The sequence below is a fragment of the Hypanus sabinus genome, chromosome 30, assembly GCF_030144855.1.
Source record: "Hypanus sabinus isolate sHypSab1 chromosome 30, sHypSab1.hap1, whole genome shotgun sequence".
In the NCBI taxonomy this organism is placed as follows: Eukaryota; Metazoa; Chordata; class Chondrichthyes; order Myliobatiformes; family Dasyatidae; genus Hypanus; species Hypanus sabinus.
The window spans coordinates 9,632,372-9,903,072 of NC_082735.1; the positions used below are offsets into that span (position 1 = coordinate 9,632,372).

At 46.4% G+C, this 270,701-nt stretch overlaps 2 protein-coding genes and 2 long non-coding RNA genes across 22 annotated transcripts; 2 read left to right on the forward strand and 2 right to left on the reverse strand.

The window, feature by feature from the left end:
* Positions 1–1,615: 1,615 nt before the first annotated feature.
* LOC132383399 (uncharacterized) lies at positions 1,616–53,858 on the reverse strand. Of its 18 annotated transcripts, none has more exons than XM_059954303.1 (6): positions 53,029–53,847; positions 49,898–52,459; positions 24,612–24,699; positions 21,898–22,146; positions 17,549–17,876; positions 1,616–3,771 (listed from the first exon to the last, which is right to left on the reverse strand). In XM_059954303.1, exon 6 carries the CDS (start codon positions 2,343–2,345, stop codon positions 1,656–1,658), a length of 690 nt encoding a protein of 229 aa, XP_059810286.1. In that variant the 5' UTR covers positions 2,346–3,771; positions 17,549–17,876; positions 21,898–22,146; positions 24,612–24,699; positions 49,898–52,459; positions 53,029–53,847; the 3' UTR covers positions 1,616–1,655. The 18 variants fall into 18 exon arrangements, 7 of the variants coding, with proteins under 7 accessions (XP_059810286.1, XP_059810284.1, XP_059810288.1 ...); XM_059954301.1 differs by having other exon boundaries at positions 24,586–24,699; positions 53,029–53,845; XM_059954305.1 differs by lacking the exons at positions 21,898–22,146; positions 24,612–24,699 and adding an exon at positions 31,211–31,319 and having other exon boundaries at positions 49,327–52,459; positions 53,029–53,858.
* On the forward strand, positions 3,771–7,806 carry LOC132383404 (uncharacterized). The gene is made up of 3 exons (XR_009508672.1): positions 3,771–6,520; positions 7,292–7,322; positions 7,771–7,806. It is a non-coding gene; the product is annotated as an uncharacterized LOC132383404 (long non-coding RNA).
* On the forward strand, positions 47,798–243,380 carry LOC132383398 (mitogen-activated protein kinase kinase kinase 5-like). Of its 2 annotated transcripts, XR_009508658.1 has the most exons (30): positions 47,798–48,801; positions 72,057–72,196; positions 76,478–76,501; positions 81,966–82,153; positions 90,450–90,618; positions 97,961–98,067; positions 110,991–111,161; positions 144,519–144,631; positions 151,373–151,532; positions 153,794–153,947; positions 154,966–155,073; positions 156,410–156,459; positions 159,697–159,792; positions 163,088–163,172; positions 165,467–165,600; positions 180,082–180,209; positions 182,026–182,162; positions 184,119–184,224; positions 187,225–187,382; positions 189,415–189,580; positions 191,046–191,211; positions 191,296–191,455; positions 192,262–192,444; positions 194,048–194,153; positions 200,753–200,990; positions 204,657–204,769; positions 212,196–212,296; positions 216,093–216,169; positions 225,081–225,271; positions 242,858–243,380. XR_009508658.1 is itself a non-coding variant. In XM_059954299.1 (29 exons), exons 1-29 carry the CDS (start codon positions 48,480–48,482, stop codon positions 242,940–242,942), a joined length of 3,945 nt encoding a protein of 1,314 aa, XP_059810282.1. In that variant the 5' UTR covers positions 47,799–48,479; the 3' UTR covers positions 242,943–243,380. The 2 variants fall into 2 exon arrangements, 1 of the variants encoding a protein (XP_059810282.1); XM_059954299.1 differs by lacking the exon at positions 225,081–225,271 and having other exon boundaries at positions 47,799–48,801.
* Positions 90,634–95,581, reverse strand: LOC132383403 (uncharacterized). Its single transcript, XR_009508671.1, has 3 exons — positions 95,422–95,581; positions 95,058–95,128; positions 90,634–91,439 (listed from the first exon to the last, which is right to left on the reverse strand). It is a non-coding gene; the product is annotated as an uncharacterized LOC132383403 (long non-coding RNA).
* Positions 243,381–270,701: the final 27,321 nt, after the last annotated feature.

The window sequence follows — 270,701 nt, forward strand, 5'->3', positions numbered from 1 at the left end:
CCAGGGGTCGGACGCTTTCGTAAACGCAAAGGTAAGCGGTTTGTGGTCAGTGAACGCGGTGAAGGGCCGACCTTCTAGGAAGTGCCGGATTGCCAGGTAGAGCGCCAACAGTTCCCGGTCGAAAGCACTGTACTTAAGCTCGGGTGGTCGCAGGTGTTTGCTGAAAAACGCCAGGGGTTGCCAGCGACCTGCGATGAGTTGCTCCAGCACCCCACCGACTGCCGTGTTAGATGCGTCCACTGTGAGGGTGGTAGGGGTGTCCATTCTGAGATGTACTAGCATTGCGGCGTCCGCCAAAGCTTCCTTCGTTTGAACGAAAGCGGCGGCGGACTCCTCGTCCCAGGTAATGTCCTTGCTCGGACCCGACATCTGGGCGAACAGGGGGCGCATGATCCGGGCAGCTGAAGGGAGGAAGCGGCGGTAGAAATTGACCATACCTACGAATTCCTGAAGGCCTTTGATCGTGGTGGGTCGGGGAAAGAGGCGGACCGCATCTACCTTAGCGGGCAGAGGGGTTGCCCCGTCTTTAGTAATCCTGTGGCCCAGGAAGTTAATGGTATCGAGTCCGAACTGGCATTTGGCGGGGTTGATTGTAAGACCGTACTCACTCAGTTGGGCGCAGAGTTGACGGAGGTGGGACAGATGCTCCTGACGACTGCTGCTGGCTATGAGGATGTCATCCAAATAGATGAACGCGAAGTCCAGGTCGCGTCCCACCGCATCCATTAACCGCTGGAACGTCTGTGCGGCATTCTTCAGGCCGAACGGCATGCGGAGGAACTCGAAAAGGCCGAAAGGGGTGATGAGAGCCGTTTTGGGGACGTCGTCAGGATGCATCGGGATTTGATGGTACCCTCGGACGAGGTCTACCTTGGAGGAGATCCGTGCGCCGTGCAGGTTTGCTGCAAAGTCCTGACTGTGCGGCACAGGGTAGCGGTCCGGTGTGGTAGCCTCGTTCAGCCTGCGGTAGTCGCCGCACGGTCTCCAGCCCCCCGTCGCTTTGGGCACCATGTGCAGGGGGGAGGCCCATGGGCTGTCGGACCGCCGGATGATCCCCAATTCCTCCATCCTCTTGAACTCCTCCTTCGCCAGTCGGAGCTTGTCCGGGGGAAACCGCCGAGCGCGGGCGTGGAGGGGTGGTCCCTGGGTCGGGGTGTGGTGCTGTACGCCATGTCGGGGCATGGCCGCTGTGAACTGCGGTGCCAGAACCGATGGGAACTCCGCCAGGACCTTGGTGAAGTCGTTGTCGGAGAGCGTGATGGAGCCGAGGTGAGGGGCTGGCAACTGGGCTGCACCCAGGGAGAACGTCTGAAAGGTCTCGGCGTGTACCAGTCTCTTCCTGGGCAGGTCGACCAGTAGGCTGTGAGCCCGCAGAAAATCCGCACCCAGAAGCGGTTGGGCTACGGCGGCCAGTGTGAAGTCCCACGTGAACTGGCTGGAGCCGAACTGTAGCTGCACCTGACGGGTGCCATAGGTCCTTACTGTGCTGCCATTCACGGCCCTCGGGGGGGGGGGGGCCGGTGCCCTGCTGCGGGTGTCGTAACTCGTCAGGGGTAAAACGCTGATCTCAGCCCCAGTATCGACCAAAAACCGGCGTCCCGACCTTCTATCCCACACATACAGGAGGCTATCCCGATGGCCAGCCGCCGTAGCCATCAGCGGCGGCTGGCCCTGGCGTTTCCCGGGAACTTGCAGGGTGGGCAACAACGGCGGGCTTCTGCGCCCCACCGCTGGTGGTAGAAGCACCAGTGTTCATTGGGCCGGGGGTTGGCGGGCTCTGCGGCCGGGCCTGGACTGGTTTGCTGCCGGGAGCGTGGCTGGGTGATCTGTGCGATGGACGCCCCGCTCACCTTTTTGGCGTTCCACAGCAAGTCCGCCCGGGCTGCCACCTTCCGGGGGTCACTGAAATCCGCGTCGGACAGCAGCAGGCATATGTCCTCGGGCAGCTGCTCCAGGAATGCCTGCTCAAACATGAGGCAGGGTGTGTGTTCGTCGGCGAGAGACAACATCTCATTCATTAAAGCCGATGGAGGTCTGTCGCCCAAGCCATCCAGGTGCAGTAAACGGGCAGCCCGCTCGCGCCGTGAGAGTCCGAAAGTCCTGATGAGCAGGGCTTTGAATTCCGTGTACTTGCCGTCTGCCGGGGGCGACTGTACGAACTCCGCGACCTGGGCCGCTGTGTCCTGGTCGAGGGAGCCCACCACGTAGTAGTAGCGGGTGTCTTCTGAGGTGATCTGGCGAACGTGGAATTGGGCTTCGGCTTGCTGGAACCATAGGTCCGGGCGCTGTGTCCAGAAACCCGGCAGTTTCAACGAAACCGCATGAACAGAGGCGGCGTCGGTCATTTCTGGTCCAAAAATCGTTTGGACCGTCGGGGTCACCAATTGTAGTGGTGTGCTACACGCAGCGCTAAAATTACGACACGGAGTCGGTAACTGCAGTCGAAGGAAAAAAACTTTATTCGAAAACTTCAGCCTCACTTTTAAGCCTCCCTCAACCGGCCCCCCGTGGCGCAGAGGCTCCAAAGCTCTGTGCTCGCAAACCCCCGTAGGCTATCTAATTGTGAGTCGGTTCGGATGCGCCAGGAAATGGGTCGCCACAACACAGACGTCTGGAGAGGAAGGCGCAATGGGTGTAGATTCCGGTCTGAGATAGCACACACGTTCAAGGCACCAAACTCCCACTACAAAAGGCAGCTCCGGATCAGACTGTACAGGTGCCGTGGCAAATCTGTTCCTCAGATCGCAGGAAGCGGCTTCTGTCCCTGGAGTCCAACGGAAAAGCCCAGTCGATCTTTCAGTGAGCTTGGTAATTGGGGCTGCGATTGCACTGAAATTGCGAATGAGGCGCCGATAGAAATCGGCGAGCGCTAAAAGCTGTTTGACTGGCACGGGTTGTGGTCAATTTCGCACTTTTTTGGCTCTCCTCGGGGTCCATCTGCAAATTCCCTTTGGAAGTGACAAACCCCAGAAAAGAAAAACTTTGGAGGCGTGAAGTTCGCTCTTTCCAAGTTTAACAACAAGCTGGCTCTCGGGCAGGCGCTAAAGAACACGCCGTACATGCTCCTGAAGCGACGGGGGATATTGGCCGAATAGCAAAGGCGAAGAGGTTAACCATTTCCCGGAGCGCGCCGTTGCTGAAGATCTGAAAGAGTGCTGGAGCGGTAACTAAACTGGATGGCATCATAGTGGGAGTGTTGAAGGCCATTCATCTTCCTCTTGGACCAGGTCAGCTTGTAGGCATCCCGGAGGTCTAGCTTAGTGCAGACCGCGGCTCCTTGCAACTCTAATGCCGTATTCATTCGAGGAAGTCGGTACCGGTTCTTATTCCTGTTTAGACGCCTGTCATTGTTACAAGGTCTCAGCTCGCTGTCCTTCTTGGATACAACAAAAGAACCCCGCTGCGGCAGGCGAAGGGGAATGTCGGATAACCCGAGATGTCAAAGCCCTCTTTGTCTCTCGGGAGCGGACGAGGCGTAGAGTCTTGCCGGGGAGGACCGACACCGGATAGCAAACTGATGCCGCCGTTGTGGTCCCCGTGCGGGGGGAAGTCGCTCTCCTCCGCCGAATCCGAATGCTCTGAAAGTACTGTAGACAACTCGGTTGAGTTCAAGTCCGGTCTTGAGGAGTCGAGAAGCGACCCGACGGAAAGTTGAAGGATTTGTCCAGGTTCCAGCCGTCGACCATCCCGGGCCGCAGCCGGGACGTGCCTGGGGGGACATGGAATCGCTCTGCCAGTCGGATGTCCAGGCTCTCACAGTGTTGATGTCTCCTGCAAGATAATAGAGCTGGTAAAACCACTCTGCGACTCGACTTAACGGGATCAGGCTCGGGGCTCTTTACATTTCCACCTCAAAGGATGGTTTTGGGAGCTTTCCTGACAACGCGGAAACTAACCAGCAGCCCCCTCTGCCTCATATGTCCTTCGCGCTCCTCTAGGGAGACCGCATGGGTTATTTCGGAGATGAGTGCGGGATCTGCATTGGTTATTGGATTGAGGAACCGGGGTAGGCACCGGGTAGATCAGAGAACCGGCGCTCCGGGTGAGCTCGCCATAATCTCTCTCTCCCTCCTTCTGTCAGAAATATGGTTGTCGATTGTGAAAGAATACCCGGCTCGTCGAGCTTAGAAATAAATTTACACCAGGTCACACGGCAGCATCCTTCCCCCGTAAAGCCTTTGCCCACGTAGGGTCCTGCCCGAGAGGAGGGGAGTTATATTGGCCACCTTGGGGAACTTTACGGGTTGTAATTCAAGGACTAGGGAGGGTTGATTTAGAAACCCGTGGCAAGACTCGGGGTTCCCCCTGTACCGCTCTGGGGAGGGCAGGTTAATTTACTCTCCACGGCAGTTCCGGGGTAACGTGGCTGCACACACAGGCACAATGCTGGAAACCAGAGTCCATCGTGAACCCCGCTTCGCGTCTCAGAGTCCTTCTGCAAAGATTTAAAAGTATCATCTCCCGGAGAGACTGCACATGCCACCCACCCCCAGCTGCCTGCCCTTGGCGGGGCTGAACCGTGCGAATTGAACAATCTCCGCCGAGTCCTGCTGAATCGGTCTTCAGACGGACGGACCCGGGCGCGGAGTGCACTCAGGACTCGATAATAGAGATTAACAATGAGGATTTATTCGGAAATAAAGCTCACTTGTTCACTCGGAACTCGAATCCAGGGCTTATCGGTCCAGACTAACTCTGAGTAGAAACACAAAACCCAGGAGACCTGTGCTGGTCGAAATCCAAAACTAACCACAGAAGAATGAGAAGCACAGGGGACCCATATCCACATAACGGGCGTCACGAGCGGTGAACGTAGATGCTGAGATCAGCAACAGAATTGCCAAAGCCAGCGCCGCCTTTGGGAGACTCCGTGAGAATGTACGGGAGTGGAGAGGACTCAGCCTTACCACCAAGCTGAAGGTCAACCGAGCTGAGGTTCTCACCACCCTCCTCTATGCCAGCGAGACCTGGACTGTCCACAGCAGACACGCGAAACAGCTCAACCACTTCCACTTGAGCTGCCTCCGCAGACTTCGCCACGTACGATGGCAGGACAACGTCCCAGACACGGAGGTCCTGGAGCGGGCTAGCACCCACAGCGTCTACACCCTCCGACAGAAAGCCCAAGCCAGATGGGCTGGCCATGTCGTCAGGATGTCTGACAGTCGACTACCAAAACAGCTGCTGTATGGAGAGCTGAGCCAGGGCAGGCGCTCCGTTGGAGGGCAGAAGAAACGTTTCAAAGACTGCCTCGAAGTCCTCAACATCAATCTTGCTCTGGACCGCCCAACCTGGTGGAGCAGGACCACTAAAGGAGCGTATGCAGCAGAAATCAGACGCGACGCAGAGGCTCAGAGGAAACGTGGCTCGAACTACCGCCACTTCCACTGCAGCACCTACCCTCGTGTGTCCCACATGTGGGCGAGCTACCTCCGCTTCCACTGCAGCACCTACCCTCGTGTGTCCCACATGTGGGCGAGCTTTCAGGGCCCGGATTGGCCTCACCAGTCACCTCCGGACCCTCCACCTGACAGAAGTCGTGGTCGCCTTCGACTCTGAAGGACGTACAACAGCTTAATGATAAGAGTAAAGGACAAACCCCGGGAAATCTGCAGACGCTGGAAATCCGAGCAACACACACAAAATGCTGGAGGAGCTCAGCAGGCCAGGCAGCGTCCATAGGAAAAGAGTAGAGTCGAAGTTTCCGGCGGAGACCCTTCTCAAGACTGGTGAAAAAAGATGAGGAGTCAGAGTCAGAAGGTGAGGGGAGGGGAGGGAGAAGTACAACAGAGTTGGTGATAGGTGAAACCGGGAGAGGGGAGTGGGTGAAGTGAAGAGCTGGGGAGTTGATAGGTGAAAGAGGTACAGGGCTGGAGAGGGGGAAATCTGATAGGAGAGGGTAGAAGGCCATGGAGGAACAGAGGGAGGTGGTGGGCAGGTGTGAGAGGGGAATCGGAATGGGGAATGGTGAAGGGGGAGGCAATTACTGAAGTTTGTGAGATCAATGTTCATGCCATCAAGTGGAGGCTACCAGATGGAATATACGGTGTTGCTCCTCCAGCCCGGATGTGGCCTCACCGTGACAGTAGAGGAGGCCGTGGCCTGACGTGTCGGAGTGGGAACGGGAAGTGGAATTGAAATGGGTGACTAATGGGAAATCCCTCTTTGTGTGGTGGTTCAAGTGAAGGTGCTTGTTGAAGGAATATCCCAATCTACATCGGGCCTTGCTGATGTACGCTGGGAGCACCGGGTACAGCAGATGACCCCAACAGACTCCCCGGTGAAGTGTCGCCTCACCTGAATCGTAGTGAGCGAGGAGGTGTAGCGCTTGTTCTGCTTGCAATGATAGGTACCAGGAGGGAGATCACTGGTGAGGGATGAATGGACAAGGGAGACACATAGGGTGTGATCCTTGTGGAAAGTTGGGGATGGGGAGGGAAGATGTGCTTGGTGGTGGGATTCCTTTGGAAATGGTGGAAGTGATAAAAGTGGTCACTTCACTCTAATAAATGATGTTCAGGTGCATCTAGACTAATGAATGATGTTCAGGTGTATCTAGACTAATAAATGATGTCCAGGTGTATCTAGACTCTAATAAATGATGTTCAGGTGTATCTAGACTCTAATAAATTATGTTCAGGTGTATCTAGACTCTAATAAATTATGTTCAGGTGTATCTAGACTAATAAATGATGTCCAGGTGTATCTAGACTAATAAATGATGTCCAGGTGTATCTAGACTAATAAATGATGTTCAGGTGCATCTAGACTAATAAAAGATGTTCAGGTGTATCTAGACTCTAATAAATGATGTCCAGGTGCATCTAGACTAATAAATGATGTTCAGGTGTATCTAGACTCTAATAAATGATGTCCAGGTGTATCTAGACTCTAATAAATGATGTTCAGGTGTATCTAGACTAATAAATGATGTTCAGGTGCATCGAGACTAATAAATGATGTTCAGGTGTATCTAGACTAATAAATGATGTTCAGGTGTATCTAAACTAATAAATGATGTTCAGGTGCATCGAGACTAATAAATGATGTTCAGGTGTATCGAGACTAATAAATGATGTCCAGGTTTATCAAGACTAATGAATGATGTTCAGGTGCATCTAGACTAATAAATGATGTCCAGGTGTATCTAGACTAATAAATGATGTCCAGGTGTATCTAGACTAATAAATGATGTCCAGGTGCATTAGACTCTAATAAATGATGTTCAGGTGTATCTAGACTCTAATAAATGATGTCCAGGTGTATCTAGACTCTAATAAATGATGTCCAGGTGCATCTAGACTCTAATAAATGATGTCCAGGTGTATCTAGACTCTAATAAATGATGTCCAGGTGTATCTAGACTAATAAATGATGTTCAGGTGTATCTAGACTCTAATAAATGATGTTCAGGTGTATCTAGACTCTAATAAATGATGTCCAGGTGCATCAAGACTAATAAATGATGTTCAGGTGTATCGAGACTAATAAATGATGTCCAGGTGTATCTAGACTCTAATAAATGATGTCCAGGTGTATCTAGACTAATGAATGATGTTCAGGTGCATCTAGACTAATAAATGATGTCCAGGTGTATCTAGACTAATAAATGATGTCCAGGTGCATTAGACTCTAATAAATGATGTCCAGGTGTATCTAGACTCTAATAAATGATGGCCAGGTGTATCTAGACTCTAATAAATGATGTTCAGGTGTATCTAGACTAATAAATTATGTTCAGGTGTATCTAGACTAATAAATGATGTTCAGGTGTATCTAGACTAATGAATGATGTTCAGGTGTATCTAGACTAATAAATTATGTTCAGGTGTATCTAGACTAATAAATGATGTTCAGGTGTATCTAGACTCTAATAAATGTTGTTCAGGTGCATCTAGACTGTAATAAATGATGTCCAGGTGTATCTAGACTCTAATAAATGATGGCCAGGTGTATCTAGACTCTAATAAATGATGTTCAGGTGTATCTAGACTAATAAATTATGTTCAGGTGTATCTAGACTAATAAATGATGTTCAGGTGTATCTAGACTAATGAATGATGTTCAGGTGTATCTAGACTAATAAATTATGTTCAGGTGTATCTAGACTAATAAATGATGTTCAGGTGTATCTAGACTAATGAATGATGTTCAGGTGTATCTAGACTAATAAATTATGTTCAGGTGTATCTAGACTAATAAATGATGTTCAGGTGTATCTAGACTCTAATAAATGATGTCCAGGTGCATCGAGACTAATAAATGATGTTCAGGTGTATCTTGACTAATGAATGATGTTCAGGTGCATCTAGACTCTAATAAATGATGTTCAGGTGTATCTAGACTCTAATAAATGATGTCCAGGTGTATCTAGACTAATGAATGATGTTCAGGTGCATCTAGACTAATAAATGATGTCCAGGTGTATCTAGACTAATAAATGATGTCTAGGTGCATTAGACTCTAATAAATGATGTTCAGGTGTATCTAGACTCTAATAAATGATGTCCAGGTGTATCTAGATTCTAATAAATGATGTTCAGGTGTATCTAGACTCTAATAAATGATGTTCAGGTGTATCTAGACTAATAAATTATGTTCAGGTGTATCTAGACTCTAATAAATGTTGTTCAGGTGCATCGAGACTAATAAATGATGTTCAGGTGTATCTAGACTCTAATAAATGATGTTCAGGTGCATCGAGACTAATAAATGATGTTCAGGTGTATCTTGACTAATAAATGATGTTCAGGTGTATCTAGACTCTAATAAATGATGTTCAGGTGTATCTAGACTCTAATAAATGATGTCCAGGTGCATCGAGACTAATAAATGATGTTCAGGTGTATCGAGACTAATAAATGATGTTCAGGTGTATCTAGAATCTAATAAATGAAGTTCAGGTGTATCTAGACTCTAATAAATGATGTCCAGGTGCATCGAGACTAATAAATGATGTTCAGGTGTATCTAGACTAATAAATGATGTTCAGGTGCATCTGGACTAATAAATGATGTTCAGGTGTATCTAGACTCTAATAAATGATGTTCAGGTGCATCGAGACTAATAAATGATGTTCAGGTGTATCGAGACTAATAAATGATGTTCAGGTGTATCGAGACTAATAAATGATGTTCAGGTGTGTCGAGACTAATAAATGATGTTCAGGTGTATCTTGACTAATGAATGATGTTCAGGTGCATCTAGACTAATAAATGATGTTCAGGTGCATCTAGACTCTAATAAATGATGTTCAGGTGTATCTAGAATCTAATAAATGATGTTCAGGTGCATCTAGACTAATAAATGATGTTCAGGTGCATCTAGACTCTAATAAATGATGTTCAGGTGTATCTAGAATCTAATAAATGATGTTCAGGTGCATCTAGACTAATAAATGATGTTCAGGTGTATCTAGACTCTAATAAATGATGTTCAGGTGTATCTAGACTCTAATAAATGATGTTCAGGTGCATCTGGACTAATAAATGATGTTCAGGTGTATCTAGACTCTAATAAATGTTGTTCAGGTGCATCTAGACTGTAATAAAGGATGTTCAGGTGTATCTTGCCTAACACCCATGCAGAGTCCATGTCCACACCTTAGATTTGTAGAAGGTGAGCTTAAGGTAAGACCAAGATCAACCAGACAGATAAAAGTGTTGATGGAGGGTAACTAGGGGCATCTTTGTTGTAGAGAGAAGGGGTGGGCTTTAAGACCTTCCTGATGGGAGATGGACATCCACAAAGAAAATGGAGCAGTGGGAGTGGGGAAGGTGCAGGGATGTAGATGGGAAGGGACAGGACAAGTGGAGACAGAATTGGGTCATGGAGTGAGGGGCAAGAACAGATAGTAACAAAGGGCTGACCGGGACAGTCCTGTTTGTGGATGTTGGGTAAGAGATATAAACAAGAATGAGGAATTGGGGTGCTATCAAGTTTGTGACTGTGGAAGGAAGACCGCCTGATGTAATAGATCTGTGACAGTGCGGGAGATGGTGTCCTGGTGTTCAATGGTGCAGATTCTGTAAGATGAGGTATCCAAAAGCGGTCGTCCGGCCTCTGCAAAGTAGTTCACTAGAGTACAATGGCTTCACTTTCGTACGTGAGGCTGACGATCAGGATGCAAGTAGTGCAAAGTGGATGGAGGGTTGTGCATTCGGAGGAGGTGAGGATGAACTGGGTCAGGTGAGTGGAGAGGTTGAGGAGGTTGATGTAAAATGGCCTGGAGTGGTGTCCAAGACTGTTGGAGATGTGAGAAGGGGTCATCCATGGGGCTAGGGATTGAGAAATAGGGAAATGGGGAAGTGATGGAAGAAGAGCTCCATATCATGGTGGGCCCAGGACCTTGAGGAGTGGGTGCAGGAGAGCAATGTCGCCTGGTTCGGATATGGCCCAAGTGCAGAGTGAGAGACACCAAAGCAGGTCGACAGTTCACAAACATTAATGTGAACAGTGTTAAAGGGAAAATAAAATAACCACTAGGCCAAACAGGGCTGTTAATGAAAACTCTCAAACAGAAAACGAAGCTTACGCTGCGGCTGAAAAGAACATCTAAACATTAAACGAATCCCGCTAGTCTTCAGAGTCAGTTGACTCGACAGTCCAATTTCTCAGGCAAGGCCGAACACAAACAGGCAGCGAAGCATTGCTGTGCTGTGTCCAAGTCTCAACAAGCACTACGATGACAAGTTTGGAGTTAAATACTATCACAATTAGATAATAATTAGCTGACACTTGCATATTCATAAGCGCAATCACTGCGCCTCCGAATCTGTGGTCATGACAAGAAAAGGGGGGTATGTGAGGAAAAGAATGAAAGAGCCTTGGGAGCTCGGGGCTGGGAGGGAGTGTAAAGTGGGATCATTTGATTTTCAGTAACCTGAAGCTGGCTGGTTGAGTGAGGGAGTCCAGGTGGATCTTCAGCTGCCTGGAGGGTCAGGTTTCAGATTCCTCATGGAGGTCAGGAATATGAAGAGCCACTGGTTGATGGAATTGATTCAGCGGAGGGTTGAGAAGATTTGTGGTCTGCAGCACATTCAGGAGAGCGAGATCTGGACTTGCAGCAGAGAGGGCAGCCAGACGGTACCACGTGGAAGGGAAAGTGGAACAGAGGAGATGGCTGGAAAACCACTGAGAGAAAAGGCTGAACTGAATGTGCACCTGAGATCCTGCCTGGGGAAGAACTGGGTGGCCTGGAGATGCAGCAGGAAGCCATGTGGGACAAGATGGCAGTGAGGCCAAGTGCTGTGATACTCAACTCTCCCTATGTTTTTTTTATAGCTGTTCAGACCAACTATTGATCTTTTAGGAAATGTTTACACATAGAAACATACAAAACCTACAGCACAATACAGGCCCTTCGGCTCACAAAACTGTGCCGAACATGTCCTTACTTTAGAACTACTCTCCTAATATTTTTGGTATTACCCGTAATGAGAAATTATACAAGTTATCACTTTATGCTGATGACTTGTTGTTATATATTTCTGATCCTGGCAGGTCTATTCCCGCTATTTTATCTTTGTTGGCTCAATTTGGTAGTTTTTCTGGTTATAAACTAAACTTGGATAAGAGTGATTTATTCCCTTTAAACACGCAAACTTTATTGGATGAAAGGATACCATTTAAAGTTGTTAATGATAACTTTATCTATTTAGGTATAAAAATTACCAAGAAATATAAAGATTTATTTACATTGAATTTTTTTACCTATGCTTCATCAAATTCAACAACTTACTATAGGATGGTCTCCCTTATCCTTATCATTAGTTGGTCGGATTAATGCTATTAAAATGATGATTCTACCAAAATTTTTATATTTATTTCAAGCTTTACCAATTTTTATTCCTAAATCTTTTTTTGATAACATTGACTCAAAAATTTCTTCATTTGTGTGGCAAAATAAAAATCCTAGGTTAAGTAAAAGACAATTACAAAAATCCAAAAAAGATGGTGGTTTAGCCTTACCTAACTTTAGATTTTACTATTGGGCGAATAATATTCGTAACTTAATTTATTGGAAATCAGATTTGGATTCACCATTGTGCCCACAGTGGGTAAATTTAGAACGTAATGAGGCACAGGGATATTCCCTATTCTCCATTTTGGGTTCTTCTCTTTCTGCCGATTTAGTTAAATTCAATAAACAGATATCCAACCCTGTTGTCAAACATACATTACAAATTTGGTTTCAATTTCGTAAATTTTTTACTTTGAAAAACTTTGCTCTTGATAGCCCTATTTTACTTAATTTTTTTTTCAAACCTTCTTTGACAGATCAAGCTTTTAGCATATGGAAAAGGAAAGGTATAAAATGTTTTCGTGATCTCTTTTTTGAAGGTAGTTTGATGTCTTTCGACCAACTTTCCAACAAATTTGAGTTACCTAAATCTAACTTTTTTAGATATCTACAAATCAGAAATTTTTTACATAAAATCCTACCATCCTTTCCCAATTCAACTTCAATGGACTTTTTAGGTTTGATTTTTACCTTAAATCCTTATCAGAAGGGATTAGTGGCTTTTATTTATAATATGATTATGAAGATACAACCAGAAATATCAGGTAGAATTAAACAAGAATGGGAAAAAGAACTTCAATATAATATATCAATAGAAAAATGGGAAAAAATTTTACAAATGGTTAATTCTTCTTCTATATGTGCTAAACATGCTTTAATACAATTTAAAATTGTACATAGAGCTCATATGTCTAAAGATAAACTTGCTCGATTCTACTCTCATATTAACCCTCAATGTGACAGATGTCATTCAGATGTGGCTACATTGACCCACATGTTTTGGTCATGTCCCATCTTATTTAACTATTGGAAGGACATATTTGCTACCATTTCCTCAATTTGGAATATCGATTTACAACCTCATTTTATTACTGCAATTTTTGGTATACCAAATGAGGATGGTATTCAGTTTTCCCCTTCAATTAGACGAGTGATTGCTTTTGTAACATTAATGGCCAGAAGGTCTATATTACAAAATTGGAAAGAAGTAAATCCTCCTACCACGTTTCAGCGGCTCTCTCAAACTATTTCTTGTTTGAGCTTGGAAAAAATTAGAAGCACTATTTTTGACTCATCAGTTAAATTTGAAGAAACTTGGGGACCGTTCATTCGACATTTTCATATGAATTAATTTGACCTCTTCCAGACCTTCTCTCTATTTATTCTTGTTCTGGTATGGAGTTCCGGAGTTTTTGGCACTATCATATACAAATAAACTGTTATTATTGCCCATGTTAGTTTAGTTTAGTATTTTTTTTTCAATATACATTTTTATTGTTTGTACTTTCACAATTTTTTCTTTTTCTTTTGTCGATTATTCTTATTTTTTTCATATAATCATTATAGGCTTGATTGATAATGTACTATGTTTTTCTGTTGATATTTTAATGGGATATTGTTATCCTATTATTAATCTAATTTCAAGTCTAATGTATTTATAACCTATTCATTATTATGTTATGTTTTTTTATATATATGAAATTCAATAAAAAGACTGAAAAAGAAAAAAGAAAAAAGAACTACCTAGGCTTACCTTTAGCCCTCTATTTTTCTAAGCTCCATTTGCCTATCTAAAAGTCTCTTAAAAGACCCTATTGTATCCGCCTCCACCACCATTGCCGGCAGCCCATTCCACGCACTCACCACTCTCTGAGTAAAAAAACTTACCCCTGACAACTCCTCTGTACTTACTCCCCAGCACCTTAAACCTGTGTCCTCTTGTGGCAACCATTTCAGCCCTGGGAAAAAGCCTCTGACTATCAACACGATCAATGCCTCTCATCATCTTACACACCTCTATCAGGTCTCCTCTCATCCTCCGTCGCTCCAAGGGGAAAAGGCCGAGTTCGCTCAACCTATTCTCATAAGGCATGCTCCCCAATCCAGGCAACATCCTTGTAAATCTCCTCTGCACCCTCTCTATGGCTTCCATATCCTTCCTGTAGTGAGGCAACCAGAACTGAGCACAGTACTCCAAGTGGGGTCTGACCAGGGTCCTATATAGCTGCAACATTACCTCTCGGCTCCTAAATTCAATTCCATGATTGATGAAGGCCAAAACACTGTACGCCTTCTTAACCACAGAGTCACCCTGCACAGCAGCTTTGAGTGTCCTATGGACATGGACCCCAAGATCCCTCTGATCCTCCACACTGCCAAGAGTCTTACCATTAATACTATATTTTGCCATCATATTTGACCAACCAAAATGAACCACTTCACACTTATCTGGATTGAACTCCATCTGTCACTTCTCAGCCCAGTTTTGCATTCTATCAGTGTCCTGCTGTAACCTCTGATAGCCCTCCACACTATCCACAACACCTCCAACCTTTGTGTCATCAGCAAACTTACTAACCCATCCCTCCACTTCCTCATCCAGGTCATTTATAAAAATCACGAAGAGTAAGGGTCCCAGAACAGATCCCTGAGGCACACCACTGGTCACTGACTTCCATGCAGAATATGACCCATCCACAACCACTCTTTGCCTTCTGTGAGCAAGGCAATTCTGGATCCACAAAGCAATTTCCCCTTGGATCCCATGCCTCCTTACTTTCTCAATAACTCTTGCATGGGGTACCTTAACAAATGTCTTGCTGAAATCCATATACACTACATCTATTGCTCTTCCTTCATCAATGTGTTTAGTCACATCCCCAAAAAATTCAATCAGGCTCATAAGGCACGACCTGCCCTTGACAAAGCCATGCTGACTATTCCTAATCATATTATACCTCTCCAAATGTTCATAAATCCTGCCTCTCAGGATCTTCTCCATCAATTTATCAACCACTGGGGTAAGACTCACTGGTGTACAATTTCCTGGGCTATCTCTACTCCCTTTCTTGAATAAACAAACAACATCTGCAACCCTCCAATCCTCGGGAACCTCTCCCGTCCCCATTGATGATGCAAAGATCATCGTCAGAGGCTCAGCAATCTCCTCCCTCGCCTCCCATGGTAGCCTGGGGTACATTTCATCCGGTCCCAGCAACTTATCCGACTTGACGCTTTCCAAAAGCTCCAGCACATCCTCTTTCTTAATATCTACGTGCTTGAGCTTTTCAGTCTGCTGCAAGTCATCACTACAATCACCAACATCCTTTTCCATAGTGAATACTGAAGTAAAGTATTCATTAAGTACCTCTACTATTTCCTCCGGTTCCATACACACTTCCCCACTGTCACACTTGATAGATCCTATTCTTTCACGTCTTATCCTCTTGTTCTTCACATACTTGTAGAATGCCTTGGGGTTTTTCTTAATCCTGCCCACCAAGGCCTTCTCATGGCCCCTTCTGGCTCTCCAAATTTCCTTCTGAAGATCCTTCCTACTAGCCTTATAATCTTCTAGATCTCTAACATTACCGAGCTCTCTGAACCTTTTGTAAGTTTTTCTTTTTTTCTTGACTAGATTTATTACGGCCTTTGTACACCACGATTCCTGTACCCTACCATAGCTTCCCTGTCTCATTGGAATGTACCTATATAGAACTCCCTGACTTATCTGTTCCTATCTCTCTCCAATGCTATCGTAAAGGAGACAGAATTATGATCACTATCTCCAAAATGCTCTCCCACTGAGTGATCTGACACCTGACCAGGCTCATTTTCCAATACCAAATCAAGTACAGCCTTTCCTCTTGTAGGCCTATCTACATTTTGTGTCAAGAAACCTTCCTGAGCACACCTAACAAACTCCAACCCATCTGAACCCCTTGCTCTAGGGAGGTGCCAATCAATATTTGGGAAATTAAAATCTCCCGTCACAACAACTCTGTTATTACTACACCTTTCCAGGGTCTGTTTCCCTATCTGCTCCTCGATATCCCTGTTACTATTGGGTGGCCTATAAAAAACACCCAGTAAAATTATTGACCTCTTCCTGTTCCTTACCTCCACCCACAGAGACTCTGTAGACAATCCTTCCATGACGTCCACCTTTTCTGCAGCTGTGACACTATCTCTGATAAACAGCGTCACTCCCCCACCTCTTTTCCCTCCCTCCCTGTCCTTTCTGAAACATCTAAAACCCGGCACTTGAAGTAATCATTCCTGTCCCTGAGCCATCCAAGTCTCTGTAATGGCCACCATGTCATATCCATGTTCTAAGCTCATCCGCTTTGTTCACAATACTCCCTGCGTTAAAATAGACACATCTCAAACCTTTGGTCTGAGCAAGTCCCTTCTCTATCACCTGCCTATCCTCCCTCTCACACTGTCTACAACCGTTCTCCATTTGTGAGCCAACCTCCTCTTCCCCAGTTTCTTCAGTTCGGTTCTCACCCCCCCCCCCCAACAATTCTAGTTTAAACTCTCCCCAGTAGCCTTAGCAAACCTCCCCGCCAGGATATTGGCCCCCTGGGATTCAAGTGCAACCTGTCCTTTTTGTACAAGTCACTTCTGCCCCAGAAGAGGTCCCAACAATCCAGAAATCTGAATCCCTGCCCCCTGCTGCAATCCCTCAGCCATGCATTTATCCTCCACCTCATCCTATTCCTACTCTCACTGTCACGTGGCACAGGCAGTAATCCCGAGATTACCACCTTTGCAGTTCTGCTTGAAAACTGTGCGGCACTTTAATAAAATATACATAACAAAGAAAATTACGGCTGTAAGGCCACAAAGGCTATGTGCACAGGAGCAGTTGAGTTATAGTGCAGGGGATAGTTAGAGTAGTAAATCTTGGTAGGAGTGTGAAGAGCAGAGAGCTGGAGGAACAACAAAGGGAGAATGAGAATCAGGTTTAATATCACTGGCACATTATCAATGTACTTCCTCTACACGGGGAACTATTATCAACAAGTGGACAGGATGCCCAGGGGACCAGCCTAGTTGCCGGCTATTACGAATTTCTGCATGGAGGACTTTGAGGAGAAGGCTGTGAGTTCATCACCCGTACGTCCCAAATGCTTCTCCAGATATGTCAATGTCACCTTCGTTGTGTGGCCTCACGGTTTCCAGGCACTCCATGACCATCGGAACAGTACACAACCAAACATTCAATTTACGATGGAGATGAAGAAGGGTGGACATTCCAATACGATGGGACGGTAGCCTCGGAGATAACGTCTATCAGAAACCCATTCACACGGAATTCTTGCTACTTTGATTAACTAGGCAAAAGCTATTTCAGACCCTGAGAGTCTCCCTGAGGAAATAAGACGATTAGGCACAACGTTCCTACAAGGTGAAGGAAATCAATCGTGCCCTTGAAAGGGCCGACATTAAAACTGGGAAACCTAACAACAAGGAGGAACCCAATGCTACCATCTGTCTTCCCTATACTTCTGGAAGGACCACCAGGATCCTGAAGAAATACTAGATTAATACCATCCACAAACCCATAAGGAAGTTCAAATCACAGCTCTCGTGTGTGTCATAATGACCAAGGACTCAGGGCAGCTGGCATTTACAGGATTCCCTGTGCATACGGAGCAGTGTGTATCAGCCAGGCGGGACACTGGTGGAACACAGCAGGTTCAAATCAGAAAGGTTGGAAAACAAAGGTATAAATACTACCTGACTAGACTTGCCTGGGCATCATCCCTGAAGGAGACGGTAGAGTTTGTCATGAAACCGTCGGTTATAATCGATACCTACACCCAGCTTGAAGCCCGAGAAGACTTTATTCATCACTGGCATATGTCATGAAATTTGTTGTTTTGCAGTGTAAAGGTGGTTGGCATCTGACTGTCTGGAAGGACAATGGGTGACGATGACCATCATCACAGACCTGGGTGGCAGGTATGGAGATCCTGAGATGCCCGATTGTCAAGGTCCCCCTCTCGGCCTCACCAGTGTAGTCCAAAGGAAACCTTATGAAGCAATACATTTGGCACCAGCTTGGCTGCAATAAATAATAATTAAAAAAACTGCAAATTATAACGAGAAATATATTTAAATAGTTCAATTCAATAAGCATTGCAAATGAGAGCAAAAAAATAGTGAGGTAGTGGTGAACACTGAGCTGTAATCACCCAACAGCAGCCTGACCTACGTAGGTATTGCTATTGTCCAGGAGATCCAAGGCCAAGAGGGGAAAAAACTGAGAGAGCATCTGCTGTAGACCTATTATGTCAGTAGACAAATTACCGGGGGTCCAGGTCATTGCTGATGCAAGAGCTGATCCTGGCCATAACCAACCTCTCAAAGCACTCTATCACAGTTACTGGGCGACAACCACTGAGGCAGCTCACTCTGCCCTTCTTGGGCACTTGTATGATTGTTGCCCTCTTCAAGCCGGTGGGGACCTTTGACAGCAGCAGTGAGATGTTGTTGAATACCCCACCAACTGGTTGGCACAGGTTTTCAGGGCCCTTTCGCCTTGCCTCATGACATTGACCTCTGAGACAGAGATCACAGGGTCACCAGATGCTGTAGGTGTAGTCATCTATTGCATCCGGTGAGGCATCCTCTACATTGGCAAGACCCGACGCAGATTGGGGGACCGCTTTGTCGAGCACCTCCGCTCCGTCCACCACAACAGACAGGATCTCCCGGTTGCCACCCACTTCAACTCTGCTTCACATTCCCATTCGGATATGTCCATACATGGCCTCCTCTACTGCCATGTTGAGGCCAAACTCAGGTTGGAGGAGCAACACCTCATATACCGTCTGGGTAGTCTCCAGCCCCTTGGCACGAACATTGAATTCTCCAACTTCCACTAATTCCGTCCCCCTCCCTTCCCTCATCCCAGTTTCACTCTGCCTCCTCCTCCAGCAGCCTATCACCTCCTTCATGGTTCCGCCTCCTTCTACTACCCATAGTGCTTTCCCCTTAGATTCCTTCTTCATCTTGCCTGCCTATCCTCTCCCTGCTTCCCTTCCCCCACCCCTTGATCTTTCCTCTGATTGGTTTTTCACCTGCTTCTACCCTCCCCCCACCTTCTTTATAGGGCCCCTGCCCCCTCCCCCTTCAGTCCTGACGAAGGATCTCGGCCTGGAACATCGACTGTTTGTTTCCACGGATGCTGCCCGACCTGCTGAGTTCCGCCAACGTGTTGCTTTGACCCCAGCATCTGCGGAGTACTTTGTGTTTAGTTTTACTCCCCCTTTGCATAAAATGCATTTAGCACATCTGAGGGTGAAGCTTCACAGCCATTCATAAAGTTAGGTTTTGCCCTGTTGGAAGTAATGGTCTGCAAACCATACTAACGTACATCTGATTCTGTCTCTAACATCATTTCAAATTGGGTTTTTTTTTTCGCCCTTAAAATTGCCTTGCCTAGGTGATACCTGGACTTTTTTGTATAGCTCTGGATCACTGGTTTTGAATGCCACAGATCTAGCCCTTAGCCCTTAGCCCTAAATCTTCTGGTTCATCCACGGCTCTGGTTTGGGTGTGTTTGGTATGTTCTCGAAGGCACACTCTGATCCACGCAGGTCTGGATGAAGTTGGAGGCAACCAATGACGTATTCATTCAGATTCGAAGATGAATCCCTGAATATTGTCCAGTCCACTGACTCAAAGCAGTCCTACTGCATTCCCCTGCCTCCCTTAGCAATACATTTTTGGTCCTCACCGTTGGTGCTGCGGTCTTTAGTCTCTGCCTGTGTGCCAGGACTAAAAGAACAGTGAGAGAACTCCCATCTGAGAGAGGAGGAAAACTTCTTTAAAGTCAGCACAGTTTGAAGAGACTGCCCTGCGGAGTGCTACCATGGAGACAGGAGAGAGCAGATACTGGAATATGAAGCAACATGCGACCTGTTGGAAGAGCTCAGCAGGCTGAGCAGCATTGTTTGGGGGAAAGGAATTGTCAACATTTCAGGTCCTGGTTAGAGGGAGTTCTTCCAATGTTTGATGATGGGTGAAGTTGCATGTGCTGTGCGAGTGTTTGATGGAGCTCTTGAGACAAGGTTCCCGCAGTGATATTGTGATTATCAGCTCCCTCTAGTGTTCAGATGATGAAATACAACGCCCTTGGACTAGGGATGTTAGACTGCTCAGCGTTTTATTTTAAAAAATTGGTGCTGTGTGGTCAAAAGTGTGCCATTGTGATAGACAGCAATTTAAACAGATTGGGGACAGGAATGGGTGTTGCTTGCATTCTTGATGCTTCAGGCTTTACTCTCCTAGAGCTGTGAGACTGGGTGGTTTACGAATTTCACTGACATACTTTCATAGATCACAAAGGAGGTTTTACATTCTGTAAGGTCAGTCGAATCATGCATTGAATGTGTTGGAACCTTGCAACTTGCTTCACTCCCTCTCCCACTCTCCATTTCCCTCTTCCCACACCCCTATCGTGTCTTTTTCCTCCTTCTATCATATTCCTTTTCCTCTACTCCAACTGACCCTATTCCTGTCCATTCACCCCTCTCTTTATCCTCCAGCCATTCTCCTTGCTTCCTCTGCATTCCATTCTCCCCCTTCCCAACCAATAGCCCTTCCCACACCTCTCAATTCTCCCTTTCCTCTCCAGCCTTACCATGCCCTCCCTCTCTCATCCACCTTTACGCACTCTCAATCTTCTCAGCCCCACAAATGCTCCAGCCTCCCACAGGGGTTCAGCTTTGGAGGAGGTGTAGCAAGATCACACTGCTCGTGGTATCCATGGTGTGTACTTGGTATCTGCTCTACACCATACTCTACAACTTTACAACCTTTCCTTCTCCATCCACTCCTTTTTCCTTATCCCTGACCTTCCCTCCTCCTTTTGGACCTCTCTCCATTAACGTTATTTACTCTCACTCTATCCTCCCTCCCCTGAAGGGACAGACAGTTCCATCTCTCTGTGTCCACACCTTTCATGTTGAATTACCTCAAGATTCCATGAAATACAAAACTATACAAGGCTTTTTTTTAACACAGTGATGTTTACTTGGTGGGGTAGAGATACATGTAATGTGTTCTGTCTTTCCATTAGCCTGCAGGCCACCCTTGGTCTAGGTGTAGAAACTGTTTAGCCCATTCAATCAAGATCATGTGAAGCCACAGGAGCAGGCGGTGGATGATCATATGAGTAGCTGGTGTGTATCATCGTAAATCCCAGTTATACGGACCACTGATGCCAGAGTATTGATAATGGTTGGGGTTACCCATCTTGTAAAGACACTGCCCAGAAGAAGGCAATGGTAGACCACCTGTAGAAAGATTTGGCAAGAACAATCATGGTCATGGAAAGATCATGATTGACCATGTCAATATGATACAGCACATAACAAACAAATAATGTCCGGTCTGTCCATTCATAGTCTTGTCAAGTCTATACATTCACCAATCACATTAATACATTCTACAGTATGTACAAAGCACCAATGCCACTCATATGGCCTCTTTAAAGAATACACCCATCAGGTGTTTGACACCAGACCCAGCCCTCACTGTCTGGAGGCAGCAGGATCTTATGCTGCGGTGCTTTCTGCATTAAGCTTCAACTGGCTCCTCAGCAGTACCTCCGCAGCCCGAAATTCGTAGCCAACAGTCACCTCCTTTTACTGGGAGACCAACAACTTCCAGACAGACTGAAATGCATATTCCTCCGGCAGTGCTTAATGTCTATCTTAGACAACACACACAAAAAGCTGGAGGAACTTAGCAGGTTAGGCAGCATCTATAGAAGGGAACAAACAGTTGACGTTCTGGGTCCAAACCCTTCATCAGGACTGGAAAGGAAGGGGGAAAGAGACAAAATAAGAAGGGGGGGGGCAGGGCAGGAGAACAAGCTGGCAGATGATAGGTGAGGCCACGTGGATGGATGTGGAAGGGAGATGAAGTGAGAATCTGGGAGGTGATAGGTGATTGGTGATGGGGCCTCAGTTCCCTTCTCCAAAAGCTACTAATGCAGGTCCTGCCTTCCTGTGCTGTGCTGTGCTTTACCTTACTGTGCTGTGCTGTGCTGTAGATTAAACCAAGGTATCTGCTACCTGAGAAATCCTGGAAGCAGTAGGTGTTCTTGGCCTTGAGCTTGCCAGGATCTTCCTCACAAAGGTCCTTCCCTTTACAGTTCCATCACCCTGTATTAGGAAGAGTTCATCTTTGAGCTTGCCAGGATCTTCCTCACAAAGGTCCTTCCCTTTACAGTTCCATCACCCTGTATTGTGAAGAGTTCATCTTTGTGCTTGTCAGGTGTCTCACCGCTGCGGTTTTGAACGTAATAGAACTGGCAGTAGGAGCTGTGGGAACATTAAAGTTTAGGTGTGTACAATGTACTGTGTATGTTAATCAAAATGACTTCTTTGTTTTGTTAAAAGTAGGAATGCTTCTTTGTTATGATAAGTGCTTTCTCTCGCAATTGTTTAGCCTTAGACTTGCTGATAACGGGGGTTGTATTCATTTGTTAACCAATGGGGAAATGTTATTTTGTCTTGTGGGTGTGGGAGCGGGGTTTTCGCGGTCGTTTCGAGAGTCGGGAAGGAGACGCCGAGGAAGGTGGATGTGCGCTGCACTGCTCGGTGGTCCCAGGTGCAAGGACGTGGGGGTCGGAGGAAGGTGACGAGGGGTCGAATGGTTCGATGGCTGAGCTCCAACGATTTGCACTAAACTGACTGAACTCTGATAAGTTTGGCCCCTTTTACTTTATTTTCTTTTCCTTCATATATACTGTATTGTTAGTACTCATTTAGTTTTAGTAAAATCTTTAAAATCTATTCCATAATGGTATCTGGTGATACTGTCTGTGCGACGCGGCATTAACTTGATTCCCACAGCACCTGCGTATACGGCAGACGGGGGTTGGTGAGTGGCTGGACGCTTTTCCCCTGTTGGGCAAGTGTTACAGGTGAATTTGTGAAGAGTGGTAGTGAGCGCTGATTGGTTCGAGTTCTGTAGTTTGAGCTGGTGTTATGCACTGGTCTGTTTACTGCAGTGTTCCCTGTCAGAATCAGAACCAGGTTTATTATCACTGGCATGTGTCGTGAAATTTGTTAACTTAGCAGCAGCAGCTCAATGCAATACATAACATAGAGAAGAAGGAAAAAACAGGTGAATCAATCACAGTATATGTATATTGAATAAATTAAAAATCGCGCAAAAAGCAGAAACAGTATACTGTATATTAAAAAGTGAGGTAGTGTTCACGGGTTCAATGTCCATTCAGAAATCAGATGGCAGAGGCGAAGAAGCTGTTCCTGAATCGGTGAGTGTGTGCCCTCAGGCTTCTGCCCCTCCTGATGGTAACTGTGAGAAAAGGGCATGCTCTGTGTGCTAGAGGTCCTTAGTAATAGACGCTGCCTTTCTGAGACACCCCCATCCCCCATACCAGACAGTGATTCAGCCTGTCAGAATGCTCTCCAGTGTAAAGGGTTTAAAAGAAGAGCGGTCGGGGACTTGAGGGTAGATTTCTGGGAATGTTATACCGCAATCCAGAAATAATTGTCATTGCCATTATGCTAGGCAGGTTCCAACAGGGAATAGTTTGTGTGCCCCTTTGCACCTTTTAATGTTACAGAGGTGCAGCACTGCTGCGGTGGTAGTGTACTGTTTTGGGACAGGTTTGTTTCCCACATTAAATGGCTTGGATGTGTGGCTCCCAGGATGACCCTTGGCTCCCCACAAGCTGGACTGGCTGCTACCTGAGACACATTGTGTATCATATTGATGATCTGGCCGACCTACAAGTCAGAAGGTCAGAAAAATAGTTCTGGATGACAGCTTCTCCCTGTGTGGTTGTATAACCGCCCGGTTGTCAAGGGAGGTCATCTTGACGGTAAGCCAACGAGACTGTGCTGGCTTTGGAGCAAACAAAGCAGGGACGGACAAGGCTTTTGGCTGAGATGGTAGCCGTGAGGACAGTGACCCTCCAGAATATAATGGCATTGGATTATATCTTGGCAAAGGAAGAAGATACTAGATCAGGAGTATTGTATGTACATCCCTAAAAAGTCTGAGAATAGAACAGATTTGGCTGACCACATCCAACTGTCAGTAATGTAGGGTATCAGTTCCTGGGAGGGAGAGAGCAACTCTTTGGAGCATCAGGAGGCTGTTGGGCTACCATGGTGCACTGGGGTATTACTACAGCCATTTTGTTTTTATGCTCAGTAGGTTTATATGCCAAACAGAACTGGCTCCAGGAGCTTTGATTACAGCCCCTGTGGGAAAACAGCCACAGGAATATGAAACGTGGTGAATACAGGGCTGGGACTTGTGAAGAGTGGTGACTAGTTCTGGTTCAGTGGCTTGAGCTGTTTCTAACATGTCGGCTCCCTTACTACAACACCTCCTACCAGTGTGAAGGGTATGAAAGTCAGGGGGTTTCAGAGCAGTTTTCGGGGCTTCACCAACAGGTGAATGGCACGGCGGATTGGCAGAATGGTAGGTGTGCTGCCGTGACAGAGGCCCGTGCGTGCCTAGGTAAGCATTTCATCTCTTCCCTGTTCTGGCCTAATAAAAGTAGTTTAAAGTAGAGCAGTCAATCTTTTTGCTCGTTCGAGCCAGAACTGAGACCTTTGTTGTAGTGCCACACACCCTGACCACTTTGCAAATGCCCTCTCCTGCAGCAGAGGGTTAGGCCGTTGGGTTAGAGAAAGACCCGTCTCTGTATCACCAGGCAGCCACTCAATTGAAAGAAGAATCCCCACCATTGCCCTTCCTGTCTTCTTCTTGTTCCTCACCTTCGTTCTTGTCCTTGAACCCTCACCTTGTCCTGATAGAGCCATCACAGTGATCGCTGATATCCTCCCTACCCAGCAATCCTCACTTCGAGCTGCATGTGACAACGCTCAGTCCTGGAGTCAGTCAGAAGAGAAAATTGAAATCCATTCGATGTACCTGAGATATATTGTTACATACCCTGTGCGTATCTTGTGACTGTCCGAAAGCGGCATGGTTGAGGGAAGTACCTGGTGTGAGAAGTGCTAGTCTTTGGCTCGAGAGTCTTCGGTGAGGAGGCTGAGGAAGGAGACTAAGTCAGGCACAATTGGAGGGGGGTGAAGACATGACCGCTAAGCTGATTCAGTGTGCTACGTGCATGATGTGGGAGGTCAGGGACACTGATGGTGCCCCCGGCTGCTACAGCTGTGGAAAGTGTGTCCAGATTCAGCTTCTGAAGGAGCATGTTGCAGCACTGAAGAAAGAACTGGATGACCTCAGGTTTATCCGCGAAAACGAGGATTTTCTGGACAGGACCTACAGTGAAGTTGTTATACCGAGGATACCAGAAGAGAGAAAGGGGGCGACAATGAGGACAGAAAGGATGCTTGAAATACAGGAGACCCCAGGGGTTTACCTCTAGTAAACAGGTTCACCCTCTTTGAAGCTGTCAGGACAGAAGATACTGCCAGTCTGAGAGGCGGACAGGTCTGCGAGCCGAAAATTGGTGCAGAAGCAGAGCTGAGGAGTCAGACATCAGGTAGAGCCGTGGGACTCCATAGTGAGAGGTATGGAAAGAGGTTTCTGCAGCAACAGGCGAGATTTAAGGATGATATGTTGCCTCCCTGGTGCTAGGATCCAGGACATCACGGACCGATTGCAGGGAAACCTCAAGGGTGAAGGTGAACAGCCGGAAGTGGTAGTGCATGTTGGCACAAATGACATCGGGAAGAAGAGAAAGGACATTCTGCAGCGGGACTTCAGAGAACTCAGAAGAAGGCTGAAAAGCAGGACTTCCAGGGTGGTTATCTCTGGTTTGCTTCCAGTTCCTCGTGCTGGAGAGGGCAGGTACAGGGAGATAATGGATCTGAATGTGTGGCTGAGGAACTGGTGCAGGAAGCAAGGACTTACATTCTTGGACCACTGGGATCTGTTTTGGGGTAGGGATGAATTGTACAAAAGGGACAGGTTGCACCTTAATAGGCGGGGGACGAGCATTCTGGCAGACAGGTTTGCCACTGCAACACGGATGTGTTTAAACTAAGTAGTGGGGTGGGGGAAGGGATGAACTGGAAATATAAGGATGGAGTTAAAGGGAAAGTGAAAATAAGAAAAGTTAAAAAGGACAACAGAATCAATGGAGTAGAAAGCTCAAGAAGAGATCATACAGTATGGCCAAGTGAAATAGGAATTGATATGGAAGGAGAGGGGAGTAACAAATTTAAAGTATTGTATATGAATGCATGAAGTATAAGGATTAAAGTAGATGAGCTTGAGGCTCAGTTGGAAATTGGCAAATACGATGTTGTGGGAATAACAGAGACATGGCTTCAAGCGGACAAGGCCTGGGAAATGAATATTCAAGGATATACGTCTTATCGAAAGGACAGACTGTGGCAGAGGGGGTGGGGTGGCTCGGTTGGTGAGGAATGATATTCAGTCCCTTGCGAGGGGGGACATAGAATCAGGGGATGTAGAGTCAGTATGGATAGAACTGAGAAATTCTAAGGGTAGAAAGACCCTAATGGGAATTATCCACAGGCCCCCACACAGCAATCTGGATGTAGGGTGTAAGTTGAATGAAGAGTTAAAATCGGCATGTTGCAAAGGTAATGATACAGTTGTCATGGGGGATTTCAACATGCAGGTAGACTGGGAGAATCAGAATGATACTGGACCCCAAGAAAGGGAGTTTGTGGAGTGCCTCCAAGATGGATTCTTAGAACAGCTTGTACTGGAGCCTACCAGGGAGAAGGCAATTCTAGATTTAGTGTTATGCAATGAACCGGATTTGATCAGGGACCTGGAGGTAAAGGAACCATTAGGAGCTAGTGACCATAATATGATATGTTTTAACCTACAATTTGAGAAGGAGAAGGGAAAATCAGATGTGTCAGTATTACAGTGGAACAAAGGGAACTATGGAGCTATGAGGGAGGAGCTGGCCAAAGTTCAATGGAACAATACCCTAGCAGGGAAGACAGTGGAACAACAATGGCAGGTATTTCTGGGAATAATGCAGAAGGTGCAGGATTGGTTCATTCCAAAGAGGAAGAAAGATCCTAAGGGGGAGTAAGGGGCGGCTGTGGCTGACAAGGGAAGTAAAGGGCAGTATAAAAATTTTTAAAAATGATAAAAAATAACATAGCAAAGATGAGCAGGAAACCTGAGGACTGGGAAGCTTTTAAAAAGCAACAGAAGATAACAAAAAAGGCAGTACGGCAAGAAAAAATGAAGTACAAAGGTAAACTAGCCAAGAATATAAAGGAGGATAGTAAAAGGTTCTTAAGGTATGTGAATAGCAAAAAAATAGTTAAGACCAAAATTGGACCATTGAAGACAGAAACGGGTGAATTTATTATGGGGGACAAGAAAACGGCAGATGAGTAGAACAAGTACTTTGGATCTGTCTTCACTAGGGAAGACACAAACAATCTCCCAGATGTAATAGTGGTCAAAGGAACGAGGGTAAAGGATGAACTGAAGGAAATTTATATTAGGCAAGAAACGGTGTTGGATAGACTGTTGAGTCTGAAGGCTGATAAGTCCCCGGGACCTGATGGTCTGCATCCCAGGGTACTTAAAGAGGTGGCTCTAGAAATCGTGGACGCATTGGTAATCATTTTCCAATGTTCTACGGATTCAGGAACAGTTCCTGCTGACTGGAGGGTGGCTAATGTTGTCCCACTTTTCAAGAAAGGAGGGAAAGAGAAAATGGGGAATTATAGACCGGTTAGCCTGATGTCAGTGGTGGGAAAGATGCTGGAGTCAATTATAAAAGATGAAATTACAACACATTTGGATAGCAGTAGAAGTATCGGTCCGAGTCAGCATGGATTTATGAAGGGAAAATCATGCTTGACTAATCTTCTGGAGTTTTTTGAGGATGTAACTATGAAAATGGACAAGGGAGAGCCAGTGGATGTAGTGTACCTGGACTTCCAGAAAGCTTTTGATAAAGTCCCACATAGGAGATTAGTGGGTAAAATTAGGGCACATGGTATTGGGGGCAGAGTACTGACATGGATTGAAAATTGGCTGGCTGACAGGAAACAAAGAGTAGCGATTAACGGGTCCCTTTTGGAATGATAGGCTGTGACCAGTGGGGTACCGCAAGGTTCGGTGCTGGGACTGCAGCTGTTTACAATATACATTGATGATTTAGATGAAGGGATTAAAAGTAACATTAGCAAATTTGCTGATGACACAAAGTTGGGTGGCAGTGTGAAATGCCATGAGGATTTTATGAGAATGCAGGGGGACTTGGACACGTTGGGTGAGTGGGCAAATGTATGGCAGATGCAGTTTAATGTGGATAAATGTGAGGTTATCCAGTTTGGTGGCAAGAACAGGAAGGCAGATTACTTTCTAAATGGAATCAAGTTAGGAAAAGGGGAAGTACAACGAGATCTAGGTGTTCTTGTACATCAGTCAATGAAAGTAAGCATGCAGGTACAGCAGGCAGTGAAGAAAGCTAATGGCATGCTGGCCTTCATAACAAGAGGAACTGAGTATAGGAGTAAAGAGGTCCTTCTGCAGCTGTACAGAGCCCTGGTGAGTCCCCACCTGGAGTATTGTGTGCAGTTTTGGTCTCCAAATTTGAGGAAGGACATTCTTGCTATTGAGGGAGTGCAACGTAGGTTCACAAGGTTAATTCCCAGAATGGTGGGACTGTCATATGTTGAAAGATTGGAGCATCTGGGCTTGTATACACTAGAATTTAGAAGGATGAAAGGGGATCTGATTGAGACATATAAGATTATTAAGGGACTGGACACGCTGGAGGCAGGAAGCATGTTCCTGCTGATGGGTGAGTCCAGAACTAGAGGCCACAGTTTAAGAATAAGGGGTAGGCCATTTAGAACTGAGATGCAGAAAAACTTTTTCACCCAGAGAGTGGTGGATATGTGGAATGCTCTGCCCCAGAAGGCAGTGGTGGCCAAGTCTCTGGATGCATTCAAGAGATTTAGCTAGAGCTCTTATAGATAGCAGGGTCAAGGGATATGGGGAGAGGGCAGGGACGGGGTACCGATTGTGTATGATCAGCCATGATCACAGTGAATGGCGGTGCTGGCTAGACGGGCTGAATGGCCTACTCCTGCATCTATTGTCTATTGACTGTCTCATGACCATGATGTAATTGAGTATCTGGTGAGCGTGATGTAATGGTCTTGTGATGGTAGGGTGATGTATTTTCCCGCCAGTGTGAGATCACATGATGTAATTTTCCTGCCAGTGTGAGGTCACATGATGTAATTTTCCCACCAGTGTGAGGTCATGTGATGGCCTGTTCTGAACAGGTATAAAACAGGGAAAGCCTGCTGTGATGCAGGAGTTTTTGTTGGGACGTCGTTTAAGTCATCTGTTACTCCATTATACTGCATATTTGGTTTCATGACGCAGTCTTGTTTTAAAGTGGAGTTTTAATTCTTACTGTAAGGTACATTGTTGTGGTGCTGGCAGTTTTGAAAATCACTGCCAGTTATGTTTGATGTATCTTCGATTTAGTGTTAAAGTCTAAGTATTGGAGAGTGAAGATTTACCGAAGTATGGAAACCCGAAGGATTGAGTAAAGTTGGTATCATCAGTGGTAATACAGTATCAACCTTATTGGATCTTCCTTCAGAGAATAGTAACCTGCATCCGAGATAACCCCTGCTTTGTAAGAGCAGAAAGGGTTGGGGTACTGTAATTTGCCAAGGAAAAAGGTCAGTTCCTTCAAGCCGTTTTTATTTCCTTCATCGTGAATCCTTTGGGCAAGGCATATTTTGGCTGGGATCAGCAGTAACGTCACGTCACATGGGAATTCGTTACTTCAGGAAAGTCTCTCCTAATTGACTGTATAAATATATTTGGACTTTCGCATTTATTGCTTTAAGAATTGTTCGAGTTGCCGTATAGCAGCTAACTTCCGGTTAAGTTAGTCATTTGTTTACTTTTCATTTTTATTGAGCAGAGTTTAAATAAATGTTTATTTGTTTATTTAAAAAAACTGGCTCAATTCTATATTCATTGTTGCCGTATTGTAATAATATGTGTCTTGGTAAATGTGAAGTGCGTGGGAGACTCACACCAGCTTAAAAGTTCCTTTCCCCAGGCAGTTAACCTGATCTATCATTCTAGTTAATCCCATAACCTCCCCTCTGATTATTACCTCAGTCACTACAATGCACTGTAAACACATTCAACTATTTTTTATAATGCTGCTTAGATTGTAAAAACATGCTGATATTTTGTATTTTGTATATTTCAGTCCATACCTATACTTTAATCTCCAACCGATTTTATCTGATTCTTTATTGTTTTTTTTTTGTGGCAATACCCCACAACAAATTCCTAGTACACGTAGATAAAGTTGTCTCTTAATATGTGGAACGTCATGCACCAGAGGGTACCCGATGATGCAAGGAAGCACGGAAGTGAGGCAGCGATCAACAGAGGAGATTGGGAGTTGAGAATGTCAGTCGATAGGAAGGACGATGAGCCTGCCATGAACTATATATGGAGTAACTATCAGACCTACGAAGGCTGGGCTCTCCAGAGTGATCCAGTCTGAGCCCAGCCCACCCAGTGGTCCTGGATATGGTGATAACTTTGAGATCCACTTACTTTACAATAGGATCACGAACCCGGAGACAGACAGGAAGAGAGATCACGAAGCCACTATAGTAGATGCAGCCATTGCTAGATGTCTCCTATCAAGCTAGGCAGAGACTACGACAGAAACTAAAGCCCATGCACTTATCCCATTCATACCTGGAAGCAAGGCTTTGAAATAAAAAGTGGCCCTGAACTGAAATGGTTGGTTGCCTTAAATTAACCAGGACTGTAGTCAAACTGGCTGCATAACCTGAGCTCTCGCAGAGATCAGAGGTTGGAATATGAGAAAGTATAGGAGCAGCTGGAATTCTGGTTGATGTGGGGGTGTTTGAATGTTTGCTTGTGCAGGACCAATAACTTGTGGCATTCCTTCCTTTTACAGCCCTGAAGTTTAAAAGTCTGGGTGATTGTGTCTAGAGTTCAGATTCAGAGTCATGCTCAGATCTGGTCGTTGTTTAACCCCTTGACAGCAAACAATTTTCTGTACTGGTTGAAAGTATGACCAGTCTGTGAGGTTTAAAATGTTGCACTAGGTGTGGTAACTTTAGTTCATTTGATTTGCATGAGGGAGGGAGGGAGAGGGTGAGGGAGGGAAAGGGAGAGGGAGGGAGAGAGAGAAAAGAGAGAAAAAGAAAAGAATCAGGAGAATGAGTGAGCAACTAGGGTACAGCAGTAGTGTAGCAGTTAGCATGACACTATTACAGCTCTGGGAGTCAGGGTTCTGAGTTCAATTCTGACACCATCTCGAAGGTGTTTTTATGTCCTCTCTGAAAGCACATGGCTTTCCTCCAGGAGCTCCAATTTCCTCGCACATTCAAAAAGACATACCTGTTAGTAGGTCATTGTAAATTGTCCTGTGACAAGACCGGGGTTAAAAAGGCAGATTGCTAAGCAGTGCTGTTTGTTGAACAGGAAGGGTCTGGTCTGCTTTGTATCTCTAAATAAACAAATCAATAAAAGGCATCTGAGCATTTGATATATCAGCATTGGAAAGATGTTTGAATTAATCTTGTGTTCCATGTTAATAGGATGTCATTAAGAGAGAGATTCTGTATTTTAGCGTGAAGTTAAATGTAAGAGGTGCTGCAAATTTAAGAGGTCCCTAAGGGAAAAAAAACAGTGTCTCTTTAAGAAGCTGTTTTGATTGCTTGGGTTTTATGCAGGCACACCTTTACTTTCCCTTCATTCTTTGAAACACACCTTAGTTTCACGAAGGAGATTAACTGTTTGTTGTTACTTGTGAAGTTCTGAAAAATTAAAGCATTTTGTTTTTTTTCTTTTCCTCTATATAAATTCATTTGGCTTGAAAGGTACCAGTGATTTGTTCACCTTAGAACATTGACAGACCGGGTCAAACACCAGTAATTCCAGGAAGTAGTCCTGCTGCAGCGGGGAGACGAGGTGATGGGAAGGGAGGTCCCTGAAAGGCGGGGCTCACTCCCTAGGTGGCCTGGATCTCAGGTGATACCACTGACCAATAACAAAGTAGTCAGTGGCAGCACTGGATTCAAGGCAAACTTTCAGACTCACTTTCTGATCCACGCAGGTAGATCAGGAAACACAGCTGGACCCTAACAACCTCATTCCAAGAGCTATGAGCACCTGCCTCCTGCTTCTCATCTCGCAGGTCCTGAAGGAAGCACTGGTGGATCCCCAGGAATGGGAACACAAAGGCCATGGAAAGGCCATCTCAGTTTAAATGTTGTTTATTTTTTAAGCGATACAGCATACCAGCACGCTCTTTTGCCCCAACAAGCCCACTCTGACCAATTGCACCCATGTGGCCAATTAACCTGCTATTACGTCTTTGAAATTTGGGAGGAAACCAGAGCACCTGGAGGAAATGGACAAACAGATGCAGAATTGAATCCAGATGGCTGACGATGTACATGTTACACCAACCCTAATATTTTTTGGACTTCAATGATCGTATAACATCTGCCTGCTGATTCATCAAGCCCTAGAACGGCACAACCAAAGTCAGCAAAGAGCAACACAGGGCTGGTAAATCCAAACAACAAAATAGAGTCTGCACGACAGTGACAGCTTGGCATACTCAATCCATTGTCCAAGAATTTGTATCCACCCTGAATTGGCATTCTGCTGGACCAATAATGACCTTGAGAGAGCAAGACAGTGGCTGGAGAGCATGGTGGGTGAAGGACCTGTTGATAAACATGGGGAGTAGAGGGTGAAGGACCTGTTGATGAACAGGGGGAGTAGAGGGTGAAGGACCTGATGATGAACATGGGGAGTAGAGGGTGAAGGACCTGTTGATGAACAGGGAAGTAGAGGGTGAAGGACCCGTGGACGAACATGGGGAGTAGAGGGTGAAGGACCTGTTGATGAACAGGGAAGTAGAGGGTGAAGGAACTGTTGATGAACATGGGGAGTAGAGGGTGAAGGACCTGTTGATGAACATGGGGAGTAGAGGGTGAAGGACCTGTTGATGAACATGGGGTGTCGAGGGTGAAGGACCCGTGGACGAACATGGGGAGTAGAGGGTGAAGGACCTGATGATGAACATGGGGAGTAGAGGGTGAAGGAACTGTTGATGAACATGGGGAGCAGAGGGTGAAGGACCCGTGGACGAACATGGGGAGTAGAGGGTGAAGGACCTGTTGATGAACAGGGAAGTAGAGGGTGAAGGACCTGTTGATGAACATGGGGTGTCGAGGGTGAAGGACCCGTGGATGAACATGGGGAGTAGAGGGTGAAAGACCTGTTGATGAACATGGGGTGTCGAGGGTGAAGGACCCGTGGATGAACATGGGGAGTAGAGGGTGAAGGACCTGTTGATGAACATGGGGTGTCGAGGGTGAAGGACCCGTGGATGAACATGGGGAGTAGAGGGTGAAGGACCTGATGATGAACATGGGGAGTAGAGGGTGAAGGACCTGTTGACGAACATGGGGAGTAGAGGGTGAAGGAACTGTTGATGAACAGGGAAGTAGAGGGTGAAGGACCTGTGGACGAACATGGGGAGTAGAGGGTGAAGGACCTGTGGACGAACATGGGGAGTAGAGGGTGAAGGACCTGTGGACGAACATGGGGAGTAGAGGGTGAAGGACCTGTTGATGAACAGGGAAGTAGAGGGTGAAGGACCTGTGGACGAACATGGGGAGTAGAGGGTGAAGGAACTGTTGATGAACATGGGGAGTAGAGGGTGAAGGACCTGTGGACGAACATGGGGAGTAGAGGGTGAAGGACCCGTGGACGAACATGGGGAGTAGAGGGTGAAGGACCTGTTGATGAACATGGGGTGAAGGACCTGTTGATGAACATGGGGTGTCGAGGGTGAAGGACCTGATGATGAACATGGGGAGTAGAGGGTGAAGGAACTGTTGACGAACATGGGGAGTAGAGGGTGAAGGAACTGTTGATGAACATGGGGAGTAGAGGGTGAAGGACCTGTTGATGAACATGGGGAGCAGAGGGTGAAGGACCTGATGATGAACATGGGGAGTAGAGGGTGAAGGACACATGGACGAACATGGGGAGTCGAGGGTGAAGGACCTGTTGATGAACATGGGGAGTAGAGGGTGAAGGACCTGTTGATGAACATGGGGAGTAGAAGGTGAAGGACCTGTTGATGAACAGGGAAGTAGAGGGTGAAGGAACTGTTGATGTACATGGGGAGTAGAGGGTGAAGGACCTGTTGATGAACATGGGGAGTAGAGGGTGAAGGACCTGTTGATGAACATGGGGAGTAGAGGGTGAAGGACCTGTTGATGAACATGGGGAGTAGAGGGTGAAGGACCTGTTGATGAACATGGGGAGTAGAGGGTGAAGGACCTGTTGATGAACATGGGGAGTAGAGGGTGAAGGACCCGTGGATGAACATGGGGAGTAGAGGGTGAAGGACCTGTTGATGAACATGGGGAGCAGAGGGTGAAGGACCTGTTGATGAACATGGGGAGTAGAGGGTGAAGGACCTGTTGATGAACATGGGGAGTAGAGGGTGAAGGACCTGTTGATGAACATGGGGAGTAGAGGGAGAAGGACCAGTTGATGAACAGGGAAGTAGAGGGTGAAGGACCTGTGGATGAACATGGGGAGTAGAGGGTGAAGGACCTGTTGATGAACATGGGGAGTAGAGGGTGAAGGACCTGTTGATGAACAGGGAAGTAGAGGGTGAAGGACCTGTGGACGAACATGGGGAGTAGAGGGTGAAGGACCTGTTGATGAACATGGGGAGTAGAGGGTGAAGGACCTGTTGATGAACAGGGAAGTAGAGGGTGAAGGACTTGTGGACGAACATGGGGAGTAGAGGGTGAAGGACCTGTGGATGAACATGGGGAGTAGAGGGTGAAGGACCTGTGGACGAACATGGGGAGTAGAGGGTGAAGGACCTGTTGATGAACATGGGGAGTAGAGGGTGAAGGACCCGTGGACGAACATGGGGAGCAGAGGGTGAAGGACCTGTTGATGAACATGGGGAGTAGAGGGTGAAGGACCCATGGACGAACATAGGGAGTAGAGGGTGAAGGACCTGTTGATGAACATGGGGAGTAGAGGGTGAAGGACCTGTTGATGAACATGGGGAGTAGAGGGTGAAGGACCCGTGGATGAACATGGGGAGCAGAGGGTGAAGGACCTGTTGATGAACATGGGGAGTAGAGGGTGAAGGACCCGTGGATGAACATGGGGAGTAGAGGGTGAAGGACCTGTTGATGAACATGGGGAGTAGAGGGTGAAGGACCCATGGACGAACATGGGGAGTAGAGGGTGAAGGACCTGTTGATGAACATGGGGAGTAGAGGGTGAAGGACCTGTTGATGAACATGGGGAGTAGAGGGTGAAGGACCCATGGACGAACATGGGGAGTCGAGGGTGAAGGACCTGTTGATGAACATGGGGAGTAGAGGGTGAAGGACCCGTGGATGAACATGGGGAGCAGAGGGTGAAGGACCTGTTGATGAACATGGGGAGTAGAGGGTGAAGGACCTGTTGATGAACAGGGAAGTAGAGGGTGAAGGAACTGTTGATGAACATGGGGAGCAGAGGGTGAAGGACCCGTGGACGAACATGGGGAGTAGAGGGTGAAGGACCTGTTGATGAACATGGGGAGTAGAGGGTGAAGGACCTGTTGATGAACATGGGGAGTAGAGGGTGAAGGAACTGTTGATGAACATGGGGTGTCGAGGGTGAAGGACCCGTGGACGAACATGGGGAGTAGAGGGTGAAGGACCTGTTGATGAACATGGGGAGTAGAGGGTGAAGGACCTGTTGACGAACATGGGGAGTAGAGGGTGAAGGACCTGTTGATGAACAGGGAAGTAGAGGGTGAAGGACCTGTGGACGAACATGGGGAGTAGAGGGTGAAGGACCCGTGGACGAACATGGGGAGTAGAGGGTGAAGGACCTGTTGATGAACATGGGGAGTAGAGGGTGAAGGACCTGTTGATGAACATGGGGAGTAGAGGGTGAAGGACCTGTTGATGAACATGGGGAGTAGAGGGTGAAGGATCTGTTGATGAACATGGGGAGTAGAGGGTGAAGGACCTGTTGATGAACATGGGGAGTAGAGAGTGAAGGACCCGTGGACGAACATGGGGAGTAGAGGGTGAAGGACCTGTTGATGAACATGGGGAGTAGAGGGTGAAGGAACTGTTGATGAACATGGGGAGTAGAGGGTGAAGGACCCGTGGATGAACATGGGAAGTAGAGGGTGAAGGAACTGTTGATGAACATGGGAAGTAGAGGGTGAAGGAACTGTTGATGAACATGGGGAGTAGAGGGTGAAGGACCTGTGGACGAACATGGGGAGTAGAGGGTGAAGGACCTGTTGATGAACATGGGGAGTAGAGGGTGAAGGACCTGTTGATGAACATGGGGAGTAGTGGGTGAAGGACCTGTTGACGAACATGGGGAGTAGAGGGTGATGGACCTGTTGATGAACATGGGGAGTAGAGGGTGAAGGACCCGTGGACGAACATGGGGAGTAGAGGGTGAAGGACCTGTTGACGAACATGGGGAGTAGAGGGTGAAGGACCTGTTGATGAACATGGGGAGTAGAGGGTGAGGGACCTGTTGATGAACATGGGGAGTAGAGGGTGAAGGACCTGTTGATGAACATGGGGAGTAGAGGGTGAAGGACCTGTTGATGAACATGGGGAGTAGAGGGTGAAGGACCCGTGGATGAACATGGGGAGCAGAGGGTGAAGGACCTGTTGATGAACATGGGGAGTAGAGGGTGAAGGACCTGTTGATGAACATGGGGAGTAGAGGGTGAAGGACCTGTTGATGAACATGGGGAGTAGTGGGTGAAGGACCTGTTGACGAATATGGGGAGTAGAGGGTGAAGGACCTGTTGATGAACATGGGGAGTAGAGGGTGAAGGACCTGTTGATGAACATGGGGAGTAGAGGGTGAAGGACCCGTGGATGAACATGGGGAGCAGAGGGTGAAGGACCTGTTGATGAACATGGGGAGTAGAGGGTGAAGGACCTGTTGATGAACATGGGGAGTAGAGGGTGAAGGACCCATGGACGAACATGGGGAGTAGAGGGTGAAGGACCTGTTGATGAACATGGGGAGTAGAGGGTGAAGGACCTGTTGATGAACATGGGGAGTAGAGGGTGAAGGACCCATGGACGAACATGGGGAGTCGAGGGTGAAGGACCTGTTGATGAACATGGGGAGTAGAGGGTGAAGGACCTGTTGATGAACATGGGGAGTAGAGGGTGAAGGATTTGTTGATGAACATGGGGAGTAGAGGGTGAAGGACCTGTTGATGAACATGGGGAGTAGAGGGTGAAGGAACTGTTGATGAACAGGGAAGTAGAGGGTGAAGGACCTGTTGATGAACATGGGGAGTAGAGGGTGAAGGACCTGTTGATGAACATGGGGTGTCGAGGGTGAAGGACCCGTGGATGAACATGGGGAGCAGAGGGTGAAGTTCCTGTTGATGAACATGGGGAGTAGAGGGTGAAGGACCTGTTGATGAACAGGGAAGTAGAGGGTGAAGGAACTGTTGATGAACATGGGGAGCAGAGGGTGAAGGACCCGTGGACGAACATGGGGAGTAGAGGGTGAAGGACCTGTTGATGAACATGGGGAGTAGAGGGTGAAGGACCTGTTGATGAACATGGGGAGTAGAGGGTGAAGGAACTGTTGATGAACATGGGGTGTCGAGGGTGAAGGACTCGTGGACGAACATGGGGAGTAGAGGGTGAAGGACCTGTTGATGAACATGGGGAGTAGAGGGTGAAGGACCTGTTGACGAACATGGGGAGTAGAGGGTGAAGGACCTGTTGATGAACAGGGAAGTAGAGGGTGAAGGACCTGTGGACGAACATGGGGAGTAGAGGGTGAAGGACCCGTGGACGAACATGGGGAGTAGAGGGTGAAGGACCTGTTGATGAACATGGGGAGTAGAGGGTGAAGGACCTGTTGATGAACATGTGGAGTAGAGGGTGAAGGACCTGTTGATGAACATGGGGAGTAGAGGGTGAAGGATCTGTTGATGAACATGGGGAGTAGAGGGTGAAGGACCTGTTGATGAACATGGGGAGTAGAGGGTGAAGGACCCGTGGACGAACATGGGGAGTAGAGGGTGAAGGACCTGTTGATGAACATGGGGAGTAGAGGGTGAAGGAACTGTTGATGAACATGGGGAGTAGAGGGTGAAGGACCCGTGGATGAACATGGGAAGTAGAGGGTGAAGGAACTGTTGATGAACATGGGAAGTAGAGGGTGAAGGAACTGTTGATGAACATGGGGAGTAGAGGGTGAAGGACCTGTGGACGAACATGGGGAGTAGAGGGTGAAGGACCTGTTGATGAACATGGGGAGTAGAGGGTGAAGGACCTGTTGATGAACATGGGGAGTAGTGGGTGAAGGACCTGTTGACGAACATGGGGAGTAGAGGGTGATGGACCTGTTGATGAACATGGGGAGTAGAGGGTGAAGGACCTGTGGACGAACATGGGGAGTAGAGGGTGAAGGACCTGTTGACGAACATGGGGAGTAGAGGGTGAAGGACCTGTTGATGAACATGGGGAGTAGAGGGTGAGGGACCTGTTGATGAACATGGGGAGTAGAGGGTGAAGGACCTGTTGATGAACATGGGGAGTAGAGGGTGAGGGACCTGTTGATGAACATGGGGAGTAGAGGGTGAAGGACCTGTTGATGAACATGGGGAGTAGAGGGTGAAGGACCTGTTGATGAACATGGGGAGTAGAGGGTGAGGGACCTGTTGATGAACATGGGGAGTAGAGGGTGAAGGACCTGTTGATGAACATGGGGAGTAGAGGGTGAAGGACCTGTTGATGAACATGGGGAGTAGAGGGTGAAGGACCTGTTGACGAACATGGGGAGTAGAGGGTGAAGGACCTGATGATGAACATGGGGAGTAGAGGGTGAAGGACCTGTTGATGAACATGGGGAGTAGAGGGTGAAGGACCTGTTGATGAACAGGGAAGTAGAGGGTGAAGGACCTGTGGACGAACATGGGAAGTAGAGGGTGAAGGACCTGTGGACGAACATGGGGAGTAGAGGGTGAAGGACCTGTTGACGAACATGGGGAGTAGAGGGTGAAGGACGTGTTGACGAACATGGGGAGTAGAGGGTGAAGGACCTGTTGATGAACATGGGGAGTAGAGGGTGAAGGACCTGATGATGAACATGGGGAGTAGAGGGTGAAGGAACTGTTGATGAACATGGGGAGCAGAGGGTGAAGGACCCGTGGATGAACATGGGAAGTAGAGGGTGAAGGAACTGTTGATGAACATGGGGTGTCGAGGGTGAAGGACCCGTGGACGAACATGGGGAGTAGAGGGTGAAGGACCTGATGATGAACATGGGGAGTAGAGGGTGAAGGACCCGTGGACGAACATGGGGAGTAGAGGGTGAAGGACCTGTTGATGAACAGGGAAGTAGAGGGTGAAGGAACTGTTGATAAACATGGGGAGTAGAGGGTGAAGGACCTGTTGATGAACATGGGGAGTAGAGGGTGAAGGACCTGTGGATGAACATGGGGAGTAGAGGGTGAAGGACCTGTTGATGAACATGGGGAGTAGAGGGTGAAGGACCTGTTGATGAACATGGGGTGTCGAGGGTGAAGGACCCGTGGACGAACATGGGGAGTAGAGGGTGAAGGACCTGTTGATGAACATGGGGTGTCGAGGGTGAAGGACCTGATGATGAACATGGGGAGTAGAGGGTGAAGGAACTGTTGACGAACATGGGGTGTCGAGGGTGAAGGACCCGTGGACGAACATGGGGAGTAGAGGGTGAAGGACCTGTTGATGAACATGGGGTGTCGAGGGTGAAGGACCTGATGATGAACATGGGGAGTAGAGGGTGAAGGAACTGTGGACGAACATGGGGTGTCGAGGGTGAAGGACCTGATGATGAACATGGGGAGTAGAGGGTGAAGGAACTGTTGACGAACATGGGGAGTAGAGGGTGAAGGACCTGTTGATGAACATGGGGAGTAGAGGGTGAAGGAACTGTTGATGAACATGGGGAGTAGAGGGTGAAGGACCTGATGATGAACATGGGGAATAGAGGGTGAAGGAACTGTTGACGAACATGGGGAGTAGAGGGTGAAGGACCTGTTGATGAACATGGGGAGTAGAGGGTGAAGGACCTGTTGACGAACATGGGGAGTAGAGGGTGAAGGAACTGTTGACGAACATGGGGAGTAGAGGGTGAAGGACCTGTTGATGAACATGGGGAGTAGAGGGTGAAGGACCTGTTGATGAACATGGGGAGTAGAGGGTGAAGGAACTGTTGACGAACATGGGGAGTAGAGGGTGAAGGACCTGTTGATGAACATGGGGAGTAGAGGGTGAAGGACCTGTTGACGAACATGGGGAGTAGAGGGTGAAGGAACTGTTGACGAACATGGGGAGTAGAGGGTGAAGGACCTGTTGATGAACATGGGGAGTAGAGGGTGAAGGAACTGTTGACGATCATGGGGAGTAGAGGGTGAAGGACCTGTTGATGAACATGGGGAGTAGAGGGTGAAGGACCTGTTGACGAACATGCGGAGTAGAGGGTGAAGGACCTGTTGATGAACATGGGGAGTAGTGGGTGAAGGACCTGTTGATGAACATGGGGAGTAGAGGGTGAAGGACCCGTGGATGAACATGGGGAGTAGAGGGTGAAGGACCTGTTGATGAACATGGGGAGTAGAGGGTGAAGGACCTGTTGATGAACATGGGGAGTAGAGGGTGAAGGACCCGTGGACGAACATGGGGAGTAGAGGGTGAAGGACCTGTTGACGAACATGGGGAGTACAGGGTGAAGGAACTGTTGATGAACAGGGAAGTAGAGGGTGAAGGACCTGTGGACGAACATGGGGAGTAGAGGGTGAAGGACCTGTTGATGAACATGGGGAGTAGAGGGTGAAGGACCTGTTGATGAACATGGGGAGTAGAGGGTGAAGGACCTGTGGACGAACATGGGGAGCAGAGGGTGAAGGACCTGTTGATGAACAGGGAAGTTGAGGGTGAAGGACCTGTTGATGAACATGGGGAGTAGAGGGTGAAGGACCTGTTGATGAACATGGGGAGCAGAGGGTGAAGGACCCGTGGACGAACATGGGTGGTAGAGGGTGAAGGACCTGTTGATGAACATGGGGTGTCGAGGGTGAAGGACCCGTGGACGAACATGGGGGGTAGAGGGTGAAGGACCTGTTGATGAACATGGGGAGTAGAGGGTGAAGGACCTGTTGATGAACATGGGGAGTAGAGGGTGAAGGACCTGTTGATGAACATGGGGAGTAGAGGGTGAAGGACCTGTTGATAAACATGGGGAGTAGAGGGTGAAGGACCCGTGGACGAACATGGGGAGTAGAGGGTGAAGGACCTGTTGATGAACATGGGGAGTAGAGGGTGAAGGACCTGTTGACGAACATGGGGAGTAGAGGGTGAAGGACCTGATGATGAACATGGGGAGTAGAGGGTGAAGGACCTGTTGATGAACATGGGGAGTAGAGGGTGAAGGACCTGTTGATGAACAGGGAAGTAGAGGGTGAAGGACCTGTGGACGAACATGGGAAGTAGAGGGTGAAGGACCTGTGGACGAACATGGGGAGTAGAGGGTGAAGGACCTGTTGACGAACATGGGGAGTAGAGGGTGAAGGACGTGTTGACGAACATGGGGAGTAGAGGGTGAAGGACCTGTTGATGAACATGGGGAGTAGAGGGTGAAGGACCTGATGATGAACATGGGGAGTAGAGGGTGAAGGAACTGTTGATGAACATGGGGAGCAGAGGGTGAAGGACCCGTGGATGAACATGGGAAGTAGAGGGTGAAGGAACTGTTGATGAACATGGGGTGTCGAGGGTGAAGGACCCGTGGACGAACATGGGGAGTAGAGGGTGAAGGACCTGTTGATGAACATGGGGTGTCGAGGGTGAAGGACCTGATGATGAACATGGGGAGTAGAGGGTGAAGGACCCGTGGACGAACATGGGGAGTAGAGGGTGAAGGACCTGTTGATGAACAGGGAAGTAGAGGGTGAAGGAACTGTTGATAAACATGGGGAGTAGAGGGTGAAGGACCTGTTGATGAACATGGGGAGTAGAGGGTGAAGGACCTGTGGATGAACATGGGGAGTAGAGGGTGAAGGACCTGTTGATGAACATGGGGAGTAGAGGGTGAAGGACCTGTTGATGAACATGGGGTGTCGAGGGTGAAGGACCCGTGGACGAACATGGGGAGTAGAGTGTGAAGGACCTGTTGATGAACATGGGGTGTCGAGGGTGAAGGACCTGATGATGAACATGGGGAGTAGAGGGTGAAGGAACTGTTGACGAACATGGGGTGTCGAGGGTGAAGGACCCGTGGACGAACATGGGGAGTAGAGGGTGAAGGACCTGTTGATGAACATGGGGTGTCGAGGGTGAAGGACCTGATGATGAACATGGGGAGTAGAGGGTGAAGGACCTGATGATGAACATGGGGAATAGAGGGTGAAGGAACTGTTGACGAACATGGGGAGTAGAGGGTGAAGGACCTGTTGATGAACATGGGGAGTAGAGGGTGAAGGACCTGTTGACGAACATGGGGAGTAGAGGGTGAAGGAACTGTTGACGAACATGGGGAGTAGAGGGTGAAGGACCTGTTGATGAACATGGGGAGTAGAGGGTGAAGGACCTGTTGATGAACATGGGGAGTAGAGGGTGAAGGAACTGTTGACGAACATGGGGAGTAGAGGGTGAAGGACCTGTTGATGAACATGGGGAGTAGAGGGTGAAGGACCTGTTGACGAACATGGGGAGTAGAGGGTGAAGGACCCGTGGACGAACATGGGAAGTAGAGGGTGAAGGACCTATTGATGAACATGGGGAGTAGAGGGTGAAGGAACTGTTGATGAACATGGGGAGTAGAGGGTGAAGGACCTGTTGATGAACATGGGGTGTCGAGGGTGAAGGACCCGTGGACGAACATGGGGAGTAGAGTGTGAAGGACCTGTTGATGAACATGGGGTGTCGAGGGTGAAGGACCTGATGATGAACATGGGGAGTAGAGGGTGAAGGAACTGTTGACGAACATGGGGTGTCGAGGGTGAAGGACCCGTGGACGAACATGGGGAGTAGAGGGTGAAGGACCTGTTGATGAACATGGGGTGTCGAGGGTGAAGGACCTGATGATGAACATGGGGAGTAGAGGGTGAAGGACCTGATGATGAACATGGGGAATAGAGGGTGAAGGAACTGTTGACGAACATGGGGAGTAGAGGGTGAAGGACCTGTTGATGAACATGGGGAGTAGAGGGTGAAGGACCTGTTGACGAACATGGGGAGTAGAGGGTGAAGGAACTGTTGACGAACATGGGGAGTAGAGGGTGAAGGACCTGTTGATGAACATGGGGAGTAGAGGGTGAAGGACCTGTTGATGAACATGGGGAGTAGAGGGTGAAGGAACTGTTGACGAACATGGGGAGTAGAGGGTGAAGGACCTGTTGATGAACATGGGGAGTAGAGGGTGAAGGACCTGTTGACGAACATGGGGAGTAGAGGGTGAAGGAACTGTTGACGAACATGGGGAGTAGAGGGTGAAGGACCTGTTGATGAACATGGGGAGTAGAGGGTGAAGGAACTGTTGACGATCATGGGGAGTAGAGGGTGAAGGACCTGTTGATGAACATGGGGAGTAGAGGGTGAAGGACCTGTTGACGAACATGCGGAGTAGAGGGTGAAGGACCTGTTGATGAACATGGGGAGTAGTGGGTGAAGGACCTGTTGATGAACATGGGGAGTAGAGGGTGAAGGACCCGTGGATGAACATGGGGAGTAGAGGGTGAAGGACCTGTTGATGAACATGGGGAGTAGAGGGTGAAGGACCTGTTGATGAACATGGGGAGTAGAGGGTGAAGGACCCGTGGACGAACATGGGGAGTAGAGGGTGAAGGACCTGTTGACGAACATGGGGAGTACAGGGTGAAGGAACTGTTGATGAACAGGGAAGTAGAGGGTGAAGGACCTGTGGACGAACATGGGGAGTAGAGGGTGAAGGACCTGTTGATGAACATGGGGAGTAGAGGGTGAAGGACCTGTTGATGAACATGGGGAGTAGAGGGTGAAGGACCTGTGGACGAACATGGGGAGCAGAGGGTGAAGGACCTGTTGATGAACAGGGAAGTTGAGGGTGAAGGACCTGTTGATGAACATGGGGAGTAGAGGGTGAAGGACCTGTTGATGAACATGGGGAGCAGAGGGTGAAGGACCCGTGGACGAACATGGGTGGTAGAGGGTGAAGGACCTGTTGATGAACATGGGGTGTCGAGGGTGAAGGACCCGTGGACGAACATGGGGGGTAGAGGGTGAAGGACCTGTTGATGAACATGGGGAGTAGAGGGTGAAGGACCTGTTGATGAACATGGGGAGTAGAGGGTGAAGGACCTGTTGATGAACATGGGGAGCAGAGGGTGAAGGACCCGTGGACGAACATGGGTGGTAGAGGGTGAAGGACCTGTTGATGAACATGGGGTGTCGAGGGTGAAGGACCCGTGGACGAACATGGGGGGTAGAGGGTGAAGGACCTGTTGATGAACATGGGGAGTAGAGGGTGAAGGACCTGTTGATGAACATGGGGAGTAGAGGGTGAAGGACCTGTTGATGAACATGGGGAGTAGAGGGTGAAGGACCTGTTGATAAACATGGGGAGTAGAGGGTGAAGGACCCGTGGACGAACATGGGGAGTAGAGGGTGAAGGACCTGTTGATGAACATGGGGAGTAGAGGGTGAAGGACCTGTTGACGAACATGGGGAGTAGAGGGTGAAGGACCTGATGATGAACATGGGGAGTAGAGGGTGAAGGACCTGTTGATGAACATGGGGAGTAGAGGGTGAAGGACCTGTTGATGAACAGGGAAGTAGAGGGTGAAGGACCTGTGGACGAACATGGGAAGTAGAGGGTGAAGGACCTGTGGACGAACATGGGGAGTAGAGGGTGAAGGACCTGTTGACGAACATGGGGAGTAGAGGGTGAAGGACGTGTTGACGAACATGGGGAGTAGAGGGTGAAGGACCTGTTGATGAACATGGGGAGTAGAGGGTGAAGGACCTGATGATGAACATGGGGAGTAGAGGGTGAAGGAACTGTTGATGAACATGGGGAGCAGAGGGTGAAGGACCCGTGGACGAACATGGGAAGTAGAGGGTGAAGGAACTGTTGATGAACATGGGGTGTCGAGGGTGAAGGACCCGTGGACGAACATGGGGAGTAGAGGGTGAAGGACCTGTTGATGAACATGGGGTGTCGAGGGTGAAGGACCTGATGATGAACATGGGGAGTAGAGGGTGAAGGACCCGTGGACGAACATGGGGAGTAGAGGGTGAAGGACCTGTTGATGAACAGGGAAGTAGAGGGTGAAGGAACTGTTGATAAACATGGGGAGTAGAGGGTGAAGGACCTGTTGATGAACATGGGGAGTAGAGGGTGAAGGACCTGTGGATGAACATGGGGAGTAGAGGGTGAAGGACCTGTTGATGAACATGGGGAGTAGAGGGTGAAGGACCTGTTGATGAACATGGGGTGTCGAGGGTGAAGGACCCGTGGACGAACATGGGGAGTAGAGGGTGAAGGACCTGTTGATGAACATGGGGTGTCGAGGGTGAAGGACCTGATGATGAACATGGGGAGTAGAGGGTGAAGGAACTGTTGACGAACATGGGGTGTCGAGGGTGAAGGACCCGTGGACGAACATGGGGAGTAGAGGGTGAAGGACCTGTTGATGAACATGGGGTGTCGAGGGTGAAGGACCTGATGATGAACATGGGGAGTAGAGGGTGAAGGAACTGTGGACGAACATGGGGTGTCGAGGGTGAAGGACCTGATGATGAACATGGGGAGTAGAGGGTGAAGGAACTGTTGACGAACATGGGGAGTAGAGGGTGAAGGACCCGTGGACGAACATGGGAAGTAGAGGGTGAAGGACCTATTGATGAACATGGGGAGTAGAGGGTGAAGGAACTGTTGATGAACATGGGGAGTAGAGGGTGAAGGACCTGATGATGAACATGGGGAATAGAGGGTGAAGGAACTGTTGACGAACATGGGGAGTAGAGGGTGAAGGACCTGTTGATGAACATGGGGAGTAGAGGGTGAAGGACCTGTTGACGAACATGGGGAGTAGAGGGTGAAGGAACTGTTGACGAACATGGGGAGTAGAGGGTGAAGGACCTGTTGATGAACATGGGGAGTAGAGGGTGAAGGACCTGTTGATGAACATGGGGAGTAGAGGGTGAAGGAACTGTTGACGAACATGGGGAGTAGAGGGTGAAGGACCTGTTGATGAACATGGGGAGTAGAGGGTGAAGGACCTGTTGACGAACATGGGGAGTAGAGGGTGAAGGAACTGTTGACGAACATGGGGAGTAGAGGGTGAAGGACCTGTTGATGAACATGGGGAGTAGAGGGTGAAGGAACTGTTGACGATCATGGGGAGTAGAGGGTGAAGGACCTGTTGATGAACATGGGGAGTAGAGGGTGAAGGACCTGTTGACGAACATGCGGAGTAGAGGGTGAAGGACCTGTTGATGAACATGGGGAGTAGTGGGTGAAGGACCTGTTGATGAACATGGGGAGTAGAGGGTGAAGGACCCGTGGATGAACATGGGGAGTAGAGGGTGAAGGACCTGTTGATGAACATGGGGAGTAGAGGGTGAAGGACCTGTTGATGAACATGGGGAGTAGAGGGTGAAGGACCCGTGGACGAACATGGGGAGTAGAGGGTGAAGGACCTGTTGACGAACATGGGGAGTACAGGGTGAAGGAACTGTTGATGAACAGGGAAGTAGAGGGTGAAGGACCTGTGGACGAACATGGGGAGTAGAGGGTGAAGGACCTGTTGATGAACATGGGGAGTAGAGGGTGAAGGACCTGTTGATGAACATGGGGAGTAGAGGGTGAAGGACCTGTGGACGAACATGGGGAGCAGAGGGTGAAGGACCTGTTGATGAACAGGGAAGTTGAGGGTGAAGGACCTGTTGATGAACATGGGGAGTAGAGGGTGAAGGACCTGTTGATGAACATGGGGAGCAGAGGGTGAAGGACCCGTGGACGAACATGGGTGGTAGAGGGTGAAGGACCTGTTGATGAACATGGGGTGTCGAGGGTGAAGGACCCGTGGACGAACATGGGGGGTAGAGGGTGAAGGACCTGTTGATGAACATGGGGAGTAGAGGGTGAAGGACCTGTTGATGAACATGGGGAGTAGAGGGTGAAGGACCTGTTGATGAACATGGGGAGTAGAGGGTGAAGGACCTGTTGATAAACATGGGGAGTAGAGGGTGAAGGACCCGTGGACGAACATGGGGAGTAGAGGGTGAAGGACCTGTTGACGAACATGGGGAGTAGAGGGTGAAGGACCTGTTGATAAACATGGGGAGTAGAGGGTGAAGGACCTGTTGATGAACATGGGGAGTAGAGGGTGAGGGACCTGTTGATGAACATGGGGAGTAGAGGGTGAAGGATCTGTTGATGAACATGGGGAGTAGAGGGTGAAGGACCTGTTGATGAACATGGGGAGTAGAGGGTGAAGGACCCGTGGATGAACATGGGGAGTAGAGGGTGAAGGATCTGTTGATGAACATGGGGAGTAGAGGGTGAAGGACCTGTTGACGAACATGGGGAGTAGAGGGTGAAGGACCTGTTGATGAACATGGGGAGTAGAGGGTGAAGGATCTGTTGATGAACATGGGGAGTAGAGGGTGAAGGACCTGTTGATGAACATGGGGTGTCGAGGGTGAAGGACCCGTGGACGAACATGGGGAGTAGAGGGTGAAGGACCTGTTGATGAACATGGGGAGTAGAGGGTGAAGGACCTGTTGATGAACATGGGGAGTAGTGGGTGAAGGACCTGTGGATGAACATGGGGAGTAGTGGGTGAAGGACCTGTGGATGAACATGGGGAGTAGAGGGTGAAGGACCCGTGGACGAACATGGGGAGTAGAGGGTGAAGGACCTGTTGATGAACATGGGGAGTAGAGGGTGAAGGACCTGCAGGGAGGTTACTGATAGGGCATGTGGGAAGTTGGGGATAAATCAGAAAATGTGTTGTGCCGTTGATGGTTGGGGTACTGGTTGAAGGGGTAAATGTGGAGGAACAGTGCGGCAAATCATAGAAACGGGAGATTCTGCAGATCCTGAGCAACGCACACAAAATGCTGGAGAAACTGCATGGAACGCTACATAAACAGTCAACCTTTCATCAAGAAGGGAAAGGAAAAGTCCAGAAACCAGAATTGGCACAGAGCGGCAGACAGTTTGGTGGTTTTGACAGTTGTCTGTGAGGGTTTGTTGAGGGAGTGGTGGTATGTTAGGGAAGGTGTTGCGTTGGTGAGGGGAGCGGATGGGCTCTGGGTGGTCGGTTGGGGGAGCGAACGGCGCGTTTGGCGAGTGACTAGGGCAGAGGAGTTGGTGGTGTGTTGTGGAGAGGACTGGGTGAGGTCGGGGAGGGATGCAGGTGGCGAGGGCACTGGGGAAGAGTGAGCGGGGGAGAGGACCTTTCGCTCCGCGGCCCCCTCCCGTTGTCCTTCCCGCCCAGGTCGGGAGGCGGTGCAAGAGCCGCGCCCGGGAAGTGCGGAGCTGAAACGCAGAGTTGTGCTGAAGTTCGGGAGAGCGGCAGTGGACAGCGATGAGTGGCTCCAGCCGCCGGGGCAGCGCGGTGAGCGGCGTCGAAGCCGGCCGGCCACCCTCGGTCTCCGCCGGCAGCTACTGGCAGGACCCGCTGGCCATCGACATCAGCCGCAGAGCCGTACCGGCGCCCCGGGTCCGCAGCAGGGCTGTCCGGGCGGTCTACGTGTGCAGCGAGCCGGGCGATCCGCAGTCCGAGAGCAGCCTGTCCCTCAAGTGCCTCCGGGAAGCGTGCGAAGATGCACAAGCCGTGCTGGAGGTCGTGCCCTTCGGCCGGCTGGCGATGGGCGAGACTGGAACCCTGGACTGCTTCTACAACGCAGGTGAACTCTCAATGCTGCATGATCTCGTATCCCTTTTACCTGAAGCCCTATGTTCTAACAATTGCCTCCCTTAATACCCCCACGTTCTATCAGTTGCCCCCTGAATTCCCGTATTATTCAAGTAACCCCAATTTCAACCAGTTGCTCCTCTTAATACCCCGTGCTTCATCCTCTTATGTTCTGCTAGTCTGAGCTCTATCAATTGCCCCGTGACTGAATTTTTTTCAATCACCCAACTGACGCATGCTTTATCAATTGCCCCTTAAAGGCCGATGCGCTATGAGTGACCTCTCTTACTGGAGAACTGGCTCTCTTAACGTCCCATTCTCCATCAAATACCCCAGCCTACTGCCCCGTTCCTGATAGTTATGCATATGTTAGAGTAAAAGAGAAGAATGTGTGTGTGTGTTGCATACTAAGAGAAGGAAGTCTTTCTCTCCCCACGACCCCGGGGACCCCAAAACTATTGTACTGTGGCTGCTGATCTGCTTTTATGGAGGGAATGGGGATGAGGAGGTCACCTACCCCTGCCGTACACAGCTCGCAGAAAGATCGCAGCAGAGCAGTCAGCTGAATAGCAACAACCTCCCTCTGTAGTGCAACTTTAAACTGGCGGGATTGGCTAAAGGATAACAGAAACCCGGTTACCAAAGAACATCTTAAAGGAGCTAAGAAACTCAGAAAAGTTTCGGGATAGCATCGCAGGATTCAGGGTCTGTAGGACTGCCCGAAACACGGCAATCGTATCTCTGAAGCCTGAATTACGAAATGGCAATAATGTTGGCGGGTTGAGAACTAAAGGTGGGGGACGTGGGGAATTGGAAAAGGATGATGAGAGTTTTGTGAAGCAGATGTTGCTTTAATGTGTAGGTCAGCGAGCACGTGAACCTTGCAAGTTTGACAACAAAGTTTGAAGAGCTGAAGTTTACCAAGGGCAGATTGAGGGAGGCCAGGTGGAAACGCGTGCGTCTCCGCCTAACAGAAGGTGCTTTGTGGATACCAGCAGCAGAGGTGACGCAAGAGTGAAATCAGATGATATAACAGAAGAAGTAAGCAATTGTAATGATTGCACAGATAAACCGGATACATTTCCCACCTGTCACAAACAAGAGGGAATCTGCAGTTCCTGGAAATCCTAGCAACACATGTAGAATGCTGGAGGATCTCAGCAGGCCAGGGAGCAGAGTACAGTCAACGTTTGGGCCGAGACCCTTCATCAGTCTGTCTTCCTTCTCGTGGTCGAACAGTATCTTGAGATATCTTGGGATTGTCAATGGTATTAGTCTAGTTCTCCTTTAATCTTCACATTTTCTAATTTATTAAGGTGTCCTGTCAAAGCCTGTGTTAATTCCTTGTTGAGAACTCCCAGTTCCTTGCTTTCTATCTATGTGAATGAACGAACGTCCTATTTTCTGGGCTTGGCAAGCATTCAAGTCCGCAACAGTCCTAGTTACACCAGCCCATTAACCACAAACAAACCTGTAATCCGGCCAGCTTCTTTTTGATTAATGTGGTTGGTATCTTTCCTGAACTCTGGTTTGACTCAAGTATTCCCCATTTGTCTTAGGCAACTTTCTGCTAGCCTTAGAGAAAGGCACCAGTTTCGTTGCCTGCTTTATCTGCTTGCACACATCAGTGCCTGTGTTTCCTTTGCCTTTAGCTGCATCCAGGCCGGCATGATATGTTTATCATATTTCCTCAGAAGGATACTAACAGTATCTTGTTAATATTTCAATACAATAAGTACCCTAAACTTTCTAACCATTACCAACCAACTTAAAACCCAACTTTCATCATTTTCATGTTGTTCCCAATCTCCACATACTCTCCATCTGGACAACATGGTATTAACACTTGCCAGTGGACCAACTTAGTCATAAATGGGTTTTATGCTGTCATCTCCAGCTTCCTGATAAGGCATCCTAAATAACACACTAGAATTATCAGGATGATTAAGCCAGCTGCTGAGCTACAATGAAATTTGGAATAGTTATCCACAACCACAGAGTTTGAGTACATTGGACAACAACAATTTTGCTTCCTGAACAATTTTGGGTGTATCTGATGGATTTTGGGCTGCTGATCCTGAAAATCACCGTGAAATTCCCCTGTCATGAATTCCACCGTTTTCTTGAAATTGGCTATATGTGTTATTTCAATTCATAATTCAAGCCAGTCAAAATGTTGCCCGCAATGTAAGCTGAAAAGTTGTTTATCTTGTCCAGGCTTGCCTGGGCGTGCTTAGGCAGGGTGGATTTTGGCACTGTCAGTGACGAGCATGGTGAAAGGTTTCACCGGAACATTGCGGTCATGGAGAAATAGTATCAGGACAACTAGAATCCACCAATGCTCGCTGATTATTGTTGTTATTATTATTATTATTATTCTCGTAAGCGAGGAGCCTCTGATTCTGATTCTGATTGCAGTTTAAAATCGTCCACCAAATACTCCTAGCCCACTTGAACTATTGTGAAGCATCAGCATCGTTATGAAATTAAAAGCATTATATTCACTAGAAGTTTTTTTGCTTCTCCAAGTTCCTTGTGATCCAAGTAGTCTGAAATTACATTTTTGTTCGGATTCCTTTGGTCTATCATAACCACAGAAAAAAATTTCAGAAAGCAACACTTATGAAAAAGTTTGCTATCCCATGTTAATGTCACATACTATTTCAGTTCTCCTGATTTCATGTCTTCCTCATTTCTGTGGATCATCCCAATCAAGATGGTTCATGGAGGTACTGCTCACCATCAGAAGGTTTACTCCATGTTTTGTGCTGTATCTTCTTTATTTAGCCCCAACAACTTTGATTTCAGGAGGCAATCCATTCTGCAATGTTCCGGCACACTCCAGTTTGGTTTTCAGCGGCTCTCCCTGCTTCAGCTCCTTTCCCGTTCCCCTGACGACAATCTTCAACATTCTCCATGTCACATCGGTCTCTTTTGTCATAGCGTCCTTGTTCCATGTTTCCCAGCCATATGATCCTCAACAGCTTGCTACAAGATCCTCCTTTTTCGACCACAGTATTAATCACACAGGAAAGGTGCATCCGTTACATGTCACATGTGATATTCCAAGCCCAAGGACTTCCTGGTTTTGCCAGAATTCAGTGTTGTTTACCTTGTAATGAGTTTTCATTCATATACTATGACTGCCTCGACTGCACTTTTGATCTTTCAATCAAGATTTGATCATTGAGCAGCACACACAAAATACCAGAGGAACTCAGCAGGCGAAGTGGCATCTTGGAGAGGAATAAACAGTCGACAGTTTGGGTCAAGGCTCTTCATCTCGACTGGAAAGGAAGGGGGAAGAAACCAAATGGTGGAAGGAGGGGAAAGAGTACAAGTTAGCAGGTGATGGGTGAAGCCAGGTGAGGGGAAAGGTAGGTGGGTGGGGGAGAATCTGGGAGGATATTGAGAGGTAAAGGACTGTAGAAGAAGGGAGGTGATGGCTAGTGCAGAGAAGGGATCAGAGGGAAATCTGCTGAATTCCTTGTGTTTTTGATCATTTCCTTGTTATAATTTGTTTTGGAAAAATGACATATAACCCATAATTAGAAATCTTGCATAACTTGCAGTGTTTACTGGAATTGTAGAAAGTCATTGTGGAATTTGTGTCCTTTGTTTCTTCCAATTTTAATTCGGGTTAATAGGCACTAGATGAAAAAACACAAGGTATTAAAACAAGACAGACCCAGGGAGCTTGATCACTTACTACTCCTGACTTATTATGGTGGTTGACAGTCCAGTTTAAAGGTGTATCGCCACCACAAACTGGACTGGAGAGTTAGGGGGGAAAGAAAACCCTTACTACTTCTCTTTCAAATGAAAGCATAAATTACACCCAAAAGCCCTAATGAAAGACAATACTGTGAATTAAAGTCACTCCCATAACGTAACAAAGTTTTTAAATGAAAACTACCAACCCTCAAAGATTGTAATTTGATTTCTTTTAGCCTTGTGCGCTTTGCAATGTAATACTATATGTTCAACTGTTTCATAATGACAACACCCACACAACCCAGAATTGTTTTCCAACAAGATATAATAAATTATTAAGCATAGTATGCCCAATTCTAAGTTGTGTCAAAATAATTCCTTCCCTTCTTGTTTTGCTCCCTTCTCCCATAAACCCAACAGTTTTATGTATTCTGCAAAGGTGTCTCCCTCATACCCACTATCTCTCAAATCTTGCCATAACACCCAAATTCTTAATCCAACTAACCTCTTAGCTTCTGCTTTAGTAAGTGGGAGGTCTATGTCCGCAGCCGAATTTTTAATAGCTTCCTTAGCCGAACAATCAACCCACTCGTTCCCCTCGACGCCTCAATGGGGAAGAGCCACTTACTGTAAACAAATCCAATAAACGTCAACATTCTTCAGGTGCTTGGGTAAATGAAAATAACTGGAGAAAATTAACCAACATCATTTGTTTTTAATTTAAAGAGCTTGATACTTTTAAAATATACATTTTCCAAGGTCACATCTTGCCACTGAACTCTGATAATTCTTCTCAAGTTCCTTGCTTGAAAGAAAATCATGCCAGTGTCTGCAGTTAAAGATTATAGCTTATTCTTCAGATCACAATTTTTTCTTAAGTTCCTCAAAGTCTAACAAATAAATAAGAATGTTCCATCAGACAATTCAGAAACAGTAATTCATGTAATGGTTCAGGAATGCAAAACTTTTGCCAGCTTCTAAGGATCACTGAATTTATGAGCCCATGAAGCAATCCACTTAAATCACTACCAGATCAAAACGCAATCCAGTGTTTTCAAAAGAAACACAGAACGAAAGTTTTCAGCATCTAAAAGAATAATAAAGATGTCCACAAGGATTAACAGCTTTCGATTGTAATTGAAATGACATTGAACACAAACAGCAGACTGTATTTTGAAGACAAGCGTTCAAACAACTGCCAAAGATTCAGATATATGTTGAATCCAGATTCCATTATTGACTTAGTGACTTCAATGCCAGCTCTATTTTAAGACTTAAATGTGTTACCTGGTTCAACTTTGATATGGTCACTTGACCCAGGTTAGTGAATATATTTTCACTGGTTCTTGCGGTCTAAGCAGGGTTCTGTTTGGTATTAGTCAGGACTTCATGAAAGTTAATACTCTCTGCTTTCACACATGCAGCCAAGATTCATAGAATCAAAGAGAAGTACAGCCCAGAAACAGGCCCTTTGGCCCATCTAATCCATGCTGAAACCATTTAAACGCCCTACTCCCATCAACCTGCACTATGACCCCTACTATCCATATACTTATCCAAACTTCCCTTAAAAGTTGAAATCTAGCTTGCATGCACAACTTGTGTTGGCAGCTCATTCCACACTCTCACAACCCTCTGAGGGAACAGGTTTCCTCTCGTGTTCCCCTTAAACTTCTCACCTTTCACTCCTAACCCATGACCACCCAACCTCCCTGAGCAATCTCTTGTTTTATTTGTAAGGGGCGGGCAAACATGAGGCAGATGTATTCATCGTCATCATTTCCAGTTCGTTGTTCAGAGACAGGTCCAAAATCAGAGTTCGTGTGCTAGTGGTATTGGCCCTTTTGGAGGTTGTGATCCACTGGGGATCACTGGTCTGTTGTTGCTATTAACTGACTGGTTGCTCCAGACAGGGATGCCTAACAAAGAGAGAGAGATTCTTGTTCATGTTTCCCCTGTGACTAGGTGAGTCTGTTACAGGTAAAGTTGGAGGAGAGCTACTCCAACTTCAATGGTAACAGCTTGCTCTTGTCCTGGATTTTTAAGCTGCTGTTTTTTTTTTTGGCCAGATATGATCTAATATGTGGAGGAAATGGGTCGGTATGGGGCCATTTCTTGAAGTTAATTTGCATCTTCTAACTCTTTGCAAACTACTGCATCTTCAGAAGACCGTGAGTGCTTGTGAGAAGTCCACTCTCAACCTTTCCACATGCTCCTGACTTCATGCATGTGCTTTCTGAAACTATTCTGATGGTTTTTCTGTGTTAGTGATCGGTGCATTGCAGGCAAGACCAGCACATATTATCCATCTCAAAGATGAGCTTGAAACTTCTGGTGAAGATTATTATACCCTCACCGTCCAATAAGGTGACAAAAGTCTGGACAAAAACAATGCAATCATGAAGCAGAGATAAATTTCACAAAAGAGAATGACTGATATCCAATGTCATATAACTGACATTGAAGTTAATGGGCATCAAGGGGACAATATACCAGTAATCGGAGATGTATCTCACACACAGAATTATGGTTAAGTTTTGTCAGAGTTAATCACCCCTTCTAGGTCACAAGCATTGGAATCTCTCAGTGCAATGACCTGGGCAAAACCATTGTTGGCCGGTTCATCAAAAGTCTTTCCTTTATCACAAGTTCAGAAGTAGAATGTTTACTGATGATTGTACAGTATTCAATACTATTTGCAAATCCTCAACAGATGGGACAGCCCATGCCTGCATGTCCCAAGTCTATGACAACATTCAAATATGGACATATTAGTGGGCAAATAACATTCTTGTCATGAAGGTGCCAGGCAATAACCATCTTGAACATCTAGCCCTCACCATCAGCATCTTAGGAGTCACCACTGATCAGAATCCCAACTAGACCAGCCAAGTAAATACCACAGCTAAGGATGTGGTTATCCTTCAACAAGTGACTCCCCTCCCGACACCCCAGTGTCCATCCACCTACAAGATACAAACCAGGAGCATAATGGAATACTTTCTATTTGAATACAGTGCAATCGAAACCCAATAAACTCAACATTACCCACAAGACAGTCAGCTTGATTACCAACCCTTACAAACAACCACAGCTGTTGTGTGCACCTTCTACAAAAGACACCTGGTTACTTGCTGAGATAAATCCAACAGCATCTCCCAAACCTGTGACCCCCAACCTCCACAGAGGAGAAGAACTGTGGTTGCACAAGAACCTTCCCCTCCAAGCATTCCTGACTTGGAAATATATTGCCAGTTCTTCATCATTAATAGATCAAATTCCTGGAACGAGATGAAATTTCTGTATGAGATTATTCACCTTGGTGTAGGTAGCAGAAAAGTGAAGGGATGAAAGTTCAGATATATTGATCTAGATTATTTACTAGAATGTTACCTGGGTTTCAGCACCTAAGTTACAGGGGACGGTTGAACAAGTTAGGTCTTTATTCTTTGGAGCGTAGAAGGTTGAGGGGGGACTTGATAGAGGTATTTAAAATTATGAGGGGGATAGATAGAGTTGATGTGGATAGGCTTTTTCCATTGAGAGTAGGGGAGATTCATACAAGAGGACATGAATTGAGAGTTAGGGGGCAAAAGTTTAGGGGTAACACGAGGGGGAACTTCTTTACTCAGAGAGTGGTAGCTGTGTGGAAGGAGCTTCCAGTAGAAGTGGTAGAGGCAGGTTTGTCATTTAAAGTAAAATTGGATAGGTATATGGTGAAAGGAATGGAGGGTTATGGGCTGAGTGCAGGTAGGTGGGACTAGGTGAGAGTAAGCGCTCGGCACGGACTAGAAGGGCTGACCTGTTTCCATGCTGTAATTGTTATATGGTTATATGGTTAAATGATTAACTTAAGAGGTGAGAGTTTGAGTGTGTTGATCTTCAAAAGGACTTGAATGTGAATGTACAGAAGCAGCTGAAAGTCAACACACATGTATAAGGCCATAAGATATAGAGGCAGAGTTAGGCCATTTGGCTCATTGAGTCTGCTCCACCATTTCATTGTTGTTGATCCAATGTTCCTCTCGGCACCAATCTCCTGCCTCAGGTGATTAAGTGATTAAGTCTAACAAATTTTAACCTTAGTTATGAGGGGTTTTCAATACAGGAGTAAGGAAACTTTATTACAAATGTGTGGGACATTGGTGAGCTGTGACTGTCTGTATAGTTTTGGTCACACTACCTCAGAAAAGATGTACTTGCCATGAAATGAATGTGGTAATAATTTATTAGACAAGTTCTAAAGATGATAGGTTTGCCAGATATGGAGAGATTGAGTAGGCAATAACTGCTTCCTGGAGTTTAGAAAAATGAGAGAGGATGTCAATGGAGCATACAAAATTCTTAAAAGGTTTGACGGGCCAATGTGTGAAGGTGATCCTTAGGCTGGTGAGCCCAGGAATCGGTAACACAGTTTCAGAGTAAGAGACAAACTGATTAGGTCTGAGATAAGGAGACAATTCTTCACTCAAAGGACTGAGAATCTTTGGACTTCTCTTTCTGATGCCTGTGAAGGCCTAGTTGCTTGAAACACCACCTGATAGGGCTTTGCATCTTTCAACTGTTAGGACACACTGTTATGGTGGAGACCAGGGAAAGAAGCTGAGTGCTCAGCACTTGAATAGGGATGGCTGTAAAAGATATCAGGTCTGTCTCACGAATGTTATATTTGCAAGATGTATGAGGATGAGGGAAGAAATAGTGGAGAAAGATAGGAAGTTGGGATGAGGCTTAGTTTGACCCATTGAGCTTAAGGTAGGGAAAAAGAGTAGTAGTGGAGGAGTAAGTGATCTTTGTGACAGAGGTGTCTGTACATTTCTAGGAGATGGGAGCGTGTGTTAAGCAGACAGTTCACATTGTATAAATGGGCTTTTGCTTGTGAAATAAGTATTAACCAGGTTACAAGAGGGAATTCTCACCTCCTTCTCAGAAATAACGACAGAGGTTATCACAGACTCCCCTTGTGGCTTTGGTTCGACCTCCCCCAGTGAAAGATCTGGTCTTTTACAATGCAACATTCCCGAGGACTGCTCTGTATGTGAAGTTCAGAGCTGGGCTAGTAGCTGTGACGTTCCAGCTCTGAGGTGTCAGCTCCCAGCCTAACTGGGAGAACATAGTGCACGTTCCCTTTGAGAGCCTGGAAGAACTTTTGGGTGATTAACTCAGAAGAGGCAAAGTTTTGTTTAAAGTAGAGAGTGCCAGGTGTACTCCATAGGCCAGGCAACGTTTTACACAGAGAAACGGTTAACAATTGCGATCAATGGCCCTTCATCAGAAATGGAAAACTGAGAAAACAAGTGAGTTGTAGATTGCAGAGAGCTCAGGGGGAATGCGACAACAATCTGCGGATGAAGTCAGTTCAGGTGACATAACTGCATTTGGTGCTGGTTAATTGTAGCAGATATCTCTCGACAATCATAACTAGAGGAAGGTGAATGATGGCAGAGAGGAAAATGAAACATGCTGGAACTGTGATGCAGAACAGTGCAGCTGCTGGAGATCTGAAGTAAAACAGAATGCTGGAACACCTTGCCGAGTTGGACAGTATGTACATACAACACTACAGCACAGTACAGTCCCTTTGGCCCATCACATACTGGCCAGTTGGATAGTATCCACATATAACACTGCTGCACAGTACAGTCCCTTCAGCCCATAAATGTCTGCTGACCTTTTCACCTACTCTATGATCAATCAAACCCTTTCCCTCCCAGATAGATCTCCATCTTTCTATCATCTACTATATGTATCTATCCAAGAGTTTCTTAAGTGTCCCTAAAGTAACTGCCTCTACCACCACCCCTGGCAGGGTGTTCCACATGCTCACAACTCTGTAAATAAACTTACCCCTGACATTCCCCCTACACTGTTCTCCAATCACCTTAAAATTAAGCTCCCTCATATTAGCCATTTCCTCCTTTTGAGGGGGGGGGGGGAAGCATCTGGCTGTCCACTCAATCTGTGCCTCTTTTCATATTTATCAAATATCTTTATCTTTATCAAATCACTTCTCATCCTCCTTCTCTCCAAACCAAAAAGCTCTAGTCCTCACCCAACCTATCCTCAATCCAGGTAGCATCCTGGTAAATCTCCTCAGCACCCTCACTTAACTTTCCACTTCCTTCCTATAGTGAGGTGACCATGAACCCAAATATTCCAAGTGTGCTCTAGCCAGGGTTTTATAGAACTGCAGAATTACCTCTATCCCCCATTCAAATGAAGGCCATTACACCTTGTGCCTTCTTCACAGCTCGATCTACCTGTACTGAATACTGTCAGTGTTATAGCTGGACGATCTAATATCAGAACTGGTCAGTTCTGGGAAATGGGTTCGTTGTTCCTCAAGCTTACGTTGGCCTTCTTTGGAAGAAATTCTCTGGAGAAGTAATGTGCTGTAGATAATATGTTGGTGCCGCGTGGTAGCGTAACTGTTACAGCACCAGTGAACTAGATTCTGCCCAGCCTCTGCCTGGAAAGGGTCTGTACACTCTCCTCGTGACCACCTGGGTTTCGTCCGGGTGCACTCATTTCCTCCCACATTCCAAAGATGTACGGGTTAGGAGGTTAATTGGTCACATGGGTGTAGTTGGGCAGCTCGGCTACGTTGGGCCAGAACGGCCTGTTACCCTGTTGTAACTCTAAATAAATAAAAGTGATGTAGAACTGGTGAAAGTATAGAATTTCCAGAAGGCCTTCAATGAAGTGTTAGTCAGTCAGTGGTGCAGTGGCATCAGCATCGGACTTTGGGGTGAGTGGTCCCGGGTTCAGATCTGGCGGGCACCGTGCACGCTTTCCGCCTGTGCTGGGTTGAGCGTCGAGCTAGCAACTCGGGCCGGTAAAACAGGCAAATGCTAAAGAAACAGCAAGGTTGCTGCCCGATGTGCCAGTTATTATTTAATGGTGTATCAAGGGTTATTTTGCAATTAATAGCTAGGGCAGTGATGCACCAAAGTAGGGAGGTTTTGCTTCAGTTTTATAGCGTATTAGTGAGACGACATCTCAAGTACTGTGCACTGTATTGGTCTCCTTGTTGTCAGAGGAATGTCAATGCATCGGAACAGTTCAGAGGCTAATCTTAAGAGCTGGAGGGTCTCTTTATGCAGAGAGGATGTACAAACTGGGCTTGTATCCACTGGAGTTTGGAAAAGTGAGAGGGGCTCAGTTGAGGCGTATGACATTCTGAGGGTGTTGACAGGTGGGTATCGAGGTAGGGATCTGAGAATGGCAGTCAGTGACGGAGCAGGCTGAAGAGACAAGAGTTGCGTCTGCATTGCCTGATTGATCAGAGGAAAAGATATAAGATCTTCGGCATCACGCTGGGCTTCTGCCTGATGTGACCCAGATCTGTAGGCTCTCTTTGTCCCCCTGCTCAGTGATGGTGGATGAGCTTGTTAAACGTACACGGTCTGTCGAACTCGACCCTGGAGTTCAGCTGACCTTTCACACACTTTTACTGGTGCGGAAGGGTTTTTATAACCAGGGATTGATTTGCGGAGATGGAATGCCAGGGCTTCCCTCCTTCAGCCAGGCTGGCTTCAAAGTTTCTGGATGCAGGTTTTGTGACTTCTCTTTAGTGACGGTGAATGAGTGAGTCAACATACAATGGAACCGTATTTTATCTTTGAGCCAGTAGTTAATTAAGGTACGATGATTAGGTACGATGATTAGCTCCAAGAAATCGACTTATAGGTTGCAAAGTCCAATGTTGCTGTTGATGGACAGGTTATTTGTATAGGCCTTCCGTTTTGTTTTTGATTAATTGCTTTGCTCACAGTAGATCATGGGATGTTGTGTAATGCAGGGTGTACCTGCTCAGGGAACCTTAGGAACACAAATTGTAAGTGGGTAGATTTACTTGCTATCTGGGTGACTGATCTTAACCAGGACTCTCCCCTTTCAGCACATTTACTGAGACCTCGCTGATGTCTGAAGTGCACTGGAATCTGATGCAATACAATGTTAAAGAGGCATTTATACAGATGCTTGCACAGACAGGGCACATGGTGCATTTCGGGCAGTTGGGGTTGTGTAGATGGACGTAATGGTAGGTGAGAACACGGTGCTGTCTGATTCGGACTTGGTGACCTGCAGTATTTCATGCTTTGACAAGCAACTGACTGTATGCTGAGCTCAAACTCAATCAGATGTGCTATGTTTGACTTCTCTTAAAAGGCGTCAGAAACGAGTGTAATTTTCAAGAAGTTTTCAAATGACTGGCGGATTATTTGTTATATTAAAGAGAGAATAGGATTTACCAATGTGATCTGGGGCGTAGGACTGATAATTAATTGCAGAGCTGGAGGGGCAGTGAAAATGATAATAAAATAAACTGTAGATGTTGAAAGTCTGAAATGGAAATGGAAAATGCTGGAAACACTCAGCAGGTCAGGCAGTGTCTGTGGAGAAAGAAACAAAATTAACATATCTTGTCAAACATACTTCAGCAGAATGGGAAAAGAAAATGTTTATTTTCATTTGCTGAGAGTGTAGTGAAGCACATAAGGAATCTCTCTAATGGGGTGGGAGTGGGGTAGAGTTGCCATGGTGATTGATGACTAACAAGCCTTTGTACAGCACAGGCAGACACACAGTGGAGACCTGGTGAAGGATTCTCCCCACACTCAGAATACTCATTGGGTGGTACTGTAGCATAGTAGCTAGTCTAACACTTTACAGCAGCCAGGTCTGGGTTCGATTCCCACCGCTGCCTGTAGGGAGTTGGTACGCTCTGCTCATGACTTTGTGGTTCCCATGCATGTTCCAAAAAGATGTAGAGCCAGGGTTAATAAGATGTGGGCATGCTACGCTGGCACTGGAAGCATGGTGACACTTGCGGGTTGGCAAGCACAATCCTTGCTGATTTGAGTTGATGCAAAATACCAACTTCACTCTATGTGTGATGTACATGTGACAAATAAAACTAGTTATTATCTATCCTCTTTATCTTTGTTTTTCTACCCCTCAGGTACTATGGCAATGACAGGAGATTGAATTCAATCTCAATCGTTACAATTGTATAGTTCACTTGAATATTTTTGGCGCGTTCAAATGGAAGTGTATATTTATGATGGGACTGTTCTTATTTGACAAGACTAGCTCTGGATGTTCAAACACATTGTTGAGATGAGGAGGTTCATCTCAATATTCTTAAAACTTCTGAGAACAGAAGGAACCCCCGGAAGTCAACCCAGGATGTCTTTCACAGGGAATGGTAGAGCCCTGGGGAACCAAGCAGAACTGAGGGACCTAGACTTGAAGCACACCTTTTTCTGAAAGTGGCATCACAGGTAGACAGGGTGGGGAAGGAGACGCTGGCCTTAATCAGCCAGGGCACTGAGGGTAGAAGTTGTTAGGTTATGTTGTAGTTGTACAACAGTCACGTGAAAGTGCATTTGGAGTATTGTGTTCCGTTTAGATCAGATTCGGGTTATCATATGCACATCAAGACATTCGGTGCTGGGGGCTGCCCGCCAGTGTCGCCACACATCCTGATGCCAACACTTGGCAAAACAACACACAACACAGCAAAATAGTCCACAACAAACAACAACAGCAAAACAAGCTTCCCGTACACACAGACAGTCCTCCAAGCCTCTGGATCTCCTTAGCATGCAGGGACGTGGCTTTGCAGATCAACAGTTTCACTGAATTGTGTGAGCTAATAGTACTATAAAGGCAATTGTTTGAATGGCCTTGAAAGCGACTTGTTTTATGTTATATTGCAGTCATTAGTTGTATTTACCCCCTGTACCTAATAAAGTGGCCACTGAGTATACTTTCGTGGTCTTCTGCTGCTGTAATCCATCGATGTTCAAGGTGCTGTGCATTCTGAGATGCACTTCTGCCCACCACTGTTGTAATGTGTGGCTATTTGAGTTTCTTTTGAGCCTGAACCAGCATAGCCATTCTCCTCTGACCGCTCTTATTAACAACATGCCTTCGCCCACAGAACTGCCTGTGCGCTGGATTTTTTTAAAAATCATTCTCTGTGAATTAGAGATTGTTGTTGTGTGAAAATCTCTGGAGCTCAGCGGTTTCTGTGAGATACTCAAACCACCCTGTCTGGCACCAGCAATCAGAGTCACTGAGGTCACACTTCCCCATTCTGATGTTTGGTCTGAACAACAACTGAACCTCTTGACCACGTCTGCATGCTTTTAAGCACTGAGTTGCTGCCACATCATTGACTGATTAGATACTTCCATTAGTGAGCAGGTGTATAGGCGTACCTGATAAAGTATGTATTAATAATGCTCCCCAAAATCAGCAAGTGGAGACAATGAAGAAAGGCAGTTGACAGTCATGGTGCAGATAGGGTTGAAGTATGTGTACAGTACGTGCCTGCAGCCCGTTGAATTTATTAACCAGCCCTGCTGCAGTGAGTATTGATCTGCATTCAGCTTTTTAATGAACGTGTCTTTGCTGGTTTGTCAGCGAGGGAAGTGTCCCTTACTGCAGCATCCACACTTGTAAGTCAACAGCTCTGCTAATGAAGCTGCTTGTTCAACTTCTGCTGCCGGGATTTGTATGTAGAGTAACAAAATGCTGGAGGAACTCAGCGGACCAGGCAGCATCCACCGAGAGGAATAAACAGTTGACTTCTACAGTCGAGACCAGCGTTCCCTCTAATTTTCTTTTGCAACTGTGCAGACCAGCCATCGCTCTGAGCAGGGGATTGTTACACGGCCGGCACTTTAAACAATATTCAATATGTATGCTATGAATATTGAGAATGAAATTGAAATATCACATACTTGTGATTTTATTAGCCAGTGTACAATGAATTGCAGTACCACAAAGAATACCTTTCACATTTCATAAACTTTTTTTCTAGCAGTGTCCTATTACAACCGCAAGGCAACGAAGACGATGTGTGCAGGAGCATTCCAGTTCCGCGGGCGTGCGGGGCAGTAATGAAATTAGAGGGAGCAGTGGTCAAGGCTCTTTATCAGGACTGGAAAGGAAAGGGGAAGAAGGCAGAATAAGGAGGTTAGGGAGAGGAAGGAGTACAAGCTGACAGGTGAAATCAGGTGGGGGGAAGATGGGTGGAGGAAGGGGAATAAAGTGAGAGGTGCTGGGAGGTGATAGGTGAAAGGTTAAAAGGCTGAGGCAGAAGAAATATGATTGGAGGAGAATGGACCAAGGGAGAAAGGGTAGGAGGGGGCCTTCACAGGGAGGTGATAGACAGGTAAAGAGATGAGAAGAGATAAGAAAGGAGCCAGAACGGGGAATGGAAAAAGCAAGAAGGGGAGAAACCAATATTCGTGCTCCCAGATTGGTGGCTGCCCAGACGGAATATGACGTGTTGCAGCTCCAATATGAGAATGGCCTCATCGTGACAGTAGGGGAGGCTATGGACCGACGTGGGGTCATTATGGGATTGGGGAGTGGAATTAGTGGTTGGCCTGCAGGAAGCCTTGCCTGCTGCAGACAGAGCAAAGGTACCCGACAATGCAGACTCCCCACAGCTCCCCATGAGATGCTGCTTGACTTGCTGAGCTGCTCCAGCATTTTGTGTGTGTTGTCCTGGACTTCCAGCATCTGCAGAACCTCTTGTGTTTGTGATTTGTTTGCTCGCTGGTGCTGGGTGACTTCACTGACTGAATAGAATTCTTGCTCCGGTTGTCAATTCTGTGGCGGGCTTTTGGTTCTGCGGTGTTGTGATCTATTTTCACTGAGTATATTGGAGAGACAGCAAGAATTTCCTTCTCATGTCTTGTGTGGGAAAATAAATCACCATTGCTTCAAACTTTCTGAAAATAGTTTTTTTTTGTTATCATTAATTCCAGTTTTAGAAAGTATTGCTTGGCACAGAGGAGGCAGAGAGGGTGCAGACACTGGAATCTGAGGCAACTCACAAGATGCTGGAGGAACTCAATAGGTGAGGGAGCCATGCAGTTGTGCACGTAAACCATATATGGACGTGTCTGACCCTGCAAGTTCCACCAACACGCTCATGTTGTGTACTGCCAGGCTATCGATGAGACTGTTTGACCCACTTGTGCTGGTTGACTTTTACCGATACAAAGATCACTGAGGTTGCAGCATAATGTTGCTACAAAGCATTGTGTAGAAGATGGCATAGTTAGCACATCGCTTTATAGTGATCACAGACTGGGCTTCGATACCAACTGCTGTCTGTAAAGAGTTTGCACACTCCCCCATGACCTCGTGGGTTTCCTTCCACATTCCAAGGGTGTACACTTTGGGGTTAGTGAGCTTGTAGGCATGCTACGTTGGTGCTGGGAGCGTGCTGACATTTGCAGGCTGCCCCCAGCACAAGTGACGCAGATGAAACATTTCACTATATGTTTGGAAGTTTTGATGTACATGTGACAAAAAAAGGCTTTTGAAATGTCATGTGCATTCATTTAATGCATCCTAAATGCATTCTTATTCCCCTTGAAAGTACTGTTAGATTCCATATTTTGTAAATCATTGGGCAGTGGATATTCTTTCCAAGTTTTTTTTGCTTCTATTTCATTCCAGCATTCCAGTAATCTCTATAAGGAATTCTGATGGAAAATTCATCAGAAGCCTACTTCTGGCCTTGGTAAGGCAGGAATGCTGCTGCCTTTACTATCAAAAGTTATAAAATGATCACGGCCAAGTTCTCATTTCAACTTATTGGCTCTGCTGTTCTGCAGAAAGAAGACAGGGCTTGTATTTATCCAACAGTCCGGGTTTCAGAATGGATCGGTGCTTTCCAAACGCTTGAGTGAGTTTGCACAGTTGTTACTGCTGCAGGAGACGCATGATGTACTTGTGTTATAAAACCAATGATAAATTGCCAGATTCTTATTTCAACTCATGTTGATTGATCCAGCCTGCAGAAGTTAATGAGAATTGGAAGAATTGTTTTATCAAGTAATACAAGAGATCTCAAGATAATCGGCAAAGACACAGGAAAGGAGATGAGAATTTGATTTAGCCAATTAACTATTCTTTCTGAATCCATCTTTTACAGTCATAATCATAGAGTTATACAACATAGAAATGAACCCTTTGGGCCATCGCATCCATACTAACTATTACATTTATCTGTACCAATCCCACTTGCCCATAGCCTTCTATGCATTGGTGGGGGGGGGGGGGGTTCAAGCATTTATCTAAATGCTCACTGAATGTTGTGAGAATATCCATAGTAAGTGTTAATAACCAGGTGTTACTGTGGAATATACAGTGGTGCTAGAAAGTTTGTGATCCCTGTGGGATTATCTCCTATTTCTGCATAAATATGATTTAAAAAGTGATCAGATCTTTACATATTAAAACTAGATAAAGAGAACCCAATTAAATAAATAACACAAGAATGTTATACTTGTTCATTTATTTATTGAGGAAAATGATCCAATATTACATGTATTTGTTGGAAAAAGTATGTCAACCTTTTCTTTCAGTGGTGTGAGTCCCTTGTACAGCAATAGCTTCAACCAAACGTTTCCGGTAACTGTTGATCAGTTCTGCACATCGGCTTGGAGGAATTTTAGGCCATTCCTCCGTACAAAACTGCTTCAACTCTGGGATGCTGGTGGGCTTCCCTGCATGAACTGCTTTCTTCAGGTCTTTCCACAGCATTTCTATAGGATTAAGCTCCTATAGATTTTGACTCAAACATTCCAAAACACAGATTTTCTTCTTTTTAAACCATTCTGTTGTTGTCTTTTGGATCATTGTCTTGTTGCTTATTCAACTTCTATTAAGTTTCAGTTGATGGGCTGCTCCCGTGACATTCTCTTGTAAAATGTCTTGATGCAATTTTGAATTCATAGTTCCCTCAATGATCACAGGCTGTCCAGGCCCTGAGGCAGCAAAGCAGCCACAAACCATGATGTTCCTTCCACCGTGCTTCACAGTTGGGATGAGGTTTTGGTGCTGGTGTGCAGTGCACTTTCTCTTCCAAATATAGCAATGTGCATTTCTGCCCAAAAAAAGTTCAACATTTGTCAGATTGGACAGATGAGTCCAATGAACATTGTCGGAAAGCGTTGTAGAACATCCATGTGGTCTTTTGCAAACTTGAGATGTGCAGCAATGTTTATTTTTGGAGAGTAGCAGTTTCCACTGTGGTGTCCTTCCATGAACACCATTCTTGTTCAGTGCTTTTCTTATAGTGGACACATGAACAGCGACTTCCACAATTCTAGAGATTTCTGCAGGACCTTTACTGTTGCCCTTGGGTTCTTTTTCACCCCCTTCAGCATTTTCTGTTGTGCTCTTGGTTTGATCTTTGCAGGACGCCCATTCCTAGGGCGAGTAGCAACGGTACTGAATTTGTGGACAGTTTCTCTTACTGTGGACTGATGAACACTCAGGTCCTTAGAAATGCTTTTGTACCTTTTCCAGCTTCATGCATCTCTACAATTATCCTTCTAAGGTCCTCTGAAAGTTGTTTTGATTGAGGCATGGTGCACATAAAGAGATCTTTCATGAGAAGAGCAGGCTTTGTCAGTAACCTGACTTTGTCTTCTTTGTAGGGCAGGGCTCCTCTACAACCCACATCCCCAATCTCATCTCATTTGAGTGGAACACCTGTCTCCAAATAGCTTTTGTAGGAGGCATTTCCCCAGATGTACACATACCTATTCCAACAAATACATGTAATATTGGATCATTTTTCTCAATGAATAAATGAACAAGTGTCATGGTTTTTTTGTGCTATTTATTTAATTGGATTCTCTCTATCTAGTTTTAGGACTTGCGTGAAGATCTGTTCACATTTTCAGTCATACTTATGCAGAAACTACACCACTGGATGTAGTTTGAGTTTCAATAATGAGTGTTAATTGTATATAGAGGGTGCTGAAAGGTAAATTGGGGACCGATAGAGAAGTAAGACTAAATGAAGAAGTGGGATCTCCCTGTAACCACTCATTTTAATTCCACTTCCCATTCTCATTCTGATATGTCAATCCATGGCCGCCTCTACTGTTGAAGTGAGGCCACACTCAGGTTGGAAGAGCAACACCTTGTATTCTGTCCGAATAGCCTCCAACCCGATGGCATGAACACCAATTTCTCAAACCTCCAGTAATGGCCCCGCCCCTCTCTCCTTCACCATTCCCCATCCCCTTTTCCCTCTCTCACCTCATCTCCTTACCTGCCCATTGCCTCCCTTTGATGCTCCTTTTCTTTCTTTCTTTTCTTTTTCTTCTTCCATGGCCTTCCGTTCTCTCCTATCGGACTCTCCCTTCTCCAGCCCTGTATCTCTTTCACCAATCAAGTTCCCAGCTCTTAACTTCACCCCTCCCCCTTCAGGTTTCACCTCTCACCTTGTGCTTCTCTCCCCCTGCCCCCACCTTGACTACTCCTCATCATTTTTTCTCCAGTCCTGCCAAAGGGTCTCGGCCTGAAACCTTGACTGTACTTTTTTCCATAGATGCTGCCTGGCCTGCTGATTTCCTCCAGCAGTTTGTGTGTGTTGCTATCAAACAAAGCTAGATTCAATGCTACCTTCCTCTTCTGGCCGAACATGCCATTATTTGACAGAATTGTGTAACCTTGTACTAAAAACAGCATATATGTGGTAGGAAATGATGTGGAGGACTTACTGAGCTGTGCTAGAATAACTGCATTAATTATGAAATAGAAGCAACTACTTCTGTGGCCAAGACCCATGAAATATTATCTGCAGTACCCTGAATAAGGTAGGTGATCTTGTAGTGTAGTTAGAGATTGGCAGGTATTATGCTGTGGGTATCACTGAGTCACGGCTGAAAGAAGATCATAATTGGAAGCTTATAATACCTAATGAGACACCTTGTATCGAAATGGCAGGTAGGCAGGGGGAGTGGAGTAGCTCTGTTAGTAAAATATGAATTCAAATCCTTAGAAAGAGGTGACATAGGATCAGATGATGCAGTAAAGAAACCAGAGTTAACTCCAGAATAGAGTTATGTTCAGGCCCCTAAACAGTGGCCAGGATATAGGATATAAATTTCAAGGGGAAACAGAAAAGACTTGTAATAAGGACAATATTAAGACAGTCACGGGGATTTCTGTATGCAGATAGATTAGGGAAGATCACGTGGTGCTGGAGCCCAAGAGAAGGGATTTGTAGAATGCCTACAAGATGGTTTTTTACAGTAGCTTGTGGTTGAGCCCATTAGGGGAAAGGCAATTCTTGATTGGGTAATGAACCAGATTTGATTGGGGAGCTGAAGGTAAAGGCCGTGGGATGCTGTGATCATAATTCACTCTGCAGTTTGAAAGGGAGAAGGTGAAGTCAGTTGCATCAATATTACAGAGGAGTAAATGGAGTTACAGAGGTGTGAGAGAGGAGCTGGCCAAAGTTGATTGGAAGGGGAACACTATCAGGGGTGACAGAGGAATAGCAATGGCAGGAGTTTCTGAGGACAATTTGGAAGATGCAGGATAGATGCATCACTAAGAAGAAAAGGGGAAAATAGCGCAACTGTGGTTGACAAGGGAAGTCAAATATAGCATAAAAGCAAAAGAGAGGGCATATAATATAGCAACAATCAGTGGGAAGTTAGAGGATTGGGAAACTTTTTTAGAAACCAATAGAAGACAACGAAAAAAGTCAAAAGGAGAGAAAAGAAGAAATGAAGGTAAACTAGCCAATAATATCAAAAAGGATACCAAAATTTATTTCAGATATATGAAGAGAGTTGAGAGTGGATAATGGGGACAAAGAAATGGCAGACGGACTTAATATGTATTTTGCTTTAGTCTTCAGTGTGGAAGACAAGAGCAATATGCCACAAATTCAAGAGCACCTGAGGGCAGAAGTAAGCGTAGTTGCTTTTAGTAATGAGAAGATGCTTCAGAAGCTGGAAGTTCTGAAGGTAGCTAAGTCACCTAGACTAGGTGGACTACACCTCAGGTTTCTGAAAGAAGTAGCTGAATAGATTGTGGAGGCATTAGTAATGAACTTTCAGGAAACACTAGATCCTGAAATTGTTCCAAAGGACTGGAAAATGACAATTGTCACTTCATTCTTTAAGAAGGGAGGAAGGCGGCAGAAAGGAAACTATGAGCCAGTTAGGCTGACTTCAGTGATTGGGAAGATTTTGGATTCCATTATTAAGGATGAGGTTTCAGGGTACTTGGAGATGCATGATAACGTAGGCCAAAGTCAACATGGTTTCCTTAAGGCGATATCTTGCCTGACATATGTTGGAATTATTTGAGGAAATAACAGGCAGAATAGACAAAGGAGTGTCGGTAGATACTGTTTACCTAGCTTTTCAGAAGGGCCTTGACGAGATGCCACACACAAGGCTGCTTAACAAGAGCCTACGGTATTACAGGAAAGATACAAGCCTGGATAGAGGCAAACAATGGGAAGAAAAGGGGCCTGTTCTGGTTGGCAAGTGGTGTTCTTCAGGGTTTGGTATTGGGACTGCTTCTTTTCAGATTGTATCTCAATGACATGGATGATGGAATTGATGGCTTTGTGACCAAGTTTTCAGATGATGCAAATGTAAGTGGAGGGCCAGGTAGATTTGAGGAAGCAGGGAGTCAGAAGAAGGACTTCGACAGATTTGGAGAATTTACAAAGAAGTAGCAGATGGAATATAGTGGATGGAAGTGTATTATCCCGCACTTTTGTAGGAATACAGGTGTAGAGCACTTTTTAAATGGGAAGTGTAATGTTTTGTAGCATGTGGTCTAATTTACATATTTTTACATGTAACCCATAATGAATTATATAAACCACAAAGAATGTATATATTTATAATATTATTCAACTAGTAAATACACCGCAGGAAGAAATTTCAAAACCCAGAGGTGCAAAGGGACTTGGGATCAACACACACAAAATGCTGGAGTGACTCAGCGGGCCAGGTAGCAGCTAGAAAAAGAGTACAGTCGACATTTTGGGCCAAAACCCTTCGGCTGGGTGCTTTTCCTAGACACTACCTGGCCTGCTGAGTTCCTCCTGCGTTTGGTGTGTGTTGCTTGGATTTCCAGCATCTGCAGATCTTCTCTTGTTTGTGAAGGAGTCCTTGTGTGAGATTCCCTAAAGGTTAACTTGCAGGTTGAGTTGGCAAGAAAGGCAAATACAATGTTAGCGTGCGTTTCGGAGGGACTAGGATATAAGTGCAAGGATGTGATGCTGAAGCTTTATATGGCATTGTCCAGACTGCACGTGGAGTACTCTGAGCAGTTTTGGGCCCCTTATCTTTGAAAGGAATCTAAGAAAGAAGGTGCTGATATTGGAGCAAGCTCTGTGGAGTTTCATGAGAATGATTCTGGGAATTAAAGGGTTAACATGCGGATGGTTTGATCGCTCTGAGTCTGTACTCACAGGAGCTTAGAAAAATGAGGGAGGGTTCTCATCGAAATCAATTGAAAATTCAATGGCCTAGACAGTGAAGAGGACGTTTCCTATAGTCAATGAGTCTAGGACCAGAAGGCACAGCCTCAGAATAGAGGGAGATCCATCTACAGCAGAGATGGGAAGGACTTTCTTTAGCTAGAGGGTGGTTAATCTGTGGAATTCATTGGGTACATTTAAAGTGGTGATTGATAGGTTCTTTGTTAGTCAGGGCATCAAAGGTTACCAGGAGAAGGCAGAAGGATATGGTTGAGAGAGATAATAATGGTGGAGCAGACTTGATGGGCCAAGTGGCCTAATTCTGTTCCTACAGTATGTCTTATCATCTCCTGATTGCAAAGAGGTGAAGCTAACTAACCTAGCTTCCAGTTCTTCATTGTATGATACTATCAAGCTATCTTGACTACATACACTGCTTGATACAGTATACTATCCAGTTAACAAGTGTGTTGGCTCATTGAAGGGTCAGTGTGGGAAAGGCAAACAGCCTTAACTTCCTGGCTGCCAGTATGTCCTGGAGCGAGCGCTGATTTCACATCGTGTAAGACAGTGATGATAAGCCTGATTCTGATCCAGTGCCTCTTGATGACATACAGTAGCTTGTGTTTCCATGTGTCACTTGTTCTTGGTGTGGCTTGCACGAGGTTTTGAGGGTGATGTTCCTGTGCTGCACTCTGCTGCATAATGTAAGAATGGAGAAGTGATTTCTGACTGAATTGAACATCTATCAATTTATTAAAACATTCATTTCATCTTGTGTAAAATTGTCTCAGTGGTATATCCTCTCCTCCCTGTCACTGTGACACCAGAACTGGAAGCCAATGGGGGATGTCCAATCTATCGAGGCTTTTCTTGTCTAGCTGACTGGCCCTGGTCCGGTGTGGTCTTTGGCTTTCCAAGCCCGTGGGGGCGGATTAGAGAGTGCAGGTAGAGAGGTGAGCTAGGTTACTCCAGTAAATGAATAAAGAGGGCTGGGGAAGGGAACGAAATAAGGTTGATAGAGTCATGGAACACTACAGCACAGAAACAGGCCTTTTGGCCCATCAAGTCCATGCCAAACTAGTCCCATCGATCTGCACCCGACCCATGACAATCTCTATCCATGTACCTAACTAAATTTATAGTCATGAGAGTTGTGTAAGAATCCACACCTCCAACCATAATGTCCGTTCCTGTACAATGGATCGGGTTTCGGAGGTGCTCCAATTCACAGTGCTGTTTGTTCACAGATGTGGCAGTGGTGGAGATGACGGACCCGTACTGTCACTCCTCACTCTTCTATCACCTTGGTGTGCGGGAGAGTTTCAGCATGATCAACAACGTCATCCTTTGCTGCGATAGCAATCTGACAACGCTGCAGTCGCTGCAGGTAAGGGGTCCAGGTAACTCCACCAACCCGTGAAAACTCTTCCGTTCTCTCTCACCGCCACCCTCCAGCTGTACACGAGAACTTGGGATCGCTATATTCCTTGTGTGCGTTCTTCAGCCTGAAACGTTCACTTTGTTTCCCTCGCTACAGATGCAGACTGTCCTGCCGAGTGTTTCCGTAGTTTCCTTCCCCGGGGCCAAGGGACGTGGGCAAGGATTGTGTTAAAGTTCTCAAAGTGGGATGAGTCAGCCTATGTTGAGAGAATAATTGTTACTGATAATTAATGGAAGGCCCTCTCAATCCAGGTGGTAAACTACATATAAAATTACCTCCTTGATGCTGGCCCCTTTGGGTACGTGAGTCTGAAGCAATAAAATCAGATCCCCTTGCACCCGAGGTTATAATTCTCCAGTTCTGTTTGTTTATTTAAAGGAATAGGGTGGCATCGGGTCCTGCCAACTCAATGAGCCTGCGCCACCCTATTACACCCACGTGACCAATTAACTGGTACCTCTTTGGACTGTGGGAGGAAGCTAGAGCACCCAGAGGAAACCCACGTGGTCACGGGGAGAACTTCCAATCTCCTTACAGGCCGCGGCATGACTGAACCCTGGCGGGTGATCGCTTGCGCTGTGAAGCGTGGCGCCAACCACTATGCTACCATACCACGCCAAATTGAAATTTACATTTTCCCTCATTCTGCTTTTGATGCCCTATGGCCAGCCCCTCCCTGCCCACCATTCCGAGCTGAGAGGTGCCAATTCCGGACCCACTTTAGGCTGCCCCCTGAACCAGCCAGGAAGATCTTCACAATACTGAGCTCTTTCTATGGTCAAAGGGCTTGGTCTCCACCTTCAACCTCGAGACTGCGGAGAATGAACGCTGAGTGAGGGGATGGACAAGCCACTTCGACATCCTGCCAACCAGACTGAGAACCTATTTTATGCACTGAATGTGATTCTCTCCATGATCAAGTGTTCTTTGATTAGCATATTGAAAGGCGAGGACCAGACCTAATTCTCCATCACGAATCAAACCTTTGACAGTCTAAGGTCAGAGTTGGTTGGTGCTGCATACAGAGATGCCATAACTTTCTGAATCGCCCCACCTTCAGATTGTCTGATTTTAAAAAATATTCTGGTCCACTGATCTGCCTGAGATGCCGTCCCACCCTCAGTATCATTGATAGTATCCTAGTGACTCTCATACGAATCAGTCCAGTCCAATTTCCGCCCTCACCTGGTCAGAACCTGCTGCTGTGTTGAGGCTGTGTGTGTTTTTCCTATTTTTCTCAGAGACTCAGCAAGGCAGCAGGCCCCTCTTCCCAATGAGCCCTAGCCTCCCAGTTACACCCATGCACCAATTAATTTGCCAGTTGTCTTTTGGACTGCACAAGGAAAACCGAAGCACTCGAAGGAACCAAACGTGGTCACGGGTGAGAATGCACCAACTCCTTCCCGGCAGTGGTGGAAACTGAAGCTGGGTCGTTAGTGTGTGCTTTCCATGATGCTCCCCCCAAAAATAAGGTGCAGTCTCCCTTCAGAGCTCCAGTCATTGGCCAATCCCCTTCTTCAGCCAGATTCCCATCCCCCCACGGCTGAAGGTTTATTACTTCCCTCATGGACACCGTTAACCCAAAGGCTTGAGAAATAGGAAGTGGCTTATTGAGAAGTGACAATTGCAAGTGTTGGATTAGACAGGCAGATGACAGAGCAGTAATTCCCCCACACACCTCTACACTTGCACCAAGTGACTTGCCTTCATTGTCATTTTGAGTTCATTGGAGCATCTTACCCAATACCTGACACTTCACACTGGTCCCTTCCTTGCTTCCTGACTCTCCACCTTTATTCTTGTTATCACTTGTCTTGGTTCTGGTTCTGTCCTGGCATCCTGTTTATCATAGTGCTTAGAGGGATGGGTGAGTCCCTCCCATCAAACGTTAGCTCAATCACACCCACAGGCCACACTGCCTGTTCCCAACCCCATCCCCTTTCACCCCACAACTCAACTCTTCAACTAAGGTGAAGGAAGAATCACCTCCTCTTGCCTTCTTCTTTTCCTGGGTATCTGCACAGAATCTGCAAACTTTCGTTTGCCTTTTGGCTGGCCAGCTCATATTCCCTATCTGTAAAAAGTACAAACGCCTTTTCAAGCTCTCTGATCTGACGTACCCAAGGAAATGAAACCATTTTTCTGAATGGTGACCTTGTGTAGGGACCTTGTCTGTATTTCCAGCCCAAACTAAGACAGCAGCATTGTCTGTTATTCTGCAGTTACACACAAGCAGACACTCTGCAGTTATTGTAATTCAGTATTTCCATTCACATGACGGTTTGATACATACCAATCAATACAACTTGATCAGATTAGCCTCAAGTGTTTCTTACAGCAGGGGTTCTAAACCTGTGGTCCACGGACCCCTCTTAATGGTCAGAGTCCACGGCATAACAAAGGGCTTACAATTCCCAACCTGGAAGTGCTACTGAAATGTCCCAACTCCAGCCTCCAATTCTTCAATTGTAGAAATTAGCACTTATTTTCCACATAAACATGAGTCCATTATGTATCATTTCATAATGATCTAATAAAGTCCCAAAAAAGTACTAACAGCCAAGTAACTAATTTTTGAAATTTAATCATAACTGTAATGAGATAAATGTGGCAACCAGGTTTTGCACAGCAGTGGATGAGGAATCTTGTTGATGATGACAGGAATTGGAATTTAGTACTTCTGTTAGCTTAACCGACTATTATATAACTGACTTTGAGTTATTTTTTACAATGCTAAGGGCTAAGCAACAGCCATCTTCAAACAGTGCCATGGGATCTGAATGACACCCAGCCCCTGTACGAGACCTGAGTACCCAACGTAAGCTGACACTTAGCAGTTCCATCCAAATGGAAACGGGCCTTTTGGCCCACCATCAACACCCATTTATACAATCCCTACATTGATCCCATCTTATTGTCTCCGCATTCCCCCCCCCACCCCCCAATATGTACACACTGACTGTAACCTACTGATCAGCATGCTTTTGGGGGGTGTGAAAACTGGACCGTTCAGTGGGAACCATGTGGCCCCTGGGAGAATGTGCAACTGCCTTCCCTCTGCACAGATGCTGCCTGACCCACTGAGAATCTCTGGCATTTCCTCCGTTGTTCTAAACCAACCTGTTCTGCAATGTGCCTCCACTCCTCTGTAAGCCGTGTGGCACAGTAAAGGATGACGGCCCTGTTGGTGTTTAGCCTCAAGGCCATTCCAAGAGTGGTTTGCATGCTGGATGGATCCACTGTATTGCTATCACAGCCATCCCCATCCATGGTTCCCGTGATCTCTCTGACGATTTTGGCACCGATTTGTCGTCCACAAAAGGGGTGTTACGTTGAAGTTGTACAAGATCTTGATTAAGGCCAAAATCGGAGTATTATGTGCAGTTCTACTCACCTACCTACAGGAGAGGTATCAGTAAGCTTGAGGGGGTATAGACAAAATTTCCAAGAACCTGAGATGTGGGGAAGGGTTGAAAAGGTTAGGATAGTATTCCCTGGAATGAGGAGAGATTTGACAGAAATGTAAGGGGTATAGAGAGGCTTTTTCTGCTGAGGTTGAGTGAGACTAGAACTAGAGGTCACAGGTTAAAGGTGAAATATTTAAGGGGAACCTGAGGGGGAGCTTTTCCACTCAGGGGGTGGTGAGAGTGAGCAATGAGCTGCCAGCAGAAGTGGTGGCAGCTTCGATTTTAACGCTTAAGAGAAATTTGGATGGATGAGAGGGGTATGAGGGCTATGATGGAACTAAGCAGATAAGCAATTTGGTAATGACAGGCCTGTTTCTGTCCTGTAGTGCTTTAAGACCCTACATCATTGTGGGACCTGAACTGGTGGAGGAGGAACGTGGAATCACAAACTCTGAAGGATTCGAGGCCATCCCTTGGCATCAGTGGAGCCCGGCTTCCACAAGCTTATTTACTGCTGCTGTTCATGATCGGGGGAAGTGTAGATATCTTTCCTGCGGCTGTGACCGAACAGATAACTCTGATGCCCTTCCCATCTTATACTTCGAAGTTCTGTCTAGATTATGTTTTTAATGCAAAAAAAAAGGAACAGCTGGCGGAAGTCAGCGGGTCAGGTAGCAGCTGTGGACGGAAATGGAGGGTCAACATTTTGTGCTGGGATGAGCAGTTTCAACTGAAATACCAGCAGCCCCTGACAACATCTGCAGTCTTTACGTCTCTCTGGATATTCTTAATGATTTTTCTTTTCCTGTTTTATTTGCAGGAGATCGTTTGCCAGAAAAACATGGTACGTGTGTTTGACAACTATCCAGGATGAGTACGGGTGACCGTTGTCGGTTTCATCCACATTAACAAATACATTGGTTTGGGGATAGAACACCAACGGTGAAATGAAAAGCAACCCAGTGTGAGCCTCACTCGATACTCTGAATGGCTGCTGGTCCGCTTCAGCAGCCTGTGTGTGGGACGGATATTGTCACTGGTTTATGGGGCGGGGGGGGGGGGGGGGGTCACACAGTGCAGAATTTGCTCTCTAACTAATCTTCTGCACTGGGAGTGTGTGGAGCTCATCTTGTATCCAACAGAATTTAAAGTTAGGCAGCTTTGATCTTTGTTCACCCATCATGTGCATGCACTGGGATTGCTTAATAGGGTAGCGTTGGATGAAGGTGGCTCTGTCTAAACTGTACACAGTCTCTCATTTGGGCTTCTGCCCCCGTCGTTAACGAGCTGAAATTCTAACGATGCATCCACACGTGCTGAACGCAGGATCTCAGAGGCTCTGTCTCAGGGTTACGGGGGGAGGGGGTGACGTGTATGAAACCCACTGGGAAGAAGAGGAGCATTTAAGGCACATGGTCTTCCTCATCCTGCCTTCAGTGTCAGATGGGCATGAGTGGGTACAGGGAATCTTCTGACCTAATTCAGGACTGTGAGTCGACCATTTCCTAGACCAAATACTGATCAGTGATGAGGAGATCTTAAGAAATATGAGAATAACTATCAGTAATGGGATAATTTATCAGCTACTGGTTACAAAAACACTCCTTTTATGTGAAACCAGGAAACATGATACGCCTCATTGTTATGATTCCTTCCATATATTGGAAGGAAATGCCGCATATCAGATGTGAATCCTCTGCAGGCTGGGATTGGTGTTTCTTGTTGTGATCCAATTTGAACAGCCTGGCTGAGCATCTGGCACACTTCAAAGGTTGTGGAGGATCATGTACAATTCAACAGAGAGCAGTTTTGGTTTGTAGGACTGCTCACTGAGTGGTTACTCGTGTGACTAGTTGGACAGAACCAAGACCACCAAGGTGATGCTGGTGAAAAAACAGTGACGCTTTGCAGGCAGCGTACAAAATTTCTAAATGTACTTCTGATCTACCTTCACTGCAGCCTGTAACTTCCTTTTAAGTGATGTCCTTTTGAACAGTCTTAACGAACTAGCAATTTCACAAACTTCTGGAGGACTTGGCCAGTTTAATTCTCAAATACACAGATACGGCACATTTTAGCAGATGAAAGTACATCGTCTTGGCTGTAGGAAGGGGAGGAGTGGAGGTCTCCAAGCTTGACTAGAGCACCAAGGTATGAAACTTGCTCTACCCAGTATCTTGTTAGCAAATATACTGTTGCTGGAGAACAAGACTGAGGACCTAGGGGCAGGAATGCTGCATTCTCTGTTTCACGGAGACATGGATAACTCAAGACACGCTGGGTTCGATGATCAGGTCCAAGAGCTTCTCAATATACGGGATGGACTAGACTGCTGATTCAGGGGGGTGAATCTATAGAAAGCATGTAGCCCAGACGGGGTACCTGGCTTGGGTACTAAAGACGTGCTGATCAATTGGCTGGAGTGTTCACTGATATCTTTAACCTCTCACTTCGACAATCTGAGGTACCCAGCTGCTTCAAGCAGGCTTCAATTATACGGGTGCCTGAGAAGAACATGGCAGCCTGCCTCAATGACTATTACTTGCATCCACTGTGATGAAGTGTTTTGAGAGGTTGGTGATGGAAACATATCAACTCCTTCCTAAGAAGCAACGTGGATCTGCCCCAATCTGCCTACCGTCACGTCAGGTCAACAACCGGATGCCATTTCATTGGCTCTTCACTCAACACTGGAACACCTGGACAGTGGAGCTGCGTGCATCAGGAAGATCTTCATTGACCACAGCTCAGCATTCAACACTATCATCCCCTTAAAAAGTCACCAATAAGCTTCAAAAAACACGAGAAGATCTGCAGGTGCAGGAGATCCAAGGCAACATACACCAAACTACTGGAGGAACTCAGCAGGCCAGTAGCAAGCATGGAAAAGAGTAAGCAGTTGATGATTCCGGCTGAGACTTCAAGACCAAGACCTCAGTACCTCTTTGTGCAACTAGGTCCTCGATTATCTAGCTTGAAGACCCCAGTCAGTTCAGATTGGCAGCAATATCTCCTCCACTAGCACAGGAGCACATCAAGACTGTGTGCTTAACCCCCTGCTCTACCTGCTTTGTATTTACGACTGTGTGGCTAAGCACTGCTGTAATGCCACATTCAAGTTTGCCGACAACCCCACTGTCATTGGCTGAATCAAAGCAGTGATGATTTAGCATATTGGAGGGAGATTGAAAATCTGTCTCAGTGGTACCACAGCAACAACTTCTCACTCAACATCAGCAAGATTATTGAGCTCAGGAGGAGGAAACCAGAGGTCCACGAGCCAGTCCTCATCGGAGGATCAGAGGTGGGGAGAATGAGAAATTGTAAATTTCTCAGCGGAGGGTCTGTCCTGAGTCAGATATGTTGTGGTGATTATATTGACTGGCTGCCTCATGGCCTGTATGGCAACCCCAATGCTTTTGAATGGAAGATCCTGCAAAAAGTAATGGATACAGCCCAGTCTATCACAGACAAAACCATTGCGCACCTCTGTATGGATGCTGTCGCAGGAAAGCAGCATCCATCATCATGAACTCCCACCACTGTGACCACTTCCATTAGGACGAAGGTACAGGACCCTCGAGACCTACACCAGGTTCAGGAACAGCTATTATCCCTCAACAATCAGGCTCTTAAACCAGAGGGATAAGTTCACTTAACTTCATTCACCCCCATCATTGAATGGTACCACAACCTAATGTTACCACTTTCAGACACTCTTCATCTCATGTCCTTGATATTTATTGCTTATTTATTTATTCGTTATTATTTCTTTTTCTATTTGCTTTACAGCTTGTTCTGTTTTTTTTTGCACATTGGCTCATTGTCCTGTTGGGTGTGATCTTTCATTGGTTCTATTGTGCTTGTATTTACTGTGAACACCCACAAGAAAATAAATCTCAGGATATGGATATGGTGACAAGTACATACTTTGATAATTATTTTACTTTGAACTTTGAGAGAAGGAAGGAGACAGAAAGAAAAGGCAACAGGAAAAGAGAGATAGCATTAATACGTTTCTGGTTAAATAGGGAAAATATGACTTCCATTGGGTTCTTTAATTTAAAGACATAGGCTTTTTGCTTTGGACTTTTTGGGGAAGAAGCCAGATGAATCAGTCACTTTCCTGACTCATTGGGGCTTATGTTTTCAACAGCACTTACCTTGTTGTCTTTGTGTTTGGAGAAACATCCCTTTCTTGGAGGGGGGGCTGGGATGCAGTGTTGATGGTGATTGGGGAACGGGGAGTAAGGGCTCTTTACTATCTGTATCATTCCAAATAACAGCTGGACCACTAGTTACGGATCGGCAGGGATGTAGCTCCCATGATTGGGTTGACACTTGGGATCTCGTTTTGGGGGTTCAGTGGCCCTCTGCACCCACACAGAACTCAAGCTCCATAACTTTAATTTTTTTTTAAATATCTGCAAGAAAGCCAGTCACTTAGAAGCAACACAATGTGAGTCATGGTTGTAATTTTCAATGGCCACAAGTCCTCTTTACCAGTCTTTGTGTCGGATGTACTGTATGCTGTCATTGATCTAAATGGAGTCACATAGTGCAGAATTTGCTCTTTATCCAATGAGTTGCATTGGGAATGTGTGGATCTCACTTATATTTAGTAGAGCAGTGCCTTAGACTTAGAAAGCACAACCTCTTGACCAGCCCAAAATGAGACCTCTGTCCTCCAGTCAGTATCTGATAACGAGTAAACATCCCTTGTATTCCATCACTCAGGTTAACATTGACCCAAAGATCATTTGTGGCCTGGAGGCTGTTATGAGTACCATGTTTCTCCTGGTTACACTCTCTGCACCCCAACTGGTTCACTGAATTGAGAGCCTTTCTATCTCTTTTTCATCCTGGAGTCTTTCTAGAGCCAATAAAATCTTTCTTGTACATCTGCATTTGCATTGTCATGTGCATTATTACAATATATTCTAGAAAATATTGAAATAAAAATCTGGACCACGATTAACTGCTGGCTTTGAGTGATTTAGCAAGGCATAATCTCTCTGCTTCTGTCTCTGTCCATGTCTGGCTCCGTTTGTCTCTGTCTCTTTTTCCTTTTGTGTCTCTTTCATGTCTCTCTCCTCCTCCCACTACAGTGCAATACGTAAAAAATACTGGTTAAAATCAGGAATATAAAAATAAACAATCTAAGTAGTGCGAAAAGAGAACAAAACAGTAAGAACAACAACACACACAAAATGCTGGTGGAACGCAGCAGGCCAGGCAGCATCTATAGGGAGAAGCGCTGTCGACGTTTTGGGCCGAGACCCTTCGTCAGGACTAACTGAAGGGAAAGATAGTAAGAGATTTGGAGGTAGGAGGGGGAGGGGGAAATGCGAAATGAAAGGATTTCCCCCTCCCTTACTTTCAAATCTCTTACTATCTTTCCCTTCAGTTAGTCCTGAGGAAGGGTCTCGCCCCGAAACGTCGACAGTGCTTCTCCTTATAGATGCTGCCTGGCCTGCTGCGTTCCACCAGCATTTTGTGAGTGAGGTAGTGTTCCTGTGTTCATTGCCCATTCAGAAAGCTGACGGTGGAGGAGAAGAAACTGCTCCTGATATGTTAACTGTGTGTCTTCAGGCTCCTGTACCCCCTTCCTGATGGGTGCATTGAGAAGATGCCTTGTTCTAGGCAATGGAGGTCCTTAATGGTGGATGCTGCCTTTTGAGGTATCACCTTTTGAAGATGTCCTCAATGGTGGAGAGGCCAGTGTCAAAGATGGAGCTGTTTACAGCCCTCTACAACTCTTTCCTATCTTGCGCATTCGTGCCTGCATACTAGATTGTGATGCAACCTCTCGATCTGAGAGACCAGTGAAACAAGCTCGTCATAAGCAACATACTCTTGTTCCCTTGGCGTTGAATAATGGAGCAACCTCGTTCAGTTCCCACTGGGATTCGGAGCATCACCCATTCCTGGCACCACTGAATAATTATATGATGTTAGTACGGCATTTATCCTCCCTTTAATTTTCTGGAGAAATTGCATGGGAGGGGATGTTGTTACTGATTCACTCGCTTTGAGAAAAAGGTCTTTTGAACATTGAACCTCTGCTTGCTGTACCAGGGACTCCTACCTAAGTCATCTGCTTGGCTCAGGTTCCAGCTGATTGACTGGAACAATAATTACTCTTCATGCCTCACAGACCAAAGCACTTTCACAAAGCACTGCTGGGTTAGGATTATTTCCTGGCTTCACTCTGTATAACAAGGTGTGCTTGTGTGTAGTTTACGGACAGGATATTGTCACTGAAGCTGCTGTGATCTTCAGGGTGTGTCTGTCTCTTCCTCGCCCAGGGCTGCTGCGGGAACTACATGTTTATCCCCTACATCGTGACGCCCACTGGGAAGCTCTTCTGCTGCGAAGCCAGCATGATAAAGGGTCTGACAGAGATGTTCCAGCCGCACTTTAACCTTGAGACCCTGCTCGTGCCATTGGTGGATCGCCTGACTAAGCTGCTCGAGGAAACGCAAATCAATTCTTGGTGAGATTTCTGCTTCCGTGGCAAATTTTCAGGATGTAGGGAAGGGATTAGGATGCAAGAATCCAGAGGTGGAAACCCGTGGAGTTTTCCCTGCACAACGCACCACTGAGTAAGGTACTAGGAGGGTAGCACTGATCAGAGAGGCCTTCATAAGAACATAAGAGAGATAGGAGCAGGAGTAGGCCAATCGGCCCCTCAAGCCTGCTCCGCCATTCAACAAGATCATGGCTGATCCAATCTTAACTCTAGTTTTCACCGAATCCCACAAGGCAACAGTGCCAACCAACAGGGCACCATGCCGCCCATTTTACTTTATTATTCATCCCGCCCAAACCCATGCGATCACCCGGGGGTAAAAAAAACGATCTGCCAATTGAGGAGAAAAAATCTGGAAAATTCCTCTCCGACCCATCCAGGCTATCGAAAACTGGCCCAGGAGATCACATGGCTGATCTAAACCTAGCCTCATGTCCACTTACCTGCTCGCTCACCGTATCCCCTAATGCCATTTTTATCCAGGAAAATGTCTATCTCCGTTTTGAATTTATTGAGTGTAGTAGCTTCCACAGCTCTCTGGGGCAGTAAATTCCACAGCCCCACTACCCTCTGAGTGAAGAAATTTCTCCTCATCTCAGTCCTGAAACGGCATCCCCTTATTTTAAGATTATGCCCCCTAGTCCTAGTTTCACCCATCATTGGGAACATTCTCCCCGCATCCACCCAATCAAGCCCCTTCACAATCTTATATGTTTCAATAAGATCGCCTCTCATTCTTCGGAACTCCAATGAGTAGAGTCCCAATCTACTCAACCTCTCATCATACATCAACCCACCCATCCCCGGAATTAACCTAGTGAACCTTCTCTGCACTGCCTCGAGAGCCAGTATGTCCTTTCTTAAATATGGACACCAGAACTGCACGCAGTACTCCAGGTGTGGTCTCACCAATACCCGGTACAACTGCAGTAAGACCTCCCTGTTCTTATACTCCATCCCCCTAGCAATAAAAGCCAGCATTCCATTGGCCTTCTTGACTACCTGCTGCACTTGCATACTAACTTTTTGTGTTTCCTGCACCAGGACCCCCAGATCCCTTTGCACAGAAGCACTTTCCAGTTTCTCTCCATTTAGATAATAACTTGCTCTATTATTTTTCCTGCCAAAGTGCAAGACCTCACACTTGTCAGTATTTTATTTCATCTGCCAAATGTCTGCCCAATCACTCAGCCTATCTATGTCCCCCTGCAGGGTTTCAATGTCCTCTGCACTCATTACACTCCCTCCCATCTTTGTGTCATCAGCAAACTTTGATACGTTGCACTTAGTCCCTTTCTCCAAATCATTAATATAGATTGTAAAGAGTTGGGGTCCCAACACCGACCCCTGCAGAACACCACTAGTCACCAACTGCCAGTCTGAGAATAAACCATTTATCCCAACTCTCTGTTTTCTGTTAGAAAGCCAATCCTCCACCCATGCCAGAATATTATCCCCAATCCCATGATTTTTTACTTTGAGTAATAATCTTTGGTGTGGCACCTTGTCAAATGCCTTTTGGAAGTCCAAATACACCACATCCACTGGTTCCCCTTTATCTACCCTATATGTTATGTCCTCAAAGAACTCCAACAAATTTGTCAAACATGACTTCCCTTTTGTAAAGCCATGCTGACTTTGTCCTATTAAGCTATGTTTATCCAAATGCCCTGTTACTGTTTCCTTAATTATCGATTCCAACATTTTGCCAACCACAGATGTTAGGCTAACTGGCCTATAATTCCCAGCCTTCTGTCTATTGCCCTTTTTAAATAAAGGAGTTACATTAGCACTTTTCCAATCTGCTGGGACCATTGCCGAGTCCAGCGAGTTTTGAAAAATTATCACTAATGCATCCACAATCCCGACCGCCACTTCCCTTAAGACCCTAGGATGCAAGCCATCCGGTCCAGGGGATTTATCCACCTTCAGTCCCATTAATTTATCAAGTACCATTTCCTTGGTGATTTGAATTGTAGTTAGCTTCTCTCCCCCTAGAGCCCCAGTGTTGGGATATTTTGAGTTTCCTCTACTATAAAAACTGATGCAAAATATTTGTTCAGCGTTTCCGCCATCTCCATGTCCCCTACCATTAATTTCCCGGTCTCATCTTCTAGGGGACCAACATTTACTTTAGCCACCCTTTTTCTTTTTATGTAACTATAAAAACTCTTACTATCTGCTTTTATGTTTTTCGCCTATTTACTTTCATAATCTATCTTCCCCTTCTTAATCAATCTTTTTGTTATTTGCTGCTGATCTTTAAAAGCTTCTCGATCTTCAATCTTCCCACTAGATTTAGTTACCTTATATAACTTTCTTTTTAGTTGTATACTTTGCTTTATTTCTTTACTTAGCCACGGATAACTATTTTTTCTTTTACACCCTTTTTTCTTCAGTGGAATGTATTTTTCTTGATAGTTGTGAAATAACTCCTTAAATATACACCACTGATCAAGTACCGATCTACCCTTTAATCTATTTTTCCAATCCATCTTAAGCAATTCCGCTCTCATACCTTCATAGTCTCCTTTATTTAAGCTCAGTACACTTGTTTGAGATCCAACCCTCTCATTCTCTAACTGAATATTGAATTCGACCATGTTATGGTCACTCATTCCAAGGGGATCCTTTACTAGGACATTTTTTATTAGTCCTGTCTCATTACACAGGACCAGATCTAAGACTGCTTGCCCCCTTGTCGGCTCAGTAACGTATTGTTCAAGGAACCCATCCCGAATACACTCAATAAATTTTTCTTCAAGGCTGCCGTGTCCGACTTGATTAGTCCAGTCAATATGAAAGTTAAAATCCCCCATAATTATAGCTGTTCCCTTATTACAAGCCCCAACTATTTCCTGATTTATGCTCCGACCAACTGAGTTACAGCTGGTTGGAGGCCTATAGACTACTCCCACCACTGCTTTTTTCCCTTTACTATTTCTTATTTCTACCCAAATTGTTTTGTTATCCTGATCCTTTGAGCCAATATCATTTTGCTTTATTGCAGTGATTTCTTGCTTTATTAACATAGCCACCCCACCTCCTTTTCCTTCTTGCCTGTCTCTCCTAATTGTCGAATACCCTTGTATGTTTAATTCCCAGCCCTGGTCACCCTGCAGCCATGTTTCTGTAATTGCCACAATATCATAACCACATGTAATTATTTGTACTATTCACTATAAGAGCTGGGAGTAAAGAATCAAGGTGAAGCTTGCTGGTGCTGAGGAGGACGTTTAAACTCACTTGGCAAGGGACGTACCGCAAGGAATGAGGAAACGTGCAGAAAGCATTGGTAAAAATAAATAGCAACAGAACAAGGATAACGTGGCCTCAAGATTCGGGGGAGTAGATTTAGGATGGGGATGAGGAGGAACTGCTTTTCCCAGAGAGTGGGGAATCTGTGGAATTCTCTGCCCAATGAAGCAGTGGAGGCTACCTCAGTAAGTGTATTTAAGACAAGATTAGATAGATTTTTGGACAGTAGGGGAATTGAGGGTAATGGAGAAAAGGCAGGTAGGTGGAGATGAGTCCATGGCCAGATCAGCCATGATCTTATTGAATGGTGGAGCAGGCTCGACGGGCCAGATGGCCGACTCCTGCTCCTATTTCTTCTGTTCTTGTGCAACAAAAAAGCTTTGGACAGAACTGTACAAGATGATCAAAGCTAGGTTTATAGAGCATCTATCGAAATACAGGAAGCATGTTGAGTGTGTTGGTGAGCTGAGGTGTAGGTAGCTACCTCAGGGCAATAATAATTGTGACGTCATGACAATAAAGGACCTGGCAAAAATACAAGAGGAGGAATGAGTTCTGAATATCCCTGGGTACACAATGTTGGCAAAGCACAGGAAGGGAAGGGAGAGGCTTAGGAGGATGGTGCAAAACGGAAGAGACAGGATGTCCCAGAGTGGTAAACAGTGGAATTCCTATTCAGAGTTAATGAAAATACAGAGTCACAGTAATATTACAGTTAGTGGGAAAGGTAATGAAGTGGGAGGGAAATTACAGCTATATGGGGAGAGAACAGGAAGAAGAACTGACTTGCAGTTGGTAGACTGATATGGAATCGACCGATAAAATGCCCCTCATAATGCTGCGACAATTCTCTGCTGGGGAAGTTGTATTTGAGGAACTCTGCTTTGATCACATTTCCACTTTCATGTTAATGTTCAGATCTCTTACACCACGTGGTAGGTGATTTGAGAAAACTGAGACCCACTCAATGAATCTGGCTTTCTCCGTTGATTCAATTAATCCATTTGTCCAGAAACCCAATAACAGTAGGAAAAGACCAGTGATAAAGTGGAGGGTGGAATCAAAACAATCACTATCACCAAAGAAAAGGAACCAGGCACACGATTCAGGATTAGAGGTTGACAAACCTTCTTAATCTGATGGCCTGTATCCCAGCGTATTAAAAGAAGTGGCTTTTGGTATAGTGGATGCATTGGTCATGATCTTCCAAATCTCACTCAACTCTGGAATGGTTCCAAACCACAAACGAAGCATTTCTTTCAAGTAATTTCAGAGCAGGAAATTATGAGCCAGTTAACTTAATGGGAAAATGCCAGAATCCATTAAGAGAATGATAACAGGGCACTTAGAAAATTATACTACAATTTTGAAAGTGGTTTTAAGTGAGGGAAATTGGGTTTGGCAAGTTATTAGAGTTCTTGGAGGTAATGACAAGCAGGGTGATTAAAAAGGGAATAATAAATACAGAAAATATCTTTGCAGAAAATTGTCCGTAAAGCAGCATATTATAAGTTATCACACAAGCTATGACCTCGTGGCATTGACGCTAATATCTTGGCATGGACAAGGAACTGGCCACCTCGTCAATCCAGAGAAATGGATCCTTTTCAGGGTTGGAGACTGTAGCCAGTGAGGTGCTGCGGTCTCAAATATTGGTCGTCTGGATTAATGCCGAGGGTGAAGGGACAGTGAGAAGCAGGATAAGAGGAGGATGCAGGAGTGTGGATAAGTTAAGAGAGCAGACAGAATTTTGGCAGATGTAGTATAATGGCAAAGTCAAGTTTATTGTCATGTGCACAAGTACATGTCTGCACAGGTGCAATGAAAAAATTCCTTACAGCAGCTTCACAGGTACATAGCATCAAAAAAGCAGCATTCACAAGAAGAAAAAAAATCACTTTTACAAGAAAGAGCACAATTAAGGCAAAAGAAACTAAATGAGAAGAATTGTGAGGTTTTCCATTTTGGTGGGAAGTATTGTCGTCTTCACCCTTCCCATTGGGCAGAAGATACAGAAGCCTGAAAGGACTTATCACCACGCACAAGGGCACCTGGTACCCCACTGTAATAAGACTATTGAATGGTCACCTAATACTATAAGATGGACTCTTGACCTCACAGTCTACCTCGTTACAGCCTTGCGCCTTATTAGTCGCCTCCTGGCAACTCTAACGCTTTGTTCTGTCTTCTGGTGTAGCTTTTCCCTGGCACTGTCACAATCTGCAGATGCAATGAAATGATCTGTACAGACAGAGTGGGTGCATTAGCAACACTGAAATGGAATTTTGACCTGGTTCAAGGGGATAGGGGCCAAGTGCAGGCAAATGGGTCAGTGTTCAGGTCGGAACCCAATCAAAGTTTTTCCACTATAGCTCAGTACCTGTGACAATAACAAACCAAATTACCAATTTATTGAACAATCTTAATGAAGTTGGTTAATTATACAGAATCTGGAGAATGGTACTGGGGGGGGGGGGGGGATATGGTTGTCCTCCTGCAGGAAGTTTGGGCCATTAGCATGTGGGTGCAGCACGTAATCAGGAAGGGAAGTGGAATGTTGGCCTTTATTGCAAAAAAGAAGGTATATGAAAATAGGGAATGTGCTGCTACTAATGTATCCATTGTGAGCACCACCTAGATTACCATAACACACACAAAATGCTGGTGGAACACAGCAGGACAGGCAGCATCTATAGGAAGAAATATAGTCGACGTTTTGGGCCGAGACCCTTCGTCAGGACTAACTGAAAGAAGAGATAGTAAGAGATTTGAAAGGGGGGGGGAATCCGAAATGATAGGAGAAGACCGGAGGGGGTGGGATGAAGCCAAGAGCTTGGAAGTTGATTGGCAAAAGGGATACAGAGCTGGAGAGGATCATGGGACGGGAGGCCTCGGGAGAAAGAAAGGGAGAGGGGAGCACCAGAGGGAGATGGAGAGCAGGCAAGGAGTGATTGTGAGAGGGGCAGAAAGAGAAAAAGGGGGGGGGGGAATAATAAATAAATAAAGGATGGGGTAAGATTACTGGATGGATTACTGTGTACCATATTAGCTTCCTTATCCAAAGAGTGATATACTGTACGTGCATGGGGAACAATTCTGAAAAGGTTCACTTAATTCCTTGGGTGAAGAATTTAACACAAAGTTAAGTATGGCCCACATTCATTGGAGTTCAGAAGCATGAGTAATAATCTCATTTAAATATGTAGGGCTCTGATGTGGCTTGATAAAGGAAGAATGTTTCCTCTTGAGGGACGATCAAAAACTGAGGGCTGAATAAAGGATCACTTTTTAAGAAGGCGATAGGGAAGAATTACTTCACCGCTGGTGATGGATCGTTAAGATTCAGCATTCCAGAGAGCCTAAACATTGAATTAATTCACAGCCAAGACAGACAGAACTTCTGGAGGAGATTGAACTAGACATGGCCGTAATTTCAATGCACCACAAGGCTGAACCCTGCTTCTATTTCTTGCATTTTTGTATAAATTGGCCACAGAGCTCTGATAACTGACAGAGGAACCAGCAGATATTGATGCTTCTCTTCCTGATAGGCTGAATGTTTTTTTTTTACACATGGTTTGATGCACGGAACAATGTGTCGGTGAGGAAAGCACCCCCCCACCACCTCCCCCAGGTAGTCTGTCCGACGGCAGCTGCTATGAGGAACACCCAAGCCAGGGTCAACCCATGTAAAGCTACGGAGACTGATAACATACCTGGTCGGGTCCTGAGTGACTATAGAGCCTAGTGAACAGAGGTTCTAACAGACATCCTCAACATCTCTCTGGAATAGTCCACAGGGCTCATCAACCTGGTGCCCAAGGGGGTGACAGTAACCTGTCTTAATGACCACCGTCCAGTGGCTCTAACCTCAACGATAATGAGGTGCGCAGCACCTTTTTTGTGTGTGAGCTCTATGTATTGTTTTGTTTGCCTCGGTCAGGAGGAACCTTGTTCCATTTGGTGGTATACATGTACAGCTGAAATGACAATTAACTTGAACATTGCAGAGGGAAAATCCTTTCTAACCTTGGGATTCCAGTACAATTTCCATTGCTCCTACAAAAAGTTACTAATGGATTTGGGGGAATAAAGTTCTGCAGCCTTTCTTCTGCTTTTTACACTGTATAAATTAAACATGAAATTAAAACATGGGGATAGGTTGCCCTTATTGCTGTGAAAGAGCTAAGTTAACTTGACATGCTGTACCAAGCATTAACAAGTGAATCCCCCAAGACACGTGGTACTGAACATCTGTTTATGAAGGGACTAAGATGTGAGGGTCCCACAGGGGCAGCAAGATCGGATCTGGTTATGTTTGCTGGTGTTACTGAGGAGATGCCATGGGACAGGCACATGGAGTAGTTAGAGGGCAGAGCAGAGTCGAGGCCTTTGTTCCACTCTGTGTGCTCTGCAGGTGGATGTGGGATGAAGAACATCTGTGGTCGGATGTCGGGCCAGCAGACCAGCAAGGATGAGCACTGGTGGTCCTCTAGGTCAATGGGTTCTGAGACTGGAGTTCCATGGGGGCCAGCCACTTGCTAGGTTGGCAAGACCAGAGTTCAAGGTCTCATTGTACGCCGTCACTGGCGAATCTTGCTGTTAATGCCCAACACTGAAGCCTGAAGGTCAATCAGAAGTCGGGAAGATGGAGCCCAGTGGCTGCAGTCCTGTGTCGGTGAGTCTAGGGAACTCAAAGGGCCAATGAGTCTACTGGAGGCTGACGGCTAGACACCTCCTGCCTGGGGTTGGAGGACTGTCTGTGTGAGTGCGGAGGAGGGAGGAACGGGGCTTGTTTTACTGCTGTTGTTGCCGCTTGGGCTGTTCTGCAGACGCGGTGGGCTTGCTTTGTTGGCACTGGGATGTGTGGCGATTCTTGTGGGTGGCCCCCAACACATCCTTAGTTTGTGTTGGTCGTTAAGGCACACGACGCATTTCACTGTGCCTCGATCTGCGGACAATAAATCACCGGATCTGATCTGACCCTTTCCTCCTTCTGCAGCGAGTATTTTCGGGAAACCATTCGGAATGACATCCGCAAAGCAAGGGAGATGTACAGCGGGCAGGAGCTTCGAAAGGCCCTGGCACAGATACAACAGCGTCTGGACAGCGTTGAGCTGCTGAGCGCAGACATAGTGGTGAACCTTATGCTATCGTACCGGGACGTGCAGGTGTGTCAGCTTTTGTGAATACCAGACAAACCCCAAGCGTGAAAGGCTCCCCACTCTAACACTCTGCAGTATTCTGCATTGCTATAATCCTGACATTCCCGCCAATAACACCATCTGTGCTTGCCAAAAACGCTCTGCAGATCGGTGTGAGTTTTGTTAATAGAGGTTCCAGGGAAAAGCTCAGACATTCCCTCAGCACAGCAATGTCACTGATCTGAAAGGTACGAGTTCATTAATTCAGAAAGTTCAAAGGTCAAAGAAAATTTATTAAGTACACATATCACTACATCCTGCCTTGAGATTCATAGCTTGCAGACATTTACAGGAAAATAAAGTACAATAGGATTTAAGAAGAACTATACATGACAAAGACTGACAAACAACAAGCCAAAGAAGACCAATCATGCAAATAATAAGAAAGCAAATAAACACTGAGAACATGAGTTGCAGAGTTTGTGGAGTAAGTTCATTGTTGAGGTGAGTGAATTCATCCATGCTCGTTCATAACTGTTCCTGAACCTGGTGGTGTGGGACCCAAGGCTCCTGTGCCTCCTGCCCGACGGCAGTAGTGAGAAGAGAGCATTGGTGAACGATAGGACTCCTTGAAAATGGATGCTGCTTTCTTGTCGAACTGCTTCTTGTAAGTGTGCTGAATGGTGGGGAGGGCTTTGCCTGTGATGGACTGGGCTGTACCCCACCCCTTTCTGTACTTTCCTGTTCCCGGGCATTGGTGTTTCCATGCCAGCTCGTGTTGCGGCTCTCCACTGTCCATCTATAGAAGTCTGTCGGAGTTTTAGGAGACCTGCTGAATCGATGCAAGCCTGTGCAAAAGAAAGGGAGAGTTAGTTCGTGTTTTCATCGCTAACCCACACTGATAGAATTTCCTGTTCCCTCCTAGGATTATTTTCCCAGGTGTCAATGCATTAACGATTCAATAGTGCAATATTATGATCCGTTCCTGCAGCCAACTTTCCCAGGGACAGAAGATCCCTTATTAGCGCTGGCCCAGTGGTAACATTCCTGACTCTTGGGCAAAGCTTCCAGTCATGAAACTTCCAATTTGACAATCCTGTCTGAGTGAAGGTAGCTAGTCTTGTAGTAACTTTAAACCGGGACACCGCTCTCAGGCTTCCCTGGGAGGTCTCCCTCTCAGGTCCTATGTTCACCCTTCAACAAGCACCGTGGAAATGACTTTCCGGGTTGTTACTGTTTTAATCTGCAGTGACGGAATTTACCGCAGTCTATCATTCACAGCAAGTTCTCTCTATCTCCCTTTTATACTGAAGGGTTTGTGTTAGCAAATGGTTTGCATTTTACTGATTATCTTGTGTAGTTTTAAATATAACATTTAAATATAAAGGTTTAATGAAACGTAGAATGAAATTTCCATGGTGTTTCTTGGCCTGGAACTGAGAGACTGTACCTGTTTGAAAGACGCATTTTGTCCGAGACGGAGAAAGTACTTGGGGCAGCATCGCAAACCAGTCTGCACCGTTGCCCTAACACTGTCCCAGTAATGTTGCTCTGACAAACTAGTCCGCTTAATCCCCAGGACTAGTGGGAATCTGCTCAGCATATGGCAGCTACGTTCCAGAAACAACGGCACTCTGTACTGGAGCTGAAGTGGGCGGGTGGTACTTTAGTCGCTCGCTGCCGAGAGGCCAAACCATTTAACTCATTCATTAGAGCGTTTCAACCAATAGGCGTTCTGCTCAAAGCCCACAGGACCTGTTCCTGCTGACTATGAGACTATAAGCAAATTAGCCCATCGAGTCTCCTCTGCCATTTAATTATGGCTAATTTATTATCCCTCTCAACCCTAATCTTCTGCCTTTTCCCCATAACCTTTGACACCACAACTAATCAAGAGCCTAACAACCTGCACTTCAAATATACCCAATGACTTGGCCCCCACTGTTCTCCAACAATAAAGGCCCTGGAAGCGTGGACCACTTCTTGTGGCTCGGGATCCCCCTCTCAGTGAAGGCGGGCATCAGTAATGAAATTCACTATTGCAGATGAATGAAAAGGGAGCTCAGAGCCAGCACAACACTCGCAGCAATAATCCTAAATCTGGACGACACGCAGGAGGTGTCTCAATGTGTTAGAAACCTATCAGTGATGCCAGCTCTCCAAACTCACTCTAAAGATAAGCAAACCGATGTCAGAGTCGCGGTCCGTTGTTCACAGCTTTGGGGCTCTTTTTACACTTCGGTCAACCAGGCCCGTCCCACACCAGACACCCGAGACAGGTTTCAGATTATCGCTGCACAGGCGACAGGTGCACATCAGTACTTCGGGTGAGACGCGCCATTTACATTAACAACCGACACAACCTAGGGGTCTGGCCCACAAGAGTCGCCACATGTTCTGTCATCAATATTCACGGAACAGCAACAGCAAAGCGAGCCCCATTCATACACTCATAAATGCACACAGACGTTCCTCTACCCCCAGGATGGGCCGTCTCCCGTCCCCCAGCCTCCAGTGAAGAAGGGTGAAGAAGTTTCCCCTCTAGTTCTAGACCGAGCAGAGGACCTAGTTCTACTCTCACCCAACCTTAGTGGAAAAAGCTTGCTTTCGCTCACGCTATCTATTTCTCTCTTAGCCGCTCTCATATCTCCCCTCCTTCAGAGGTAAAAACCCAAGCCAATTCCATTTTCCCTATAACTCAATCCTTCAAGTCCCAGAAACATCCTTCTAATATTTCTCTGTACTCTTTGAATCTTATTGCTATCATTTAGGTAGGTGACCAGAACTGCACACAATACCCCAAATTCTGCCTCACCAAAATTTGTCACCAAAATTTTGTCTTACATGACTTCAACACAACATCCCAGCTCCTGTAGTCATACTCTGATTTATGAAGACCAATGTGCCAAAAGCTGTCCTTATGATGCTGTGACACTACTTTCAAGGAATCTCAATCCCTCTTTTCTACTGCACTCCTCAGCGCCCTACCGTTCACTGTGTGGGTCCTACCTAGTCTGTCCTCCAGAGTGTAACACATCACAACAGTCTACATTAAATTCAATCTGCTAGATTTCAGCCCATTTTTCTGTCTGTCCCAGATCCCGCTGTAATCTTTGATAGCCCTCCTCTCTGTTCACTACACCGCGCCCCCCCCCCCCCGCCCAATCTTGGTGTCATCTGCAAATTTGCTGATGCGATTTACCACATTGTCATCCAGATATAGATGACAAACAGCAACGGACCCAACACCGATCCCTGCGGTACACCACTAGTCACAGGCCTAGTCAGAGAGGCAAGTATCTATTACCGCCCTCTGGCTTCTCCCGTTAAGCTAATGTTGAATCCAGTTTACTACCTCGTCCTGAATGCTGAGCGACTGAATCTTCTTGACCAGCCTCCCATGCGGGACTTTGTCAATGTGAACAAAATGTCCGCTGCCTTCCCTTCATAAACCTACATTGACTGTCTACCTCCCTGAAAAACTATATATTGGTTCAACACAACCTACCACACATAAAGCCATGTTGGCTATCCCTGATCAGGTCTTGTCCATCCAAACATGTATATTTCCTGTCCCTTGGAATTCCTGCCACTAATTTACCCACCACTGACATCAGGCTCACTGTTCTGTCTCATCCTTAGAGCCTTTCTCAAACAATGAAGCAGCAATTGCCACACTCCAGTCCTGCGGCACCTCACCTGTGGTTAAGGCCATTTTAAATACTTCTGCCAGTGCCCCTGCACTTTCTGCACCGGGCTCCCACAAGATCCAAGGGGATACCTGAAGACCTATCCCACCCTCAAGACAGCAAGCACTTCCTCTTCTGTAAGGTGGAATTGAGCCGTGACCTCACTACAATCTTCCGTTCTGTAGACAGTTTCCGTCATCCGAGTAAATACAGATGCAAAAAAAAAATTCAATTAAGATCCCATATCTCATTTGGGCAACAATTCCATTTAACATTCTCCTCCCCCCCCCCCCCCCACCCATCTCTCTTGATGTCTCTCAGTGATACTCCCTGGACAGTTCCCCATTCCATCGCTAACGAGGATTATGCACCAATCCCTCCTCGTCACCCATTTATTTTTCCCTTAGGTTTAAGGTGCGTTCTGACCAGGGAGCTTTAAAGTGGGCTGAAAAGGGCAAAGCTGTTAAACTTGTGTGATGATCCCAGAACAAAGAGCTCGATCACCCCTGAAACTTTTTTGGCTCAGCTGAAAATCTCAGGGCTAAAGCTGATCCATTTCTGTGGGTAGCAGTTGAGAGGTTTGCAGAGGCAATGTGAGTACGTCATGTTGAGGTGCAGCTAGGCCCCGATCTAATTGAATGGGCGGACTTTGTCCTGCACAGAATGTGTCCCTGTCCTCCAGTGATTCCTGATTGCAGTGCTTGTTAGTATTAGGCTCATTCCACTTAGAATGCTTCCATTTTAACTCGGCTTGTTGTAAGTAGGCCAATCACTCACCCAACTCAGCTTTCTTGTTTGTGTGTGATTTCCTCCCCCACGTTCTCATGAGATTCTTCGAGTGAGTAATCCTTTTCATTAAAAAAAAAGTCTAGTTATACAGTCTATCTCTGTAGAACATCGTTACTATGAACAAAATGTACAGGGAATTTAGCCAAGCCTGTACTGATGTTCCTACAATCTAGAAACAATACTGATTGTAACCATAGAGTTTGAAAACGCCTTAGCTGACACACTGTCACCTCTGATTTCTCTCTGAATGCAGCACCTCGCTATCATAGTCTGGTAACAATCTTTTAAAAATGGTCTGAGGTGAATGTCTTTGGTCTTCTTCGCAGGTACCTGCAATAAATCTTGCTCTTACCAGCAATGCCCATACTTGTCATTCATTCAACCCTGGTATTTAATTTTACAAATGTTTACTTTCCCCATTCTCGGTTTTATCATGGCTGTTTACTTCCTCACAGCCATGAAGTGCATTTTCTATTGTACGGGCTGTTCTGCCGCTCAGATTTAGTTTATGAAAAGCCTGTCTGTTTCGTTTGTACTTTTTTGCTGCATTTTTCATGTGGTTGATCTGTAACTGTTTGCATCTGATGATAAACAAGGGTGAACTTTGAAATGGTGACTTATTCCTGCACCGTAATTGACCACTCGCCAAGCATAACTGCAGAAGGAATTACAAGCCAGGGAAAGACCATTCGGCCCAACAGCTCTGTGCTTCTCACTGGTGCCCTTCCATCTTAGTCTCAGCAAATCATTCTGTTTTTATTCAGAGATACAGCAGAATCCAAAGAGCCTGTGCCACCCACTTACACCCACGTGACCAATTACCCTCCTAACCAGTACATCTTTGGCATATGGGGGGAAACTGGAGCACTAGGAGAAACCTGCTCCACATTAGCATCACACTAGCCGTTAGACTAGCTCTTGCTCATATATTTTCCTAGGAACTATGCTCTCACCCTGTGTGGGAGCAAGTTACCCCCTCATGGAGAAGCTCCACTTCAATTCCTTTCTGCATCAATTAAAAACCCACTTCCACTCTATCATAATTTTGGAAGGCCGCTGCTGCCTCAGTACTGCTGAGTGCAGTCTGTGTGGAGTTTGCAGGTGCTCCCTGGGGCTTTCTCTGAGTCCTCTGACTTCCTGCGACACGCTGGTTGGTTACTTGGCTTTTTGACTTGTTACGTGGTGCCCGGTAGTGGTAGAGGAACCGAGGCGGAGTTGGTGGGCACCCACCAGAGAACAAAATGCAGGGGAATGGGTCTGGTGGGATTGCTATGCCAGCCTGGATTGGATGGGCTGAATGGCCTACTCCAATTTTATTTAATAAGTAAATGAGGTAGATGAGTAAATAACCATTAGCCTTTTCTTGAAGAGGTTTGTTCAGTCCTTGTTATTTTGACATTATATGTGTAAATCTTTTGTACTCTCTCCTTTGGTGGTAAGGAAGCTATTGTGGGATAACTGAAATGCTCTCTAAGTTTCGCTGACTTCTCTTTTCTCATCGTTTTGCTTTTCTGTAACTTTTTTTTAGATTAGAGGTTTCTTTTCCTTTTCATTGGCTTCCTGTCTTCCGTGAGGCTTGCCCAGACCTGCTTGGAACCTTGGTCGGCAGCACACTTTGGATCAAATGCTGCGTTTGATGTGAATCTGGAACTAAATTATTCCTTATGGGTTTGAGGTCTAAGTACACGGTCTGGGTTTAGTGCATTGTTGGCACAGTCCTCTCTTGGGTCGAACGTTAAGCAGAAGCCGGCTCAATATCTGAGGAGGGTCTTAACATTTCCTTTTTGCCATTACAAAGAGTAATTGACGGGTTCACCCCCAGTCTATTGGAACCAGCTGTGGGTAAACTATCTGTTGCATTGAGGACTTCACAGAAACAATTATTTGATGATAAAACACTGGGACATTCTGGGATTGTGAAAGCCAGTGTGTAAATGTCAGTTCTTTCATTTGCTACTTTTCCTGCTTAAACAATTGACATAGCTGAGTTCGAATCTCAGTGAAGTGCGATGTTGAGCAATAATGTCAGGGCGGCCAAGGAAGGCTGTCATCTCATCACCCTGGAGTAGGCTGCTGAACCGGTTTGTACGCTCCTGCAGTGAACTGGCCTTGAGTGAAACTAGCAGGATGTTGGAGCTGAGGCAGCTGGGTGCACTCAGTGCAAAGGGAAAGTGAGTAGAGAGTCACGAGGAGAAGCTGAGCCAGGCTGTTTGGTGGTAGGATCACTACAGAAAGACAGGTTGCTTGTCAATAGTGCCTGAACTTTCAGCCATTGATCCACATTTTGGTGTTATGGTTACTCATTACCCACTCTTGGCATGAGTGGGATTTACTGCCCTTTCTGCCCCCCCCCCGCCCGTTTGTGGTTACACTGTAGCTTAGGAGGAAGGTTGGGTGCGGGGGACCCCCTCCCCCGTTTCCCAGCCGTGTGGCTCCTTCACAACATTGACTCAGTTCCCATGAGTCAGTGGGCAGACACACCACCCAGCCATTTGCGGCCTACGTAAAACCTGCAGCTTGGGTGTGAATGGCGCTTGAAGCCAGTCACCTTAAATGCCCTCTTGAAGCAAGGGTGGCAATATCAGAATTTTGCTTTCAGATGTGCCCTTATTACTGAGCTTAGTGCCAATGCAACAAATGTTTGATGTGTGCAATACGATTTCTAGGCACTCTGCTTTTCCTGGGAAGGGGAAAGGGTGAGGAAATGGGGGAGGGGAGGGGGGAAAAAAGAAAGTAAGAATTTGATATGCCATGCCCTGAAACAAATATTTCCTGAACTGAAATCATGCTTTGGTTGCTGTATTTCTTCCCACTCTGATCTCACAGCAGGCAGCAGGTGTTGGATAGCTAACCCCAGGGGAATGTTTGACTCTGGTACTTTTGCTTTGAAGGATTTTGATGCGACGATCACACTGGTGGAGACCCTGCAGAACCTGCCGACCTGTAAGGTGGCTGAGCTACCCAACGTCAAGTTCCACTACTGCTTTGCACTCAACAGGTAGGACTGGGTTCACTCACCTTGTACGACAGCTTCAGCTAGTTCCAGAGAAACAGTAACTCCCCGGCTGGTATTGTATCAGAAGTTCAAAGCAAATTGAAACTTTGAATTTAGATAAAATATCAGATAGAGTTATCTCTCATATGCTTCACTAACTGGGGCAGCGAATGGACTAAGCAGTTTTTAATATTCATTCAGGGGATATAGGCCTTGCAGGCTGAGCCAGCTTTTAATTGCCCATCCTTAGTTACTCTTCTAAAGATTTAAAGGTTTATTTGTCACATGTGCATCAAAACCTGCTGTGAAAGGCTCCGTTTGCGTTGAATTGGTGAGGGCTGGTTAGCTTGCTTCTGATGGCAAACACTACACGCCCACAGCTCACTAATGTTCACACCTATGTCTTTGGAATGTGGAAGGAAAGTAGTGTGCCCACAGGACAGAAACGCAGTCGGGGGAGAATGTACAAACTCCTTACAGACAGCAGCAGGAATCGAACCCTAGCCGGAGATCACCCGGTGCTGTAGAGTGATGCACTAGCTGCCACGCTCCTGTGCATTTGATCGCCCATCCATAGATGCCCTTGAGAAGGTGATGGTGCCGTGGGTGTGGGTAAACCCCGTTGTCAGGGAGAGGCTTCCAGGAACTTGACCCAGTGACGGTGAAGGTACGTGCACTCCTGGTTTCAGGGTTTCAGTCAGAAGATTGCAAATTCCTTTCCTAGAGACATGGGCCCATAATGCCGACAGCATTATAAACATAAGAGGTCTTGCAGATGCTGGAAACCCAGAGCAACACGCACAAAATGCCAGAGGATCGCTGCAGGTCCGAAGCGACGGCTGTTTATTAATTTCCATAGATGCTGCCTGACCTGCCGAGTTCCTCCAGCGTTTCGTTGTGTTGATCCAGGCAGCATTGCTGTTTGGTGCTGACTTAGTGTTGCACTTTTAGAGGCAACATTGCTCCAACTGGCCTGCTTACCCAAATGTTGTCATTGATCCCATGGCACTGCTTGTGGACCACCCTGACTGCAATTTACCCTGCGATCAATATTGGCTAAAGCTTGTGATCTTGATATCACTGTTTGTGGGGCCTTGCAGCTTCACAGAGTAACCATGAAATATACAGTAGCTTTGGAACATATTGGCCTTGTGCACATCCTTTCATCAAGTCAAAGTAAACATTATCAAAACACATATATGTCACCATATATTACTTTGAGATTCAATTTCTTGCGGGTAATTATGGAAAGTACAGAAATGCAATAGAATTTGTGGAAAAATGTACATAAATAAAGACTGACAAATAACTAGTCTGCAAAAGAAGGCAAATTGTGTAAATTTACAAAAAGTACTGAGAACCTGAGTTGTCAAGTCCTTGAAAATCAACCAATGGGTTGTGAAATCACTTCAGTGTTGAGGTGATTGAAGTGATCTGGGTCAGAAGCTTGGTTGTTGTATGGTAATGGTAAGACACCCCAATCCTCATAGAAGTGGAGAGAGTGAGCAGTTTTGAGTTCCTGGGTGTCAAAATCTCTGAGGATCTAACCTGGTCCCAGCATATTGATGCTGCTATAAAGAAGGCAGGACAGTGACTATACCTCATTAGAAGTTTGAAGAGATTTGGTATGTGAACAAATACACTCAAATTTCTACAGATGTACTGTGGAGAGCATTCTGACAGGCTGCATCACTGTCTGGTATGGGGGGGGTGGGGGCTACTGCACAGGATTGAAAGAAGCTGCAGAGAGTTGTAAATTTAGTCAGCTCCATCTTGGGCACTAGCCTACAAAATACCCAGCACGTCTTCGAGAGATGGTGTCTCATAAAGGCAGCATCCAATATTAAGGACCTCTAGCACCCAGGGCATGCCCTTTTCTCATTGTTACCATCAGATAGGAAGTACAGAAGCCTGAAGGGACACACTCAGCGATTCAGGAACAGCTTCTTCCCCCCTGCCATCCAATTCCTAAATGGACATTGAAGTGATGACACTACCTCACTTTTTTGTTAATATACAGTATTTCTAATTTTTGCATGATTTTTAATCTATTCAATATACATATCTGTATACAGTATACTGAATAAGACTTACTATTATTATTTTACTTTTTTCTGCTAGATTATGTATTGCATTGAACTGCTGCTGCTAAGTTAACAAATTTCACGTCACATGCCGGTGATAATAAACCTGATTCTGATTCTGCGTAACTGTCCTGAAACTGGTGGTGAGAGACCGAGGGACTGCCTGCCTGTGGTTGCACTGGGAATAGCAATGGCCTGGATGATGTGGGTCTTTTGATGGCTGCCGCTTCCTTGTGCTGGCACTCCGCTCAATGGTGGGGAAGGCTTGGCCTGTGACGACTGTCCTGGAAGATTAAGAGATTAAGAGTTCGGCACGGACTAGGAGGCCCGAGATGGCCTGTTTCCATGCTGTGATTGTTATATGGTTATCTGAGGAATGAAATGATCCCTGGGTGAAAAAACAGGAGAGAACTTTCTTTCTGCAGGAAACAGTAACTGCAGAAAGAAACTTTTGCAGTTATTTGTGCTGTGGCAGAGGCAAAAGCTCAGGCAGAAAGCTGGGGTGTTTGAAACCAGAGGGCTTTGAGATGTTTACTTGCCAAGATTGCAAACTCCAACCTGAACTTCTGGACTGCTTTAGCAATGATCTGACAAAGCAAAGCTAATCAACCATTGAGTTTTACTGGCTTTCATTCACCAGTAACATGTTGCATATCCAAGACCAACAATGTAGAACAGAATTAGACCATTTGGCCCATCGATTCTGCACTGATTTCATCATGCCTGATGCTATTTTCATCTCTGCCCCAATCCCCTGCCTTCTTCCCATATCCCTTCATGCCCTGTCCAATCAAGAATCTATCAAACTCTTCTTTGCTACTTCTTTGCCCATTCTCCTAATCTCTTCCTGTGGCCTCTTTGTATCGTCCACAAACTTAGCCACAAAGCCATCAATTCTATTGTTCAAATCATTGATATATAATGTGAAAAGAAGTGTTCCCAATGCAGACTCCTGTTGAACACCACTAGTCACCAGCAGCCAAGCAGTAAAGGCTTCCTTTCTTCCCAAGCTTTGCCTCCTGCCCATCAGCCACTACTTCATGCATCTTTCCAGTAATACCACAGGCTCTTAACTTGCTAAGCAGCCTCATGTGTGGCACCTGGTCAAAGGTCTTCCGAAAATCCAAGTACTCAACATCCAGGATTCTCCTTTGGCCATTCTGCTTGTTATTTCTTGTTATTTCCAAGCTGGCTGCTCATAATAAGAAGGAGAAGTCAACTGTGTCACATCTGTTTCTGATACCAACCACCTTTTGGAGGCCCACAGCCATCCTTCAATCAGTCTGTGGAGCTCTTTGTGACCCTTTCCCACCCCAGGCCCCTGCTGAACTTAACCAGGTGTCCCTTGCTATCCATAGTTTGGTAAAGTGTTCTATTTATAAATAGGAAGCCAAGGGTAATTGTCAGATTGCTAAATCTGCTTGTTTGTATTCCAAGAGATTTTTAAAAAATCACATTGCAGTCTGTTTCCAGTCAAACATCTCTTCCCATTTCCAGTACTTGTGTAACTATTGAATCAAAGATTCAGACATATATTCAGTGAAAATGGGAAATAATGCATATCTGCTTGAATAATCTGATGGTCTTTCTTCCAGGTTGCTCACAATGCATTGTGGGGGTCAATGTTTAATTCCTGGAGACCCCTGGACTCTTTGTTTGGTGGGTCACCTTGTATAAAGTTAATCAAGTGCCAGTTGTCTTGGTCAAGGCATGAAGCAGGAGAGGGTGATTTGAAATAAAGGAAGATTCTTGCATTTGTACCCATCCTGCCTGATCCCAGTGCCCCATACAGCACTCCACAAGCAATGAAGCATGTTTGAAATGTATCTGAGGTTGCTTTGCTGGAAATGAGTAGCCAATATTCACAGCAAGCTCTTATAAAGAGCAGAATTGTATTGACCAGGTCAGGCCAAATAGCTGATTATTGACCACAGAAAGAAGAAACAAGAGGTCCATGAGCCAGTCCTCATCAAATGGAGAGGGTCAGTAACTTTAAATTACTTGGTGCTACCGTATCATGGGATCTGTCCTGGAACCATCACGACGAAGGCACGACAGTGCCTTTACTTTCTTAGAATCTTGTGTAGATTGTGCATGTCGTCTAAAACAGGCAAACTTCTATAGATGCACAGTGGAGAGTGTCCTGAATGGTTTCATCACATCCTGGAATGGAAGTTTCAATGCCCAGGACTGGAGAAGTCTTAACAAAGAGCGGTGGATACAGCCTAGTTCATCATTGGCAAACTTCTCCCCATCACGGGGCACAACTACCGGGGTTGCTGCCACAGGAAAACCACAACCATCATCCAGGTCATGTGCTCTTCTCACTGCTACCATCGGGCAGGAGGTACAGGAGCCAGGGGTCCCACACCACCAGGTTCAGTTATTACTCAACAACCAAACAAGCCCCTGAACCAGTGTGGACAGCTTCACTCACCTCAGCTCTGAGCTGATTCCACAACCTACAGACTCTTTCTCAAGGACTCTGCAATTCATGTTCTCAGTATTATCTACTGACTTTTTAAATTTATTATTTTCACAATTTGTCCTCTTTTACACTTTGGATGCTTGTTATTCTTTGTCTACAACTTTCATAAATTTTACTGCAGTTCTTTAGATTCATTTTCTAGCAGGCATTTATGTGAAAATAAAGTTGGTTACATATGTACTTTGATAATAAATTGACTTTGAGCTATACTTGGAACCTGCATAATAGTTACCAGTAAAACACTGATGCCCTTGTACGGAAAAGCCAACTGAAGGTAGTGGATACGGACCAGTCCATCGCGAGTAAAGTCCATCACCTTTGAGCCCATTTACCGTGCCCTGCACCTATCACCCACACTTCCACATGCCAACTATCTTCACCTACCCCAGCCCCAACCTTCTACCAACTCCCCAGTCATCATGGACTCACCTTCACTACAGAGCAGGTGAGAAGGGCCCTGGGGAAACTCGGACATGGCAAAGCACTGGGACTGGACAGTGGGAACCCCAAAGTGCTGAGGGAGTGTGCTGAGCAGCTGTGTGGAGTTCTCCAATGCGTTTTCAATCTGAGTCCCGACTGTGTGGAAAACGTCAAGTGTGGTCCCAGTGCCCAAGAAGGGCCAATGGCGAGTCTTGAATGACTACCGTCCAGTGGCCCTGACCTCACACATCATGAAGACCCTGAAGAGGCTGGTCCTGGCTCACCTCCGACCCCCGGTCAGATCAGCCTCGATCCCCCGCAGTTTGCCTACCAGGAGCACATTGGAGTCGACGAAGCTGTCGTCTACCAGCTGAGCAGGGCCTACTCCCATAAGGATCGGCAAAGGCAGCACTGTGACGATCACGTTCCCTGATTTCTCAAGTGTCTTCAATATCATACAGCCCTCATTACTGGGGGGAAAACTCCGTTCAATAGGCACTTCCATTGTATCCTGGATAATGGACTACCTGACTGGCAGACCACAGCTTGTGCAGCTTCAGAGCTGTGTGTCAGACATGGCTGTAAGCTGCACTGGGGCCCCACAGGGGGTTGTATTGGCTGCCTTCCTGTTTACGCTGTAAACCTCAGACTTCAGATACAACAGTGAGTCACATCATCTGCAGAATTTCTCTGATGACTCAACAATATTTGGGTGTATGAAGGGAGGCCGGGAGGATGAATACTGGGTCCCGGTGGAGGACTTTGTCGAATGGTGCAAGCTGCATCATCCGCAGCTCAACATCAGTAAGATAATAGACTTTAGGAAGACTAAGCCTGCACTGCTCTGTTGCTATTGATGGTGAGGACCTACAAGTACCTAGGGGTGCACCTGGAGTACAAACTTGAGTGGAGCATCAACACAGAGGCTGTGAACAAGAAGGGTCAGAGTCACCTCTATTTCCTGAGGAAACTAGGTCCTTTGCTGTGTACTAGAAGGGCCAGAATTGCCTTTACTTCCTGAGGAGACTCAGGTCTTTTGGAGTATGCAGACCTCTCCTACACATGTTCTACCAGTCTGTTATCGTCAGATTGTTCTTCTGTGGGGTGGTGTGCTGGGGCAATGGCATCAACACAGGTGATGCCAACAGACTCAATAAACTGATTAGAAAGGCTGGCTCTGTTATAGGAGTCAAACTGGACACACTGGAGGTTGTGAAGAACCAAGGACCCTCCAGAAAATCCTGGCAGTTCTGGACAATGTTTCTCACCCTCTGCATGCCAGCTTGTCTGAACGGAGGAGCACTTTTAGTGATAAACTAAGACGACTGTGCTGCTCCCAACGAGTGCTATAGGAGGTCAATCTTACCACCAGCCATGAGGCTCTATAATGAGTCAACCTATAGCAGGAGAAGTGATGATTACCACCCCCCCACCCCACCGTTAGACTGTTTGAGGTAACTTATCTTGTTCATTCTTACTTCTCTTCTAATATTTGTATACGTGCTCTTGTAATGCTGCCGTGACACTGTAATTTCAGTAAAGTCTCTGCTTATCTACATACGTGGTGTGCTGTTGCAGAAAGGCAGCGTCCACCATTAAAGGCCTGTACTAGCCAGGACATGCTCTCTTCTTGCTGCTGCCATCAGGAAGGAGGGTCAGGATCAGTAATTGCCCTTGAGCCAGAGTGGATAACTTCACTTGTCCCATCACTGAACTGGACTCACTTTCAAGGACTCTTTATCTCATGTTTTTGAAATTTACTGTTTATTTATTAATTATTATTTTGTTTTTGTTTCTTTTCGGTATTTGCAGAGTTTTCCGCTCAGTTGGGTATGGTCTTCCATTGATTTCATTGTGTTTCTTGTACTGACTGTGATTGCCCGCAAGAAAATGAATCTCGGGGTTGCATATGGTGACATACGTGCACTTTGATAACAGGTTTACTTTGAACAATATTTGGAAACCTGCATAATAATCATGAAACATTTCTACTCGATATTCCCTTCACCACCCGCAAGCTCATGCGAGCTTTGTTGTCCAACAGCAGGGAGATCCTGTGTGTTATTTAATCAGGAGGCAAAGGCAACTACCTCCCTCATCTCAGCAAAGAGCCAAAATACTAACACCTCAGACATCCCACTCAGTGGTACTAATTATTGCTGTTTATTACTAATTTCTGCAGCAAAAGAACTATCTGGTGCCTGTAGAGCATGTGCAGGATGCTGCTCATTAACTGGGGTAACAGAGACTTTATAAGGCATTGGTCAGACCACATTTGGAGTACAGTGAGCAGTTTCGGGCCCCGTATCTAAGGAGGGGCATGCTGGCATTGGAGAAGGTCCAGAGGAAGTTCATGAAAGTGATCCCAGGATGAAAGGGTTAACATATGAGGAGCATTTGATTGCTCTTGTCCTGTACTCACTGGAGTTTAGAAGAATGAGGAGAAATCTTATTGAATCCTACTTAACATTAAAAGGCCTAGTCAGAGTGGATGTGCAAGGGTATTCCCAGTAGTGGGAGAGTCTATGACTAGATGGCGCACCACAAAGCAGAAGGTTGTTTCTTTAGAGATGGGGAGGAATTTAACTACAGAGTGGAATTCATTGCCACAGACGGCTGTGGAGGCCAAGTCATTTGGTATATTTCAAAATTGATTAAGTTCTTCATTAGTAATGGCATACTGTAAAATGCTACCAGGAGACGGCAGAAGAATGGGGTTGAGAGGGAAAATAAATCGGCCACAATCGAATGGCAGAGTGGACTAGATGGGCCAAATGGCCTCATTCTGCTCCTGTGTCTTATGGGCTCATAACTAGGATGGGACCGGATCCTTTCTTTCTCATGAAATTCATTTCCAGAGCTCCTCGTTGGCACTAGTGATCGTATCTGCTTTGGTATTGTTCAGTGCAGGGGATATAATGTAATGTAGCATCGTAAGTCTACAAAGTGTGCGAAGAAATCCACTTGCTTAGCAGCTGAGCTACTGTAAACAACCACTTCCTCCATCACCGGCACACGTTCCATGGAATGCTTACCCATGCAAAGATGAACAGCAGCAAACTGAATGCTCTTTTGACAACCCCTCCCAGACACTTTGTTTTCAAAACCTGGGAGGACAAGGATAGGTTCCCCTCTGAGTCACACAATTATCAGGTGTCGATACGTGTTTTGTCATTGTGTGGAGCAACTTCTCCAAAACTCAACCCATCAGCACTATAAAAGTTTTCCCAGCACATGCACGAGACCACGCACATGAGCACACACATTTTCAAGAATGCAATATTACCACCTTGAGGATAATTGGATATTAGCAACAAATTATAGTCTTTCCAACAGTTCCTATGTATCCAGAATAATATTTTGTCAGGTTTACCAGCTGTTGTGATATTACCATGAAGATCAACTTTAGATGATCAGGATTTGCACGTGAAATGACTGGCCCTAAGACTTGGTTGTTCAATTTAAACGTGCCCATGATTCACTGCTTGCATTTGAGTGATTGGAAGTCTGGTTGGCTCAGTTAATTAAAACCAGGCATTTGGGGAAGTGGAGGTGTCATTTCAGCCATGTGTGGAAAACTGTTCAGGCCATACACCGGCGAGAAGGTTTATCTTACCTGGCGAGATTAGAGAACAGGTGAGATTGTCCTTTAAAAACAAAGGTAACTAAGGCTAGATTTGATAGAGCTCTTCATATTTTTCGATTAACTAGTTGGGTATTCTTGTCCACCTAGTTAATTGAAATACACTCAATAGCCACTTTATTAAGTACACCTCGTTAATGCAAGTATCTAATCAGCCAATCATGTGGCAGCATCTCAGTGCACAAAAGCATGCCGACATGAGGTTCAGTTGTTATTCAGACCAAACATCGGACTGGGGAAGAAATGGTGACTTTAACTGTGGAATGTTGGTGCCAGATGGGGTGGTTTGAGCATTTCAGAAACAGCTGATCTCCTGGGATTTTCACACATAATGGTCTCTAGAGTTTACAGAGAATGATGTGAAAAACAAAAAAAAACTTCCAGTGAGTATGAAAGTGTTGCTAATGGGAGAGATTAGAGAGAATTAACTGGAACTGGATGAACGCCTGTTCTGTGGGTGAAAATGCCTTGTTAATAAGAGAGATCGGAAGTTAATGGCCAGACTAGTTCAAGTTGACAGGAAGTTGCCAGTAATTCAAATAACTCTGTGTTACAACAGTGATATCATCTCTGAATGATCAACACTATTAGACTTGAACTGGATGGGCTACAACAGCAGAAGACATTAAACAAAATTATTTGCCATTATTAAAAAAATAAAAGAGGATCTTGATAAATGGATGGCATTACCAATAACATTAATAGGTAGAGTTAATGCTGTAAAAATGAATATATTTCCTAGATTGCAATATTTATTCCAAATTTTACCAATACAGTTGCCTCAGAAGTTTTTTCAAGAACTGAATAAATATGTAAGGAAATTTCTTTGGAAAGGAAAGATGTCAAGAATATCATTGGAAAAATTGACATATAAATTTGATTTAGGAGGGTTACAACTTCCAAATTTTAAGAATTATTATAAAGCAAATCAACTTAGATTTATTGCATCTTTTTTTGATGAAGAAAAACCGGATTGGATTAGAATAGAATTAGATAAGATAGGAGAAAACATACCAGAAGATTTTATATATAAATGGGAATCCAAATGGATACGGGAAAAAAAAGAATCTCCTATATTAAGACACTTGATTGATTTATGGAATAAGGTAAATATGGATGATGAGATAAAGAAATCTTTATTAGCAAAAAGAACTTTAATTCAAAATAGGCTTATTCCTCTTACAATGGATAATAAACTTTTACATAATTGGTTCCAAAAGGGGATTAAATATATAGATGATTGTTTTGAAGGAGATATATTGATGTCATTTGATCAATTAAAAAATAAATATAAAATATCAAACAACACTCTTTTCTGTTATTTTCAATTAAAGGCTTATTTATGAGAAAAGCTGGGTCAAACAATGTTGATGCCAAAACCTAGTGAAATAGAAATATTAATTCAAAAAGGAAAAATTAAAAAAATTACATCCTGTATGTACAGTTTGATTCAAAATCAGACAATTAAATCAGGAATTCATAAATCAAGACAAAAATGGGAATCTGATTTGAATGTTAAAATTGATGGAAAAAGCTGGTCAAGATTATGTTCTGATAGTATGAGAAATACAATAAATGTTTGACTTAGATTAGTACAATATAATTTTTTACATCAATTATATATAACACTACAGAAAATAAATAGATTAAATTCAAATATGTCTGACCAGTGTTTTCGATGTAATCAAGAAATTGGTACTTTTTTTCATTCTACTTGGTCTTGTTTTAAAATTCAATCATTTTGGATAAATCTAAGACTCTTATTGGAACAAATTACTGGAGTACCACTCCCACATAGTCCAGTATTATTTTTATTAGGAGACATTGAAGGGACAATACCGAAACTTAAATTGAATAAGTATCAGAAAAAATGTATAAAAATTGCATTGGCAGTAGCCAAAAAAGTTATTGCAATTACTTGGAAATCTGATTTATATTTAACTATGGATCATTGGAATAATTAAATATATAATTATATTCCGCTTGAAAAAATTACATACAATCTAAGAAATGAATATGATATATTTTTGAAAATTTGGCTCCCATACCTACAAAAGATAGGATTAAATACATAGGTCCTTTGAAGATAAAATTATAAAGTAATTGGGGAAAATTAAAAATAAAAATAAAAATTATTTTGAACTCCATGGAGCATGTGGGGATCCTCTGATATCCAGGCACTCTTTCTCTTCTTTCTTTTTTTTCTTTCTTAGATAAGGGTTAAGGGGGGAGGGTTAATATTATCTTTTCTCTTTCGTACTATTTTATCATTACATTTATCCTTTGTAATTTTCTAAAAATTTAATAAATAATTTTTTAAAAAAACAGCAGAAGACCATGAAGTTACTCACAGTGGCCAGATTATTAGATACTGGAGGTATCTAGTGAAGTGGCCACCGGGTTTATAATCCACTGATAGTTTCCCTGTGATCACCCAGGTGGCTTGCTTTTCCACTGATTTGTATTAGCACCAAACTTGATTACATTAAACCTGGTCTCCTCAGTATACTTTGTAAATAATTGCTACTAATTCATATGCATCTTTTACGCTCTTCCAAGCCAAAGCAATATATAATTCCTTCCTTTTTACACTCATTAACTAATCGTCTGTTCACGTTAATATATCTCCCCAATTTTGTGAACTCTAAATTTTGTGCAGAAGTCTTTTGTCATATTGAATAGAATTATTTTCAATATCCACCCACTAGCTGTCTATGCTCAAGCGTGGAGTGAGTAAACAAATGAAAAGAAATCTGGCAGCTTTCATAAAACATAACCTCTGTAATAAATATATTATTAGCATACTAAATAATCCACTGAATAATTTTGGTTCCCCACTGTTTCCTGGGTATTTTTTTAATGTTTTCTACCTGCAGACATAAACTTAAAAGTACTGTGGATTCTGGTTAATTGGGACACATCAAGGCCAGTATATTTTGGCCCAATTAAGCAGCTAGTCCAAATTTCATGGAAATAGTTAAAGTATATTTTAAAAAAAGACAAAATGAGGAGCAAATTATGTATTTAAATGTATTAATACAACTATAAAACTGTATTAGTTCCTAATAGTTACTGGTGGAGGAATTCACCCAGTATACGCTGCTGAGTTCTTTAGATTGACTGTAGATGAACTAAATCACCACAGACATCTACTGCAGATAATGGACTGCCTTTGCACAGTCCTTTCAGTGATTGTGTCCTGCAGATCTTCATTTTCATTGTAACATTTAAGATGATTGTCAGTATCTTAAAGTTCTTTGTAGTGAAAAATGTTTCATTTTCATTCCTGGCTGTTTCTGGCATCTCCAAGCCTGTATGTTTGAAACCGCATTGAGCAAAACAGCATCAGGCCGCTGAAGCAGGGACCCAATCATAGACCAAGTACTGTGTGCACTGGGATATTTACTGAAAAGCAAATCGGGGGGGGGGGGGGCAACAAAGTCGGCATCAAAGTTCAGACGGAGATCAAAAATTCCAGAGAAATCCAAAAACCAGTATTGGGAAACAGGCTGAGTCACTATTCAGACAGACAGAGTTCAGATACAAATGCTGGAAAGGCTCAGGAAAACTCATTGGCACAATCTGGCAACAAATGGGTGAAAACACAGAACTGAAATACACTGAGCAATAAACAGAGAGGCAGGTGATAGGTGGAGCACAATGAGACACAGTGGTAGCAATACAGGTAATAATGAGAAACAGGTGAGAGACAGAGTACTCGGTGATACAGGGGCCAGAGTGGAGCAGGATGGGGATAGGAGCACATGGGGCATGAAAACAAATGAGCACATGGCAATACAAAAACACAGACTGACAGCTAGAGGGAAAACACACAAAGAGACAGAGTTCAACTGGAGGTACTGACAAACAGTTCTGAATTGTCTTGCTGCTTACTTCTCACCAACTGTCAGTGACAAAAACACAAACACACATAAGTGACACTAGTTAAAAACAGTTCGCTCTAAGGACAGTGTAGAGTCTAACTGCCACACAAGTAGATTTGACAGTTGACAGTTAGAAACTGTTGGGCAACAGTCTCCTGTCCCAATTAAGTGGCATAGTGTCCCAAATAAACAAAAGGAATCCCGGCAATTTTCTTGATTAGTTCTCACTCTTTATGAGTTGCCCCAATTAACTGAAATTTATGGTAAATGTCTCTGTCTTTTCCCTGATCTCTATTATAATTTCTCTGCACATTTCCCATGTGGAAATCTCCTCCACTTTTATGAATCATTATTCTTTGCACACCAGTAGAAGGTTTTACAGTCTTTATGCCATCCCTTCGCAATAGGAGGAACCAAGCTGGAGACCGAGAGAAGGCCCTCTCCGTGATCCTGCCAGTGGTGGAGACCGGAACGCAGATCTCATCTGACCTTTACTGCCTCTGTGGGCGCATATACAAAGATATCTTCATCACTTCCAACTTCACGGACTGTGAGAGTCGAGACAAGTCGTGTTACTGGTAAGAAGCAAACTTGGATTTTGAATGTTTGGGAAGCAGGCCCTTTGGCCCGAATTGTCCATCTCTTATTCTACTTTGTAATCGATACTGTGGGCTAAATATACTGACACCAGCTGTAATTCTGTAAGGTTATTCGGCCCTGCACCTAATGTTTCTAGTCCTCTGTATCCCACTCCAGTTCTTGCCTTCTGCACCCACCTGTCAGCCTGTCCTACACGGACAGCAAGCTAAAGGTTCGGTCTCTGATGTCGTCCCTTTGTGTTGCTACGGGGCCTCTCTTGCATCCTACACAGATGAGTGGGATTGATTACCGTGGGCACGCCTTGACCGTGGTCGGGCCACCGATGATCTAATCGTGCTCGGTTGACTTGCTGCTGAGGGGGGCGGGGGTGGGTAGGATGAGCCTGACTCTGTGACAGAGAACGTCGTAGTGACCCCCCCCCCCCCCCCGCCCCCACTGCAGATGAACTGCCAGCAACTGGACTACTGAGCTTCTGTCAGAGACGAGCCTCAAGTAATGGATTACTGAAACTCCTCCATGTTAACTAAGATGTCTATCCAAGCTGGTCCTATTTCCCTGCCATCTAAATCAGGGATTCCCAACCTGAGGTTCACCAACCCCTCGATTAATGGTAGGAGTCCATGGCAGAAAAGAAGGTTGGAAATTGCTGCTTCAAATCTTTTCTTTCTACCTCTGCTGCTCCCTCTCACTGGTCTTTGCATATGTCCACACCCTCTGAGGGGAAAAGTTGCCCCTCAGGTTCCTACTAAATCTTTAAGGTTCCCGTCAACTCATGTTAAAGATTTTGAGGGTTTGTAATTGTGTTTAAATGTACTTGTTATAAATCGCGATTCTAATCACATGATTCCAAAATTAAAGGATACTTAAGCGTGTACAAAGTTATTAAAACTAAATTTAAACCACAATGAGTAATAACAAATGTAAAAGCCAAAAGCATCTAAGGATTGAATCTATAATTTTGATGTGGGGAACTGCCATTCAAGTGGAAGGGGAATCGGATGTTTCGCTCACTTCAATTGCTTAGCGAAGGTATTCCTCAGCCTAGTGCCTGGCATTTGAGGTCCTGGACACTGCTGAATTCCATTGGTGTCCAGCATTACAGCGAGGGCCACTTGAGATGCAGCCTAATGCAGGCTGCTGATTCCCTTCCAAGCCTTAAGTCACTAGTGGCATCGTTAAACCCGGGGATTGCCCAATCAGATGGCTGTAGACAGGGAAGAACGTAAAAGGAAGTCCATGACAATATTGACTAAGAAGGTGTTGACACAGACTTCCTCTTCCAAGACTGCCCATTAAAACTTTGATGATTCATGGTAGAATTTACTTAAGGATAGTAAATGGAATCATTAGTAGAAAGAAGTAACTGGCTGGAAAGTTGAGAACTGAGGCCCAAAGTTCTGCCTTCGACTTCCACTGTTTCTGTTCCAGATCAATGATATAAAGTTTGAAACTCATTGCAAAATAATTGAATGGATTATATGTCAATGATTCGAAAGGAAGAAATTAAAAACATAAAAAATGTGCCGTAAAATTCCGATGTTCTGGCAACACACACTAGATGCTGGAACTTTTGGATCTCAGGCATCGGCAGACTTTCTCATGTTCCGGACATTCTGGCATACTTCGGTGCTGCGTTGACAGATGTTCTAGAATATCAGATGATAAACTATTAATAGCACAAGATTCTTCTAATTCACTCTTTTTAAAGATGTAGTCTAACATTTTTTTCCCCAGGGAACCAGCTGTGTTTAAAGAGCGGGAGACAGGGCAGGAGTGAGTTTATAAAGGAGTACGGGAAATGGAGTTTTAGAGGGAGTAAGGGAAATAGATGAATTTAAAATGACAAACACAAGGAAATCTACAGATGCTAGAAACCCAAGCAACACACACAAAATGCTGGTGGAACGCAGCAGGCCAGGCAGCATCTATAGGGAGAAGCACTGTTGACGTTTCGGGCCGAGACCCTTTGTCAGGACAGTTAAAATGACTGTGGGAATGGGGTCCTGCTGAGCTTAGATAGATAATTTATTGATCTCAAAGGAAACTAGTGTCACAGAACCATTATGAGTGCACAGATGTAAATATTAGAAGAGACGTAGAAAGAGTAAAATATAAATCACCACAAACACTCTTTAGGGTTTAACAATGAAAGATGAGCTCTATTTGTTACGTGTACCTTCGAACATCGAAACATATAGTGAAATGTGTTGTTTGCATCAAATCTCATCAATAAGGATTGCGCTGGGCAGCGTGGAAGTGTCAACAAAACATGCCCCACACTTTACTAACCCACACGGTCACAGGGAGAACATACAAAATCTTTACAGCCAGTGAGGACTGATAGGTTTCTCTGGCGCTGTAAACCCACATGCTACTGTGCTGCCCCAAGGTTCAGAAGGAACTTGGGAGAGGGGTCTCAGTGAGTTCGGTGAGGGGGGGTGGGTACAGGATCAGGGCCTGGAGAGTTGGGATGGAGCACCACTGATAAGTTGAAATATCACCCTGAGAGGATGCAGCCTGTTGAGAGTTGTGAATAATTGGATAGAGGGTATTCAGTGTACCACTGAATGGGGTAATGGCAGATAAGGTATGATACAAATCAAAGGTAAAGTATTGACCATTGGAAGGAGGAATCTGCCTTTCAGTCTCCCTCGCTTTATTATCTGCATTAACACTAGCATGCTTCTGTGCCTGCAGTTGAAAGAGACCTTGGCACTCAGTCTCTAACTGATAGAAGCAGCAATCAATAAATAGGGTAAGCATTCAGAAAGTGGGCAGAAGGTACAACTAACTACATGGAGCCCTAATTATGCTGCATCTTGAGTGTAAAGAACTTACTTCCTTCAAATGGGAAAAATTAAAACTATTAACATTTTAGCGCAGCGCAGAGGCTTGGGGTTAGTGTCCAGAGATCTTTGAAGGTAAGTTTGGCATTGGTTTGCTATTGTCACATGTGGCAAGCTAAAGCACAGAACCAGTCAGACAGATCGTGCCAGACGGAGTGAAGAGGAAACTGTATGCAGGAGGTAGTGTTGCAGTTGTGCAGGGTAGATAGACAGATAAAGTGTAGAGTTCATCTTTGAGCGTTTGACAGGTCTGATAACAATGGAACAGAAGCTGTCCACGAGTCTGGTGAGCTGTTGTATCATCGGCATGACGGGAGAGGGGAGAAGAGGGAATGACCAGGATGAGTGAATTGAATTGACTTTATTATTTACAACCTTCATATACATGAGTAAAAATCTTTAACGTTACATCTCTGTTCAAATGTGCAATGTGCAATTATAGTAATTTCTAACAAATATTCTGCACAACAGGGTAGTCAATATAACATAGTAATACAGTTGTCTCAGCATGAATTAATCGGTCTGATGGCTCGGTGGAAGAAGCTGTCCTGGAGCCTGTTGGTCCTGGCTTTTATGCTGCGGTACCGTTTCCCAGATGGTAGCAGTTGGAACAGTTTGTGGTTGGGGTGACTCAGGTCCCCAATGATCCTTTTTTGCACACCTGTCTTTGTAAGTGCCCTGAACCGTGGGAAGTTCACATCTACAGATGCGCTGATTATGCTGGCTGCTCTCTGAGGCAGTGGGAAGTGGGGACGAGGATGATTTGCACAACAGGCTGGGCTGTTGTTGTTGTCCTGCCGTACCGTGCCATGATGTGGTGCATTTATAAAAATTGGTAAGAGTCATCAGTGACAAAGCAAATCTCCTTAAAATTCTGTGGAACTGGAAGTATTGTTATGTTTCCTTGTCCACAGCCGGACCAGTGGTGGGACTTCTATCTAAGAACTTGAAGCTGCCAACCATCTGATGGCAAGGTGGCAGATGAGTTAGTTTCTCCTGAGGAACTATTCTGCATAGTGTACTGACCATTCAATACACTTCCCTCTTTTCTGTTGTGAAAAGAAGCACGGGAATGTTGCAAGAATGTTATATTCAATTGTCAGTAACTTTAGGAGACACCTTCTGGGTTTATACCGCTATTCTGGATGTATCACCTTGATGTAACTAGACAAAAGTGGAACCCGAGTGATTCGAGAAGGTGTAAATAGAAGGGAGAAAAGTGTAAAGCCGAGATTGAGGAGGAGAGTTTCTGACACCCTGTGGCCTTTGGAACAATGCAGATAGAAAGGAGGCAAGACAGTGGCTATATTTCATTAGGAGTCTAAGGAGATTTGGTATGTCACCAGAAACAGTCGCAGAGTTTTACAGATGTACCGTGGAGAGCATTTTAACTAGCTACATCACTGTCTGGTATTGTGGGGTGGGGGGAGGTGGGGAGGGATTGCTACTGCACAGGATCAAAGTAGACCGCAGAAAGTTGTAAAATTAGTCAACTCCATCATGGGCTCTAGTCTCCATAGTATCCAGGACCTCTTCAAGGAGTGATACCTCACGAAGGCAGTGTCCACCATTAAGGATCCCCACCACTCAGGACATGCCCTCTTCTCATTGTTACCATGAAGAAACAGGTACAGAAGCCTGAAGGCACACACTCAATGATTTAAAAACAGCTTCTTCCCCTCTGCCATCCAATTTCTGAATGTACATTGAATCCATGAACATTACCTCACTACGTTTTTATTTCCGCCTTTTGCACTACTTATTTAATATATATGTACTTATACATACATGTATATAGTTATCTCTATTTAATCACGCATGAGATCAAAGGACATTAGATGCTCCTTGAAAACCAGGACAGGAATTCAATTGCCATTTAAGCCCATATCTTTCTCATTTCCATAAATGCATTGCCAATTCAGAGCTGTACATTAACTGGTTGGTTCAATCACTACAAATAGGTGAATTTCAGTTAAAACTACTCTCTGAACAGGGAAGGGTGTTGTTACTTTAGTAGGTTCTACTTATGAGTGTGTCCATCTTTGAAAGAGAAGAAGCAAATGAACTAAGGCTTTGGTACTGGAAAGAAGTGAGTGCAGAGGGAGATGCTCATATCCTCCAGTGTTGGGGTATGAGAGAGGCAGGTACGTGGAGTGGGGTTACAGATGTTTACTAGCTTAATCCTGCTGCTGGTTTCAACCTCCTCTGGTTATTGATGACATTGGAGTGAGGCCAGAGATTTCAGCACTTGAACCTTTCCAATTCACATCACTGCTGTCAAGTGAAGGAGTTAACAGCTGAAGAGTTAATTAACCCGTGGTTGTCCATATTGTGCGTTGGAAAGAATGTCAAGCACCATTTTAAAAAAAAATTCCATGTTATTCTCTGATCATTTCCATTCCATACTGGTTCTAATGTTAGTTATCAGACAAAATATTAGTAAATACTTCTAATCTGAATATTAACACACCTTCTTAAAAATATGTTGTGTATCAAAGAAGGAAGCACATGCCTAAGCCAATGCTGATAGATAGATAGATAGATAGATAGATAGATAGATAGATAGATAGATACTTTATTCATCCCCAAGGGGAAATTCAACATTTTTCCAGTGTCCCATACACTTATTGTAGCAAAACTAATTACATACAGTATCTTAACTCAGTATAAATATGATATGCATCTAAAATAAAATCACCCTCCCAAAAAGCATTAATAAATAGCTTTTAAAAAGTTCTTAAATAGTTTACTATTAGTTTCAGTTTAGCTGTGTGTTCACTGTGCAGAATGTTGATAAGAACGATGGACTTTGAATTCCCTTGTGATGTCTGGCTCTGTTCCTATTGCTAGCCAGTGCTGTGAGGCAGATTTTAGATGGTGGCCACATTCCAGAATTCATATAGAAATTCTCCCTCCCTCGCTCCCTCGCTCAGATAGGTGGGACCCTCTATTCCATCTCAGACAGGCAGGAAACTTTATTCCATCTCAGCCTGTTTTACAGGACGCACAAATATATATAAAGCAAATAACAGATGCTGAAAACCTGAAACAAAACTGCAATATTTCTCTTTAATGTCCCTCATTAACCAATCTACCAGATACCTTCAGCAACGGGTTATCCTCATGGCAGCCCTGGCTTTGCCTTTCTCTTCGTTGTTCCATCCATCTCTTCCCCGCTCTTTCTCTAACTTCCAGATAACCTGTTTTGTTTATCTCCGTTCCAGTCGAGATCTCTGATCTGAAACGTTAAATACTCGCCTTCATAAAATGCTGCCTAACCTGCTCACTATTCCCAGAATGTTCTTCTCCGCTGCTTGGGCTCGCGTTGGCCGCGTTGTAGGAGCACGGGGGACCGTGGCCGGGCGGGTGAGGGGAGGGAGAGTGGTGGAGGATTAGAGTGGCAGACTGGAGGGAGGTCGGAGTCACCCTGTGGACCGACTGCAGGTCTGCTATCTGGCCTGCGTTTTGTCGTTCTGACGTGGAGCAGACCACAGTGTGGATATTAAAAGCAGTACACTAGATTGGAAGGAGTGAAAGGAAGTTGTCTGAATTGGAGGGCTTGAGATGTAAGGACAGATCGGATTGGCTGAGACTGTTGACCCTGGAGTGAATAGTGGTGACCTCATAGAGGTTTATCACATTATGAGATGTCTAGATAATATCAATAGTCACTATTTTTCCCCAGAAGAGGGAAGTGTAAAATTATGGTGTCTAAGCTTAAGGGGAGAGGAAAAAGACTTAAAGGAAATTTTGAGAGGCAGATTTTTCCACACAGATAGTGGTGGGTATACGGGTCAAGCTGCCAGAAGAAGGGGTAGAAATGGGTATAATTACAAAGTCTGGAAGGCATTTTGATTTGTACATGGAAAGGAAAGACTTACAGCCATATGGGCCAAACTTGGGCAAATAGGATACTTGGATAGGCCAGCATGGATTAGAAGGGCCGAAGGGCCTGTTTGTGCACCGTATAACTCCATGATGAGTTGCATATAGGATCTGTAGATTCTACTCCATGTGGCGTGTAGCACGGTGGGTCACCAGGGACTTGTGGCCTCCTTCCATTGTTGACGAATGCTCTTGTGATTCTGTCATAGAGACACAAGTGCAGACTGACTCACTGGATGTTTGCTCCCTGCTTTCGTCTGTCATGACCTGGGATCCCCATCAACTGGCAGAGATGTTACTTTGGAGGCATTTACTCCGTTCACCGAGAAAGCTTGGTTATTGCATTGCACGGAGAAAGAACGGAAAGGGGGGAGTACGATCGAGCGTTTTCACTGAGTCGTGTTAGTAATGGTGCAGGCTGAGCGACCTGCAGTGTGGGAGCTACAAGCTGAGCCCATGAGATGAAGCGCACACATGCAGGGATCCCAGTTGACTCACTGCATGCCACGTCCTCATGATTGGTCTGATGTGGTGTACCCCCCCCCCCCCCATCGATGGGAACCACAGAGGAAGTGAAAAGGTGAGGTCAACAGCAAAATGAGGAAGTCTCTATCCCGCTTGGCAGCCGGCAACTGGCTGCTGTACCCTCTGGACTGCTGCTGGGAGGCAGATTCTCTCTCTGTGTCTTCCTGGTCAGCTGGCGACAAAGGCTGTGCACTCTGAATCTCCTCTTGATGCAGCGTCCCTCGGTTCATCCGCTGGGATGCTAGCGTCTTCAGCAGAGGGTGCTCTGTAGTCTCCCTGGGGCCTCTGTCAGTTCATTGGCGTATAGTGTCACCTAACTATCTGTCCATCTCTGCGCCAGCTCCACTACTTGACTGTGACCATGCTGGACCCACAGCCAGTAGCCAGTTTTCCTGCTGTGTGACGACGTGTTGACTGTTTCTGACACCAAACATGTCTCTGTAATTGGTCAAGTTCTACTTTTGGGCCAACTGCATGTGACACTGTGGGCGGGGTGGGGGGGGGGGCTTGTAAAAGTTTGTCTGTCAGTTCCCCTTAAACTAAGCTGCTGGAACATGGTATTGACCCAAAGAATCAGCTTGGAAAACCCGCTGGTACTTCTCTACTGTTCTCTGTGGATAGAGAATTCAATGCAGGGTTCACCCCAATACAGTTGATGCAGGGCAGCACCAATGGCATCTTTTAAGTCCAATTTCTGCCCAGAAGGTTGGGCTGTTGGCCTCCCCTGACCACAGGCATGGGTGGGTGAACCAGCTCTTCCTGGTGAACCACTTCTGCTGTGAAGACCCCACACACACCTGAGCTGTCGCTGGGGCAGCTGCGGGACAGAGTTCAGAGTTCATAATTTTGGAAAAGGGCCGAAGGATAATTTGCTTACCAAGGGGTTGGCTGACCTTGTATCGGACTCAAATCTCACAGGCTGGTGGTCCACAATGAACGCAACCAAGAAAGGAGGCTGGTTTTGGTGGCCCATGTCGTGGGTTTGGAAAACAGTGTCCACTTCTTTGCTCCAACTGCCTTCTAGCTTGGAGCTGTTGCTTCTCAGACAGGAGGGCCTCCTGTGCCCTCCCATTTTGGACTCCCACAATCTAAGCATCGCTTCTCCAAGTTTATCTGGGAAATATCTCTGTACTTGTGTTCTTGTGCTGCTAGGTTTACCCTCGTGATGAAACCGTCTACACTTTCGTCAGGAGTCTGTCACAGCTGTGAAAACTTGTGCTGTAAAAAAAATTGCGCTGCATCCCCCAAACATTGTCCAAAGCCTCAAATATGTCTGTCAGTTTAGATTCACTCTGTAGGTGCAGAGCATCAAAATATTTCTGCCCGAGTGCACGCAGAGCACTTTGAGTTTCATTGCTTCCTCCAGCTTTGCTGGTAGTGTTAGAATTGGTCAGGACGGTTGTTTTCCATTGAAGCCAGGTTTGCCATAGCTGCAGCACAAAATGGATAGGGTGCTTATGGTAGAGCAGCCATTCTTGCCTTGATGTTCGTCGCCAAAATGTTACGTATTGTGTGGATTAAGAACAAACAGGAGCAAAACCCGCACCAAAAAGAGAACGCCTTCCGCTTGGGGAGCTCCAATTGACTCGCCACATGATCGAGCAGCCGCAAGTGCACTCGCCACATTCTCGCAGTTGACTTGATACAGTACATCTTGTTTTGGTAGAACTTGACAGCGGGTGCATTTGTGGGGGAGTCTTGGTGTCAGGTCTGTGGATGGTGTGGTATACTGGCCCAAGAGAGGACACAGACATTAGTTTATTTATCCTGGCAATGGATTTGAGGAGTTTGGAGAGATGGCACTGGTAGCATTGTCCAGTGGTTTGTAGTGCCTGCTGTGGGTTGTCCAAAACTCTAAACTGTACAGATGATAAGGATCACAGCTGCGTAGTGAAAGCAAGTGTTTAAAATGTTCTTTCAAAGTGCATCTCTCACTTTGCACATTTATGACAATAAGTTCTTTACCAGAATATTCAGAAGCATTTTCATTCAGCAGACCTGGCAGACTCTTGGCTAAAAACAGTAATCGCAATGGACTTCTGTGCGAAGCTCTCTCAGGAGAAAGCTTTTGATAGGTGTGTCAGCAAGGCCAGTCTGACCCTGCTTAACCATGGGCCAAGTTAGTGTTTGACAGGTTTATTTGCCTGAGGTGTTTAAGCTGCTCTCCCTCGCTCGTGTGCCTTTTCTCAGAAAGGCTTTGCTTTCTAGTATTTTATGGTATTTGGGCAGACTACTAATGTGTAAGGTGGTCTTTAAGGAAGAAGGTTAATGAATTATTTTCACAACTGCAAGCATGTAAAGGGACTTTAACCCATTCTTTTCTGAAAGGGTAAAACTCTTATTTTATCAGTTTATAACATAGAGTGATTGGTAACAGATTAATCTTGTTGGCGTAAAGTTCTCCATTGTACTTAACGTGCAAAGTGAGTCAGGTTGTTGATTTTCTTAGGAGTTACCTCAAGGTAATTCCTCGTGATAGAGCATCATTTAATTCCTCATCGGTTCTAAAAGGTGGCAGATTTACCTGGGTGTGAGTTCTATTAATGTGGGGTAGCCACTCCACACTACCTCCTTGTGGTCCAGCTGGCTCGGCTCAACATTGCGGGCCGAATGGCCTGTCTCTGTGCTGTACTCTTCTGTGGTCTACGTGTGGTGGCACCTGGAGAGAAGTGATGGGAATGTGGGGAAGGTGAAATGGGTTTGTGAAGAATATGAGCTGGATGGTCAGTGTGGACTTAGAAGGTCAGGGGCCTCGTTTCTGTTCGGCATCTCTTTGTGGCTCTAAGAGAGGAAAGCATCTTGCCAAGATGGTGTTCAGTGTCGGGGGCTTAGCATATGGATAGGACAGGAGAAGATCAGCTTTGTTTGTCACACGGACATGCAAACGTAAAGTGAAGAGGGTTGTTTGCGTCAAATCAAATCAGTGAGGGTTACTCTGGGGACAGCCCGCAAGTATCGCCAAGCTCCTCGCTCTAACATAGCTTGCCCGCATCTTCCTAACCCGGACTGTGCGGCTTCGGAATGCGGGAGGGAACTGCATCACCTGGAGGAAGCCCGTGCATCCTTGGGGACAGCGGTGGGAATGGGGCCCCGATCGGTGCCTACAACAAAGCGATCGCGCTAAAGACTACGTTGCCATGTGACACGTATGAGGAGAGGTTTCCATGAGTCTTGCTTCTGACAAGACGACGATTTGTCTATTCACAGCGGCTTCAATGGGGTCAGCTAAAGGTGCCGCCATTGTATTTAAACGTACATCTAATGATCGCTGGGCCCTGCTGTGCGTTAAGACCTCAAAGGATTGCAGGGCCACGCAATCAGCGAGTTGCTCGCTGGCGGGGATAATGAAAGAGCCACACATTGAGCTGCCACTTGAGTGGATGAAGGCTCACAGCCAAAAAGTGAGCGGTCATCACGGCCATTTCTCTTGTGATCACAAGTTCTCCTTTGGACACTGTTAATCTGACCTGTCGCAAGTTCGATTCACTGATCTTATTGGATGTGAGCAGGGGCGGGAGGAGGCGGACGAGTCCTCTTGGTCGTAGGGAAGACTAGGCCCAAAACCACGGCGTCATCTGTTTGCGGCTGTCTGGAGCGGGGGGTGGGTGTCGAAGCTGCTGTGCTTCACTCGGGGGGTGGGGGGGGGTAGTGTGGCGTGGTGTCCAGACAGGAGTCGGAGGGGCTTCGCTTGGCAGAAGACAAGCTCTGCTGTGGCCGATGCTAGTTCCTTTCGCAGCACTCGGGCCTCAGGCTGTGGGGTGGGTGGCTTGCTTTTCAGCCACCGGAGGTGAGGCGTCCGAGCCATCGCACTCACCGGGGATAGCGTACAGCAATTGTGGTGAATGAAGATTTAGAACGGGCTGAGGGGTCTGGACTATATACAGTTATTTGTCTGGTTATATTTTGCATATGTGAGGATTGGTCCTCAAAGCCACCATGTCACCTAGAGTGGGCTGGGGGGGGGGGGTTCTGAACTAATATATACATAGAGGCATATTATGTGCCGCATTTTTATTGATAATCTATGTTGTTTGTACTCATCAAGTCGTGGGGGGGGGGAGAATGAGGTGGCCTTGGAACTCTAAATACACGATTGTGATCTTGTGTTTGCTTACTCAGTGTGACTGTTGGTCATGTGCCTTTGAACCTTGACCCCTTAGCAATGCCGTCTCGTTTGGCTGTATTCATTATGGTTAAATGACAATGAAACTTGAATCGAATTGAATTGCATGCTGAAGACTGAGAGAGATATGGAGCTTTTTACAGAAGTGGTGAGCAACTCTCCGCTCCTACCAGACCCAGAACCCGGAGGGCATGCAGAGAACGCTGCCGCAGGACCGCCGTTGTTGCCGTTTTTGTCAAGGAAACCTGTAACAGCTCGGAATTGAGTCGGACACTTCCTGTTTAAATTGGGCTGTGAGACCGAACAGTCTCTCCTTTTTTTCCCAATTCTCTCCTTTAACGCCTTAGGGTAGTGCTTTGTTACTGCAACCTGCGATAATGACGCTCATTATCACTGCGTGCAATCATTGGACTTGAGCACCCTGGTGAATCACTCAGTGAAATTAAGTTAATTATGTGATACTTTACAATGCCTTTATGCTGGATTGATACTGAGCTAGTTCAATTACAAACTGCCCTTCCTTAACCATAAGTGCCAAGTTTGTGTTTGACCAGTTTAGTTACTTTGCATGGGAGCGATAACAAGGGAGCCCGTCAACAAATGCCGGCAGCATTGCAGGAAACAGAGTCTTCCTCACACGAGCTGGAAGCAAATTTAATGGGCTTTATCAAAATCATGAGGGTTTTTAACAGGCAGAAGTAGTTTTCCACAAATCTTTGTGCTGTCTGCAAAGAATGACACAGTGCACAGTGACGAACGTTGCCAAAGGATCAGTTACCACTATGGATGGAGAATTAGCAAACAGAACTTAATCCAAGCAAATGTTCGAGGACGTCAAATGTAAAAGGAAAGAATGCATTTAATGGCTGAACCCTTAACAGCATTGTTGTCCAGAGGGAAGGATGTTCCCCATCACAGGAAGGATGTAGAAACGGACCCTTTGGAATTGGAGACGGTCCAGAAGAGTTCACAAGAGTGTATGAGGAGCTGCTGGAGCTTAGAAGAATGAGGGAGGATCTCATGGAAACCTATTGAATGTTGAAAGGTCTGATCAGGGGTTCCCACCCTGTTTCATGCTGATGAACCTTACACCAGACTGGGAACCCCTGGTCTAGATAGAGTGGATGTGGAGAGGGTGGTTGGGGACTCTAGGATGAGAGGGCACTGCCTTTAGAACAGAGATGAGGAAGAATCTGCGGAATTCATTGGCAAAGGTGGCTGCGGAGGCCAAGTCAGAGAACGTGTTAAGGGACTGCAGCTACAACTGGATGACCGTTGCCTCATACGGGAAAGAACGAAGGTGATGGGAGCTACAGGGAGGTAGTCACCCCTAAGTTGCAGGAAGCAGGTACGTGGATAACTGTCAGGAGAGAGGGAAGTAAATGGGCAGCCAGTACAGAGTACCCCTGTGGCCATTCCCCTTAATAATAAGGATACTGCTTTGGCTCCTGTTGGGGTAGAAGGACCCACTGGGGGAAGCAGCAGTGACCAGGTCTCTGGCTCTGCCGCTCAGAAGGGAAGGGCAGAGAAGTGGACTGCAGTAGTTATCGTGGTTAGAGGAGTAAACAAGAGATTCTGTGGATGTGATATGTTGCCACCCAGGTGCCAGGGTCAAAGACGTCTCAGGTTGTGTCCACAGCATTCTAAAGGGGGAGAGTGAACAGCCAGAAGTCTTGGTACACATTGGCACCAATGACACAGGAAGGGAAAATGGAAGTGGTCCCAAAGAGAGAATTTTGGGAGCTAAGTAGGAAGCTGAAAAGCAGGACCTCCAGGGTAGTAATCTCTGGATTGCTGCCTGTGCCACACACCAGCGAGGGTAAGAATAGGGTGATTAGGCAGGTGATTGCACAGCTGAGGAATTGGTGCAGGAACCAGGGTTTCAGATTTCTGCATCATTGGGATCTGTTCTGGGGAAGGAATGACCTGTACAAAAGGTGCAGGTTACACCTGAACCTGAGTAGGACCAGCATCCCTGTGGGCAGGCTTGCTACAGTGTTGGGGAGGATTTAAACTAATTTGGCAAGGGGCCGGGAAACTGAGTGGTAGGGCTGAGGATGGGGCAGCTGGTAGACAAGTAGTGGGCCTGTGAGGAAGCGATTGCAAATGAAAGGGCAAAATTACAATCAATGGGGTGAGTTACAGTGTAACGGGGGGGCCAAAATCAAACCGGATTGGACTGTTACACTGGAGCACAGGACTGAAGGTGTTATATTTGAATGCACACAGTATACAGACTAAGGTGGATGATCTTGTAGCATAGTTACAGATTGGCAGGTATGGCATTGAGGGCATCACTGAGTTGTGGCTGAAAGAGGATTATAATTGGGGGCTTAACACACAAAGGTACAGTACACATTGTAGCAAAAGGACAGGTAGGTAGAGGGAGTGCCATGCTCTGTTAGTAAATAAAACGATGAAATCAAATCCCCAGAAAGAGGTGACGTAGAATCGCAAAGTGTAGAATCCTCGCGGGCAGACTTAAAGAACTCCAAGGATGAAAAGAGCCAATGGGAGTTATATACTGACCCTCGAACAGTGGCCAGGAGGTGGACTGCAAGTTACAATGCAACATAGAAAACCCATGCCAAAAGAGTAATGTTACAATAGTCATGGGGATTCCAATATGCAGGCAGATTGGGAAAATGGGGTTGGTGCTGATTTTGGATCCCAAGAGAGAGAATTTGTGGAAAGCCTACAAGAAGGCATTTCAGCACAACTTGTGTTTGAGCCCATGGGTGTCCAGCTGTGCAGGATTGGGTTTTGTGTAATGAACCAGATTTGATTGGGAGCTTGAGGTAAAGAAACCCTGGGGAGACAGTGATCACAATATGATAGAATTCACCCTACAGTTTGAGAGGGAGAAGCTAAAATCAAAATACAGTGGAGTAAAGGAAATTACAGAGGCATGAGAGAGGAGCTTGCTAAAGTTGATTGGAAGGGACACTATCAGGGATGACGGCAGAGCAGCAATGGCTGGAGTTTCTGGGGACAATTTGAAAGGTGGATGATAGATACATCCCAAAGAAGAAGTACTCTAAAGGCAGCTGACAGAACCATGGCTGACAAGGGAAATCAAAGTCAACGTAAAAGCAAAAAAGAGGACATACAATAGGACAAAAATTAATGAGAAATTAGTGGATTGGGAAGCTTTAACAACCTACAGAGGCAACTAGAAAACCATAAGGAGGGAAAAGATGAAATATAAAGGTAAGCTAGCTAATAATATTGTAGGATTTTGTGAATAAAACATGTAAGTCATTTTATGTGTTTAATGAAAGCCCACAGCCCTTCACTTTCATTATGAACAAACCAAAAGCCATTGCCTACACTGACATCATTATGTCAGACTCCTTCTCTTAAAGTGAACACAACAACTCAAGGACTGTGCTTGTGAATGATGTAGAACAGTTTCTATTATGAGCAATATGTGTCATCTGTCACCCATTACATTACTTACAATATCAGAGAGGAGATCAAATATTTTGTTCAGAGATATAAAGAGTAAAAGAGAGACGAGTGGATATTGGACCATTGGAAAATGATGCTGGAGCGGCAGTAAAGGGGGCCAAGACAATGGCAGATGAACTGAATAAGTATTTTGTATTGGTCTTCACTGTAGAGGACACTAGCAGTAGACCCACTGAACTCCTCCTGCAGTTTGATTTGGCTCTGGATTCCAGCATCTGCAGTCTCCTCTTCTCTCACCACCTCCTTTCCCCACACTTCTGCTCTCAGCCCTTCTCCTCCCACTCGGAGCGGGAGATTCCTCTTCGATGTTGCCTTCCACCTCACCAGCCTCCAAACTCCCTGTAAATTTTGTTGCCTTCAGCGAGACACTGGCACCTTCCTCTGCATATTGAAGAGTAAACTTCTCACCCACCAGAAACCCTGCCTTGTTTTTCCATCTCCAATGACAGTTGTGATGACACATTCCCATGCACAGTAGGACCACAAGTTATACATACAGGATTAGTTAATTCAGTCAAACAAGTCTGCTCAGCCATTCAATCCTGGCTTTTAAAAACCAATTCTCTTGACTTCTTCCTGTAACTCCTTTTCAAACAAGTACCTATCAATCTCTGCCTTAAGTACACCCAGTGACTTGGCCTCCATGGCCCTCTGTGGCAATGAGTTCCTCCGACTCACCATCCTCTGGCTGAAGAAGTTCCTCCTCATCGCCTCATTATCCTGAGGCTGTGCCCTCATATCCTAAACTCCCCTATCAACGGGAACATTGGAAAGGAGGTGCAACACTTCTCTATTACAGCTTCCCTCCCCACCACTGAGGGACCCAGGTCTTTCCAGTTGAGGCAGCAGTCTACTGTACTGCATTGTGTAATCACAGTGTGGTTCCTTCCACAATGCAGAAACTAAAAGCAGACTGGGTGTTCATTTCTAGAGTACCTCCTTTCAGTCTACAAGGGTAATCCTGATCTTAAAATTACCTTTCGCTTTAATTCCACGTCGTTTATTTACTACCCATTCCTGTGCCCTGTAAAGCCCACTTGTATCCTGACCCTTGGCAGTGAGATCCAGGCAACTAGCACTCTGTCTAAATGTGCCCTGCACATCCCATTTAAACTTAAGACCTTTAGTATTTGACTTTAAAGTTCTGGGAAAAGGACTTGACTATCTGCCCTATCTGAACCTCTCATAGTTTTATATTCTTCTATCAGATTGCCTGTCAGCTTTCGACACTCCAGGGAAAACTATCCAAATTTGTCCAATCTCTCCTGTAAGCTATCGCACTCCAAACCAGACAACGTCCCAGTGAGCCCATTCTTCACTCTCCCCAAAGATTCCACATCCTTCAAGTAATATTGGGACCAGAACTGCAACTGAGACCTAGCCAAAGTTGCAAAGTAACTTTGCAGCTTTTATTGCCCTGGCAAAGAAGTTAAGGCTGCTGTAACCCCTTCATTACCACCCTATCTGCTAATGTATGGACTTGCACCCTGATCCTTTAGTACATCAACATTTTTAAAGGTGCTGCTATTTACTGCAAACTTTACTCTCACATTTGACTTCCCAGTCCAATAATTCTTACTTGTCTGGATTAATTTCCATCTGCCATTATCTGCCTAACTTCCTAAATGACCAATATCGTGTTGTAGCTTTCGACTGCCTTCCTCACTAACCACAACTCCACCAACTCTCCTATTAAGCTTGCTAATCGGACCATATTTTAATATTTTATTCTTCCACATGTTTGGCAGAGTCCAAAACTGATTGGGGGCAGGCAGAAAGGCCAGACTGAGTAAATGAGCCCTGTCACGAGCTCCTCTTCCCTTCTCTGTTGTGGGTTGGAAAATACCCAAATTAGGAGGCAAAAGGGGCGAGACATTAACAGAAATCAGCTGCCTTTTTCCCACCCAAACCACGCCGTGACCCGCAGACGTCACTAGGCTGAATCCTTGCACGCGACAATTTACATTTCTCACCTTAAACCCAATGATTTGTGATCATTTCTGCCAACAGCCACAAAACGCTGAAGGAACTCAGCAGGGTTCCTGTCGTTCAGCATTAATACCCTGGCGTGAGGGGCAGGTGAACGGGAAGCATACTACAGGACCTGCTATCATAGGAAATCTGAGATGAACCATTGAAGGGGAAGAAAACAAGACAAAGCAAGGATTGCATGCTTATTGGCTCTAAAATGAGGATTAGCTTTCCTCAAAGGTAAATAACAGCCTAAAAACCTCAGTATGTGCCTTGCGAGTGTGAGAGTGTGGGCAGGCGGAGACAGTTTCTGCTCTTTTACCTGTGATCCTGCAAACACAGATCTGCGTTGTTAATCTGCCGCTTTGTAGCCTCACCAGATGCAGTTTGGGTATGTCCAAGTTTCTGTCTCGGAGATGAACATTTGAGTGTGCCTACCCGGACAGATCACTGAGGAAAGGCCAGGAGCTGCTGTGAGGAGATGTTTTTATTGTGAGGCAGCGAGCAGAGGGAAGGAGGAAGATTCCAATGAGGCTTGTAGGGGGAGTTGGGATCCGGAACAGTGCGAGGGTAAATGACCAGGGACAGTGAGCGAGCGGCCAGATCACTGGGGGTATGATGGTAGGTGGGAATCAGGAGGCCTGTGGCTGAGTGCGACCGAGAGTGATGGGATGTCTGACAGCGTCTGGGAATCTGGACATTGATGAGGGTGGGCAGGATCAGCTGCAGCTTCAGAAACCCATTAGTTATTGACAAGAGTAATCAATGTAGAAGAGTATCTTGAAATTGGCAACTTATTCAACAAAGAAGGGCCCAGAGACTTCTGAATACTGATTTTGAACATAGGACATAAAACATTGGCCAATTGGCCTATGATGTAGTTTTAACCTAATCTTAAGATCAATCGACCCCCTTCCTTTTTACACTGCCCTCCAGCTTTCTATCATCCGTGTGCCCATCTAAGAGTTTCTTAAATGTCCCTTTTGGGACTGGTGCAGCTAATGTGCTGGTGGCTGTGGACGATGGCTGGGTGGGTGTTCACTCCAGTCGTCATGGTGAGTCATTGCCCCTCTCCTCCCCCAACTTCTCTTGGCCACACTTACACTTGGAGACTTAGTACGACGTGAAACGATGCTTGCCATGTGTTTTTAATTGGAGAAAGCAACCAATTTTTCTCTGCCTGATGCTCTTTGGCCATAACCTATTCCCCCCCCCTCTCTCTCTCTCCCTCCCTCTCTCTCTCCCTCCCTCCCTCCCCCCCCCCCCCGCCTGTCAATTTGCCCCGACCAGCCACCTTTCATTAGGGGTGACCTGGAATAGCTAATAGACCTGGTCATCTTTGGAATGTGCAAGTCTTTGGGAAACCCTTTGGGAGAAGGTGTGAGCTCCCCATGGAGGGACTGGATCTAATCAGTTCCCAGTCTCTGGAGATGTGTGTCAGCAGCACTAACTGCTGCAGAATTGTGCTGCCCTCCCGGGCACTCTATCCTCCACTCGATTGCCTACTTACCTCCAGCTTCATGGTCTCACCATTTCTGTTATTTTATTCGGCGATGCTTTCCCATGGTTGACAGAGTGTTTTCCTGTTGTTGCGGCATGTCTCTTTGACAGGAAAATGAGAGGAGTGTGGTCTGTCAATAAGGAGTGTCAGGTTCTGCCTACGCTCACACAACATCATTCTGTAAACCTTGCCATCAAAGTTCACTCTGTCTATTCGACTTTACAGAGCAATGTTGTACTTACCAATAAGAATCAGGTTTATTAACACAAACATACATTATGCTGTGACAGTACAGTGCAATACACTATAAATTACAGCAAGATATATAAATAAATTAAAAATAGTGAGGCAGTGTTCATGGCTGTTCAGAAATCTGATTGCAGAGGCGAGGAAACTATTCCTAAAGTGTTGAGTGTCTTCAGGGCTGTGAAGTGATTTCTAGTTGCATTCATTTGCACATAGGTTGTTAGTCCGTCTTTGTCTGGGTGTAGGTTTTCATTGATTCTAATGTATTTCTTTGTAACTACTGTGAATGGCTGAAAGAAAGTGAATACTGGAGTAGTGTATGGTGATAGATGGGCACTTTGATAATAAATTTACATTGCACTTTGTGAGTTGATTGCCCGCGGAGCTTTGAAGAAGTCGGTTTGTTTCGCTTGTTTAGAGACAACAGCCAAAGGTGTGCTCTAACCTGTGAAGTGGGAGAACTGTGCTCATGGAATTCACAGCAAAGCATGAGGAAATTCAGATAGTTGTCAGAAAACTGACAAGGAGAATTCGCTTCAGGGGGCATGTTCACAACATTATATTCCAAGGATGCTGTCAGCATTTCACATAGTTCAACGGGAGCCAAGGCTGTGTCACAGACCAATGTTATAATAAACTATGATTCTGTGCGTTATAAAACAGTATACCTAATAAAATGTCATCAAATGTGGGCTACTCATGTGGTTGCAAAGTGCGCAAGTGTTTCTAGCCATTAAAAACAAAACAAACATCTTTTGAAAAAGAATTTGGTTCTGGCAGATAAATTATTTCGAAATTAGCCCAAGTGACGCAGATGTCAGTCACAACAGACAGGTTCCACAAGGTCTAGTGGAAATGTGGAAAGTTGCCCAGCACATCACCAGTAAAACATAAACTAATATTATCCTGGAATTAAATGAGTTCATAAATGGAGTGTGTGATGAGTAAGGGATCCTTAAATGTGGCTCCTGAGGTCCGCCCAAGTAGGGACGAACAAATGACAATGTCCCTGGAGATTATCCCTTGTCCATACTGTTCATGCTGTTAGCAAATGATATTTCATAAAGTCGCAGTAAACCCTTGGTTAATCAAAACATTTACAGTGCATTGTGAAAAAGAAGAATGTAGTCTTGCTTACCTCGCCAAGACAACTGCACTGCTCCAAGGAGCGCTATATGAGGTCAATCTTGCCCGAGGTCGTTAGGCTCTATGGTGAGTCAACCTATAGCCAGGGAAGTGATGACCCCCTCCTGTTAGACTGTGGGAGGTAGCTTGGGTTTTATTCTTTCTACTTCTCTTCTAGTATTTGTGTACAGTATATGTACACTTGTAATGCTACTGTGACCCTGTAATTTCCTTAGGGGTCAATATCTATCTATATTATTCTACCTTGTGCTTCAATTAATACCCTGGATTGAAAACAGATTCAGTCCTGACGAAGGGTCTCGGCCCGAAACGTCGACAGCGCTTCTTCCTATAGATGCTGCCTGGCCTGCTGCGTTCCAGCAGCATTTTGTGTGTGTTGTTCAGATCTTTAGTAGGCCTTTAGGCCCCTAGGTAAGTATTCAATCCTATCTCCCATCCATCACCCTTGATTCAATAAACTGTGATACTGCGCTTCATTCAGCGTCTGCGGTACGACGCTGCAGACGTTCTACGACTCAGTGGTGGCCAGCGTTCTGTTCTACGCTGTACTCCGCTGGGGCAGCAGGGTGAGAGCAGATTGATAAGCTCGACAGGAAGGCTGGGGGTGGAACTGGATTCCCTGAGAGGAGAATGCTGCAGAACCTATGGAGCATTACAGACAATCCCTCTCACCCCCCTCCATGACAAACAGAGGAGCACCTTTAGCAATGGTCCGCCGTGGTGCACCATTGAACACCACGGGAGATCCTTTCTCCCTGTGTCTATAAGACTCTACAACTCCTCCTCTTTTCGTGTATAAGTATTGGATTTCATTCCACATCTATATTGTGCATGGTCACTTTTTAATGCACATTTTGTACCCTTCTTATCTTAATGCTTACATTTTGTATTTTAAAGTAAATGTTCTAACTGAGCAACCTTGCAACAATAACTTCCTTTGGGATAAATAAAGTTTTAACTCATCTTTATTGTCTGCCCTACATGTTAAACTATTGCCCAATTTGTTCTCAAGATGGTGCTGTGCTGTCTTTACGACAGTTATTTAGTTTATAATATTTTTGCTTAGTAATTCATTCGATAGTATTTTCTAGTTAGAATTAGAAGTGTTTAAAGTATATTCATTGCATGTAAAATATATCGGCATGCGATGACGTCACATCCAGTTTCGCCGCGTCTTGTGGGAAAATACCGGTTTGGAATTAACGCGAGGGTAGGGGCTTACCACGAGGCTCACCTGAGCAGAAGTTGTTTTGCAGGCATGAGAAATCACAGTGAGAGCAACGCTGTAAGTTAATAGATAATCGATATATTGAACTAAGATGTTAATGCCGATCCTGTTAGAAGTAACGACGGTAGATAATGTTTATGCTTTCGTTAGTTAAAGAGTCGCGGATAGTTTGCATGGAAGTGTATTTAAAGTAGTCAATGGAGCAGGTAAACTCTCCCTGTATACTGCACCTTAGTGTAATGTTGTTATAGTCACCTTTACAGGTATTTACAATTGAAATGTGATATTAAGGAAGGAACAAATACTGTATCAATCTTGTATTGTTTTATCAACCGTTTTCACCATATGTTAATGTGAAGAGTGAACAGTAAATGGTTAATCTTACTGCGATCTGGTTCTTATTAACTGTGGTTTATCTCGACGTTTAATTCGGCGTTTCGTTACACGCGAAGGAGAACGTTACAGGTGCTGATCTGTGATCTCTGTGTGTCAGGCTTAGTTTTGGGGTTAGAGAGGAGAGTTAGCGGTCTGGTTAGGATTTATGGGCAGGGACGGGGGAAGTGAGAGGTCAGACCTCCAGTACGTGGTCCACATTGCAAGTCCTGCAACAGGGATATCTGCGGTCCACTCCCTGTTTCAAGGCCAATGACCAGAAGTCTGTGCAAGCAAGGGGCACGGGGAAGCATGAGCACCAGTCAGGCACTGTGCCCGTAGTTTGGGATCCCGCCATCGGCTAGTCCGGGGGTTGATACCGAAGGTCGGAGACCAAAGGTTGATCGGTAGTCCAGAAGTCGACAGCTGATGGCTGACACCTTGAGGCTGAGGCTGGAGGAAAGTCCGTGTGTGTGTGGGTGGGTTGAGGGGAGGCTGGGAGGTGGGAAAGGGGCTTGTTATTTTGTTGCCTGTTGTGCCCCCGTTTGGTTGTGTTACTTGTTGTTCTGCCGAGCACTGTGGGTACGTGATGTTGGTGCCGGCGTGTGTGGCAATAGTTGTGGACTACACTAAGCACGTGCTTAGATTGTGTGTTAGCACAAATGATGCATTTCACTTTACGTTCCAGTGTATGTGCGATAAATAAATGAATCTGAATCTGACATCTTCCTCAAAGTCAAAGTCAAAGTACATCCGTTATCAAAGTACGTATGCACTATACAACCCTCAGATTCATCTCCATAAAGGCAGCCACAAAACCAAGAAACCTCAAAAAAAGATAAGACCGTCAAACACCCAGTGGTCAGAGAAAAAAAACAAATCATGTAAACAATAAACACAAGCAAATAGCATTCTGAACTGAATTCCACGGAGGGGCCATCCATTGACCCTCAGTTCAGCACAGAGTGGGGCCCTGAACCGAACTGGCCCGTCCCTCACCTTGGCCCCCAACACCCTGACCTTTTCCATCTGGCTGGGCACTTAAATCGTCGTCCAAACATTGGGCTCTGTTGCTTTGAGCTTCTCTGGGCCTGGACCTTGCCTCCTTCTATTTGGCCCAGTCCTGAGATCGAACGAACCTCAGGTGTTTCTCATTCTCGGCCATGGGCCCCACTGCCTCACCTCGCCTTATCTCGGCCACATTGAATTGCTTCCAAGTCCAAAGGGAAGTTACAGGCTATTGTTTGCGATGATCGTTTGCCAGAAAAAGAGTGATTAACAAAGTATTTAGTCGTTTTCTCGTTCCATCAGTGACCAGCCAGCGGAAGTGGCTGAGTTTCACCAGCACCCCATCACTGGCCCGGACCCAACAACTAGCTCAGAAATGGACCTGCAGTTCAGGCCAAGAGCTTTCAATGGGAAAACTTCAGACCGATGGTTGCTTAACGTCTTGGGATTCTGTGTTTTTTTTTATTTCTTGGAGTCTTTTCCAACAATGATTGAAACCAGTATTATGAAAGATTGGTTTTGGTTCATTGTACCTGATGCAGAAGATGTTGCAATTAAATACAGGAAAAAGTAAAGGATTAAGCAGGAAGGTCAGTAAATAATGGTGTCCAAGGCAGAGTTGATGAACCTTCCCCAGAAGAGATCCCAGTAATCCAGAAATCTGAAACCCTGCTCTCTGTACCAATTCTTCAGTCACACATTCATCTGCCAAGTCATTCTGTCCTTACATTCACTGGGGACTCCTAAGTGCGGTCTATAGAAAGTAGTCTACCAGAGTGTGTGACCATACACTTACCTACACTGTATTCCATCTGCCGCCTTGTCCATTCTCCTAATCTGTCTAAGTCCTTCTGCAGACTCCCTGCTTTGCCAACACTACCTGCCCCTCTACCTACCTTTGTATCGTCTGCAGAATTGGCCCCCTTTATTCCCCCTCTTTGTCTCCTACCAGGCATCCAATCTTCTATCCATGCTAATATTTTTCCTGTAATACCTTGGGCTCTTAATTTGTTAAGCACCTTGTTAGAAGCCTTCTGAAAATCCTAGTAAAAAAACATCCACTGATTCTCCTTTGTCTTTCTGGCCTTTTATTTCCTCAAAGAATTCCAACAAATTTGTCAGGCAAAATTTCCCCATGCTGACTTTGGCCTACATTTTCTTGTGCCTCCAAGTACCCCAAAACCTCATCACTAATAGTGGACTCCACCATCTTCCCAACCACTGGCCTATAATTTCCTTCCTTCTGCCCCACTCCCTTCTTAAGGAGTGGAGTGACATGTCCAGTTTCTCTACAATGAAAATGATTAACGAGTTTATATTTGTGAAGTGCCTTCACAGTCTTTGAAAGGTCCACAGCTCCTCAGCACTGGCTAAGTAGTTTTGAAAGTTGTCTCTGTTGTAATGTAAAAAATGCAGCAAACCATTTGCCAAATCCAAAGACTAACAAAACGTAGACAATCACCAGATGATCTGTTTCACTCACTATTGCTGATTGAGGGCTAAATATTGGCCAAGGCTTTGGGGAGAACATTCCCAACCTTTTTTATCCCATAGACCAATACCATTAACAAGAAGTTCATAGGCCCCAGGTTGGGAACTCCTGGTCTAGATGAACATCGTTGAACGGAATTGACTGTATTTCTCACATCCTTCACATACATGAGAAGTAAAATCTTCACGTTACATCTCCATCGAAATGAACAACATGCAATCATAGTAATTTATATTAATTTATAATGAATAGAACAGTCAATGTAATATAGAATACACTCAAATCAGTCTGATGGCCTGTTGGAAGAAGCTGTCCCAGAGCCTGTTGGTCCTGGCTTTTATGTTACAGTACCGCTTCCTAGATGGTAGCAGCTGGAATAGATTGTGGTTGCGATGACTCGGGTCCCCAATGATCCCACGGGACCTTTTTACACACCTGTTTTTGTAAATGTTCTGAATCATGGGAAGTTCACAATTACAGGTGTGTTGGGCAGCATCCGTTGAAATGAGCAGTCAATTTTTTGGGTCGAGACCCTTCATCAGGACTACAGAAGGAGGGGGCAGGGGCCCTATAAAAGGATCCAGCATATTATCCTCCGCAACTTCTGCCACCTTCAACAGGACCCCACCACTAAGGACATCTTTTCCTCTCTACCCCTCTCTGCTTTTCACAGGGATTGTTCCCTCCGCAACTGCCTGGTCTGCATGTCCCTCCCCACAGATGTCCCACCTGGTACTTATCCATGCAAGCATAAGTGCTACACCTGTCCCTACACCTCCTCTCTTACCACCATTCAGGGCCCCAAACAGTCCTTCCAGATGAGGCAACACTTCACTTGTGAGTCTGTTGGGGTTATCTATTGCATCCGGTGCTCCCGGTGTGGCCTCCTCTACATTGGCGAGACCCGACGCAGATTGGGGGACTGCGTCATCGAGCACCTCCACTCCATCCGCCACAATAGACAGGATCTCCTGGTTGCCACCCACTTCAACTCTGCTTCACATTCCCATTCGGATATGTCCATACAAGGCCTCCTCTACTGCCATGATGAGGCCAAACTCAGGTTGGAGGAACAACATCTCATATACCGTCTGGGTAGTCTCCAGTCCCTTGGTATGAACATCGAATTCTCCAACTTCCAGTAATTCCCTCTCTCTCCCTTCCACCATCCCACTTTCACTCTGCCTCCTCTTCTAGCTGCCTATTACCTCTCATAATTATGCCTTCTTCTATTACCCATAGTGTTTTCCCCTTAGATTCCTTCTTCACCTCTCCTGCCTATCCCCTCCCTGCTTCCCCTCCCCCACCCCTTGATCTTTCCTCTGATTGGTTTTCCACCCTTCCCCCACCTTCTTTATAGGGCCCCTGCCCCCTCCTCCTTTAGTCCTGACGAAGGGTCTCGGCCCGAAACGTTGACTGCTCCTTTCAACGGATGCTGCCCGACCTGCTGAGTTCATCCAGCTTGTTTGTATGTGTTGATTTGACCACAGCATCTGCAGTGTACTTTGTGTTTACAGGTGTGTTGGGCTGTCCGCACCACTCTCTGCAGAGTCCTGCGATTAAGGGAGGTACAGTTCCCGTACCAGGCAGTGATGCAGCCAATCAGGATTTTCTCAATTTTGCCCCTATAGAAAGTTCTTAGGATTTGGGACCCATACCAAACTTCCTCGACCGTCTGAGGTGAAAGAGGTGCTGTTGTGCCTTTTTCACCACACAGCTGGTGTGTACAGACCACGTGAGGTCCTTGGTGATGTGGATGCCAAGGAATTTAAAGCTGTTCACCCTCTCAACCCCAGATCCATTGATGTGAATAGGGGTTAGCCCATCTCCATTCCTCCTGTAATCCACAACCAGCTCCTTTGTTTTTGCGACGTTGAGAGAGAGGTTAACTTGTTAACTCCGTATCCATTTGATTGGTAGCAGGGAGTGTGGCATTCCTCAGGGTAACCTTGCGATGCTGGTCTGTTTACATTTTACACTTAGATTGCTTGGGTGAGGTGGGGAGGGAGGAATAAACCTACAATTCTGATGCAGGGTGAGGGAGACACCCACAAAGGTTCTGCTGACATCTGGAATTTTGTTGTAAACAGAATAGTCGAGCTAATGCGTGTTGTTAATGTATTTACATAGACCGAATGTACATCTTACATCCGCACAGGCTAATGTTTGTCCAAGTGTGTAGATTGCACGTTTACTTTCCACTCACTCTGGAAGCAATCTGATTTATGTATCCATCATATCTGGTTGCTATTTCCCACATTCTGAAATGCAACTAAGTAGAATTTGATGCGACATAAATATTCTTAAGCTGACTCATGCTCTTCCGCCCTCAAACACCCACGCTGCAGATTATTTTAAATCTACACAAGCCAAGGCACAAAGCACTGTTGCTTTCAAAAAGCAAATTCTCCTGTAATTAATGACTGATTATCCAAGTTGCGCAAGGGTAGTGAAGCTGTTATTTGTTGATTGAGTCGCAGTTCTTTGGTCTGCAAAGGCCTTGTGTCTGGATGCTGTGTTAAAATGAAGCTGGCCCTTCTAAAGGGAAATGTTGCAAGCATGAACTGGAATGAAAAGCTGTCAGGTTGAGTGTTCAAATGCAGGAAGAGTGTTCGATCTTTATGACATTTTTCTGAAGTCAGTGCATCAGAACAAGGTCCGGCCCTAATTCCTTTGTGAAGTTGGATGTGGGCCATGGCAGGAACTTCTGAGGCCCTTCTAATAAACAACACACACAATGCTGGACGAACTCTGCAGGTCAGGCAGCATCTATGGAGGACAGATCTTGGCCTAGAACGCCACTCATTCTTGCCACAGATGCTGAGTTCCTCCAATAATTTGTGTGTGTGTTGCTCAAGGTGTCCAGCATCTGTAGGATCTCTAAAGAAGGTGCTTCCACCATGCTGCTAGGGAGGGAGCTCCAGTGATGGTGAAGGACAAGTGGTGAAGTCCCACAACAGGCCAGAAGGGCAGCTTAGAGGAGAGGGTTTGGGCATTGATATTGGAGTGTCTGAGATGGTACTTGCTGCGGCCACTGCACGCAAACTGGTTAAAGGAACAGATGGCCTGCTCTGCTGGTGTGGAGCTTCCCAAGTTTTGTTGGAACTGTACTCATCCAGGCAAGCGGAGGACATCTCATCAGAATCAGTTAAAAAAACAAAAGGAATTGTGAGGTAGGTCACTGTCCACTTTCAGAAATCTGATGGCAGAGGAGAAGAATTTGTTCCTAGACTGATCAGTGTGTGTTCCTATTCTTCCCCTCTGATGGTAGCAATGAGAGGACGCACATTCTGAGAGGCAGGGGTCCTTAATGACAGAGGCAGCACTTTTCAGGCTCTGCCTATTGCCATGATGAGGCCAAACTTCAGCTGGAGGAACAACATCTCATATACCGTCTGGGTAGTCTCCAGCCCCTTGGTATGAACATCGAATTCTCCAACTTCCAGTAATTCCCTCCCTCTCCCTTCCCCCATCCCACCTTCACTCTGTCTCCTCTTCTAGCTGCCTAACACCTCTCATGACTCTGCCTTCTTCTACTACCCATAGTGGTTTCCCCTTGGATTCCTTCTCCACCTCTCCTGCCTATCCCCTCCCTGCTTCCCCTCCCCCACCCCTTGATCTTTCCTCTGATTGATTTTCCACCCTCCACCCACCTTCTTTATAGGGTCCCTGCCCCTTCCTTCTTTAGTCCTGACGAAGGGTCTCGGCCTGAAACGTTGACTGCTCATTTCAATGGATGCTGCCCGACCTGCTGAGTTCATCCAGCTTGTTTGTACGTTTTGATGGTGGGAAGGCAAGTGCCCATGATGGAGACGGTTGAGCTTACAACCCAGTACTGCTTTTTCTGATCTTGCACATCGGCGTCTCCATTCCAGACAACAGAATGCTCTCCATGCAGAAATCTGTGAGAGTCTTTGGTGACAAAGCAAGTCTCCTCAAACTCCTACTGAAATATAGCCACTGGTGTGCCCTCTTCGTAATTGCATCAATATGTTGGGCCCAGGATAGATCTTCAGAGATGTTGACAGCCAGGAACTTAAAAATGCTAACCCTTTCCACTGCTGCTCCCTCGATGAGGACTAGCGTGTGTTCCCTCGACTTCCCCTTCCAGAAGTCCACAATCAAATCCTTGGTCTTAGTGACTTTGAATGCAAGACGGTGGTTGTGACAGCACTCAGCCATCGGATCCTTCTCACTCCTTTACACCTCCTTGGCACCATCTGAGATGCTGCTGGCAACATTCGGGCCATTGGCGAATTTATGGATGGCATCTGAGCTGTGTCCAGCCACGCAGTGGAGCAGTGGGTTAATCAGGCATCCTTGACGTGCACCAGTGCTGATTGTCAGCAAGGAGGAGATGTCATGTCTGACTTGCACTGACTGTGGTCTCCCAATGAGGAAGTCAGGGATCCAGTTGCAGAGGGAGGCACAGAGACCCAGGGTTTGAAGCTTACTGATTAGTACCGAAGGAATTATTGTGTTGAACACTGAGCTATAATCATTAAACAGCAGCCTGATGTACGTACTGCTGATGTCCAGGTGGTCTGAGGCCAAGTGGAGAGCCAGTGAGATTGCATCTGCTGTAGATCTATTGTGGCAGGAGGCGAATTGCAGTGGCTCCAGCTCCCTGCCTGGGCAGGAGTTAATTGTATCCTGCAAAGTGTTCAGGGTGTCAGATGGTAAGTTACCTTTAGCAAGACGCCCTGCCTCTGGTAATTGGCAATTGATTTATTGTTGTCACATATACTGAGTTTTGTTTGTGTGCCATGCAGATAGATCATTCCATACATCAGAAACCTCAAAGGGGATCACAACCTTGTTGCTGGGTTTGGGGACTTGCGTCCCTCAATAACCCAGAGAGGTATGTTAGCTGGAGTTAGGGCTTTAGCTCTTGGTAGGGTCACCCTTGTCAAAGAGAAGAGGCCGGATTAAGAGTGGTCTACCGGTTTGGGGGTTCAGCTCAGGGCTAACAATCCTGACTGGTAAACCAAATTTGTTACAGAAACACAGGTCTGTGTGTGACGGCATTCCGGAGAGTCCACCCGGGATTTTCATTTCTGATAGTAGTGAAGCTACTGACATGATGAAGGAAGCCCTGAGCACCACCAGAGATGGAGGACCTTCACTGCTCCCCTAAACAGTGGCATAGTGGGCAGGCCAGCCCGTACGTCAGGACTCCTGGGTAGTGGGGGGGAGACAGGATCCAGAATATGTGCAGTCCAGGTACGCAACATATAAGAGCCATGGCAAGGTAGAATGTGAGTTGGAGAGTTTACCTTTAACCTGTAAGAGGTCTGTCATCTGCAGGACAGAAGTTCTTTTGATTCTGGTGGTAGGTGTTCTCAAGATTTGTACTTTCCGCCAGATGAGAAGTGGGGAAGGGAGAACGAGTGAGGGCAATGTGGTTGCTTTTCCAAACTGTGATCCATCCAGACAGGGTGCTTTCTGTGGTACATCAATAAAAATCGGTGTCGGTCATCGGGAACATTCTGAATTTCTTTAACCTTCTAAGGAGGTAGAGGCATTGGTGAATTACCTCAGGCATAGCATCCGCATGGCTGGAGCAGGACAAATTGCTGGTGAAATTTTTACCTTGGAACTTAAAGCTCTCAATGATCTTCACTTCAGCAACATTGTGTACTCCGCCTGTTTCCTGAAGTCAATGACCAGCTCTTTTGTTTGGCTGACAATTGTTCTTGCAGCCATATTTTTGTGACTGGTCCAGTATACGGTACTCAAGGTGGCCTGCTGAATATTGACGGGGGCTTGGAGGTGTAATGCCATCGAATGTCACAGATAGGTGTCTGGGTCCTTCACGCTGGTGATGGTCATCACTTGGTATGTTTGTGGAGTGCATATTGTTAGCATATGTTGTTCGTGCAGGTACAGCTTGCTTCATTTGCGTGTGAAAGGATTTGAATGCTATTTTAACACCAGTCAGAAATGGAAACCCATAGGCTGTATTTTAAGTATTTCATACAACTCACTTCTTTTAATTGTTCAAAACATCAGCTATATGTAATGTACATTATGTAATGAATTACATCACACATTATTAAAACAGTTCACATCTCTGCCCAGAGTTGATTAGCAGAAGCAGCTACACCAGTTCCATGGTAGCTGAGCACAGACCAATTTGCACATTTTCTAATTTTCTCTCCCTCCCCTTCTCACTCTCCCCCTCCCCTTCCCTTCCCCCCCTCTGCTCCCCTCCCATCTCTTCCTCTCTCTCTTCCCCCTTCTCCCACTCTCTCTCCCCTCACTCTCTCTCCCCCTCTCTCCCCTCTCTTTCCCCTCTCTTTCTCCCCCACTCTCTCTCTCTCTCCCCCTTCTCATCCCTGCTGTCTCTGCTTCCCCCTGTGAACTCTGCTGCCCTTTTCCCCTCTTTCTGCCTTCCTGTTCTTCCCCTTTCCTTCCCAGAACTGATGAAGGGTGGTGTCAGCACAAACCGTCCACTGTTTATTCATTTCCATAGATGCTGCCTAGCCTGCTGAGCTCCTCCAGCATTTTGTGTGTGCGTTGCTCTGGATTTCCAGCATCTGCAGAATCTCTTGTGTTTTTGATCAGTGTGCTATTCTTTTCGCCAGGCAAATTTATCCACTCAGAAGGTGGCCATTTGGCCCACTGAGTTCATGCTGGCATTCCAGTCCCACAATTCAAGCAGTCCATTCCAGACAGTAGCTTGCTGCATAAAACCATTTCCCCTCATCTCCCTCGGATATTTATCCTTGACTTCTGCCTTCTAATTACTAACCCCCCGTCCTGGCCACCACGCTTCACATTGCTTTCCACGTAACGTATTGCAGTGCAGTTCACGATGCAGGCAGACCTGATCCGAGGGGTGTTGAGCAACAGCGTGAAGTGATAAATTGTGAAAGTTGCTGCTTGATAAATGCAAGTTCTTTGTCTAGGAATTGCATTTCTGCCACCAATACTGACAAAGCAGCATCTGAGGGCACATTAGTGCTGCCTGCCCAACTTTCATAGTATCATCGATTTCAGTGTAACACTTTATTCAGGGCTGATTCAAAAACACAATGGCAGGATGGTATTGATTTTGCTGTCTATACCTCATGGATTCATAGGGATATACAGCACAGAAACGGGCCCTGTGGCCCATCACATCTATACTGACCATCTGTACTAATCCCATTTAATGGCACGTATCCTGTAGTCTGCAGCGCACTGACGGTTCACGTGATTGATATTTCAGATTCAGGTTTCCTCATCACGTGTCCGCAGTGAAATGCGTCATCTGCGTTAACAACCAACGCACCCGAAGGGTAGGCTGCCGGGATTTGTGTGCGTCGCCGCACATTCCACACGATTGTAGCTTGCCCGCAATGCTCGGCACAATAACACAGAACACAGGAAAACAGAACATAGGGCAACAGAAGTGAAACGCGCCCTGTTCCTTCCTCTCCCCCACATACGCAGTCCTCTGACCCTTGGAAGGTCTGACTTCCTCTCTTCTCCAACCTCCAGCTGACTTGTGGATTCGCAGGCACTTCATCTAGATCAGGGGTTCCAGCCTTTGGTCCACAGACCCCTTGGCTAATGGTAAGGCTTCATGGCATAAAAAATATAGTTAGAAAGCCCTGATCTAGAGCGTCCTTAAACCTTATGCAGGAACTAACAGGCCTGATGTATGAACCTTCCCAATGGTCCCTAGACCAAGCACATAATACGTTTCAGTGACAACAATGTGCCGATCCCTTAATGCCAACAGGCTGTCTGGCTGACTCAGAGAGATCGCTGGTAGCACAGGGCATGGGCACAGTGGCAGGGAGCCGTTTCAGTGGTCACGTCAGAGTTGGTGACAAAGTGGTGAGTGTTACACCAGCACAGATGATGCTGTCATGTTTATGAGATGTCTGGATGTGAGCTACAATGCACTGTCGGTGGCAGAAATGCAACTCCTAGATAGGGAACTTGCATTTATCAAGCAGCAACTCTCACCTTTTTATCACTTCACTTTCTTAAACTGGGTGGGATTACGAGTTGTGAGGAGGATGCAGGAAGGGTTGTAGGTGACTGAAGTAGATTGACAAAGCAGGCAAAAGCTTGGGAGGTGTAATTCAGCACAAATAAATGTGACATTATGTATTTCAGTTGGAAAATCAGAAAGGTAGCAATGATTTAAATGTTAAGATTGGGAAGTGAAGTACTGTGAGTCTTAGTGTTCGTACAACAGCTACTAGAAAGCCCAGTCCTGTCAAAGGGTCTCAGCCTGAAACGTTGACTGCTCATTTCCACGGATGCTGCCCGACCTGCTGAGTTCATCCAGCGTGTTGTATGTGATGCTTTGACCCCAGCATCTGCAGTGTACTTTGTGTTTAGAAAGCCAATTTGTTTTTTGATCTTTAATGCCAAGAGGATTTGAGTACAGGGACAAGGGACAGCTTTTCTTTTGAATCAGAATCATTTTATTGCCAGTGTTTGAAGCATACCAGAATTGAATGTGGTTTGGCTCCAAACATAAAACACAGGAGAATACCATAAAAGACAGCACAACAGCAACCAACAATTTACAAGACAATAGTGCAAACAGCCACGAGCAGTCGACAATCAGAACAGTCACTTGCACAAACGTCAACAATCAAACAAATAAATGTGTAGGTATGAATAGTCTCAATAATTATCAACAGCAGAAGGACAGCAGGAAAGACCATTTAATGATGTTGTGCAGGGCCATTTAAGATGTTACATCTGAGTGAGTTTTGTTGGGAAGCTGGATCGCTCCAAGAAAGAAGCTTCGGAGATGATGTGTAGCTCTGGTGGCGATGGACTTGTAGCATCTCCCTGTAGGCGACTTGGTGGATAGGTGAGTGCTATAGGGTGGGGGGAGTCAACACTATTTTTGTCACCTCTTTGCTGTGGTGATGAACAGGTCTTTTGAGGTCAGTAGCTGATGCCCACTGCGACCTGGACTTGGAGAGAGAAGCCGCACGGTGACAGAGGTGGTCACATCCCTCTCAATAATGGCTGAGTAAAACGTTGTCAGAATGTGCTCTGAGATGTTAAGTTTCCTAAGCTGGCCTTTACTCCTGATAAAACATATCTACAAAAAGAAACACAGTGCAAACTTTACATTCATATGATCAATTGCATTTAATTGTGTTAACACTTTATTGAAAACCATATGCAGGGTCAATTAAACAGAAAAATAGTTCAGCATAGACTAGATGGGCTGAAGGGCTGACTGTGAGCTGTTGTGCTCCAATGACTCTGTGAGTCTATTTCTGTTTCACTGGTAAGAATATTGATAGTTTTTTTTCAGACAGCAGTTCTCAATCCCGCCATCACCCTAGACCAGGAGTTCCCAACCTGAGATCCATGGACCCCTTGCTTAATGATATTGGTCTATGGCATAGAAAAGTTTTGGAACCCCCATCTAGACTATTGTTATATCATCTATAAATTTCTTAATCACACTCATACATCTGTAAGTGAAGTTTCTTGAGTTGGGCAAAAGGGGAGGAAAAAATACAGGTGAATAGCATGGTTATTGTTCCCTGCAGGTATCGGATGGCCTTCGAGCACGAGCCAACTCTACACTCGGGCATTAATGTTGCTGTGTTCCTCATGGCAGCCGGGCATCGGTTTGAAACGTCAACTGATCTCCAGAAAATAGGTAACATTACTTGTATTGATCATTTCTGTAGAGCAGGATTTGCCAGTAGTGAATGACTTGCAATATCAATAGTAAGTGAGCATGACCTAGCTTGCTCTGAAATGGTTGAGCAGAAGCACAAGGACTATTTGTACGGTGTGTGGGTGAGCATTGAGAGTGGCACTGTCAACACTTAGCTTAGGCATTTCCCTTCCTTCTGGCCATCCCATCCCAAGGAGCATAAAACGAACAAAAACATTATCAGTGGATTCTGGTTAATTGGGGCAGCCACTGCTTATTTGGGACAACTCTTGAAGAACAAACACTAATCAAGAAAATGGCCGGGATTCACTTCGTTTAATTGGGGCACTATGCCACTGAATTGGGGCAGAAGACTGTTGCTGAACAGTTTCTAACTACCTGTATCATCAGTCATATGTGCCTAATTCTAATTTCCAATTTCTATCCATGAATTCCACAGCATAATTGCTCTGTTAAGTTTTCCCTCAGGTTCACATGTAGATCCAAATGCATGTACTTAGAGCGAGCTTTTTTTAAATAGCATCAATTAAGTGTGTTTGTATTCAAAAGTGGTAATTTTTGTCTCTAATAGTTGGTGAGAAATAAGCAATAAGACAATTCGGAACTGTTTTTGTCACTGTGGTTTCAAGCACTCAGGCTTGGAGATACCAGAAATAGGTGGGAGTGAAGATGAAGCAATTTCACTACTTCAACAAGTTAGGAACTATGAAGAATTTGAAGGGATTGAGAATCACCTTGAATGTTACAATGAAACTGATGATGTTCGTCAAAAGGATTGTATGAAGGCAGTCCATTACCTACACTATTTCTGCACTAATTCTGTTCATTTACAGTCAGTTTAAAGTACACGGCAGCATACACTGGATGGATTCTTCTGTCAAATACTATTAGGAATTAATATACAGTTTTATAGTAGTATTGATTGTGTTCTAATTTGTTCTGCATTTCATTTAAATACGTACACAGTGTGTTACTCAGTTTAATGGTAGTCTGTCTTTTTTTTATACCTTTTTAACTAATTCCATGAAATTTTGGCTAATTGGGCCAAAATGTACTGGTTCATATGTGTCTCAATTAACTGGAATCCACTGTATATGCACAGAGCATGGAGCATCATAGGACAGTGCAGGCTCTTTGAGCCACAATGATGAGTTGATCTTTTAACCTTCTATAAGATCAATCTGACCCTTCCCTCCTACGTATTTCCTCCATTTTTCTATCATGCATGTACCTAACTAAGAGTTTCTTAACTGTCTCTAATGTATCTGGCTCTACCACCATCCTGGCAGACCATCCCATGCACCCACCACTCTCTGTGTAAAAACAACTACCTCTGACATCCTTCCTCTACATATTTTCCTTCATCTGCATTAAAATTACGCCCCTCATCTTAGCCAATTCCACCCTGGGAAAAAGTCTCTGTCTATCCCCTTGATCTATGCCTCTTATCATCATGTATATCTCTATCAAATCACCTCTCATCCTCCTCCTCTCCAAAGAGAAAAGCCCTACTTCTCTCAATCTAACCAATAGAGAAGGACTAAGGACAGGCGGTCGAGCAGCATCTGTGGGAGGAAAGGTATTGTTGACGTTTCAGGACAAAACCCAACGTCAGGCCCCGATGCAGAATTTCAATCTGAAACGACGGCAATTTCTTGCCTCCTCTGTCTGGCCCTCTGAGTTCTCCCAGCAGGTTGTCTGGTGTTGGCTCTCCAAGTCAGTTCCATCTTACTCTCACCTCAAAGAGCAGACGGGGCCTCAGCCTGGGATTTACTGAGTGAGCATACTCAGAGCCCCCAACCTGATGGCATGAACTCCGATTCCTCTAACTTCCAGTAATGTATCCGCCCCTCTCCCTTCCCTGTTTTCTCACTCAGCATCGTGACTCTCCTCTTTCCCAACATTTGAAGAACCTCTTATGTTTATTCATGAAAGTCTGACTGTTCCTCTGTCCTTAACTCAGAATGTTGTGAGAGTACCAGTTAGTAATTCTGCAGGGGCTGTGTTTATGTCAATTTTTTCCAACCAATATGTTGTCCAATGGAAGTTTGTATAGAAATATACAGATATCTCACAGAAAATGCATTTATTTTTTTCCACCATTATGGGGAGTACATTGGGGAGAATGGAAGGATGTGCATTGAAGCAGAGCAGCCGGGGAAAATGCACACAGTGATGGGGTGAGCATGCACATTCCACACAGACAGCACTAGAAGCCCAGATTCAGGCCAGCTGTTTGAAGTTGCGAGTCAGTGGTGTTTATTTACTGAGAGACAGTGCGGAATAGGCCCCTCGAGCCACACCACCCAGGAACCCATCTATTTAAGCAACGCACACAAAATGCTGGAGGAATTCAGCAGGCCAGGCAGCTTCTGTGGAAAAGAGTACGGTCGACGTTTCAGTCTGAAACACCTATTTAACCCTAGCCTAATCACGGGGCAATTTACAATGAACAATTTACTTACTAACCGATCCATCTGTGGACTGTGTGAGGAAAGCAAAGCACCTGGAGGAAACAAGTATAAACTCCTTTCAGGCAGCAGTGGGAATTGAACCTGAATTGAACACGGTAAACCACTACAGTCATGACATCCCTACAGTTCTACCAGCTGCTGCCCCAGAGTTTCTGTGGATTGAAAGAGACTAGTAAAGCTGTGTAGGTCTCTGTAGTTCAGCATGGTAGGTGAGTGGGTGGAAAGTTTACCCGTGAATGTTTAGCCCTCATATCTTGTGGCTGTTGTTAGTGAGTCTGAAGTCTATTTAGTTATATGTTACGTGCTAAGTGAGTTCCTATGCACGCAATGAATTCATGTGAAGTTATTTATCAATACTCACTCTAGTAACCTGCTCAGTGATGTTTCGTTTGGGTTGTGTAAACATTACTGAGTACCACATTTTGTTACTGGCTTAAAACAAGCCTGGTCAAAGGAGCTGTGCCCTAGAAGTCAGGTGAGAGTAATGGGCTTGGCTCCATCAGCATCTTGTCTACATTATGTGTCTAAAGGAGCTATGATAACATAGAAATGAATGGGAGTCAGGGAGGAGAGCTTTCCATCAAATGGTCGCAGGTCTCCGGTGCATCTTGTTGGAGCTCCTTAAGGCAGTGTCCTAGGCCCAACTATCCTCAACTCTGTTAATGAACATCTCTCTGTCTTGGCAATGTCTGATAACGATTGTACACCTTTCATTTCCGTTCACAGCCCATTAAAGTGGTTCATCGACAAATGGACCCGAGCAATATTCAGGTCTACACCTGGTGGTTGTCAGGAACGTTTGCAGAGCCCAAATGGAGCCATCAACCACTTTCCACAGGGTGGTCCAGCCACCTCCCCTTGATATCCAGTGGCATTTCCAGCCACCTGGCAATGTCCTTGAGGGTTAACACTGATCAGAAGCTTAGCTGGGCCAGCGTCATGAGTAACAAATACATTCCGTGGTGCAGCTCACCTCTGAACTGCCCAGTGTCTCCCACCATCGACAAAGCCTGTGTCAGGGTCCAGTCCGGGATCTGCGTTCCGGGTCTCGATCCGGTCCGAGTGCACCGGACTCCGGGTCTTACAGCTGTCCCTCCCGGCCCCCCGTTCCAGTCCGGGATCTGCGTTCCGGGTCTCGATCCGGTCCGAGTGCACCGGACTCCGGGTCTTACAGCTGTCTCTCCCGGCCCCCCGTTCCAGTCCGGGATCTGCGTTCCGGGTCTCGATCCGGTCCGAGTGCACTGGACTCCGGGTCTTACAGCTGTCCCTCCCGGCCCCCCGTTCCAGTCCGGGATCTGCGTTCCGGGTCTCGATCCGGTCCGAGTACACCGGACTCCGGGTCTTACAGCTGTCCCTCCCGGCCCCCCGTTCCAGTACGGGATCTGCGTTCCGGGTCTCGATCCGGTCCGAGTGCACCGGACTCCGGGTCTTACAGCTGTCCCTCCCGGCCCCCCGTTCCAGTCCGGGATCTGCGTTCCGGGTCTCGATCCGGTCCGAGTGCACCGGACTCCGGGTCTTACAGCTGTCCCTCCCGGCCCCCCGTTCCAGTCCGGGATCTGCGTTCCGGGTCTCGATCCGGTCCGAGTGCACCGGACTCCGGGTCTTACAGCTGTCCCTCCCGGCCCCCCGTTCCAGTCCGGGATCTGCGTTCCGGGTCTCGATCCGGTCCGAGTGCACCGGACTCCGGGTCTTACAGCTGTCCCTCCCGGCCCCCCGTTCCAGTCCGGGATCTGCGTTCCGGGTCTCGATCCGGTCCGAGTGCACCGGACTCCGGGTCTTACAGCTGTCCCTCCCGGCCCCCCGTTCCAGTCCGGGATCTGCGTTCCGGGTCTCGATCCGGTCCGAGTGCACCGGACTCCGGGTCTTACAGCTGTCCCTCCCGGCCCCCCGTTCCAGTCCGGGATCTGCGTTCCGGGTCTCGATCCGGTCCGAGTGCACCGGACTCCGGGTCTTACAGCTGTCCCTCCCGGCCCCCCGTTCCAGTCCGGGATCTGCGTTCCGGGTCTCGATCCGGTCCGAGTGCACCGGACTCCGGGTCTTACAGCTGTCCCTCCCGGCCCCCCGTTCCAGTCCGGGATCTGCGTTCCGGGTCTCGATCCGGTCCGAGTGCACCGGACTCCGGGTCTTACAGCTGTCCCTCCCGGCCCCCCGTTCCTGACAGCCTGACAGGATTGTGATGGGAAAGTTTCCTCTGATCCTGACAAACGTAGCTAAAACAACTTTAACAATTGGCACTGGAGATGTATAACAGAAAATGTTGGAAACATTCAACAAATCAGGTTGCATCTAAGGAGGGAGAAAAACATGTAATATTTCAAATCACAGATCTTTCTGGCAACTTAGTATAACTCAAGACAAATCAGACAGTTGGATTAGCACACCCTCCACCACTATCAAAGGTTAAGGAACTCTATCAGCATTACAACATGCATGGGACACGCCTGAGATTTACAGCATCTGCAGAATCTCCTGTGTCTGTAACACGTGCGGGGAGGGTGTACCGGTTAATGAGGTGCTTCAGTACACGCTGTGGCCGCTCCAACAACACCAGGTAGCGTTGTGACCTTAGGTAACCTGCCTGGAAGGAGGTGAATTGGAACAAATGTCTCCTTCCCCTCCAAGTCTCACAGATCTGGATACAATTGCTACTCCTTCACTGTAGGAACAGAAGAATTAGAATGAGGACGATGTCGGGTCCTCAAACCTGCTCCGCCTTCTGCCTCAGAACCCTTGATTCCATTCATATCCAGAACTGGGTCATGAGCTCAGAGTCCTGGGACCGTGCCTGCTCACATGGCAGCAGTCTGATGAATGGAAGGAGCAGCAAATGGGCTGAAGATTGAAAAAGAACTGGGTGCCAAATCAGATCCTCAGAGTGTTAGTAATACGTGATTAAAAGAGATAAAGAGATGGAAAGGAAAAATAACAATATGTTTTGCTGTTTTTAAAAGTTTCTAACAGCAGCTCACGTTCTACAAGAATGAGACATAGAGTCATGGAAAAGTACAGCTCAGAAATGGGCCCTTTGGTCCATCTAGTCCATGCTAAACCATTTAAACTGCTTTCTCTCATCGACCTGCACATAGCCCCACCGTCCACATCTATATATAATTGTCGACTTTCTGAAGAACAGGGATCAGTTGGCAGCCGTTAACAGTTAATGTGTCATTAAGGGATGCGATCAATTAAACAGAGTTAGCTTAATGAGTAATTAATATGCAAATCTAGTAACATCATAAGAGACTTGAGGTAAAGGCTGGGATGATGCTTTCACTGAACTAACATGGGTGATTATCTCTTGCCACAAACTGTCTGGTACAGTACACCCTATGAGGATAATGACACATGCTCATTTTACACCGTTACATCATCAGCAGCAAAAAAGAGATACAAACTGCTGGAGAAACTCGGCCGGTCAGTCAGCATCTGTGGAGGTAGAGAGACAGTTGATGTTTTGGGCCAAGATCGTACATCAGTGTTGAAACTGTGACTATCCATCTGCCTCCACAGATGCCGCCTGACCTGCCGACTTCGGGGATTAGAGAGGCTCGTTTTATTTGCAATTGCATCAAAACAAACAGTGAAACACGGCAAATCAAATCAGCGAGCATCGCATTGGGGTGGTTGCCCGCGAGTATCACCACGTTTCTGGCGACAACATAGCATGCCCAAAACTCACTAACCCTAACCGCACGTCTTTGGACCCATGGTCACAGGGAGAACGTACAAACTCTGTACAGACAGCGGCGGGAATTGAACCCCGATCTTAAGGTTGGCACTGGAATAGAGTTACCCTAACCTCTGTGCTGCCCCACTGATGACCAGCTCCAACAATTTGTGTGTTTCTCCAGATTCCAGCAGTCTGCAGTCTCCGGCGTCATCAGTAGGTTCTGGGCAAGTACACTGTAAGAGGCACAGGGCAGCACAATAGCGTCATGGGGCATCACAGTGGTTAGCATGACACTTTACAGTGCAGGTGACCCGGGGTTCAATTCCCGCTGCAGCCTATAAGGAGTTTCTGCCTTCTCCCTGTGACTGGTTCGTAGGTTAATTGGTCATTGTAAATTGCCCCGTGATTAGACTAGGATTAAGTCAGGGGATTGCACAGCCACTGTGGCTGGAAACTTGCTATATCCCATAACTAAATAAGTAAGTAAGTAAATAGATAAATAAATAAATAAAGTGTATTCGACGGATATCTATTGCTCCCTGGTGTCCTAACAGAACGTCTTTTGGGTTTGCGCAGGAGTCAAGCTGAGCAGCCTGCTGGGCCGGAAGGGAAGCCTGGAGAAGATGCAGTTTTACTGGGATGTCGGGTTTTACTTTGGGGCCTGCATCTTGTTGAACGACCAAACCAAAATCATCCAGGCCTCAGAGAAGCTCTACAGGCTGAATGCGCCCGTCTGGTAAGGTGGTGTCTGGATTGAGATTGAAGGTGGAAGATTAGCTTTCTTCGTCACGTGCACATCGAAACGTCAAAATGTAGAGTAAAGTGCATTGGCACGTGTCAGGTCAAATCAGCGAAGGATTGTGCTGGGCAGGCTGCAAGTGTCGGCATACTTCTGGCACCAAAAGAGCGCACTTGCAGCTCACTAATCCTTACTAACCTGTACGTATTTGGAATGTGGGAAGAAAGCAGAGCATCCAGGGAAACACATGTCGTCGCAGCGAGCACATATAAACTCCTTACAGACATTGGCGGAAATTGAACCTGGACCGGTATCCGCTGTCGCTCTAAAGCAATGTGCTACCGGGCTGTCCTCATGAAAAGATGACCGTGGGATGTCAAAGTTGCATCGTCACGGTGTCATATAGAAAGCAGAGGAAACAAATAGCGATTCAGCAACTCTCCCCAGCCCACACCAGTGCCCCTGTGGGTCGCCTCTGCAACTGCAGACTGCATTTGTTAATTGTCTTCACCTGGCAGGGGCATCATTCTCATGTACTGCAGGCCCGAGTGAATGAGGATTGACTTAAGCCCGAGTAAGGAACATTTACAGCCACTGTGGATCATGCTGTGTGGCTCCAGTGACCACGGGCGATGACAGCACCCTTTATAAAAACTCCCCCGTAGGACGCTGCCGCACCATCGGAGCTTCCCAGTATAATGCGCCCCTAGACCTGCCACACTAACTGAGAATGAGTAAGCCACTTTGCTAAATCCTTGAGCTCCTCGAAGCACCAAATATCTGATTCCCACAGCCCCCAGTCTTGCCCGCCTGACCGTGCCTTGGATAATTCCATCCAGCAGGACGTACTGACCTGTCTCCCACCCGGAGTCCCAGACCACAGCCCAAAATTCAGGCCAATGACTCAGAGTCTGGCACTAACCTCCCCACTCCTCGGGTCCATGGTCTTCGGCTCGGTCAGGTGAGCCTCCCGTCCTAAACAGGAGAGGAGAGCGGCTCTGCGACCTGAAAGGATTGTGTGAGGATGCAGTAGGCCAGTCACAACTGGATAAGACATTCATAGGAAGCTATTCTGGCTCCCCTCTTATCCCTTCTGTCCCCGTCCCCTGCCCATCACCTCCCCCGGTGCCCCTCCTCTCATGGTCCACTCTTGCTCTCCCATCAGATTCCTTCATCTTCATCCCTTTACCTCTTCTACCTATCACCTCACAACTTCTCACTTCACCACCACTCACCCTCCTCCCCACCTGTCCTCACCTATCACCTGCCATCTTTCCGTCCCTCGACTCTCCCCACCACCTTATTCTGCCTTCCCCTCCCCCCCAGTCCTGAGGAAAGCTTTCAGCCTGAGACGTCGGACTGGTTATTCCTCTACATAGACGTTGCCAGAGCTGAGTTCCTCTGGTACTCTGGTGTGCGTTGCTCTGGATTTCCAGCATCTGCAGAATTGCTCATGTTTATCATTTGCAGGAAACATCAGCATGGATGAGAACTCTCAGGGAATAATCTCTCTGATCCCACCATGAGATTATTTTTGCTCCTCCGACACACCAAGCTCAGTCAGACTATGATCTGTGAGCTAGTCCCTGCCCCAGACCCTTGTCATTGGAAGGAGTTTCAGAGCAGGCTTACTGGCAGTTTGTCTTACAAAGAAAGGGTGGGCAGGATGGAATTTTATCTGCTGGGGTTTAGAGGAATGAGAAGGGGCTTTGAAACAGATTTGAACCAAATGGGTGTTGATAGTGTAGATGTGCACACAATGCTTCCCTTTGTAGGAAAATGTGGAACTAGGGCCTCTACTGATATAAGACAGAGATGTGGAATTTTGTCTTCTTCCAGAGAGTCTTTGGGTGGTGGAAGGAGATGAAATATTTTTAAGGCAGAAGTAGATCTTTGATATGCAAGGGTGTGAAAGGTTATCGGACTAGGCGGGGACGTGGAGTTGAGATTTGTGTCAGATCAACACTGATTTTTGATAAATGATGCTGTAGGTTTCGGAGGTAGATGGGTCTACTCCTGCCCTCAACTTGAATGTCCATGTTTTGAATTAGGATCCAACGACTATTCGCTGTTCCCTGAAATGTCATCAGCCGAACAGGCATTGGGCAGCCCCACAGTGGGATATAATATCTAGACCTAGCACCACACAATGTAGCCTAATGACTAATGCCAGTCCCAACACTCACACCCTGTTATATGGTCTAATGCAGCCCTGTGATTTTGATCATCCCATATTATACCTGTCTTTTTCCCCTAAGGTACCTGGCGTCAGCAATGGAAACGTACCTGCTCTACCGGCGCTTCAAAACCGACACCAGTGAGCCGCACAGTGTCAAACAGGAGCTGGTGGACTTCTGGATGGAATTCTTACTGTCGATCTGCAGAAACAAAGCACCCGTGGATAATTTCCTGGTGAGGGAATCCGCAGGGCATGGTCCTCTGGCTGCCATCTGGACATGGGCACACTCTTCGAGACCGAGTGATGGCCAACCTTGTTCGTGCTAGAGATGAGGCAGTGCCTGACTTTATTTCAGGAAACACAGGTGCTGGAGGTCACAGACGTGTACAGACATTGTGCTGATCTTTTATTCTGAGATCAATCTAACCCTTCCCTCCTACATAGCCCTTCATTTTTCTACCATGCATGTGCCTAACTAAGAGTTTCTTAAATGTCCATGATGTATTTGCCTCTTCCACTGCCCCTGGCGACACATTCCACGCACCCACCACACTCTGTGTCTCACATCTCTCTAAACCTTTCCTATCCGCGTTTTTATCCAGATATCCGTTAAATGTTGTAACTATACTGAGCTCCACCACTTTTGCCTTCTCGGTCAATATAACTCTGTGAGAAAAAATTTGTCCCCCAGGTGCCCTTTATACTTTTCATTTCTCAATTTACACCTCTGCCCTTTAGATTTACTCTCCGAGAGGGTGTGAGACTGTGACAAGCCATTGTATTTATGCTCCTCATGATTTATAAACCCCAAAAAGGTCACTCAGCCTCCAGAGAAGACAAACTATCCGGTCTCTCCTAATAACTCAAGCCCATCTGCCCTGGAAACGTCCTAGGTGGGGTGGAAATACAGCATACTCCAGCCCATGAACCCACCCCGCCTAATTACAACTGTGTGTCCGGTTAACCTGCTAGCCTTGCACATCTTTGGAATTTGAGAGGAAACTGGAGGAAACCTGCGTATTTATGGGGAGAACATGCAAACTCCTCACAGACAGTGACAGAAATTAAACCCACTTTGCTGGCACTGTAATAGCGTTATGCTAACCTCTACACTACCATGGTAGAAGTACTTTATATGGGTTGGAATTAAACTCAGAGGGAGGGCTTTATGAATGTTGACAAGGTGACTGTCTCATGGAGGAGGGACTGCCACACTCTGTTTGATAACCTAGCCATTACTTGTGCCGACAGGTTCTCATCCTGGAGCCAACCAAGATCTTTCAGCCTGCACGTCTCCTTGTGAACACCAGTGACACAGACAAGGTTGTGAAGATCTGTCACGTTTCACCCAGTGAGGAGGTATCAGATCCCTTCCATTCCATTGGTTGTAGGACACTGTGAAGTATTGGTGAACTGTGGGACATGCTGAATGGGCCCGTCTGGAAGTTATACTGAATATAAGAAACAAGAGCAGGAGTCAGCCACATGACTCGGCCATTCTGTAACACCATGGGTGACCAGGCCTTTAGTTCACTTTCCTGACTATTCCCCATTGTCCTTTACTCCTCACAAACTGAAATAATGTCTGTTTTGAAAAGCTTCAATAATGGGCTTTCTGAGGTAGAGAATTCCAAAGGGAACAAAGTCAGCATTCCTGCTCATCCCTGCCTGAAGGGGGCAATCTCTTGTTTTTTTTAAATGGTGCCCCTGTCATCCCAGAGTCACCCTTGAGAAGCTCATGTAATCCACTCTGGTCTAATTTTCTGTAAGGTTGAACAGTCCAGCGTTGGCAACTGGATCTACTGATGCTGAGGTCCGGAACAAGCTCTCAGGACCCACCATGTCAACTCGCCTCCCCCCAACCCTGCAATCTTCTATACTTCATTACGATCACCTCTTGCAAGTCCAGTGAGCGTAGGCCCAACCTATTCGACTCTATTGAATCAAGAAATCCATCCGATGAATCTTTGCCGAACTCCAGTGCCTGATAATCCAGCACCTTTGGAACTCTGATGGTACCAGAACTTAACAGTGTTCTGCATGATTGGATGTCACTCTTTTAACACCCTTGCACATGTTTTTTTTCATTCGTTTTCAGGAAATTGAGGCCCTGTGAGGTTACTTCTTCTTCATGCTGGCCTTTAGTTTCCAGTGGAACGTCGATGATTCCAGTGGAATCATTGATGATCTCCCACTCCCACCGTCCAAAGACGATGGTATGGTTGCAGCTCATCGGTGTTGCTGCAATCCACTTTATCCACTGTCCAGGGGATTAGCTTCACCACAGCCCTGTTGGCCAACCTTACCCATTTCCACCTCTCACGATGGGGGTGTAGGGTTGGAGTTTGAGATGCTGTGAGCAGGGAGCAGGAAATGGAACCCGGTGAGACTTTGTAAGTTTCAGTTGTATGTATGTTTGCACTTTCTCAACCAGATGAAACCCTGGAACCCATCTCCAGTTGGAAACTTCATTCCCCTCTCTGGTGTGCGGACCCCAGCCCTGACCTATCATGTCTTTGCCGACCTTTGAAAGAACCGTACGGACACTTCTCCATTTTATTTTCCTTTTTTGGGATGTGGTTAGTGACCATTAGAGCCCACTTTGCTCAGTACTCACTTGTGTGTTTACATGAATAGGTAACACGGTTTAATGGGTGGTGAGCAGGGTCACTGACAAAGTTTGCTCTTTTGACAGAGCGGAATCCACTCGTGGACCTTTAGCGCTACGTCGATCCGTGGAGTGAGGTGAGGGAGAGGAGCCCGTTACTGGTGTGAATTTGGAAATGCTTACCTTACTGAAGAGAACATCCTAGCAAACTCCTGGCCACCTTCCCCTATTATCTTTTCCAGAGACTCTGCAGTCAATATTCCAACTATCACCAAATTCTATTCACCAACTACCCCAGCTTATATTGCTTTTCAGTCAGATCATTCCCTGATGATGAAATTCCTACCTTTCCTTCTCTTTAATCCACTCAGATATCAGCACTTAATCAGTCCACCAGTGGTGGTTGAATCTACAGTTGCTGTCATCCTAAAGAATTTCTTCTTTCCGTCTCTGTCCCTGTAGTCCCTTTCTGGTCTTTAGCATGCTCTTTAAAAACTGCCTTGCGCAGAACTTTGATCAAACATGAGAAAATCTGCAGATGCTGGAAATTCAATCAACACACACACAGTGCTGGAGGAACTCAGCAGGCCAGGCAGCGTCTGTGGAGAAGAAGCGTCTGTCTTCATTGACGTTTCGGGCTGAAACCCTTCAGCAGGAGAAAATCAGTTGAGTAGAGTTAAAAGGTGGGTGGAGGGGAGGGAAAAAGACAAGGTGAGAGGTGAAACCAGGAGCGGGAGGGGTGAAGTGAAGAACTGGGAAGTTGAAACTACCAATCAGGGCCCCCAAACAGTCCTTCCAGATAAAGTGACACCACCTGCGAGTCTGCTGGGGTCATTTACTGTGTCCGGCACTCTCGGTGTGTATATCGGTGAGACCTGACGTAGATTGGGAGATCACTTCACCAAGCACTTACACCAGGAAAAGCGGGATCTCCCAGTGGCCACCCATTTTGATTCCACTTCCCATTCCCATTCCGATATGTCCATCTGTGCCTTCCTCCGCTGTCATGATGGGGCCACACTCAGGTTGGAGGAGCAACCTCTTAAATTCTGTCTGGGTAGCCTCCAACCTGACGGCATGAACATCGATTTCTCAAACTTCCGGTAATGGCCCCCTCCTTCTCCTTCACCATTCCCCACCCCCTTTTCCCTCCCTCACCTTATATCTTTGCCTGCCCATCATCTCCCTCTGGTGCTCCTCACCCCTTTTTCTTTCTTCCATGGTTTTCTGTCCTCTCCTATTAGATTCTTCATTCTTCAGCCCTTTATCTCTTTCACCAATCAACTTCCCAGCTCTTTACTTCACCCCTCCCCCCACTTTTTAATTCTACTCCACATCTTTGTTTCTCCAGTCCTGCTGAAGTGTGTTGTCCTGAAGTGTCAACAGTACTCTTTTCCATAGATGTTGCCTGGCCTGCTGAGTTCTTTGAGGTGATAGGTGAAACTGGGAGAGGGGGAGGGGTGAAGTAAAGAGCTGGGAAGTTGATTGGTGAAAGAGATGAAGGGCTGGAATCTGATAGGAGAGGATAAAAGTCCATGGAAGGGGGAGGAGCACCAGAGGGAAGTGATAGCCAGGCAAGGAGGTAAGGTGAGTGGGGGAATGGGGGAATGAGAGGAGTGGGGAGCAATTATCGGACATTTGAGAAACCGATGTTGGTGGCTACCCAGACAGAATACAAGGTGTTGTTCTTCCAACCTGAGTGTGGCCTTGTTGTAGCAGTAGAGGAGGCCATGGACTGACATCAAAACTTTGACCATCTGCTTGAATAACTCTCCACATAGCCTGGTCTCAGTTCTGTTGATGAAGCTGTGAAATGCTTTAGGATGTAGTGCTAGGAAACATGTGCTATAAATGGAAGCTTTAGATATTACATCTAAGTTATGGGTCTTGCAGTGAGTACAATTCAGATAGGGTGGTCAACCAGTGTTTTTGATGCTCCCATCATTTAGCCACCAATTTCTACAGCCTCCCTCCTCAAAGAGCCCATTTCCAGATGTTTTATTCTTGAAATGAGCATTTTTGGAAAATTTTAATTGATAGTGACCTTTTTCTCAGAATTGCTTGCAGCAACATCTAGTAGATTAATGATTAATCTTCATAATCATTAATTAGCAGAGTCTGGAAAAGATCCAAACTTCTTGCAAAGAAATTACAGCTGTTTTGACCTTGAATGGGAGATAAAAGTTTAGAGGAAAGGATATGTCAATCGCGCAGAGCCAGCTGTTACATAGAAACATAGAAAATAGGTGCAGGAGTAGGCCATTCAGCCCTTCGAGCCTGCACCGCCATTCAGTATGATCATGGCTGACCATCCAACTCAGAACCCTGTACCTGCTTTCTCTCCATACCCCCTGATCCCTTCAGCCACAAGGGCCATATCTAACTTCCTCTTAAATATAGCCAATGAACCGGCCTCAACTGTTTCCTGTGGCAGAGAATTCCGCAGATTCACCACTCTCTGTGTGAAGAAGTTTTTCCTCATCTCGGTCCTAAAAGGCTTCCCCTTTATCCTTAAACTGTGACCCCTCGTTCTGGACTTCCCCAACATCAGAAACAATCTTCCTGCATCTAGCCTGTCCAATCCCTTTAGAATTTTATATGTTTCGATAAGATCCCCCCTCAATCTTCTAAATTCCAGTGAGTATAAGCCTAGTCGATCCAGTCTTTCTTCATATGAAAGTCCTGCCATCCCAGGAATCAATCTGGTGAACCTTCTCTGTACTCCCTCTATGGCAAGAATGTCTTTCCTCAGATTAGGGGACCAAAACTGCACACAATATTCTAGGTGCGGTCTCAGCAAGACCTTGTACAACTGCAGTAGAACCTCCCTGCTGCTGTACTCAAATCCTTTTGCTATGAATGCCACCATACCATTTGCTTTTTTCACCGCCTGCTGTACCTGCATGCCCACCTTCAATGACTGGTGTACAATGACACCCAGGTCTTGTTGCATCTCCCCTTTTCCTAATCAGCCACCGTTCAGATAATAATCTGTTTGCCTGTTCTTGCAACCAAAGCCAATCTGTTTTCCTGTTCCTGTTAACTCCTTGTAGTTAACACTTAGTTTAAGATGAGGAAATTTCTCACTGAAAGTGGATGCTCACTGCAGCATTCACTGTGCCAAATAAAGCAGAAACAAAGGGCTGGTGGTGAACATATAAGAGATGAAAATGGTCGGTACTTGATTTATACAGAATCTATGAACAATTATTAGGTCAGTGCTTTATTTATCTAAAAGTTATAAGCACTCCACTTTGCTTTGGCTCGTGACCGCCCATTCCACCACCAGCTTTCCTTCAGGTAGACTTGCACAAGTGCTAGTTGTAAGAAGCTGCCTGTACACTTCCCGAGTCCTGGTCTCCCTTCTTTTCCAGTGTCTCAAAGTTCAACGAGCGTTGTTGCTTCCTGTATGTGTTGCACAACTCCGACGATTTTCAGCTGTACTTTCCATCAGAGCTGCATTGCAAAAGGTAAGCTTAACTGTGTGATAAATTATTAAGAAGTGCTTCCAGACTTCCTGGCCTGCCTGTAGCTTCTCCTGCTGTTTCCTATACACTGTTTCCTTGTATACATTATCACATGCACATGCAGACAACACCGATCTCTCCTCATCTGTCACATCCTTCAATTTGTCTGGTGCTTTTATGTTGAAAGCTTGCTTGTTTCACCACAGTTATTAGCTAAGACATTTTTTTTCTAATGAAACACTCAGAAGGCTAACTATTCTCTTTGATCTTTACTGCGTGCTCATTGGTCTAGTCAAAGTGCAGATATCTGTTGATGCTGGAAATCTGAAATAAAAGCAGAACATGGTGGGGGGTTTTATTAGGTTGGCAGCATCTGGTAAGAGAGAGACAGAGTTAACGTTTCAAATCAACAGCTCTTTATCAGAATGATGTTGAATATCCTCAGCAGTTTTTTTTGACAATTTATTTGTCAATATTGTTGCCTCTGCCTTGACCATTGTCTCTGATTGAACAAAAATATTCACTACACAGAGCTTAGAACATAGAACAGTACAGCATAGGAAGAGGCCATTCGGCCCATAGTGCTGTGCCAAACCAGGTAAATAGCAAATAAAAAACATCCAAACACTAATCCTTCCTGCCTACACTATCCTTATCCCTCTATCCTCCTCACATCCATGTGCCTTTCCAAACATCCCTTAAAAGCCTCCAATGCATTTGCCTCCACCACTAGGTGGTGCATTCCAGGCCTCCACCACTCTCCTACCCCTCACATCCTCTTTAAACCTACCTCCTCTCATCTTCAATACATGTCCTCTCGTATTAGACATTTCAGTGCTGGGAAACAGATACCCTCTGCCTACTCTATCTATTCCTCTCATAATCTTATAAACCTCTATCAGATTACACCCCCCCCCCCCCCGAGCCTCTGCAACTCCAGAGAAAAGAAGCCAAGTTTCTCCAGCCTCTCATGATAACACATGCCCTCTAAACAAGGCAGATCCTGGTAAACCTCTTCTGTACTCTCTCCAAAGCATCAGCATGCTTTCTATAGCGGGGCGACCAGAAATGTGGCTTCTGGAATAATATCATTTCCATGGCCAATGTTGTCTGCTGGCATCTCCATGGGGTCACCCATCTGGAGCTGAACCTTCAGTAGCCCAGCATCAGCTTGGAAACCCCCGCAAGCATCGTGAACTTCAACACCTGCGTTCCAGAGGTATAAACAGCTGTCACTCCACTGCCCCACACTGCTTTCCCAACCTAATCCTTAGACCGGCCTTCAGATGCACTCAGTCAGCCTACAAGAGATACCTCAATGCCTGGCCGCTTGTGACCATATGCCTTGTCACTTGTGAAGCCTTGTCATGCAAACTTGGCACATATTGACTGAATTAGAGACTAATGCTGCATATAGAGGTGAGGAATTTACAAATTAGCATACGTGGTGTTCCTGATTTCAATAGCTCTTTCCAGGAATCTAACCACACACATTTTATCAGTTAGATAACGTGAACTGCTTGCTGCCCTGTTAGAAATCACATGTCATTTTATCTTGGCTCATAAAGCTCCACAGTTGTTTGGCAACACGCACAAAATGCTGGAGGAACTCAACAGGTCAAGTAGCAAGCCTGCAGAGGAAAAAACACTTGACATTGGGTTGAGACACTTCAGCACGACTTGTTTGCTTGGGTTGTTGTCTATTGAATTGGAATCTATTGCTACCTGTAGTCTCTTTCCAGTATTGCAGCTGAAGCTCAAAGCACCCGTCGAACAGAATGAAACCTGTAACTCCAAATTGTTGCTCCACCTTCAGTCTGATTTGAGTCTCAGCTTAATGTTCCTCTTTATTCTTGTACACGACAGTCATGTAGTGACTGTAGCTTTGAAGACTACTGTTACCCCTCAGCAGTGACAGAACCGGCTGCAGATGCTGGAATCTGAAGCTGTAGAGCAAACTGCTGGAGGAATTCAGCGGGTCTGGCAGGGTCTCGACCCTAAAAGTCCACTTCCGTCCCGCAGACACAGCCTGGCCCACAAAGTTACTCCGGCGGTCTGCTTTGTGCTCCATGCTCTCTCAGGACGCTGACCATTTTGAGTCGAGGGTTTTGGATCTCTGAAAATGCCTCTGATTCAAGTTTGTGGTGTTGGTAGAATGAACAGGTCTTCAAGGACATGCCAGTTTGTCTGTGGGAGGTCAGGACTCCATGGTGGCAGAGAAGATCAGAGCACGGGAAGTCTGGGCTGCCTGCTGAACCAATCAGAAGTGGTCAGCCTGTTCTTGCAGTTGTAGCTGTTCTGATCCCACTTCAAGAACAGCAGTTAAATCCACTCTCAGGTCTCAATAAAATCAAACACATAGAGCTGAGGCATAGTTTTGGCCCGAAATGCCGACTATTTATTCCCCTTCATAGATGCTGCCTGACCTGTTGAGTTCCTCCAACATTTTGTGAGTATTGCTTTGGATTTCAAGCATCTTCAGAATCTGTTATGTTTACCACATCAGATACCGCCATCCAACTCAAACGGGTGTTTCATGCAAAACTCTGGGTCAGTACACTCAGCAGCCCTCTTCAATGCACCCGCCGTCCTCTCGTGTCCTGAGATTCTCAATTCTTTTGCAAAAAGCAGGACCTCTGTGGAGATACTGGGTCCATACAAGCCCATCCCTGCTGTCCAGCACTCGAACCAGCCTTGACAGTTCAGGGCTAAAATGGCTGACCCAGACTGAGATATTTGGCATTTTCTGTGAGATATCAGTGTGACTGACAGCTATCAGAATCAGAATGAGGTTGTCATGAAATTTGTTGTTTTGTAGTAGCAGCATAGTGCCAGGTATAAAAATATTACTGTAAGATATATAAATAACAAAGGGAATAGCAAAGTAGTGCTCATGGGATCATGGGCCATTTATAAATCTGATGGTGGAGGGGAAATCCTTTTGTGTGGGTCCTGTATCTCTTCCTTGATGGTGGTAATGAGAAGAGAGCATGTCCTGGATGGTGAGGGTCCTTAACGATACATGCCACCTTCTTCAGGCATCCCCTTCTGATGATATCCTGTGGCTGGGAGAGTTGTGCCCGTGATGGAGTATACAACACTCTGGAGCTTCTGTCGATCCCATGCGTCGGTGCCTTTCTTCCACGATATTGTTTGCCCGGAAAACACTTCCAGTAGTTGTGCTTTCGGCGGTGGTAAGAAGTAGGGGCGCCCTTCAGCCCCTGGCTCGCAGCGCTGAGCTGGGGTCCTGTGCTGGCACCTCTCTCTTGACGTTGACGCGTTCGTTCTTCTCCATCAGGTTCTGTGAGCTGCTGAATCCATTCTCGGATGAAAGCAAGACGACCATAGACGATGGGATGAGACTGACGGAGGAGCCTTTGGAGGTAAATGAGACAGAGAATGGCCACATAATGTCCTTCAGTGTTTAACAGCATGGACATGACCTTCTGATTATCGTTGTGCTGGCAACATTCGAAGAGGATGCTGCCTGCGTTGGAGAGCATGTCTTATGAGGATGGGTTGAGCAAATTATGGCTATTCTCTTGGGAGCGAAGGAAGATGAGAGCTGACTTGATAGAGATGTATGAGATGATAAGAGGGATAAATAGAGTGGGCAGCTAAAGACATTTTTTCAGGGTGGAATGTCTAATACAAGGGTGGGGGGCATGATTTTAAGTTGATTGAAGGATGGGGGGGTTGTGGTAAGTGGTTTACAAAGAGAGTAGAAGGTGCATGAAATATGCCATCAGGGGTGCTGGTAGAGACAGATACATTATGGACACTTTAGAGACTCTTAGATATGCACGTGGATGAAAGGAAAATAGAAGGCTATGTTGGAGGGCAGGATTAGATTGATGTTGGAGTAGATTAAAAGGTCAGTACAACATTGTGGGCTGAATGGCCTGTATAGTGCAATACTGTTTTGTGTTCTGTGTTTTTTCTTAACTTGGTGTATAAATTGTTTGTGTAGATCCCACATCAGAACAAAAAGGGCATCAACCTGTAGTTACACAACATCTTTGGTGCATGGCTCACAGGAAAGTTATCAGCAAAACGATGCTAAGCCACATGATTCATATCCAGAGGTTATTTATGAGAATTATACTGCGAATGAAGTGTTCGCATCTAAGGAGCATTTAATGGCTCTGGAGCTGGACTCACTGGACTTGAAGGAGGATTTCATAGAAAGTTATCAGATATTGAAAAGCTTAAATAGAGGGGACATGGAGAGGATGTCGTGGGAGACTCTAGGACCGGAGTGCGCAGGCTCAGAATGCAAGGATGTCCCTTTACAACAGAGCTGGTGAGTCTGAGAAGGCAGCAGAATGGGGTTGACAGGGACGATAAATCAGACATGATGGAATGGCCGTGCAGACTTGATGGGCTGAATGGCCTAATTCTGCTCCTATGTCTTATGGTCTAAGGAGAGGGGGCTGGAAGCTGTGCTGAGGAGGTGAGTTTAAAGGAGTGCATTTGTTGAGAGGAAGGAGGTGGAGAGAGATGATATTATGTCCTGTCAGCTGTGACTGCCAACCAGGAATTGATCTCAGGGTTCAAGAGGCAGCTTCACTGTCAGACAAAAAGTGCCCTCTTTCAGGAGAGATGTTAAATTGAGGTCCACTCTACTGGGAACCAGTTTGACAGAGAGAAGGTGAGTTGACCGTACCGTACAGTTTGAGCCTATCTTATCTGAAATGTTTGGGGCCAGAAGTGTTTTGGATTTGGGATTTTTTTTTTGGATTTTGGAATATTTGCGACATGATGAAATACCTTGGGGGTGGAATCCATTTTAAACACAAAATCCATTTTAATTTCATACGTAGCTTGTGTAAGGCTGGTGTGGAGCTCACAGAGTGAACGGTCTGCTCTCGGAGCACATGATGGAGCTTGGTCCTACGCAGTCTGTCAGGGTTGAATGACCATCCCCTGAATGCATCTATAACTAGGTTTCGTATCTGCCATCGATTTCAAACAGCCACCCATTCCAGAGCAACTATGATTAGAGGGGAGCGGGGAGTTTTATATAATATTTTAAATAATTTTTTGCTTGAAGCAATTACCTTCAATTTTCCATTCATTATGATAGGTCTTTGCTTATTTCATGATCACCGTATCATCAAATGGCATATGTTCACTGTGACACTGATGAATGCACTCTTTCAATGCACCATCAAGATCTTAATGCAGTGTTTTTCCATTTTTCATGAATTTATCTTTATTACAAATGTGAGATCACTTCTCAGAACTGGCTATGGTGTGCAGCATCGCCTGAGAACCTTCCCAGTGCCTCTCGGAATTTTCTATTTGTGAGGTTAGGTCAGCGCCCAGAAAAAAATTGGATTTTGGAATTTTGAATAAGTGGTACTCAAATTGTATCATTAAAAACAGTTCACTTGGCCATTATAACACATTGTAGATGTACTTGACTACAGAAATAATAACTGCCCTAACTACAGAGGACATATGACTTTTATAGTTCTGATGCATTTAGTTTGGTCTGGTGAGGCTAGGGACCGTGGTGAAACTGTGTGGCATATGTGGGATTTTGCTGTGTGCAGACTGACTGTCATTTAATCCGTGCCCACCCTCCGGAGATATTTCATTGGCTGCACCACGTGTTGGGGTAATCTGATTATAAAGGCCCTTTGTAAATGAGTGTGTCCTGTTCACTGCACAGTACAGCTATGAATTTGCGGAGAATGGAGAACGGCTGATTCTCGGGAAGGGAACATACGGCGTGGTGTATGCTGGCCGGGACCTCAGCAGACAAGTCCGCATTGCAATCAAAGAGATTCCAGAAAGGGACAACAGGTAATTACAACTGCTGCCAACGTGTCCGTGCACTCTCTCTGTTGCATTTATTCTGTACCTTTAAAACCATAAACACTTGCAGGATTCTTCTGAAAATAATTTGCACTTCAAACTGCTCAGGGAGAGATTAGGGTGGACACTTGGAAGTTTGATGGGAGGTACGTTCTCAAAGTTCGAAGTAAATCGATATTTATTGCTTATTTTTCATTATTATTATTTCTTTCTTTTTGTATTTGTACTGTTTGTTGTATTCTGCATTCTGGTTGAATGCCCAAGTTGGCCGTTCTTTCATTGACTCTGTTATGGTTATTATTATATGGATTTATTATGCAAGAAAATTAATCTCAGTGTTTTATATGGTGACATATATGTACTTTGATAATAAATGTACTTCAGACTTTGAAATTTATTATTGAAGTACATAATGCCACCATATACAACCCTGAAATTCATTTTTTTTGGGCATTCACAGAAAATACAAGAAACACAATAAAATCAATGAAAGGCTGCCCCCAGCAGGACTGACAAACAACCAGTGTGCAAAAGACAACAAACTGAGCAAATACAAAAGGAAATAATAATAATAACGATAAAGAAATAAGCAATAAATACCGAGAACAGGAGATGAAGTGTCCTTGAAATTGAGCTCATAGGTTGTGGGAACAGCTCAGTGATGGGGCAAGCGAAGTTTAGTGAAGTTACCCCTTCTGGTTCAAGAGCCTGATAGTTGAGGGGATTAATTGTTCCTGAACCTAGTGGTGTACTGTAGGTCTTGAAACTCCTGTACTTTCTTCCTGATGGCAGCAGCAACAAGAGGGCATGGTTCAGATGGTGGGTGTCCTTGCTTGCCTGTGCCTGCGCTCCATGTTGATGTGCTCAGTGGTGGGGAGGGCTTTAGCTGTGATGGACTGGGCAGTATCCACTATATTTTGTAGAGCTTTCTGTTTCAGGGCATACATATTTCCATACCAGGCCGTGACGAAACCAGTCAATATACTCTCCACCAAACATCTATAGAAGTTTTTCAAAGTTTTAGATGACATGCTGAATCTTTGCACACTTTTAAGAAAGTAGAGGTGCTGCTGTGCTTCCTTTGTATTGGAACTTTGTGTTGGACCCAGGACAAATCCTCTGAAATAATAACACTGAGGAATTCAGAGTTGCTGACCCTCTCCCCCTCTGATCCCCTGATGAGAACCTCCTCCTAAATTCAGTAATCAGCTCCTTGGTCTTGCTTGACATTGAGTTGTTGAGCCAGATTTTCAAATAACCTATATGCTGATTCATCACCACCTTGGTTTCAGCCAACGAGAGATGAGTCATCAGCAAATTGAAATATGACGCTGGAGCCCTGCTTAGCCTCACAGTCACAAGCATAAAGTGAGGGGAGCAGGAGTTCCAATAAGTTTCAAAAAGATGCAGGGAGAGGTTTAATGAGGGAATTCCAAAGCTTATGTCTGGGAGGATTACGAGAGGAACCTGGAGATCTCAGATGTCTGTGATGTGGAAGAGGTTACAGAGGTCAGGAAGGAAGGTGTTCTGGTGGGGATAGACTCTGCATTGGGGAGCCTTAGACATGGAGCTGTGGGAATCAGTAGGAACAGATTTGACATGTAACAAATAACAGAGGGAAGGTTGATGAGGGGGGCAGTCATTTGGGGACTTTGGGGTGATTTATTGTGGAGCTGACAAGGTGTGGGGAGCTGGGATTGCTGGGGTGGTGAATTTGTCCATTGAGGGAAGATATGGCAGCCAGTGCTTGCATTTGTTTAAGTTAAGAAAAGTTAGAGGTCATAGGTCATCCAGCATAGAAATAGGTTCCTTGGTCTACTATGTCCATACTGACCCTTTTCGCGCATCTATGCTAATTGCATTGGTCTGCATGAAGATAATATCCTTCCATCTTTGCCTATTTATGTACCTGACTTACCTCTTTAGCACAGAGATTGCATCAGATCCTACCCCTCCTTGGGCAACATATCCCAGACGTTAACTGCCCTTTTCTTTCTCTGCTCATTGGGTGTTCAGCAGACTTCTTTAGTTTTAATGGGTTCTATTGGGTTTCTTTCTTTTGTGTCTGCCTGTGAGGAGACGAATCTCAGGGTTCTGTAAAGTGTACATACCAATGTTCTTTGAACTTTAAACCTCTGCCCTTCTGTTACCCCTCCCCCCATCATGGGTAAAATATTGCGAGATTATGCTGTTTATCTAACGTATGTTAGGCCTGCACAGGCAGACGCCCCCCCCAGATGCCACTCAGCTAAAAGGAGTCACCTGCCACCTGTTTCTAACTCATCGCCGGCAGCCTATTTAAACCTAGCTCTCATCCACAGTCCTTGTTCACTCATTCGAACCAGTTAGCCTTGACCAGTAGCTCCTTGCCTTTAGTTATCTTGTTGCCACATTGTGCTTAGTATCTTTCTCTCTTGTTTTTCTGGACCCTCATGGCTTGTTATTCTGCAGTTTATTATTAAAGTTATTGCTCACTGCTAAATCGTTACCACCGTTCTGCATTTGGGCTAAGCCTCCTCAATGTTTCCTGACAGAATAAGTGAACCAATGATTGACCCAGCAGAGCATGCTCACATAAAGTAAATTGACCGCCAACATGAATGTATGATCCAGAAGTAGCCAGGAATCATTGACCATCTGTCCGCCAGTCTCTTCCAATTCTTCCATCTTGTACAGCAGCCCTGCCCCTGTCAACCTCCTCCCTAGGAGCCCCGGATTCCGGTGCCAGATGTATCCCCAATCTGATATAGCAATTTCCTTTCTCAGAGGATTATAAGCTTCGAGTTCCAGCCGTCTCTGTATCCTGTGGACTGAGCCAATATTGTCTTCGTCATCTCTCTCCTGACTGGGCGAGCACTGATCTGAGCCGCTGCTAACTGGGACAATAAAACCACCATTTGCAATAAATGTGAAGAATTCACTGCAGAGATGTGCCGGGTTTTTGACCATCTGGGAAGTGGAAGGTTGGATATTTCACCCGCTCCAAGGCTCACGCTCGGTGTTGAATTAGACAGAGCAATTCAGGACACTCATGGTGGAGTACGACTGGAATATGGAAGTGCTGCTAGTCCATTATGATATCGCAGCAGTTGGTACGTCACTATTATAGCTTGGGGTGCTCTGGAGTTCAGAGTTCAAGTCCAGCATTCTCTGTAAGAAGTTTGTACCTCTTTCCTGTGAGCGCACGGGTTTCCTCCAGGTGCTCCAGTTTCCTCCCACAGTTCACTTCCTCCCACATTCGAATCACTCTATGGGGCCCAGATCTTCTCCAAACTGGATCTAGAGAGTGCGTACAACCTGATTCTCATCCGCCAGGGGACGAATCGAAGATGGCGTCCCTGACACCCTCTGGCCACTATCAATACTTGCTGATGCCTTTTGGACTTTTCCAACCCAACCATTTCCCAAGCCTTCAGTAACGAGATCCTCTGAGTCCTGCTACACAGATATGTGTTTGTCTACCTCCATGACGTCCTCATCTGGGATGGTGGTGAATATACATTGCTCAGGTTGAGGCATTTGATGTTGTGGTGTTTGCCAAGTTCGGCAATTGGCTTGCAGGTGTTTCATCACCAGTTGAGGTGACATTCTAAGTCCACCATTATTGGTGCTTCTCTCTGGGAGCGCATGCACTTACATAGACCCTTATTCGCTTGCCTCGTTCCTGATTGGCTACCATTTCAGTTGACCTTTGAATTCTATTGGCTCGCATTTCTTTGGCTCTTGGGTGTTCATAGTTGGCGCCTATTTCAATATGCTTGTACACAGAGTTATCGGATGAGAAAGATTCTTGTGCCTGTTTTGTGTTTATCTGCGCCAGAGCCATCGCAGTGTCTGGTTAAAATGGTGTCCTTCATGTACTGGGATCAGAGAAGGGGTAGCCAGTCAGGACCAAGGCAAATGAATGGGGACCTATATAAATGCGGGCACTCCCAGAGAGGAACACCAACAGCTGCACACTGAAATGCTTGTAAGCTGATTGCCAAGCTCAGCAAACACTGCGACATCAAACATCCTCATCTTCTCGGTCACGTTCGTTCAGTCTTTCAGCGTCTCCTCAGAAGCCAACTGTACTGCAAGCTAGAAAAATGCCAGTTCTTGGGTTACGTCCTTTCTCCCCAAGGCATAACCATGGGTGCAGAGAAAGTCTGTGCCATCGTTGAATGGCCCCAAACATGCTCCCTCAAACAATTACAGCGCTTCTCCAGCCCCTACCGTGGTTTCATCAGAAACTACAGCCAAATTGCCACTGCCCTCTTCTCCCCACCAAGTCACCTACTGCACAGATAACCTCATGCTTTCGAGGAGCCCACGAGGTGCTTCACCACCGTTCCCGTTCTCCGCCATCCAAACCCTTTAGGACCTTTTGCTGTCGAGGTGGACACATCTCACCTGGATGCCAGCGAGGACCAGACTGGAAGACTCACCCTTGCGCCTTCATCTCATGCAAGTTTAACTCTGCACAGCATTGTTATGGAGTAGGAGATAGAGTGCTACTCGCCATTAAATGTGCCTTTGGGGAGTGGCAAGACACGTCGAGTCCTTGCTGATCTGGACTGACCACCAGAACATCATAAGTATTCAACAACCCACCATTTCAGCCCATATGGGTGGTATGGTAGCATAGTGGTTAGCACAAAGTTAATTTCTAAAGTAAGTGCTGTAGCGATGTACTACATACAGAGCTAGAGACGACAAGTCGTTTCGAGACTAGTTTATTCAAACTTCGCGGCGCTGGCATTTAATCCCTAGCACCTGCCCTCTCCGGGCGGAAATGACACCAGAGGTGCATCACCAACGTCTCTCCCCCCCCCCCCCCCCACCACGTGCTGGCTACTTGTGAGCCGGTTCGCCTGCGCAGAAAGTGGGTCGCCACATAACCCCCCCCACCCCAAGAACTGGCGATACACCCCCCAATGTCCACAGTCAGGATCAGCCTCTGTTTGGGAGGTCTGCCTTTGCGCCACGGTGCCTGAACCTCGACCGGCTGTGCCAAGTCCACATGGGCTGGTTTGAGTCAGTCCACCGTGAAAACCTCCTCTTTCCCCCCAATGTCCAGAACGTACGTGGACCCGTTGTTGTTGATCACCTTGAACGGCCCCTTGTACAGCCACTGTAGCAGTGCCTGGTGTCCGCCCCTTCGTACAAACACAAACTTACAGTTCTGCAGTTCTTTGGGTACATGGGTCGGGGTCTGTCCGTGCTGTAAAGTCGGTACGGGGGCCAGGTTGCCGAGCCTTTCGCATAGTCTGTCCAGGACTGCTGCGGGTTCTTCCTCTTGCCCCCTTGGGGCTGGTATGAACTCTCCCGGGACAGCCAGGGGTGCGCCGTACACCAACTCGGCCAACGAGGCGTGCAGATCCTCTTCGGGTGCTGTGCGAATTCCAAGCAGGACCCAGGGAAGCTCGTCCACCCAGTTAGGTCCTCTCAGGCGGGCCATGAGAGCCAACTTCAAGTGACAGTGGAAGCGTTCCACCTAGTCTGTTCGACTGGTAGGCAGTTGTGTGGTGTAGCTGCATTTCCAACAGGCTGGCCACAGCCAACCACAGGCTGGAGGTGAACTGGGCGCCTCTGTCAGAGATAATGTGGGCTGGTACCCCAAGCGTGCTACCCAGGTTGCGATCAGTGCTCGGGCGCAGGAATCGGCAGATGTGTCGGTGAGCGAGACAGCCTCTGGCCACCTCGTGAACCGGTCTACCATAGTTAGGAGGTACCGCGCTCCTCGGGACACTGGTAGGGGGCCCACGATATCCACATGAATATGGTGGAACCTCCGGTGGGTGGGTTCAAACTGCTGCAGCGGGGCTTTAGTGTGCCGCTGCACCTTGGCTGTTTGGCACTGCGCGCACGTTCTGGCCCATTCACTGACCTGCTTGCGAAGTCCGTGCCATGCAAACTTGCTGGAGACCAGCCGGATGGTTGTCCTGATAGATGGGTGCACCAAACTGTGTATGGAGTCGAAAACTCGCCACCTTTGTGAACACGAAGGTGAACGGTTTGTGGTCCGTGAACGCGGTGAACGGCCTGCCTTCCAAGAAGTACCTGAAATGCCGGATTGCCAGATACAGTGCCAACAGCTCCCGGTTGAAAGCACTGTACTTGAGTTTGGATGATCGTAGGTGCTTGCTGAAGAACGCCAGAGGTTGCCAGCGCCCCTCGATGAGCTGCTCCAGCACCCCACCGACTGCTGTGTTGGATGCGTCCACCATGAGTACAGTCAGAATGTCTGTTCTGGGGTGCACCAGCATCACGGCATCTGCCAAGGCTTCCTTGGCTTTAACGAAAGCAGCCGCGGCCTCCTAGTCCCAAGTAATGTCCTTGCCTTTACCCAACATCAGGGTGTACAAAGGGTGCATGATACGGGCTGCTGAGGGGAGGAAACGGTGGTAGAAGTTCACCATACCAACGAACTCCTGCAGGCCTTTGACCGTGTTGAGCCGGGCAAAGTGGCAGATCGCATCTACCTTGGTGGGCAGAGGTGTTGCCCTGTCTTTAGTCATCCTGTGGCCCAGGAAATCGATGGTATCGAGACCGAACTGGCATTTGGCCGGGTTGATCATGAGGCTGAAATCACTCAGACGGGAGTAGAGCTGGCGGAGGTGGGGCAGATGCTCCTGACGACAACTGCTGGCTATAAGGATGTTGTCCAAATAGATGAACACAAAGTCCCGGTCACGTCCCACCGCATCCATTAGCCACTGGAACGTCTGTGCGGCATTCTTCAGGCCAAGCGGCATTCTTCAGGCCAAACGGCATTCGGAGGAACTCTTAACAGGCCGAACGGGGTGATAAGTGCTGTTTTGGGGATGTCTTCAGGGTGCACCGGGATTTGATGGTATCCCCAGACGAGGTCTACTTTGGAAAAGATTCTTGCCCCGTGCAGGTTTGCTGCAAAGTCCTGTATGTGCGGCACGAGGTAGCAGTTTGGAGTTGTAGCCTCGTTCAGTCTGCGGTAGTCGCCGCATGGTCTCCAACCCCCAGCTGCTTTGGGCACCATGTGCAGGGGGGAGGCCCATGGGCTGTTGGACCTCCATACGATCCCCAATTCCTCCATCCTCTTGAACTCCTCCTTCGCCAGGCGGAGCTTTTCCGGGGGGAGCCTTCATGCGCGGGCGTGGAGGGGTGGTCCCTTGGTCGGGATGTGGTGCTGGGCATGGCTGCCGTGAACTGCGGTGCCGGAATCAATGGAAAGTCCACCAGGATTCTGCTGAATTCGTTGTCCAGCAGCGTGATGGAGTCCAGGTGCGGAGCTGGCAACTTGGCTTCACCCAGGGAGAACATCTGGAAAGTCTTGGCATGTACCAGTCTTTTCCCTTGCAAGTCGACCATCAGGCTGTGAGCTCGCAAGATGTCCACCCTCAGGAGTGGTTGGGCCACGACGGCCAGTGTGAAGTCCCAAGTGAACTGGCTGGCGCCGAACTGCAGCTGCACTGTGCGGGTGCCGTAGGTCCTTATCGTGCAGCCGTTTGCGGCCCTCAGGGTGGGTCCTGGCTTCCTGTTGCGGGTGTCGTACCCCGTCGGGGGCAAGACGCTGATTTCTGCTCCGGTGTCGACCAAGAAGCGGCGTCCTGACTGTTTGTCCTAGACGTACAAGAGGCTGTCCTGGTAGCCAGCCACCATAGTCATTAGTGGCAGGTGGCCCTGGCCCTGGCCCTTGAAGGGTGGGTGACAACAGTGGGCTTCTGTGCCCCAGCACTGGTGGTAGAAGCACCACTGTTCACTGGCCTCCTCACTCCTGCCTCTGTGTTGTGTGCGCACCCCCCGCCGGGCCTGGTCTGGTCTGCTGTTGGGCGCGTGGCCTGGTAATCTGACCAACGGACGCCACACTCTCCCTTTTGGCTTTCCACAGCACGTCTGCCGGGGCCGCCACCTTCCGGGGGTCACTGAAATCTGTGTCGGCCAGCAGCAGATGTATGTTCTTGGGCAGTTGCTCTAGGAACGCTTGCTCGAACATGAGGCAGGGCTTGTGTCCGTCAGCCAGGGACAGCATCTCATTCATCAATGCCAACGGCAGTCTGTCTCCCAAACCATCCAGGTGAAGCAGGCGGGCACCCCGCTCATGCCGTGAGAGGCCAAAGGTCCCAATGAGCAGCGCTTTGAATGCTTCATATTTGCCTTCTTCCGGGGGCGACTGTATGAAATCTGCAACCTGGGTGGCCATCTCCTGGTCAAGGGCACTCACCACGTGGTAGTAATGCGTGGAATCAGAGGATATCTGCCGAATCTGGAACTGGGCTTCTGCTTGGCTAAACCACGCGTGTGGTCGCAGCGTCCAGAAAGTCGGCAGTTTTAGCGAAACTGCGTGAACAGATGAAGAGTCGGTCATCTTTGGTCCAAATCCCGTTTGGACCGTCGGGGTCACCACTGTAGCGATGTGCTACACACAGCGCTGAAATAACGACACGCAGTCAGTAAGTCATTTCGAGACTAGTTTATTCAAACTTCGCGGCGCTGGCATTTAATCCCTAGCGCCCGCCCTCTCCGGGCGGAAATGATGTCAGAGGTGCATCACCAAAGTCTCCCCCCGCGCGCGGGCTATTTGTGAGCCGGTTCGCCTGCGCAGAAAGTGGGTCGCCACAGTACATTAATTGCTAAAGAATGTACATGTTCAGCACAGCATTGTAGGCCAAAGGGCCTGCAAACTCTCGCCCCAGTTTATTGGCCCCTTCAAGATTACCCATCGCAACAATCCAGTCACTTAATATCTCCAGCTGGCACTGTCCTTTGGGATTACTCTTGCCTTCCACGTGTCCTGCCTCAAGCCCGTCGTCCGTAGTCCTCTCAACCCACCTGAGCCTGCGCCTTCCGGACCCCAGGATGGTGGAGATTGCCCAGTGTACATGGTTTACTAGTTGATGGATTCATGTCGTTGTGAATGGGGTGTGATTTACCCGGTCAATTGGGAAAGGTATGGTCCAGGAAAGAGGTCTTGGGTGCTGTCCACTTTCATCTTGGATCCGTTGCTCATCGAAGAGTTCCACTGGACTGATTGGGATTGTCCTGGCCCTTCGGGTGCCTTCTATAGGTTGGGAGGGGGATCCTGCAGAGGCAGGCACCTCCCAGTCTCTACCCTGCTAACAGGAGTCACCCACCACTTCTTTCCAACTCATCACCTGCAGCCTGTGTGAACCCAGCCCTCATCTACAGTCCTTGTTCACTCATTCGAGCTGGCCAGCCTCGACCAGTTGCTTCTCGCCCTCAGTTACCTTGTTGCCTTGTCATGTTTCGTATCCATTCTCTCTTGTTATGTGGCCCCTCGTAGCTTGCTATTGTGCAGTTTATTATTAAAGTGATCACTCACTGGTAAATCATCTCAGCTGCTCTGCGTTTGGGTGAAGCCCCCTCAACAATTCCTGAGACCTTAGTTGTACCTCTGTGCCCTAAACAGCAGCGTGTATCTGGCATTTGATGATTGATGATTAAACACCAGCGTGTATCTGGCATTTGATGATTGATGATTAAACACCAGCGTGTATCTGGCATTTGATGATTGATGACTTGTGCCTCTCATCGTGTTCATTTAGGTCAATCCTCAGCTGCCTTTGTTATGAGGAAGACAATTTCTCCTCAAAACTGAGATCCTCCAATCTAGGCAGCAACCTAATGAACCTCCTCTGCATGCTCTCCAGTGTAATCACATCACTTGTATTGTGTCACAATTGGCGTGTGGCCAAGTGGTTAAGGCATTCGTCTAGTGATCTGAAGGTCGCTAGTTTGAACCTTGGCTGAGGCTGCGTGTGTGTCCTTGAGCAAGGCACTTAGCCACATGTTGCTCTGTGACAACACCGGTGCCAAGCTGTATGGGTCCTAATGCCCTTAAACATTGGTGGCGTGGAGGGGAGACTTGCAGCTTGGGCAACTGCTGGTCTTCCATAAAACAAAACCTTGCCCAAAACTTTCCAAGGTGCAAATCCGTGGTCTATCGAGACTAACGGAGGCCTACCTACATTGTGTGACAATAGTCCAAAGGCAGCCTAATCAACCGTTTGATAAGTTGTAACAGGACATCCCAACTCGTGTCTCTGCACTGACTCATGCCGTATGCCTTCTTCACCAACCCATCAAGCTCTGCCACTAGCTTCAGGGAATTATGGACATCAGCCTCTTGATCTCTGTCCATTATCAATACTGGGCACTTTACCATTTACTGTATGCATCCTACCTTGCACCTGTATGAATCAAATTGCATCTGCCAATCCTCTGCCCAACTTTACACCTGTTTTATATTCCACTGTAGCCGTAAGTCAACTTTGCTTGCTAGGCACAACACCTTCACTTTGTGTCATTTGCAAATGTATTAACCATGCTACACTCACACAGATTGTCTCAGATATCCGATCAGAAAAATGTTTTTCCAGCACTGCCCTCAGCCTCTTCACCATGCCGATTTCAGATCCAGTTAGTCAGCTCATCTTAGATCTTAACCAGTTATGCATCTTAACCTTAATAAAGTCCATGCAGACATCCACCACCCTACCTTCACTAGTCCCCTTTGTTACCCCCTGAACAAACTCATTCACATTGTAAAACAGGATGTCCTCTGCACAAAGGCATGCTGCTGACTCCTAATCAGTCTCTGCCTTTCCAAACATACGTAAATCTTGCACCATAACATTTCCCTACCACCCCTTGGCAAACGATGAAGCATAGAACTCCGCTAGGGCACCAGCAATCTCCTCCACTGTTTCCCATAATATTCTGGGATACTTCTCATCCCGTCCTGGGGATTTATCCGCTGTTACACATTCCAAGACATTCAACACCTATACCTTTTAATACCTACGTGCTCCGTACAATTAACAACCCTCCCCCAGATAGATGATCATCCACATCCTTCACAGAAGAGAAACATTCATTTAGGGCAACGCATACATTCCAGGCTCCTTTTCATCCGTGTAAGGACTTGCCTTAATGTTACCTGCCCAGAATATTTTATAGTGTTCCTAATTTCATTCTTAGGTACTCTCCTACATCCTCTATGTTCCTCAAAGGACTTGCTTGATTGTAGTTCCCAGTCCAATATCTCTCATTTGTCTTTTTACTGATCACACCTGCAATAATCTTCTACAACCTTTGTCATGCCAGGTTCCCTAATCTTATCATCTTTTCCTTTCACCCTTGCGTGATATGCCGTCCCTGAAATTTCTTTGAAAAGATTTTTACCTGTCAGATGTCATTTTATGCTCAAAACTCTGCTCCCAGTCTACTTTGGTCAGGTCCTCCCTCTTGAATCAGCCTTTTTCCAATTCGAGACCTTAACATCTGGACAAAATTACCCCTCTTTATAACTACCTTGAAAGAAATAGAATTGTGCTCACTTTTTCCAAACTATTCCCCAGCTGACCCTTCCACCACATTGCTTAGGATGAAATCAAAAACAGCCCCTTATCTAAATATTGTCCCAAAAGAAAACGATCTTGGATGTATTTAAGAAGTTGCATCTTGGATGTATTTAAGAAGTTGCTACACGCAGCGCTAAAATTACGACACGGAGTCGGTGACTGCAGTCGAAGGAAAAAACTTTATTTGAAATCTTCAGCCTCACTTTTAAGCCTCCCTCAACCTGCCCCCCGTGGCGCAGAGGCTCCAAAGCTCTGTGCTCGCAAACCCCCGTAGGCTATCTAATTGTGAGTCGGTTCGGATGCGCCAGGAAATGGGTCGCCACATAACCACCCCCCAGAACCGGCGATACACCCCCCAATGTCCACAGTCTGGGCCAGAACCTGCTTGGGAGGTCGGCCTCTGCGCCGAGGTGCCGGAAACTCGGCTGGTTGCGCCAGGTCCACATGGGCCGGTTTGAGGCGGTTCACCGTGAAAACCTCCTCCTTCCCCCCAACGTCCAGCACGAACGTGGCCTTTGATCGTGGTGGGTCGGGGAAAGAGGCGGACCGCATCTACCTTAGCGGGCAGAGGGGTTGCCCCGTCTTTAGTAATCCTGTGGCCCAGGAAGTCAATGGTATCGAGTCCGAACTGGCATTTGGAGGGGTTGATTGTAAGACCGTACTCACTCAGTCGGGCGCAGAGTTGACGGAGGTGGGACAGATGCTCCTGATGACTGCTGCTGGCTATGAGGATGTCATCCAAATAGATGAACGCGAAGTCCAGGTCCCGTCCCACCGCGTCCATTAACCGCTGGAACATCTGTGCGGCATTCTTCAGGCCGAACGGCATGCGGAGGAACTCGAAAAGGCCAAACGAGGTGATGAGAGCCGTTTTGGGGACGTCGTCAGGATGCATCGGGATTTGATGGTACCCTCGGACGAGGTCTACCTTGGAGAAGATCCGTGCGCCGTGCAGGTTTGCTGCAAAGTCCTGAATGTGCGGCACAGGGTAGTGGTCCGGTGTGGTAGCCTCGTTCAGCCTGCGGTAGTCGCCGCACGGTCTCCAGCCCCCCGTCGCTTTGGGCACCATGTGCAGCGGGGAGGCCCATGGGCTGTCGGACCGCCGGATGATCCCCAATTCCTCCATCCTCTGGAACTCCTCCTTCGCCAGTCGGAGCTTGTCCGGGGGAAGCCGCCGAGCGCGGGCGTGGAGGGGTGGTCCCTGGGTCGGGATGTGGTGCTGTACGCCGTGCCTGGGCATGGCCGCTGTGAACTGCGGTGCCAGAACCGATGGGAACTCCGCCAGGACCTTGGTGAAGTCGTTGTCGGACAGCGTGATGGAGCCGAGGTGAGGGGCTGGCAACTGGGCTGCACCCAGGGAGAACGTCTGAAAGGTCACGGCGTGTACCAGTCTCTTCCTGGGCAGGTCGACCAGTAGGCTGTGAGCCCGCAAAAAATCCGCACCCAGAAGCGGTTGGGCTACGGCGGCCAGTGTGAAGTCCCACGTGAACTGGCTGGAGCCGAACTGTAGCTGCACCTGACGGGTGCCATAGGTCCTTACTGTGCTGCCATTCACAGCCCTCAGGGGGGGACCCGGTGCCCTGCTGCGGGTGTCATAACTCGTCGGAGGTAAAACGCTGATCTCAGCCCCAGTATCGACCAAAAACCGGCGTCCCGACCTTCTATCCCACACATACAGGAGGCTATCCCGATGGCCAGCCGCCGTAGCCATCAGCGGCGGCTGGCCCTGGCGTTTCCCGGGAACTTGCAGGGCGGGCGACAACGGCGGGCTTCTGCGCCCCACCGCTGGTGGTAGAAGCACCAGTGTTCATTGGGCCGGGGGTTGGCGGGCTCTGCGGCCGGGCCTGGACTGGTTTGCTGCCGGGAGCGTGGCTGGGAGATCTGTGCGATGGACGCCCCGCTCACCTTTTTGGCGTTCCACAGCAAGTCCGCCTGGGCCGCCAGCTTCCGGGGGTCACTGAAATCCGCGTCGGACAGCAGCAGGCATATGTCCTCGGGCAGCTGCTCCAGGAATGCCTGCTCAAACATGAGGCAGGGTGTGTGTCCGCCGGCCAGAGACAACATCTCATTCATTAAAGCCGATGGAGGTCTGTCTCCCAAGCCATCCAGGTGCAGTAAACGGGCAGCCCGCTCTCGCCGTGAGAGTCCGAAAGTCCTGAGGAGCAGGGCTTTGAATTCCGTGTACTTGCCGTCTGCCGGGGGCGACTGTACGAACTCCGCGACCTGGGCCGCTGTGTCCTGGTCGAGGGAGCTCACCACGTAGTAGTAGCGGGTGTCTTCTGAGGTGATCTGGCGAACGTGGAATTGGGCTTCGGCTTGCTGGAACCATAGGTCCGGGCGCTGTGTCCAGAAACCCGGCAGTTTCAACGAAACTGCATGAACAGAGTCGGCGTTGGTCATTTCTGGTCCAAAAATCGTTTGGACCGTCGGGGTCACCAATTGTAGCGGTGTGCTACACGCAGCGCTAAAATTACCACACAGAGTCGGTAACTGCAGTCGAAGGAAAAAACTTTATTCGAAATCTTCAGCCTCACTTTTAAGCCTCCCTCAACCTGCCCCCCACGGCGCAGAGGCTCCAAAGCTCTGTGCTCGCAAACCCCCGTAGGCTATCTAATTGTGAGCCGGTTCGGATGCGCCAGGAAATGGGTCGCCACAATCCTACCTAAGGGTGGATGCATGGAAATGCGAGACTTCACAGCACCGAGGATTACCGATCGGGGTCCGATTCCTGCTGCTGTCTGTAGGAAGTTCGTACCTGATCCCCATTTCTTCCTGCATTCCAACGATGTACAGAAAGGGTCAGTGAGTCATGGGCATGCTATGTTGGCACTAGAAGCATGGCAATCCCAGCGGGCAGGCCCCCAGCGACTGCATTGTTCATTGATGCATTTCACTGTGTGTTTTGATGTACATATGACAAGTGAAGCTAATTTTTCCAATCTTTACAATAAGGCAAACACAGTGAATATTCGGAAAGTTAAAATCCCCACCATAGTAACCCTATAGTTTTCAAATTTTTCTGGAATGAAGTGAAAGATTCGGCTTGCTACGCTGTTAGCAACACACAGCTGGTTCCATCCCCATTCTCCTTTTTCCAGACCTTGTTGACCCTGTTTCCATTACTCAGGTACTCACAGCCTCTTCATGAAGAAATCGCTCTCCACAAGCGGCTGAAACACCGGAATATTGTCCAGTACCTGGGATCGGTTAGTCAGGATGGCTTCATCAAAATCTTCATGGAGGAGGTCCCAGGAGGTGAGCACTTTTAGTTTCAGAATGAAACATTTTGGAATACAATGTGTGAGTGATTTAGGATTGAAAGTGGTGCATCATAGAAACATAGAAATCTACAACACATTACAGGCCCTTCGGCCCACAATGTTGTGCCGACCGTGTAACCTACTGTAGAAGCAGCCTAGAACTTCCCTACCTCATAGCCCTCTATTTTTCTAAGCTCCATGTACCTATCTAAGAGTCTCTTAAAAGATCCTATTGTTTCCACCTCCACCACTGCTAGTGCATTCTACGCACTCACCACTCTCTGTGTGAAAAACTTATCCCTGACATCCCCTTGTACCTACTTCCAAGCACCTTAAAACTATGCCCCCTTGTGCTAGCCATTTCAACCCCGGGAAAAAGCCTCTGACTATCCACACAATCAATGCCTCTCATTATCTTACACACCTCTATCAGGTAACCTCTCATCCTCTGCCGCTCCAAGGGGAAAAGGCCGAGTTCACTCAACCTATTCTTACAGGCATGCCCTCCAATCCAGGCAACATCCTTGTAAATCTCCTCTGCACTCTCACTATAGTATCCGCATCCTTCCTGTAGTGAGGTGACCAGAACCGAACACACTACTCCAAGTGGGGTCTGACTAAGGTTTTATACTTACTGTCTGTCCGCACCGCTCTTTCCCTGAAAATGTAACACTTCATTCTGCACTCTATGCTGGCTTCTCCCTTCTACTACCTCATCGTACAGATGTGATGTAATACATAACAATGTTTTTCACTGCACCTCAGTGTGTGACAACAGTAAACCAGTAGGATTTACAAACTCACTTCGGATCTGTGCTCCAGGGAATTCCTCTCCTCAGAGCAGCCAGCTCATCGACTGAGATTGATTCCTGTGGTTAGTCAATAACTTCATTTTGACTAACAGAAGCTGGGTTAACCTGTCATAACTCACTTTTATTAAATTGCATCATGTATTTCCTGTAGTCGTCAAAGTGCGATTGTTTTTGAATCATGGCAGTGTGTCAATACACCAGTTCTGAACTGGTCACAGTTCTGTTACACTGGCAGCTGGTTCTCCAGTCCTTATAAAGGAGTTGTGACTTTGTGACAACTCTGAGTACCATAGGGTGGCATGGCTTTACCGTACCAGTGACCCGGGTTCAGTTCTCCCGTGCCCGCGTGGGTTTCCTCCGGGGGCTCCAGTTTCCTCCCACAGTCCAAAGGCATACCAGTTGGTAGTTTAATTGGTGATTGTAAATTGTCCTGTGATTGGGCTAGAATTAAATTGCTGGGCAGTACGTTTCGAAGGGTTGGAAGGACCTAATCTATACCGAATCTTAAAAAAATCAATTAATTGATTTGATTAAATTAACCCCTAGCATTATTTTAGTGTGACATCACTCATGACATGGGCTTGAGAAACTTTCTGTAAATGATTTTCCGTGTCTGTGTGTGTGGGGTGTAAATCTTATGCACGCACATAAGATTAGGTTTATCTTTACTTGTCACGTGTACTTTGAAACATCAATACAGTGAGTTGTGTCATTTGCGTCAGTGGCTAATACGTTCTGAAGATTGTGCTGGGTCTCCTACAAGGATCGTCACACTTCCAGCACCAACATGGAATGCCCACAGTTCACTAACCCTGACCATTTTGTGCGTTAATGTAAGTTTCCGCAAGTGCTTGCCCATTACGTGCACTCTTCCCAGTTTCTTGCTAGACTTGCGTCCTAACATTTTGCCCCTGTGCTGCATAGTCCGTGCTCTCTACCGGCACCTCGGTAGTCTTTCTGTTTGGTGAAGTGATCGCCCGTGTGACCCTTTGTACGCAGGAAGCCTCTCTGCTCTGCTGCACTCCAAGTGGGGTCCACTGAAAGACAACGAAGCCACGATTGTTTTCTACACAAAGCAGATCCTGGAAGGACTGAAGTACCTGCATGAGAATCAGATTGTGCACAGAGACATTAAGGTAATGGGGAAATGAGACAGAAATGAGTAATGAGACAGTGTGATTCAACCTAGCCATCACTCATTTCCCAGCACACCGCTGGCTGAGTGATGTCGGCCTTGCTAAAGGAGAAATGGTTTTGACGCCAAGCATAACAGTAACACACAATAGCAGGAGAAGGCTAGAGCTCATCTAGGGGGTAGCAGAGGTTTGGAGGGTTATCGATAGAAGAGTTACTGATAAAATTAATGCCACACAATTTGTAGTTGGGTGTGAGGCACCGGTGACAGTTGGAAAGAGCTCGGCCTCGGTCTGTCCACACCCCTCAGTGGAAGCTACTGTCAGCAGTGGCAGTAATCCACCTTCAGGCAGCACCGCCGGCTGATACGCTGAGGTAAAGCGGCTTTACAGAGTTGGCCATTATTTAGGGGGAAAGCTGTTTAAATAACAATATAACAAAAAGCATAAAGCAATTAAAGCATCTTACTGTGCAGGAGCAGTCACTCCTCTTTTAGAATGGAGACGCTGTTACAGTTCCAAGCCTCCCATCGTATGGATGTTGAAGAGAATTTGTTAACGTAGAGGCCAAGCCATTGGCCATATTTAAAGCAAGGCTGATGGGTTCTTGATTAATGAGGGTGTCAAAGTTTATGGGGGAACGAGGAGAATGGGGTTGAGAGGAATGAAAAAATCAGCCATGAATCAGCAGACTCCGGGTCAATAGACAATAGACAGTAGGTGCAGGAGTAGGCCATTCAGCCCTTCGAGCCAGCCCCGCCATTCAATGTGATCTTGGCTGATCATCCACAATCAGTACCCCGTTCCTACCTTCTCCCCATATCCCTTGACTCCGCTACCTTTAAGAGCTCTATCTAACTCTTTCTTGTAAGCATCCAGAGAATTGGCCTCCACTGCCCTCTGATGCAGAGCGTTCCATAGATACACTACTCTCTGGGTGAAAAAGTTTTTCCTGAACTCTGTTCTAAATGGCCTACCCCTTATTCTTAAACTATGGCCTCTGGTTCTGGACTCCCCCAACAATGGGAACGTGTTTCCTGCCTCTAGCATGTCCAATCCCTTAATAATGGCTTAATTCTGCTCCTACGTCTTACGGTGTCATGGTCTTCACCCTGCCTCTTCCGATTTCCGGGAAGCCTGTTCTATGTAGGCTGCTGTCCCATTGCTTTCCCCACTGACCCTTCGTTCAGTCATACCAGCCTGTGGATCCACCACCCCTGTCCCTTCTGTACCCTCCGGGCACTCAACCTTTGTCCTATCGTCACAGAAGCTGCAGGCTGCACCCACGGTGTTATTCAGCCGCACAGACTGCTGATCTTGTCACCAATCATGTCACTACTTTCCCGATGAGCGTTTAATCTCCCCGACGTATCAGATGATGATGAGAAGGTTTGCAGTGAGGAGTGAGGGGAGGATCAGCCAGCCGGGGGAACAGTGCTGACAGTACCTTTAGATATGGCACAATTGCTGAGAGGGAGGTGCTGAAACAGGTCGATAGTTCACAGACTTTAATTGGAACAGAGTCAGAGGGAAAGGAAAACAAACACTAGACCAAACAGGGCCATTAACTAAAACTCTCAAATGGAAAATGAAGCCAAACACTCCGGCTTAAAGGAATGACCAAATGTAAAATGAACACCACTAGCCTTTGGAGTCAGTGGACTCAACGGTCCAATTACTCAGGCAAAGCCGAATGCAAACAGGCAGCAAAACATTGCTGTGATTTGCTCAAATCTACGACGAAAGGAATGGAGTTAAATACCATCACAATTAAATAATAATTAGCTGACGCGTGCATATTCACGAGCGCAATTGCCGTATCTGCCTCGCTGCCGAATCCGTGGTTGTGACGAGCGTCTGCTTAGCATCTCTCCTGGTCTTCACTGCTGTTTTCACTAGCTCTCGTTCTGGGAAATGGTTCTGCGCTGAGTTTCACTGAAACAAAATCTCTCTCCAAAGGGGGATAACGTACTAATAAACACCTACAGTGGAGTGCTGAAGATCTCAGACTTCGGGACGTCGAAGAGGCTCGCGGGAATCAATCCTTGCACGGAAACGTTCACAGGTGACTGAGCGCAGAGTGCAGGGTGGTCTTTGGTTCATGGCATCAGCAGAGTGTGTGTTGTGGGACTGGGTCAGGGTCGGCTCTGACCATTTCAAATTCTATATCACGGGCCATTCAGCCCACTAACCCCATGCTGAATATTGCACTGAACTACACTAATCCCATTTACCTGCATTAGGTCTGGGCGATTGAAGTACTTGTCCAGATGCCCTAAATGTGTTGTTCAAAATGCATTTATTATCGAAGTATGTATAAATTATACAGCTTCGAGATTCATCTCCTCACAGGCAAGACACGAAACAAAAAACCCAAAAGAACCCATTTTAAAAAAAAAGACCAACAAACACAAAATGCATAGAGAGAAAACACAAATCGTGTGACCAATAGAAACAAGGAACAATACCACCTCCAGCACCCTCAGGGGGTGTGTCCCAGATTCCAACGACTCTCTGTGCGGAAAAGCTCCACCTCAGGTTTTCTCCAAACCTGCTTCGTGCCTCAGTTCCAGGCACCTTTGTCTTAGAGATCCCCACTCTGAGAAAAGGTTTCTTAATAACTACTTAATGTATAACCCGGGTGCTATTGCTCAGCTTTTCCAAGTCACATCTCAGCCTCCACTGTCCAGGGTAAACAAGTCCAGCCTATAAGTCTGTACAACTGAAATCCTTCAATCTTGGGGTGCTGGTACTGACGACATTGGGTGAGTCAGGGTGTTGGGTGTGACAAGACTGGGTGAGTCGGGGTGTTGGGAGTGATACTGGGTGGGTCGGGGTGTTGGGAGTGACAAGACTGGGTGGGTCAGGGTGTTGGGAGTGACAAGACTGCGTGTATCGGGGTGTTGGGAGTGACAAGACTGGGTGGGTCGTGGTGTTGGGAGTGACAAGACTGGGTGTATCGGGGTGTTGGGAGTGATGACTAGGTGGGTCGTAGTGTTGGGAGTGACGACTGGGTGGGTCGGGGTGTTGGGAGTGACGACTGGGTGAGTCTGGGTGTTGGGAATGACGACTAGGTGGGTGGGGGTGTTGGGAGTGACGACTGGGTGAGTCGGGGTGTTGGGAGTGAAGACTGGGTGGGTCGGGGTGTTGGGAGTGACGACTAGGTGGGTCGGGGTGTTGGGAGTGATGACTGGGTGAGTTGGGGTGTTGGGAGTGACGAGACTGGGTGGGTCGGAGTGTTGGGAGTGACACTGGATGGGTCGGGGTGTTGGGAGTGACAAGACTGGGAGTATCAGGGTGTTGGGAGTGACGACTAGGTGGGTCGGGGTGTTGGGAGTGATACTGGGTGGGTCGGGGTGTTGGGAGTGACAAGACTGGGTGGGTCAGGGTGTTGGGAGTGACAAGACTGCGTGTATCGGGGTGTTGGGAGTGACAAGACTGGGTGGGTCGTGGTGTTGGGAGTGACAAGACTGGGTGTATCGGGGTGTTGGGAGTGATGACTAGGTGGGTCGTAGTGTTGGGAGTGACGACTGGGTGGGTCGGGGTGTTGGGAGTGACGACTGGGTGAGTCTGGGTGTTGGGAATGACGACTAGGTGGGTGGGGGTGTTGGGAGTGACGACTGGGTGAGTCGGGGTGTTGGGAGTGAAGACTGGGTGGGTCGGGGTGTTGGGAGTGACGACTAGGTGGGTCGGGGTGTTGGGAGTGATGACTGGGTGAGTCGGGGTGTTGGAAGTGATGACTGGGTGAGTCGGGGTGTTGGGAGTGACGAGACTGGGTGGGTCGGGGTGTTGGGAGTGACGACTGGGTGAGTCGGGGTGTTGGGAGTGACGACAGGGTGGGTCGGGGTGTTGGGAGTGACGAGACTGGGTGGGTCGTGGTGTTGGGAGTGACAAGACTGGGTGAGTCGGGGTGTTGGAAGTGATGACTGGGTGAGTCGGGGTGTTGGGAGTGACGAGACTGGGTGGGTCGGGGTGTTGGGAGTGACGAGTGTTGGGAGTGACGACTAGGTGGGTCGGGGTGTTGGGAGTGACGACTAGGTGGGTCGGGGTGTTGGGAGTGATGACTGGGTGGGTCGGGGTGTTGGGAGGGATACTGGGTGGGTCGGGGTGTTGGGAGTGACACTGGGTGGGCCGGGTTGTTGGGAGTGACTGGGTGTGTCGGGGTGTTGGGAGTGACGACTGGGTGGGTCGGGGTGTTGGGTGTGACACTGGGTGGGTCGGGGTGTTGGGAGTGATGACTGGGTGGGTCGGGGTGTTGGGAGGGATACTGGGTGGGTCGGGGTGTTGGGAGTGACGACTAGGTGGGTCGGGGTGTTGGGAGTGATGACTGGGTGGGTCGGGGTGTTGGGAGGGATACTGGGTGGGTCGGGGTGTTGGGAGTGACGACTAGGTGGGTCGGGGTGTTGGGTGTGACGAGTGGGTGGGTCGGGGTGTTGGGAGTGACACTGGGTGGGCCGGGTTGTTGGGAGTGACTGGGTGTGTCGGGGTGTTGGGAGTGACGACTGGGTGGGTCGGGGTGTTGGGTGTGACACTGGGTGGGTCGGGGTGTTGGGAGTGATGACTGGGTGTGTCGGGGTGTTGGGTGTGACACTGGGTGGGTCGGGGTGTTGGGAATGACGACTAGGTGAGTCGGGGTGTTGGGAGTGACGAGACTGGGTGGGTCGGGGTGTTGGGAGTGACGAGACTGGGTGGGTCGGGGTGTTGGGAGTGATGACTGGGTGTGTCGGGGTGTTGGGTGTGACACTGGGTGGGTCGGGGTGTTGGGAGTGACACTGGGTGGGTCGGGTTGTTGGGAGTGACTGGGTGTGTCGGGGTGTTGGGAGTGACGACTGGGTGGGTCGGGGTGTTGGGTGTGACACTGGGTGGGTCGGGGTGTTGGGAGTGACGACTGGGTGGGTCGGGGTGTTGGGAGTGACACTGAGTGGGTCGGGGTGTTGGGAGTGACGAGACTAGGTGGGTCGGGGTGTTGGGAGTGACGACTAGGTGGGTCGGGGTGTTGGGAGTGACGACTGGGTGTGACATTCTCAGTTTATGAATTGTTTCTGTGTTGGTTCTGCGGCTCCAGGAACTCTGCAGTACATGGCCCCCGAGATCATCGACAAGGGACCGCGAGGTTATGGCAAACCTGCAGATATCTGGTCCTTGGCCTGTACCGTCATTGAAATGGCCACAGGAAAGCCGCCCTTCTTTGAACTGGGAGAGCCCCAGGCTGCCATGTTTAAGGTAACCAGACTGATGATGTGATCTAGTCATATTGAGATGAGCAAAGCAGATGGATCTGGAACTTAAGGGATTTACTTCTGTGACTTTTGTGTGTGGAGATTTTCAGAGTCATAGAGTACTATTGCACACAAGCAGACCCTTTGGTCCATCCTGTCCTTGCTGAACAATTATTCTGCTAGCTAATCCCATCAACCTGAAAATAGACCATAGCTCTCCATACCCCTCCCATCCATCTAGTTATGCAAACTTCTCTCAAATGCTGAAATCTAACCTGCATCTATAACTTGTGCTGGCAGCTTGTTCCACACTCTGACAACCCTCTGAGTGAAGATGACCCCCTTAACCTTCTCACCTTTCACCCTTAACTTATGAACTGTAATTCTAGTCTCACCCAAAATCAGTGGGAAAAGCCTGCATTCATTTACATAATTTCTGCCTCTAATAATTTTGTATATCAAATTTCTCCTCATTTTCCTACACTCCAGGGAACAAAGTCCTAACCTATTCCACCTTTTCCTATAACTCAAGTCCTGGCAACATCCGTGTAAAATTTCCACGCACACTCTTTCAATCTTATTGCTCTTTTTCCTGTTGGAAGGTGACTCCAACATTAGGGATCATCAATGTCTTATACAACTTCAACATAACACACCAATTCCTGCACTGAATAGAAACACATAAAATGCTGGAGGAACTCACCCAGCCAGGCAGAATCTGGGGAAAAGAGTAAACAGTCGACGTTTCGGGCCGAGACCCTTCGGCAGGACAGGAAAGAGAGGTCAGAATAAGAAGATGGGGGTGGGGGGGTGTGGAGGAAGACGCACAAGGTGGCAGGTGATGGGTCAAACCAGGTCGGGGGGGTGGTGGTGTGAAGTAAAGAGCTGGGATGTCAATTGGTAAAAGAGATAAAGGGCTGGAGAATGGGGAGTCTGATAGGAGAGAACAGAAGGCCATGAACGAAAGGGAGGGGGAGGAGCACCAGAGGGAGGTGTGGGAGGGAAATGAGAATGGAGAATGGTGAAGGAGGCTGGGAGTAGCGGCAGTTACTGGACGTTCAAGAAGTCAATGTTCATGCCATCAGTTTGGAGGCTACCCAGATGGAATATAAGGTGTTTCTCCTCCAACCTGAGTGTGGCCTCATGGTGACAGTAGAGGAGGCCATGGTCTGACTGTCAGAGTGGGAATGGAATGTAGAATTGAAATGGGTGGCCACTGGGGCATCCCTCTTTTTGTGGTGAGTGAATGTACTTGACGAAGCGGTCTCCCAATCTACATTGGGCCTCACCGACATCCAGGAGGCCACACCGGGAGGACTGGGTACAGAAGATGACCCCAGCAGACTCACAGGTGAAGTGTTGCCTTACCTGGAAGGACTGTCTGGGGCCCTGAATGGTGGTGAGGGAGGAGGTGTAGGGGCAGATGTAGCATTTGTTCCACTTGCAAGGATAAGTATCAGGAGGGAGATCAGGAGGGGAGGGACGAATGGACCAGGGAGGCATGTAGGGAGCGATCCCTGTGGAAAGTGGAAATTGGGGGGTGTGGGGGGGGAGATGTGTTTGGCGGTCGGATATTTTGATATATGAAATTCAGATCTCACAAGTGCATTTATCCAGGGCTGGATGTCCCAAAGCAGTGTTCCTGAATCTCGTCGTGTGTCTGTCCTCCAACACTTTCAGGGGAGAGTTGTGTGATCAACGGTCACTTGATCTTTGAATCCAAGTACATTAGTGGGTGTAAAAGTGGTTCTTGCCTGTAGTATTGGGATGAGTTACAGAGCAGAGGGAAACCCTGCCATCTCTCTGGAATAAGGCTGAGTGTTTGACACTGTGTGTGTTCTGACAAGTGGCAGGACAGGGTGCAAGTGTCTTATAGAACGATGGGATGTGTGTCTGCAGATACGAGTCACGTTTGTCTGTCACAGCATGGTGAACTGGTGTCAGACGTGATAACTTTGTATGCGAGTTACCTGCGTGACATTTCATTGTCCTGACTGTCCGGGTGATGGGTTTGTTCCCTGTTTGTTCGACTGTAGGTGGGAATGTTTAAGATCCACCCAGAGATTCCGGAGTCGATGTCCCTGGAAGCAAAGACCTTCCTTCTGCACAGCTTTGAGCCCAACCCTGATAAGCGGGCCACAGCCTCAGAGCTCCTCAAAGACCCGTTCCTGAACCGGAAGAAGAAGCCGCCCCCAAAGCCGGGTACGGGAATGACTGCGGGTGCTGTGGGAACGTGGCTGAGTGGGGTGGGGAGGGACAGGTTACCGTGAGATCAGAGGAGCGGGGGTGGGGGGGACTGAAAATATGAGGAAGTGGAATGGGGAGCAGGTTAGGTGGCATTGGCGAAGAATTGGACAGAAGCAGAAAGAGACGGTGAGCTCGATGGAAATACATATTGGAGAATGAAAAGGGAACCAGGGTAAGACACTAAACATAGAACATTGAAGACCACAGTACAGTCCAGGCCCTTCGGTCCACAATGTTGTGCTAACCTTTATAACCTACTCTAAACTCATTCTAGCCCTTCCCTCCTACATAGCCCTCTAATTTTCTATTATCCGTATGCCTTTCTAAGAGTTTCCTAAATGCCCCCAATGTATCTGCCTCTACCACCACCCCTGCAAGGGTGTTTCACACACCCACCGCTCTCCGTGTTTAAAAAAAAACAACTTACATCTGACATCCCACCATACTATTCTCCAAGCACCTTAGAATGATGCCCCCTCTTATTCGCCATTTCCCCCCGGGAAAGTCTCTGGCTGCTCACTCTGTCTATGCCCCTCATCAGCTTTTACAGCTCGGCCATCCTCCTTCACTCTGAAGGGAAAAGCCCTCGTTTTCTCAGCCTCTCCTCATAAGACATGCTCTCTAATCCAGGTAAGTCTCCTGTACACGCTCTCTAAAGCTTCCACATCTTTCCTATAATGAGGCAACCATAACTGAACACGATATTCCATGTGTGGTTTAACAAGGGTCTTGCAAAGTTACCTCGTGGCCACTGAATCATGAAGGCTAACTCACCTTACCCCCTCTTAGCAGCCTGGAGAGGACATTGAATGAGAATTGAAGGGTTGCCGAAAGAAGTGGAGGAATAGGGGGAGCCGAAACTGGAAACTAAATGGAAAATAAAGTGGGGAGGAAGCAGAGTGATTGAGTGGGAGGGGAATGAAATAATGGGGAAAGGAAGAGGGGTAAGAAATAATACTGAATGTTGGGAAGAGGGATTGAATGGTATTAGTCTGGATGAATATTTGATGTCTGGCATGTATGTGATGGGCCAAAGGGCCTATTTGCATAAATCTATGATTCTTTGACACCTGCATGGTCACAGAGAGAATGGACAAACTCCACATTGACAGAACTGGAGGGGCTGGTCAGGGTCAGACCCAGGTCACTGCAGGTCTCCTGTCCACGCCCTTGTGCCACCTCTTACAGATAATGTTTAAAGATGGGGATGCAAAATAAATGCAAATCCTCTCTCACAGTACACCTGAGCACTGTGCATCCTATTCCCACCGACCTCCAGTCTCCTTGGAGTTAATTCTTCTTTCCCTGGCTGTGTGTGAAATTTGGCCTTTCAACCCCCCCTCCCCCCCACCAGCTCCCCCAGTGCTTGCTGCAGAGTATGTGCTTCCCCTGTGGCTGATGATTCCTCCTCTTTCTCCAGGTGAATTTTACCACAGTCTGTCAGTCCCCACAGCAGGGCACAACAAGGAGGGGTCCGAGATCCACCACCCTTTGGATTTTAGACTCATGCAACCAGCACTCTCACGGAGCTGCTCGATTCCCGAGCTGCCCGTCAAGGGCAGCTCACCACAGCAGGAGTTCGTCAGGTAATGTGCCCTCAACGGTGTGGATTCTGGTGTTCCTTTTTGCTGGGATTGATTTAATCACTGCCCCTGTCCTCGCCTCCGCAGTGTGCTTGAGGAACAGATGGATGACATCCCTTCCTCGCCTGAAGAAAATGCCTCCCTCTTCCTCTTGAAGAAGGACAGTGAGTGCAGGGCCACTCTCTTCAAGATACTGACAGAGGACTGTGAAACGGTGGTCTGGAACATTCTAGAAGCTCTGGCTCAGGTACGCATGATGTACTGCTGTGGGGTGGTAGTAGTGGAATCTGGGTTGAAGGTCAATGTGTGATCTGATCTGTGATCAACTGATGTGAACCTTTTTAAACATACATGAGACCACATCGAGTCTGACAGGCAACGTTTGGTCCCCATCCCTCCAACTTCTTGATGAGGCACGAGAGAGCGTAGATGCTGGAATCTGAAACGAGAATCAGTCTTCTGAAAGGACTCAGTGGTTGAGCGACATCTGTTGGGGTGGGGGGGGGGTAAGGAATCTGAGTGTGGGATCGGAATCGGATTTAATATCAGTGGCATAGGTTGTGAAATCTGTTGTTTCGCGGCAGTAGTAGGTAATAATAAAAACAGAGTTACAGTATACATCTGCCTGTGTGAAAAAAGCAGTGAGGTAGTGTTTGTGGCTTTAATGTCCATTCAGAGGGGAAGAAGCTGTTCCTAGATTGCTGAGTGTATGCCTTCAGGCCCCCGTACCTCCTTCCTGATAGGTGCTCGTCCTGGGTGATGGGGGTCCTTAATGATGGGTGACAGCTTTCTGAGGCATTGCTCCTTGAAGATGTCCTGGATGCTGGGGAGGCTGGTGCCCACCATGGAGCTGGCTGAGTTTACAACTTCCAGCAGCTTATTTCGATCCTGTGCCAGACGGTGATGCGGCCAGTTAGAATGCTGCAGGAATTTCTGCTGTTCAACTGCTACTTCTGCTGGAAAAAATAATTCCAGGGTTCTTCTTGTGTTATCTCTTGCATCGCTCCTGTATAATTTGCTGAACTTCTCTCTTTGTTTTTTTTTTGGGACCAGATCTCCAACTGTAAGTTTACACGTGAACACATCCGGCATCTGGTCACCTGCTTGAAGAACTACATTCGCTCTGCGGACCGCAAGTCCATTATAAGAGACATGTCCTGCCTGAAGGCAGAGCTGCACCTTGACAAGGGAGCACTCAACGAAATCCAGATTGTCCTCTTCACCTTCCAGGATGCTGTAAGTTAAAACATAATGGGGTGGTTGGGTTTTCCCCTCTGGAGCCACTGGGCCCAGCCCACTGATCTTCCATACTGACTTTCAAAAGTCCCTTGTGGTTCAGTGAGTAAGAACTACAGCTATGAGTTGGGAGAAGTGATGTGGCGCGGTGCAGTGAAGGGCTGTGTCCTGGACTGTTTATCAAGGGGTAAGTACAGGAGATCCTGCGGATGCTGGAAATCCAGAGCAACACGCAAAGTGCTGGAGGAAATTAGCAAGTCAGGCAACATCTATGCAGGGAAATAAATGGTCCACTCTTTGGGCCGAGACCCTTCATCAAGATGTGATATAAGGTCCCAGCCCAAAACATCGAGCATTTATTTCCCTCTATAGGTGCTGCCTGACATGTTGAGTTCTTCTAGCATATTGTGTGCATTGTCATAAAGCAAAGGGAGTGCAATATGCTAGATTGCTTTAATTTTAGCTGCTACCACATGGATACCTCCACGTGCAGAGCCACTGTGTTCAGACCAGGTGTGACGGAACAAAGCAGGCATTAATTAAAGTGAGAACCAGCCTTCAAAACAAAAGCCTGTTCATAATTTAACTTCCACTGATACTTAAAGACCATTAAAACAGTCACTGGGTGCAAGATATTCTGATTCTCTCCCCAACGTTCATGGTAATTGGCTACTACTGAAACCTTCATGATCAGGTCAGGGAAACCGTTATGTGACCATCTCCTGTGTTAACACATTGTGATGAAGACATATCATAGCCATCTAATACATCGTTTTGTTAGCTAATATCCTGGCTGTTTATATATTCAACAGTATAACAAAAGAGGTATATTTTGGGTGTCTGGTGTATGTTTGAAATGCCCATGGCTGGTCTGAAGCACAAAACACTGCACACCCACACACTAGGAGTGTCTGCAGTAAAATGAAGATAATGCAAGTTCTGCCATTGTTAGTATTTTGGCGGTATCAGGAATGATGATCGTTAAGGTAATGGTTCATTGTCCAAAGCCCTCTGGCTCATGTTTGTCTACCATCCCGGGCCTGGTCTGACCTGCACGAGTCTTGAGACTGACAATGGTGTGGATGGCTCAAAGTTCTCCTCCGATGTTGTTAGTGATAACTAAAGACAGAATTGGACATGACAGAAGCCTGTCGTTCCAGTGAAGTCCTCCACTCTAACGCTGGTAGATGAGCCATAGTTGGAAGAGATGGCTCAGAACTTTAATGGTCAACAGCTCAGCATACTTTTCAATTGTAGTCTCAGACATCTTTATATTACCTTCAGATCAGGCTTTCAGAGCGTTGGCCCACAGATTTGTTTAAAGGGCTGAATGGTTCAGTCCCGATCTTATTCATGTTCCTAACAACCCACGTTGGTACATTTCCAATTGCAAAATGCTGAAGCACATGGCACTCTGTGATTTAATGTCTAGGCCAATGTTTGTTAAGATGTGGGCACCTAAATTTATGGAAGACATAAGTAGGAGTCTGGCCAGATGCCCAATGCACTGTCCTTGAGATGAGGAGGCTGAAGGGTAGGGGAGGAATCCTCTGTAGCTTTTAGTAAAATTATTAGCCCTTATTAATAAGGCTTTTCTTTCTAGATGAGAAAAGTTCTCCGGCAGCGCCAGATTAGACCACACCTGATGTTCGCTCTGGACAACATCATTCGCAAGGCCATGCAGATAACGTTTGCTGTTCTAATCCCAGGTGTGTAACGGGAATTCCCACATCTTCCATCAGCATCTCTGTAGCAAGCAAGTATTTCCTCACAGCATAACTGAACATAGGTCCTTATGTTGAAGCTACTCCTAGTTAGGTAAGCGGGTTAGAAGTTCAAACTGGTCAAATCCAGTTCTGTTCAAATCCAGTTCTGTTCAAATCCAGTTCTGTTCAAATCCAGTTCTGTTCAACTGGTCAAATCCACTGGAGCTGATGATGAGGGTCCGACTGCTCACCATGGGAAGGTGACCCACTTTATAGCATCATAGAGAAGTACAGCACAGAAACAGGCCCTTCGGCCCACAAAGTCCATGCTGATCATCAACTGTCCACTGACACTAACCCCCCATTAATTCCACTTTATTTTCACATTCCTATAAACTCCCCCCAGTTCCTACCACTCACCTATACCTACACAAGTTAGAGTGCCAATTAATGCGTCACCCCCATGTTTTTGGAGCATCACAATAGTGTAGCGGTTAGTGTGACACTATTACAATGCCAGTGACCTGGGTTCGATTCTACCTGTCTGTACAGAGCTTGTAAGTTTTCCCCTGTGAACGTGCGCACTTCCTCTTGGTCAGGGGTTCCCAGCCTGGGGCATAAATAACATCGGGAACCCTTGCTGCAGGTGCTCCAGTTCCCTTCCACATTCCAAGGATGTACGGGTTAGTAGGTTAACGGGTCACAGGGCGTGAGCTCGTTGGGCTGGGAGGGCCTGCTACCACGTTGCATCTCTAAACTTCTGGGCAGTGAGAGGGAACCAGAGAAAGCCCAACGGTAACAGGAAGAACGTGCAAACGCCACACGAACAGCGCCAGAGGGCAGGATTGAACCCAGGTCGCTGGGGTGACAGGGCATCAGACCCAGCGGCTGCAGACCTTCGGATGCCATCTGAAGTGTTACTGAAACTGCACTGATCCACACAAAGCATTGCGCGACATTTTGGAATGTGGGAGGAAACCTACAGGGAAATGCACAAACTCCTTTCGGACAGCGTCGCAATTGAACCTGGGTCAGGAACGCCGTATTAGCCTTGCACTAAATGCTATAAACATCGTGCAGTCCTGTACACGTTCTGGAGACTATCTTCATGGAGATAGTTTTGGCTTGTCACGTCGAGCTCTACAGGAGGGAAATAGGCTCTTTCAGCCCCGACTCATTCGTACAAGCCCACTTTGTCCTTACCACTTGTTACCTGCAGTGTTGCTTGTCATTTATTAACCCAAAGCTGTACTTTGCCCAGTACGGCCACGTTATCTGAAGATCTACAGCTGGACCAAGAGCTGCACTGGAGATTCATAAATTATCCTGAGCACTGTGTGATCAGTAGGGAACATCACAACTTGTCGTGGAAGGAAGCAGCTGAAGATGGTTGTGCTCTGGAGACATCCTGCTGCCATGTTCTCACACTTGTTTTTGGTAGCATTTCCTAATATCATAGGGAAGTCACAGCAACCCCTGCCCTTTGTGATGTTTATAAATGGCTTGGATGAGGACGTGGAAGGGTGCAGATATCGCAGTGGATAATGTAGAAGGGTTGCAATGGGGCGTTGACTGGACGCAGAGCTGGGCTGAGATGTGGCAGATGCAGTTCAATCCTGGGAAGTGTGAAGTGATTCACTTTGGAAGGTTGAACTTGATTAGTGGCAGCGTTCTGAGCATGTAGAGGAACAGAGAGATCTTGGGGTTCATATACATAGATCCCCCAAAGCTGCAGTGCAAGTTGATATGCTGGTTGGTCTTCAATAGTCGGGAGATTGAGTTCAAGGGCAGCGAGGTAACATGGCTTTTCTATTCCACTCTGGTTAGACCACACTTGGACTATTGTGTTCAGTTCTGGTTGCCTCATTGTAGGAGGGATGTGCAAGTTTTAGAGAGGATGGGGAAGAGATTACCAGGATGATGCCTGGATTAGAAAGCATGCTTTATGTGGATAGGTTGAGCGAGCCAGGGCTTTTCCCTTGGGGGAGAAGAAGGATAAGAGGTGACTTTACAAGGCAGTCTGAAACTTTTTCCCAGTGCAGAAATGGCTAATCCAAGGAAGCAGTGTTGGGCAGAAGGTGTAGTGGGCATGCGTTGACTGACCATTGTACCCAACAATGTGTGGGAGGGTTTTAGAAGTGGAAAAGCCATTGCATTAGGGCATTTCCACTCTCTCGACCTTGGAAGTCCTGGTCCAGTGGTTCGAATAGTCATCACAAATTGGGGTTGTCTGTGGTTGCAGCAGATGAACACGACTACTTCTGTACTTCATTCTCCAACAAGCATTGCAGAACCACCTTCCTGGCCGTTGGATCTCACTGTTGATCTTATCCACCCAGTGTGCCAGAGCCCCCCCCCCCCCCGCCCCCACCTGTTACCCTTGCCTGGTTTAGCCCACCTACTTGGAGCCACAGGAGAGGGTTGAGTGTCTGTTGGGGACCAAAGGTGAGTGAGCTGCCCCAGAATGGGCACGACAAGCCCCTTCACCAGAGGCGCTACCCCAGAGTGGAGGTGCGAGAGGCAGGTTGTTTACAAAGGCTGGTAGGTGTGCATGATGCACTGGGAGGGTGGTGACAGAGGCAGATACATTAGGGAAATTTGAGACTGGCACATGGGTGATAACACGATGGAGGGCTACGTGGTGGGGAAGGGTTAGGTTGATCCTGAAGTGGGTTGCAGGGTCAACACAACATTGTGTGCCCAAAGGCCTGTGTTGTGCTGAGTATTCTGTGGTGTATTTGGTGTTAATCATTCTCCGTGACATTTCATCCTGTGCAGGACAGTTCTTTCTCCACATCTGGATCAAGGTTGTAGTGACGTCTGCGTACCAACAGAAGCCCAGGCTGAGTGTCAGTCTGAAGTGTGTACCACTCGATGTGTGATCGGTAATGCTTGCTGATGACTGATGGCAGGCGGAAGTCCTATTCCACAGTTGCTTGGCTCGGGTTGTGGCTGCCTCTGCGGTGCAGTCAGCGCCTGCTGTGGTCACAAGCACCCACTCTATCCAGTGCTCACAGCTGTTTCTTGGTATCACACAGAGTGAGCCCACTGAATTGAAGACAGGTATTGGATGGGAGCAGTGAGGTTCAGAACTGGTGGGTCTGCACTGTAACACTGCACTGAAGGGCGCAGGTCTGCCTGTCTTCTGATTTAAGATGGTGCTGGGGAAACACAGAGGTGCCATGCTGGCAGCAAACAAAACCCCTAACTACTTGATTAATCACTCTTTCTCTGGACAGCGATCACCGCAATCAATAGCCTGTAACTTTCCCTTCGGCACTGAGCTTTTGAACCGCCTGTACATATTGGCATTTAGGCAGTGTGAACTGGAGTCTAGAAGATGCCGGATGGTTGTGGAGGGTACGGGCTGAATTGAGGTGGTGGAGCCTGAGCTTGAGAGCGAGGGACGAGCCATTGTTGGAGCAGACTGGGAGCCGGTTCAAAGCTGCAGAGCTGAGGCGGCGCAGAGTCAAGATGTCAGGGGCCCAGGCCCAAGAGCGAGAAGCAACCTAATGATTGACTGATTTAAGGCTGGGCTGGATTGGAAAGGGTGGCTATGGACCGAATCAAGGTGGCAGGGCCTGGGTCAAAGAGTGAGGAATGACCTGATGTTCAGCTGATTTAATCGCCAGGTCAGGGTGTCGGCGCCGGTGTTCTATGCCACTGAGTACAGTACCGAAGGACACAGGCCTGTCACTATGACCCTGGAATACAGGTGTGCTGGATGCAGGTCTATCACTAACATTGGGAATTAATACCTCTTCTTGACCACGTGTCACCTTTGCTGGTTCTGTTCTGCCCTGAAGCTGCAACTTGGCTTGTGAAACTGCTGTGGGGATTTTGGCCCCACCACTTCACTGGAAGTAAGTGAGGAAGACTGCAAACTTGGCAATTCTTGCAGTGTTGTGTGGTCTGTGGCAGTTTGTGAGAATGTAGTTCATGACTGACCACATTGTTGTGGGTCAGGAGTCACATGTGACCAACGCAAGCTTCCTTCCCTAAAGGAGAAAGAGTGGTTCCCATATTGTCGTCATTAGCATTTCTGTTTTATTCATCAACTCAATTTACATCCCTGTGCTGGTATGAAGGCTTTGAACCGGGGTATGAAGGCTTTGAACCGGAGGCTGAAACGTGTCCAGGTCTTTGGATTACCGGATCATCTGTGCTGCCAACACTGAAGGACAAAACCTGTCAGCCAGCCACCCACTCCCAAATCCTCGCACTCTCTGTCTTCTCTCCTACAGCCACGTAACCTTCTCAGAGAGGCAGGGAACAGGAACGAGATGTGGGGCCATTATGCAGCAATAATGGTGCTGAGCACCTTGATGACAGGTGGGAGGCAAAGTGAAACAGGTAGCAGGTAAATGACATAGAACACACTACAGAGCACTGGGCCCATGATGTTGTGACGACATTTTAACCCTTTCCTCCTAAATAGCCCTCCATTTTCCCCTCAACCGTATGTCTGTCTAAGAGTCTGCTAAGTGTAGCATGAAATCTTCTCAGCCAGGTACAGGTGTGTGGTGAACTATGTGCCTGTCTGGACACGCCCCCTGCTGACTGCTCCTGTGGCTCCTGCCACAGACCCCTGTATAAAGGCGATCGAGGCCTGAGCCCGGCCTCTCAGTCTCCAGGATGTAGTATGGTGGTCAACCACTGCTTGTTCCTTCTTCCAGTCAATAAAAGCCGATATCTCGCCTTTACGTCTCAGAGTGAGTTATTGATGGTGCATCAAGGTGTCAATTTTAACCAACACTTTGATAACAAACTGCCATCTTCATCAGGCAATATGCCCAGGTATATCTAGTGTAGTGGAATACGTGCTCAGCACCCATTGTCAGGCCCTCCTGATTGGTTAGTCCTCAACCAATCAGGTTTCTGCTGTCCCACCTTGTTTAAAATTGTATTCCAGTTCTTATTTAGAGTGAGACCTTTGTCTTTGTTAAAGTTCTTATCCTCTAGTTTTATCTCAATAGCTTCCTTCATCCGGAGGTCCCAGAAGCCAATGCTCTGGCACAATGGTTTTCTGCTGTCGATGTCAATCCTGTGGTCATTGCAAATGCAATGTTCTGCTCCCACCGATTTCTCTGGCTAACTCAAATGGACACACCTCTGATGCTGCTGTACAGCTTATTCGGGTCAGAGAAGACCTGGGACTCAGGGTGGCTGGCGTTTTCGGGATTCCCCGTGAATGCGGAGCAGCGTATATCAGGTGGGGCGCATCAAGGAGCACAGGAGGTGTATCTGTTTGGAGAAATCAGTGATAGCAGAACACTGCAAACACAATGACTACAGGATTGACTTCGGTGGCACAAAACTACTGTGCCATGCCAATGGCTTTTGGGACCCTGGTGAAGGAAGCTATTGAAATAAGATTATAGAATAAGAACTTTAACAAAGACGAAGGTCTCGCTCTAAATAAGAACTGGAATACAATTTTAAACAAGGTGGGACAGCAGAAACCTGATTGGTTGAGGACTAACCGATTGAGGGACAGATGACGGAAGTTGCGTGTATGTACCACCCGACTAGCTGTGTCTGGGCATCATCCCTGACAAAGATGGCGGAGCTCGTCATCAGAACCTCGGCTAAAATTGACACCTGTTCCCAGATGGAAGCCCGAGCAGAGTTTATGCGCTGGGAAAGCACTAGATCCTTTTCCTCTTAAATGTCCCTAATGTGTCTGCCTGGATCACCACACCTGGCAGCATTTTCCACGCATCCACCACTCCCTGTGTGACAAACCTACCTCTGACATCCCGCTATGCTTTTCTCCAATCTCATTAAAGTTATGTCTCCTCATATTAGCCATTTCTGCCCTGGAGAAAAGTTTCTGGGTATCCACTTGATCTATCTGTCAAATCACCTCTCATTCTCCTTCGTTGCAAAAAGAAAAGTGCCAGCCCATTCTACCTATCCTTACAAGACAAGCTGCCTAATCCAGGCAGGATCCTGGTGAATCTCCTCTGTGCCCTCTCTAAAGCTTCCACACCCTTCCTATAATGAGGTGACCAGAACTGAGCACAACGTTCCACACCAGACTCTGAAGCAGAAACAGAAAATGGTGGAAATGCCCAGCAGGTCAGGTGGCATCTGAGGAAAGAGAAACAGGCAGCTTTCCAGTCCTGACAAAGGGTCTCGGCCCGAAACGTCGACAGTGCTTCTCTTATAGATACTGCCTGGCCAGCTGCGTTCCACCAGCATTTTGTGTGTGGTGATTGAATTTCCAGTTGTTAGAACTGGGGAAAAGTGAGAAGCAAATAGGGGAGATGTGTAGAACAAGGAGAATGCCTATGAATAGGTTTGAAATGGCTTGATGAGAACTTTAATTATCATAGACAGCTTTTGGTCTGTGTAATGTGTTATTGCCGGTAAGGTGGCAGGCTACACTTTTAGACAAGTAGGTTAAGAAAAACTGATCCAATGAGACAGAAAATAAAAGATGTTGGAAAACCCTCCAGGGCAAGCAGCACCTGTGGAGAGAGAAACTGTCTCAGGTCCTGCCTGTCCTGCTGAGCTTCCCTGGCAGTTTCTGTTTTTACTTCAGGTTTTCAGCAATGGCTGTTTAGTTTTCAACAGACACTTTCTTTTCCTTCCTTCAGAGCTGAAGCTTCAGATCGAGAGCTCATCTGACCTGGAGCCAGAGGAACGAGGCACAGCTGACTTTCTGTGCAGTGGCAATCTGAGTGATGTGGGGGAGACGGATGCGTTGGAGCTCCAGAACGATGGCGCAGGGACCTCGGGCGTGAGCACACTCAGTCGCTCAGTGTCGTATGATTCCCAGCAGAACACCTGCCCTCGTATCCTGCAGCTCAGCCGACTGAGGGCGGAAACAAAGCGGTACGAAGTGGCGGAAGGCAAAGTGCGTATTCCTCGACACACCTTTGTCGAGGTTGGGTGGCCGCCCTACCAACAAGGGTGTAGCTCAGGACGGTGGTCTGTCACAGCTGTTTGAAACAGACTAGGCAACAGTTGGAGAATGGTGTCCCGTTGCAGGAAGGATGTGAAAGGGTAGAGAAGAGGTTTACCCGGGTGTTGCCTGCGTTAAACATTATGATCCAGAAGGAGCGGTTGGATAAATTCAGACTGTTTTCTCTAGAATGTTCGAGGCAAAGGAGAACATTGGCATTTATTTCAAGGGGAATAGAATATAAAAGCAAGGAGATAATGCTGAGCCTTTACAAGACACTGGTCGGGCCACACTTGGAGCATTATCCCGTATCTCAAAAAAGATGTGTTGTCAGTGGAGAGAGTCCAGAAGAGGTTGATGAGGATGATTCCGGGAGTGAAGGAGTTAAAGTATGAGGAATGTTTGGCAGCTTTGGACCTGTACTCACTGGAATTTAGAAGAATGCGTGGGGATCTCTTTGAAACCGACCGAATGTTGAACGGACTAGATACGGTGGATGTGGAGAGGATGTTTCCTATGGTGTGGGAGTCCATAACTAGAGGGCACAGCCTCAAAATTGAGGGGCGACCCTTTTAGAGCAGAGGTAAGGAGCAGTTTTTTTAGTCAGAGAGTAGTGAATCTGTGGAATGCTCTGCCACAGACTGTGGTGGAGGCCAAGTCCGTAGGTGTATTTAAGGTGGAATCAGTCAGGGCATGAAAGGATATGGTAAGAAGATAGGTGCATAGGGTTGAGTGGGATCCAGGATCAGCCATGATGGAATGGTGGAGCAGACTCGATGGGCTGAATGGCCTAATTCTGCACCTACGTCTTATGGTTTTATAGAACAGTACAGTCCCTTCAAGCCACAATATCGTGCTGACCTTTTAACTTACTCTAAAATCAATTTAGTTCTTCCCTTCTCCAGAGCTCTCGTTTTTTTTCCATCTATGTGCCTTACTAAGAGTCTTTTAAATGTCCCTATGCTTGATAGATGTTTATATATCTGTGAGGGGCATAGGGTAAACAGCCAGAATCTGTTTCCCAGGCAGAAATGTAAAGTGTACGGTGCCATGTGTTTAAGGTGGGTGGGCGGAAGGTTTAAGAGCGATGTTCGGGGAGGGGTATTTTACACGGAGATGCCTGGCATGAGCTGCCAGGGTGGTGGTGGAAGTGTATTTGATAGTGGCGTTTAAGAGGCTTGTAGAGGCATATGTATATGGTGGGAATGGGGGGGTTATGGATCATGTGCAAGGAGAAAAGATTTACTTCAATTTGCTAATGTGTTCAGCACAGACATGGCGGCCATAACATCTATATTCTTGAATGCTCTGTGTTCTAAGGGATCAGGAGGAACTGTGTGAGTCTCCTCAATCAAGTCGAGCCGATGTCCATCTGCAGTTCTCTGTATTTACTCACCTTTAGTCCATGTTGTACATGTCCAAATCCTCTCCCTGTCTTAGCTTTTGTCTTGATGTTCTCATGGCATCTGCAGCCATTTGGGAGAAGGCCCCAGGCCTCCACCTCTCTTTGCATGGTAAAATACTTCTGCATTGCATTTGTGTGTGACGTGGGTCAAATTTTCAGGCTATCCTTCCTCATACTGAACTCCCCTTCTTGATGGAACAATTCCTCTACATCTGCCCCATTTTAAACAATGCAGTTAGACCTGTGTATGCTAAAACTACAAGGCCTGTATTTGCAATTTAGCCTGTAAACCCAGGTGGCTTGGGACCTTGTCAAGAGAGGTCTGTGAGCTAGGAGCTCCAGCTGGGGTGGGTTTCTCAGTGGGATATCAGGAAGAGTAAATGACTCGGAGTGACCCCCAACACCAGCAGATTCTTCGCTCTGGTCTCCAGAAGATCTTCCGGTCACTGTGGCAACTGTCCTGACGATGGGCCTGAGATATTAACTGCTATTTTGCCAGCCCCCCCACCCCCAAGCTCGTCCCATAGACGCTGCCTGACTTGCTGAGTTCCTCCAGCATTTTGTGTGTGTGTGTGGCAAGCATCTGTTTGCTTGGTCTTTGCAGCAAAGGGAATTGGTGTCAGAATAAACATGAGGCTTCTTTGCACCTTGACAAATGATCATCTGAGAATGGTTAGTTCGAGCAGTTGGCATGGCAATGGTGAGACTCAGACTATCGTTTGATTTGATTTTAAGTAATTCAGCATCAGTGATAAAGAGAAAAACCGAGTTATTTGAAGCTGGTCTGTGGGACTGTCCCAGACCAGTATGTTTAAGGTGAGATAGGCTATCCCAGGGGAGAGTATTTCCATGACATTAATCCATCCTAGTAAGGATGTGGGCCTTTATAGTCATTTTATTAATCATATATTGAGCCAGTCAAGGCCACCTACTAGGGCAGTGAAAGTTGGTGAGTTTAGATGGGTGTGTGTGCACTAGGACTACTGGGAAGCTCATATGAGACCATAAAACATAGGAGCAGAATTAGGCCATGTGGCCCATCGAGTCTGCTCCAGCACTCAATCATGTCTAATTTATTTTCCTCTCAAATCCATTCTCCTACCTTCTCCCCAAAACATCTGGCACCCTTACTAGTTAAACTGTCAGCGTCCGCTTTAAATATACCCAGTAACTTGGCCCCTGCACCTAAATTCCACAGATTCACTGCCCTGTTGATAAAGAAATTCTCTCTCGATGTCTTTCTGTTCTAGTCTCCAAGAACTGAATATTTATTTCCCCGAATTCACTCTGCTGACCTGATAGAATCAGCATTGGAAAGAGTTAGAATGAAGTTTCAACTTTTCTTTCACTACTTTTGTTTTTAAAATCTCAGATCTCAGGTAAAGAACAATTTTTGTTTTTATTTCAGACTTTAAGCATCTGTGTTTTTTTAAAATTTTCACTGATTGTTAGGAGCTGTCCATCCTTGAGTACACTACACAGTGATTGATATACTTAGTGGTTACAGTATTACCTCCTGTACCTATGCAGTGGCCACCGAGTGTATGGCTGTGATCTCCACGTGCTCTGATCCTTCTCCTTCAAGGCTCGGTGTGTTACGTGTTCAGAGATGCTCTTCTGTACGTCATCCTGAACCAGTCTGGCCACTTTCCTGTGACCTGCAGCATCAGCAAGGCCTTTTTGTCCACAGGATTGTTGCTCACTGGGTGCTTTTTGAGTTTTGCACCATTCCGTGTAAACTTTGGAGACTGCTGATCTCCTGGTGTTTTCATGCACAACGGTCTCCAGAGTTCACAGAGAATGATGCAAAAAACACATCCAGTAAGCAGGAGTTCTGTGGCAAAAGTGCTCTATTCATGAGAGAGGTCGGAGGAGAATGGCCAGACTAGATCAAGCTGACAGGAAGGCGACAGTAACCACACGTTACAACAGTGGTGTGTAGTAGAGCATCTCCAAATGCACAACACGTTGAGCCTTGAAGTGGCTGGTCTACAGCAGCAGAAGACCACACCAGGTTCCACTCCGGTACCTAATAAAGTGGCCTACGTAGCTCCTTCCCTGTCTCCAGACAGAATGTGGATGTACATTGGCCTAAGGATTGGCTGTAGGTCTGATCCTGGCTGTGGGCTGAAGAGGGGAGGGATTGATAATTAACTATGTGGGTCACCTGTATTAAACTTCTGCTTTACAGACTCCTGGAAAACCTTGCAGAGAAAGAGTGCAAGTACCAACAACTACTGTTGCAACTTCTTCATCAGAAAGAGCACATCATCGAGCTGCTGCGAGGGAGATCAGAACCTGTGGGTAAGTGAGGGAGGCGGTGGCAGGATTAGCAGAAAACCGATGAGCTGAAAATAAAATGGCCGAAAAATGTTTGGTCTTTTTCAGTTTCGTAATTGTTTATGCTTGTATGTTCCAGTGCCATCCTCCACTCCACCCCACCCACCCTTACCATACAAGCACTGTCCATCAGCCTAGAGTTTGTTTAACAGAAACACAAGGGATTCTGCAGACGATGTAAGTCTAGAGCAACACACAAAATGCTCAGCAGGTCGGGCGGTATCAATGGAGGAGAATAAGCGGTCAATGTTTCGGATGAGACCCTTCGTACTCCCCTTCATGCGTGCTACCCGGCTATCCAGCATGTTGTGTGTTGCTTTTGTTGAACAGGTTGAGTTGAGAGGCAGCACATGGATTATTATCTGTGAGGACTCAAAAATAAGGGGGCCTCAGTTATGCCAAGGAGAGCTGTTGTTGGATGATCCTGAGCACACGTTCAATCCCCCAGTTCCTCCTGCTCTGCTGTCTTTGCTCACTGACGAGACTGCCTCTGTGCTGTCTTCCTAACTCCTGAACCATTGCTTCCCCTCCACCACAGTATACTGAGCCCTTAGCCCTGACAGCACGTCTCATCAACTTTCAACACATCTGTTCTCAACCCTTCTCCTTTGGTACTGAGCCAAGACGTCGTTCCCCAGTCCTCACCTTGGGTCCACCAGCCTTTGCATTCAACAAATTGTTTGACAACTCCTACCTGCTCCAACGAGATCCCGCACATTTTCCTCTCCCCTCTTGGCATCTCAGGAAGATCACTCCCTCTGCCATTTCCCTGATCTTCTCCTGTGCCTCCACCAACAGCTCCCCACTTTGTAACACTTCTCCGTGCCACTGCAGGAGGTACATTGTCTGCCTTCCCACCAGCCTGGACATTTCTCCCAGGGGCAGGTTACTGCCACTGGTGATCACGATGTGCTCCCCTCTACATTGAAATATCCAAGCACTGACTGGGTGGCCGTCACTTCAGTCTACAGGAGTAAGCCGAAGCTTCCGAGCCTGCCATTTTAGTACTTCACCCTCCTCCCACTCGGATCTCTCTGTGTCTCCTGTACTATTACAACATTGCAACTCTCTGGCCTTAATACTGAATTCAACAACTTTAGGTAAACAGCTCTCCCTGTCTGTGCTAGGGCTGTCCTTTTCTACTGTGCAACATCAGTCTGTGATAATGGCTCATTTCCTCTGTACCTGTTGGTACAGTCTGACCTTCAGGGCTTGCCCAACAGCCCAGTGATTATCCACACAAAACTGTGACAAAGAAGCATAATTACCTCTTGCTGCACTCATTAACCAATTTGACTGGGTCTCAGGCTATCACAGATATCCCCTTTATCCTGTCCATCCTTCTCTGCAACGTAAAACTAGCTTGTTTTTCCCCCTTTCCCAGTCCTGCAACACACACTCAAAATGTTGCGGGCCCGGAACGTCGACTGTTTACTCTTTTCCATAGATGCTGCCTGGCCAGATGAGTTTCTCCGGCATTTTGTGTGCGTTGCTTGGATTTCCAGCATCTGCAGATTTTCTAGTCTTTTTGATAAAGGGTCTTTTATATTACGTGCAGTTCCGATAGCCAAACACCATAACCCACTTTCTCATCTCACGGCCCCATTCACCAGTTTGGTCAACCACTGTTGAAACAGCTGAGCTCCCCCTGCCCCGCCTGATTTAGCCCTCAACTCCCTCCTTCCTGGCCCACTTCCAAATATGGCAATGTTTTAAACACCCTGTGGTGTGCAGAGTATCAGTGCATACAACATGAACGTGGAGGCTGCAGCAAACGCAGGAATGAGTTCCAGTGCGCAGAGTGGATTGTTTGTGTGCAGGGTATTAATGTACAGAGTAGAGGGATATGGGAGGTATACCAGTCTACAGGGTAGAGTAATAATGCCTAGAGTAGAGAGTATTAGTGCCCAGAGAGTGTGCAGAGTAGAGGGCGTGAGAGTAGAGTACTGGTGATGTGTAGAATATTAGTGTACAGGGGTAGAGAGTGTGGGGACTAGAATATTAGTGTACAGGGGTAGAGAGTGTGGGACTAGAATATTAGTGTGCAGGGGTAGAGAGTGTGAGACTAGAATATTAGTGTGCAGGGTAGAGAGTGAGACTAGAATATTAGTGTACAGGGGTAGAGAGTGTGGGGAATAGAATATTAGTGTGCAGGTGCAGAGAGTGTGGGAATAGAATATTAGTGTACAGGGGTAGAGAGTGTGGGGAATAGAATTTTAGTGTGCAGGTGTAGAGAGTGTGAGACTATAATATTAGTGTGCAGGGTAGAGAGTGTGAGACTAGAATATTAGTGTGCAGGGGTAGAGAGTGTGGGACTAGAATATTAGTGTACAGGTGTAGAGAGTGTGAGACTATAATATTAGTGTGCAGGGTAGAGAGTGTGAGACTAGAATATTAGTGTGCAGGGGTAGAGAGTGTGGGACTAGAATATTAGTGTGCAGGGGTAGAGAGTGTGGGACTAGAATATTAGTGTGCAGGTGCAGAGAGTGTGAGACTAGAATATTAGTGTACAGGGGTAGAGAGTGTGGGACTAGAATATTAGTGTACAGGGGTAGAGAGTGTGGGACTAGAATATTAGTGTACAGGGGTAGAGAGTGTGGGGAATAGAATATTAGTGTGCAGGGGTAGAGAGTGTGGGACTAGAATATTAGTGTACAGGGGTAGAGAGTGTGGGGAATAGAATATTAGTGTGCAGGGGTAGAGAGTGTGGGACTAGAATATTAGTGTACAGGGGTAGAGAGTGTGGGGAATAGAATATTAGTGTGCAGGGTAGAGAGTGTGGGACTAGAATATTAGTGTACAGGGGTAGAGAGTGTGGGACTAGAATATTAGTGTACAGGGGTAGAGAGTGTGAGACTAGAATATTAGTGTGCAGGGGTAGAGAGTGTGGGGACTAGAATATTAGTGTACAGGGGTAGAGAGTGTGGGACTAGAATATTAGTGTGCAGGTGTAGAGAGTGTGGGACTAGAATATTAGTGTGCAGGGTAGAGAGTGTGGGACTAGAATATTAGTGTACAGGGGTAGAGAGTGTGAGACTAGAATATTAGTGTGCAGGGGTAGAGAGTGTGGGACTAGAATATTAGTGTGCAGGGGTAGAGAGTGTGGGACTAGAATATTAGTGTACAGGGGTAGAGAGTGTGAGACTAGAATATTAGTGTGCAGGGGTAGAGAGTGTGGGACTAGAATATTAGAGTACAGGGGTAGAGAGTGTGAGACTAGAATATTAGTGTGCAGGGGTAGAGAGTGTGGGACTAGAATATTAGTGTGCAGGTGTAGAGAGTGTGGGACTAGAATATTAGTGTACAGGGGTAGAGAGTGTGGGAATAGAATATTAGTGTACAGGGGTAGAGAGTGTGAGACTATAATATTAGTGTACAGGGGTAGAGAGTGTGGGACTAGAATATTAGTGTACAGGGGTAGAGAGTGTGAGACTATAATATTAGTGTACAGGGGTAGAGAGTGTGAGACTAGAATATTAGTGTGCAGGGGTAGAGAGTGTGGGACTAGAATATTAGTGTGCAGGTGTAGAGAGTGTGGGACTAGAATATTAGTGTACAGGGGTAGAGAGTGTGGGAATAGAATATTAGTGTACAGGGGTAGAGAGTGTGAGACTATAATATTAGTGTACAGGGGTAGAGAGTGTGGGACTAGAATATTAGTGTACAGGGGTAGAGAGTGTGAGACTATAATATTAGTGTACAGGGGTAGAGAGTGTGGGAATAGAATTTTAGTGTGCAGGGGTAGAGAGTGTGAGACCAGAGCACTGGTTGTGTAGGTAAGGGTGCCAGTGTGCAGAATGAAGTGAAGCGGAGTGCTGGCAGGAAGCGTAGAGAGTGATTGTTTATTGAGTACTGTATTACGGTACAGAAGGTTTGGTTCAGTGTGAGGATGTGTAAAGTTATCGTGCACTGAGTGAAGGTGCAGGAATGCCCCCATAACCTCGCACAGCGGCTACAGTCACTGGCATTCTAAGCAGCAACCGTCTGGCTGCACTCTGGGGCAAATGCCTCTTCCTTTGCCAGTGTCGGAATACAGTTTCAATATTTGTCTAAAACCGGACCATTTTATCCTTCTGCACAACCTTACTTAGGTGTAGTTTTACATCCTCAGACCCTAGGGATGCTGAGATTTTAGAAAGGGTGCTGCAGAGGGATGAGCAGATTCATTCCCAGTTTAAATAACCTTTTCACCTGGAATTTGCTGGGTATCCGTACCTCTGAGGTGTGGATATTTGCTGAGGCTTATGGCTTCAGATCTTGCTAATAGCAACCGGTTCTTCTATCAGAAACTGTCTGGGGCACAGGGGGTCACTGTCAGACAAGTAACACCAGAGGTTGGCTGGATGTTAGGCAGTTCCTCTTACAGAGACACTGGAGCCTTGGAGCAGGTTGCAAGCTGGGTTGGTGATCGCTGATCAAATGAATTCCTGCAGGAGAGAGCTGGACCTGTCTCTGCCTGCAGCCAACATCCTCCGGATTCCTGTAATAACAGGGAGACTCAATCTGACTCCAACTGATTTGATCCACTGCAGTGGTTCGTGGAGACTTTTACTGAAAGTGGCAACACTGGCGGATGAGGCGTTGACAAAAACATCTGCTTCGCTTGCCTTCACAAGTCGGGGCGTAGACCAGAGGAGCTGGGACGTTATGTTGCAACTTTACAAAGCACTGGGGTCGGCTGCACTTGGCGTACTGTGTACAGTTTGGCCACTACACGACAGGAAGGCTGTGACTGCGCAGGAGAAAGGGCAGAAGAGATTCACCAGGATGCTCCCTGGTTTGGAGGAACTCAGTTCAGTGGGGGAGGGAAGAGATTGTTTGGATGGGCTGATTGTTTTCTGTGTGAAGGAGTCTAACGGATGATGTGATGGAGGTACCTCTAAAGATGGGCGAGTGGCACGGTAGTGTGGTGGTTAGTGCCGTGCTTCACAGTGACAGTGATTGTAAGGTTGGGATTCAGTTCCCGACGCTGTCTGTCTGCGGGTGTCCTCCAGGTGCTCCGGTTTCCTCCCACGTTCTGAAAGGACGTGCAGTTAGGGTTGGTAAGTTGTGGGCATGTTAAGTTGGCATCAGCAGCACTTGCAGGCTGCCCCAGTATATCCCCAAACTGTGTTGGTTATTGGACACAAACGACACACGCGTTTGTTTCGATACACACGTCACTACTCCAATCTGCTCTTTGTACGGGTGGGGTAGAGCGTCAGATTTCTTTTTTATATGGTTGGTGATATCAAAAGCAAGAGGGCATTGTCTTTCAGGTGAAAGGAGGAGTTTTGAAGGGAATTATTTTACACAGAGGGTGGTTGATATCTATGATGTGCTGCCAGAGGAGGTGACGGAATCAGATACAATAATTATATCAATGAAGAATTCCGATAAGCTTTTAAACAGGCATGGTCCTGAAGGACATGGACCTAATGAAGGCAAATGGGATCTGTATAGCTGTGTTAAAGGGACAGTACGGGTACAGTGGGCTGAAAGCTCTGTCTCTATGCTTTACAACTCTGGCCAGCAATTCTCTTCCCATTTGATACTCAAGTGTGAATCAGCTGGTTTTAGCACTGAGCAGGTTGTAAGCTGGTTCAGTTATTGGGGCAGAGAACATCTCCCAGCTGCTCATTACTGAAAGGGCCTGTATCTATGGAATGCCCTCCACAACCACTGGACATCTGAGTGTCGGATTTGCAGCCAACGATACTCTTCTCCTTTTATATTACCACTGTTGAGCTCAAGACAACTCTTCTCACCAAGTCCCAAAAGTAGCAGAGGCCATAAAATGTGGTTCAGTCACATTGAATGAGAGATGAGTTTTGACCCGGTCACTAAGCTGTTCAAGATTTAATGTTTTCAATGATGTGGCATTGGGGGCTACACAGGTTGTTATGAGCAGAAAGGCTGGAGTCCCTCTTCTACACCTTCAGTAGTCTAACTGCCCGCTAAAAACATGGTATTGGGTCGAGTTGTTCTCGCTCTTGGCAACTTACTTGCAAACGTATTGTCACCATGCGAGACATGGTCAGTGCGTCGTCGCTTGTGGAGTGTTCTCCGAGTGCTTGGTATGTAAACGTACTTCTCAGTCAGCTGGTTGGGCGTCTTTACAGAAACTCAGTCACGATGTGAGGAGGAAATCTCGTCACTGAATGGTTGTGTGGCGAACTTTGTGCGTCGTGGTCTGGAATCTTGCCCACACTAGCTCATAAATAGGATTGAGGTCTACGTGTCTATACACTGAATTGTTTACGGAAAACCATGCTTCGAGGAATTCCCTCGCATGCTGCGCGCTCGCTTGCGCCATGACTTTCACTGAAATCTGTGGCCCCTCTCGATCTTCGTAAGTGGAGACTAGGGCAAGTCGGTCACGCCACAGGTCAGTCAGCCTGCTTGCACAGTTCTTAGAAGCCGAGAGTGAGGCATGAAGCTCGTTGCTTACGGCCATTTCATTAAATGTTACCATAACAATTAACCTATAAAATAGTCAGATTCAAGTGGTTTTGACAACTGCTAGTACAAACTAAGAAGTTTCTAGGAAAACACAGAGCCAATTGTGTCATAATTACTGGAAAATACACTGAACAATTTGTGGTGAACTATGTGCCTGTCGGGACACGCCCTCTGCTGACTGCTCCTGTGGCTCCTCCCACAGGCCCCTGTATAAAGGCGATCTGAGGCCTGACGCTCGGCCTCAGTCTCCAGGACATTGTATGATAGACACTCACTCCTGGTTCCTTCTTCCAGTCAATAAAAGCCGATATCTCGCCTTACGTCTCAGTGTGAGTTATTGATGGTGCATCACAATTACAAGTATAAAGGTTATTATATACAAAAACAAGCAAGCCTCGACAAGTCGAGCAACAAGAAAAACAACAATCCAACACTCCAATCCAACAATACCCTGGAACTTCCTTATTCCATTTGGAACTGATTGAAGGGGAGGAAGTGCAGAGAATGATGTGGATAGCACTGCCCTTGAGTTAACTTTAGGGGAGGAAGTTTGACATCCCACAGGATTCCAAACGTCAGAAATTTGGGATATTCGGAGCTGGGTTGGTTCTCTGTGAAAGAGAGTTCCAGGTAACAAGATTTATGATTGAGTGAGTAGATTGTTTGCTCGTGACAAGGGCTCTTGAGGAGTAAAAATAACAACCTCAGAATTTTTTCAAAATATAAATTGCAATAAATAAGCCGGTCTTGGATTTGGATTCAAATAACATCGAACATGTTTCCTGGAGTGAGATTGGAATGAGAGATGAATTGTTTAGACAAAGCTGGGTTTGTTAACCGTTTCCTGTTCTAATTCAGACAGAATATGATCTCTGTGTGTCTTGAAATTGAAAACAACATTCCTGCAATAACAGCTGCTAAACGTTCCCCTGAAATATATCCTGCACAGGTGCCCAGTGCAGCTTCCAATCAACACTTGTCGATTCCAAAACTGAAGAACTCACAGAGTGGCTCCTAACAACACAAGTTGACCAACAGACAATTGACAAGGTAGGATATAAAGTACTGAGGAGTAGTATATAATGGCATCCTCCCGCACCTCACTGGGGCATCAGGCAACACGCTTGTTGTTTCTTCAGCTATTGTCTGTTTTAGGAGGCAGAGTTGCTAGCTCGACACTCAAACCAGCAGGTGTGGAAAGCGTGCAAGGAGCTGGCTGGGTTTGAACTGAGGACCACTCTCAGAAGCCTGGTGCAGATGTCACTGCACCACCTGCTGGCACTGAGGTGTAGTGCGGCAGACTTACAGTGGGTGTCAATTAGGGTGAGGTTGCTAAAGGCATTCCTTGCAATATGATGCTCTGAGAACTGGAGGGAGGGGCTGGGAATTATATATGAAGATATGTTTATCATCTTCCTGAAGGGTCTTGGCCCAAAACGTCGACTGTTTATTCATTTCTGTTAGACGCTGCCTGACCTGCTGGGTTCCTCCAGCATTTTGTGTGTGTTGCACCAGAATTTCAGTATCTGCAGGATCTCTTGTGTTCATCGTAAGTTACCAAGTAATGTATGAAGGGGAGGGCAGGCTACTTCTGGAAAAGGTTTGGGAGTTTTGTTGTAATTCTCAGTCCCTTGCTCAAGACGAGCGAAGGGGAGAAAGGAGAAATGCAGCCATTTTATATGGAGCCACGATGTCCTCTTGAGCTGCTAATTTCTTCGACAAGTTGCCCAGCCAGCCATTAACTTCTTTAGTTGGGATACCCATTTTGAAAGCACCTACCTGAATATCGTCAAGTTTAAGTGTCTACACTTCCCACCTGCAGGTTTCTGGATGTCCACCGTGGCTTCATGGTAGCTGCTAGAAATCAGGCATTGATAGTACTTGGTCCTGCACTGCCCACACTCTGCTCTCGTCCAGTGCTGAAGCTGAGAATGTTGGTGAGAAGCTCCGAGAGGCCCAGTTGTACTTTAGGGAGCCTTGTTCTGTCTGGTATGGACCTCCTAATGTTCAAAATGTGCACAATGACAGCTGAGTTACAGAGCCCAGGAAGGCCTCAGTTTGAGCTCAGATTTGCCTGATCCAACGGTCACAGATTCCCCAGCTCACCCAGTCTGTGGCGAGAGAGCTCCCAACACTGAAGTTTAGGGCTGACGATGAAGGTGTGTACAAGGTGGGGAAGTTATTTGAGAATGGTGGCATTTAGCTAACTCCTGAAGAGTGACGTATCGGTGTTGATCGGCCTGGCCCAATTGCGTCACTCTTCTGATGATTTTATGTTTTTCCCAAAGCCTTGACTTACTGAGCAACATGAATACAGAGGCCAAACACCCGGCCTCACCCTGACCCGTCTCCTACCCAGCCCACTTCAGCTCTTGACCCACCTCGACTCGAGTCAGGCAGAGACAGCGTTGAGCTTCCGCTGTTAGCTGTGGCTGGGGCCAGCCAGCCAGGCCTTTTGAGCAGGTATCCGGTGAGGACACAGGGGTCAGCTGTGCCCTGTATTGGCCATTGACACTGCTGGCTAAACTCGGTTAATAGAAAATGGGGATAAAAGTAAATTCTGAGCTAGTTCAGATCCCAGAGAAGACTTGGCATATTCAGGGTAGAGAGGATAATAAACTCAAGAGAGTCAGCAGATGATGGAAATCCAGAGCAACACACACAAACTGCTGAAGGAACTCAGCAGGTCAGGCAGCCTCCATGGACCTGAATAAATAATCACTGTTTTGGGCCGAGGCCCTTCATCAGGACTGGAAAGGGTGGAGGAAGAAGCCGGAATGAGAAGGTGGGGTGGGAGAACAGGAGTACAAGCTAAAAGGTGATAGGTGAAGCCAGATGGGTGGGGGTGGAGGGATGACGTAAGAAGCTAGGAGGTGATAGGTGGAAAAGGTAAAGGACTGGAAAAGAAAGAATCTGATTGGAGAGGGGAGTGGACCATGGGAGAAAGAGATAGAGTAGGGATGCCAGCGGGAGGTGATAGGCAGGTGAAAAGGAGAGGTAAGGGGAGCAGAGTGGGGAATTGAAGAAGAGGGGAAGGAGGAGGGGAAAAGATTACTGTGAGTTGGGGAAATGAAAGTTCATGGCTTCATGTCAGAGGCTACCTAGACGGAATATGAGGTGTTGCTACTCCAACATGAGAGTGGCCTCATCATGGCAATAGATGGAGAAACATGTTGGAATGGGAATGGGGATTGGAATTAAATTGGTTTCATCCTGCTTCTTTTTTGTGGACGGGATGAAGGTGCTCAGCAAAGCAGCCCCCCGGTCTATGTCAAACTCAGCATGTAGAGGTCGTCCATTGGGAGCATCGGATTTATTAGACAACCCATTAGCACGCAGTGAAGAAACACTGTCTCTGGGGACAAACCATCCCATATTTGACACCACTCTCCCCTTTCTCAATCTCTGTCTCCATATCCGGTGGAAACTGTTTAAAGATATCTTGTATAAACCTACCCATTCCCAATAGCTGGGCTGATTACCTCTTCCCACCCTGTCTCCTGTAAAAATGCCATTCATTTTCTCAGTTGCTTCATCTCTGCTGCATCTGTCCCCAGGATGAGGCTTTCCTTTCCAGGACAACAGAGATGTCCTCCTCCTTCGAAGTACAGGGAGTCTTTTCCTCACCATTGATGCTGCCTTCACCCACATCTTCTCCGTTTCCGTTTCCGTGGCCTTCATGCCATCTTTCTGCCACCTAAACAGGGATAGGCATCTTCTTGTCTTTACTTAGCACCCAAAATGCTGGAGGACTCAGCAGGCCAGAAACTCTGACTGTAACTCTTCTCCATAGATGCTGCCTGGCCTGCTGAGTTCCTCCAGTAGTTTGTGTGTGTTGCGCCGATTTCCAGCATCTGAAGATTTTCTCTTGTTTGTGACTGGTTTACTTAGCATCCTGTGAATCCCCACATCCAACTCATCATTCTCTGTGACTTCCACCATCTTCAATGGGACCCTACCACCAAACACATCTTTACTTGCCCCCTCTCTCTGCTTTCCGTAAGGATCTCTCCCTCTGTGGTTCCCTCGTAGATTCATCCCTCCCCGCTAGCCTCCCTGCCAACACTTACCCATGCCAGCTGAAAATGTGCTGTACCTACCCATTCACCTCCTCCCTCGCCTCCATTCAAGATGTAAACAGTCCTTCCAGGTGAGGCAACACTTAACCTGCAAACCTTTCAGGGTCATCTATTGTATCCAGTGCTCCCGATGCGGCCTCCTCTACATTAGTGAGCCCCGATGTAGAATGGTGAACTGCTTTGTCGAGCAACCTTCGCTCGACCTGCGAAAAGCAGGATTTCCTGGTGGCCAGCGCATTCCATTCCAAACCCCGTTCCCATTCTGACCTGTTGGTCCATGGTCGCCTCTACTGTCACGATGAGGCCACTCTCAGGTTGGAGAAGCAACACCTCGTATTCCGTCTGTGATTTCTCCAACTTCCAGTAATGTTGCCCCCTCCTGTCTTCCTCAATTCCCTACTCTGACTCCCCTCTTACATTTTCTCTTCTCCTCACCTGCCTATGACCTTGTCTGGTGCTGCTCCTCCTTCCCTTTCTCCATGGTCCACTCTCCTCCCCTATCAACCTCTCCAACCTTTTTCCATCTATCACCTCCTAGCTTCTCGCTTCATTCCACCCACCTACCTGTCTTGACTTTCCAGTCTGTTCTCTTTCCTATCCTTCTTAATCTGATTGCTCCCTCGTCCTCTCCAGTCCTGCTGAAGGGTCTCGGCCTGAAATGCCCGTTGCCTATTCATTTCCAGGGATGCTGCCTGACCTGCTGAGTTCCTCCAGCATTTTGAGGTTCCACAATGACTCTCATGACGCCTGTTCTGTTACGGTTACAGATTATAGCCGATGGCTACACACTGCAGGATCTTCTGATCGATGTTACAAAGGATGACTTGAAATATACCCAAATAAGGTAACTACTGAGGGATTTTGTATTTTATCCAGATTTGCCTTTTTGTTTCTAAGCCATGTTCCAGGTAAGCTGCGACTCTGTTGCTGCCATCTGGGAGTCAATCTCTAGAGAGTTCGGCACATCATCCACCCTGAGATTTCTGTGCCTCAGTGAGGGACCAAAGAGCCATCATCATCTTTCACCTGAGACATTAAACCTTTGTATAGTCTGATATAATTAAATCTGCAGCTTTATCAGAAGAATTGTGCAGAGTTCACCCAATGTCTCAGTATGGTGCTTATTCCCAACCAACACCATCTAAAGCAGGTCTTTTACAGCCCTGCTGTTTGTGGTGTGTAAGTCCACTGCCATCATTTTTATCACAGTGGTGATTCCACCTCCAGAAGTAATTATTTTATTGTGTGGCACTTTTGGTGGTCCTAATGGCATGAAATACAGCAAAATGTGAAGTTCTTTCTTCCCATTCTGCATCTCAAAACAATAATAGAGTAAAACTGCTTTTTCAATTGGCATAAAACAAATTTCAGTCATCAGGATGTAGAATGCAGACTCGTGCAGGCTGAGGCCGAGGCAATTTCCTTGACCAGCTGCCCTCACTGCCCTCCAAAATGAAGGGTCACAACAGGACCCTGGAAAGCATGTACCACTTCCCGAGTCCTCTCTCGGTGAAGGCAGATGCGGCTCAACGCAACCGGTTTCTGATCGATTGAGGGAAAGTATAACTGCAGATCAGGATCTCATACACGCATGATGTATATGATCATCTGGATAGAAGTCAGCTCTGCCCTCTGTTAGGCTCTGACACTTGGTTTTGGTTCAGCTACATCGGTTTCTGCAGAGTTGTCCAAATTTACTGGTAGGTCAAACAAACCAGCATCAATATCTAATAAAACCGGATGAATGCCATTTGACCCATCGAGCCTGCTCCGCCATTGGGTCACAGCTGATTTGCTAGCCCTCTCAACAAATCCCTGCCTTCTCCCCATATACTAATCAAGAGCTTATCAATCTTTGCTTTAAATGCAGCCAGTGGCTTGGCCTCCGCAGCTGTCTTTTGCAATGAGTCCAGATTCAGCGCCCTCTGGCTCAATAAATTCCTCCTCATCTCCCAGGCCAACAACCCCAACCTGAAAGCTCCGGGTATAACTTGTTGCTAGCACTGGACCCAAGTTGTTCACGTGCTTGAACACCAGGCTCCTGAAACGAGCGCTCTGTTCCCAGCTCTCTCTCATGGAAAACAATAACGATGTCGGTAGAGTAAAAAAGAATGCATTCAGTCTTCATGAAATGGAGCAGACCCACTGAACCTCTGGTCCATAATCACTGTAGGCTTTCGGAAATCAAATGGCATGAGGCGTTTAATGTTTAAGGAAAACCATAATGACTTATTCGTTGTCCTTCGTACATTGAAACACAAAGCGTGGTAAAAGAACCTCACGTAATTACATCGTCACATCAGACCTGTCTCTTAAACTGAATCCCAACTCACTGTTGGTCACTGTGAATTATGTGTGTTTCCACCCTTTAAGTTACCCTACACAGGCTCCCCCAGAATTCATTAAAACCAGCACTGTGAAACTGTGCAGAGCTTGGACAAGCCGCCTGGCTCGGGTCCCATATTCCGTGGGTGCAGGAACAGCAGCTGGCTCAGGCTCATTCAGAGTTGCCTTGACACGCTCGTGGTCATGTTGTGACAGTGGGGGCCCGGTAGCGGATTCCTCCAAATCTCGGTGGGCCCGGTTCAGATGATCTACCAAAACACATTCAGGTTTATCCTCTTGTCAATGATAAAAGTCTTTCGTCTCCATTCCAAAACACAGAATGGGCCATCGCCAGGGGGCCTAAGGGGACGTTGGTGTGCATCATGGCAGATGAAAGCAAACAAGGTGGAATGTAGGTCCGCAGGAACCCAAGAGTACTGTACACCATGATAGGAGGTAGGAATAGGTGAAAAGGGTGGAAAGCTGCTGAGAGGCTGACCAAGCGGTTGGGGCATCAGGAATAAAGTCATCAGGCACTTGTGTTGACTGCCTGTATACTAACTCAACCACGCGAACGACTGCAGGGCCTCTTTTGGAGTTGTACTGAGTCCCAGAAGGACCCACGGGAGATGATCATGCCAACACACACCTGTCAGAGAAGCCCTCAGAGTGGCCTTTAAGGAGCGGTGAAACCGCTCACAGAGGCCATTAGACTGTGGGTGATACACCGTGGTGTGATGTAGCCTAACGCTGAGGTCCAGGGCCATCACTGCCCAGAGGTCTGGTATAAATTGGGGACCCCGGTCAGAGGAAATTTCAGACGGGCACCAAACTGAACAGCCCAGGTGCTGATGGGCTCCTGAGCCACTTCTGCAGCCATTGTTATTGCGAGAGGGATGACCTCCGGCCACTCGGTGGTACGGTCCACCATGGGAAGGAGGTGCGTGAAACCGCAGGGGGGGCGGGGTAGGAGTACCAACAAGGTCCACGTTGACATGGTCAGACCATTCCTCGGGCCTCAAAAGGTGCCAATGTGCCTGAACATGACAGTTAATTTCACCCCACTGGCTCTCCACACAGGCTGCTCTCCAATCACGCATGTCCTTTCTAAGACTGTGCCAAACAAACTTTAGTACAATCAGTTTCTGTGAGGCCTTCTAGCAACTCCAGTTTTCAGGCACGATGGGGCGAGGGTGACCAGTAGAGACATCACTCGGGAGAAATTCCAGCTTTCCCAAATGTAATGTCAGCCAACCGCCGGCCCGTGACTGTTATTCGGTAAGCCTGGACCTCTGGGTCAATAGCCTGGTCAGCTGCCATACCGGAATAGTCAACCACTATGTGTATGGTCTCAACATTTAGCCGAAAGAGGCAATCAGTCACTGTATTATCTATCCCCTTGATATGTTGTACATCAGTTGTGAACTGGGAAATGTCGGCCAGGTGGTCTGATATTTTGGCCATCGCGTGCACGAGGGGTTTGTGATCAATGAACGCTATGAAATGGCGACCCTCTAGAAGAAACTGAAAATGGCGGACAGCCAGATAGAGACCGAGAAGCTCACGGTCAAACGTGCTGAACTTCCTTTCGGGGAGATGGAGCTGGCGGCTGAAGAAGGCGAGTGCCTGCCACGTGGCTCTGAACAACTGTTCATGCACAGCACCCACACGATAGTCTGGGGAGTCAGTAGTAATGGCTACAGGTGCATTGGGGAGTGGGTGCACCAGTAGGGTTGTGTTGGAGAGAGCTCGCTTGGTATCATCAAATACCCTGGTCATGTCCGCTGACCGGTCAAGCAGGTTATTGGAGACATTGCCTTTAAGCGCACTGTACAGGGGGAACATAAGCTCAGAACTTGCGGAATGAAGCAGTGATAGGAGTTCACCATGTCTAAAAACTCCTGTTGCTTTTTCGTAGTGCAGGGCGGTAGAAAATCCTTAATAGCTGCTACTTTTGATGGGAGGGGGTTTGCACCTTCCGCGAAGATGCGATGGCTGGCATTCAGCAGGGTTAATAATCAACCCGTGTTGGCTCAAGCGCTCAAAAAGTGTGCAGAGATTAGATACGTGTTTGGATTTGGATGCGCTGGCAACAAGTACATCAACCAGGTGAACGGAAAGAAAATCTGAGTCTTTTAATACCGAGTCCATCAGCCAGTGGAAATTCTGTGCTGCGTTTTTCAGCCCAAACAGCATGCGCAGAAACTCAGAGGCCAAACGAGGTTATCAGAGCCGTTTTGGGAATGACCTCCGAGCATACAGGCACTGATGGTAGCCCCTAACTGGAATGATTTTAGAAAAAATTAGCTGCCTGGCTAAATGTGCCAAAATGTCTTGGATGTGTGGGACTGGGTGATGATTGGGGCTGGTGACCTCATTTAGGTGTTGGTAATCGCCATATGGGCAGCAACCACCATCGGACTTGGGGACCATGTGGAAGGCTGAAGCCCAAGGGCTATACAACCGGCATACAATTCTGAGTCTTTCCATGTTGGCAAACTCAGCCTTCGTGTATGCTAGCTTTTTTGGGTGTTATTTACACATGGACAGGAGATCAGTTGTAAGCGTGTGGTGCTCAACCCCATGTTTTGTGACTGTACTGGAGAATGTGGACTTGGTGAGATTTGGGAATTCGCCAAGCAGTCGAGTAAACTCACACACAGCGGTGCACGCACTTGACAGAGTCGTTGTGGGGAACCTACTGGGGGAGCAGGGTAATGACCCAAAGTCCTTGACATCCACAAGCCGGCAGTTCTTAAGATCGACTGACAGTCCTGGGCACACAGGAAATCTGCACCGAGCCGAGGCCTAGTCACCATGTGTAACGTTACCCACTCATGTCCCACAAGTCCAGATCCTGCTACCGTTGGCAGCCTCTAGCGAGGCTTTCAAGCGTTGTTCTAAATGCCACACTACCTCGCTGCCCCTTGTAGCACCTGTACGGGTGCACCCTTGCATTGGGAGCACAGAGGGACCCTGTGCAGGTGGTGGAAGGGCCCCACTGCCCAGCCACTCCTGCTCCATCTGCAGTTCCCACACTGAACCCGGGGACCCACCCTCACAATCTGCATGTCCTGAGTGGGATTAAAGGATCTTTGATCCTGAGGGGCTCATAAAGGTGAAGAAAATTGGCGATAGTAAGTCACAACTTTAACGGAAGTCTTCCAAACCAGACAACACCCTGGTGGAGCTCCCCTGCACTGTCTCCAGCCCAACTGCATCCCTCGGTGGTATGTAGTTCTACAAGAGCTGCACACGTTACTCCAAGTGTGGACTAACCAGTGTTCTGTAAAGTTGTAACATAATATTCCAACACTTTTATTCTGTTCACTGTCTTTGAAGGCAGGTGTGCCACATGCCTTCTTCACTGTCCTATCAACCTGTGCAGCCATGTTTTGGGTAACCATAGACTTGAACCTTAAGTTCATTAAATTAGTTACTCTTTTGGCTTCTAAGTAACCCTCTTACTCTTAATATCCTTTGTTCATTAACATTTCCTTATTTGTTTACTGTATATTTCTTCCTTTTCTTTTTGATCTTGTAAATGCAATGCCTCACATTGGTCAGGATTAATTTCCATGTGCCAGTAGTCTGCCCAACTTTTCAGGTGATCAATATGCTGCTGTGACCTTAGAAACCTTCCTCAGTATCTGCAACACCACTAACCACAGTTAGTACACTTATTAACAGTGCCTTCAAAGATCACATTCAATTTACTTGTATATGTCACAGACAGCAAAAGGGCCAGCAAGTGTCCCTGTGGCACACAGACCAACACCCTTCTGCCATCACCCACTGTGTCATACAGCAAGCCAGTTCCAGATCCAATTTTCCAGCTTGCCATCCATCCCATGTACCTTAATCTCGTGGGCCAGCCTTTTGTAGACAATGTCTACTTATCTGTCTTTATTAGTTTTGGTTATCTCCTCAAGAACTCAATCAAGTAAGTGACAGAGCATTTCCTCTGTATAATTCCTGACTAGTCCCTGTCTTTCTGAAGGCACGTGAATCTTACCTTTTGGATGTTATATGATAATTTCCCTCCCACTGTTGTAAAGTTCACAGGTCTGTAGTGCCTGGCTTATCACAGCAGTCCTCCTTTAATGATTGAACAACATTAGCTATCCCCCACTCTTCTGGCCCCTTACCACTGCCTAACAATGACATAAAGAACTCCATCAGAGTCCAATAACAACCTGGAATGGAACTCATCAGACCCCATGGATTTTATCACCCTTTCTGCTTTCCAAGACACTTAACATCTCATCTTCCTCAATCATGGGAATCTTCAGAATATCAGTGTATTGACCACACTACCTCCTTCTGTTTGGTGAAGCATTTATTTAAGATGTAGCCCAACTCCTGTAACTCAATACATAGATTAACCCTCCGGTCTCTAAGCTACCCTCTTGCTCCCAATATACTTATAGATGCCTTGGGATTCACTTTAATCTTGCCTATCAATCATACCACATGACCCCTTTTTTTCCCTCCTAATTCTTTCTTGGTACTCTCCTATACCACCATATTCCTAACTGCAGTTGTCCATACCTGTCATAGATTCCTTTTATTTTCCTGATTAATCCTTCGATATCAACCAGAGTTCCCTAATCTTGCCATCACAACCATCAACCCTACATGCTAGCATTGAGCTCTTCTTATTTCACTTCCTAAAGGTTCCCACTTCACAGATGTTTTACCTGTATGCATCTACTCCCTTCTTCCAATTCAGGACCTTAGCTTGAGAACCAACCTTAACCCTTTGCCATAACTACCTTGAAACTTACGGAATTCTGGGTCACTGTTCCCAGAGTGTTCCCACTTCCACCACCTGCCTGTATTTATTTCCCAGGATAAAGCCAAGAACTGCCCTGTATATAGTGGGGATTTTGGGTCTTGTTCTGAAAAGATTAAACAGTTAGAAGATTCAGGACTTTTATTTCCAAGGAGCGGAGTTGTACAGTGGAGACGGGTTGGTAGAGGACCCACATGCTGTGGACATTAAGTGTAAGGTGTATGCTTCGGTGAACGGGTCAGTGAAGATTTGGAGGTCAGTCTCTGGAAATATGCTGACACGCTAGTTGTCTTTCTGCAGCCCAATGGCGGAAGTCAGGGCAGCTTTGCTTCCAGAGTGGAGGAGACGGTGCTTGAACAGATTTCCATTTGTACTGTAAATAACCTTCACTCCAGCAAGAGCTTGCTGGAGATGCAGCGTAACATTGGAGAGACAGCACAGCACAGTTTGCATTGAGAGAATGATCTGTTGTAGACTTGTTAAGATCACAGCTTGCACGCTATCATGTGGCAGCCTGACTTGAGGAAGAATCTCCACAGTCCCTTTCAATGGACAGAGTCAAAGGTTCTTGCCAAGTTGATAAAGGTCATGTGTTGGTGGTTGGTGCCTTCATCTTGGCATAAGTACATAACGACAGTCATATCCACTGTGCCTTTGAATGGATGGATAGAATCAGTACTGCCATTCAGGAAGCAGTTCTTTGGCCAGTGGTTGAGGGGAATGTGCAGGGAGACTTTCCCTGTGGCAGACAACTGGGAAACGACTTTGTATTTACAGCATTTGGGTCTTGTTCCTTACAGGGGCACGATCATGGCATTGCTGGGATCCTCCTACCCATGTCCTCCTCTTCCCGGATGAAGGCTGTGAACGTGATGTTCCTTGCTGCAATGTTTTAGATTTGATGGGGTTACTGTCTGCCACTGGTTGTTTGTGGATTTTGTAACTTGTGGCCCTTTGGGGGTAGTGTGTCGGGCCTGGCTTGCTGTTGTACTGAGTGAAGGGCGCTCGTGTTTATGTCAGTAGCTGTCAACACATTCCTTCCGGCAGCTGCTTGCTGCTTATGTGCCATGTACGTTCACCACTATCCGTCTGAGTAGAGGTGTGGTAGATGACAGTTGAAGAACCTGGCTGCCAGTGAGTTTCTGGAGTTGCTGCACTCTCCTCGTCCACCTGGCTTCTTCGGATCATGGGTTATCTGTGAGACATCGGCCTTCGGCTACCTATGGGCGAGGGGGCTGTAGCTGAGCCCCACTGTGTATGACTGAACATTAATGCTTATGCAGCTAGTCTCCAGTTACCTTCCACCCCCTCCCCGTGCTAAGGACAAAGATCTTGCTGTGTACGGGAGCTGATGCCAATGTAACTGAAACTGTACATGGCGCAGTGACATTCAGGACCCTCCTGGCAGTGGTGGGAACCAGGGTGTCCACCCAAGGTGGCACCTCTTCAATTTCAGACTGTAGTTATTTCTTACACCCTCTGCATACCAACACACTGCTGTGATGACGTTTACACTATTTCTCTTTTCTATTGCTGAAGTTACTAAGCGGGGGGACCTTTATACCTGCGTGAATAATCATTATAAACATCAGGAGGCTATTGAACCAGTTTGTAAGGCAGCTCCAGCGGTAGCTCCCTCTTCAGGCAGGGCTGCCAATTGCAAGCCACTACTGAGAGCTGCTGGCGCCGACACTTCCAGGGATCGGGTGTGGGAGGTCCCGATTCCGGAGCCCTCAGCTGAGGCCTTGGCGACGGGGGGCAGAATGGGAAGATGAACTGCTCTCAGTACCTGGGCCATTTTGTGAACTGTGACTCCTCCCCTTGTGCACCAGGAGCAAGTGGGACAGGCACACACACACACACTGCTGGAGGAACTCATGAGGGGATAGGAGAAGAGAGTGGACCATGGAAAGAAGGAAAGGAGGAGGGGCACCAGAGGGAGGTGATGTGCAGGTAAAGAGAAGTGCCCCATGATTCAGAGTAGGTTACACCACACAGTGACCTCCCCTTCCATCTCCACTGTTTATGCCCCTTCTCTGGAGTGAAGTACCAAGTGAGCGCAAATGTCTTTGTAAGTGTGATTGAAGATATTCCTGACCCACAACACACCTCCTTCCTGCTTGTATTGATTCCCTTTGCTTCTCCCTAACTTGCTGTTTCATCCTTTTGATTCCAGAGCGGCCTCGAATTTCCGCGGTTGTCACGGAAACAATGCGGAGCTATCTATGTCTGGCTGCTCGCTAAGTAGCATGTCTGTGCGCTATTATTACATGCTGTGCTGAATTAACTGGTGTGGCAATTTGTTGTTTTCGCTGTTTTGTTTTAGTTACTGTGCTTGCTGAGAAAATTGTTGGGCAAAGCTCGGTAATTTACAATGTCAGCAAATACACATTTCTGTTTTTACATTGCGAGTGTGCCCACGCTTGCATGTGAGAGAATGTATGTTTGTGTCACGCGTGTGAGTATGTGTAGTGTGTGCATTTTAATCCACAGGATGCAGATGGCATTTTGCTGTAAATGTCTAACTGCCCTGGAACTGAGGTGGCAATTTAGAGTCTGCGTTGTGGGTGGGTCTGGGGATTAGGGCGGGTTGAATGAGTTCTTCCCCAGAATGAACCTAATGTGTTTTTATCAGATAGTTCCATCATCGACATGAATGCCAGCGTTATTCCGGCATGCTTAGTACATGAGCTGGAACTCCCCAGCTGCCGTGGTGGGATTCATACGATCAGTGGTCCAGGTCTCTGTCTGCTAGGGGAGCAACTCAGCCATCACGTGTGAGCGCTTTGTGTCCAGGCATTATCAGTGTGCTTCTGTGGGTTGCAGGTACGATGTCAACATTTGAGAGAAGTTGGGAAAAGTACATGGATGGGAGGGGTGTGCAGGATATGGTCCATGCGCAGGTCAATAGGATAGTGTTCAGCATGGACTAGATGGGCCGAATGGTTTGTTTCTGTGCTGTAGTCCTCTTTCACTCTGTGCTAACAGGCGTGTATTAACAGGATTTGTGTGTGCGTATATCTGAGTGTGTGAGTGTCAGTGTGTGCCTGCTTGTATATGAGTGAGTGAGTGTGTGTGTGTGTGAGTGTGTGTGTGTGTGTGTGTGTGTGTGTTTGTGTATCTCCTTGGGTGAGCGAATGTATGAGTAAGTGGCTGTGTGTGCGTGCATGCATGTGTAAGTGTGAGAGTAAGTTTGTGTGTGTGTGTATGTATCTGTGGGTGTGTGTAGGTATGTGACTGAGTGAGTGTGTGTGGGCATGTGAGTGTCTCTGTGAATGAGTGTGTATGTGGGTATGTGAGTGTCTGTGTGAACGCGTGTATGTGTAGGTATGTGAGTGAATGAGTGTGTGTGTGGGTATGTGAGTGTCTCTGTGTGTGTGAATGAGTGTATGTGTGGGTATGTGAGTGTCTGTGTGAATGAGTGTGTGTGTGGGTATGTGAGTGTCTGTGTGAATGAGTGTGTGTGTGGGTATGTGAGTGTCTCTGTGAATGAGTGTGTGTGTAGGTATGTGAGTGTATGAGTGAATGAGTGTGTGTGTGGGTATGTGAGTGTCTGTGTGAATGAGTGTGTGTGTGGGTATGTGAGTGTCTGTGTGAATGAGTGTGTGTGTGGGTATGTGAGTGTCTGTGTGAATGAGTGTGTGTGTGGGTATGTGAGTGTCTGAGTGAATGAGTGTGTGTGTGGGTATGTGAGTGTCTGAGTGAATGAGTGTGTGTGTGGGTATGTGAGTGTGTGAATGAGTGTGTGTGTGGGTATGTGAGTGTCTGTGTGAATGAGTGTGAGTGTGGGTATGTGAGTGTCTGTGTGAATGAGTGTGTGTGTGGGTGTGTGAGTGACTCTGTGAATGAGTGTGTGTGTGGGTATGTGAGTGTCTGAGTGAATGAGTGTGTGTGTGGGTATGTGGGTGTCTGAGTGAATGAGTGTGTGTGTGTGGGTATGTGAGTGTCTGTGAATGAGTGTGTGTGTGGGTATGTGGGTGTCTCTGTGTGAATGAGTGTGTGTGTGGGTATCTGAGTGTCTCTGTGTGAATGAGTGTGTGTGTGGGTATGTGAGTGTCTCTGTGTGAATGAGTGTGTGTGTGGGTATGTGAGTGTCTGAGTGAATGAGTGTGTGTGTGGGTATGTGAGTGTCTGAGTGAATGAGTGTGTGTGTGGGTATGTGAGTGTCTGAGTGAATGAGTGTGTGTGTGGGTATGTGAGTGACTCTGTGAATGAGTGTGTGTGTGTGGGTATGTGAGTGTCTGTGTGAATGAGTGTGTGTGTGGGTATGTGAGTGACTCTGTGAATGAGTGTGTGTGTGGGTATGTGAGTGACTGTGAATGAGTGTGTGTGTGGGTATGTGAGTGTCTGAGTGAATGAGTGTGTGTGGGGGTATGTGAGTGTCTGAGTGAATGAGTGTGTGTGTAGGTATGTGAGTGTCTGAGTGAATGAGTGTGTGTGTGGGTATGTGAGTGTCTGAGTGAATGAGTGTGTGTGTGGGTATGTGAGTGTCTGAGTGAATGAGTGTGTGTGTGGGTATGTGAGTGTCTGAGTGAATGAGTGTGTGTGTGGGTATGTGAGTGTCTGTGTGAATGAGTGTGTGTGTGGGTATGTGAGTGTCTGAGTGAATGAGTGTGTGTGTGGGTATGTGAGTGTCTCTGTGTGAATGAGTGTGTGTGTGGGTATGTGAGTGTCTGAGTGAATGAGTGTGTGTGTGGGTATGTGAGTGTCTGTGTGAATGAGTGTGTGTGTGGGTATGTGAGTGTCTGAGTGAATGAGTGTGTATGTGGGTATGTGAGTGTCTGAGTGAATGAGTGTGTGTGTGGCTATGTGAGTGTCTGTGTGAATGAGTGTGTGTGTGGGTATGTGAGTGTCTGAGTGAATAAATGTGTGTGTGGGTATGTGAGTGACTCTGAATGAGTGTGTGTGTGGGTATGTGAGTGTGTGTGTGGGTATGTGAGTGTCTGAGTGAATGAGTGTGTGTGTGGGTATGTGAGTGTCTGTGTGAATGAGTGTGTGTGTGGGTATGTGAGTGTTTGAGTGAATAAATGTGTGTGTGGGTATGTGAGTGACTCTGAATGAGTGTGTGTGTGGGTATGTGAGTGTCTGAGTATGTGAGTGTGTGTGTGGGTATGTGAGTGTCTCTGTGTGAATGAGTGTGTGTGTGGGTATGTGAGTGTCTGAGTGAATGAGTGTGAGTGTGGGTATGTGAGTGTCTGTGTGAATGAGTGTGTGTGTGGGTATGTGAGTGTCTGAGTAAATGAGTGTGTGTGTGGGTATGTGAGTGACTCTGAATGAGTGTGTGTGTGGGTATGTGAGTGTCTGTGTGAATGAGCGTGTGTGTGGGTATGTGAGTGACTCTGTGAATGAGTGTGTGTGTGGGTATGTGAGTGTCTGAGTGAATGAGTGTGTGTGTGGGTATGTGAGTGTCTGAGTGAATGAGTGTGTGTGTGTGGGTATGTGAGTGTCTGAGTGAATGAGTGTGTGTGTGGGTATGTGAGTGTCTCTGTGTGAATGAGTGTGTGTGTGGGTATGTGAGTGACTCTGTGAATGAGTGTGTGTGTGGGTATGTGGGTGTCTGAGTGAATGAGTGTGTGTGTGGGTGTGTGAGTGACTCTGTGAATGAGTGTGTGTGTGGGTATGTGAGTGTCTGTGTGAATGAGTGTGTGTGTGGGTATGTGGGTGTCTGAGTGAATGAGTGTGTGTGTGGGTATGTGGGTGTCTGAGTGAATGAGTGTGTGTGTGGTTATGTGAGTGTCTCTGTGTGAATGAGTGTGTGTGTGGGTATGTGAGTGTCTCTGTGTGAATGAGTGTGTGTGTGGGTATGTGAGTGTCTGTGTGAATGAGTGTGTGTGTGGGTATGTGGGTGTCTGAGTGAATGAGTGTGTGTGTGGGTATGTGGGTGTCTGAGTGAATGAGTGTGTGTGTGGGTATGTGAGTGACTCTGTGAATGAGTGTGTGTGTGGGTATGTGAGTGTCTGTGTGAATGAGTGTGTGTGTGGGTATGTGAGTGTCTGTGTGAATGAGTGTGTGTGTGGGTATGTGAGTGTCTGAGTGAATGAGTGTGTGTGTGGGTATGTGGGTGTCTGAGTGAATGAGTGTGTGTGTGGGTATGTGGGTGTCTGAGTGAATGAGTGTGTGTGTGGGTATGTGGGTGTCTGAGTGAATGAGTGTGTGTGTGGGTATGTGAGTGACTCTGTGAATGAGTGTGTGTGTGGGTATGTGAGTGTCTGTGTGAATGAGTGTGTGTGTGGGTATGTGAGTGTATGAGTGAATGAGTGTGTGTGTGGGTATGTGAGTGTCTGTGTGAATGAGTGTGTGTGTGGGTATGTGAGTGTCTGTGTGAATGAGTGTGTGTGTGGGTATGTGAGTGTCTGTGTGAATGAGTGTGTGTGTGGGTATGTGAGTGTCTGAGTGAATGAGTGTGTGTGTGGGTATGTGAGTGTCTGAGTGAATGAGTGTGTGTGTGGGTATGTGAGTGTGTGAATGAGTGTGTGTGTGGGTATGTGAGTGTCTGTGTGAATGAGTGTGAGTGTGGGTATGTGAGTGTCTGTGTGAATGAGTGTGTGTGTGGGTATGTGAGTGTCTGAGTGAATGAGTGTGTGTGTGGGTATGTGAGTGTCTCTGTGTGAATGAGTGTGTGTGTGGGTATGTGAGTGACTCTGTGAATGAGTGTGTGTGTGGGTATGTGGGTGTCTGAGTGAATGAGTGTGTGTGTGGGTGTGTGAGTGACTCTGTGAATGAGTGTGTGTGTGGGTATGTGAGTGTCTGTGTGAATGAGTGTGTGTGTGGGTATGTGGGTGTCTGAGTGAATGAGTGTGTGTGTGGGTATGTGGGTGTCTGAGAGAATGAGTGTGTGTGTGGTTATGTGAGTGTCTCTGTGTGAATGAGTGTGTGTGTGGGTATGTGAGTGTCTCTGTGTGAATGAGTGTGTGTGTGGGTATGTGAGTGTCTGTGTGAATGAGTGTGTGTGTGGGTATGTGGGTGTCTGAGTGAATGAGTGTGTGTGTGGGTATGTGAGTGTCTCTGTGAATGAGTGTGTGTGTGGGTATGTGGGTGTCTGAGTGAATGAGTGTGTGTGTGGGTATGTGGGTGTCTGAGTGAATGAGTGTGTGTGTGGGTATGTGAGTGACTCTGTGAATGAGTGTGTGTGTGGGTATGTGAGTGTCTGTGTGAATGAGTGTGTGTGTGGGTATGTGAGTGTCTGTGTGAATGAGTGTGTGTGTGGGTATGTGAGTGTCTGAGTGAATGAGTGTGTGTGTGGGTATGTGGGTGTCTGAGTGAATGAGTGTGTGTGTGGGTATGTGGGTGTCTGAGTGAATGAGTGTGTGTGTGGGTATGTGGGTGTCTGAGTGAATGAGTGTGTGTGTGGGTATGTGAGTGACTCTGTGAATGAGTGTGTGTGTGGGTATGTGAGTGTCTGTGTGAATGAGTGTGTGTGTGGGTATGTGAGTGTATGAGTGAATGAGTGTGTGTGTGGGTATGTGAGTGTCTGTGTGAATGAGTGTGTGTGTGGGTATGTGAGTGTCTGTGTGAATGAGTGTGTGTGTGGGTATGTGAGTGTCTGTGTGAATGAGTGTGTGTGTGGGTATGTGAGTGTCTGAGTGAATGAGTGTGTGTGTGGGTATGTGAGTGTCTGAGTGAATGAGTGTGTGTGTGGGTATGTGAGTGTGTGAATGAGTGTGTGTGTGGGTATGTGAGTGTCTGTGTGAATGAGTGTGAGTGTGGGTATGTGAGTGTCTGTGTGAATGAGTGTGTGTGTGGGTATGTGAGTGTCTGAGTGAATGAGTGTGTGTGTGGGTATGTGAGTGTCTCTCTGTGAATGAGTGTGTGTGTGGGTATGTGAGTGTCTCAGTATGTGAGTGTGTGTGTGGGTATGTGAGTGTCTGAGTATGTGAGTGTGTGTGTGGGTATGTGAGTGTCTCTGTGTGAATGAGTGTGTGTGTGGGTATGTGAGTGTCTGAGTGAATGAGTGTGAGTGTGGGTATGTGAGTGTCTGTGTGAATGAGTGTGTGTGTGGGTATGTGAGTGTCTGAGTAAATGAGTGTGTGTGTGGGTATGTGAGTGACTCTGAATGAGTGTGTGTGTGGGTATGTGAGTGTCTGTGTGAATGAGCGTGTGTGTGGGTATGTGAGTGACTCTGTGAATGAGTGTGTGTGTGGGTATGTGAGTGTCTGAGTGAATGAGTGTGTGTGTGGGTATGTGAGTGTCTGAGTGAATGAGTGTGTGTGTGTGGGTATGTGAGTGTCTGAGTGAATGAGTGTGTGTGTGGGTATGTGAGTGTCTCTGTGTGAATGAGTGTGTGTGTGGGTATGTGAGTGACTCTGTGAATGAGTGTGTGTGTGGGTATGTGGGTGTCTGAGTGAATGAGTGTGTGTGTGGGTGTGTGAGTGACTCTGTGAATGAGTGTGTGTGTGGGTATGTGAGTGTCTGTGTGAATGAGTGTGTGTGTGGGTATGTGGGTGTCTGAGTGAATGAGTGTGTGTGTGGGTATGTGGGTGTCTGAGTGAATGAGTGTGTGTGTGGTTATGTGAGTGTCTCTGTGTGAATGAGTGTGTGTGTGGGTATGTGAGTGTCTCTGTGTGAATGAGTGTGTGTGTGGGTATGTGAGTGTCTGTGTGAATGAGTGTGTGTGTGGGTATGTGGGTGTCTGAGTGAATGAGTGTGTGTGTGGGTATGTGGGTGTCTGAGTGAATGAGTGTGTGTGTGGGTATGTGAGTGACTCTGTGAATGAGTGTGTGTGTGGGTATGTGAGTGTCTGTGTGAATGAGTGTGTGTGTGGGTATGTGAGTGTCTGTGTGAATGAGTGTGTGTGTGGGTATGTGAGTGTCTGAGTGAATGAGTGTGTGTGTGGGTATGTGGGTGTCTGAGTGAATGAGTGTGTGTGTGGGTATGTGGGTGTCTGTGTGAATGAGTGTGTGTGTGGGTATGTGAGTGTCTGAGTGAATGAGTGTGTGTGTGGGTATGTGGGTGTCTGAGTGAATGAGTGTGTGTGTGGGTATGTGGGTGTCTGAGTGAATGAGTGTGTGTGTGGGTATGTGAGTGACTCTGTGAATGAGTGTGTGTGTGGGTATGTGAGTGTCTGTGTGAATGAGTGTGTGTGTGGGTATGTGAGTGTATGAGTGAATGAGTGTGTGTGTGGGTATGTGAGTGTCTGTGTGAATGAGTGTGTGTGTGGGTATGTGAGTGTCTGTGTGAATGAGTGTGTGTGTGGGTATGTGAGTGTCTGTGTGAATGAGTGTGTGTGTGGGTATGTGAGTGTCTGAGTGAATGAGTGTGTGTGTGGGTATGTGAGTGTCTGAGTGAATGAGTGTGTGTGTGGGTATGTGAGTGTGTGTGTGGGTATGTGAGTGTCTGTGTGAATGAGTGTGAGTGTGGGTATGTGAGTGTCTGTGTGAATGAGTGTGTGTGTGGGTATGTGAGTGTCTGAGTGAATGAGTGTGTGTGTGGGTATGTGAGTGTCTCTGTGTGAATGAGTGTGTGTGTGGGTATGTGAGTGTCTGTGAATGAGTGTGTGTGTGGGTATGTGGGTGTCTCTGTGTGAATGAGTGTGTGTGTGGGTATCTGAGTGTCTCTGTGTGAATGAGTGTGTGTGTGGGTATGTGAGTGTCTCTGTGTGAATGAGTGTGTGTGTGGGTATGTGAGTGTCTGAGTGAATGAGTGTGTGTGTGGGTATGTGAGTGTCTGAGTGAATGAGTATGTGTGTGGGTATGTGAGTGTCTGAGTGAATGAGTGTGTGTGTGGGTATGTGAGTGACTCTGTGAATGAGTGTGTGTGTGTGGGTATGTGAGTGTCTGTGTGAATGAGTGTGTGTGTGGGTATGTGAGTGACTCTGTGAATGAGTGTGTGTGTGGGTATGTGAGTGACTGTGAATGAGTGTGTGTGTGGGTATGTGAGTGTCTGAGTGAATGAGTGTGTGTGGGGGTATGTGAGTGTCTGAGTGAATGAGTGTGTGTGTAGGTATGTGAGTGTCTGAGTGAATGAGTGTGTGTGTGGGTATGTGAGTGTCTGAGTGAATGAGTGTGTGTGTGGGTATGTGAGTGTCTGAGTGAATGAGTGTGTGTGTGGGTATGTGAGTGTCTGAGTGAATGAGTGTGTGTGTGGGTATGTGAGTGTCTGTGTGAATGAGTGTGTGTGTGGGTATGTGAGTGTCTGAGTGAATGAGTGTGTGTGTAGGTATGTGAGTGTCTCTGTGTGAATGAGTGTGTGTGTGGGTATGTGAGTGTCTGAGTGAATGAGTGTGTGTGTGGGTATGTGAGTGTCTGTGTGAATGAGTGTGTGTGTGGGTATGTGAGTGTCTGAGTGAATGAGTGTGTATGTGGGTATGTGAGTGTCTGAGTGAATGAGTGTGTGTGTGGCTATGTGAGTGTCTGTGTGAATGAGTGTGTGTGTGGGTATGTGAGTGTCTGAGTGAATAAATGTGTGTGTGGGTATGTGAGTGACTCTGAATGAGTGTGTGTGTGGGTATGTGAGTGTGTGTGTGGGTATGTGAGTGTCTGAGTGAATGAGTGTGTGTGTGTGGGTATGTGAGTGTCTGTGTGAATGAGTGTGTGTGTGGGTATGTGAGTGTTTGAGTGAATAAATGTGTGTGTGGGTATGTGAGTGACTCTGAATGAGTGTGTGTGTGGGTATGTGAGTGTCTGAGTATGTGAGTGTGTGTGTGGGTATGTGAGTGTCTCTGTGTGAATGAGTGTGTGTGTGGGTATGTGAGTGTCTGAGTGAATGAGTGTGAGTGTGGGTATGTGAGTGTCTGTGTGAATGAGTGTGTGTGTGGGTATGTGAGTGTCTGAGTAAATGAGTGTGTGTGTGGGTATGTGAGTGACTCTGAATGAGTGTGTGTGTGGGTATGTGAGTGTCTGTGTGAATGAGCGTGTGTGTGGGTATGTGAGTGACTCTGTGAATGAGTGTGTGTGTGGGTATGTGAGTGTCTGAGTGAATGAGTGTGTGTGTGGGTATGTGAGTGTCTGAGTGAATGAGTGTGTGTGTGTGGGTATGTGAGTGTCTGAGTGAATGAGTGTGTGTGTGGGTATGTGAGTGTCTCTGTGTGAATGAGTGTGTGTGTGGGTATGTGAGTGACTCTGTGAATGAGTGTGTGTGTGGGTATGTGGGTGTCTGAGTGAATGAGTGTGTGTGTGGGTGTGTGAGTGACTCTGAATGAGTGTGTGTGTGGGTATGTGAGTGTCTGTGTGAATGAGTGTGTGTGTGGGTATGTGGGTGTCTGAGTGAATGAGTGTGTGTGTGGGTATGTGGGTGTCTGAGTGAATGAGTGTGTGTGTGGTTATGTGAGTGTCTCTGTGTGAATGAGTGTGTGTGTGGGTATGTGAGTGTCTCTGTGTGAATGAGTGTGTGTGTGGGTATGTGAGTGTCTGTGTGAATGAGTGTGTGTGTGGGTATGTGGGTGTCTGAGTGAATGAGTGTGTGTGTGGGTATGTGGGTGTCTGAGTGAATGAGTGTGTGTGTGGGTATGTGAGTGACTCTGTGAATGAGTGTGTGTGTGGGTATGTGAGTGTCTGTGTGAATGAGTGTGTGTGTGGGTATGTGAGTGTCTGTGTGAATGAGTGTGTGTGTGGGTATGTGAGTGTCTGAGTGAATGAGTGTGTGTGTGGGTATGTGGGTGTCTGAGTGAATGAGTGTGTGTGTGGGTATGTGGGTGTCTGAGTGAATGAGTGTGTGTGTGGGTATGTGAGTGACTCTGTGAATGAGTGTGTGTGTGGGTATGTGAGTGTCTGTGTGAATGAGTGTGTGTGTGGGTATGTGAGTGTCTGTGTGAATGAGTGTGTGTTTGGGTATGTGAGTGTCTCTGTGTGAATGAGTGTGTGTGTGGGTATGTGAGTGTCTGTGAGAATGAGTGTGTGTGTGGTTATGTGAGTGTCTCTGTGTGAATGAGTGTGTGTGTGGTTATGTGAGTGTCTCCGTGTGAATGAGTGTGTATGTGGGTATGTGAGTGTCTCTGTGTGAATGAGTGTGTGTGTGGGTACGTGAGTGTCTTTGTGTGAATGAGTGTGTGTGTGGGTACGTGAGTGTCTTTGTGTAATGAGTGTGTGTGTAGGTATGTGAGTGCCTGAGTGAATGAGTGTGTGTGTGGGTATGTGAGTGTCTGAGTGAATGAGTGTGTGTGTGTGGGTATGTGAGTGTCTGAGTGAATGAGTGTGTGTGTGGGTATGTGAGTGAGTGAATGAGCGTGTGTGGGTATGTGAGTGAGTGAATGAGTGTGTGTGTAGGTATGTGAGTGTCTGTGTGAATGAGTGTGTGTGTGGGTATGTGAGTGTCTGAGTGAATGAGTGTGTGTGTGGGTATGTGAGTGTCTGAGTATGTGAGTGTGTGTGTGGGTATGTGAGTGTCTGAGTGAATGAGTGTGTGTGTGGGTATGTGAGTGTCTGTGTGAATGAGTGTGTGTGGGTATGTGAGTGTCTGTGTGAATGAGTGTGTGTGTGGGTATGTGAGTGTGTGAGTGTGAGTGTGGGTATGTGAGTGTCTGTGTGAATGAGTGTGTGTGTGGGTATGTGAGTGTCTGAGTGAATGAGTGTGTGTGTGGGTATGTGAGTGTCTCTGTGTGAATGAGTGTGTGTGTGGGTATGTGAGTGTCCGTGTGAATGTGTGTGTATGTGGGTATGTGAGTGTCTGAGTGAATGAGTGTGTGTGTGGGTATGTGAGTGTCTGTGTGAATGAGTGTGTGTGTGGGTATGTGAGTGACTCTGTGAATGAGTGTGTGTGTGGGTATGTGAGTGTCTGAGTGAATGAGTGTGTGTGTGGGTATGTGAGTGTCTGAGTGAATGAGTGTGTGTGTGGGTATGTGAGTGTCTCTGTGTGAATGAGTGTGTGTGTGGGTATGTGAGTGTCTGAGTGAATGAGTGTGTGTGTGGGTATGTGAGTGTCTGAGTGAATGAGTGTGTGTGTGGGTATGTGAGTGTCTGAGTGAATGAGTGTGTGTGTGGGTATGTGAGTGTCTGTGTGAATGAGTGTGTGTGTGGGTATGTGAGTGACTCTGTGAATGAGTGTGTGTGTGGGTATGTGAGTGTCTCTGAGTGAATGAGTGTGTGTGTGGGTATGTGAGTGTCTTTGTGTGAATGAGTGTGTGTGTGGGTATGTGAGTGTCTGAGTGAATGAGTGTGTGTGTGGGTATGTGAGTGTCTGAGTGAATGAGTGTGTGTGTGGGTATGTGAGTGTCTGAGTGAATGAGTGTGTGTGTGGGTATGTGAGTGTCTGAGTGAATGAGTGTGTGTGTGGGTATGTGAGTGTCTGTGTGAATGAGTGTGTGTGTGGGTATGTGAGTGACTGTGAATGAGTGTGTGTGTGGGTATGTGAGTGTCTCTGAGTGAATGAGTGTGTGTGTGGGTATGTGAGTGTCTTTGTGTGAATGAGTGTGTGTGTGGGTATGTGAGTGTCTGTGTGAATGAGTGTGTGTGTGGGTATGTGAGTGTCTGAGTGAATGAGTGTGTGTGTGGGTATGTGAGTGTTTGAGTGAATGAGTGTGTGTGTGGGTATGTGAGTGTCTGAGTGAATGAGTGTGTGTGTGGGTATGTGAGTGACTCTGTGAATGAGTGTGTGTGTGGGTATGTGAGTGTCTGTGTGAATGAGTGTGTGTGTGGGTATGTGAGTGACTCTGTGAATGAGTGTGTGTGTGGGTATGTGAGTGACTGTGAATGAGTGTGTGTGTGGGTATGTGAGTGTCTGTGTGAATGAGTGTGTGTGTGGGTATGTGAGTGTCTGAGTGAATGAGTGTGTGTGTGGGTATGTGAGTGTCTCTGTGTGAATGAGTGTGTGTGTGGGTATGTGAGTGTCCGTGTGAATGTGTGTGTATGTGGGTATGTGAGTGTCTGAGTGAATGAGTGTGTGTGTGGGTATGTGAGTGTCTGTGTGAATGAGTGTGTGTGTGGGTATGTGAGTGACTCTGTGAATGAGTGTGTGTGTGGGTATGTGAGTGTCTGAGTGAATGAGTGTGTGTGTGGGTATGTGAGTGTCTGAGTGAATGAGTGTGTGTGTGGGTATGTGAGTGTCTGAGTGAATGAGTGTGTGTGTGGGTATGTGAGTGTCTCTGTGTGAATGAGTGTGTGTGTGGGTATGTGAGTGTCCGTGTGAATGTGTGTGTATGTGGGTATGTGAGTGTCTGAGTGAATGAGTGTGTGTGTGGGTATGTGAGTGTCTGTGTGAATGAGTGTGTGTGTGGGTATGTGAGTGACTCTGTGAATGAGTGTGTGTGTGGGTATGTGAGTGTCTGAATGAATGAGTGTGTGTGTGGGTATGTGAGTGTCTGAGTGAATGAGTGTGTGTGTGGGTATGTGAGTGTCTGAGTGAATGAGTGTGTGTGTGGGTATGTGAGTGTCTGAGTGAATGAGTGTGTGTGTGGGTATGTGAGTGTCTCTGTGTGAATGAGTGTGTGTGTGGGTATGTGAGTGTCCGTGTGAATGTGTGTGTATGTGGGTATGTGAGTGTCTGAGTGAATGAGTGTGTGTGTGGGTATGTGAGTGTCTGTGTGAATGAGTGTGTGTGTGGGTATGTGAGTGACTCTGTGAATGAGTGTGTGTGTGGGTATGTGAGTGTCTGAGTGAATGAGTGTGTGTGTGGGTATGTGAGTGTCTGAGTGAATGAGTGTGTGTGTGGGTATGTGAGTGTCTGAGTGAATGAGTGTGTGTGTGGGTATGTGAGTGTCTGAGTGAATGAGTGTGTGTGTGGGTATGTGAGTGTCTGTGTGAATGAGTGTGTGTGTGGGTATGTGAGTGACTCTGTGAATGAGTGTGTGTGTGGGTATGTGAGTGTCTCTGAGTGAATGAGTGTGTGTGTGGGTATGTGAGTGTCTTTGTGTGAATGAGTGTGTGTGTGGGTATGTGAGTGTCTGAGTGAATGAGTGTGTGTGTGGGTATGTGAGTGTCTGAGTGAATGAGTGTGTGTGTGGGTATGTGAGTGTCTGAGTGAATGAGTGTGTGTGTGGGTATGTGAGTGTCTGAGTGAATGAGTGTGTGTGTGGGTATGTGAGTGTCTGTGTGAATGAGTGTGTGTGTGGGTATGTGAGTGACTCTGTGAATGAGTGTGTGTGTGGGTATGTGAGTGTCTCTGAGTGAATGAGTGTGTGTGTGGGTATGTGAGTGTCTGTGTGAATGAGTGTGTGTGTGGGTATGTGAGTGTCTGTGTGAATGAGTGTGTGTGTGGGTATGTGAGTGTCTGAGTGAATGAGTGTGTGTGTGGGTATGTGAGTGTTTGAGTGAATGAGTGTGTGTGTGGGTATGTGAGTGTCTGAGTGAATGAGTGTGTGCGTGGGTATGTGAGTGACTCTGTGAATGAGTGTGTGTGTGGGTATGTGAGTGTCTGTGTGAATGAGTGTGTGTGTGGGTATGTGAGTGACTCTGTGAATGAGTGTGTGTGTGGGTATGTGAGTGACTGTGAATGAGTGTGTGTGTGGGTATGTGAGTGTCTGAGTGAATGAGTGTGTGTGTGTAGGTATGTGAGTGTCTGAGTGAATGAGTGTGTGTGTGGGTATGTGAGTGTCTGTGTGAATGAGTGTGTGTGTGGGTATGTGAGTGTCTGAGTGAATGAGTGTGTGTGTGGGTATGTGAGTGTCTGAGTGAATGAGTGTGTGTGTGGGTATGTGAGTGTCTCTGTGTGAATGAGTGTGTGTGTGGGTATGTGAGTGTCTGAGTGAATGAGTGTGTGTGTGGGTATGTGAGTGTCTGTGTGAATGAGTGTGTGTGTGGGTATGTGAGTGTCTGAGTGAATGAGTGTGTGTGTGGGTATGTGAGTGTCTGAGTGAATGAGTGTGTGTGTGGGTATGTGAGTGTCTCTGTGTGAATGAGTGTGTGTGTGGGTATGTGAGTGTCTGAGTGAATGAGTGTGTGTGTGGGTATGTGAGTGTCTGTGTGAATGAGTGTGTGTGTGGGTATGTGAGTGTCTGAGTGAATGAGTGTGTGTGGGTATGTGAGTGAGTGAATGAGTGTGTGTGTGGGTATGTGAGTGTCTCTGTGTGAATGAGTGTGTGTGTGGGTATGTGAGTGTCTGAGTGAATGAGTGTGTGTGTGGGTATGTGAGTGTCTCTGTGTGAATGAGTGTGTGTGGGTATGTGAGTGTCTTTGTGTGAATGAGTGTGTGTGTAGGTATGTGAGTGTCTGAGTGAATGAGTGTGTGTGTGGGTATGTGAGTGTCTGAGTGAATGAGTGTGTGTGTGGGTATGTGAGTGTCTGAGTGAATGAGTGTGTGTGTGGGTATGTGAGTGTCTCTGTGTGAATGAGTGTGTGTGTAGGTATGTGAGTGTCTGTGTGTGAATGAGTGTGTGTGTGGGTATGTGAGTGACTCTGAATGAGTGTGTGTGTGGGTATGTGAGTGAATGAGTGTGTGTGTGGGTATGTGAGTGTCTCTGTGTGAATAAATGTGTGTGTGGGTATGTGAGTGTCCGTGTGAATGAGTGTGTGTGTGTGTATGTGAGTGTATGAGTGAATGAGTGTGTGTGTGGGTATGTGAGTGTCTCTGTGTGAATGAGTGTGTGTGTGGGTATGTGAGTGTCTGAGTGAATGAGTGTGTGTGTGGGTATGTGAGTGTCTGAGTGAATGAGTGTGTGTGTGGGTATGTGAGTGTCTGTGTGAATGAGTGTGTGTGTGGGTATGTGAGTGTCTGTGAATGAGTGTGTGTGTGGGTATGTGAGTGTCTGAGTGAATGAGTGTGTGTGTGGGTATGTGAGTGTCTGAGTATGTGAGTGTGTGTGTGTGTATGTGAGTGTCTGAGTGAATGAGTGTGTGTGTGGGTATGTGAGTGTCTGTGTGAATGAGTGTGTGTGTGGGTATGTGGGTGTCTGAGTGAATGAGTGTGTGTGTGGTTATGTGAGTGTCTCTGTGTGAATGAGTGTGTGTGGGTATGTGAGTGTCCGTGTGAATGAGTGTGTATGTGGGTATGTGAGTGTCTTTGTGTGAATGAGTGTGTGTGTAGGTATGTGAGTGCCTGAGTGAATGAGTGTGTGTGTGGGTATGTGAGTGTCTGAGTGAATGAGTGTGTGTGTGTGGGTATGTGAGTGTCTGAGTGAATGAGTGTGTGTGTGGGTATGTGAGTGTCTGAGTGAATGAGTGTGTGTGTGGGTATGTGAGTGTCTGAGTGAATGAGTGTGTGTGTGGTTATGTGAGTGTCTGAGTGAATGAGTGTGTGTGTGGGTATGTGAGTGTCTGAGTGAATGAGTGTGTGTGTGGGTATGTGAGTGTCTGTGTGAATGAGTGTGTGTGTGGGTATGTGAGTGTCTGAGTATGTGAGTGTGTGTGTGGGTATGTGAGTGTCTCTGTGTGAATGAGTGTGTGTGTGGGTATGTGAGTGACTCTGTGAATGAGTGTGTGTGTGGGTATGTGAGTGTCTGTGTGAATGAGTGTGTGTGTGGGTATGTGGGTGTCTGAGTGAATGAGTGTGTGTGTGGTTATGTGAGTGTCTCTGTGTGAATGAGTGTGTGTGGGTATGTGAGTGTCTGTGTGAATGAGTGTGTGTGTGGGTATGTGAGTGTCTCTGTGTGAATGAGTGTGTGTGTGGGTATGTGAGTGTCTGTGTGAATGAGTGTGTGTGTATGGGTATGTGAGTGTCTCTGTGTGAATGAGTGTGTGTGTTGGCGCGTGGTCAAGTGGTTAAGGCGTTGGTCTAGTTCAGATTCAGATGGTTGCTAGTTCGAACTGAAGGCAGCGTGTTGTGTCCTTAACTTGGCTCTGCTCACTGGTGCCAAGCTGTATGGGTCCTAATGCCCTTCCCTTGGACAACATTGGTGGCGTGGAGACATGCAGCATGGGCAACTACAGGTCTTCCATACAGCCTTGCCCAGGCCTCAGTCATCATCGAAAATCGATGAACAGGTGGGTGTGTGTGTGTTCGTTCCACTGTTTATTTATTTGGAGATACAACAGTCAACAGCAAAGCTGCAACTTCCAGTTACACCCATGTAACTGACCAACTGACCTACTAAACCATACATTGTTGGAACATGGGAGGAAATTGGAGAGTCGGGTAGAAACCCACGTGGTCACGGGGTAAATGTACAAACTCTGCGGAGACAGCAGTGGGAATTGAACCTGAATCACTGGTGCTGTAGCTGTGTTAATGTTAACCACCACGCTGCCCACTGTGTTGAGTGCTCAGATTAATATTGTGAAGTCACATTTCATTTGATTTGTTACTGTTGTACAAATTTAATAGTCTACTTTTTAGTAAACAATTTAATGTACTAATTTAAAATAAAGTATATGATTGGAAAGTCCATTACAGCAAATGAAATTCCTCTGAAATTTCGTCACTGTTGTAACATCAGTTCTGCTTGCGCCACTGGGGATAAATGTTGGCAAGGACAGCAGGAGTACTTTTCAGCCCACTGAGAAGCGCGGGGTCTGGGCCTGTTCAGGGTTCCGGTGCAGTGCTCGCTATGCTTGCCGGTGTGTGCAGGTAGTGTGTGTGCGCAGACACAGGGACACGCAGAGTGTGTACGGTGTGCCGCAGCCCAGTCAACAACACGCTTGCAGTGTTCTGGCCCAGCAGGGGTGAGTGCCACTAGCTGAGCAACAGTTGACTTATACTGTTTATAAACAGGCACTACTGCAGGCCATCTGCAACCTCTCAGATCTGCAGCGAAGCCAGCTCCTCCCCCAGCCAACCCACCAAACTGGCAGCGGCTCAACAATGTAGCTGGCTGTCCAGGCATGTACAACCCACAAGACAACCTGAACAAGCCAGGCACTCGCTGTCCTGTCAGTCTGTGAAGGGCTGGAATGAGCCACCCACTGTAATGTAAACATCTCCTTGGTACCACATTGGGCATTGGTCAACATGCTGAGTTCCCAAGTTCGCTTTACTTTGTTCCCAGGACCAGGACATAAGTACCATCACAAAGATGCCTTTACTTTCTTTGAAGTTTGAGCAGATTTGGCAGGTCACCAAGAACTTTCAGTTGCAAAGTGGAGCATTCCCTACTTGTTACACCACAGTGGGGTATGGAAACACCAATGCCCATGATCAGAGAAATGGACAGAGAGAGCTGGATACAGCCCAGTCCGTCACAGGCAAAGCCCTTCCCCGTCACTGAGTATGTTTACATGGACCGATGCCACAAGAGAGGGGCTTCCATCGTGAAAGATCCCCACCATCCAGGCCACACTCCATTCTCGCTCCCACCCTCAGGCAGGAGGTTGCACTCCACCAGGTTCAGGAACGGTTATTACCCTACAACCAGCAGACTCCTGAACCGATGCTCATCACTTCAATCACCACAACTCTGTTACAACCTGCAGACTCACGTTCTCGGTGTGATGTTTCATTTGTAGAGTTTGGGTTGTTTGTCAGGAGTCGGGACAGCACACATCTGTAACTTGATTCAATGTTCGGTAGTTTCAAATCCTTCAGGGGTTTAAAGGCTGGGGATGTGCCGTTTCCAGCAATGGCAGAAACTCTGGGGACCCCCCCCACCCCCGTTGAGGAGAAGGGGATGACTGACAAGTGGGTGCACTTTAGCTGCTTGAACCTCCTGTAGTATCCAGGCAGAATTTTACTGCTTCAGAGATGCCTTTATAATTAATGGCTACTCTAATGAAAAGTGAGCAGCATCAATAATGTATTACAGATTGCCCGGCGTATTGGGCAGGGAGTGATTAATGGGGAATAAAGTAATTTATAAGGTACCTGGACTGGTTATGAAATGGTTAATGCATACATGATTATGCATGGATAAATAACACAGCAAATTATGCGACCGAGGGGATATAGCAGCTTTTTAGCTGAGGGACATACAAAGAAGGTTCACTTATGATGGCCTGACCTGGGTTAATATGTATGGGGCATGGACCACAAGCCACATGAGTAAATTCAGCCATTCAGCCCATCGAGTCTGCTCTACCATTCAATTATGTCTGAATTATTTCCTGCCTTCTCCCTTTAACCCTTGACACGCTTACTGATCAAGAACCAATCAACCTCCACTTTAAATATACCCAATGACTCGGCCTCCACAACCATCTGTGACAATTCAGATTCATCACCCTCTGGCTAAAGAAATTTTCAATGGGCCATGTGGACGATCAAAGTGATAGAGGTTATTAAAACATATTTGCACATTGGTCCATTGAAGTTCACTCAGACCTCAATTGTGCCTTTGTGAATTCTGCTGTAGCATTAAAAGCACAGAGCAGTCACAGGAACTTGAATCTAGTGCTCAAAGTTCATCTCTCCAATCCCATGCACCCACTTTGTTCTATGTTTCAATGATAGGCCTTTGAGCTGAAACATTAACTGTTTCTCTTTCCACTCATGCTCCCTGTGCTGAGAATTTTCCGACATTTGGTTTCGTTTTCAAATACTTGGCAGTTTATTGATTTTCATTTTGTGCATATTTCTGTTGTGAGAAGTGTGTGTCCTCTCGAGAGGGAGCGGCGTGGATTGATGTGAAGTGGGAAGGGACCTGATCTAACAGTCACTAACACTTTCTTCCTGTGTTAGGGGTGGAATGCTGTGCAGACTCTGGGCTGCCATCAGTGCCCACAGGATGATGAAGGGGATACAGACGGAACCAGGTACTTGCTGAACGACCTGCTATGCTGTTGAAAAGCAGATGCTGTTCAAGCGTAATGGCACAACGCAGAATGGACAGATACATCAGTGAAAAAACTTGCTGCTGCAACCTAACAGCGGTGAACTGATCAAAGGACAGCTACAGTCTGCATCTCCAGTAACTTTACCTCCAGCCGTTCACTTCCCACCATTAGGAAGTGTTTGTATCTGGGATTGTTTAAGTTTTAATGTGTCAGATGTGGTTGAATCCTCTTGTGCAACTGTTAAAGGACACGATGTTCACAACTGACACAACTTCTGCTCCTGTCCAACACTCGTCCGGATTCATGGCGGACACGTATGGTGGTGCAATCAACATGACAATCAACCATGTCACAAAATAGATGCTTGTGGTCTGAGAACAGTGCTGGGTGGGAATATTCACTGACATCCAAATCTCCCCCCCCCCCCCCACACACACACACACTCACTCAAGTCATTCCACTAAATGGAGGTTGGAGGAAATCTTTATTCCCGTTTCATTAGGAAGTAATTGGGAAAAATCACTTCCTAAATATGTTTCAAGATCTGATTTCTAACTTGCTTGCATCAGATGTCAGCTGCCCAGGTCAGACTGGATGCATTCCTGAGGAGTTCATCAAAGGACGTACAGCCAGTGTGAGCAGTCAGGCTGCCTCTGACAGCCTGACCTGTAGATTAATAATTAATAGAGAGCAGAGCTCAACAAAATTGAGAAGACCGACTCTGCTTGGTGAGCCTTTGTTCTTTGGCTGAGTTACACCCACCAGTGTTTGGGAGATTAATTTTTAATAAGTGGAATCTTTTGGCAGACCTTGCACTGCTATTTCTCATGGAGGGAGATGTTTCTATAGAAGAGAATTATTTTTAGAAAATATATAGAGTCATATATATCTTAATATTTTTAAAATAAAAACGTTCTTTAATGGAAATTATACAAATATGGACAATCATTTGTTTTGCTGTCATGATAATGAACCGTTTGTTACTTTAATACTCCCATAGCTGGGGAAGTGTTGGCTTTGACCTCACTTGTATTCAGAGTCAACTGGGAAGTTGTCCTACCTAAGGGATCACAAAGGGGTGGTGGGGGGAAGGGAGCTTAACCAAGTACTCCACAATTCGTGGGCATTGGCAGAGTATTGAAGAGCCATCCAATAGCTAGTTGGGGGACAATCCACAGTTCCTTTAATCAAACAAGCCTAGAATTTTAAACCAGCTATATTACCAATAACAGAGCTGGAATTCAAATCCTGCACTAGCTTAGGTTGAACCCAGAATGATTTCAGCCCATAATCTCAGATCATTGCAGGTTTACTACTTTTGGGGTATTTTGAGATTTTCTTCTGCATTCATTGAGATATCTTCGTTAGCATGTTAGACAACGTTATATAGTGTTGGGATTTGTTTGTCCGACAGCTTTCCCCTGTACTGGCACTTGGTTAGGATTCATTTCTGACTCTGTAGTTATTGGATATGAATGTGAGTAGGGCACTCAGGCACTTGAATTTGACTCCACTCATAAGCTTCATTTCCCTCAATTTTCTTCCTCAAAAAAGATCTACTGGCCTGAGATTTCCAAGCTCCTATTGAGCATAGAGCCCATTGCTTTTTAGGGAAGAGAGCTCCAGGGTTATCACCCTCCATTAACACAAATTGTTCCAGGTCTGATATTTAGATTGTATTCACAGAAAACACTGGAGCAACTCAGCATGTAAGGCAGCACCTATGGAGATGTCTCAGCCCAAAACATCAACTGTTTATTCCTTCTCCCTAGATGCCAGCTGACCTGCTGAGTGTTTTATGAGTGTTGCTCCGGATTTCCAGCATCTGCAGAATCTCTCATATCTAAATTGTATTCTCTTGTTCAGGATCCCTCCACCAGAGGAAATCTTTCTATCTGACTATTTAATATTTTCAGTACCTCAGTCATGTTAACACCCACTCATCTCCAAACTCAAAACTACAAAAACCAACCAAGTTGATCCAGACTTTCATGAGTTATCTGTCTGCCTCTATAAAATTCTGGTGACTCTCTACATCACTCAGTCGCAGACCAGTGGAGCCTTTCTGAGGGATGGATTTGTGCACCCTGCCACCTGGTACAACAAGTGCCTGGTACAAACAAAGCATCACCTTAACTTCACAGCTGGCGAGGTCCAGGGCACTACATTACTGCTTTTGACTCTTGGACTGATCCACCTTTCCCAGATAAATCCACACTTTCTAACGAAGCACCTCAATTGATTCCAATTCCGTTCCCTTAGCAACTGCAAATTAACATTTTCACAGTTCACTCTGTGAAGAGCTTCTAATTTTCTTCCAAATTTTGATGCCCTCTTTTTAATTGTAGTATAGGTAGTAAACTATGTGGGAAAAGCAGTCCCAGCTTGGCACCTCAAAAGGGGCAACCTGCCACTTGTTGACACCCTTTATGTAGAGAGCTTCAGGCAAGACTTACTGCATTCTAGAGCAATGAACTGCAGGGCCTTACTAAGTGACAAGAAACCGCTGTCATCACCAATAATAAATAAAATAAATGGAGCCAGAACATGCGCACTCTTACGAATCAAACATATTTTCTTTACTTGGGCACAAGGATAGCAACATGGCCTGTGCCACCCATATTTTTATCAAGTCTGAACAGGAAGCTGCTGTTTTTATGCACAATTGTCTTATCAGTTACAGATATTGGCCATTTGGTAAATTGTATTCTTATTTACAGGATCAATCGCCATTCACAACAGAGATGTTAAAGGTCAAAAGGGGCTACAGTCTGGCACATTGATAGTTAGTAAAGCCATTGTCCCTTATTTGTTGGGTATATTTCACATCTTTCTATTATCTCTTTCTCGTCTGTCTCTGGTACCCCCTGCTGTGAAAAGGGAACCTATGACAAGAGAAAATCTGCAGATGGTGGAAATCTGGGATGAAACATCGACTGTACTCTTTTCCTAGATGCTGCCTGGCCCGCTGAGTTCCTCCAGCATTTTGTGCGTGTTGCTGTGTGCTAGGTTGATTACGCACTGCCAGTCATTCTCACCTATCTGTCTGCAGTCAGCAAGATTAGCTCTGGCGCTCTCATTTCATGGGTCTCTCTTGGTTAGTTTTCACCACACATCGCAGCAGTTGTCTTTAACCCATGCTGTGCTGCAACCTCCCACTGGAGCACTTGCAGGAAACCCCATGTGGTCACAGAGAGAACATACAAACACAGTGGTGGGCATTAAACTCAAGTCATTGGTGCTGTAGTAACATTACACAAACCACTACACGACTGAGCCACCCATTATGGCTTGGTGTTAAAATTGAGTTGTGCGTCCCTGGAACACTAACTTCTTTCATACGGTCCCATCTACTATAGGACAAACCCTCCGATTAAACACTGAATCAAGCTTACTGTCAGAGTTATAGAAAAGTACAGCACAGAAACAGGCCTGCTCCCACCAACTTGCACCAGGACCATAGCCCTCCATACCCCTACTATCTATGTACATATCCGAACTTTTCTTAAACATTGAAATTAAACTCACATGCACCACTTGTGCTGGCAGCTCATTCCACACTCTCACAACACTCTGAGTGAAGAAGTTCCCCTTAAACTTTTCACCTTTCACCTTTAACCCATGATCTCTAGTTGTCGTCTCACCAAACCTCAATGGAAAAAGCCTGCGTGCATTTACCCTATCTATACCCCTCTTAATTTTGTATACCCCTATCAAATCTCTCAGTCTCCTATGTTCCAAGGAATAAAATCTTAACCTATTCAATCTTTCTATATAACTCGGGTCTTCCAGACTTGGCAACGTCCTTGTAAATTTTTTCTGTACTCTTTCAATCTTATATCTCAATACAAATATCTTTCCCGTAGGTAGGTGACCAAAACTGCACTCAATGCTCCAAAAATTAGATTTCACCAAAATTTTATACAACTTCAACATAACATCCCATCTCCTGTACTCAATACTTTGATTTATGAGGGTCAATGAGCCAAAAGCTTTCTTTACAACCCTCTCAACCTGTGACGCCACTTTCAATGAATTATGGACCTGTACTCCCAAGATCCCTTTGTTCTACCACACCCCTCAGTGCCCTATCATTCACTGAGTAAGACCTACCCTGGTCAGTCCTACCGAAGTACAACACCACACACTTGTCTGTATTAAATTCCTTTCACCACCAAGGAATAATTTCATAGCTCTACTTGAGCAAGAAAACATTTCCAATCCCCTGGCCAACACTTAAAACAATTCCATTGCTACCTCAGTGCTGTTTGCGGGTCCTTACTGTGCAAAAATGTGTTGCTACATTTCACAGTGTCAGTACCTCAATAGTACTTTGAGATATCCCGAGGTTCTGAAGCCGAAAGTGGGAATGTCGGGTGGAGTTTACAATCTAAAAGTGGAGCAGTTTGGAGCTACACTCGTGTTTCCAATGCGGGTGAACATTCATACGAAAGCTGGCATTAAGCATAAATTAGATCTCTACAAAAGGTCACTGCTAATGTCACTTCTTTGCCTTTCTTTATAAAGAGAAAGAAAAATTAAAGATTGGCTTTAGCTACAGTGAAATGCGTCGGTTGCATCAAACAAAATCAGCGAGGATTGAGCTGGGACCCCTGCAAGTGTCTCCGTGCTTCCAGCACCAGCACAGCATTGCCCACAACTCACTAATCTGAACCAAAAACCTTTGGAATGTGGGAGGAAACTGGAGCATCGGGAGGAAATGTGGGCGAAGTTATAGACTCCAGCAGTGGGAATTGATCTTACAGCTGGTGTTGGGATAGCATTACATCAACTTCCGCCCCTGTATTTACTGTAAAAATATAAAATTTATATTACACAGTACTTTGTAAATAAAATTATTTCCCAACTTCTGGTTTCACTGAAGTTATAAAGCGAGGTCCCGTGTCAGTGGGGCCAGTCCCATGGATTGGAATTGGTACTTGTGCTCACAGCTGCCCTATCTGGAGCTGCATCAGTCGTCTTTCTTCATAGGGGAGTGGTGACCCAGGAGAAGCTTGTCACCGACTAACTGAATGGCAAAAACAGCACACAAACAATGGTGATAGATAGAGTTCCCCTCCCTGGGTGAATACCCCCAAAGCACAGTCTAACACTGTGACAGAATATGAGGTTAAGTGGCTGCACGGAATGTGAAGTTAGGCCGAGAAAGTCAAATACAGCGATCAGTAAAGTAGCCTGGAAGCTATTAGATTGTCATTCAAACCGCCCGGCTCACCAGTGCTGATTAGGGAAAAACACCTTTCTGGCTCCTGCTGGTCTGGTTAACGACTGATTTATAGCATTGGGTTTGACTGTTAATTGGCGTAACTTCAGTGAGGGTGGTCAGTAAAGGTTGGAATCCTGGCAAAGAGTATGATTTAAAAACTCAATGGCCCACAGAACAAATACCGTCCAGAAGGTGGCCATTCCGCCCACCTTCTCTGTGCCAGCTCTCCCTGCATGCGACTCACTGGTTCCATCCCTTGCACTTTACGAAAGCAACTCTCCACCTCCTGCCCCCTTTTCCATAACCTTGAAGATTTCTCTTTGCAAGTCTGAACTAAAGGCCACAATGGACCTGCCCCCACCACACACTGCAGGAGAAAGCTGCTCCCCGTATCACTATCAGTTGTCCTTCCCTCCGTGGCCACTAGGTGTCGACCACTCCACCAGAGGGAATAAACTCCCACCACCCACTCCATCTGGACTCTCCATCATTGTACAAACATCAACCACAGCTCCTCGCAGCCTTGTGTATGAAATAAAAACAGCCCCAGTCTCACTAAACTAGTCTCATTGCTGCAGTTCATCACCGCAGGAACTATTGTTGGAATTCTTGCCCAGAGCATGTCACCACAAGCTTCCTGTGATGCAATGATCAGAATTGAACACAAAACTACAGCTGAGGCCAGATCAGTGTTTTATGTTCCAGCCTGACTTCCCTTTTTTACCCAGTGCCTTATCAGTAACGCCCACGTATGTCATGCTGAGCCTTGGCAGTGTCTGAACCCAGGTACGGAGGAATGGCAGACTCCCACGTAGAGACAAAAACAGGAGGTTATACACAGTGGCACAACTGAGCGGCATTGAAAAACAAATCATCCTCGACAGAGGACTCTGCAAGCAGTGCTAATTGAGAGTCCGAATTAAATAATCACAGTTAACCCGATAAGATAAAGCAGAAAGTACTAGGGCTTCATAACTCTCATTAAGACAACAATTAGTACATAAGACCATAAGACATAGGAGCAGAATTAGGCAATTTGGCCCATCGAGTCTGCTCCACTATTTAACCATGACTGATCATTTTTTTCCTCCTCCTCAACCCCAGTTCCCAGCCTTCGTCCCATAACCTTTGATACCATGTCCAATCAAGAACCTATCGATCTCTCCCTTAAATACACCCAACGACCTGGCCTGCACAGCTGCATGTGGCACCAAATTTCACAAGTTCACCACCCTTTGGCCAAATAAATTTCTTCGCATCTCTGTTTTGAAAGGGCGCCCCTCTACCCTGAGGCTGTGCTCTCTTGTCCTAGACTCTCCCACCATGGGAAACATCCTTTCCACATCTACTCTGTCCAGGCCTTTCAACATTCAAAGATTTCAATGAGATGCAGGAGCTCGAGAAACCTAAAAACCCAATGCCAGCGGCAGAGTCCCACAGGGGTCATGACACATATATGTTCTTTATATGGCAGAGGCTTTGAGGGCCTGTTACCACATTTTATCCCTAAAAATAAGTTAAAATAAATACAATTGAAACATGTCTTTTTCAAGGCTCATTGCAGCATCAATTAAATGTGCTATATTACATTTTCTTTTTAAGTAATGAATCCAATGTGTGTTAAAGTCACTTTATAAAGACAGCCTTCTCCCTCAGTATCCTGGGGAGACTGTGATCCTTCCACACACAGCTTTCGTGGTCCAGATTCACCTGCTAAAGGAACGTGGCAAGTTGTGCACACTTTGCCTTGCACCCTGCCACGGTGATCACACCAGGTTTATGCGGGGTCAAAGGGCGAATTTCCAGAGAGGAGCTGGACACCAGGGAGACAGTCCGCATCGTGTTACACCATGGGGACAATATCAGATTCAGATTCATTTATCACATGTACATCCCCCAAGAGGACCACAACCTTCTTGTTGGGTTTGGAGGTTTGGTTGCCTCAGGGACTTGGAGAGCTTTGGCTCTTGGTAGGGTCACCCATGTCAAACAGGTCAAAGGGTAGAGGCCAGACTAGTAGTGGTCCACCGATCCTCCAGGCTCAGGGCTAACAACACCATTATGGAAACAGCAATGAAGAATCCTCCTACATCCTTGAGCACTAACACAAGGAATTGTGGGGTGGCTGGGTGGCTGGTGGAGATGCGACTCTCCCAAAGGAGTAATAAGGCTCTCCCTCCCTAGGCTAGTCTACAGGTAACCCTTGAGCAAGGTGTTGCACCTGCTTAATCCCCCCCCCCCTCCAAACAGGGTCATGTGAAGCCATGGGAGCAGGTGGTGGATGGTTGTATGAGCAGTTAAGTGCACGTCACAGGTCCTGGTTAGGCGATCACTGACACCAGGCAGGCAGTTTCTGAAGGGTATTGATAATGGCTTGCCAAGATCAATTATGGTCATGGAAAGACCGTATACAGGAAGACCTGTAGATGCTGGAAATCCGAGCAACACACACAAGATGCTGGTGGAACTCAGAGGCCAGGCAGCATCAATGGAAAAGAGTAAACAGTTGGTGTTTTGGGCCAAGACACTTCATCAGGACTGGGAAAAGAAATGAGAAGTCAGAGTAAGAGGGTGGGGGGAGGGGAGGAAGAAGGACAAGGTGCATTATGATAGGTGAAACCAGGGGAGAGCCCACGATCGCCCACGTCATACAACATGGCACACAATGATGCTGATGAAGGAATAGACCCGACAAAGGTAGGAAGGGAGCACCATTTCACAGGCAAGCCTACACCTGCAGAGTGGGAAGCACTGGATGGAGAAGTTGCAAGGAATCAAAGGCAATGTGTTCCGGTGAGGATAAAGCCAGAGGTAGAGAAGGGAGGACGCCAGATGGGGAGGGATAATGAGTATTGAAAAGAGATAAAAGGCAACATGCAGCAGGTATGGTGAGCTAATGATTGGGAGGCCTAGGGAACTAATGATAGAGAGGTGTTTAAAAAGAAATTAGGAAAGCTAAGAGGGGTCATGCAGAATCACTGGCAGGCAGGTAAATCCACCAGTCTTCTATAGGTAAATATTAAGGGCAAAGGAGTAACCAGGGAAATGTAGAGTCCATTACCAACAAGGATAACAGTGCATGGAGTCAGAAGATATTAGAATGGTCCTAAATGAATATTTCTCATCGATATCCACAAATTAAACCAACTTCCTTGTAGAAAAATTTAGTGAAGGGGTGGGTGAAAGTCTCCATAAATGAAGATGAGGGGCTTGATGCCCTTAGTGGGAGTAAAGGTGGATAAATTCTGAGGACCAGATGGGATGTTCAGTATCCCAGGATGCTGTGGGAGAAGGGATTGCCAAGGCTGTGATGAGATTTTCAATCTTTACTAGTGAGGTACCAGATAACTGGAGGACACAAAAGGCAGCCCCCCCTTTTCAAAAAAGGCAGCAGGGAAAAGCTTGTTAATCATTGAGCTATAAGCCTATCATCACCGGTAGGGAAGATATCTGCAGTGGAGAAAGGTCCTGAAGGAGCAGATAGGAAATCATTTGGTAAAGCAGGGACTCATCTGAGATAGCCAACATGGCCTTGTCATGGGCAGATACTGTCTGACTAATTTGACTGAATTTATTGAAGACGTAACACAGTGTATCACGGGGGCAAGGCAGTAGATGTGGTTTATACAGACTTTAGCAAAGCCTTTGAAAAGGTCCCACTTGGAGAACTAATTGAAAATGTGAAGGCCCTAATCATGTCATTAGACCCATTGTTCACCTACATAAGGAGAATTTAGACAAACTTCGGTTGTTTTCTCTGGATCAGCAGAACCTGGGGGGATGGGGGAGACTTGATAGAAGTTCATAAAATTATGAGAGTCATGTTACGATACGGCAACAATGAATATAGAATTAAGACAGGTTTTTTATAAACAAACATTTATTTAAACCCTGCTCAATAAAAATGAAAAATAAACAAACGACTAACTTAAATGGAAGTTAACTGCTATACGGCAACTCGAACAGTTCTTTTCTTTCTTTTTCAATTTTTTAATTGATTTTCATATATACATATAAAAAAACCAAAACATAATAATGAGTAAATTATGAATACAATAGACTTGAAATCACGTTGATAATAAGATAACAATATCCTATTAAACATCAGCAGAAAAAAAATACCTTAATCAATCAAGTCCATATGATTATATATGAAAAAAAACAAAAGTAACCATTAAAAGAGAAAAAAAAATTTGAAAATATGTGAAAAAAAAGTATATATTAAGAAAAATAAAACACTAAACTAAACTAACGTGGGCAATAATAATAGTTTACAAGTATATGATAGTGTCAAAGAACTCCGGAACTCCATACCTGAACATGAATAAGCAGAAAGAAGGTCTGGAAAAGGCCAAATTAATTCATATGAAAATGTCGAATAAACGGTCTCCAAGTTTCTTCAAATTTAATTGATGAGTCAAAAATAGTGCTTCTAATTTTTTCCAGGCTCAGATAAGAAATAGTTTGAGAAAGCCACTGAAACGTGGTAGGAGGATTTACTTCTTTCCAATTTTGTAATATAGACCATCTGGCCATTAATGTTACAAAAGCAATCATTTGTCTGATTGAAGGGGAAAACTGATTACCATCTTCATTTGGTATGCCAAAAATTGCAGTAATAAAATGAGGTTGTAAATCTATATTCCAAATTGAGGAAATAGTAGTAAATATGTCCTTCCAGTAATTATGCAAAGTGGGACATGACCAAAACATATGGGTCAATGAGGCCACTTCTGAATGACATCTGTCACATTGAGGGTTAATATGAGAATAGAATCGAGCAAGTTTATCTTTAGACATATGAGCTCTATGTACAATTTTAAATTGTATTAAAGCATGTTTAGCACATATAGAAGAAGAATTAACCATTTGCAAAATTTTTTCCCATTTATCTGTTGATATATTATATCGAAGTTCTTTTTCCCATTCTTGTTTAATTCTAACTGATATTTCTGGTTGTATCTTCATAATCATATTATAAATAAAAGCTACTAATCCCTTCTGACAAGGATTTAAGGTAAAAATCAAATCTGTAAAGTCCACCAAAGTTGAATTAGGAAAAGATGGTAAAACTTTATGTAAGAAATTTCTAATTTGTAAATATCTGAAAAAATTAGATTTAGGTAATTCAAATTTGTTGGAAAGTTGGTCAAATGACATCAAAGTATCTTCAAAAAAGAGATCACGAAAACATTTTATACCTTTCCTTTTCCATATGTTAAAAGCTTGATCTGTCCAAGAGGGTTTGAAAAAGAAATTAAGTAAGATAGGGCTATCAAGAACAAAGTTTTTCAAAGTAAAAAACTTACGAAATTGAAACCAAATTCGTAATGTATGTTTAATAACAGGATTAGATATTTGTTTATTAAATTTAACTAAATCAGCAGGAAGACAAGAACCAAGAACAGAGAATAGAGAATATCCCTTTACCTCATTACATTCCAAATTTACCCACTGTGGGCACAGTGGTGAATCCAAATCTAGTTTCCAATACATTAAATTACGAATATTATTTGCCCAATAATAAAATCTAAAGTTAGGTAAAGCTAAACCACCATCTTTTTTAGATTTTTGTAATTGCTTTTTACTTAACCTAGGGTTTTTATTTTGCCACACAAATGAGGAAATTTTTGAATCAATGTTATCAAAAAAAGATTTAGAAATAAAAACTGGTAAGGCTTGAAATAAGTATAAAAATTTCAGTAAAATCATCATTTTAATAGCATTAATCCGACCAATTAATGATAAAAACAAAGGAGACCATCTTGTAGTAAGTTGATGAATTTGATGAAGCATAGGTAAAAAATTCAGTCTAAATAAATCTTTATATTTCTTGGTAATTTTTATACCTAAATAGGTAAAGTTATCAGTAACAACTTTAAATGGTATGCTATCACTCAATGAAGTTTGTGCATTTAAAGGAAATAATTCACTCTTATCTAAATTTAGTTTATAACCAGAAAAAGTACCAAATTGAACCAACAAGGATAAAATAGCGGGAATAGACCTATCAGGGTCAGAAATATATAACAGCAAATCATCAGCATAAAGTGATAATTTGTATAACTTCTCATTACGGGTAATACCAAAAATATTAGGAGATTCACGAATAGCAATAGCTAAAGGTTCTAATGCAATATTAAATAATAAAGGACTTAAGGGACAGCCTTGTCTCGTACCACGAGATAATTGAAAAAAAGAGGATCTATAGTTATTTGTAAGAACAGAAGCAACTGCTTTATGATATATTAATTTAATCCATGATATAAAGTTAGGACTAAAATTAAAATTTCTCAATGTATTAAATAAATATATCCATTCAACTCTATCAAAAGCTTTTTCAGCATCTAATGAAATAACACATTCTGGGATTGTGGGTGGTGAAGTATGAATTATATTAATCAATTTTCTAACATTAAAAAAGGAATACCGATTCCTCATAAAACCAGTTTGATCTTCTGAAATAATCTGTGATAGTACTTTTTCTAATCTAATAGCTAAAATTTTTGTAAGAATCTTAGAATCTACATTTAATAGTGATATAGGGCGATAAGATGTACATAAAGTAGGATCTTTATCTTTTTTAAGAATTAGAGAGATATTAGCTTCATAAAAAGATTGAGGTAATCTCTTCTTAGCAAACGCATCATTAAAAATTTCACATAACCAAGGAGAGAGCAAAGAAGAAAAAGTTTTAAAAAATTCTACTATATAACCATCAGGACCAGGAGCTTTCCCTGAATTCATTGATGAGATAGCCTCTCCTATTTCCACCATAGAGATAGGAGCATCTAACAGGCTATGGTCTTCATCAATCAGTTTAAGAATATTCAAATTGTTAAAAAAATTATCTATCATGGACTGGTCACCATCAAATTCTGATTGATATAGAGATTTATAAAAATCTTGAAAGGTATTATTAATTTCTTGATGATCAGTAGTTAAATTACCGTCTTGTTTGCGAATTTTAATAATTTGTCGCTTAGTCGAGATAGCTTTTAATTGATTAGCTAACAGTTTACCAGTACGATCACTGTGAATATAGAATTGAGCCCTGGTCCTAATTAATTGATTTTCAATTGAAGAAGATAATAGTAAACTATGTTCCATTTGAAGCTCAACTCTCTTCTTATAAAGTTCTTTGGTAGGAGTCACGGAATAAATCTTATCAATTTCCTTGATTTTATCCACTAATAAAGCAATATCTAAATATCTTTGTTTTCTTTTACCAGCAGAATATGAGATAATTTGTCCACAAATAAAAGCCTTAAAAGAGTCCCAAAGTATTCCTCTGTCGATTTCTTCAGTACAGTTTGTTGAGAAAAACAAGTCAATTTGCTGTTTTATATAGGTGATAAATTCTGGGTCTTGAAGCAAAGTAGCGTTAAGCCTCCAAGATCTGATATTATTGGAATAGTCCGAAATCTTAATAGATAACTTCAAAGGTGCATGATCCGAAATAGTAATAGAATCATATTTACAATCAATAACATCCGTTAATAACCGATGATCAATAAGAAAATAGTCAATTCTAGAATAGCTATGATATACATGTGAAAAAAATGAAAATTCTTTATCTTTAGGGTTCAAAAACCCCCATATTTCTGTAATTCCCAAATCAACCATAAATGAATTAATAAGTAGGGCTGATCTGTTCGGAAGAGTACGAATAGGTTTCAATCTATCCATCGAAGGATTCAAACAACAATTAAAATCTCCACCCATTATCAACATATATTCATTTAGATTAGGAAGGGAAGTAAATAAACGTTTAAAAAATTCAGGGCAGTCAAAGTTTGGAGCATAAATATTAACTAGAACAACTTTCTGATGAAAAAGTGAGCCAGTTATCAACAAAAATCTGCCCTGTGGGTCAGAGATAATTTCATGATGTGTAAACGATATTGAGGGGTCTATAAAAATAGACACACCCCTAATTTTAGCGGTACAATTCGACCCTTCCAGAACCTAAAAAAACGTTGATTATCCTCCCTCCTGATATGGGTCTCCTGTGCAAAGATAATATTAGCATTCAGTCTATGGAATACTTTAAATATTTTTTTACGTTTAATCGGATGATTTAAACCATTAGTATTCCAGGAGATAAAGTTAACAGATTTATCCATCATACTAATATTAGTTGTGTGTATCATAAAAGGTTAAAAAGACACATAACCCACAATTCAGGAAGGAGGAAAATTGATTCAGGAGCAACCGGAGAACATGACACCTCAACAATATTAATAATTTAAAGTCGGCCCATAAACTAAAAGCAAAAAAATAAAGAGCACAAGCGTGAAAAAAGATCCCTACCCCCTCCCCCCACCCTTCGAAAAAAAGCCAAGCGGCAGGCGCATAATCTAATACTAATATTACCCCCATTTCAAGATGGCAGCTCTATAAAAAGATTAAAAGAAAACTATATAACACCCAAATTAAGATATAGAGTTGCAAAAAATATATATATCAATCAGAATAAAAGAAAACTAATATAATAAAACAAACAATCATTAATAAAAAAAAGTATAAACATCAAAATTTAAAAGTGTAATATACCTTTAAAAAAAAGTCCCGTGTACAAATACAAGATGACGTTTCAAAAACAAAGACTTATGGGAAGAAGAAACGCCATTTTGAAAAAGCCATATTACTAAATACAAATGTGAGTTCAGCAATCTGTTAAAAAAAAGGGATATAATAAACAGTACAATATATATATAAAAAAAGACCAAAAATCCAAAACATTCGTCCCATTTCTGAGTACAGGCAAACAAATAAATGCTTACAAAAAACAGAATCTTACGGGAAAAAGAAACGACATCTTAAAAAAAAAGTAAATCATTATTGCAAAATATAAACGTATATAACCAAAACAGAAAAAAAAGATATTATAAAAATTAAAAAGAACATCTATAAACAGACCCATATAAAAAACCAGACCCATAGATCAAAATAAGAAGTTATAACCCAGCTTCATAGGTTAAAACTTAAAATAGAAAGATATCCTCTCTCCGAAAAATCTTCTACATAACACATAGTTCAAGTTGCAGTAGAAGATCGAAATTCTTCAACAAATTCTTCGCTTCTTCCGGAGTGTTAAAAATTTGCTGACTGTTGTCGTTCAGCATAATTCTAAGCTTTGCTGGATACATTAAAACTTGTTTAAGTCCAATCGAATAAATCTCTGCCATCACTGGTTTAAAAGCGATTCTGGCTCTCATAACCTCATAAGAATAATCCTCAACAATTCGAAATTTGAAGTTATTGTAAGAAATCATACCTTTTTTACGAGCTAATCAAATTAAAAGCTCTTTCTCACGAGGATAATGAAGGCGAACAATCACCGCTCGTGGTTTTTCAGTCATAGACGAAAACCTCGCAACTCTGTGAGCACGGTCAATAACAGGTTTAGTTTGCAAACCTTCATCACCAAAAATTTCCCACAGTAATTTAGAGAAAAATTCAGTTAAATCACCGGACTCAACTTTTTCGGAAAACCCGATAATTCGCAAATTCTGTCTGCGAGATCAATTTTCGAGATCAGTAATTTTAAACTTATGCTGATCTACAGCTTTAAGAGTCGATTGTACCTTCTTATCCAACGCCTCAAGTGTACGTGCTTTTTCAACAATTAATTTTTCAAGAGTCTCCAACTTATCTTCATGCCGCTGAATATCCGTTGCCTGCGACTGAAACTTAGTATCAAGCGATTTAACAGCTCCTTCAAGTTCAGACATTTTCGTGGTAAGCTTGTTTTCCAAACTTGCCATTTTACTTTCCAGGTTATCTTCCAAACTTGCCATTTTACTTTCCAGCTTGCTTTCCAAACTTGCAAGTTTAGCGTCCAGAAGATTAGAAATTGCATCGATAGATAAAGGCTCCTTAGACGATTTCTTACTTGTAGCCATTTTAAGTTCGGCAAAGTTAGATCAAATATAGTTTTAGGGAAAAAAAAGTCAATCGAAAATATCAACTCATTTGATTAAATTCGAAAAGATTTGATTAAAGGGTGATTATAGTTAGAAAAGTGAAGAGCGCCTAAAAGGCAGATGTTTACATCGCCATCTTGAAGCTCCACCTCGTCATCTTGAAACTCCACCTCGCCATCTTGAAACTCCACCTCGAACAGTTCTTAAAGCGATAAATGTGAAAGTCCAAATGATTTATAAAGTCAATTAGGAGAGACTTTCCTGAAGTAACGAATTCCCCAATGACGTGACGTTACTGCTGATCCCAGCCAAAATATGCCTTGCCCAAAGGATTTATAACAAAGGAAATAAAAACGGATTAAAGGAACTGACCTTTTCCTTGGTGAATAATGCTGCCCCAACCCTTTCTGCCCTTAAAAGACAGGGGTTATCTCGGATGCAGGTTACTAATGCCTTGAACGAAGATCCAATAAGGTCGATCTATATTAAACCGCCAACACCAACTTTACTCAATCCTTCGGGTTCCCATACGTCAATAAATTCTTCACTCTCCAACTGAATTGCAAAGGTAGAAACCAAACCACAACTAGCAGCGTTTGGCAAAACTGCTGGCAATAACCTTTGAGACTTAAGACAGAAAGTAAAACTCCAGTTTAAAACAAAACTGCGTTATGAGACGAATACGCAGCATAATGGAGTCACTGACAAATTAAACAATGAACTAACCTGCATCACAGATTTTATACCTGTTGGAACTGTCCATCACATGACCTCCCACTGGCGGGAAAATTACATCATCTGACCTCACACTGGCGGGAAATTACCTCACCCCACCATCACAAGATCATTACATCATGCTCAATCAGATACTCAATTACATTATGGTTATAAGACAGTCAAAAGATACCTACGGAGTATGTAACAGTCAACAATCTGTATCTATTTCCCACTGTCAAAATGTCTAGGGGCAAGCATTTAAGGTGAGAGGCACAGGAGAAGTGAGGCAACTTTTTTTGGAACAGAGAGAGAGGGTGAGGTGGGGGTGGGAGCAGATGTGATAGAGGCATTTAAAAGCATTTTCAATAGGCACATCAATTTGCAGAAAATGGAGGGATAAGGACCATATGCATGCAGATAGGATCAGTTTAAATAGCTCAATCAGAGCATTGTGGGCCAAAGGCCCTACTCCTGTGCTGTAGCATTCCATTTTTGTGTGGAAAAACTAAGAGAGTTGATGGAGAGGGGACTTTGACACGTACAGTTTGATTATCATGTAGAAATGAAGACCCTCCAGTACATCGGAGCGAAAGAGGCTGCAGACAGTGGTAGACTCACCCTGCTCCCCACCATCGAGGACATCTTCAAACTGTGGTGCCTCAAGGAGCGGGCATCCATTGTTAAGACCCTGACCATCCGGGACATGCCTCCTTCTCATTTTGACCATCAAATAGGAGGTACAGGAACCAAGGCAATTTAGCTGGAAGTGGCCTCCTGGCTGATCTTTTCATTGTTAAATGCATAATGTTGAACTGCATTGCCTTCTCTCCCATGCACAATCACGAGACTTAATGAAATTAAGGATCAAGCATGTATAGCCATCTTCTTATTTCCTCACCGTGATGATCACTTTTTACTGAAAAATAAAGATTGGCTTGCAGGATACTAGGAATGGAAAAGATAGCCGGTTGGACACAGGCGTCCAGCTCGACCATAATGGAACATAGATCAGTACAGCACAGAACAAGCCCTTCAACCCACAGTGTTGGACTGAGCAACAAACTCCAAGATCAATCTAAAGCTCCGCCACAGATGGTCCCAAGCCTGTTTGCAAAAGGAAGAGGGTTGGGCATGAGGCTAGCAATGGCATCCCATACAGAAATGCCAACAGAAGCTCCAAAGACCTCATTCCTGGGAGAGGAATGGTCTTTGCCTGGATTATGTGTGACGTTATGTGGTGAACGGGGAAGCCACAGGGCCAATCAACCTTCAGCCCAGAACAGAGGCCTCTGACGAGTTGCTGTCAGTGAACTATGCCCCAGTAAGGGTGATGAGCTTCAGAAAAGGAAGAAGATCAATATAACCCTTCCTTCCCACATAGTCCTTCAATCTTCGTTCATCCATGTACCTAAGAGTCTCATAAATGTCCCTAATGTATCTGTCACTACTATCACACCTAGCAATGTATTTCATGTACCTATTACTCTGTAAGAAAAAAAAACTACTTCTGACAGGCTCTCTGTGCTTTCCTCCAATCACTTTAATAGTACGTCCACTTGGATTAGCCATTTTTGCCTTGGGGAAAAAGGTGCTGGCTGTCCATTCTATCTATGTTTCTTATAATCTATCACATCTCATCCTCTTTTGCTCCAAAGATAGACATCCTAGCTCACTCAACCTTTCCTTATAAAACACCAACTCTAATCTAGGCAGCATCCTGGCAAATCTCCTTTGCACCCTCTCCAAAGCTTCCACATCCTTCCTGGAATGATGCAACTAGCAGCAGCAAGTTCATGATAATGGCCAAATGGTCAGAGCTGGGAGGCCTGGTTTTACATCATGGGTGCATGTAAAGGTGAGTCAAGCGACTTCTCCCACATGGCGATTATTGTTGAATGGTGCACAGTCTGCCACAGGCTCAGCTCCATTGGCAGGTCCGTGAACAATGAACTGATTACCATTGTGACCCATGACTTAAGGCTGATTTATACTCTGCATAGTATCCTATGCTGCAGTCTTCGTAATTGGCCTGTGCATTCATACCTGTGTGTTGGTGTGTCTGCGTCGCTCTGCAATTCACTGCAAAAACGCTAGCTGGCGGTGGGGTTTCTAATGGCAACTGAGCACATCATGTTGGAGTTGGAGCTAATAAACATTAAACAAGGGTTACTTTTATTGAAATTACTGCAACGCAGAAAAGAGAGAAGACGCCGGAGGAGACGGTGTGTACGACCACTGGACGGATTGAGGCAGAAGGGGGTGAATTTTCTGTGCTTGTCCGGCCACTGAGAGACACGGACGAGGAAATGCATTTCAAATATTTTCGGATGTCGGCAGGTAGATTTGACAATTTGGTTCATTGTCTCCAACCATTTATTTTGCATCAGTGTACGCACAGTATGCCTATGGACAGGAGGAAATGCGATGCTACCAAGCCAACCAATCACAGTTGTTGCTGACTGCGTCGCCGCAATGCGGTTACATTTTTGGCGAGGTGCACATCAGGCTATGGCGTAGGGTAGAGCGTAGGGTACAGCGTAGGGTACAGCGTAGGTTACGCAGCTACGCTGTACCTACGGTGTTCATTTGACGCAGAAGTATAAATCAGCCTTAATGGCTCTCCCCAGGGCGAGTGCCGGGCCCATTGTCATCTGTATTGAAAGCTTCCTTACGGAAAGCACCACAGGGCTATTAAAACAAAATCTTCATGGCACCTTAAAAATTTCTTCCCCCAGGCAGTTATTCTGATCAACCATTCTAGATACCCCCAGCCCTCTCTAACTGCTTCCCCCATCAGAGCAATGCACTGTAAGTGCTTTAAAACACTTGTTATAATGCTGTTATTAATATAAATACATGCTGCTGTTTATGAATTTATGCACTTTTTAATCCACATCCATTAACCTCTAACTTTAATTTTTATAATTGTTATCCACCTTTATTTTCTATAATTCTTTATTCTCTGCAATTGTTGAATGTTGTCTTTGTTGTGTATCACATCAACATACCACAGCAAATCCCGAATACATAATGTGCTTCACGATGCTGCCGTGAACAACAGCCGTGTACTCCGAACTGGCATTGTAATGTTCTGCTTGTCTTTTTACTTCCTTCTGCGCTGCTCTTACAAGAAGTTGAAAGTCACATCAGGTATGAGCAACTGATTCTTTGGTTAAGAAGGCATACGGTGTCCTGGCCTTCATCAATCGTGGAATTTAATTTAGGAGCCGAGAGGTGATATTGCGGCTATATAGGACCCTGGTCAGACCCCACTTGGAGAACTGTGCTCAGTTCTAGTCGCCTCACCCCAGGAAGGATGTGGAAACCATAGAAAGGGTTGCAGAGGAGATTTACAAGGATGTTGCCTGGATTGGGGAGCATGCCTTATGAGAATAGGTTGAGTGAACTCAGCCTTTTCTCCTTGGAGTGACAGAGGCTGAGAGGTGACCTGATAGAGGTGTATAAGATAATGAGAGGCATTAATCATGTGGGTAGTCAGAGGCATTTCCCCAGGGCACAAGAGGACAGAGGTTTAAGGTGCTGGGGAGTAGGTACAGAGATGTCAGGGGTAAGTTTTTTCACTCAGAGAGTGGTGAGTGAGTGGAATGGGCTGCCGGCAACGGTGGTGGAGGCAGATATGATAGGGTCTTTTAAGAGACTTTTGGACAGATACATGGAGCTTAGACAAATAGAGGGCTATAGGTAAGCCTTGTAATTTCTAAGGTAGGGACATGTTCGGCACAACCTTGTGGGCCGAACAGCCTTTATCGTGCTGTAGGATTTCTATGTTTCTGTGTAACATCAGAAAGACGGCATTCAGTCATAATGTGCCACCTTTCTTCCACTGGGACGCCCCTGCTCACACAAACTACGGGAGGTTCATTCACCACACCGCCATTACTGAGGAAGCATCGGCAGAGGCGAGGAAGAAGAGCCAGTGACTTGTTTAGGTTAAGACGGTACGCAAATCGGCCACCGCTTCCTAGCATACTCTTGGCCAACGTACAACGTGCTGAGTGAGCTGAGAGCTAGAGTAACCTACCAACGGGAAACAAAGCACTGTAACATCCTGTGCTTTACGGAAACCTGGATGTCAGAGGAAGTACCAAGCCAAGCCATCGAACCCATCGGGTTCTCTGTGTTCTGAGTGGACAAGTCCAAAGGCCTCTCTCGGAAAAGTAAAGGTGGGGGAGGATGTTTCATGGGGAACAATTCTTGGTGCAACCCAGGTATTCGCATGCCCTCAAGTCCTTTTGCTCTGGAATACCTTATGCTGCTATGTCAACCTTTCTGGCTGCCTAGAAAATTCGCATCTGTTGTTACATCCCATCACAAGCCGATACCAACCCGGCTCTCAAAGAACTTTGTGAAACCATCAATATCCATGAAACCACGCACCCCGAGGCTGCTTTCATCATCGCTGACCAGAGCTTACCCAAAGTTCTGCCAACACATCGAGGGGAGCACATGGGCAGGAAGCATACTCAACCACTGCTACCCTCCCTACCATAATGCCTACAAAGCACTTCTCCATTTGGAAAGTTTGACCATTCCTTCATCTTGCTCCTGCCCATCTACAGGCAGAAACTGAAACAGGAAGCCACCATATTGAAACCCATCCACCGCTGGTCCAACCACTCAGACTCAACGTTACAAGACTGCTTTCAGGGTGACACCTGGGAGCTATTTTGAGCTGAGAACATCTCCAAGTACACAGAGGTGATCACAGGCTTCATTTGAAAGTGCATTAAAGACATTGTTCCCCAATAATCGGTCCAGATCTACCCAAACCAGCAAGCCTTGGATAAATAGTTCAGTGCACTTTGCTCTCAGCACAAGGAATAAAGCCTTTGCCTTTGGAGACCAACAGGAGCTCAAGAGATGCCACTATGATTTACACAGAGCCATCAAGGTCGCAAAATGGCAATACGGGGACAAAATCCAGTCCCAACTCTGCGACAATGACACACGCAGTGTACGGCAAGGACTGCCCACCAACACGGACTTCAAGAGGAAACACAGCAATACAGCCAACACTGCCACCTCACTCCCAGATGAGCTAAATATGTTTTATGCTCGATTCAAGGTTGCTAAGACCGAACTCCCAAGGAGAGCCGCCGATGAGGCCTGTTCCTTGGTCACCTCCACGGCTGAAATGCGTAGAACATTCAACATATCAACAGCCGTAAGGCAGCGAGGCTGGACGGCATCCCAGGTCAGGTGCTCAACAACTGTGCACTGACGGGTTGATAGACATTTGGTATCTCTCCCTCTCCCAGTGGGCAGTGCCCTCCTCTTTCAAATCATCCATCATTGCCCCTGTACCCAGGAAAGCCAAGGTAGCGCCCCTGAATGATTGGCGCCCTGTCGCACTCATCGCAGTTATAAGCAAATGCTTTGCGAGGCTGGTTAAAGACTGCGTCTGCAGCTTGCTACCACCCACACTGGACCCACTACAATTCACCTACCGCGGAACCAGTCTACCAATGACACCACAGCACTACACACTATCCTCACTCTCCAGGAGAAGAGGGATGCATGTTGCTGGACTACAGTTCAGCAATCAACACCATAATTCCCTCCAGACTCAAGAGGAAGCTCAGGGACTGTGGCCTGCACCCCGCCTTATGCAGCTGGATTCTAGACTTCCTACTGGATTGCCTCAGCTGATGAGTATGGGTTCCCGCCCCTCTGACCATCAACGCAAGTGCCCCCAGGGTTGTGTCCTGAGTCCCCTCCTTTACACCCACAACTGTCCTGCCACACACAGCTCCAATCTGCTGTTCAAATTTGCAGATGACACGACACCGATCGGCCTTATTTCTAGCGGTGATGAGACAGCCTACAGAGGAGGGGTTAACACCCTGACACAGTGGTGCCAAGATAACAACCTCTCCCTCAATGTCTAAAAAACAAAAGAGCTGATCGAGGATTACAGGAGGAATGGAGACAGGATCAACAGGACTGCAGCCGAGAGGGTGAGTAGTTCCAAGTTCCTCGGTATACACATCACCGAAGACCTCACATGGACAGTACACACTGACTGTGTGGCAAAAAAAAAGCACAACAACATCCCGTCCACCTCAGGTGACTGAAGAAGTTAGGCAGAGCCCCCAAATCCTCAAGATCTTCTAGAGGGGCACCATTGAGAGCATCCTGACTGGCTGTATCACTGCCTGGTATGGGAACTGCACCAACCTCAATCTCTGAGCACTGCAGAGAGTGGCACAGATGGCCCAGCACATCTGTAGATATTAACTTCCCTGTCTTCCTCACGAACCTCACGTCTTTCACCAAGAGTATTTACAGCAGCAGGTGCATAAAGAAAGCCTGGACGATCATCGGGGACACCAGTCACCCCAACCATAAACTGTTCCAGCTGCTTCCGTCTGGCAAACGCTACCACAGTATTAAAGCCAGGACCAACAGGCTACAGGACAGCTTCCTTCTGCAAGCCATTAAACTTTTAAATTCACATGTCTGTACACTGTGACAGAGTCAAAATGCAAAGATTTTCACTTCCTCACATTGCGGGATGAATGTAAGATTTAAATAAATAAATTCAAATAATACATGTAAATATATATGATCCTGTATCAATGATTTGGATGAGAATGCACAGTTCATGATTAGCACGTTTGCAGATGACCCTGAAATAGGTGGTACCTTTGAGAGTGAAGCTAGTTATCAGGATTTAGAGGGATCTTGATTTTCTGGCTAAGTGGGCTGAGGAATGGCAATTGGAGTTTAATTCAGATAAGTGTAAGGAAAGATAAAAGAGGGTAGAACTTTCACAGTAAATGGTAGGACCCTGAGGGACATTGTAGAACAGAAGGGCTGAGGAGAATAAGTACATAGTTCCTTCTGAAAGTGCTGTCACAGGTAGACAGGTAGATCTCTCAATGTGCCAGGAAATTATGTTGCAGCTTTATAAAACTCTAGTCCAGCCACATTTAGAGTACTGCATACAGTTCTGGTCGTCCCATTATAAGAATGTTGAGGCTTCAGAGAGGGTGCAGAAGAGGTTAGAGGCATGTGCTATCATGAGTGGTTGTTCTTTTCTGGAGCAGTGGAGGCTGAGGGGAGGTTTAATAGAGGTCTACGATAGAGCTAGGACTCAGAGGTCAAAAAGATTATGAGAGGGATAGATGGAGTGGACAGACAGTACCTTTCCCCCCCCAGAGATAAAATATCTAATGCCAGAGGGCGTGTTTTTAAGGTGCGAATTCAAAGGAGGTAATTTCAAAGGAGATATGAGGGCCAAATTGTTTACACAGAGAGGGGTAGGTGCCTGTAATGCTCTGCCTGCAGTGGGGGTAGAGACAGACACATTAGAGACTTTTAAGAGTAGATAAGCACATGAATGTCAGGAAAATGGAAGGATATGGACAGTGTGTAGGCATAAGAGATTAGTTCAGTTGGTCATTTGAATGCTAATTTAATTGGTGTGGTAAAACACTGTGTGCCAAGGGCCTGTTCCACGTTCTACGGTCTATGAGCCAAGTGTGGGCAAATAGGACTAGCTTAGATTGAACAATTGGCTGGCATGGACCTGTGGGGCTGATTGGCCTGCTTCTATTCTGTATGACCATGATTCTGTAAATTACAAGTGTACACTTTGGTCAGACAGGCCAGCCTATAATTTTTCTCAAGCCTATAGTCAACATAAACAAGACTCCAAAAGGATTCACTTGTTAGGAGCAGCGAGGTACAATATAAAAATATAGCTGAGAACAAGCTGTAACGCTGTTAATGAATATGTGTGGATCATCTGCTTCCATCTGTCACCCATGTGCTCATGCTACTGGGAATGAGAGCAGAGACACATTCCTTTTTAAAGAGCTATCATATGAATGCCTGAAGAACTGGTGCAGGGGGGCAGGGTCTGGATCACTGGGCTCGCTGTACAAAAATGTCAGGCTATAATTGGACCCACAATATTCTTGTGGACATGCTTGCAAGAGCAGTTGGGGAGGGTTTAAACTAATCTGGCAGGGGGGTGGGAACCAAAGTTAGAGGGCTAAGGACGGAGCATTTGGTACACAAGTGATACCGTGAGGAAGGACGGGCAGAGGGATGAGTTGATGTGTAACATGGGGGCAAAATCAAAAAGGGTGATGAACACAGGACTGAAGGTGTTATATTTTGAATGCATGCAGTCTGTGGAATAAGGTCAATTATCTTTCAGTGTAGTAAAAGAATGGCAGGTATGGCATTTTGGATGCCATTGAATCATGACGGAAGATCATTGATGGGAGTTAACATCCCAGGATACACATTGTATAGAAAGGGCAGGCAAGTAATCAGAGGAGGTGAGGTGACTCTGTTGGGAAACAATGAAATCAAATCTTTAGAAAGAGTGACATAGGATTGGAAGATGTAGAATCCTTGTGGGTAGAGTTAACAAACTGCAAGGATAAAAAAGACCTGTTGGGAGTTATTTACAGGCTTCCAAACAATAGCCAGGAAGTGGGGTACAAATTACAAAGGGAGATAGAAAAGGCATGTAAAAAGGGCAATGTGACAATAGTCAATGGGGATTTCAAAATGTAAGCAAATTGGGAAAGTCAGGTTGGTGCTGGATCCCGAGAGAGAATGCCTACAAGACTGTGTTTTAGAGCAATCTTGTAGTTGAGCCCACTAGGAGACAGGCAATTCAGGACTGGGTGTTGTGTAATGACGGATTCAGTTAGGAAGCTTAAGGTAAAGGAGTCAGTGATCATAATGATAGATTTTTTTCAAATATTGTGGCCAGCATTTGGTCCATAATAACAGATGAGGAAGCTCGTTAAACTCAACAACTGTTTTGCTGTGATAAACACAAAAGCACATCATGACCCAGAGATGAAACAGCTCAGTCTCATACAGATAGGGGAGGTGATGACCACACCCCCAGATAGAGTCAGGGTGACCCACAAATACACAAATGAATAACTGTATAATCCCAGCTAAAATGTAATAATAACTGAACTGGAACCCCCCTCCATAATCGCAGAAAAACATTTTAACACAAGCACAATAAACAGCGTTGGTCATTAGAAATGCTGGGGAGGGTGCTGTTAACCACATCCCACCGGAGGGGTTATGCATCCTCGGCAACTCCAGAGTCCATAACAAAGTCCAAAGGTCCTGGTGGTGGTGGATGACACTGCAGCCTGGGGAGCGGCGGGATGGTGGGGTTCTAGACCCTCCCTTCCCCCGCCCCAGGGGAGGCAGTTTGGTGAGGCAGGACACCTGGGGTGTCATTTCCTTCCTTCGGCCTCACAGGGTCTTGATGCACCATCAATAAGTCACACTGAGACGTAAGGCGAGATATCGGCTTTTATTGACTGGAAGAAGGAACCAGGAGTGAGTGTCTATCGTACAATGTCCTGGAGACTGAGGCCGAGCGTCAGGCCTCAGATCTCCTTTATACAGGGGCCTGTGGGAGGAGCCACAGGAGCAGTCAGCAGGGGCGTGACCCGACAGGCACATAGTTCACCACAGGTCTTCCGCCACTCAGGTGACGGCACCTGATATACCACATCAGTGATGCGGGTGTGCCTTTCCCAGCTTGGGGGATAGGCCCTTCTCCCGGCAGGGGCCCCCACCACGTACTGCTGCATTGGCACCCTCGACTGGCGGTCCGGCCCCTTCTGGGCCGTGCAAGCTTCGCCGGTGCGCACGAACACCTCCCCGGCCTGCCCGTGCCCAGGCCAGCAGAAGCATTGGCGCAGCGTGCCCACTGTCTTCACGACCCGGAAATGGCCGGCCCCACCAGCCCATGTACCGACCGCAACACCGTGGCGCCGATCACCCCGGGGACCGGAGATGCAGAAGACGTGGGTCTTATGCACCATCAATAACTCACACCGAGACGTAAGGCGAGATATCGACTTTTATTGACTGGAAGAACCAGCAGTGAGTGTCTATCATACAATGTCCTGGAGACTGAGGCCGAGCGTCAGGCCTCAGATCGCCTTTATACAGGGGCCTGTGGGAGGAGCCACAGGAGCAGTCAGCAGGGGCGTGTCCCGACAGGCACATAGTTCACCACAGGGTCGCTGACTGGAAACTGCCACTACGGGGACAGCAAAGCGTCGCACACCCCCAGAAACTCTCCACTGCGAGTCTCTGGGTCCAGGGCGGAGACCTCTGCCCACTCGGGCCGCCCCGGACCGGCACGGGATCGCTCACCTGTTCGCTGCGCAGCTGCTGGTCCAGGGTCCCCGTCACTTGCTCCCGGTTCAGTCGTGTTGTGTTGGGCCGGGGCGTCACTGGTGTTTGCTCCCGGTTCAGTCGTGTTGTGTTGGGCCGGGGCGTCACTGGTGTTTGCTCCCGGTTCAGTCGTGTTGTGTTGGGCTGCTGCCGGGTGTGCTGCGCTGCCACGGGTCGCTGTGAAACCGGTGGTGGTTGCCGCTCCCGCTGGGACCGCTTCCCGGAGCTGCTCAGCCGGAGAGCCACGGCTCCGGCACAGAGGTGGAGTGTTGCCCCCGACACATCCACACCGGCCCCCCAGCGGGACCGCAGGTCAGGGCAATGATGCAGGGCTCTCGGATGTCGGCGAGCCACACTTGGTACTCCGTTGCGTTCTTCCCCACTGCGATGTGCAGCCTCCTCTTCCCTCGCGTCGCCGCACAGTCGCCGGTGAGCGGAGCCAGCTGGACCACCATCGTTCTCCACCCAGGCGGGGTTGGCTGGTCCGTGTTGGGGAGAACACCGAGACGGATGATGGTGATGGCTGACCCCGTGTCCACCAACGCCCGGCATCTGATGCCCTCCACCACGCGGTCCACGTTTAAGCCTTGCTCTGCCCCCAAACGGCCCACCCGGCGGGGCGACAGCTGAGGGATTCTGCTGGAGGCTTCGGGCCAGCGCTGCCCCCTCGGCGTTTCTCGATGAGCTGCGGCGTGGAGCCGGTGCGGGGAATTCCCTGGACCAAAAGACCAGCCTCACCGCACCTGTAGCAGGAGATCGTTTTGTGGCCCGTGGAGGGGTCAGCGGGCTCCTGCTCGTCGGTTTCCTTCTCCGCCTCGGTGACACAAGCCCGGCCTTACTGCGCTGGAACACCTCGGGGGCTAAAATTGCTTCCCTCTCCGCCTCGGCCAGCGTCTCATCCAGCGGTGATGGTCATGTCAGACGAACATTCTCCCGAAGGTTCACCGGCATCAGCACCTTTACAAAGGCGTGGAGGGCAAGCTCTTCCTGGACATGAGAGGAACTGGAGGTAGCCATGCCGAGCACAATGGCGGAGATCAGCTGCCAAGACCCCCAGGTGCCGTCTGCTGCACAGTTCTTCCCTCATTGCTTCCGTCCTCCGCCTCTGCACAAAAGGCCGCTCCAGCGCCTCTACGAGGGCCCTGTAGTCACGTTGCTCCGCCGTCAGGTGGAGGAGGGCCCGCAGCGCATCTCCCTCCAGTGACAGGGCAAGGCTCCAAGCGGCTGGTACCGTTGCATCTGGGGAGGTTCAATGTGGACCTTGTGGCGCTAATCGTCGAAGCCCTTTCATCTTCCTCTTGCCCCGGCGGCGTCTGCCGTGGTGCCCATCCTCCCGCGGCTACGGTGTCTTGGGCTCCCCGGTGCGGGTCACCACGGAAGCGAGTGATGCACTCCGCGCTCTGTCCCCCGGATTGGGGAGCCTGGGTACGCCCGCTCTGTCGGGGCTCCCTGGGAAGGCACAATGCTCGGTTCCCAGGTCCTCCCTCCGGGTCGCGTCTTCATGAGCCCGGCCCGGGGGAGGCATACTGCTCGGTCCCCCGTCTCATTCCCCGGGTCTTACGGCAATCTATGCAACACCGTAGTTCTTTTAACCTTGTACAGGAGTCATTCTCAGAACCCACTCTTGACACCAATGTAGCGAGCATTCGGCTACACTGATGACTCGTTATACTCAACTA

What these genes read in the sequence shown, in the direction of transcription:
- LOC132383399 (XM_059954305.1), bottom strand. Translation starts at nt 2,345, where the DNA reads ATGACCGACGCCGCCTCTGTTCATGCGGTTTCGTTGAAACTGCCGGGT.
- LOC132383398 (XM_059954299.1), top strand. Translation starts at nt 48,480, where the DNA reads ATGAGTGGCTCCAGCCGCCGGGGCAGCGCGGTGAGCGGCGTCGAAGCC. An exon ending in TCAGAGCTGCATTGCAAAAG is followed by an intron (nt 159,793 to 163,087) that starts GTAAGCTTAACT and finishes CTTCTCCATCAG; the next exon opens with GTTCTGTGAGCTGCTGAATC. An exon ending in TTCTAGAAGCTCTGGCTCAG is followed by an intron (nt 191,456 to 192,261) that starts GTACGCATGATG and finishes TTTTGGGACCAG; the next exon opens with ATCTCCAACTGTAAGTTTAC.